General features: G+C 41.7%; 7 protein-coding genes and 1 pseudogene across 24 annotated transcripts in view; 5 read left to right on the top strand and 3 right to left on the bottom strand.

Moving 5' to 3' along the window:
* TMEM116 (transmembrane protein 116) overlaps positions 1 to 44,121 on the bottom strand; it is a 131,453-nt gene extending 87,332 nt beyond the window's left edge. For 3 of the 12 annotated variants that reach the window (XM_084868201.1, XM_084868194.1, XM_084868195.1), the window contains exons 1-10: positions 38,855 to 38,964; positions 38,232 to 38,278; positions 37,687 to 37,750; positions 30,940 to 31,071; positions 18,542 to 18,646; positions 17,493 to 17,542; positions 16,537 to 16,620; positions 16,066 to 16,204; positions 11,739 to 11,883; positions 11,089 to 11,162 (exon numbers count right to left, since the gene is read on the bottom strand). In XM_084868201.1, coding sequence (XP_084724327.1) covers positions 11,089 to 11,162; positions 11,739 to 11,883; positions 16,066 to 16,204; positions 16,537 to 16,620; positions 17,493 to 17,542; positions 18,542 to 18,646; positions 30,940 to 31,071; positions 37,687 to 37,750; positions 38,232 to 38,278; positions 38,855 to 38,902 — 888 coding nt within the window. In that variant the 5' untranslated portion in view covers positions 38,903 to 38,964. Of the gene's footprint in view, positions 1 to 3,583; positions 10,347 to 11,088; positions 11,163 to 11,738; positions 11,884 to 16,065; positions 16,205 to 16,536; positions 16,621 to 17,492; positions 17,543 to 18,541; positions 18,647 to 30,939; positions 31,072 to 37,686; positions 37,751 to 38,231; positions 38,279 to 38,854; positions 38,965 to 43,240; positions 43,533 to 43,980 lie in introns of those variants that run through there. The other 9 variants (XM_084868199.1, XM_084868196.1, XM_084868198.1 and 6 more) reach the window with 9 other exon arrangements.
* LOC311613954 (disintegrin and metalloproteinase domain-containing protein 1a-like) lies at positions 392 to 2,839 on the top strand (the record flags this gene model as incomplete). Its single annotated transcript, XM_084868447.1, has 1 exon — positions 392 to 2,839. The coding sequence occupies exon 1, from the start codon at positions 428 to 430 to the stop codon at positions 2,837 to 2,839; it is 2,412 nt and encodes an 803-aa protein (XP_084724573.1). The 5' UTR covers positions 392 to 427.
* Positions 43,616 to 51,152, top strand: ERP29 (endoplasmic reticulum protein 29). Its single transcript, XM_084868221.1, has 3 exons — positions 43,616 to 43,863; positions 49,196 to 49,334; positions 50,374 to 51,152. Exons 1-3 carry the CDS (start codon positions 43,720 to 43,722, stop codon positions 50,874 to 50,876), a joined length of 786 nt encoding a protein of 261 aa, XP_084724347.1. The 5' UTR covers positions 43,616 to 43,719; the 3' UTR covers positions 50,877 to 51,152.
* Positions 51,153 to 54,679: 3,527 nt separating this feature from the next.
* On the bottom strand, positions 54,680 to 108,256 carry NAA25 (N-alpha-acetyltransferase 25, NatB auxiliary subunit). Its single transcript, XM_084868147.1, has 24 exons — positions 108,172 to 108,256; positions 97,823 to 97,908; positions 96,762 to 96,900; positions 95,356 to 95,474; positions 94,881 to 94,955; positions 93,646 to 93,753; positions 93,038 to 93,116; positions 90,969 to 91,080; positions 90,082 to 90,171; positions 88,941 to 89,110; positions 86,857 to 86,969; positions 83,726 to 83,933; positions 82,845 to 82,934; positions 79,228 to 79,408; positions 78,191 to 78,290; positions 73,514 to 73,665; positions 72,181 to 72,306; positions 69,584 to 69,827; positions 67,132 to 67,255; positions 65,472 to 65,537; positions 64,017 to 64,114; positions 62,887 to 62,997; positions 60,163 to 60,309; positions 54,680 to 57,570 (listed from the first exon to the last, which is right to left on the bottom strand). Exons 1-24 carry the CDS (start codon positions 108,227 to 108,229, stop codon positions 57,448 to 57,450), a joined length of 2,919 nt encoding a protein of 972 aa, XP_084724273.1. The 5' UTR covers positions 108,230 to 108,256; the 3' UTR covers positions 54,680 to 57,447.
* An 11,440-nt stretch (positions 108,257 to 119,696) lies between these two features.
* TRAFD1 (TRAF-type zinc finger domain containing 1) lies at positions 119,697 to 137,896 on the top strand. 2 transcript variants are annotated; one of them, XM_084868170.1, is made up of 12 exons: positions 119,697 to 119,874; positions 122,659 to 122,724; positions 128,215 to 128,350; positions 128,461 to 128,514; positions 130,098 to 130,503; positions 130,905 to 131,102; positions 132,367 to 132,443; positions 133,829 to 134,062; positions 135,249 to 135,369; positions 136,200 to 136,530; positions 136,728 to 136,800; positions 137,034 to 137,896. In XM_084868170.1, the coding sequence occupies exons 2-12, from the start codon at positions 122,678 to 122,680 to the stop codon at positions 137,088 to 137,090; spliced, it is 1,734 nt and encodes a 577-aa protein (XP_084724296.1). In that variant the 5' UTR covers positions 119,697 to 119,874; positions 122,659 to 122,677; the 3' UTR covers positions 137,091 to 137,896. The 2 variants fall into 2 exon arrangements, with proteins under 2 accessions (XP_084724296.1, XP_084724297.1); XM_084868171.1 differs by lacking the exon at positions 119,697 to 119,874 and adding an exon at positions 120,912 to 121,246.
* A 728-nt stretch (positions 137,897 to 138,624) lies between these two features.
* On the bottom strand, positions 138,625 to 279,594 carry HECTD4 (HECT domain E3 ubiquitin protein ligase 4). Of its 5 annotated transcripts, none has more exons than XM_084868116.1 (76): positions 279,090 to 279,594; positions 245,402 to 245,919; positions 243,578 to 243,667; positions 240,466 to 240,596; positions 238,077 to 238,185; positions 237,349 to 237,487; positions 233,992 to 234,162; positions 229,070 to 229,262; positions 227,062 to 227,220; positions 225,109 to 225,222; positions 224,253 to 224,393; positions 222,022 to 222,254; positions 220,173 to 220,318; positions 218,744 to 218,814; positions 217,794 to 217,899; positions 217,157 to 217,277; positions 216,302 to 216,430; positions 214,224 to 214,348; positions 212,326 to 212,479; positions 211,727 to 211,827; positions 209,594 to 209,792; positions 207,395 to 207,541; positions 206,195 to 206,299; positions 204,922 to 205,085; positions 204,232 to 204,465; positions 203,078 to 203,270; positions 202,780 to 202,884; positions 201,562 to 201,650; positions 200,797 to 200,972; positions 198,823 to 198,958; positions 198,559 to 198,700; positions 198,291 to 198,457; positions 196,068 to 196,214; positions 194,995 to 195,179; positions 193,729 to 193,882; positions 192,149 to 192,429; positions 191,771 to 191,960; positions 190,527 to 190,608; positions 188,489 to 188,691; positions 187,553 to 187,688; positions 186,618 to 186,800; positions 185,961 to 186,125; positions 185,406 to 185,575; positions 184,466 to 184,581; positions 180,700 to 180,803; positions 178,187 to 178,348; positions 177,933 to 178,081; positions 177,587 to 177,666; positions 176,250 to 176,413; positions 175,184 to 175,421; positions 174,311 to 174,447; positions 173,781 to 173,907; positions 169,722 to 169,859; positions 167,807 to 167,943; positions 165,592 to 165,752; positions 163,746 to 163,927; positions 162,395 to 162,600; positions 161,966 to 162,096; positions 161,481 to 161,686; positions 159,574 to 159,753; positions 156,585 to 157,891; positions 155,583 to 155,790; positions 153,152 to 153,375; positions 152,911 to 153,062; positions 151,121 to 151,227; positions 150,143 to 150,266; positions 148,968 to 149,158; positions 148,201 to 148,347; positions 147,381 to 147,500; positions 146,681 to 146,836; positions 145,177 to 145,280; positions 144,827 to 145,048; positions 142,764 to 142,930; positions 142,282 to 142,477; positions 141,455 to 141,677; positions 138,625 to 140,714 (listed from the first exon to the last, which is right to left on the bottom strand). In XM_084868116.1, the coding sequence occupies exons 1-76, from the start codon at positions 279,264 to 279,266 to the stop codon at positions 140,578 to 140,580; spliced, it is 13,284 nt and encodes a 4,427-aa protein (XP_084724242.1). In that variant the 5' UTR covers positions 279,267 to 279,594; the 3' UTR covers positions 138,625 to 140,577. The 5 variants fall into 5 exon arrangements, with proteins under 5 accessions (XP_084724242.1, XP_084724244.1, XP_084724243.1 ...); XM_084868118.1 differs by having other exon boundaries at positions 216,308 to 216,430; XM_084868117.1 differs by having other exon boundaries at positions 151,121 to 151,224; positions 279,090 to 279,593.
* LOC311613953 (cytochrome c-like) lies at positions 242,107 to 242,417 on the top strand (annotated as a pseudogene). The gene has a single exon. The product of its transcript is annotated as a cytochrome c-like (transcript).
* Positions 257,262 to 257,539, top strand: LOC311613388 (small ribosomal subunit protein uS14-like; the record flags this gene model as incomplete). The annotated part of the gene is made up of 1 exon (XM_084867271.1): positions 257,262 to 257,539. The coding sequence occupies one exon, from the start codon at positions 257,262 to 257,264 to the stop codon at positions 257,427 to 257,429; it is 168 nt and encodes a 55-aa protein (XP_084723397.1). The 3' UTR covers positions 257,430 to 257,539.
* Positions 279,595 to 288,358: the final 8,764 nt, after the last annotated feature.

Genomic DNA, 288,358 nt, shown 5'->3' with positions numbered 1-288,358 from the left:
ACATTAGGAGTTGGCTGAGTAACGGACACAAGAGGGGAGGGGGAGGGTCTGTTCCGTGTGGCACAGTTGAGGAAGGCACAGAGATTTTATTTCCTTCTCAAGGTAAAAATCTTGTATTTTAGAGTTTGTAGTCCTACTTCGTGATTACATCACCAGAATATCAAAGGACTGTAGCCAAGGATCATTGCAGCTAATAATGTGGAAGGAAGCTGCAGAAGGGACACTATCTGAAGGATAACAGAGAAGTCAGAGAGATTAAAAAAGACACAGCCAGAGGTAGGCAGTTGCTCTCAGAAGGTGATAGTACCCACCCTTTATATAGCCAACATATACTTGGAATTAATCCCAGTGGCTAAGGATTTGCATGTCAAGGAGTGCTGCTGCTCATGGACACAGGCCTTGCATCAGCAACTGATTCACTGGGGCCATGTCAGTGCCCACTTTAGTGAGACACTCTGCCTCCTCCTTGCCTTCTCTACAGAACCAAGAGGTTATATATGAGGCTAAAAGAGTGCTTCATACTTGGGATGCCCAGACAAAGGGCCTGGCGCTGGTACTGGTGCCAGGATGTTCACGTTTCAGGTTAGGGATTGTGCTGGTGTTGGTACTGAATTTCCTGCCAAACTTGTGCTGTGACCTGAAATCAGTATATTCCTCATCCTATGAACTAGTCATCCCCAAGGCTCTGACAGTTGAGGGAAGGCAAGACCCAGAGGAAGAGGCATCTTATGTGATATCTATGCAGGGCGAGAAACAGCTGATTCACCTGAAAGTGAAGACAGACTATTTTATGAAGAACTTTCCAGTCTTCAGCTACCATAATGGCACCCGGGGACAAGAAATGCCTTTCATCTCACATGACTGTCACTATGAAGGCTACATAGAAGGAGTCCCGGGTTCTTTTGTTTCTGTCAACACCTGTTCAGGCCTCAGGGGCATCCTGATTAAGGAGGGAAAATCCTATGGCATTGAGCCCATGGACTCTTCAAAACAGTTTGAGCATGTGTTGTACACCATGGCCCATCAAGCTCCAGTCTCCTGCAGTGTCACTTCCCAAGACAGCCCAGTGGTGTCCGCCAGCCGACAACAGGGGAGCAGGAAGCCTGGCGGTCTGCAGGAGCTGTCTTTCTTGTGGTCACTCACCAAGTACGTGGAGATGTTTGTTGTGGTCAACAACCAGCGGTTCCAAATGTGGGGCAGTAATGTCAATGAGACGGTCCAGAGAGTGATGGACATCATTACCCTGGCCAACAGCTTCACTAGGGGGATAAACACACACGTGGTGCTGGCTGGGATGGAGATTTGGACCGAGGGGGACCTCATAGAGGTCCCAGTGGACCTGCAAGTTACACTGGGGAATTTCAACAGCTGGAGACAAGAGAAGCTCCTCCATCGTGTGAAGCATGATGTTGCCCACATGATTGTCGGACAGCATCCTGAGCACGGTATGGGACAGGCATTTCTCAGTGGTGCCTGTTCCCGTGGCTTTGCAGCAGCTGTTGAATCCTTCCCTCATGAAGATGCCCTCCTGTTTGCAGCGCTCATGGTCCATGAGCTTGGGCACAACTTGGGTATTGGGCACGACCACTCAGCCTGCATTTGTAAAGACAAACACCTCTGCCTCATGCGTGACAATATCACTAAAGAAAGTGGCTTCAGCAACTGTAGCTCTGACGACTTCTACCAGTTCCTCCAGGATCACAGAGGGGCCTGCCTATTTAACAACCCTCAGCGGCACAAAGGCCGCTTCCGTAGAGCCACGTGTGGAGATGGTATGTTGGATGACGGTGAGGAGTGTGACTGTGGTACTGAATGTGCCACAAACAATTGCTGTGATGATAAATGTTTGCTGAAGGCTGGTTCAAAGTGTAGTCTAGGACCTTGTTGTAATGATAAGTGTGAAGTTCAACCAAAGGGCTTCGTTTGTCGTGCTGCTCGTGGAGAGTGTGACCTCCCAGAGTATTGTGATGGTATCAATGCACAATGTCCCGAAGACTTCTATATGCAAGATGGTACACCATGTAAAGGATATTACTGTGTAAAAGGTGTGTGTAAGAACCCTAATACTCAATGCGAAGAATATTTTGGGACCTCTTCAAAATCTGCTATAGATGAGTGTTATGAAATAGTAAACACGGTTGGAGACCGGTTTGGAAACTGTGGCCTTCCTACTGCTACTAACCAAGACTATGTTAAGTGTACAAAAGACAATATGCGGTGTGGGAAAATTTTATGTACAGATATTAGAAGGATGCCACAAATCAAACCCTTTCATACAGTGATCCAGATTCCCATTACTGAAAACTACTGCTGGGCCATGAATTACTATGACACTGCTGATGAAGAAGAAAACGGAAATGTGAACTATGGCACGACTTGTTCCCAAGGCAAAGTCTGCGCAAATGCATCCTGCACTGATTATGCTGTGCTCAAGTATGACTGCGATGTAAAAGCAATGTGTAATGAGAACGGAGTTTGCAATAATATGAAGCACTGCCACTGTAGGACTGGCTATGCACCCCCTGACTGCAAAAACATAGGAGATGGGGGTAGTTTGAACAGTGGTCCCCCTAGTAAGCCACTTGATGAAACGCCAACAGAGGGTAAAGTTAATGTCACTACCCAAACTGAAAAACCTGAAAGTATCTTAGGCAGTATTATCTTATCATTCGCAGTACTTTTTCTCATAATATTAGCAGCTACCAGTATTGCCACGTGCGTCCTTTGTACAGTTTTCAAAGAAAAGCTCACAGAAAAGAAGCCTCCAGAAGAGAAACCTCCAGAAGATGCCCCAGAAGAAAAGAGAGAAGAGGAGGAGGAGGAAGAAGATGAGGAATAAAACAAGTAGTGGGAGGAAGAAACCAAATATATAAAACACTTCAAACAGTGACCAGGAACCAGAAGTTCAATGACACAAAGGTGAAGTGAGAATTGATATCTCCATGGCTCTCGCTAGGATTATATAAGAGTATAAACAAAATTTATACTCATTTTATAACAGTATAGAAGCTGAAACTAAAATTTTTTCTTTAGTTTGAAAATAAACTAATATGAGAAGAGAGATACTTTCATTTTCATTATTCATTTTAGTAATTAAGGTTCGATTTACTTAACATAGTACATATTTTACTACTTTTGCTTTTTAACATTTCATTTGAACTCTTCGCATGCATCTTCTGACATCAATGTCTTTGTCTTGGGCCATTTTCTAATTAAATTATTTGCTTTGATATTGGTGAGAGGTAGAGTTCTTTATATATTCTAAGTGTTTTTTTTAATTAGATAAGTTGTTTACAAATATTTTCTCCCCCTCCATGGCTTATCTTCTCATCCTTTTAACAAAGTCATTCACAAAGCAAGGATTTTTACTTTTGATGCAATCCAATTTATGGAGTTTTCTTTAATGAATCATGTTTTTGGTGTCATGTTTAAGAATTCTTTACCAAGCCTTAGCTCCTAAAAACATTGTTTTCTTCTTAAAAAGTTTCATAGTTTTATATTATATTTTACAATTAAATTTACGATCTATTTTGAAGTGATTTTTGTATAAAGTGTGGAGTTTAGGCTGAGGTTCTTCTTCTTTTTTTTTTTTTTTTTTTTACTATATATACCAAACTTTCTAGTACCATTGATTGAAGACTGTCCTTTCTTCACCCAAATTTTTGCCCTTTTGTAAAAAAGCCATTGGCCATACATGTATGCATTCTATTTCTGGGTTCTGTATTCTGTTTCATTGATCTATGTGTCTCATCATCAATACCACAGCCTTAAAATTGAGTAGAGTAGTTCCTCCGATGTTATTCTTCTCCAAAATTATTTTAACTATTGTATTTCCTTGCCTTCTGGAAAATTTATATTCACAATAAATATTTCACAATATACCCATATAACAAATATCAGGTTGTACACTTTAATACATATATTTTATTTGTGAATTATTCCCCAAAGAAGCTGAGGGAAGGGGAAGCTGAGGAAAGAAAATGCCAAAAGTTTGATAGAAAAAGAAGAAAAAACATGAACAATTATTTAAAAATATAGAAATGTTCATGTGGTAGAAGCTTACTGGTAGAAAAACCAAAAGGAAGAGCTCCATTCATAAACATTCTGTCCAATTCCAGGAGCCTTGTGTATCAATTTTTCCTCCCTGAAAACACTCTTTCCCCAGTCAATTGTTACAGGAAAACAAACTAAAATCACTACCATATATATTAAAAGGCTAATATGCAAATTGTCCCCTCAATGGGGAGTTGACCAGGAGTTTGACTAAGGGGTGGGGCCAGCCGGCCAACTACCCGTGGCCCCTCTGCCTGGCCGGCCCAGCCCAATCAGCCCAATTGGGGCAGGCCAGGCAGACTCCATCTATGTACAAATTCGTGCACAGGGCCTCTAGTCAGATAATAAATACTAAACTCCTATTTGACCAAAACTAAAAATATAAAAATGGTCCTTAAACATATTAAAACATGTTCAAAATCATTCAAACTAGAAAATACAAATTAACACTAAAATGCCATTTGTCACCTATCAGTTTGGTGAAAATTAAAATATTTTGTTTCTTAGACTGTAGGAGCAGACATTAATACATTGCTAGTGGGAATGCAAACTGGCAAAACCCTTCTGAAAGAGGATTGGCAATATCAAACAAAGTTACAAAAGCAGTTAGCACTGCCTTCCCCTTTCTAGGATTATTAATGCATGTGTGTAGTTTCAAAACAATGTAAACAACTAAAAGGATATACACAAGAGGATGATTGAAAAAATTAAGGAATATCTACAAAATGGAGTACTATGCAGCTGTAAAGAAGAATGAGAAAGATCTCTATAAACTTTTATGGAGTGATTTATAAGATTAATAATGTAAGTTTAAAAAGGAAAGTGTAAAATGTCACGCTACTTTTACATAAGAAGGGATAAAAGAAAGTATACATATATCTGCTAATTTGCAGAAAGAAATTAAAAAAACAACAACTAAATACTATTGAGATTGGTGAGTAGAATCTGGATGGAAAGAATGAGGACATGGGAACAGGTTAAAGACTAAAGGAGGTATACTTGGAGTACATTTTTTTCTATAGTGCTAACTTTTAGAATCATAGTAACATTTTATAAACCAAAAGGAAATATAAGCAGTAATATATGAGCCATACTATAATAAAAATGAATAATATAACCACACTGAATAGGTCTAGATGGAAAAGTATTAACCTAAATAATTTTGAAGAACATTATTTTGACCTCATACTGGAAGGCTAAATATAAAAATAACTCAACACAAACATGGTTCTCTAGTTCATATATTTGCTTTTTACAGAGGCAGGGTTAGTTATTCTAAAAATAATTTACATATATTCTAGGATTGAGCAAATAAGTATATATATATTGTGAAAAATAGAGGAAAAAGAGAAAAGGATCAGAGGTTTGAAATGGGCTATATGGTACAGAGTAGGAAATGGTGCAAAAGGCATGGGACAGCAGAGGTCTGTGACCTAACCAAAGATCCACAAACCCCTGCTCTGGAACCTTTAGCTTCAATGACTCAAAAAAGTAATAGATGACAGAAGGCTATTCCAGGAGAACAGGGACTGAGGGGAAAGTGGTTATGTAGTTTTTTCTTTTCTAGGAGCTAGATTCTGGGTCACAGTACTGGTTGGACTTCTGAAATTTTCTTCTCCTTGGTATACCCCCTTTATAAAAGATAGCAGGAGCACAGCTAAGGATCACTAAAACTTGTTCTTTGAGGAAGGTTGCAAAATAAGGACACTCCTAAAGAAAGAGCACAACAGGAACAGGAAGAGACACAGTCAAACAGCAGTTGTCATAATACTCAGGAATAAGAGCAACTGTCCTTTTAGTATGCACTGCCTTCCAATTTTGGGGGAGAAATATAACACTGTCCAAACTGGCATAGCTTTGAGGTCCAGCCAAATGACTGTCTCAGACAGATTTGGGTTCCAGGGAATGCAAATGAGAGACAGAAGTCTGGGATCACTAGCTATTTCAGTTGGGCCATGACAATGACAATCCCAATTATTTACTTTGCCTCCTTCCCTGCCCTTTCTTCTATGAAATCAACTGGTCAGGGATAAGATTTGAAGTGATTTTTTTTTTTTCAGAACTTCCCAGGTAGGATGCTTGAGAATGGGTTCTTCCCAAATTAAACTACATGTCATCTTATAGCTAGTAGTAACTATACTTCAATGGATGCATGTTTATTAGGAGATACTCATCCATAGGAATCTAACAATGTTCAGACAATTGGAAAAAAAAGCAGATGTGGCCTATGACCTATCTGCTGATACAAGGAAAATGGAGTCTTATTAATTTGAATCAAAAGAAAGTCTTATTTGTCAAGAACTTCCCTAGTTATACACTTCAAAACAGAAAACTGGGTTTGGGCATGCCTTTTATTCAGGATGGGTATTCAGAGGTGATCTGGATTCTCTTGCAACTCCTGGCAATTGCTCAGGGCTAAAGAGAATCTTGACTTTACATGGTATTCTTTCGCATCAAGACTATACTTCAAAAACTTTTGAGCTTATCATTTATAGCCTATCTTTAAAATCAGGTCTTGTGAAGATAAAAAGGATGAACTCTTAACCATTTCACAATTTCAGAGCAGAATAGGACCATCTTCAGATACTATGCCCAAATGTGGACATTTCCCAAGTATGTTAAAGTGTTATTGTTGTTGACAATAAGCAATTCCAAAGAATAGTGTTACCAAGACAATATGATATAATGGATGCCCATGCCCTGGTCAACAGGTACATGAAGGAGCTAAAAGTGAAAGCAATATTTACTAGACTAGACATATGGACAGAGAGAAACCTAATGAACACCGCCCTGTGTAGGGAGTACTTTAAATGTTTCACTTCTGGAGAGACTAGCATATTTTGAGAAGGGTGAAGCATAATGATGATTATTGGCCAAAGTCTTGGGAAGTACCAGGACCATTCATTTCTCAGTGATATCTGCACTATTTAGAATGCAATCCGTTTTTGAATCTTTCTCTAGAAGACATGCCACATTACGCAACTGTCATAGCTCATGAGTGTGGCCACAACTTGAGAATGAAGCATGACCATGTGTCCTGCAGATGTCATGGCCAGACCTCTGAATTATACATAAACTTACTACTGTAAATATGGGCCTCAGCAACTGCAGCTTCCACTATTTCCACAAGCTGTTACATAAGCACAGATGGAACTACCTATTTCTTAAAACTTAGTTCCAAAGGTCCTTTGGAAACTTATATAATGGGAATAAAAGAGTGGAGGGAGAAGAATGTGATTATGGTAGTGTCCTTGATTGTCCAAAAATCACTGTTGTTTGCTGGTTGAAGGGTTCAGTATGTACATTTGGATCCTGCTGCAAGAACTGCTGACTTCTAAGGGCAACTACACCTTGCCACTTCAGATCTCCAAGAATACTGTAATGGTGCCTCCATTACAGACAAATACCTACAAGCAAGGTACAGACATAGTGCAGATAAATACCTACAAGCAAAATGGTGCCCCTGGCAAATAACAAGGTTATTGTTATCAAGGCTGGTAGCAAAGCCTAGAGAATCAGTGTGTTAAAATCTTTGGAAAGGGCACAGAAGTTGCTCGGGAAAGTTGCTATCATCACATGAATATCAGGAGAGACAGGACAGGTCTAGAAACTGTGGTAGTGAATCTAAAGGGATTTTTAAGGTCTTCAGCAATTGTGACATAAAATGTGGTAGGGTGCTATGTGAAAACATCTAAAAGTTCCCACATATTGGAAAACATCAACACTTGGTTCCTCATACAGGTCACATGGTGTTGGGATGCAGAGATGTTTTTTTAAGCCACAGACAGGACTAATGAGAAGTTGCTGAAGGTGGTCCACAGAAGATCTGTATAAATCAAACTTGCTAAGATACCACTAGATTTCACTATGATTGCAACCTTACCTAGTGTCATGGGAGGGGTATTTGCGACAATTTTAAGAATTGACACTGTGTCTATGTCTATCTACCTCCTCCATGTGAATCCAAGGTTATGGGGCACAGTTTAAATAGTGGCCCAGTTTCATGTGTCCCCTCTGATTCTCAGTATAACAAAATCAACCTAACCTAGGTCTTTCTTAGCCTTTTATTATTTCTAATTTCCACTATTTTTTTTTGCCTATATCCATAGAAGATTTAAGACTAGTGTCAATGCAAAAGATTCATCTTGCAAAAACAAAATGAACAAATCTGACAAATATTTGGTAATTACCATCTTTCTGGTAATAAATCCAAATATGAAGTAATACTAAAAGGATATTTTAAAAAATTGACTCCTTAGTTCTGGTGTCCCTCAAGGTCTATGGAGATGGGAATACTTTCTTGCTTCCATTTGTCTTTCTATATGCCAAATGCTTGTTAGTTTTTAAATTTAAAAAAAAGGTAAAGTAGCTCCCTGGGTGAGGCAATCTTTCTTGTTCTGTGCTACCCAGAAATCAGCTCTCCAGAGCTTTGGGGCAATGAGAAGACTTAAGATATAATGTTAACAGAACAAGGCCATGTTAACCTCCATAGTAAGGCTGAAACTCATGGCCTAAAATCTAAAGAGCTATTATTGAGCTCCCTAAAATTTCTATGGAGAGCGCCTTTGGAAAACTCTCTGGAACTTCCTTTTCAGAGTATCCTATAAAATCACCCATTGTAACCTCCTGTGTCGATTTTCTTTAATTTTAAGTATTTTGCATTGGACAGACCAAGGAATTTATCAGGTGAGAATTATATGATTATGAGTTCCAGATATTTTATCATTCCAGTCAGTTTTGTCCACCTGACTGTCCCCTTTGTTTTGGCATCATAGAACAAGCCTCAGATTGGATTTGTTCATAACTAGAACAATCAAACATTACTTGTTATGTGATTCAAGAAGAAACAGATGAGACATTCCAACCCATAAATGCGGCTCTAGTGTAGTAATCTTCATCCCCCCCAAAAAAAATTCAAATTCTACTTACTAGTCATTCATTCATTTATTCTATAAACATATTTAGCTCTGTTAAGTTGAACCATATAAAATTGATATTAGACCTTTTCACCTACAAACATGGCACGTTCAAATGATTAAACCTAATTCAATTTTCAGCACTATTAAACCTTCTTTGGACTTCTGTTTGTAAAGGACAGTTTAGAGTTTTTGATTCCTAGAGTTTCCTCTACTCATGATTTCTCTTAAATCTTATTATCCCCTGTAACTTCAAAAGACTGGTTTTAATTTTCTAGAGTAGGATGGTCCCTATTGTCAAGACTTAGAATGGCACTGAACATATGAGATTAGACTATGGTGTATCTTAGGATCTCACTGCCACTTTTCTCATAGTTGTTGTCCTTGCTTATTCAAACCTCTTCAAAGAACAGAAACTTCCTTTGTCCAACCTCAGAGACAGAAATAGCAATGACATCTGAGAAAACTGTTGCATGCTGCCCTACTTCACTTGAAACCATGGAATAGAAAGCCTGGAAGTGGCATCTTACCTAATAATAGACAAACATGTAAATTGACTGTATCTCAGATACGCCACCAGCCAATCATGAGTGATATGCAAATTAACCCAACAAAGATGGCAGTTAATTTGCATACACAGGTACCTAGTGATGGGCATGAGATACTTGTGTCGTCGCCATAGCGACGATGCAGGCATTCTGTCCCACCTCCGGTCTCTCAGGGCCTCTGGGCAGTGTTGGAAAGTGGGGCTTGAGCAGAAAGGGGCTGGGCTGGAGTGGAAAAACGATGCTGGCAGCCAGGAAAAGGAAAGTCCATTCTAGCATGAATCTTCGTACATTTGGGCTTCTAGTGTATAAATAATAAACTATAATTGATTTTTTCCAAGAAAAGACTTAGACAAGTCTAATATTCACCAAGGTAATAAGTCCTTCTCTTAGATGAAAACTGGCTTCATCTCCTTGAACAAAGACTTCAAGAATCACTAGTAAGTCTGAAGTTAATGAAAAGATCCTGCCCAATTTACCTAGAATGGCTACTAAACCATGGCACTATATTCCCTTTCATTTCCATAGTATAAGGCATTGTTACAAAAGACTAAAGATGTTCCCCAACACTTTTCCCAATCCTTTTGTGTGGAATAACTGCAGTTCCTATATCCCAGTACTAGTTTCAAAAAGTAGTGGAGGTGCTGGTAGCAAAAGCAAGGGTAGAGTCCAATGGATCTAGGGCCCTGCTATAGAATCTCTTCTGTGAGCATAATAATGGTGTCTGGGTGTCTGCATCACGCCGAGATTCTTGCTTTAGTTGAAAGAACTTGTACTGTGTCCATCCATATACTGCACAGTTGAGCAGACCCTGGGATGATGCTGTTAGAGCCTGGAGAAGATGAAGGGGTGATGGAGCCCATCCTTCAGATTTTCAAAGATCCAGGAAATAGTTCCCATTCCCATTATTTATAAAGCATTGTTATATTTCTTCTAACCCATACCTCAAGATCTAGCATCAGTTTTTAATATTTTTCTAGCTCTCCTGAACTCGCTCTTTACACTGTACCTTGTCATGTATGATTGAGAGAGAGAGTTGGTCATATTTTTTAGTGTTTACATAAGGATAATAAAGTGGTTTCAATGCCCCTCCTTATTGCCCCATTTTCAGGTCAGGATTGAGAAAACTGCCCTATCAGCTTAGTCAACCCAAGAGCCTTCTTAAATTTGATAAAGGAAGAAGAAAGAGAATTGTCCCATTTCTTTACTACTTCTCCATTCACCTAAGAATAACTCATTTATCCTATTCAATTCACTCTGGATGGGAGAGAATCATGTCATTATTAGTGCTTCATAAGAACGTTTGTTTTTTTGTTACTTATCCCTTAAACACACATCAATAAAATGAAGTTGACCAGCCATAAATATGCTCTGAAATGCATGGGAGCATTTTCACAAAGTATCTACCATATCTGTGAGGAAAATTTCACATCCTTTATAACTAAATATATTTTCTCTTTTGCAATGTAGAAATACCCTGATGGGAAAAAATTTTTGCTTACAGAGTTACGGCAGTATAAAATAATAGGAAAGGAGGGCATGAGAACAGAAATGTTAGATGTTGAAGATGTTACCTGAAGTACATAGAGGGCCATGTGAAGCTTGGTGTCCTGTGGCTCAATCAGCTTTATGATCATCAAAATGATAGCTATGAAAACACAAAGTATAAATCTTGTCAGCCCTGGCTACCTGAGCATAAAATTCTTCAATAATACATGCCTAAGCATGGTTAGAATGGAAGCTATAGGCAGAATGAAGAGCAACAGTAAGATTAAGCAGTTATGTAAACCACTGGGGCTTTGGGTCTCCAATTTTTACTCCTCAGTGATTAAACTTTACAGATTATTAGTGTAGCAATGGTGGCAAGACATACTACAGGAAGATAGTCACACTTTTTAACATTTTATCAAGCTCTTTTATAAACATTATCCAATCTGACCCTTACTACAACTTTATGTAGCAGGAAGGACAGGTATTAGTATCTCTGAGTTCTGTCAGGACATTTCCTCTCACATTAAGTTGCATCAGATGTCTAATTATCTTAACTTGCAAAACATAAGAAGAATTCAAGAAGGTTGGGAAAAACTGGAAAATATGAGTGGGAACTTAAATGTTACAAGCTGGACAGGAATTTGAAGGAATTCTTCTTTGTGAGACCTCTTTGCTTGATCAAAACCCCATAATGCCCTCTTCATTGCCCAGCTCTTTCCAGTAAGATACCCACCTGGGCCCCAGCAGCACAAGAAGGCCACTGGGTAGAAGCGTACTCGCTGCTCTACAATGTGAATCACTGCCCACTGTTCACTTCCCAAAAAGCCAGTTGATTTCACAAACTTCTTATACAGAGTCTGGGCTTGGATGAGTAAGACCTAGACAGGGGTACAGCAGTGAATAGTTTGCCCAAGATTTAGTAACTTTCCAGGTCTATCCTCCTATAATTTTAGAAGGATCATTCTCTTAGGATCTGATAGAAGGAAAAGCCCATTCCTGTCTTTACTATCTGAGACCAGGCTTTTTATAAGAGAAAATTATCTTCAGAATGAACTTTTGCTTGGATAGGGAAATAGACAGATATTAGCTAAACTTGTGGTTACCGTGTTCAAAACATGAACCTTAACAATAACCCTCAAGATGTTTATTCACTGAGACTGATCACAATATGCATGAGAAATAAAATTACTACTAAGATCTATGCTCTAGCCAGTTTTGCTCAGTGAATAGAGCCTTAGCCTGAGGACCAAAGGTTCCTAGATTTGGTTTTGGTTAAGGCACATTCCTTGGTTGCAGGCCTGGTCAGGGTGTGTGCAGGAGGCAACCAATCAATTATCTCACATCTGATATTTCTCTCTGTCTTTTCCTTTCTCTTTTCACTTTCTCTAAAAATCAATGGAAAAATATCCTAGGGTGAGGATTTAAAAAAATAAAATAAAAATCTGCGCTAACTGGTTTGGCTCAGTGGATAGAGAATCGGCCTGCGGACTTAAGGGTCCCAGTTCCATTCAGGTCACGGGCATTACCTTGGTTGTGGGCATGTCCCAGTGGGGGGTGTGCAGGAGGCAGCTGATCAATGTTTCTCTCTCACTGATGTTTCTAACTCTCCCTCTCCCTTCCTCTCTATGAAAAAATCAATAAAAAAAAAATATATTTTTTTTTAAATCTAACCAGGCCCTCTTTTAAAACCCTTTATTAGAGGTTATGTTAGAAAGTATTCTATACTTAATATCCTTAAAATAAATGCTTTAGCAATGTGACTAAGCTTAAATTCTCAACTGTAAGAAAAAAGAAAAAAGTCTTTTCTTGCTCTTTAGCTAACTGAAAGAAATATAAATCAGTACAGAAGTCCAACATTATTTTAGTGGGGAGTGAATTATGTGATAATCTTGGTAACAACTTTGACCAAATTTAAAACTTTCCTCTAATAATTCAGATCCATACTCTAAATTAACAACCAATTAACTTAAAGTTTAGCCATTTAAGTTTCTTTTTTCCCACAGAAATAGGGTTCAAAAGGAGGTCTGAACTTATCTGAGAATATTCATGGCTAGTAGAATCAGTTCATCATCTGTTGTTTAAAAAAGAATCAGAATGTGCCCAGCTGGTTGAATGTTGACCTATGAACCAGCAGGTCACAGTTCGATTCCTAGTAAGGGCACATGCCTGGGTTGAGGGTTCGATCCCCAGTGTGGGGAATGCAGCCAGCCAATTAATGACTCTTTCGTGTTTCTCTCTTTCCCTCTCACCTTCCTCTTTGAAATCAATACAAATATGTTGTTGTTGTTTTTTTAAAAAAGGAATCAGAATGACAATTCTGAATGCCCATTGAAGCCTGGGTTATTCTGAAGCAAACAAGAATCCCCAGGGTGCCAGGCTACCTATCTCTCTTGTCAATAAGTTCTAAATATAAACCATTAAAGCCATTTTAATGTAAATTAGCATTATGCAATCTTTATAAACTTGCTGATTTGAGCTAAGTTATCTCCATAACTTATATTTGAATTATCAAAGGAAATATCCGACAATTATATTTGGTTCACTGCCTGTACTAGGAAACAAAACATATTTAGAAGATAAATTTGGTCAGCAGGTAGATAGTTTGTAATCCCTGAACTAACATATGAAGAGAACATTTACTGAAAAAATAGATATGGCAAATTAGAAGGCATATTGCTTGCTTACTGATTTTGTACTAGGCCAGTGGTCAGCAAACTCATTAGTCAACAAAGCCAAATATCAACAGTACATTGATTGAAATTTCTTTTGAGAGCCAAATTTTTTAAACTTAAACTTCTTCTAATGCCACTTCTTCAAAATACACTCACCCAGGCTGTGGTATTTTGTGGAAGAGCCATACTCAAGGGGCCAAAGAGCCGCATGTGGCTTGCGTGCTGTAGTTTGCCAACCACCGTACTAGGCAATTATATATAAACTAGAGGCCCGATGCACAAAATTCGTGCAAGAGTAGGCCTTCCTTCCTCCAGGTGCCGGCACTGGCTACCCTCTGGCACCCAGGACCTGGGCTTCCCTCGCAGCCTCGGCTTCATCCAAAAGGACATCTGGTCTAACTAGCATATTATATTATGCTAATTATGCTTTTATTATTATAGATATCATTATAAATTATTATATATAATATCTTGTCTCATAGCTGATTATTTTAATTGTACATCATTCTGATGATGTCAGGTGAATATTTAATAACTGTCTGAGTCACTTAGCACCTTAACCCAGTTAGACATATCATAATTACAAATTTATAGCCAATTAAGAATTGAGAAAAGAAAACTTTCATTATTTGGAAAATTAAACCAAAGTTCATCCCACACATTCCAAATTATCTATATTTACTAGTATAAAACACTAATATGCAAATAGATCGAATGGCAGAACAACCAACGAACCAGTCGCTATGACATGCACTGACCACCAGGGGGCATGAGCAGAACATAGCAGGCGTCGGCAGCGTGAGGAACATGGAGGGCAGCAGCCATGGCAGGATGGTGGAGCAGGTAAGCAGGGGTGCCAGACCAAGGTGGGACACCAGTTGCTATCATCGGGGCAAGCCTCTGGTGGTTACTGAAAATTCTTAGCTCTCATGCCCGGCACTAGCACCCGCTGCTGGCACTGGAGCTGCCACTTCCACCCAGTGCCAGTGCCCAGTGCTGGCCCCTAACACTTGGTGTCATTAGCGGTGTAAGCTGTGGCTGCTGACTCCAATTGCCACTCCGGGTTTCTCCACCTCCCCCTGCTCCTGAGGGGTGATCAGGGCTGGCAGCTGCCTCTTGCACCCGCTGCTCACATGGCCCCACTCACAATCATTGCCAGAGGCACAACTCACACCACTGTCAGCACTTGGCGCCAGTACCAATCACTCCTGAGGGCTTCTCCACCTCCTCCTGCTCCTGAGGGGTGATTGGGCAGCAGCCACTGCTCACACCTACTGATGGCACCAGCCCTGCTTGCACCTGCTGCTGGTGCCAGCCCCAGTTGCTCTGCACTGTAAGTGGGTGTGAGTGGGGCTGATGCCGTCAGCACATGGGAATGGTGGCAGTGGGAGCAGGGCTGCCGGCAGACAGGGGACTGGAGGCTACAGTGGGAGGGGCTTGGTGGGGCTTGGAGCAGAGGATGGGCTGAGACTTGCCCCTGTGCCCACAGCAGCCTCACAGCCCACAGTTCCTTTAAAGTTGCACAAATTCATGCACTGGGCCCCTAGCCCTATATAATAAAAGGCTAATATGCAAATAGACCAAATGGTGCAACGACCAGTCACTATGATGCACATTGACCATCAGAGGGCAGATGCTCAACATAGGACCTGCCACCTGTTGGTGAGTGAGCTCCCACAAAGGGAGCACTGCTCAGCTAGAAGTCAGGCTCACGGCAGCATTAACCCTACCAGATCTGAGGCCCTGGGGTCCTGAGCATTAAAGAGAAAAAAACCAACATGATATAGAAAAAGGTGAGTTACATGCAAACAAGTGGTTAGAATATGATGGAACTTGGAGACATTGTAGGAAATAGGTTTAGGCAAGGTACCAAAAATTAGGTACAGCAATATAGTGGCAGATTTGGAAATTACCAAAAATCGGTATGGTGGTCTGGTAAGGTTAAGGATGTCTGACTGATGGCTTAGGCAGGAGCGGGCCTAAACCTTCAGTCAGGCTCCAGATTACAAGAGGATGCAGGCTGGGCTGAGGGGAACCCCCCCCCCCCCCACTCGAGTGCATGAATTTCGTTCCCTGAGCTTCTAGACTTGACACATTGTAGTTTTCTGCTCTGATCCTCCCTGGGGATCCACAAGAACATATATTACTTCTAGAATGAGGATAATCCCTAGAGAATGAATACAGGCTCTTTTTCCCACTCATCATTTGATTTTGGGAAGTTCAAAAGACTAAGGTAATAATTAAGTTGTCAATATCTCCTAGCCACTTTGTTAAGCTGGGACTATCAAAAGTGATTCCTACCTCATCTCTTCCAGGCCTTGGGAATACTATCCAATCCCTCCCTATCCCCGCTTTCCCTCCATAAAGGCAGATAAGGTGGCACCATACCACAATGGTGAAGAGGCTGAGTAGAAAGCTGGTTAGGAAAACGATGAGCCCATAAAAGTAAAGTGCGCTACAGACTGATGTGTTGGCAGAAGGCAGGAGTTCAGCCATGGCTGATGGTGGTGAGTGCATCAGGATACACCTAGGAAGAGAATCAATGAACAAGAGTACTGCTACAGATATAAAACTAGAGAGATACCTATTAGTGCAACAAAAGTTCATGAGTATAAAATTTTACTCATCATTTTGCTAAGACTTTGTTCTTTCTCTTAGACACACCATTTTCTAGTCACCTTGTTATATTTCTAAGTATGTATTTTCATAATGACTACATATTATTCTCACTATTCACATAGCTCGTTTAGAATACAACACCTTAGCCAGAGTGTATGTAGAAAGTTCTCTTCTATCCCCATTTATAGAAAAGAATATGTGTTGACTACCGTGAAAATGATAGATTTGGTTCTTACTTACCCGTGGTTCTGGCTAAAGTTGTGGTAGCATTCACTGGCATTGCCCAGACAAAACACAGGTATCATCAATAGTAGAGGTATCAGACTGGGAGGAAAATAAACTTGTCATCCTCATATTCAGACTGTTTTATGCCCTCTTCCATTTGCAAAATATTATCCTGTTCTTCTCCCTCCTCTATCATCCCACCACTCTCCACTTATACATATACATTTAAATTCTCTAAGAAAAATCATTAAAAAACCTTAAGTATACTGTCTTTTTCAAAACCTGGGAAAGTGAAGTGAAGAATGCACTTTATACTTAGGGTAATGAACACTAACAGAGTCTCATAGAGAGTCTCTGAGAGTTGTGTGATCCTATAAAATTCAAGTGAGTCAAATGAAAGGAAAAATTTTACAAGGAGCTCTGTGCTTGCTCGGTCTGTTTCACTTTCCATGGTGACCAGAAATAACTTCATTCTCATAAGCCCTTTCCTGGGAGCTTTTCCAAAATCGACCTTTAAATAACCAATTATTTATCCAGAGGAAAAAATTCAGGAGTTGAAGTTACAAAATCTAAAACCAACTCTGTAATGACCACTTAAATGAGATCCAGATTCCTTCTGGGCTTAATAATTTTAAGAATCTCACCCAATGTTATAAAGGTAGATGAGATCTTGAAAGTCCCTATTACAACTCTTTAAGAGATGTAGAAAGGAATTAAAAGACCAAAGACTTAAAGGGAAATACCTGATGGTCAAATAGAAGTGATGGCAGAATTGAGGCTAAAACCCAAATCTGTAATTTCAAACTGTTTGCCTATCCTATTTGTTGCTTCCTATTCATTAAGATTTCAAGAGGACCTAGGCATGATAGACTCAATAGATATAAAGGACATTGTTCTCCTATTTGTTCCCACCTAGACTCCAGAATAATGAGAGTCCACACCTTGCTAGGAAAGAAAGCAAAATATCTTACCTTGATGAAATAATGGCTATCTGACCAACTTGACAAGTATTATTTATAACCTATGAAAAGAATAAATGTGAGCAATATCTTCGGATACTGCCAATCACGTTATAATAAATACCAGGTCATTAAGTGTCACTTGATGGAAAAATTCCCAAGAGTCAGGTTGCTTCCGTTAAGAAATATTTGTTATAAAATTCAGTAAAATATTTCCTTAGCATTGGAGATAAGAGAATTTTATCTGTTACTATATTCTAAACTAGAGGCCTGGTGCACAAAATTTGTGCAAGGGGGGAGGTCCCCTCAGACTAGCCAATCCTGGGGATCGGTCCTAAGCCAGCAGATAGACATCCCTCTCACAATCCTGGACCATGGGCTCCTAATTGCTCACCTGCCTGCCTCCCTGGTGACCCTTAACTGCCACCCCTCTCCCCTACTGGTCTGATCACCCCTCACTGCCTCTGCATGCCGGCCTGATTACCCCCAACAGTTTCTCCTGCTGGCCTGGTTACCCCCAACTACCCCTATGCCAGCCTGGTTGCCCCTCATTGCCCCCCCCAGCCTAACTGTACCAACTGCCCACCTGGTCACCCCTAATTGCCCCCCCCAATAGCCTAGTTGCCTCTAACTGCCCCCCCCCTTCCAGCCTGGTTTCCCCTAATGCCCCCTCCCCCCCGCCAGCCTGGCCGTCCCAGCAGGGAGTGGGCAGGAGGCAGCTGAATTGATGTTTCTCTCTCATCAATGTTTCTAACTATCTATCCTTCTCCCTTCCTCTCTGTAAAAAAATCAATAAAATATATTTTTTAAAAAGAAAAAGCCAGGCAGGAATGGCAGTACTATGCATAATGTTTCCCATAATCAAGTCTTTTTTTTTTTTTTTGGTGGCATGAGATATGAGAAAATCATGTTAACAGAATGGAAACTCAATGAGAATGTTTTCCTTTTATTAAACTCAATTAACTCACCTAGTCTGTGCTGAGTGTTTTTACTATTGATCAAGGATATATGGGTTCGTTTTAGCAAACTGTTCTTAACTATTAACTCTGAATAAAACTTACCAAGGAAAATGTGCTCTGTCCACTATGGGTGTGTTTCATCCTTAGTTCTTTGTACAGATACCAGATGTAATTGACGGTGTAAAGAAATGAAGAAATGTAGAATATCTAGGTAAAAAATCAAAGCAACCCATCATAACTGCCCCACTCTGATTTCCTTCGATTTATTCCATTATTTTCAATTATTTTTTAATTTCTTTATTGATTAATGTATTACATACGTGTCCTTATTCCCCCATTCCTCCCCCCACCCCTCCACTCAGGCCCTCACCACCCTGGTGTCTGTCCATTGGTTAGGCTTATATGCATGCATACAAGTCCCTTGGTTGATCTCTCCCCCTTACTCCCACCCTTCCCTATCCTCCCTCTGAGGTTTGACAGTCTGATGGATGCTTCTCTGTCTCTGGATCTGTTTTTTGTTCATCAGTATATGTTGCTCATTATATTCTACAAATGAGTGAAATCATGTGATATTTCTCTTTCTCTGACTGACTTATTTCACTTAGCATAATGCTCTCTAGTTCCATCCATACTGTTGTAAATGGTAAGAATTCCTTCTTTTTTACCTCAATGTAGTATTCCATTGTGTAGATGTACCACTGTTTTTAATCCATTCATCTGCTGATGGGGACTTAGGCTGTTTCCAAATCTTAGCTACGGTGAATTGTGCTGCTATGAACATAGAGGGTGCATGTATCCTTTCTGATTGGTGTTTCTAGTTTCTTGGGATATATTTCTAGAAGTAGGATTACTGGTCAAATAGTAGTTCCATTTTTAGTTTTCTGAGGGAACTCCATACTGTTCTCCACAGTGGCTGCACCAGTCTTCATTCCCACCAGCAGTGCACAAGGGTTCCTTTTTCTCCACATCATACCTACTATTCTATTAGAAACTTACTATCTACCCTGTTTCCCCGAAAATAAGACAGTGTCTTATATTAATTTTTGCTCCCGAAGATGCGCTAGGTCTTATTTTCAGGGGATGTCTTATTTTTCCATGAAGAAGAATACAGTACACATTTATTGTTAAATGAAAATAAAGGAAATTTATTACCTGTATACGGTGTGGTAATACGGTAGTTGTCAACACAAACCAGACAAACTATGAATCCTACAGCATCAAGAATTTACTCATTTATTCAATGACAATCGTGTCATCATCTTCTGGAACATCATCATAACAATCCAATTCCTGAATTTCCTGGTGAATTTCTTGTGACTCCATTTCTTTCAGAATCAGTGGACCAAATCTCTCATATTTAGCAATAGCACTGTCTTTAAATGAGTACTTCTTGTCAAGGTAGCCTGCTCGCAGTGCATTTGTAATGCAACTGTCAGTGATTTTCTCCCATGAATTCTTCACCCAAATCATAACTTCTTGCAGTTTAGGTTTCACAAAGTTTCCACGCTGATTTTTCTCCATTCTATTTTCAATGTAGTCATTAATTTCCATGAGCAAATTATCATTGAATGGCTTGTTTATTGCAATATCAAGAGTCTGGAGATAGGCCAATTCCTGCGGGAATTATTATCTGATCTTTTTTTCTTTCGTGAAGAAATGTCTTCATGTCTTTAGCACGGTGAGTGCTGGCTGCATCCCAGACTAGCAGACTTCTTTGGCTCCCTCGCATAACAAGCGGCAGCATTAAATCAACCCACTTCCTTATAACTGCTTGTGTGGCCCAGGCTTTTTCAGTTTCAAGAATAAAAACGCCCAAAACACGTTCAATCTTTTCCTTCTTGCCCTTAGAAATGATTAAAGGTGGGATTTTAGTGCCATCCAGACGAACTGCCAAAATACAGGAAACACGTGCACTTTCATAAGCAGTGGAGGGAATGGAGTTTAAGGGGAGCCTTATTTTCGGGGGGATGCCTTATATTTCACTCAGAAGGAAACCTGTAAGTAGGTCTTATTTTCAGAGGATATTTTATTTTTGGAGAAACATGGTAGTATTTATACCATGTAAAATATGTGAATTCTATACAAGCCTACCTAAAACAAACCTCAGATTTTATTTTATTTTATTTTTAATCCTCACCTAAGGATGTTTTTCCATTGATTTTAAAAAAGAGTGGAAGAGAGAGGGAAAGACAGAAATATTGATGTGAGAGAAACACATTGATTGGTTGCCTCCTGCATGCACCTTGACTAGGGCCCCAGCAACTGAGGTACGAGCCCCTGACCGAAATCTAACCTGGGACTCTTCAATCTGCAGGCCAATGCTCTATCCACTGAGCCAAACTGGCTAGGACTATATTTTTATTGATTCCTTTTTTTCTTCTTCCTCTTCTTAAAGAATATCCTTCAGCATTTCATGTAATCCTGGTTTTGGTGGTGATGAACTCCTTTAGTTTTTCCTTGTCTGTGAAGCTCTCTGTCTGACCTTCGATTCTAAATGAGAGCTTTGCTGGGTAGAGTAATCTTGGTTGTAGGTTCTTGCTGTTCATCACTTTGAATATTTCTTGCCACTCCCTTCTGGCCTGCATAGTTTCTGTTGAGAAATCAGCTGACAGTTGTATGGGTATGCCCTTGTAGGTAACTAACTGTTTTTCTCTTGCTGCTTTCAAGATTCTCTCTTTGTCTTTTGCTCTTGGCATTTTAATTATGATGTGTCTTGATGTGGTCCTCTTTAAATTCCTTTTGTTTGGGGTTCTGTGTGCTTCCTGAATTTGTAAGTCTATTTCTTTCACCAGGTGGGAAAAGTTTTCTGTCATTATTTCTCCTAATAGGTTTTCAATATTTTGCTCTCTTTCTTCTTGCACCCCAAAAATTCAGATGTTGGTATGCTAAAAGTTGTCTTCATATTTTTGGATTCTTCTTTCTTTTTGTTTCTCAGCAGCTTTTAGAAGATTCTTGAGTGACCTTATAAATGTGGTCCTGAACTCCATGTCATCCTGTAGTTTATTTCCTCCATTGCCCCCTTTCGCAACAAGCATTTTGGCTGCTTTCCTGTGTTGATGGAGCAGCTTTGTGTGGTAGGTGACCCACAGGGGCCAATAGCTCAGCCTTCCCAATCACCTGAGGTGGACAATCTTGGTACACTCCTTTGTGGGCTGAGTGCAAAGTCTTGGTGAAGTTAAGCCTTGATTGCTGTTGGTACACTGGGAGGAATTGACCTCCAGGCCAATTTGCCACGGGGATCCGCTATGTTTATAATGGAAGAATAAACATGCTGCGCTGGAGACATACTCATGGTGCAGGACTTGTTTCAGTGGAGCTTTGGTGCTGAGTCTGCCTCTTGAATGTGTCACCTATGGATGTGAGGTGTTGAAATCTGTGTCTCACACTGAGCACTAGGTACACTGGCTTCTGGATCTCCAATGGGGTGCAGGTTAGCTACTGTCTGATGTCACCCTGCAGGAGCTACAGCAAGAACTATACAGTTCTCTCCTCCCTGCTTAGGATTTGTAGATTATAGAGCTGTCTGAACCTGTTTGCAAGTTAGCATCAATAGTGAAGGCCATTCATATGCAAAAGCCACTGTTTGGAGCTTGGGTGTGTTTATAGGCGGAGTCTCAGCGTGGCACTAGGCTAGGGAGTGGCAAACAACAATGGCTGGCAGTGAGCTGTCTGCGCCTCCAACCGCTTCCCCAAGTCTCGCACCCCAGCGCAGCAAACAATTATTCCTCTTCGCAGCTCTGCAAGCCAGCCACCCTCACTTTCCAACCCAATAGCAGACAGTCCAGCTTCTCTCCTGGAGTTTGGGTCTCACGAGTCTCCCCTTTGGGTTGAAGAAAGCAACACCCGCTGCCAGCCAGGATCTGCAGCCAGCCCGTATTGCTTGCCTCATATCTCAGTTTTTCAGCATTTGTGCACTGAATGCTCCCCTCTCTTTCCGTCTGGTTGTAGAACTTCCACTCAGCCAGCCCTCCCATGGCTCTGGGTGATAGACATTTTGTCTTTTAGTTGTAGTTTTGAAATTGTTGTGCACGGCCATAGTTTAGGTGTGTTAACTTACGCCGCCATCTTGGGTTTTCCTATAAATTCTATTCATCCCCTCTGATCTTGAGACATGACTTACACTGCCTGACTTTAGACCATTTTACTGCTCAAGTTTATCAGGAAAAAATAAAAGAACAGAACCTCAGATCAATACATTTTGTTCCTAAAAGATATAATAAGGAGAGACTAAAATAAAACTCCTGAGGGTAAGAAATTTATCTATCTTATTCACCCATATGTACGCCAGAATGTAGTATAATGACTAGAACATTATAAACACTCAATAAACAGTTATCTAATAACTTTGATTTCCTTTATCTGAGGCCACAGACAGATGTAAATTTAGTTTCTTAAGAAAAATCCGTAGCAAAAGAATTTCCAAAATGTTTCCATCATTACAAAAGTGAACATTTAAAATAAGTGATGATTTATAATAGGAAGTAAATTGCATCTCTCTCCAATCATGACAGTAAAATTTGATATGTGATTCGATTTCCTCGTCTTTCTCTCTCCTCTTGAGATTTAAAGAGAATGCATTCTATAATGAGGAAATAGAAGTTTGAGAAAGCAATAGCTGGGTGGATGTGGTCAAAAGGGGAGAAAATGAGAGACATCTGTAATCATAATTTTTTAAAAGGCAATTTCATTTAAGCCCAGTAGAGGGAACCAGGATGTCATTATATCTGATAGATTATCTTCACCCTCATACCAGACACAGAAAATTCTAAACTTGGCCTTTCTTACAGATTAGAAAAAAATCTATTTAGAAAAAAAAATCTATTCAAGTCTGAGAGATATTGTTGTTAATAACCTTGACCATTGTGATGAATATTAACCTTCTTCAATTTATAGATGACTATAAATGTATCACCTTAACTACTTTGTATTCTTTTAAGAAACTCAACTCTATCATCTTTACTCTCTTAAAATACCAGTGAGGCAAATAGTTACCGTATTACTAACATGTGTAAAGAAGAATCTATAACAGGAAAGACAAGCAAGAACCAAGCTTATATTGGTATAAACTTTATAACTTAAAAGTATTTTTACTTATAGACTGACATTTCATCCTATTTTTGTCATAAGAAAACCATGCTGATAAGTGAATTTTTTTAAGTGACTTATTTAAGGTCTGTTAGATGGCAGAAACTATTTTGCTTTACTATTAATTAATGAAAAATGAATGTAAGAAGTTATTTGCCCCAAATCTCCCCTATACCAGCCTAAGGCAGATCCAACAAGGTTCTCCAGAGTCCTGATTTTCAATCAGGTCTTTTTTAAATAAAATGAATCCTGAGACTAAAGGAAACCTCAATGACTTTGTTTCAATCTTCTATAAGATGAAGATACTTAAAATTATATAAAACGTGATTTTTTTACTTCTTTGTAAAATTGTTTTCAAAGATGGCAGCTCAAGCATATCATAGAAAATAGAGACAGAGTACAATCAAGTATAAAAATATTCAAGAATGAAAATTTTTAAACAAATTCCTGATTCTATGCCAACAGAAGGGACAGAAAATGAGTTTCACTACTTTAAATGTCCCAAAACACTTAGAATGACAGATAAAGCTATTTCTATTATATGGGCTAGGGTACAGAGGATTTTTTTCTTATTGTTAAGAGTACTTTCTCCTGCCCAGCCAGAATTGCTCAGTGGTTAAGCACCCACTTATGAATCAGGAAGTCATGATTCAATTTCCGGCCAGAGCACATGCCTGTCTGGGTTGCCGGCTCAATCCAGTTGGGGACATGCAGGAGGCAGCCAATCAATGATTCTCTTTCATCACTGATGTTTCCAAAGCTCTCTCCCTCTCTCCTCTCTCTTCCTCTCTGAAATCAATAATATATATATATATATATATATATATATATATATATATTTAAAAAGAGTACTTATCCCTAACAAAGAGGATTGGTCATGATACAAATCTATTCTGTCACAGATCAGACACAGTGCCACTGCAATAATTAGACATTTGTTAGTTTATAGCGTTGTAAAAGCCTTGACTGGTTTGGCTCAGTGGACAGAGCGCTGACCTGCAGACTGAAAGGTCCCAGTTTCTATTCTGGTCAAGAGCATGTACATTGGTTGAGGGCACATCCCCTATAGGGGGTGTGCAGGAGGCACTGATTGATGTTCCTCTCTCATCAATGTTTCTAACTCTCTATCCCTTTCTCTTCCTCTCTCTGTAAAAAAATCAATAATACACACACACACACACACACACACACACACACACACACACACATATATATATATTTAAGAGTTGTAAAAGCTAGCCACAGGGGGCTAATATCAAAAATCTACTCAGACAGAAGGGCCTAGTGCCTCTAAATATGGGATTAAAACCAGGAAGTCAGCTATCAATTAGCAAAGTTTCTTTGAATTCTTATTATATTAAAACCATTAGAAGACTCTAAAAAATACAATGATAATTTTATATAGACCCACAGCCACTGTAAAATTTATGCCTTTGACTTAAGCTAAGTCTAAGAGGTCAGAGAGGCAATGAGAACACATTAACAAGTGAAGATAGTGAAATCCAATTCTAGGTGAGGGAATATTTTTAATAGGCCCGGCTTTCTATTGCCAGGCATTCAGAAAGTAATGGAATAGTAAGAATGTGGAGAAAATAAAAGGCCTGCAGGTGAATTCTGTTCTTAAGGAAACACACAGAGATACTATTTTACCTTCAAAAATAATGATGATAAAAATAACAATAATAGTTTACACTAAGGGCAAGCATTTTGCATTTGTTATCTAACTTAATCTTCACAACAACCCTAAAAACCCTATCATTGTCCCTATTTTATATAGGGAAACTAAGACAGAGAAGTTAACTTGTTAAAAAAAAAAAAATCACACAGCAAACAAGTGCTAGAGCTGGGATTTCAGCTCACGTATGTTTGACTCCAAACTCTATGCTTACACTTTAACTCCAAGCCATACACTTCTTTTCATTTGCAATCCAAATTGATATCTCTAAAGTACCTAACATATCTTCCATAAAATGAAGCTGGGCTCATTCACTAAGAAAAGATGATTGCTGGCATGTCAACCTGTTTCAAAATAAATACTAGAATACCCAAGAGTAAACAGAGAAGCTGACTAGGACAGTGTTTGGTACTGTCATGACCTTGTTTCTTCATAGCAATTATCTCTGATAAAAAGAAATATTAGTACAACGATACTCCTAGACACTTTTTGGAAAAAGCACTGAATTTGTTTTTTATCCCAAGATTGATATGGGGGGTAATTATATATAACCAAATCAATCTCTCAGTGAAAAACTTGCCAACTAATAAATTAAAAATCTCAGCATCTTTTTAAAAAAAATATATTTTATTGATTTTGTACAGAGAGGAAGGGAGAGAGATAGAGAGAAACATCAATGAGAGAGAGTCATCGATTCGCTGCCTCTTGCACACCCCCTACTGGGGATATGCCCACAACCAAGGCACATGCCCTTGACCAGAATTGAACCCGGTTCCCTTCAGTCCCCAAGCCGATGCTCTATCCATTGAGCCAAACCGGTTTCGGCAAATCTCAGCATCTTTGGTTTTGGATCAGATTCCATTTTTCAGAGCTAGTTGCTAGTCTAGATCAGGGTGGAGAACTTTTTTTCTGCCAATGGCCATTTGGATATTTATAACATCATTTGAAGGCCATACAAAATTATCAAGTTAAAAATTAGCCTGCTATATTTGGTCAAACATTTAATTAACTCACCTCTATTGCCTTGGCAGGGTCAGACCAAATGATTTATCAGGCCTTATAAGGTCCCAGGGCTGGACATTCCCTACCCCTAGACTAGACAAAGCCTTTTGAGCCAAATATTATGTCACTTTAACATCTGTTTTCTGATTGGCTAAGTTCACAAAAAAGTAGCACCTGAAAAACTTTACATCTCAACTTGTTAATCAAATACTGAAATTATTTCTGATAGCTTGGTTCTCAAACTCGCTTTGCTTCTCAGCTACATTCCAGAACAAAAGACTAGCTCTTGGTAAATGATTGATTTCTTCTGCTTCAGTTCAGTGAAGTGGCACAAGGGTATGAGCCAGTTCTTCCCCACCCCCAACCATCTCTGGGTTTCCTACAAAACTCTTTTCATGTAAATCAGACAGAGACTCAACAGGCACATAATGAAGTTATAATGTAATTAGAGGCCTGGTGTACGAAATTAGTGCACTTGGGGCGGGGGGGTGTTCTCAGCGCATCCTGCTTCCTATCGCAGTCCAGGAGCCCTTGAGGGATGTCTGACTGACAGCTCAGGCCTGCTTCGCCTAAGCCATCAGACATCCTTAGCACTGTTGTGGAGGCGAGAGAGGCTCCCGCCACCGCTGCTGTGCTTGCCAGCCATGAGCCCAGCTTCTGGATGAGTAGTGCTCCCCTGTGGGAGCACACTGATCACCAGGGGGCAGCTCCTGCATTGAGTGTCTGCTCTCTGGTGGTCAGTGCACATCATAGTAACCAGTCATTCCCCCATTCAGTCAATTTGCATATTAGCCTTTTATTATATAGGATAGGTGAAAAAGCTTGATTCTAATTCACCCCAATAGAGGAGGAAAAGCTCAAAAGGAAAAAAAAAATATTAACATATCCTGAAGCTTTAGCATCCTAAATCTGAAAAGAATTTTGAAAGGCCATTTAGTGGAATTATTTCCAAATGCTGGTTAAGAATTTAGTGCTAATCCCTGACATAATAGTCATTGGTCTAAGAAATATTGAGAAAAATATAGTCAATGTAATAAATTTTTCATAAAGCTATATTTATTTACTACTTTAAAGAAACCACCCTTTATTCTGAGATTATACTAGTATTTTCCTAGTTGTTTTTTTTTTTTTAATACCAATTGTTACTCCTTTTAGGAATTCATGGGTAGCTGATTTTAAGTGTTCTTAATTTAGCAGAATACAAAATTACCAACACTATGACAACTCCCACTTTCTTTTTAAGTTTTACTCATTTACTAAAGTCTAGGAAGCACTGAACAACTTAGCTAGTGATCACTTACTTCCTTAGCTTTCATGTAAAAATAGAAGATCCATTTCACACAGATAAAAATTATAGATATATTTGATAGGGAAATACCGAAGAGACCATGAGGATTTATTCCTAGCAATCCTCAAGGTTTTGCACCAAATTAAATTCTTTCCTACTACTACTCAAGCCCATTTTTGTTTCATTCTGCTTCAGTGGAAATGATTAATAACTACTAACTATTTTCTACCAATCTCAGACCAGTTTTCAAAAAGGTTTTTTTTCAAAAAGGGTCTTCCTGCTCAAAGAACGAAACCGAACATTTGGATTCAGAAACTTGGGTATCTTGTTTGTTTAGACCAGGCAACTGGTTCTCTTTCTTTACTATGAAGCTTGGAAAACCTAGGACCTCTTCATCTGCTTGTGCAAACAGGAATGCCCTGCTTTTCTCAAGAACCAGCTAGAGGAAAATTTTGAAAACTGGAAACATTTAATCTAAACTGATCAAACTATGAAAGTGAGAGGTAAAAGAAGGGAGGCGAACTTTTACTTTTCAATTGTATACCCCTCTTTACTTTTTACCTGTTTACTGAGAACATATATTAGTTTTATAATTTATACATATCAAATTTTAATACAATACAGACAGCAAATGAGCATATTTAAATGATGTTCAACATCGTAAGTTATTAGGGAACTGCAAATTAAAACGAGATACCACTATATCCTTATTAGAATGGCTAAAATCTAAAGCACGGACATCAATTGCTGATGAGGATACAAAGCAACAGGGACTGGCCGAAACCGGTTTGGCTCAGTGGATAGAGCATGGGTCTGCGGACTGAAAGGTCCCAGGTTTGATTCTGGGGAAGGGCATGCACCTTGGTTGTTGTGGGCACATCCCCAGTAGGGGGTGTGCAAGAGGCAGCTGATCGATGATTCTCTCTCATCGATGTTTCTAACTCTCTATCCCTCTCTCTTCCTCTCTGTAAAAAATCAATAAAATATTAAAAAAAAAAAAAAAAGCAACAGGGACTGTTATTTATTGCTGGTGAGACTGCAAACTGTATACAGTCAAGTGTCACTTAATGATGAGAATATGTTTTGAGAAATGTGTCATTAGGTAATCTCACCATTTTGCAAATATTGAGTGCACTTATACAAACTCAGATGATCTAGCCTCCTACATACCGAGACTATATGGTATAGCTATTGCCTTATGCTGCAAACTTATACAGCATGTGACTATTGAATCATGCAGGCAACTATAACACAATGATAAGTATTTGTGTATCTAAACATTAAGAAGGTAGAGTAAAAATATAGAAGATTTTTTAAATGGTGTTCCTGCATACGCCATTTATCATGAATGGAGCTTGCAGGACTGGAAGTTGCTCTGGATGAGTCAGTGAGTGAGTGGTGAGTGGTGAAAAATGTGGAGGACTATGACATTACTGTACACTACTTTATAAATACTTTACCACTTACATTACACAAAATTTATAAAAAAATATTTTCTTTCTTCAATAAACTAAACTTAGCTTACTGTACATTTTACTTCATAAACTTTAAAATTTTTCTTAACTTTTTGACTCTTTGTAATAGCACAGCTTAAAACACAAACACATTGTAAAGCTGTACAAACCCTTTTCTTTCTTTATAATCTCATTATATAAAGTGTTTTCTATTGATAATGGTTTTATTTTTTTTATATTTTAAATATTTAAGACACAAACACACACATTAGCCTAGGCCTACACAGGGTCAGGATTATCAATACCACTGTCCTCCACCTCCATATCTTGTCCCACTGAAGGTCTTCTGGGCATTCATGAAGCTGTCCTCTCCTAAGACAACAATGCCTTCTTCTGGAACACCTGACGGAGCTGCCTGAGGCTCTTCTTAAGGAGGTGTCTCTCTTTTCAAATATGCACCCATGGTGGTTTGCTAGGTTTGTTTCTTTTTTCATTATAGATTTGCTTATAAACGAATAACGTACCATTGAATATTCCTCTCTATTAATGAAAACCTTTCAGTGTTGAGGTCTATGTTTTTAAACTCTTTAAAGAGCTTGTTGAGGTCTGCAAAAGCTTCTGTTAACCCCTTCATGTGAATTTTCTTGGTAGGAGTCTTTTCTTTCTCTTAGTTTACTTTTTTCTTGACTCTCTTCAGCTATGTGTTCCTGTTCCAATTCCAGGTCCTGACTCAGTAGTCAATTCCTTAGGTGCCACATCCAGGAGCTCCTCAATGTCACCCTCATCCACATCGAGGCTAAAGTTGTTAGCCATCTCAGCTGTAGCCTTGCTATTTCTACAACCTACTATTGCTTGAAAAATCCTTTGAAATCATGGATTACGATGTCACTAAGCAATAGGAATATCTCAGCTCCATTATAATAGTAGGGAACAACATCATATATTTAGTCCTTTGTTGCCCAAAGCACCATTATAGGAAGCACGACTACAGACACTTGGGAAGATAGTTTGGCAGTTTTTTTTACAAACCTAAACAAAAGCTTACCATAGAATTCAGAAATCATGCTTTTCCCCACAAATGGCTTAAAAACATATATGCACACAAAACTTACACACAGATGTTTACAGCATGGAGCCCAAACCTGACTGGTATGGCTTAGTGGCTGAGCTTCCACCCATGAACCCATGAACCAGGAGGTCACAGTTCAATTCCTGATCAGGGCACATGCCTAGGTTGTGGGCCCCTTCCCCAGTTTAGGGCATGCAAGAGGCAGCCAAAAAATAATTCTCTCTCATGCCTTACCCATTCTGGCTCAGCAGATAGAGCACATCAGTCTACAATTCTGGTCAAGGGCACATGCCCGGGTTGCGGGCTCGATCCCCAGTAGGGGGCGTGCAGGAGACAGCCAATCAATGATTCTCTCTCATCATTGATGCTTCTATCTCTCTCTACCTTTCCCTTCCTCCTTGAAATCAAGAAAAATATATTTTTTAAATTGTGCAATTTCTTTTTAAAATATTTTTTAATCCTAACTAGAGGACATGCTTAGAGACAGGAAGAGGGGGAGGGAGGTGGGAGAAACAGGAGGAGGAAGAGAGAATAAGAGTGAGAGAAAGAGGGAGAGGGAGGGAGGGAAGGAAGAAGGGAGGGAAGGAGAGGGAGAGAGGAGGGAGGGAGGGAGGGAGGGAGGGAGGGAGGGAGGGAGGGAGGGAGGGAGGGAGGGAGGGAGAGGGAACATGGATCAGTTGTCTTTCATAGACTCCCCAACTGGGGATCAAAGCCGCAACCCAGGTATGTGTACCCTGAGTGGGAATGGAACAGGCAAACTCTCAGTGCACAGGATGACACTCAACCAACAGAGCCACTCCAGCCAGACTATCTGGATGATTTTAATGATCTTTTTACTTCTCTGGAATTTTCAAATTTTCTATAATAAATAAGTAATATTTTTACTATGGAAAAACAATAAAAGCTATTGTATCTAGCAGTACTCACCTGTCCAACTGCTTGCAAGTTATAGCAGACAATGTCCTTATTGGCTGTTGAAGTTCCATAGAGAAGTGCTTCAATGAGCCAGCATATCCCCAGGAGGAGGTCAGAGAAACTCAAATAAAAGAGTGGCCTCATCTGTCAAAGCAAAAAAGCCTCATTTTATAAATTATGTTAACAAAGAATTATTTTTATGTTTTACCTTTTTAGTAAAAACTGGGCATTGTTTTTCTGGAGCCTCTCCCACTGGTTGACTGTGAGGAATGTAAAGGAATACACCTGGTCGGAGGGAATCTGTTATCACAACTATCCTAACTGTCTGGGAATCAGAGTACTTACAGATTAGCACTGGGTCTTGTTCCTCATAGAGACACTCCTTCCTCAAACATAAAATCAAAGTAAAGGATGGGCCCTGGATGGTTTGGCTCAGTGGACAGAGCATCGACCTATGGACTAAACTTTAGTCACTAAAGTGTCCCAGGTTTGATTCAGGTCAAGAGCACATGGCCAGGTTACGGTCTCAATCCCCAGTACAGAGCACACAGGAAGCAGCTGATCAATGATTCTCTCACATCATTGATGGTTCTACTTCTCTCTCCCTCTCCCTTTCTTTCTGAAAAAAAATAAAAAAATAAAAAGGGCACCACCAATTAAAAATTCAAAGTAGTTGCACAGCCAGGATCTTCTAACAATAGGAAATCAGTTCAGTATTTAGGGATATGGTTGAAGACCCAAAGAAAATGAAAAGTTTTTTTTCAACCTTAATGTCATTAATGTGTATTTTTCTCTTTTTTTGTTATTGAAGTATAATTGACAAATAGAACTATAATTAAAGTGTACAACATGATGATTTGATATACATTGTGAAAGGATTTCCCGAGTTACTTAACATATGCATCATCTCACATATTTACCTTTATTGGGGGCTAAGGAGCATTTAAGTTCTGTTCTCTTAGCAAATTTCAACTATACAATACAGTGTTATCAACTATAGTCAGTCACCATGTTATACATTAGATGCTTAGACCTTATCTATATACTAGAGGCCCAATGCATGAAATTTGTGCAAGAGTAGGCCTCCCTTTCCCCAGCTGCTGGTACTGGCTTCCCTCTGACACCCAGGACCCGGGCTTGCTTCCCTCCAGCCGCTCGCAGGCATCCACAATCTGGGTTTCATTCCGACTGCCTGCAGGCACTAAGGACCCAGGCTACACTCCAGCCCCAGCTTAATCCAGAATGATGTCCGGAAGGATGTCCAATCTAATTAGCATATTACCCTTTTATTATTATAGATATAAAAGCCTAAGCGACTGAATGACTGGTCTCTATGATGTACACTGATCACAAGGGAGCAGACACTCAATGCAGGAGCTGCCCCCCGGTGGTCAGTGCACTCCCACAGTGGAGCGCTGCTCACCTTACGGGCACCAGATGCCAGCTCAGGGCTAGCAAGCGCAGCTGTGGTGGAGTGAGCCTCTCCTTCCTCCACGGCAGTGCTACCGGGCCCGTGGTGACAAATGCAGCAGGGCTGGGATAAGCAGGAGCAGTGTAGGGCCACTTTGTGCACTACTACATCCCTTGGGTGATGTTGGACTGCTAGATCAGGCTGAAACCAGCAGTCCGACATCCCCCAAGGGGTCCTGGTCTCTGAGAGGGCTCAGACTAAGCTGAGCGACCCCACCAGTGCACAAATCCATGCACTGGGCTTCTAGTTTATCTTATAAATTTCTGTATCAATGAAAATATCAGTATAAATTGTATATGTTGACTATGAATTTCTAACCACATTGGTGAAGCCTTTCTCACTTCCTAGTATTGTCTGCTTTTTCCCTGCTCATTTTCTTTTAATTTTATTGTTCAGATTACAGATGTCCCTCTTGTTTTCCCCCATAGCTCCCCTCCACCTGGTTCCCACCCTACCCCCCTGTCCCTGTTCATAGGTACTGCATACATGCATATAAGATCTTTGTTCAAATATTGTGAACTAGTCCTGGAACCTTCTGTTTTTTATATTAAGCAATTCACTTCTCTTTTCTGGTTCTGTTTACTCATAAGGAAAATAAATTTGTTGGGCTAGATGAAAAAAAAAAAATCTTTGTCCCATCTCTTCCCGCACCCCTCCCCCTCACATCCCATTCCCCTGAGAATTGTCAGCCCACTCCATTTCCATGCCTGATTCTATTACATGCACCAGTTTATTCTGTTCATCAGATTTTTTATCCATTTGAGTTTTAGATTTACTTGTTGACAGATATGTATTTGTTGTCACTTTATTGTTCATAATTTTTATCTTTTTCTTCTTCTTCCTATTCTTAAAGAATACCCTTCAGCATTTCAGATAATACTGGTTTGGTGGTGATGAACTCCTTGTTTTTTCTTATATGTGAAGCTCTTTATCTGACCTTGAGAGCTTTACTGGGTAGAGTGATCTTGGTTGTAGGTTCTTGCTATTCATCACTTTGAATATTTCTTGCCCTTCCCTTTTGGCCTGCATAGTTTCTGTTGAGAAATCAGCTGACAGTCGTATCGGTACTCCCTTGTAGGTAACTAACTTTTTCTCTTGCTGTTTTTAAGATTCTCTCTTTGTCTTTTGCTCTTGGCATTTTAATTATGATGTGTCTTGGAGTGATCCTCTTTGGATTCCTCTTGTTTGGGGTTCTCTGCGCTTCCTGGGCTGATAAGTCTATTTCTTTCACCAGATAGGGGAAGTTTTCTGCCATTATTTCTTCAAATAGGTTTTTAATATCTTGCTCTCTCTTCTTTTGGCACCCCCATAATTTGGATGTTGGTACACTTGAAGTTGTCCCAGAAGCTCCTTACACTATTTTCATATTTTTGGATTTTTTCTTTTTGCTCTTCCAGTTGGATGTTTTCTGCTTCCTTGTATTTCAAATCTTTGACTTGATTCTTGGGATCCTCTAGTCTACTGTTGAATCTGTGTATTATTCTTTATTTCAGTCAGTGTATGCTTAATACCTAACTGGTTCTTTTCCTTTTTTTTTTTTTTTTTTTTGCATTCTCACTAAGATCCTTGAAGGTCTCACTAAGTTCCTCAAAGGTCTCACTTAGTTTCTCGAAGCTTTCTAGAAGATTCTTGAGTAACCTTATAACTGTAATTTTGAACTCTATATCCAGTAGTTTGTTTTCTTCCATTTCTTTCATTTGTGACACGTTTCTTTGTTTCTGGATTTTGGCTGCTTCCCTATATTTGTTTACCTCCAGGCCAATTGGCTGTGAGGACCAGCTGTGTATACAGTGGAAGAGCTGCTGTGCAGGAGACACACTTATAGGGCAGGATTTGCTTCAGTGGGGCTTTGGTGCTCAGTGAGTCTGCAACTTGACCGTGTCTCATATGGATGTGAAGAGCTGTAATCTGGTATGGTCTCACACTGACCACTGGGTACATTGGCTCTTGGATTTCCAAGGAAATACAGTCAGCCACTGCCTGGGGCCACCCAGCAGGAGCTACAGAGGGATCTACAGATTCCTCCTCTTTGTATGGGATTTGGAAGTGCCCAGATGAGGCCCAGCTGTGAAGCAAGGCAGGCTGCTGCAGTGCTGGCCTTTGCCTTCTTTAGATAGCTTTGGGGCTCCCTGACCCAGTTGCAGTTTCACAGGTTTTAGGACGAGAAAGGATAGGTCATTCACATTTAAAAGCCACTGCACACAGCTTGGGTAGGGTTGTAAATTGGGTGGGGTGGAGTCTCAGGGAGTCTCCAAGACAGAGCAAACAGCAATGGCTGCCAAGCAGTCCTGTACCAGAGAGGTCCAACTGCTGCTGCACTCACCTCCATCTGGAAGAAAGCTGCCCCCATGTTCCTTCCCCGATCCCAGACAGTCCAGTTTCTCCCTGTATGTGTCTGGATCCCCCAAAGTATCACCCGGCACTGGAGCTCAGTACCTCCCTCCTGATTCAAAAGCAGCACCTCAGGTGCCAGCCCCTTCCACACCTCCTCTTCGCTATACCTCCTATTAATCTCAATGCTCTTTCTTCTTTATTTTTCTAGTTGTAGTTCTTCCACTCAGCCAGGTTTCCTGTGGTTCTGAATATTAGTTATGTATTTTAGTTATAATTTTGATATGGTTGTGGGAGGCAGCAAGTATAGGTGTTTACCTATGCTGCCATCTTTGTTCCCTCTCCTCTTTTTTTATCACCCACTCCCATTTTTCTAAAAATAGTTTTGGTCCTTCTACAGAGAAAGTTATAAAATATTTATTGAGAGATACCAAAGGAAGACACCAAAGTGAAGAAATATAACATGCTCATGGATTATAAGACCCAATGTTATAGAAATGTCAGTTCTCCCTACATTTATATATAGGTAAAATACAATCTCAATTATATCTCAACATATTTTCTTGTGAAATTTAACAAACTGGCTCTAAATCTAACTGACAGATACAAAATATCAAGGTAACCTCTTGAAGAAAAACAAGCAATACACTCAGAGAAATAGGAGAAAGACTTGTCCTACACATATCAAAACTTAAGCCGGAACCAGTTTGGTTCAGTGGATAGAGCGTCAGCCTGTGGACTGGAAGGTCCCAGGTTTGATTCCGTTCAAGGGCTTGTACATTGGTTGCGGGCACATCCCTGGTGGAGACTGTGCAGGAGGCAGCTGGTCGATGTTTCTCTTTCGATGTTTCTAGCTCTCTATCCCTCTCCCTTCCTCTCTGTAAAAAATCAATAAAATATATATATATTTTTTAAAAAAACTTAATATAACACTAGAGCACAGATACGGTGGTCTTAAACACAGGGATGAATAAACAGACCAATGAAACAGAACAGAGAGCCCCAAATAAACCCAAGCATATATACAGACTTTAGATATATGGTAGAGGTAGCTTTTAGATCAATGGGGGGAAAAATAGTTTTCTCAAAATATGATACTATAACAATATAGGATAATAATAGATATCTATTGGATAAAATTAGAACCTTACTTTTTATCTCACACTCAAAAATCAGTTCCAACTAATTTAAAAGACCGAATTGTCTTTGACTTCTGCTTATGGAAAGTTTTCCTAAACAAAACACAAAAAGCTCAAAACGTAGTAATTGGAAAATTTTACCACATTAAAATAAAATAAATGCATGTGTTAAAATACACCATGAAATGTAAAAATATGCCACAAAGTGGGAGAAGATATTTGCAACATGTATAACTGACAAAGGACCAATATCCAAATAATACTAAAAACAAACAAAGAATTTACAAAGCAATAAGAAAACCCAACAGAAAAAAATGGACAAAAGATATGAACAGGTACTTTAAGAAAAGAGGAAATCCAAATGGACATAAACACAAGAAAATATACCTGACCTCACCAATAATCAAGGAAATAAAAATTAAAAGCACAATGAGAAAAAAAATTATATACAACCATTTGAAAAAGTTTAGCATTATCTGGAAGATATACATATCCTATAACAATTCTGTTATTAGAAAAAGACATTAGGGCTGAAACCGGTTTGGCTCAGTGGATAGAGCATCGGCCTGCGGACTGAAAGGTCCCGGGTTCGATTCCGGTCGAGGGCATGTACCTTGGTTGAGAGCACATCCCCAGTAGGGGTTGCACAAGAGGCAGCTGATTGATGATTCTCTCTCATCGATGTTTCTAACTCTCTATCCCTCTCTCTTCCTCTCTGTAAAAAAAATCAATAAAATATATTTTTAAAAGAAAAAGACATTAGGGAAATTTTTGCATGTGTGCACTTGAAGACATGTACAAGATTGTTAATAGCAGCACAAATTAGTAAATTGTAGTATATTCATGGTATAGAATGCTAAACATTAATGAAAATGAAATAAACCAGAGATATATAAAACAGCATGGTTAACTGTTTCAAATAATATTAAGGAGAAAAAGCAAATCACAAAACAATACATACAAAAATACCTATGTCAAATGCAAAAACTATCAAAATTAAATTGTTTGGAAATGCATACATTACTGGTAAAATTGTACATAAAAATAAAGAAATAATTATCACAAAAATCTGGGTAGTGCCTAACCAGTTTGGCTCAGTAGATAGAGCAATCGGCCTTTGGAATGAAGGGTCCCAGGTTCGATTCTGGTCAAGGGCATATACCTTGGTTGCGGCACATCCCCAGTAGAGGGTGTACAGGAAGCAGCTGATTTATGTTTTTCTCTCATCGATGTTTCTAACTCTCTATCCCTCTCTCTTCCTCTCTGTAAAAAATAAATAAAATATTTTTTAAAATATGGGTAGTGGTTACCTCTAGAAGTGAGGGAGAGAGTTGTGATTGGGAAAAACACAAACAGGTATGCTTAGGGGTACAGGCAATTTCTATTTCTTGTCCCTAGTGTTTGTTTATAATCATTCTTTTAAGTAGTACATTTATGTTTTATGTGTTATAATCCATTGATATTTCGCTCTGTCTTTCCTTCTCTCTTCCATTTTCTCTAAAAGATCAATGGAAAAATATCCTCAGTTGAGGATTAAAAAGCAACAACAAACTAATCTCATCTGTACAAAAGAAAATTTTCTCATGCCTATATTCAAAATTAGAAGAAAGTTAAGATGCTAGTACTTGCTAACAGGGGTAAATGGTCAAGCTGCCTTAAACAAAAACTAGACACTGTCAAAAAATATCTCAATGAATCGTGACAAATTTATAAATGAGTCATAGAATTATTCCATCATTTATAGGTGGCACCTCTTTTAATTATATCAAAAGCTAAGTCACTAAAATTTCAAATCCAACACAAAAAGAGATTGCTCACCTCTGGAGATTTCTGTATATTCTGGAATACAGCATAAGCAATAAGTGAACTTGAACCTATAACACTAACATAGATAAAAGATCAATAAAACAGGACAATTGGGGTCCCATCATTTTTACTATTGATTTTTATAGCTTTATTGACATATAATTAATGTAAAATTACCTGCACATATTTAAAAATATAGACTACTTCATGAATTTGTGTGTCATCCTTGTGCAAGATCCACACTAATCTTCTCTACTTCATTCCAGTTTTTAGTATATGTACTACCAAAACTATTGATTTTTTTAAGTAAATCCTATTGACCAATTTGTTCTTTGATTTTCAGAAGTTAGCCCTCACTCTATTTTTTGGTCTTATTGTTGTTGATATTGGTACATTTGATTAATCAGAAAATATCAACATGGTAAAGAACAACATTTCTCTCTAACTACAGAATAAAAGCAAATCCCCACAGAGGGAAATGTAGAAACTTTCAGAATTCTCAAGTTTTTCTTATACTAGTTTAAACACTCATATCACATAAGATTAAGTAAACGTACCTCAGAGTAGCCATAACAAATTGTATCCACTGTATTGCAAAATAAACCTAAACAAAATGAGAAAATAAAAATAAAACCACGCCTTTTACATTTAATATTCAACCTTATTCCAGTTTCACTGTTTATTAAGTATTTGTGCAGAGCATAAACTCTTTTTCAATACCTGATCAAAACACACTATAAATCTGAGAATGAGTAGAAAGTCTGAATAGAACCATGGAAAAAGGCAGGGAGGCTTCTTTCTCCTCCCTTACTGCTACACCTCTGGGAAACAGTAAGATAAGTAATAGAGAGGTAGACAGAAAGTGACTGAGTGGAAACAAACAAACAGAGTTAAATGAGAAAATTAATAAAGGGAAGAATAAAATGGAGAAGGGGTAGGAAAAGTTAAATTGTGAGACAGGACATATATATGGGAAGAATGGGTAAAAAAAAAGACAGGCAAACAAATACTAAATAGAGTTGAATGACAGATAGACAGAGGAAAACAGAATACTAAGCAACAGAGAAATAGAAAAAAAGAAAACCATATGGAGAGAGATACTTGAGTGAAAAATACAGAACAGGGAGGAAGAAAGGGGGAGCACAAAAGGAGAGAGCTTCCCCACAGCTTCTAATCTCACCAAGTCCAGGTTGTCTGTCAGAATTCTAGCCTCCAGCAGGAAGGCCATAGGGACGTTAGCCCCAGCTATGCTTAAGCAGCCAGATCCTTCTCGTCGGTTCTGAATACACAAGTGGTGAACAGGTGACTCCACCCCTACCTCAGCTGGGCTCCTCCCTATCCAATCCTGCCCTGTACCTTGAGGGCAAGGAGAGGTGGCAACAAGTGGAGGAGAAAGCCAAGCAGAAAGAACAAAAATAGAAAAAGCAGGTGCCAAGGAAACAAAGTTCTAAAAAAGCGTTAAAATTGTAAGGGGTGAGGCAGGAGTAATAAAAGTAGAAAGAACGAGTCATAGTGAAAAGTTAAACAGAGATGCAAGAAATGGAACAGAAAAAAGGGAGAGAAAAATAGGGAAGGGAGGCTGCTTAAAACTTGCCCCTTTTTTATATACAGAAGCCTATAATGAGAAATATACACACTCAATCAATAAAGTTTTAGTATTACCAGGAAAAACTGTGGAGAGAAGGGGTTATTAATATCTCATATATTTATTTAATACTAACACCTTCAATATTCTATACCAAAAATCCCTACCAGAAATATATATCATTAAATTATATGATTCATTTAATATATTTATGTTTACATATCAACTTTGTATAAAGCATTGTGTTATGGAAGATACAAAGACAAAATACAGACCCATACTTATAAAAGTTTATAATATAGTAGGAAAAACAGCTTGAATACCAAAAACCTTAAATTATCTGCACACAAAATCATAAATCCTGATTGGCATTATTTATAAGAATTGGTAAAATTTGGACAAAAATTGGAGAAGGAAACAGAAGGAAGAACATTTATTTTATCTAATGATACTTTTATACATTCTATAAATATTTATTGATAACATAAATTAGATCATTTGCTTGGCTTGAGTAATTTCAACATATGACATTTATTCATATGAGGTTAAGATATAGTGTGGAGTAGATGGGCCATTGTTAAGTGGAGGTAGGCTGTAATCACTTTAAATTATTAGATAAACAAATAAATGAAAATACCAGTAAATTTCTGGGTCAGAAATCCCTACTATAGTTCTTAGGGAGTGTTTTGCGGCTTCTAATCATATATCCGTGTAATAAGAGTGAGGGGACTAATGACAGTCTCACCAAGTGATAAAGGAATGCTTTTGAACAAAGGACTCTTGTCTAAGTCGAGAACAAATCTCAAATTGTTCTGAGAACAGCCATGTGAAATTAGTCTGCTGTTCTTGATAGAACTTTTCACTTTTGGCATCTCTTCTAAAATGTCTATGTCATTAGCCAACATGTGGGAATTTACTTTTCCATTTTTCTCTCTAAATTAGTCCCCTGCCTTCTGTATATTCAGCACTGTCTTCCTTTGATATGTCTCTGGAAAAATAATCTTCCCATGTTCTTTTTCTACAAATGATTAACCAAGCACAAATGATAAAGTGGGTAATATTTATTTTCAGTTTTCTTTTCCTTTTTTTAAAAATTTACTTGAAAAGAGAGGAAGAAGGAAGGGAGAGAGGGAGGGAAAGAGGGTCAGCATGGACTTATAAATAATCATGCCTGCCAAAACCAGTTTGGCTCAGTGGGTAGATCCAGTAGGGATTGTGCAAGAGGCAGCTGACTGATGATTCTCTCATCGATGTTTCTACAATAGCTCTCTATCCCTCTCTCTTCCTCTCTGTAAAAAAATCAATAAAATATATATTTTTTAAAAAATAATCATGCTTCGTTCTCTTTTTGGATAGAATTACTACATATAGTATATATGGTATTTTGACAAAATATTTGATAAGAAATTTGGTGATGTAAAAATAAATATAGACCAAGTAGAAGCACAATTAAGGGCATTTCTTAAACCTAAGAGAATGCTAATTTATTGATGAGTATCAACTTAGGAATACCTTCTAGTGGAGTGAACCAGCATTCTGACTTGACCCTGCTCTGTAAAACACTCGCATCAATGACTTGAAAGAAAATATAATAGTAGGCATATTTATGAAGTTGTGTGTGTCACTTACCTACTGCTGCATAACAAATTTAGAGGCTTAAAACACAACCTCACATATACTATGGGTCAGGTGTCCCGGGTTAGCTTAATTGGGTCCTCTGCTTCAGTATCTTTCATATATATATATACACACACACACACACACACACACACACACACACACAGAAGGAGGCTGCATCATGACCACACAGGAGGAGCTCGGCATGCAAATGGGTGGGAGGGGACTGCGTGCCACCCCCAGCGGGGAGGCTGGGGCTCAGGCGGTGCAGAATGGAGACACAACACAGGGAGAAGCTGGGGCTGGAGGTGAGCCGAAGCGGAAACACAACACACAGGAGTGCCTGTCCCCCACCTCAGCGGACACAATGCAGCAGCCAGTGATAGTGGGTCAGATGCAAGTCCCGGCCCCCCTCGGGGTGCCTCCTCACATGGTAGGAGGTGGGTATAATATGCTAATTAGACCAGATGTCCTTCTGGACAAAGCCGGGGCTGCGAGGAAGGAAGCCAATGCTAGCAGCCGGGGGAAGGAAGGCCTACTCTTCACAGACTTCATGCATTGGGCCTCTAGTAAGGTAATAATCAAGATGTTGACTGATTCTCATCTGAATACTCAAATGGGGAAGGCTCTGCTTCCAAGTTCATGTAGTTGTTGGCCTAATTCAGTTCCTTGAGGGTTATTGGTCTGAGGGCCTCAGTTCCCAACCAACTGTTGGCCAAATGCTACACTCAATTCCTTGCTTGCCCTGTGGACTTGTGCAAGATGTCCTCCTAGGAAGATGGAAGTCACCATCTCATGGAACCAAATCAATGGTGTGACATTCCATCATCTTTTCTGTATTCTATTGATTGTAGATTTTTTTTAACACTCAAAAGGATTACAAGAGTGTGAATATCAAGAGGCAGGGGCCATCTTAATGTCTTCCCACCATGTGTACTCTAATATGTCAAGTACTTTTCCAAATCAGGTTATTTGCAATAGCTGTTCCCTCTCTGGAATGCTCTTCCTCTAGATAATCACATGACTGGCTCCTTATCCTTCAAGTATCAGCTCAAATATCATCACCTCACAGATGAACATTTATGAAATTCCAAAATATCTGGTTTATTTGTTTGTGTGGCTTATAAAAGTAAGACAAAATACATGAATTGAAAGTGGGACAAAAGGAGAAAAAAAATTTTCTGCTGAAATGACTTGATGCCTGGATGTTAAAATCTGAGTTTCAAAATATTACTCTATTGAATAAAACAATATTAAAAATAACAGAGCACTAGCTGGTTTGGCTCAGTGGATAGAGAGCATTGGCCTACAGACTGAAGGGTCCTGGGTTCAATTCTGACCAAAGGCACATGCCTGGGTTTCAGGCTCAATCCCCAGTGTAGGGTGTGCAGGAGGCAGCTGATCCATGATTCTCTCTCATCATTGATGTTTCCATCTCTCTCACGCACATGCTCTCCCTTCCTCTCTGACATCAATAAATAATAATAGAGGCCTGATGCATAAAATTTGTGCATGAGTAGGGTCCCTAGGCCTGGCCAGCAATCAGGGACAATCAGGTTCCCCACTGCCCCCCTCTTCCTTCCTTCTCTCCCAGTGCCCCACTGCTGCTGCTGCTGCTGCTGGTTGTCTACCATATTCCACACCGCCCCCTGGTGGTCAATACACATCATAGCAAGCAATTGAACTCCCAGTCTCCTGGTAGAACTCCCTAGGGGACAATTTGCATATTAGCCTTTTATTATATAGGATATACGTATTACACACACACACAACAAAAAAAACAAAAAAAGCTGACTCCAAATATTTTAACTTAATATGACCCTCTACAACATGCCCTTTAAACACTTATCTGGCTTTTCCCCTTTGCTGTTTGCCTTGTAAATGCCTTTTCTTTCAAGATCCATCTTAAAAGTCATCTCCTGTCTATAACTTTCCCTGACATCCCAGAACAGGACTGACTGAATCTGCACAAGTATTGCCACAAGACTGTATTACAGTCTTATTATCTACCAATGCCATCGTCCGTGTTTTATCACTATTCCGAGGCCTCCTCCCCGCACACTGACTTCCGTGGGCACAGAGCTCTGTCTCAGTCATCTCTGCATTCCCACAGGCAAACCCGGGATCCGGTGTAAACCAACCGTACCCGGAACAAACACCTGCTGTAGAATTTTTGGGGGCCTAGACGGGTGGGGTACTCAGCTTCCAATAAAATCTGGCGCCTCAGAGTAGGCTCGACTGTGAGACTGGGCAAAGGGCAGGTGACCAAGCCCAGCCTGGCCAAGGGAGGTGGCCGAGGATGCCTGGCTGAGGGGAATACAGAGCCGACCAGTAATTCAAGTCAGAGTGACTTGACAGACTAACCGAGGGTAAGGAGTCCATCCCAACCGCCTGCCTGACGGACCGGAGGGGAGGAAGAAATAAGGCTGTGGCGTCGTCATCTTCAGAGACAAGGAAAGACAGCGAACCAAGCGCTGCAAAGACGCCGAAGCGCGCACCTCGTGCCTCACCTCACGCGGAGAAGGACGGGAAAAGGCGTGGCCGGTTGTGCGCCTCCGCGCGTGCGCGCGCGTGCGCGTGCGCGGCAGTCTCTCCCTCCCTCTCTTCCTGGCCCCACCCCCACACGTCGCTCCTCCCTCTCATCCTGGGAAGGCGCGAGCCCCGCCGAGCGCGCGCATGCGCACACACAGCAGCCCAATCTATTTCCCCGCCCCTCACGTGGCCCCTCCCTCTCGTCCTAGGCGGGCGTGAGCCTCGGGGGCGGGGCCTCCTGGTCACGTGCTCCCGACCCTGCGCCTTCTCCGCTACAGCCTTACTAGCTCCCACTGCCAGTATCCGGCGCTATGGCTGCCGCTCTCTCCCGCTCCTTTTCCCTCTCCCCACTGCTTCCCTTTTTCTTGTTCCTCCAGCTTCTCTCCGCTCCGCAGGGCAGCAGCGGCCTGCACACCAAGGGCGCCCTTCCCCTGGATACAGTCACTTTCTACAAGGTAACGGGGGCGGGGGACATCGCGCCCAGGGGAGCGCGCACCGTGGGTGACGCCAGGGACAGAGGGCTGGCTCGAGGTGGTCTGTGACTACGTCCTCGGGGCTCCCCACCATCGTACCGGGCTGGTGGACTCTGGGCCGACGCCATAGCATGACCATGGGGGTGGGGGTCTACAAGCCCCAGGGCCCCTGCGCACCCTCGCCTTTGCAGAATGTTCATTTGCTTCTTCTTTTGTGAAAGATGCAGCTTCCCTTCGCCCATGGGGAGGGGGCGGTGTCAGGCGAGATCCAATCCTGGAGTCCCAAGTGGGAGACCCGGAGGGCGGTGCCAGGCGGGCGCCACCGCACCGGCTGTGGTTGGGCGGCGAGGTAGAAACCAGTCTTGTGAGCTTGCATTTCTGCGCCCCTCTCCCCTTGGCGTGGATTGCAGCCAGCTTTGCAGGATGCAAATAATGTCCAGATAGCCTGCGTCTCCTTGAAAAGTGCAAGCATTAAGAATGAGCTTCGGTTCTACTACCCTACAGGAAATATTGGGCCTGAGGACAAGGGTCAAGACATAGAAGGATTGCCACTATCCCACCCCCCCCTTGCCCCACCCCCCGCACCCAAGTTTACAGAATTTGGGGTCCTGGCCTGGATAAATGGCCGTTGGAAATATTGAAGGCAGAATGCAGTCTCAATCCCCTCTCCTCTTTCACCTGTCTTCACCCACTGGCAGCCTTCTAATTTGTTTACAAGATGGGCAAACTAAGGGTTTGAGAGAGAGTCCGTCATTTTATTTTCTTAATTTGTACCCATTGCTGGGGAAGTGAAACCTACAAGTGGAGTTCTAAATCCATCTCAAGTGCCTGAACCCTTCCTATTTTCAAAAGGGTTTCTTGCCGAAACCGGTGTGGCTCAGAGGATAGAGCGTCAGCCTGCGGACTGAAGGGTCCCAGGTTCGATTCTGGTCAAAGGCATGTGCCTTGATTGCGGGCACATCCCCAAGGGGTGGTGTGCAGAAGGCAGTTGATCGATGTTTCTCTCTCATCGATGTTTCTAACTATCTCTCTCCCTTCCTCTCTGTAAAAAGTAAATAAAATATATTTTTTTTTAAAAAAAGGGATGGGTTCTTGTGGGTTTGGCACGTGTGATCTATTCAAGGCAAAGTTTCAAGAATTTAAAAGTGTAGGTATGGCTAGCTGGTTGTCAGCCCACACACCCTATGCTTTTGGGACCTTTATTGGCAAAGTGACACCTCTACCGCCAAACATGGGACTGGGATAACATCACAGACCAAGTGTGACTTAGAGGGAGGCTTTGCGCTGTAAAGGAAACTATTTCCTAATCACTTTGCCTCACCATCTTTACTGCTACCACCCTGGTCAATGCAATCATTACAGGAGCCTCCTCTCAGTCCACGCTGCTTCTCTCGCCTTTAATCTCCTACCATTCTTTTTGTCCCCTCTGCTCCAGCCACACATTTTTTGCTGTTTCAACATTCCTAGCTCGTTACTGCATTAGGGCCTTTGCACTTGTGACTAGAACATTCTTTGAAGAGTGGTTTCTTCTATTCACACTTAAGTTAAATATTATCTTCTTTATTTTTTTGTTGATTTCAGAGAGGAAGGGAGGAGAAAGACAGAAACGTCAAAGATGTGCGAGAATCATTGATCAGTTGCCTCTTGCACACCCCCACCTGGGGATCGAGCCCCCAACCCAGGCCTGCGCCTTTGGCCGGAATTGAACCGGGGATCCTTCAGTCCTCAAGCCGACTCTATTTACTGAGCTAAACTGGCTAGGGCAAATATTAAGTTCTTAAAGTCCTTCCTTGATTTCCCCACCCCCTAGCCTAAAATGCCAGTCATATCACCCCGTTTGATTAATGTGTAGAGCTCACTCATTGCCGATTTTTTTTTTCTTGTCTATTTTATCATTTTCCACACTTAGAATATTGTATGCTTGGGAAGAACTACCTTGCCTATTGGTTCATTTATCATCTGCACAACCTAGCAGGTTACATGTCACATAGAAGATATTCAGTAATAATATGTTGAATGAATAAATGTTTTATCTGGTCCCTTTCTAAATCTCACTCTTCTCATTATTATTGAACAAAAGGGGGGCTTCCAGGGCCTTGGCCCATGCTCTGCCTTTAAGTGATTTCCAATGTCTTTGTTTCTTGCCCTTCTCCATCACTAGTGATGAGACCCTGTCCTTTTTCTTCTTTTTTTTTTAAATTCTTTGTTTTTAAATATATTTTTATTGATCTCAGAGAGGAAGAAATAGAAATATCAATGTTGTATATTGAAGAAGTTGCCTAAATATAGGTTGTGGTGGAGCCAATTCCTTAAGGATAAAGAAAAGAGAGAGAGCCCTGACTGGTTTGGCTCAGTGGATAGAGTGTAGGCCTGTAGACTGAATGTTCCCAAGTTCGATTCCAGTTAAGGGCATGTACCTTGGTTGCAGGCACATCCCCAGTAGGGGGTGTGCAGGAGGCAGGCAGCTGATCAATGTTTCTCTCATCAATGTTTCTCTCAATCCCTCTCTCTTCCTCTCTGTAAAAAATCAATAAAATATATTTAAAATTTTAAAAATATATTTAAAAAAAGAAAGAAAGAAAGAGCCAAGACCGGTTTGGCTCAATGGATAGAGCGTCGGATTGGGGACTGAAGGGTCCCGGGTTCGATTCCGGTCCAGGGCATGTACCTTGGTTGCGGGCATATCCCCAGTAGGGGGTGTGCAAGAGGCAGCTGATTGATGACTCTCTCTCATTATGTTTCTAACTATCTCTCTCCCTTCCTCTCTATACAAAATCAATAAAAATATAAAATAAAAAAAAGAAAGAAAAGAGATACCTAAAGCAATTAAGAGGTACAGACTGGGTCAAAAAAATAAGAAAAAAATGTATTGTACAAATGCTTGCCATTCAAAACCATTCTAACAGAAGGTGAAAGTAAAAGATGGAGGCCTCTTAATTCTCTTTAAACAGTAGAGCACTGTGTTAATTTATTCCATATTAATAATATTAATATTATTGTTATTCCATAATGCAAATGTAGGCCCCTTGCAGATAGAGATCATGTGTTGTGCTTTTAAAATCATTTTCCCTCTGAACATGTAGCGTCTGCTACCAAAGTCTGTCCTAGTTTTGTTCATTTAGCAAATATTTTCAGAGCATCTGCTATATACAGGTACTGTTGGGCAATAGGGATACAGCAGAAAACAGGTCAGACAAGATCCTTATTCTAGTGGAGAGGACAGACAGACAAGCAAATAAGGATTTCAGAGTGATTAAATACAGCAAAGAAAGTAGAGCAGGGTAAGAGAGAGAGTGTGGTATGAGTGGAGGGGGGGACCTCCATTAGGAGGGGATATATGAACGGAACTTTGAATGTTAGACAATCACAGAAAAAACTAGGGAAAGGGCAACCCAGCCAGAGACAGAAAATGAAAAGGCCCTAAGTGGGAATGAGTTCAGTGTATTGAATTGAAATAAGGCTAGCTGGGCCAGAGGGATATGATCTGATTTACATTTTAAGTCTTCCTTGCTTTTAGGCCCCCAGAGCTCAGAATTTTGGGGGTCAGTGGCCACTTAAAGATGACCTGTTCTGGTGGCTTCTCCCTCTCCCTTTGTCCCCCTAAGCAGTGTAAAATATTTTTTAAAACCTAAAACTAAACAAGACACCAACACACAATAAGGAACAAAGACTAACAAAAACTGGAATGATGTCAGCTTGACTTAATTAAGGACAGTGATTGCCTGCGATGAAACACTGAGGAAATGATCACTTTGATTAGAAAAAATTCTGTTGGAGAGAGAGAAGGCAGTGTTACTGATCAAAGACGGTTTGTTAGATCAAATATATGCATTGGAAGAAACCATCAAAAGAAGTCCTTGGTATCCCTCCATACGTCAAATGTAGAATTACCACATGACCCCTTAGATCCACTCCTAAGTATATACCCCAAAGAAATGAAGACAAGTATAAAAACAAAAATTTCTCCATGAATGTTCCTAACAGATATTCACAAATAGCCAAAAGGTTGAAATATCCCAAATGTCCACCAACTGATGAATGGCTAAGCAAATTGGTCTATTTATACAATGGAATATTTATTTGGCCACAGAAGTAAATGAAATATCAATGCATGCTGCAACATGGATTAACTTTGAAAACATGCTAAGTGAAAGAGGGAAGCCACATTGTATAATTCCATCAGAGTAAACAAATCCATAGAGACAAAGTAGATTAGTGGATAATAGGGATTGGGGGGAAGGAGGACTGGGGAATGGCTGCTTAATGGGTATGTGGTTCTGTTTCAGGTTGAAAATGTTCTGGAACTAGATATTAGTGATGATTGCACATTGTTGTGGAGAATTTTTTTTAATTTTTATTTTTGCATAGTCAGCAGGATTGCACAACAATGTTAATGTACTAAAAATCCCACTGAATTTTACAATATCCCAGTGAAGCGAATTTTACAATTAAAATAAAAATCTTGGCCCTAACAGTTTAGTACCTAGAGATCTAGTCATAGGGAACTGTGGTCTAGGGAAGGGATATTGTCCCGACCCTGGACTCTCAGCCATTCTCTTGAGCTCTGAAATAGCAGAGTTCTAACTGTGGGCTCCCTAGCCAAAGTGTCCGCCATGGTGCCAACTCCTTTATAGATGGTTAGTTGGGTTGTTTTTTTGTTTGTTTGTTTTATCAATTTTTTGGTTCAATGTTTCCTGAGAAAGTCCCTCTCTTCTCTCCCTCCTCCTCCTCCCCCACCGTGATGGGCATGACAGGGGCTAATGTACCGTGTGCTAAGGGTCTCCTTGGCCTTACCAAAGGGCCACTGGAGGAGAAGGCCCTAGTACCTCTATAGCTTTGCTTATTCTAGACAGGGTTGTATTTGTCTTTTTTTTTTTTTTTTTTAATATATTCTATTGATTTTTTACAGAGAGGAAGGGAAAGGGATAGAGAGAAACATCAATGAGAGAGAAACATTGATCTGCTGCCTCCTGCACACCCCCTACTGGGGATGTGCCTGCAACCAAGGTACATGCCCTTGACCAGAATCGAACCTGGGGCCTTTTAGTCCGCAGGCCGATGCTCTATCCACTGAGCCAAACCTGTTTCGGCTGTATTTGTCTTTGATTTGTGTGAATAAGCATCTAATGGAGTACCCAGCATATAAATTGTTAAATGAATCAATAGGTGAATGAAGGAATATTAGTAACTGAGATCTTGTCTCCTTTGTGGGCTTGGTTTCCACTCTGTTTCTTAACTAGGAGTTCATTGGGAAAGGCAGTTAGCCCCGACAATTCCTGGAACCCCCTGTCCACTCAATTCTGTACACCTTCAGGTCATTCCCAAAAGCAAGTTCGTCTTGGTGAAGTTCGACACCCAGTACCCCTACGGTGAGAAGCAGGATGAGTTCAAGCGTCTGGCGGAAAACTCAGCCTCCAGTGATGATCTCTTGGTGGCAGAGGTGGGAATTTCAGGTATGAACAAGTCCAGGTGACTGGGAAGGGCAGAGGGGGAGGAAGCTAAGAGTTATTTCCCTACTTTTAGAGGGAATGCCCAGCACCTTTCTGTCTGAGTCACACACTAAGTAAAAATGGGGTCATGACCTCTCAAGAAACCATGGCAAGCTTCTCTTGAGCAGATTCTGTGACCACAGAACCTGCGCTCAGCCTCATGGGTGCCTTAGGGAAGGGAATCCACCATTCCTCACCCTACAGCCTTCACGGACATTAAGTTTACTATGAGAACTTGGAGCTCTTTCAGGGACTGTGGTCAGAGGGGGTACCGTGCCTCCTACGGGACAGCACAGTCCATTCTTCTGTCCTTGCTGCAGCTCAAAACCAGGAGTTGCCACTAAACCAAGGACAGCTGTCAACCTCAGTGACAGCTTTAATAATAATAATAATAGTGGGCAACAATTAGCAGTTTGCAGTCTGTAAAGACATATAGACATTGCATTTTTAAACTTCTCTTGAATCCCACTTGAAAACCAAGACATATTATCTACCTGTTATAATGAAGCTCCAGGCTGTAGGGGAGGACATGGCTCATCCAGAACATTCCACCTAACTATTTATTCCCAAGTGCAGTGGGTTCTTCCCTCTCCGTTTCCTCCCCGCTGGAATGCCTCAGCCCCCGCTAAGCTCACACTCCGTTTTATTTTCATTGTGGCGCTAATCACTTATGTTCATTTGTTTATCATCTTTCTTTCTCTCTCTTAGAAGAAAAGTCAGAGAGCTTTATACTCTTAATCACAACTAGATCTCCAGCACTTAGAACAGTACCTGGCACCTAGAGGGCATCTCAGACACTCAGAAGTACCATTTTTCAGATGAGGAAAATGGAGTACAGAGAAGTTAAATGTGGCTTGACTAATGGCACATGGCTAGGAAGTAGCGAGGAGGAATTCAGGCACAACCAGCATGCCTCTTCCTCTCAGCTCAGATAGGCCTCATAACAGCCTTCTGCCCCACATTCCTCGTGGTCTTGCTCCTCACATCTGGTTTCTGTTCACAGATTATGGCGACAAGCTGAATATGGAGCTAAGTGAGAAATACAAGTTGGACAAAGAGAACTACCCAATCTTCTACCTCTTCCGAGATGGGGACTTTGAGAACCCAATCCAATACAGCGGGCCTGTTAAGGTTGGAGCCATCCAGCGCTGGCTAAAGGGGCAAGGGATCTACCTAGGTATGCCTGGTTGCCTGCCTACATACGATGCCCTTGCTGGGGAGTTCATCAGGGCCTCTGGCGCGGAGGCCCGCCGGGCCCTCTTGAAACGAGGGCAGGACAACCTGGCAAACGTGAAGGAGACGGAGAAGAAGTGGGCTGAGCAGTACCTGAAGATCATGGGGAAGGTCTTAGACCAAGGCGAGGACTTCCCAACATCAGAGATGACCCGGATCACCAAGCTGATTGAGAAGAACAAGATGAGCGACGGGAAGAAGGAAGAGCTCCAGAAGAGCCTAAACATCTTGACTGCCTTCCAGAAGAAGGGGGCCGAAAAGGAAGAGCTGTAAAAAGGGACCTTAGGGTTTTCCAGAGTTTGGTGTGGGTGGGGAGGGAAGAGTTTCCTGCTGGCTGAGACCTTTCTGGGATGCCCAGACATTGATGCTGATATGACCATGCTTGGAACATCTCTATAGCTAGTCCAGGTACAGCAAAACACTTACTCAAATGGCTTATGAATTTCCTCAGAAGGAATTGGTGCTATAAAGAATGTACTGCCCACATTCTTGAAAGGTGTAACTCTAATCCAATTAAAGTTTCCATGTTTTGGTTGAGTGGACCTTAAACTATTCAGTTTTCTTTCACAAATTATCCTTTGGACTATGACCTGCTTTCTCCTTTGACTTTATTTTTTTTAATATATTTTATTGTGTGTTTTTTTTAACAGAGAGGAAGGGCGAGGGATAGAGTTAGAAACATCGATTAGAGGGAAACATCAATCAGCTGCCTCCTGCAACACCCCCTACGGGGGATGTGCCCGCAACCAAGGTACATGCCCTTGACCGGAATCAAACATGGGACCCCATCAGTCTGCAGGCCGACACTCTATCCACTGAGCCAAACCAGTTAGGGCTACTTTATTTTCTAATCCTGGCTGGTATGGATTCTACTCTACCAGGGTAACAGACTATCCTGATAACAATGTAGAAGCTGTTTTGTCCCAGTTCAAAGCCTGCCTTGATTACTTTCCTCCAATTTTCAGACTCAAGGGGACTGGTTCTGGGTGGTAAGTTGCATTGTCCACATTTTCTTGTCTTTAAAACTGAATGGCAACATTAACAAACCTCAGTGTAATTGTTTTCCATACTTCATAAGATAAATGTAGGAAATTCTTAGTTTTGCTGATATAATCTGATAGAGGGTTTTTTTCTAGATCAATTTTAGATATAAGTAATACAATTCAGTCCAATGTGGGAATTTAAAAGGAAAAGGAGTTGTTTGCCATCTAAGTTACTTTCTCACTCTCACAAAGTACCAACTTTTTTTTTAAAGCAGAGGGAGCCCTGGCCAGATCACTCAGTTGGTTAGAGCCTCATCCCAATATGCCAAGGTTGTGGGTTTGATCCCTGGTCAGGGCACATACAAGAAACTACCAAAGAATGCATAAATAAGTGAAACAACAAATCTATGAGTCTTCCAAATAAAATAAAATAAAATTTTAACATAGGGAGGAGCATTATACTAACTTTGAAATTTGTTCTCTGGATGAGTAGTATATCCAATGGTAAAAGTCATTAATATCCCCATTTTTATGTTTACTGTTTGAAAATTATCAGACTACCGCTCCTCAAATTGCACCAAAAGATATTAAGTTGAACAAAGGCAGCAAATAAGATTGTTCCTTCATTTTAGCCACATTGGTATTTAAACTCACTGGAAACAAAAATGCAGGAAAACCTATGTGTTTAAGTTGATGGAACAAAAACAATTGTGGTAGCTTGGGCTAACAACTCCATTAAGTAAAAGATGCTCAACCTAAATGCCTGCCTATAACCAGTGCATATACTCTCAACATTGACAAAAGAATATAGCATATAGTTGGCCCAATAATTTCAGTATTTTCCTTACTTAAATTCTAAATGAAAACCTTGAGAGATTTTTTTTCTTTTTTTTGGATGCTTTTCACTGGCAAACTTACTTCAGTTTATTCTAATTTGTTTTTTTTAATCTACCTAAAACAGTCATTTCCAAAGAACAAAATATTCACTGTCTTAAGGAAGACAAATGACTGGGAAAGAACTAAATTTTTCAAACATCCCTGAATGTGGTTTCATCTCAATGTGAAAGGAATAAAGGTGGTAACACATCCAAGGGTACTTCATTAGATGGGTCTAATGGATAATATATACCATGAGTATATAATATACATGGATTGTTGGACAGGACTAGACTATCATACATCAGAGGCTCTTTGTATCAAATCTTTTTCACTAAAGATGGGTTTTATTTCTAGTTTAGAATTTGAACAATTTGCATATGCCACATAAAATCCAATCTTCCCTGGCACTTCCTTCCTATTCATTTAATTGAATAATAAGGATTCCTCCCTTTTACTTCTTTGCATCTCATTAAATAATATGTGGCCCAAATGCTGCTTATCTATAATGAAGGCTATGGACTGGTTTCCCAGAATAAAGCAAGTATATATAACTTTTAGGGAATTTCCAGATTACCTGAAGCAAATGAAACCTTGAACCCACTACAATCCCATCCTAGGGAACTTGCAAGTTATCTCAATTATTGCTAAGAATGTTTTTAATTTACAAATAGTCTTTGGCATTTGATGCCACAAATGTTGACATTAGAATCATATCAGGAAAGATTGGTTATTCAGTAGAGAACCAAGACAGAATGGGAATTTGAACATGGCCATCAAGACTAAGAATGTGAGATGATGTGTGTCTGGATTTTAGCTAATTTCATCCAAGCTTCAGATTTTTAATTTTATTCAACCCTTACCTCACTGGGTGGTCTTAAATAATAATCTCATATGCAGTAACTACTTTTCTCATTGTACCTTACCTGGGACCCACTCTAACTGGGATATGTGGAAGCTGGAAGTTACAAAGAAGTTCTGTGCTTCTGAAGCATAAACTCCTAAAGTACGTTAGGCATCCCACAAATAACTTTTATAAGCATTTGGCTCACAGTTGCTTACCTTCCACTTGTATGACATACTGGTACGTGTCTGCATTACACAGTAATAGCATCTAAAAAACCGGCAACATGAAAAAAAAAAACAACAAAAAAAAACCCTGAGCCCACCTTTTGGGAAAAGTTAAAAAATGGCATTAAAATATATCCAAGCACTCACTTAAAGGAAAATAGTGGGATGGAAGCAGGCAAAAACTGACTTCTCAGGGCTCAAATAGGAGCACTTAATGATCGCAGGACAGACAAAAGGGAGGCTTGAAGAAAAGCATCTCCTTTACACTGTGTTGTCAGTGCGGCTGAATAAACTAGGTCTTCACCTGTGGATTCAAGTCCTCTTGGATGTCATGTCAACTTCTCTACAGACATCGTTAACTTCCCACCGAATTTGGAATCGCATTCCTGCCCCCAGCCTCAGAGTCCTTATTGCTCTGATACCCTCTACTCAAACCCTACCTCTTTCCATTCAGTTCCCGCTACTTGAGCCCTTTATTTTTTCCAGTCACTGGAACATGCTTAGCTGTTTGCTGCCTTGGGATCTTTGCATTTGCATTCCTTTTCCCATGGCTGACTCTTCCTCATTCCAATCAGATGGCGGCACTCAAAGCATCCTCTCATGACCCAGTTTATCACGTACCCTGATTCATTTTATTAAATGACTTAATTATAAGCTAATGTTTCTTGTTACTTAACCCACCTCAGCCACTAACTAGGATATACGGTCCCACCATTACATCAGCAGAGCCTAAAATGCAATGTGGCATGTAGTAAAGTAAGTGCACAATATATACATATATTGAATTATTGAATGCTAGCATGCAAGGTACTACTTAAAAAAAAAAAAAAAAAGACTAGTGGCCTTGCAAAATAAATTTTAAATTCACAAATATTACAATTTTGCTGAGGAACGTAACACTGAGTACAAAATTGAAGTGAATTAATACCATTTAAAAGGTAGAAAAAATAAAATAAAAGGTAGCTTCTAGGAATCTGAACAAAAATGAACAAGGCAGAAATGCCAACTTAAAGTTGTTTATATAAATTAACCCATCCAGTTTAAAGTAGTTTTCCTATGCTTAATTCTGAAAAAGGAAGAATATACTTCCCATTTTAATAAATCACATCAAATAAGTAGGAAGAGTTTCAATAAGAAGGCCGTAGATACACTGAAACCCCTTTTTTATATTAAAAGTTAAAATGAAAGACAAATCCAGATTTAACATAGTGATTGCAAAATATAATGCAATTTGAACAATTAAAATTATGAAAATATACAAAATTGATGGGCAACACAGCTAGGCATTTGTACATTTTTCACTGTTTGGAGAACACTAAAAACTTATCTACCTTTAATCCACATCAGATAAATGATTTAAACCAAATGTTTGCTTTGAAGAGTTTTAACTTAAGATTCTCAGTAGTATAAAAAAGCAGTAATTTTTCAGTCTGTAAACAGTAGTCGTGTTTCTCTCCTCTCCTTTTTTTTTTAAATAGCAATTTACCACACAAAAACAAAACAAAAAATCCATACAAACCAAAAAACAGCAGCAGCAGCAGCAGCAGTGGGTTATTTAAGAATTCTCTTCAAATACCAATGACATACGATGGCTGGAGAGGTTGCTTTTTACTCATGTAAGAATATATATATATATATATATTTAACTGTACACAATTTATAGTGCATGACAGTTTCCAAAAAAACAGATTAATAAAAGATATTGGCCATTTCTGCATAATTTCATTCTTTTTACAATTTTCTCAAAACACAAGAGGTTGGCTCTAATTGAAATGCTATGTTTAGTAGGAAAATCAGCAAGTAACAAAGGAAACATAACCTCAACTTAACATTGCCTCTAAAAGCCACCGTTTGAGTTTCTAGTAGAGGTCCCAAGCAAGAGACTAGTTAGGTAGACACTGGAGTCACACTGTCCCTGAGGACCAAGGCCAGCCCACTGAACACACACATGCTAGATTGATCAAGGTCAGTTGAAGACGTTTCAAAGAGCATTTCCACTTTTATGTACAGTATTTTTGGATATTCAAGGAAACATCATTTTGAAAACACATGCCATACACACATACCCCCCACCCCTATACACACACAAAATTCCATCTAAACAAGGCCGTTGTTTTATGAAATTATGATATGTTGTCATTAAATTACATTTGGAATCAATATTTTCAATTCATCTTGATCAGTTCTACCTTTGAGGATGAGGTGTGACAGCTGTGGTTACCAACTGACATCAAAAACAGTATTTTGAAATTACTTGATGGATTAAGATTTCCAACAAGTCTTATTTTAAATGAGTAATGCAGTAATTTTCTTATAAATTTCCTTTGGGTTTAAACAGTTATTAATCACCCTATCAAATTGTAAGTCTAAGAAAGTCAAGATGAGGAGACAAAACACAATTGTGTAGCATACAGAGACTTCCCAAGCCCTCATTCAATTGCTTTTGGAAGAAAAAAGTATCACATTTCACGGAAGTGAGGATATTTAAGGTCTTCAAGACCAATCCTCCACCAGATGCTTGAATTTCCTCATCAAATTCATTTCTTTGCTCTTACAAAATTATTAACTTTAACAGTATTTAGGTAACAAAGACCAAAAACAGAAGCACAGGCTCAAATACAAAAAAGTTACCAAAGGAATTATATAAACTGTATAACATTTTCAAGAGCAATGTTTATCTTTTCTGTCAGATCTACTTCAGAAGCTGTCGTCTTTGGGAGCTCCAGGTGGACAACTCATACACCATCCTGGTGTAATTAATTCTCAAGTCTGTGGTAAACTGAACCTCCAAACCAATGAAGAACATTTCCTTTGCCAGCCTATAACTTAAAGCCTAGGTTAAGTCCTTCCTTCTCAAACCCCCCACTTAAAAAAAACACACTAAAGTATTATATCTTTATTTTCAAGCATATATATGTGTGTGTGTGTGTATATATATATATATTTGGTTTGTATACACACACACACACACACACACATATATGCTTAAAAATATACATATATATGTAAAAGCATATACATATACATATATATATATATATATATATCTCACAAAACCAATGACATTGGTATTACACTTGCCTGCATAAATTATGTACACTTCTCTTCTTTAAAAGTGATTCCCATCTTTCCCAAAGAGATAAAAGACAAGCTAGTCCTCAGCAGGCTTAGAAGTGGTCTGCACTGCTTTCCCCTCCAAACAGCTGCACAGTAACAGAAGCTGTAGAAGCCTGTCTGCGCTCTCTCACCTGAGCTAGGATGGGGACGCCTTGACTAGCAGGACTATTCAGCCAGAAAATGAGCACCTGTGGTTGTCTGAGTGGTGGCCTTCAGTGGCAGATGCTTATGCCAAATTTCATCTGAGGCCCTTTGGGTACCTGCCTTGGGTTCTGCAGAAGCCAAGCAGCTGAGGGAGCCTCAAAAACAAAATGCTAATGTGGAAAAAGGGCCTGCTCCTACTTATGGTCCCCCAATACTTCTCCTTTCTGCTTCCAAACAGGCTCAAAGACCCAACCAAAATGTCCACTGCTGTAATGGCAGTGCCATTCAGCTGCTCTGACGTTGACACTTCATGCTTAATTTCTATCACTGCTTTTATAGGACCCTCCTCCACCAGGTGTTTCTGGTGAGAGAAGGACAGAAGAAAAGTGGGGTTCTCTTGTGGCTGTCAAATGCATATGAACATGTATAAAAAGTGGTCAAACCCAGATGAGGGTCCTGCTTCCGGTATATGTACAATAATTTAATCAGTTGTATACATTTAATACCTAAAAAATTAATTCACAATCAAAGTCCTTCATGCATTTTATGAGGAAGTTCTGGATTCAAATGATGGTCAATCATATAGATTTTTGCCTGGGAAGATGATATCTTTTTCTGCCAGAGCATCAATAGTGCCTGTGGTTCATACTTCCTTAAATTTTTAGTTTCTTTGTGGTTTCAAGTCTTTTTTTCAGCAGCTCCCCAATTTCCAGAAGTGAGTGCAGATAACTGCTTTGCACCTTCCCTTGCACAGTCTTTGAAAACTTTCTTTCTTCCTGCAAAGGAGACAAGAATTAGTGGTCCTGCTCAGAAAGCATTCCCCCAGATTTACAGTTCCTCAGCTATAAATTAAAATTACCATTACCTTTGACCGCAAACTCCATCAGAATGGAGTGTCATTTTCAATTTCATAAAATGCAAAGGCAAAAGCTCATTATAGATGTATATTTTCCATGTGATTTTTCACTGAGGCATTCTTTATTTCAAGTAGCCTTTGTCATTATTATACAAAGTAAAAAAACCCTGACATTTCTAATGAGAATCTTCCATCAACAAAAGTAGAAAATTGTAACTAACTTGAACACAAAATCACTACTTTCTTATGAGCTATACAAGGTGGAAAAATTGAGATTTCTGATTAATTTCATCAGAAAAAAATGTAGAAATTTTATTTATTATTATTATTATTTTAATCGTAACCCGGGACATGGTTAGAGAGAGGAACAGATGGAGAGGAAGAGAGGCAGGGAAAAGGAGAGGGAGAGTTATGCTTATATATTATAATATAATATAAGCATCAAATTTAATAGTATCATAATTTTTAGTTATAACCAAATCTCTCTCCATATTGAAAAGTCTAGGGGCCAAATAATTAAAAAATGAGCAAAGCTTTCCTCAGCCTACTCAGTTGTGTGGGCTAAATATTTGCTGCTCATTTGATTTGTGGTAGAGAGTATAAAAAACAAAGGGGACGGGAGTATTCAAACACAGAAAGGAGATTGACTGAGAACTGGTTAGGTTTACATGAAGTTGGCAGTATTCCAAAGCCTGGAAGAAACCAGGGAAGCACATCTTATGACCCAATACTGCTCTTTGAGATCTAATATCAGAAACAGAAATGTGCATAAGAAAGCATGTACAAATACATTTCATTCAGTACTGTATGTAAAAGTAGTTATAGAATAACCTGAAAAAGCCAATGGCTGTGGTGCATACATATTTGAATACTAAACAGCTGTTTAGAAGAACAAGATTGGCCTATATGGATTAGCCTGAACAGATCTCATGAATATAAGATTGAATGAAAAAAAGCCCAGCTTCAGAGTAAAATAGAGTGAACCATTTATTTTGAAAACCTAACATAGTAGAGCACATTATAAGTTTATATTAAAACCAGTTGGTGTCGAAACCGGTTTGGCTCAGTGGTAGAGCGTCCGTCTGCAGACTGAAAGGTCCCAGGTTTGATTCCGGTCAGGGGCATATGTACATTGGTTGCGGGCACATCCCCAGTGGGGGGTGTGCAGGAGGCAGCTGGTCGATGTTTCTCTCTCATCGACGTTTCTAGCTCTCTCTATATCCCTCTCCCTTCCTCTCTGTAAAAAATCAATAAAATATATTTTAAAAAAAACAAACCAGTTGGTTTTTAAAATATACATATAATACTGTGTATTTTCTCTATGAATATAAATGAAAGAAGAAGGGGGGGGAAAAAACGATCTTGGCACATAACCAGTTTCAGCGGATACTCCTAGGAAAGGAGACCAGGACTGAGGCCTTCTAGAATGTTTCCAGTTTAGAAAAAAAGGGGGTGGGGGGAGAAGGGGGAGGGGAGAGTAACCTAATGGAAAATGAATTGAAAAAAAAATTTTTTTTTGATTCAAAAGACAAGTACTCAGCACTATATGGATCCTATATTTCGTGGCTGGTGCTACTCAGTAATGGAGAACAATTTTAACAAAAGTAAGTAATAAAAGGCCATTGTTGATTTATTTAATCCTCACTATAATCCTAAAAAATAGGTATTAATATGATTTCCATTTTATAAAGAAATTGAGCCCCAGCCAGTTTAGCTCAGTGGATAGAGCGTCGGCCTGCGGACTCAAAGGTCCTGGGTTCGATTTCGGTCAAGGGCACGTAACCATGGTTGTGGGCATATCCCCAGTGAGGGGTATGCAAGAGGCAGCTGATCAATGTATCTCTCTCATCGACATTTCTAACTCTCTATCCCTCTCAATTCCTCTCTGTAAAAATTAATAAAATATATTAAAAAAAAGAATAGGTGCTGTAATTTTGTGTTTTTGTTTTTCTATATTATTCGGAAAAGGGGATGTGAGTTTCAAATAGAGAGTTTGGATTTGGTCTATAAAGTAAAAAATTAAACAGTTCCAAATCTGTAACTAAAAGTTACCGTATTTCCTTATATGGAAAAGTATACCAAAAGGACAGCAAGTGTCTCTCTTCTCAAGTGGAAGGAAGGAGGCCAGAACCTATCTGGGAAGTACCTGCTTCTTTAGATTCAATTTCTAGGCCTTCACCGAGTTCCCAAGTGCCTGGAAGTCTTAGAGTCTAAAGGCAGATACAATTGTGTCATAGAAATACAGAAGAGAGAGATGGGAATGGTTCTGGATAGTGGGGCTGGGACTGACTGGAGGCTGGGGACTGGGGGACAAAGGGGTTGGAAATAAAGGAGGGGACATGCATCACCCACACTCCCACCCCCACCGATTCAACAAACTACTACTGCAGGCACCTTCTAATCAGAATTCCTGTAAGGGGAGAATGATGAATTGAAAACTAACATGTCCTTATGACAGAGAACATTTGAATATTTCTTTATAACTTATTGCTGATAGCCTACATTCTCTTACCAATGAGAGAGAAGTATCTTCTAAAATAAGTTCTTCAAGTTTAAGTGCAATTAGATGTGTTTCAAGCCCTTTAATATGATCCACAACATTGGAAATTAAAGTCTGAAGTCCAGAAACATAGTCTTGAAAACTGGTAAAGACAGGTGGCTGAAAAAAACATTTTTAAATAGTTGAAAGATTATCAAACTTATTTCCTATGCTTACATCATTTAAGCTATACTAATTTCATACTATAGAATTACTTAATGCTATTAACAGTAATAGGAATGGATAGTTTTGATATTAACACAGTCTTGAAAACCATAGTATATTTAATTGCCACCAAATAATACTAACTCGGCAATAATGACTTAAGCATTCTTTAAAAATAAGATTTTAATTCACCCTGGTGAACTAGAGATGAAATTCTAATAGAAAAGTATCTTGGCCATTACTCAATTTTGAATTGAGAATCTCCTGGAACATTAAATGAGATGAGAGGACCCTAAGACTTCATTTCTTCTCTTTATGTCTTTGAAATTTCCTCTAGTGTTAATAACAGAAACAGAATATTCTAAGTTCTAATAGAAAAATGATGGGAGGCCAAAACCGGTTTGGCTCAGTGGATAGAGCATCCGTCTGCGGACTGAAAGGTACCAGGTTCGATTCCGGTCAAGGGCATGTACATTGGTTGCAGGTCAAGGGCATGTACATTGATTGCGGGCACATCCCCGGTGGGGGGTGTGCAAGAGGCAGCTGGTCGATGTTTCTCTCTCATCGACATTTCTAGCTCTCTATCCCTCTCCCTTCCTCTCTGTGGAAAATCAATAAAATATATATTTTTTTTAAATGATGGGAGACTACAGTCAAGAAAATTTTGCCCTGCTTTGGCTCAGTTGATAGAGCATTGGCCTGAGGACTAAAGGGTTCCAGATTCAATTCCGGTCAAGGGCACATACCTGGCTGGGTTGTGCACTCAATCCCTAATAGGGTCATGCAGAAGGCAGCCGATCAATTATTCTCTCTCATCATTGATGTTTCTATCTCTCTCTCCCTCTCCCTTCCTCTCTGAAATGAATAAAAAAAATTTTTTTTTAAATAAAAAAAGAACAATGACAAACTGGAAGAAAAGAAATCATCTAAGATAAAGGATTAATAACACTATTATATTATTAAGAGTCCAACAGGTCAGACTATATCAAAAGGTAAAATATTACTATCACAATAGGAAACTTGGGCAATGATAGAACAAAAAATATAGCAAAGAAATCCTAGCAATGTATCATACAATTTAAAACACAGATAAATGCAAGAAAACTAGCCAATCAAGTAATAAATCAGCTTTTCACTCAAGAAATCTTCTTTAGCCGGGACCGGTTTAGCTCAATGGATAGAGCGTCGGCTTGGGGACTGAAGGGACCCGGGTTCGATTCCGGTCAAGGGCATGTACCTTGGTTGCAGGCATATCCCCAGTAGGGGGTGTGCAAGAGGCAACTGATCGATGACTCTCTCTCATCGATGTTTCTAACTCTCTATCTCTCTCCCTTCCTCTCTGTACAAAATCAATAAAATATATTTTAAAAAAATAGAAGAAAAAAAAAGAAATCTTCTTTGAAGGTTCAACATCAATAGAGATTTTTAAATACGAATCAGAAAGAAAAAAAAAAGTAACGTTTGCTGATCAGATGGGTAAGGACACAGACACACTCAGCACTATTGTGGAATGTAAAAATGTACATACATAGTGACTTAGACCTATAAGATGTTATAAGGAAATATGAATTCATCTTTGTGTATATGTCCATATTTTAATATCAGCATAATTCAGAATATTTGCAAATTAGAACCAACCAAATATTTATCAATAGGAATAAGTTATGATGGTATATTAATACTACAGGATAGTATATAACCATTAAAGGTAATGAAATACATATATATTAACTGAAATGAGATGTCAGTAAATGTCATTAAATAAAAAACAAGATCTGGGGGAGATAACAGATCAACAGAAGGTCTTTTATACATGCATATAAGTACAACCAATGGACACAAAACTCTGGGGAGGGAGGGGATGTGTGGGAGGGAGGGAGGGAGGGGGGCAAAAAAAAATCAATAAAATATATTTAAAAAAATAAATAAATAAATAATAATAATTAGAAATGCAAAAAAAAAATTAAAAAAACAAAACAAAAAAAAACAAATAGTCGCAAAACCTATAGAGCATGATTCTGGTTTGTTTGCAGTGGCTGTCATTGCTTGTTGGGAATATAGATGATCTTCAGTTTATTTACACCGTTAGGTTATTGAGATAATCATAAAAATAAGGAAAGTTATTTTTATTTTTGGAATTAGAAAAGCAAAAACTACAAAATCCAAATACCAAAAAGCATTTTACAAGTTCTAAGAGGGTAGCACTCCCTTAACACAGAGAGTAACAGAGCAACTCTGATCTATCCTTTCAGACTTTGTACTCATGACTGCTAATTACCTTAGACACAGTGAATGAAGGGACGGGGGAGATGAGAGAGGAAAACAAAACAAATGTGCAAACTATTAAAGTGGAAAGACTAGGTAAGGCTATTTGGGTGTCATTATACTAGTATTTCAACTTTCCTGTAGGTGTGTCATTTTTTAGTAATCGGGGCAAGAAAATAAGTGCATATAGGACCCTAAGGTCTCACAACATGCAGGAAACAAAAAGCAGCATGCAGCCAGATTATTACTTGTATTTTCTGTTATTACCATGATGATGCTGGTTTCTTTTTTCTTCTTTTTCTTTTTCTGTAAATTTAATTTGTATGGTCGCAGGACACTCTCACAGTAACTGGACACCCACAGAATAATAGAAATAGTCTGAAAGAGGAAAAATTACAAATTCATGAATAATGATTACACTCAAGATATCAATCAGGAACAGTTACATGTAATGGATTAAACAAATAAATTGACAGTTGTTCTATGTAAGTCCCTTCAATTTCTCCGCCAACTCTCCACTCTCTAAGTTTTATGGTAACCACATTAATCCAGGCCTTCATCATCTCCGGCTTAAATACTCTTAACACCTTAAATCTTTATCCTTTCTTCAGGCTCCACTTGATCCTATTTCCTTTCTCTTCCCTCTCAGAAGTGCGGATCTACCAGCATCCTTTTCACTCAAGTGAGAAGTCCAAATTCCTAAACATGGAATCCAAAAGTTCTTTACAATATATATCTCTTCCCACCCACCTCTTCAGCCAAGTAAGATACTACCTTACCTGCAAACCTTAACTTAAATATATATGGAGAATCTGCCTAGTTGGTCACATATATCCTCTATTTGTTAGATGTTTGTATGTCTTCTTCACTATAGTGAACATATGTTCATATACATGCAATTATTAATTCATTTAGTAAGTGTATTATAGGCACTTATAATGTGCCAATCACCAGAACAGAAAATACTACCCTCAGCAAGTTTACAAACTAGTAGGAGAAGAAAAATATATGCCACAGAAATTAAAGAAAAGTTAAGTTATCGGTGTTTGTGATACATCCTTCTCTCTGCTAAAAGAAGGAGAGTTTTGATATATCAGCTCCTGGGTCATCCTTCATAACGCAGAATCTCAGTAATTAAAGAATAGCAATAATAAAAGAAGCTGGAGGGATTAAACTACATAATATCTGAGTCAACAAGGAAAATGAACAGAAAACAGCTAGATTTGGAGTGGATCAGAAATCTTTAAAGATGAGTCCACTGTTTTCCAATTAACAAAAGGCAGGTGTGAGGGATTAAATTTCAGGTCCAGATTGCCTATTCAGTGTTCATTTTTGAAAAATTAATCCTTAAGACAATAGAAAACAATCTAGTTTTTCAGGAAAAAACCAAAACATACCTCAACAAAGAAGACTAGATTTTCTAAAAGAGTAGGGTGTGTTTTCAAGTTGCCATCTTTAACTTCTAACAGATCACCTTTACATTTGCTGAAGACATCTAAAAACAGAAAAATATTTCATGGTTTTATTCAGCCCTGTTTCAATGTTATTCTTAGAAACACAATGTACAACATACTAAAGAATAAACAAATAAATATTAAAGCTTAATCAAGAAAGCCTCTCATCCTCACACAATAAATCAAATACCAAAGAATATCTATGTTAAGCTCTCTTAAAAGCCACATGACTATTGCTCTATTATCTTCAAAATACAAAAGGTGGCTTTATAAACTATATATTCTAGTGTCTGAGCCTTTTCACAAATAGGCCATTAGCACAATAAAATTAAGATTCCCAGTGAATAATTTAGAAGAACCTAAACATGCCATTAAGAGCATGGTAGAGATGCACCTTCATAAACAAATACCACATTTGATTTACAATCTTGTTCATCTTTTAATCCTCATTCTTCATTTGGGCAATAAAATTAAAAATGGTTTAGAATCCTGAGGAGAAATCCCTTATAGATATAAAATGCTTATGTATATCCTTTTACCAAATAATTCGATTTCTAGGAATTTAATCAAAGAAAATACTCAAATAAGTACCCAAACACTTATGTCTCAAGATCTTCATTTCAGCATTGTTAATATATGCTGTTAAAAATACTGCTATAAGTAACTCAAGTGTATATTATTTTTTTTTTTTTTTTTTTTTTAAATATATTTTATTGATTTTGTACAGAGAGGAAGGGAGATAGAGAGCCAGAAACATCGATGAGAGAGAGTCATCGATCAGCTGCCTCTTGCACACCCCCTACTGGGGATATGCCCGCAACCAAGGTACATGCCCTTGACCGGAATCGAACCCGGGACCCTTCAGTCCCCAAGCCGACGCTCTATCCATTGAGCCAAACCGGTCCTGGCTCAAGTGTATATTATTATATATTGGATGGAGAAAAGCATAAACAAATTTGGTACAATGATTAAAAACCATGGAATATTATCCAGTCTTCAAAATGAATGAAGTATACATGTAACTGAAATGCTAAGATATTCAAGATAATAGCAAATTACAGTCAGAAAAGCATACATTATACCTTTTCATGTTAAAAACAATTACTACTATGTCTTTCCATATATACATGTATGGGCAGTTTGGACTCCAAAGCGTCAACATTTCTTACTCTGAGGGAATGGGGCTGGCAAAGGGAAAGACCATACATAGCTGTGTACTATTTATATAATAGGAATCTATGGCTTTTGCAATAAAACATTTTAAAGTTAAAAGCAAATCTTAAATATACCAAAAGTATGTATTATTTTCAAATCCTCTTGCAAGTTTTGACTTAAAAAATAATGAGCTATTATCAGACAATCAGATACAAAAGGGGACAAAACAATAAGAATGCTTACCTTTTAACTGTTCTAGTAAAGACTTAAGAGTATTCTCTACTCGCTCCTGGATCTCTATTGTATCCTCTAAAATTGAAAAACAATGAAAAACATTCATTTTTTTTTAAGCAAGCTCAATACCTGCAAGCCACACGTAGGCAAAGACATTTTCTTTTCTCTAAAGAGACAGACAGACAGAGAAAGATGAAAGGAAAAGAAAAAAAAATTGAGAAAAGATAAAGGAAAAGATTTCTAGTCTAGAAGAACTAGAAATCTATGTGTTTCAAATACTCTAAAAGTCTAAATGATAGGACGGGATGCACAAACCTTATGATTCAGAAGGGGGAAAAACCACCACAGCCTAGAGTAGGGGTGTCGAACTCAATCAGAGAAGGGGCCAAAATCTAAAATCCAGCCTAAATCGCGGGCCGAATGGTTTACTGAACAGTCATAAACTGACAATATCATAAACTGACAGCGGAGTGCAGTGATGACAGCGCGGTGTGGGCCACATTGCAAGGCCTGGCGGGCTGGATTTTGCCCGCGGGCCTTGTGTTTGACACATGTGGCCTAGAGAATATTTGTGATTCTCACTGGTTTTAGAGCTTAGAAAGAAACTCTTCTCCACAAAGTTAAAAACTTCATTTTTCCTTTTTAAAGAATAGTTTATTGCGAAGCCAGCCCATGGTTGAGCAGCAACCTATGTGCCTGGAGATCACAGTTCCATTCCCAGTCAAGAGCACATGCCCAGGTTGCAAGCTCGATCCCAGTGTAGGGTATGTGAGGAGACAATCTGATTGATGATTCTCTCTCCTTATTTATATATCTTTCTCTCTCTCCTTCCCTCCTTTCCTCTCTGAAATCATTTAAAAATAAATATATTTTGCCAAAACCGGTTTGGCTCAGTGGATAGAGCATCGGCCTGCGGACTGAAGGTCCCAGGTTCAATTCTGGTCAAGGGCATGTACCTTGGTTGTGGGTACATCCCCAGTGGGGGTGTGCAAGAGGCAGCTGATCGATGTTTCTCTCTCATCCATGTTTCTAACTCTCTATCCCTCTCTCTTCCTCTCTGTAAAAAAAAAAAAATCAATAAAATATATTAAAAAAATTAAAAATTAAAAAAAAATATATGTATATATGTGTTTTAAAAAATATATAATAGTTTATCGATTTTTAAAGAGAAAAGGAAGAGGGAGAAAAAGAGAGAAACACCAATGTCAGAATGCAACATCGATTGGCTGCCTCCTGCACACCCCTACCAGGGATTGAGCCCACACCCGGGATGAGCCCTTGACTGGGAATCGAATAGGCAACCTCCTAGTGCACAGGATGATGCCCAACCCACTGAACTACACCAGCCAGAGCTAAGGGCTTTGTTTTTAAATAAATTCAATCTGAAATCTAAAAATAGTGTAACAAATTAAGAATTTATTTTTATTTATTTATTTATTCTTTTGAACCTAATAAGATTTCAAATATGAAAGGACTTAAACTTCTAAAACATTACTTTGTAACCTTTTAATGTACTTCCCTGTAAGCCAGACATTTCCAGAACAGCTTCCAGCTTCCATCTCCTTTAAAGTTTTAAATAGTGAGTTATAGATATTATGTGTTGCATTTACTAAGTGCAATGTTGCAATGACAAAGACCCACTAAATAGACTCAAGCAAACATAACTTACCTAAACCATTGGTATCCAGCTCATAAATATCACAAACAAGATAAAAAGAACTGGTCTGGCACTGAGAACAGCCAGAATTAAGGAATCCACCCATTCTGGTAGGCACAGGACCAAGGAAAGGATACTGAAAAAGAAAGGAATAAAGTGATGTTCTTTAAGTTCATGTAATTTCATACAAAATAAGAAAACAAATGTCTGTAACTAATGGATAAATATCTTAGTGATTAATTTACATACCGTTGATCAGCAAACTAGAGTAGCCCCTCCACCCTCTTTATCCACAGGGGATACATTCCAAGACCCCAGTGGATGGCTGAAACTGTGGATACTCTCAAACCTTGTATATACTATTTCTTTCCTACACATACATATCTCTGATCAAGTTTAATTATAAATCAGACAGATTAATAACTAAAATAAAATAGAACAATTATAACAATCCTATATAATAAAGATGTAATATGCAAATTGACCATCACTCCAACGTACAAGATGGCCACCCCCATGCGATCAAAGATGGCCACCACAAAATGCCAGCAGGGGAGGGCAGTTAGGGGTGACCACGCTGGCAGGGAGAGCAGTTAGGGGCAATCGGGCTGTTAGGGGATAGTAGTTGGGGGTGACTAGGCCTGCAGGGGAGGACAGTAAGGCGCGACCAGGCTTGCAGGGGAAGGCAATTGGGGGCTACTAGGCTGGCAAGAGAGGACATTTAGGGGTGACCAGGCCAGCAGAGGACGGCAGTTGGGGGTGACCAAGCCTGCAGGAGAGGGCAGTTAGGGGAAATCGGGGCACAGTGATTGCAACAGATGGCATCAATCAGGCTGGCAGGGGAGTAGCTAGGGGGCTCTCAGGCTGGCGGCAGGCAGAAGCTGTTAGGGGCAATAAAGCAGGCGATTGGTTGGGAGCCAGCAGTCCTGGATTGTGAGAGGGATCCCAGATTGGAGAGGGTGCAGTCTGGGCTGAGGGACAACTAATTTCATACACCAGACCTCTAGTATAACATAGTGAAAGTTAAGTGAATGTAGTCACTTGTTTCAATGAACTCCTTGATGAAGTCTTAGTATTATATAAGCTCAGTGCTTTTGGGAGCAGCACATTGCCAGCAATCAAAACATGTAATTTGCTTATGTCTTCCACCTATAAATTTAAGCCTTTTCTACCTTAACAGCACTTATCACACACTGTGGTCATAACTTTTGCAATCTGATGTACAACAGAAAAATAGTACAAATTTCCTCCCCGCCCCACCCCCCACAATTTTATGAATAGACGATTGCTTCTTAGTGTAGATTTTAGCAACCTCAGCATAAGACTTTTTTTCTTAATTGTGAACTTTCATCTTTTCACTTAAAAGGAAGCACTTTATGGCTTCTCTTTGGCATATCCAAAGTGCCGGCATTACTACTGTGTGCTTTGGGACTATTAAGTAAAATAAGGGTGACTTAAAAACAAGCACTGCGATACCCTGATAACCAAAGCAGCTACTAAGTGACTAAAGGGCAGGTAGTGTTTAAGTGTGAAAATGCTGGACAAAGGGATAATTCATGTTCCAGGTAGGATGGAGTGGGATAGAGCAGTGTGAGTGTGCTACTCAGAACAGCAAGCAATTTAAAACTTATAAATTGTTTATTTCTAGAAATTTCAGTTTAATTTTTTCAGACTGTGTTTAACTGCACGTAACCAACCGTAACTGTGGAAAGCATAACCAGGAGTAAAAGGAGACTATGTTAACAACTAAATCATTATATAGAAAATAGATAATCTATTAAAAATTTACCATCACCTTGCCCAGCTGGCGTGGCTCAGTGGTTGAACGTCAACCTAAGAACCAGGAGATCAGGGTTCGATTCCTGGTCAGGGCACATGCTCAGATTGTGGGCTCGATCCCCAGTAGGGGACGTGCAGGAAGCAGCAGATCAATGATTCTCTCTCATCTTTGATGTTTCTATCTCTCTCTCCTCTCCCTTCCTCTCTAAAATCAAAAGAAAAAATTTACCATCACAGCGCTGGCCAGTGTGGCTCAGGTGGTTGGAGCATTGTCCCATACATCAAAACGGTTCGATTCCTGATCAGGACACATATCTACTAGATGGCAGGTTCTATCCCCAGTCAGGGCCCATGGGAAAGGCAACACATTGATATTTCTCTCTCACATTGATGTCTGTTTCTCTCTCTCTTGCCCTTCTTCCCTCTTCTCCCTAAATATAAATGAATATATCCTCGGGTAAGGATTAAAAAATAATTTACTATCACCAAAAAATGCTATTTTGCTTTTCCTCACTTTCCAGTTTGGATATCGAAACAGCCTCTACAATCTCCTAAGTTTGTAATATTTGCCTTTTTCCTACAAATTTCATAAACTGGGACAAAATTCTGTTTCTTACAATTCACCCACCCAAATTATATTATTAAAAAGATAGTCATAAATTACTGAAGCTTTGATAATATATACCTGAATTTCCTTTTCAATAAATCGCTTTCCTGTCTCCAGGGCAGACTCCAGCTGTTGAAGGAGCAAACGAAGAATATCAACCCTGGAGGCTACACCGTTCTCAGTGGTCTTCTCCGAGTTCTTGGGTTCCACAGGGTGGTTAAGACTTGGGAGTCCACTGATCAGCCTCAATGTTAAGGAACGGATTCTTAACCACATGGTCTCCTCCTCCAAGGAAAGTTTCTTATGCTCTTCAGAAACATCCCTTTAAAAAAATCCCCAAACCATCCCTTTTACTAAATATGTTGCCTTTAAATCTTTCAAAGTTAACTTTCATCAGACAAGATGCCTTTGAGTGGTCCAGCTTTCATTTACTAGCCCAATGATCTTAGACAAACCAAAATCATCCAAGTCCCCACTTAGGTATCCATCAACAGGAATGACAACCTACCTAACACGTTATTTTCTCCTTAACTGAGACTTTTCTAATAATACAATTCAAATGACAGAAAAGTAAAAAGCAGAAGGAAAATGCCCTGATAACCAAGCATCCACCATATTAACAAACTTACAGATTTCAGATTTTTTGCAATACAGAGGTACTAAAAGTATGCAACTAAAAGTATTTATACAATTTATTTTAAGCAAATAACACAGGTTCACTATATTCATACCTTTTTCCAAACTGAATCTTTTTGTGATAGAATGTGTAGAAAAGATTAACATAGTAAGCCTGAGGCTATTAATTTAGAAGAGCCTTCTTATAAGGGTAGCTCTTCGCTGACGTCTGGAAACTTGGCACTCCAACTATTCTCTAAATGACAAGAGCGGCTCACTGTGCCTGGACTGCACAAACCTATTGTTTATGGTGACACCTATTTTCCTTCTGAGTGTCTAGAATGTTGGTACATGCTACACAGAGCATACCTATGTAATCAGATGCTAGAAACCTTGGGCACCAACTCTCTAATGGGCTTCTCTGAGCAGAAACATTGCACACTTATTACTGTATTTTCCATGGCTAGAAAAAGGAGCGAGTGTGATAGAGCACCTCCTGGGTGGGAGAGGTACTGGAAGTCTGTGCATGGAATTCTCCAGACTCCAACTGTATGTTTTTTCCCTTGCCGATTCTGTCATGTATCTTTTTATTATAATAAACCTTAGTTGTAGGACAATTATGTGATACCATAATCAATAAAATTTAAAAATTAAATAAATAAAAATAAAATAAAATAAACCTTAGTTGGGAGAGCAAGGATATATTAAGCCCCATGAGTCCTTGCCAATCACTAAATGTGTTCTTGGCAATCCCCAAGTCACAGTATATTCAGAACTACACCTCATAGACATATCTCTGCATGACCTATTTCCTTAGGTTCCACTTTCCTAGAAGCAGATCTGCTGAACTAAATAGTATATGAACTTTCAATCTTGATACATATACATATCACTAAAACTCCTGGTTAGGGAAGGTAATATAGTTTCACCTCCATGTAAACATATAAAAACGATTTTCCCACCATCTTGCTGAGCATAGTATTAATCCTTTTTATCTTCACCTGACAGGTTAAAACACTTTTATTGCTATAAGAATCATTTCTTTGAATTTCCTATTAAGCCATTTACCCAATTAGTTTTTTAGTTATCTTCTTCTCAGTTCTCTCTATATATGAAGGCTATTAATATATATAAAGAGCCCTGATCTTCAGGGGTTAAAGCATCTGGCAACACACCAGAGGGTCATAGTTCAGTGGTTTTATCCCAGACTTCAGTCAGGGTGCATGCAGGAGGCAGCCAATCAATGTGTCTGTCTCACATACGTGTTTCATACTCTCTCCCTCCTCCTTCCCTGCCCTTTCCCCATCCCTTCCACTCTCTCTAAAAAAAACTCAATGAAAAAAATACCCTCAGGTGAGGATTAACAAAAATATATATTTTGTTAAATATTTTCTGGTAAGCTGATATTTACCAACTTACCACATATCCTTAGACCTTTACTTCTATATTTGATATAATGCTAAGAAAGGCTTTCCCCAATCATTTTTATTTTGTATTTTCTTCTAGAATTTCTAATGGATTTTAACATAATCTTTAATCTATCTGGAGTCTGTTTGCATGGATGCTATGAAGAATAGAACTTTTAATCCCAAAATAGGGGCGAGATTTATTTTCTTCCTTTGGTTTACTTATATTTTCTGATTCCTACAATAAACATCCTATATAATAAAAGGCTAATTTGCAAATCAACTGAATGATAGAATGACTGGTCGTTATGATGCACACTGTCCACCAGGAGGCAGACACTCAATGGAAGAGCTGACCCCTGGTGGTCAGTGTGCTCCCACAGGGGAGCACTGCTCAGCAAGAAGCGGGGCTCACAGCTGGCAGTTGGACAGTTGGTGGGAAGTGGGCCTAAGCCATCAGTCAGACATCCCCCAAGGGCTCCCAGACTATGAGAGGGTGCAGGCCAGGCTGAGGGGACACCCTGTCACAGCTCCCCAATGAATTTCGTGCATTGGGCCTCTACTGTTATACTTGTGTAAAAAGGTTTTAAAAAAACCCAATTCTTAGATTCATTCTATTTCTTTAAATCGCTTGGGGGGTATACTTCCAATTACCTATCTTTTGGATCCCAGCTGAAGAAAACATTTAAGTCTCTGTTGTCTCGCAAGGTTTCCCATGGAATGTCATCTTCTTCTGGCCGAAGATTCATTGACCTTATACTTTCTGCTAAGCTGATTGATCTGTGATACAGAAAATATATTTATGTATTATTTAAGTTATAAACCAGCCATAAAAACGTATTAGCTAGGACTCTTGTTTTATTAGAAAGGAATGGAGGAAGAGAGGATTTACTATTAAGAAGTAAAGGCTCACCCTACCTAATTTGGCTCAGAGGATATAGCATCAGCCTGCGGACTGAAGGGTCCTGGGTTCAATTCCGGTCAAGAGCATATGCCCGGGTTTTGGGCTCAATCCCCAGTAAGGGGCATGCAGGAGGCAGCCAATCAATTATTCTCTCTCACAGATGTTTCCATCTTTCACTCTACTTCTCTTTCTGAAGTCGATAAAAATACATTTAAAAAAATAATAGTAGTAGTAGTAAAAGCTCATAGAAGATGAAAGAGAACCAAAAACAGATCATGCCAGCTTGAGTCTGAAAGCCCAACCAAAACAAAGTGGATTCCTGAAATCCCATGTGTGCAGGGATCCTTATAAACACAATATTTCCCAGAGTCTAGCTGGCTTCTGTATGGAACCTAGCAGTACTCTCATTCCCATGACATATATCAAGTTCTCTATCCCTTTCTTTCCTGCATCCCCTCCTATTTACTCATTTCCCCCCCATTTTCCTTAGCTTAAACCTGTTAATGTCACCCATGAGCACATTAAAGGCTCTCAGCATTTGATCTTATCCCTTAGTTCCTTTTTAGCTCTTATGCAAGCCTATATAATAAAAGCCTAATATGCAAATTGTTTGAACAGTTCAACTGCTCTCTATGACATGCTCTGACCACCAGGGGGCAGTGTGGAACATGGTAGACGTCATGGCAGGCATCAGTGCTGGCAGTGGGCAGGAGTGGAGGTCCTGCCAGCCCCAACAGGCTCCAATAAGAGCAAGAGCACACAGGATGGTGGAGCAGGTGAGCGGGTGGTGCCAAGCCAAGGTAGGTGTGAACAGGGGCCCAATTGCCCCACCCATCACCCCGCAGACAGAAGCGGGGCCACCGCCCAGCTTCCAGGTGCTGAAGGAGTTGGGTGGGGTGCCTGGTCACGATCAATTGCCCCCCAGGCAGAATGGTGGAGCAGGTAAGGGGACAATGCCAGGCTATGGCTGGGTGTCAGGTGGGGCTGCGGTGGTTTGGGCGCTAGCTGGGGCCTGATCCCAACAGGCCACTCCAAGGGACCCCACTCATACACAAGTTCATGCACCAGGCCTCTAGTACTTACATATTTGCTTCAAGTAGAAGGTCTAACAACATCCGTTCAGTACGGACTTGTGCAAAATGAAGAGAATTATTCAGCCTGTTCCTAAAAGCGATAAACTCTGGAATCTTCTCAAATGCACCATATTTGTAAGCTTGAATAATATATTCTGAGGTCTGGGAAGGAAAGACATTACCTTGGTATAAATATTTCACAGGTCAGACAATGAAGTCAAACTAAAATTAAGTAAAATGTTTAATCTAATTTTTAAAGGCCTTGATCACCAAGTAGATCAGGGGTCTTCAAACTACGGCCCGCGGGCCACATGCGGCCCGCAGAGGAGTCTGATCCGGCCCGCCAGGTTTTTTGGGCAGTGAGCGCAGCCGAGGTGTTACAGTAGGAATTAGTAGTTCATATAGTCCGGCCCTCCAGCTCTCTGAGGGACCGTGATCTGGCCCCCACTTTAAAAAGTTTGAGGACCCCTGAGGGCTTTTAAAAGATCATTTTCCTTCTTTCCTATACCAGAGTCAAATGTCTTCTTTATTAATATTACCACTAGTAATACTTAGCTGCTGCTGCCACCACACAAACTTTTTCTTTGAGTTTTATCTTTCAATTCAACAGGACTGGAGGTTTGTTATACCACATCAGTCAAAAATTTTGTTTGTGCCATTATGGAAGGGATATTACTCCATGTTTTTCTGCATCTAAGACAAACTATTTTATACAAAGGTTCCAAAACACTAGAATAATATAACCACACTATCAACACCACCACCCCCTCTCCTCCAAAATCACTCTCCTTCAGAAAAAAAGGCTGCTGCTCGGTTTTGTTTATTTCTAAATACAGTATCACAAACGTAAGGCATGTATTATATCAGGATAGAAATAAGGCGCCAAACAAAAGACCTATAAAAACTCATGTCATAATCTGTTCTGAGAACAGAAAGACTTCAAGAACCAGGCTACTACTTGTCCATCCAAACTACCTAAGACCTCTGCTAGAAAATTCCATAAGCAAGTAAGTGAAGGCAACACTCACCACATCTTTAATTTAGATTAATACACATTTACAGATGAAATATTATAAACAGAGGCAAGATAAAGAATTCTCAACAGAAATTCTGGCACAACAGAACAAAATCTCAGGGAAGAACATTTCATAGGTGGACCTATGCCATCAGGATTAGAAGTCAGGAGGGCACCCCTCGGACCAAGAAAAGTGTGAAGTTCAAAGCTGATGTCTGCCCTAAAAAATCCTTTCTAGATCCTTTCCAGTCTTTTTGGCATAACCTCAATCAGTTTTGCCCCCATCTCCATAACGTTCCAATTATCTGCCCAGTATGAAAATAGGCCAATAGTTAACAACATACCCTCTGATACACAGCCTCGCAGGGTTCATTTCAGGCCGCGGGATTGCGCCACGGGCGCTAATTCAACTGCATTCGATGCGGCTTTTAAACCCCCATGGGACACCTCGGCGAGCTGTTTGCCTGCAGTATCTGGAGAAATTAAAGACGGACGGACACAAGAAAATTAAAAAGATTACTTGTGATCCTGCAGGTTTAAAGAAGGACTATCTGAAAAAGCTCAAGTGTACCTTCTTGCCTGATTAAAAGACAGTGATAGGCCCTATAAGAAGAGGCCAGGACACTCTAAACACATATGCCTATCCGATGGCCACTTGGCTTGGAAAACATAGCAAGGTTTGCCAGCAGCCCTTGCAATAGGAACTTAGAAGTTGAAGGAAAAAAAAAACAGCTGGTTAGGAACATATAATCCAGAAATTAATCAGGATAAAATATGACTTCGGTGATTCCAATCAAATTTATTAATTACAGATCCAAAATATTATGTTAAAAAGCAAGAACCCAGCCTTAACTGAGTGTAGAATCAGTTTTAATTTGAAGTGGTCCATGGACTACCACTTTAGAAAAAGGCACCAGCTTTAAAAAGAGAAAACGGAGGCAACAAAGAGGGAATGTAGTCCTTTAACAGACTGAGAAGGTAACTCTAGCTCTCTGGTTGTTCTTTTGACGATAGTCCTCCTTTAATGCCGTGGTAAACTGTCACTGCAGAACTAGGAAAGGGCTCGAGCAGCTACCAACAGGGCAAAAGCTGGGAAAGGACTACAATTTGAAGAAACACCCCCTATGAGAACTGCAGGCAAAACTGGAAGCCACTGGCACTTTAAAGCCTTCTAAATATCAGAAAATGTTGTCCGTACTTATGCCTATTCATGTATGAACCATTGAAGCTATTTAGATCCCATTTGGATTCCTGAAATGAACCCTGGTCACTAAAAATTTGCATAATACATGGACATCCAACCCCTGTAATAATATCTATGGATACCTAAAATAAAGACTTTTAAAGGGAAAATTTTTAAGTATAAATATATAAGTAACTTTTGAAGATATGAAAATCTAGCACTAATTCTCACATTGTAAAAATCTCCTCCCAAGTAATGACGACAGCAGACAATAACCTTCTCAGAGAGAACATTCCTGTGCAGACCTTCCAAATATAACTTTCAATCCCACAGCACAAAGCCTTAAAAAGCAGAAAACCAGACTTTCCATTTGGGAGTAAAAGGATTTTTTCAAAGAGCTAGTTAGGAATTGAAATACATCAGTCACTCAAGGAAACACCAAATGGAGACACTAAAAACTACCAAGAATGAAAGATATAGAGCGTAGAGTTTTTGTTTCCAGAGAGGTATTTCTAATACTACACCAGAAGATTTAACACATATAGTACCAACACTACAACCATGATCTTTCTCAGCCTCAAATTCCTACAAGAAACATCCACACCAGTCTCCATTTTCGTATTTTGGGACTGAGGCTAAGCACTAAGGCTTAAGGTGTGTTTTCCTTGCTATCTTGTGTTTGCTTTTGTCTCCAGAATCTCCAAAGATTATCTATGATTAAGTAAGTTCTGTCTTCCCAGTTAGTAGTAATAAAAACAAATGTGTCAAGTAGAACATCCTAGTTCCAGATCGATAAAACACTATAATTTTATCACAAGCATTGAGATGAATTGTCATTCCTGACATACACAGCCATCAGCAAAACACCAAAGATACAAAAAGCCACTGAGGTCATGTCCCCTCTAATCGCTCCTGGGGATCTCCTTTCTCTGTGTGTTCAAAACAACTCTTCAGACACAATTTTTGTGGGGGAATACTTAATGCTTAACTATAGTTTAAATAATGTACCTTTGTTGGCCAAGTCATGAACAACATGACTCTTTAAGAATGTTAAATGACTGGAAACAAGTAAAACCAGCCACCAGGCTTGAATTAACGCCTTATTTATCCCAACTCCCACTTCAAATCTATCTGAGAAACAAAACTTTGAAAAGAATTCTTCAGGAAATCAAATGTTTAACTAACCTCTTCCTTAAAATATGAAAATGAGAGCTAGAATGAGATTTAAGTAACAGTTTTTTCTTTAGTGATAGCAAAACTCCTTGAAAACAGAAGGCAAAGCATAGATAATTGAATGCACAGTGAAAACTCAAGAGATTTATAACTGCCTACTTGTGCTCAGGAATTTTAGAAATCCAAGGTCCAAGAGAGACTCCCTGACCTCTAAGCCAGGCCAGCACCTTCTGATCAATATGTTCAAATGCTGATGCCTACTTCCCTCTCTCCCTGGTAGGAGCTATGGCACAAAATGGAATCTGAACAGATACCAACCACTTTGGGGGGGAGAGGTCAAAGGGGAGGAAAATAGAGCTCAAAAGCTAATAAATGAAGAACACCAGTCCTCGAGGCCATGCCCTGAAACTTGTCCAGACATAATTATTACAAGCTCCATATTCTAGTGTTGAGAAATGCTTCTGCCCTGCCCTGGCTCTAGCAGATAGATTAGCCAAAGCTGTTATAGTTACAAAACTTTTTTTTTTTTAAATCCTCAGGAGTGTTTGTCATGAAGAACCCCAGAAACCAGCTTCCTGGCCCAGTTTCTTGATTGTTATTAGAGAAGAAATTGGACTGATATGGGCAGATATCTGGAATGGCCCAATTCCAGGCGATGAGTCTTGGAAGCACATGAGAACCAAGTTGGCAGTGACCATCCTAGAAGACATGCCTTATCTTCACACATGTTCCTGGGTAGTTCTGCATAGTTGGTCGACTGAGTAGAGACCATACACATGGCTTTTCCACAAAAACGACTGCTTAACTGACAAGTGGAGACCAAGTCTGCTTGCAATGAAAAATATGGTGCAAATCCCATCCTTTCATTATGGCACATAAAAGCTCTATCTTATTCATTGATGAAATGACCTACAATTGGTCAATTTTATCATTCTAAGAAAACGTAAGTGCATTTGCTGTTGACAAAGAGCACAGTGGTTATAGACTTCAGGAATAAATCAAGGTAATAGAGCACAGCTGCTATCGCAGAATCTTACACGGTATCTCATGCCCTTGGAAAAAATCTCTAAGAGATTAAAAGACCGACCTATGAGCATAAAACTTCCTATTCTTTTAATACCCAGTTTTAACACCTTTGTATGGATCCTATTAAACAAGCCTGTTCAGCCTTGGCCAGCAAGCTATGTCATACAGGCACTTGCAAATACAGCAAGGTACACCCTAACAAGTGTACCTATGACATGGCGAAGATGCTCTCATGTGCATTCAGCAGGCAAGACAATAAAATAAAATAAAAAACTTTTTTTTCCACTTACATCTTTCTGGTTGGAGTGGAAAAACCTGAGTGCGAAGTTACAGGATTGGGATGCAGCAGCATACAGTCCTAGGGATTCAGCGTATCGGGTCAAAAGATAACTAGATCGGAAGCAAAGAGAAAAAAAACATGTTATACTTACCCACCTATAATATCATATACTATACTTCAAATTATTTTGACAGAGAAATAGTAAGTATATGGAAAATTTAAAACATCTTGCTACAGAAATCTAATTTACCAAATCCAATTTTTAAAAAAGAATGAAGTTAATTCAGTTTTGGGGAAGCTCTAAGATCAATGCCATGCTTTCTTATACTCAGATAATCAATGGAGCACAGATTATGAAAGAACAGAATACTGTCTTCCTAAAACAGGTCTACAGGGAATAGAGAAAATATCCCAATTCATCATAAAGAATAGTTCCAACGCAAATTCAAAGAATCTCTGAGGACAACAAATGAAGTACAGGTGTCAACCTCAAGTCCAAGCCAAAAGTAAAGATTTCAAAACCATGTATGCTGCCAAAACCGGTTTGGCTCAGTGGATAGAGCGTCGGTCTGCGGACTGAAAGGTTCCAGGTTCGATTCCAGTCAAGGGCATGTACATTGGTTGCGGGCACATCCCCAGTAGGGGGTGTGCAGGAGGCAGCTGGTCGATGTTTCTCTCTCATTGATGTTTCTAGCTCTCTATCCCTCTCTCTGTAAAAAATAAATAAAATATATTTCTAAAACACACACACACACACACACACACACACACAACCACATATGCTAAGAAAAAGGGTTCGAAGTATATAGCCATTCGTTGTCTCTGAGGAAAACTTTCTTACCATTTCTAAACTGCAATTTTTAACATTATTACAAAATGCTGGCAAATATAAATTCTTTCAATGGGTCATAATACATGATTATTTCATCTAAAAAGCTTAATACCAGGAACAACTTTACTGCTAAAATCAAAATGTTCAATTTTCATGTATCAGAGCCCCACACTGTTGTAGCTGACTGCTCATTATTCAGAGTATATACTACCAACCCAATGGTATCATGCTGGATATGCTTAGCATCAAGGCTGGAGTACAGATCCAACACAGGTTCAAATGCTCCCAGCATACAGTAGATTCGAACAAGCAGCAATTTGAATTGAGCATTGGAAGGGCTATGGATTAATCCCTCTTCCAGCAAAGTCAGGGCCTGCCACACAGCAGTCTCGTCACCTAGAACCAAAATATAATAGCATTACCCACAGCTCCTGACAGCAAATATAGGGTTCTCAAAAACAAAAACTTACATCACCTCCCCTAATTATTCTAAGAATGAGTTTAGATGACAGAGAATACATTTTAGATACATACCTGTAAGCAAAACAGGTTATTACCTAAATAGTTACCTCAATTCTTAAATATGCATCTATAAAATTGACCCAAAACTTTAAGCTGCCAGGTCTTATAGAGGGAAGTTATGGAATCTCAGAGTCCTAGATTCCAAGAAGAGACGAACTTTGAAGGAGAACTGGTGTCACCAATCTTTTCCACTTCAGGATTTTCCTACAAGACCCAGATGCTTTCTCTAAACCTCATTTTTTTTTTCTTGTATATATAACTCTACCAATAGGGTATCAAATAGTATTTGAAAAAAATTGTTCATTCATAATCAAAATAAAGTGATACACATTTTGAGCCACCAAAACCCAATTCACATGTAACTATAGTATTAAAGATTAAGTAAATTCTCTTTTAAGAATTTAGCGCCAATTTGGCTCAATGGGTAAGAGTGTCAGCCTGCAGACTGAAGGGTCCTAGGTTCAGTTCCAGTCAAGGGTATATGCCCAGGTTGCTGGCTCAATCCCAAGTAGGGGCCATGCAGGAGACAGCTGTTCAATGATTCTCTCTTATCATTGATGTTTCTATCTCTCTTTCCCTCTCTCTTCCTCTCTGAAATCAATAAAAATATATTTTTTAAAAAGCAGAGGAATCCTTTTAAAAATAAATTTTAAAAAAAATCTACCTAGCCCAGCCTTCATGACTCAGCAGTTGAGCATCCAACTATGAACTAAAAGGTCACAGTTCGTTTCCCAGTCAGGGCACATGCCCAGGTTGCAGACTCCATCCCCAGTGTTGGGTGCATGAGGTAGCCAATCAATGATTCTCTCTCATCATTGATGTTTCTATTTTTCTCTCCCTCTCTTTTTCACTCTGAAATCAATAAAAATATATATTTTTTAAAAGAATCTAAAGAAATAACATGAAATGCAGATTAAGCTTTATTTACAAAAATATTCATTGTATCGTACTAATAAATGGGGGTGATTGAATAAATTATAGTAACACCCACCCATGGAAACATCATACAGCCATCTGATGTTAACAAAGAGTTTTTAATAACAAGGGTAAATATTTTTATAATAATTATCAGTAAAACACATACAGAAAATTCAAATTAGCATGAAGAGTTCATCTTCAGTCTAAAAAATATGCAGAGGAAGGAAAAGGAAATGTGCAAAATCTTAGACTGCCTGTGGGAGCAGGAAAAGTGAAATTAAAATAAATTGCTTTCCAAAATCTTTTTATGCTACTTTTATAATCAGGAAAAAAACAAACAAACAAACAAAAAAAAAAACAAAACAGCTAAAGTAAAACTATTAAGCTTTTAAAATTATACTGTATATGCTTTTTTAATCAAGGAAAAAGAAACAAGTTAATAAAAAATTGAAGTTCTAGATAAATATCTATAATCTTACCCAAACCATGTGAACTACACATAATCTAGTTAAACTACCATTAGGATTTTAATATAATGCTTCTGAACTATAATTACTTTACACAGTAGTAGTCATAGCATATATCCAATTTTGCATTCTGCTCTTTTATTTGTGTTTTCTCATGTTGCCTACATTTGAGCAACACTAGATATCCAACCTGAAGATAAAAGTCATGGGTGGCTCCTAGCCTCAAGAGGCTCAGAACTGAATAAAAAAGAGAGTTGAGCCCTAGCTGGTTTGGCTCAGTGGATAGAGTGTCGGTCTGTGGACTGAAGGATCCCAGATTTGATTCCAGTCAAGAGCACTTGTCTGGGTTTCGGTGATAGGAAAAAAAAAAAAAAGAATACATCCATAACTGTACATACATAGAAATCTGGGGATGCAGACAGAAGCTGGATTTTAAAAAGGCACTATAAATTACCCTGAAAAGGTTGGCCTTTATCCTCAGCAAAATAGGGCACCTCTGGAGAATTTCAAGCATGAGGATAATAATATCAAAACTGAGTACTTTGTGAAATGATCCATGAGGACAGGGGTTGTATCTATCTTGCACTCCCTCCCCAGTCCTTTGTTTCTTTTTGGTTTATTCTATGAATAACATCAATAAGTATCTAAAGTTATTTTTTCCTCTAAAAACTACTAGTAAGAGTCCTAGCCAGTTTGGCTTAGGGCAGTGGTCGGAAAACTCATTAGTCAACAGAGCCAAATATCAACAGTATGATTGAAATTTCTTTTGATACACATTTTTTAAAACTTAAAACTTCTAACGCCACTTCTTCAAAATAGACTTGCCCAGGCAGTGGTATTTTGTGCAAAAGCCACCCGCAAGGGGCCAATGAGCCACATGTGGCTCGAGAGCTGCAGTTTGCCGACCACAGGCTTCGGGGACAGAACATCAGCGTGCAGACTGAAGGGCCCCAGGTTCGGTTCTAGTCAAGGGCACATGCCCAGGTTGAGGACTTGATCCCCAGTAGGGGACATGCATGAGGCAGCCAATCAATGATTCTCTCATCTTTGATGTTTCTATCTCTCTCTCTTCCTTCTCCCTTCCTCTCGGAAATCAATAAAAGATATATATTTTTTAAAAATCCTGCTAATATGAGAAAATGTTAGGGGGATGCAATCTAAAGAAAAGGCAATCTCAGTCCTAGCTAGTTTGGCTCAGTGGATAGAGTGCTGGCTTGCGGATGGAAGGGTCCCTGGTTCCATTCTGGTCAAGGGCACATGCACAGGTTGCAAGCTCAATCACCAGTAGGGGTGCAGGAGGCAGCCAATCAATTATTTTCTCTCATCATTGATGTTTCTTTTTCTCTTTCCTTTCCTCTCTGAAATCAATGAAAATATCTATTTTTTAAAAAAGAAAAGACAATCTCAATGCCATTTGCAGAATCATACTTTACGATGTATTATATTTTTGTCTTAAATGGGCTAATCAGAACTGTATTCCAAAAGAGTGCATTTTCCTGTAATTTTTTAATAAGAAAAAAAGGTCATAATTTTTTATTAGAATTAGATAGAGTATAAAAACAAACACAGAAAGAAACTGATAATTTTGCTATATATAATTTTTTAAGTGAGTAAAGGGGCTATTCCATTCCATGGGCCTATACATCCATCTCTGAATCAGTTTCTCTATATTTTAATTGTTGTGGCATTGTAATAGGTTCTCTACAGTCATTACTATTCATAAATATTTTTAAAAAGAATAGATATCCACTAATTTAAGATTTTCCTGATTGCAGGGAGGGGGATACATGGAGACTTACCCTAGAGAAGGACAAGGAAGAAAAATCTAAAAGCATAAATCAAATTCTTAAATTATGTAATTAGTCCATGAAATTATAGTCAATTAAAAAAAAGAGTAATATCAAACTGAAACGATTGCTCCTTACCTGTTTCTCTCCATATATCAATAAGCACATGGACAGCAAGGAGACAGTAATAGTCTGAAAACTGCAATTCGGTTTTCAAACAGGATTTCCCTGCAGGGGGGGAAAATCATCTGTATTTAACATTTATTTAACTATTACTGCTCCAAAGAAGTTTTATAGATCAGGCACAGTGAGAAGAAGGAAAGAAGAGGGGGGAAAGAAAATAAGAAGAATGGTAAATATAAGCCATGAACTAAAGGATTCAAATGGTGAGACTAGACTCAGCTGGAACAGAAGGGCTCCAGAACAGAGGTGGAATCCAAAATGGTCCAACAGCGAAAGCAACAAGATTTGAAAGGCTTTAGGGGAAGCACAGAAGCCAAGGCCATGTATAACTAAAGTAATGTTCTGCTCATTACTTCACCTAAATTTCCAGAATGCTGTTAAAGAAATACTGGTATCATCTAATCAGATATTTTATCACACCTAGCAATCTGAAGATCTTCTACTTCTAAATACCTCACAATTTACAACATTCTTTTTGTTCACTTGCGTAGGAATATAAGCAGAAAATGTGACAATATCATAAACTATGCGATTCATATGAGCTCACCATATCGGGAAGAATATGGACAATATAATTAGTTAAAACTCCAAGCTTATTTAACACTGTGGGCCAACTATACTTAAATTTTTAAGAAATAAAATGTGGAAGAAAATAATAATAATAAAGTTCCAAGCTTTAGAAAGGCTTTGCATTTTGTTACTTGGGTAGTCTTGCCACTTGACAAAATATTCTCTTTACCAATCTCATTAAAACAGGATTGAATGATTCAAAACAAAACTAACTTCGAAGTCTTAGCTTATCAGAGAATAACTGCACATTTTGAAAGGTTGCTCACCAAATTCCAGTCCATGCTGGTATCTTAACATCAGTTCTCTGACCACACTTAATTTCTGACTTTTATCCATCGTGTGGTACAAGCCTAGTAATCGCGTCAGCTGCACCACACACAAATGCTGCTGTAGAGCTCGGATGTCAGCAGGCAGTGCCAGCTTATCCTCTGTTGGTGTTGACAAAGGAACAACTCCAAGTAACTGATTAATAAACTGCAGAGTGGGGAAAAAAGAGGACAGGTCTCAAAACAGATCTCGTTTTTTCTAGAAAAATAGAAACATCAATGATGAGAGAGAATCATTGATTGGCTACCTCATGCCATAATTAAAAAATACTGAAATGGTCTAGAAAAAGACATCAATCAAGAAAAAATAAAAATTAAAACCCCTTTACTATACCATTTTTATTCACCAAACCATCATATTTAAAGTAATGAAATAAAATATACATTGTTTTATTTGATATTTTGATAGTGTTAATTATATTTTAAAGTTAAAGTCGATGTTTAATTTTATCAGGTATCTAAATGATTATATATTTAAATATAAGGTGCACCCCACACCTATAAAGCTATATACAGATTAGAGGCCCGGTGCACGAATTCATGCATGGGTGGGGACCAGCCAGCTGCCATGATGGGGGTTCACTGAGCCGGGCAGCAGGAAGAAGGAGACATGGGAGATTGGCCAGCCCCACCTCCAATGGGGGCGGGGGGGGGGGGGGGGTTGATTGGGGAATGAGGCTGGCTGGGGAGAGGGGCCACGAGAGGTTGAGGGGAGGAGGGCCCCAATCAGGTGGTTGGCCACTGCAGTGCACATCATAGTAACTGGTCGTTCCAGTCATTCTGGTCATTCCAATGTTCGTCACTTGGTTTTTATCCTATATAATAAATGGCTAATATGCAAAACGACTGGTCACTATGACATGCACTGATCACCAGGGGAGAGATGCTCAATGCAGGAACTGCACCCTGGTGGTCAGTGCGCTCCCACAAGGGAGTACCACTCAGCCAGAAGCCAGGCTCACAGCTGGCGAGCACAGCGGCAGAGCCTCTCCCACCTCTATGGCAGAGCCAAGGATGGCTAACTGCCAGCTTAGGCCCACTCCCCACTGGCAGTTATCCCCCTAGGGATCCCAGACTGCAAGAGGGTGCAGGCCGGGCTAAAGGACCGCCCCCCTCCACCCAGTTTAAGAATTTTGTGCACCAGGCCTCTAGTATATATAGATTATGTATGTGACTATAATTATGAGCAATAAATAAAATAATGAAATATATTAGACATTCTAACCACTTTGACTCTATGCTATTTTATTTTCCTCAATTAGAGGTTAGTCCCATTTTAAAAGAATTTGTCTCCTAATTCACTGGGACAACAGTTCCCAGTTTGAACCTTATTGGGCAGTTTGCAATCCTCTTACAAACTGCTGAGCAGCAGAATCCCACATTTAAAAGGTTGTGGCAGCAAATTACCCTCTCAATGAAAAATTTACATAGAACTACACAACTCATTGCAGCAGCTTTAAATCCTTTGTGTCACAGAACAATGACTACCTTATCATTGCTAGTATTCCAGCATTCCTAGAGGGTTCCTCTCACTGCATCACTATGATGGGATCCTGTGAGATCACCTAAGGTTTTCAAACATACCAGCAAAGCAGAGGGGCTGGTACCAGATTCATACTGCCAAACCTTTATGAATCTCAGTTGATGACAATATAAGTGTTCCTCTAATGCATTCCCATCATTTGATGCTTCAACTTACAAGATGGCAAGCATTAGAAGACATGATCAGTTATTCCCTAGCTTAGCCCTCAGCACATAGTTAAGTGCTACAAACACTGAATGAATCTCTCCCACATGGTTCCATAGTCTGCTTAAATCCCTTCAGAACATGAAACTCAAACACTAATTTTAGAGAATTCTGGCCACTAACAAGATCTTTTTCTCACTAAATTCTCAATTCCCTGTAACAATTTGCTGGTTGAGTGGAAGAGAGAGGTTTGGTTCTGGTTCTCATCCCTTTCCTAGAAGAGAGCTTTCAAATATGAAAAAGTAAGTAACAATACTTTCAAATATGAGAAAGTAAGTAAGTAAGAATACTATTCTGCAATAAAAAGAAATGAATTACTGATACATTTAACAAATGCATGAATCTCCAGGGTATTATGCTGAATGAAAAAAGCCAATCTCAAAAGGTTATACATAATATGATTCCATTATATAAAATGGTTAAAATGATAAAATTGTAGAAATAGAAACATTAGTTGTTGCCAGAGGGTAGGGGTGAGGAAAAGGGGAGGTTCAGGGAGATGTCTGGGGGTAAAAAAGAGTAGCACATGGGATCCTAGTAGTGAACTGGTCTGTATCTTGGTGGTGGTGGTGATCACATTAATCCACATGTATTACATACTGCACTAAAAACACAAAACAGCCCCAGCCAGTTTGGCTCAATGGACAGAGCATCGGCCTGTGGGCTGAAGGGTCCCAGGTTCGATTCCAGTCAAGGACACATGTTGGGGCAATCATCAATCAATGATTCTCTTTCATTATTGATGTTTCTCTCTCTCTCTCTCTCTCTCTCTCTCTCTCTCTCTCTCTCTCTCTCTCTCTATATATATATATATATATATATATATATATACACACACACAATATATATATATATCCTTCCTCTCTGAAATCAATAAAAATAAACAAACAAAAAAACACCACACTCACAAATGAATGCATACAAAACTTGGGAAATTCGAATGTCAGTGGATTTTATCAATATCAATTTCCTAATTATGCTATAATTATGCACTATCTTAGCATTAGAGCAAAATGAGTGATGGGTATACAGTGTTTTCTGCATTATTTCTCTTTTAACTGCATATAAATTTACAATTATCTCAAAAACACATACATAAAAACAAAAAAGGAGAATCTACCGACAAAGGGCTTTTTCTCATTGTGGCTTAACTTAACAAGAAATCATGCCTTTAATCTGATAGCCCCTAGAGTACTTGGCTTGATAGGGCAGTTATCTTGATATCTCATGTTCACCACTCTCTCACATTTTAGAAAGGAAGCCCAAACACTTAACCTAGTTACAACAAATACAGGCACCCAACAGGATTCCAAATAGTACTTACTTTTGTACACTGTGCAGCAGGCAAGAGATCAACAAACACCTTGAGGTCTGTAAAACAGCAAGGTTTATCCCCAAACTTCTTAAAATACTGAAACATTAATTCTTCTGGGTCACCTAAGAGAGAAAAATAAAAACCATTAAATTATTCATGGACTGAAGCAATTCCTAATTTAAGCAAAGGTCTGATTTTGAAAAAATCTTTATTTCATTAGATTAAAATTTTGTTTGAATGCTTGAATAAGTGTGAATGAGATTAACAATGAGGGCTGGAAGGTAGCTTGAGTAGTTAAAAATAAAAATACTTTTAAACGGAGTAGAATACACTTAGGAAATGTGAAGCTTTTCATTCAATTAAAATTTAAACAGTTAAAAAGTTTTCATTAAAGTTTAAAGAGCTATGTTTACATGCAAACATTAAATAAACATGCTTCTCTCTACAACAGTTCCTGAACTACTGCAGAAGTATCACATAAATGTTAATTAAATGAAAGGTAATGTTGGTTAATAGCCACACCAACAGAAGAGAAAATAAGTGGGAAGAACCACAGGCCAATAACTCCAGCAAGATCACCCACTATTAAAATTTTAAACCTGGAAATGCAGAAAGCTACCAGTTCATTTTATTTTTTCCTCAAATTAAAAACAAAACAAAAAATAATAATAATAAACATAAAATGTTCTCTTATTGAGCTAGATTTAAGAAGCGGAGATTCTAACCACGGAGTTCTGCAAGATTTTAGGTCCCAGTTCCTATTCACATGTCTCTGGGAACAGAGCTCCCTCTAACCAGATTTTCACAGGACTCTGTGATCCCAAAGAGACTGAAAATCACTCACCGGTCTGGTTAAAAAAATAAAAAATAAAAAAGGTTTTTTTTAATTGTGGACACTAGACAAATTCACTAATTTATAAGATGCGGGCTGACAATAAGGAAGAGAAAGATAGAAGATAAATATATTAAGTGTCAAAGCAGAGCCAAAGACTATTATATCCAGCTTTGCAGAAAAAACAGTAATCTGGAATCTATTTTAATAATATTTTACTACAGGGTCATGCAAAAATTTTCATTTGCAATTCTGGAACTAATATACACAGATTATTGGGGCAGACCCAAGAAAGAGGTTAACATAGAATTCAAAATGGATTGTGAGTAATCTACATAGGGAATGACAGAGAGAAGTTCACAGTTCATTTTAGAAGGAGCTACAAAGAACATTAATTAGATGATTAAAATTAACAGATATTTTAGGACAAAGATATTAGAAATGCTCATCATCCCAAGACAACTGGTCCGTTAAAAAAATCCCTCTTAAACTTTATAAATTTCCACTGAGAACAAAATTTTCATAACAATAAATGGAGAAAAAAGATTTCTTTGGAGCTTTATCTTAAAAAATAAAATAGAAAAAATTTTAAAGTTTATTATTTTAAACATAACAAAACTTAGGGCATTATTATTATAAGTTAACCCTTAGTATTAACAAAGAATTACTGTTTAGGGGGAGAAGGAATGCCATTTTTTCAACAAAACTATAAACAAACACAATACGACACCTTTCACTTCTTGTGCAATAAGCTAAAACTTTCATTTTATAAAAACATCTAAATGCTTCATCAAAGTTCCTGAAGGCCTATCCTAATGCTTCACTATCCAAACAGTTATTTTCTCCCACATGTTATTATCCTTATAAACTTTATCTTCATTAATTGCCATAACTCTGCTAGACAGTCATTCATCAATGTAAGTGCTGGGAGACTTTCAATAAAGCTTTCAGATTCTTCAAGAAATTCTGAAACTTTTATGAAACTGGCTATTTTACTTTGAAATTGATTTTTATATTATTAATCAGCAAAAAAAAAAAAGAAAGAAAATGTCTGACAAAGACTCTGATGGGTAAGGGAGAGATTGAGAGCTAATTTTATAAATGATCCATTCATTAGTAAATATTTTCAGGTTATGGAGACATTTGCTTCCTACACATGACTCAGTTATTGTAGGCTTCAGATAAATGAATACTGCACTTAGGTATTAAGGGCTTCCCTGCACCTTCTCCAGGGTTCCCAAATATCACTACAGTTTCTTACCCAGTTTGTACTCATCATTAAAACCTTGACGTCGTAAACGTCTAATCAGCTCCAGTTTAGCTAGATGTGGTCCTCGAAGATGGCGAGAACTTTTAGATTCTTCTGTTATCCGATCTTCTATAAACTTCACAGCTTCTTCAGCAGAATAATGTACTTCTCCTTCTAAAGAGCTGGGTATAAACACACGAAAAAGGTATTTTTGTGCCTCTATTTGTCCATTCCAAAAGTTAAAACCACACTGATTTGAAGAAACATATAAAAAACATAATAAAGCATTTTGATAATTATAAAATTACTAGAGGCCCAGTGCATGAATTTGTGCATGGGTGGGGTCTGGCCACCCCGCCCCGGGCTTGGGGGAGAGGATATGGGAGATTGGCTGGCCGACCCACCCCCGAACAAGGGTTGGGGGGCTGACCAGAGGGCCAATCAGGGGCAGGGCCGACCAGGGGAAGGGGCCCCAGGTGGTTGGCAGGCTGGCCCCCACCCCCTGGTTAAACTTGGGTCAAATTCTGGGTTGAGGGGACAATATGCATATTATACTTTTATTAGATAGGCTACAAATAGAATAAAAGAGCTGTAAGGATATTCTAGCAGGTAACATGGCATATTATTACTCCCAATTGTGGCATTTGATTACTACTGAGTGACTAACCAAATGTACCTCTTTAAAAAAAAAAAAAAAGATAATTTTTGCAATAAGTTTTACTTTAGCTCTAGCTGCTTTGGCTCAGTGGATAGAGCCTATGCCTGTGGACTGAAGGGTCCCAGGTTCAATTCTGGAAAAGGGCATATGCCCAGGTTGTGAGCTCAATCCCCAGTAAGTATGTGCAGGAGGCAGCCGATCAATGATTCTCTCTCATCATTGATGTTTCTAGCTCTTTCTCCCTCTCCTGCCCTCTCTGAAATCAATACAAATATTTTTTTAAACATTTTTTTACTTTATAATTTTAAAAAATGGAGAAAAAAGTCCTACTTTGCAAGTGATAAAATTATTGACAGGAAAAGAGAATTCAATTAGGCTTACAATGAAATTTTTTTGCTACAATATACTTAAAAGTGCTATTGTAAAATAAAATAGTAAAACAAAGCAACAACAACAAAAACAGTGCCACTGTAATTCAGGAAGAAGACAACTTACTGTTCACCTTCAGCAGGAGGAGTCCAGGACTCTTCAATCAGTCGAAAGACAGAATCGAAATAAGTCAGATAGAACTGCCAGTCATCTGAGCTAAAAATCAGATTGAATGGTACACACAGGATTAAACACTAGTTGTAACAAATCTGCCTTAGGTAGGTATAATGATATTCAACTTATTTCTAAGTTATATTTTAGTCCTTACTAGAAGCCCACCCTTCCCTCTAGGTTTCCTCCTCAGCCCCAAAATCACAGCATTCCAGAGGCATTTTAAAAGTAAAACAACTTTCCCTAACCGGTTTGGTTCAGTGGATAGAGCATTGGCCTGTGGACTCAAGGGTCCCAGGTTTGATTTCAATCAAGGGCATGAACCTTGGTTGCGGGCACATCCCCAGTAGGGGGTGTGCAGGAGGCAGCGGATTGATGCTTCTCTCTCGTCAATGTTTTTAACTCTCTCTCCCTCTCTCTTTCCCTCTGTAAAAAAATCAATAAAATATATTTTTAAATAAATTAAATGGATGCATTAAAAAAAAAGTAAAACAACTTTTCAGATACTACTCTTTCCTTCAATAAAATGACCAGATCTAGAAAATTAATATTCTTAACAGAAAACTCCCCACATTAGCACTTCCTAAATGGGGGGAAAGGGAAGGTTAGATTAATACTGAATATTAAATTTGATAAATGATTTGCAGTGTTCATTTTAAAGACCTAATAAGTCTTTACTGAAAGATAATGGTTCATCAAAAACTTTTTTTTTTTAATTTTAAAGTTTTCATGACATACTTTATGCCCCAAAATTTCAAAAGACATATTAGACAAAGCACATCGATAATGCCACCTAAAAAGCCCATTCTAGTCATATAGTGCAAAAAGAAGCATCTACTCACTTTTTCAATAGGAGGCGCCGGGAAAGGGCATTGCACTCTGGCCACCTGCTCAGCTTCTTGTACATAGCCATGCATTTATTTTCGCGACTCTGAATCTCACTAGTCAACTTCTCTACAATTAAAAGTTATAATAGTTGATAAGCTAGTTTCATTTCTGTTCAGAAACCAAAATAAAGTCCAAACACAAAAAGGAAAATAACACATTTTCCTCTCTCAGAAAACAGAGGCACCATTAGATACAAACTATTATCTTATTAAAAAATATTTTACTGAAGAGGAAAGAAAGTACATTTCTGATAGTAAACTTTTACAATATTGTTTTCTGTAAAGACAAGGATCCAAAAAGATAAACAAATAAATCATAAAAGACAAGGATCCAGAATGTATTGGGTTGAGGCTCTAGCATGTGGGATTCACATAGATTCCCAATGGAATCTAGCGACCGGTATAGTTAGTCCACAGTCATCGATATCCCATCCATACAGTTCCAAAACAGTGAATAAGCTTAGACTGGAATGGGATGAGCAAGGTGACAGAGATGTAGGAGAAAGGTAAAAAATGAATAGAGATGAATCAAACTCCCAGTAGCTGAGAGGAGGAAAACTACAACTATATTTCTGACCAAATTAAACTTGCCCTGTCCTTTCTAACAGGAGAGCAGATTAAGGATACTGACAATTACTATGAATTTCCTAAAAATAGAGAATCTAAATTTAAACTACACGCAGAAATACAATCTAGATGAGTAGAAACAGAAAGGCTGGCTTGTACCCATCTGCAAGGAGGCTGAAGTTAAGAGTAAGTAATGTTACACACACACACACACACACACACACACACACACACACACACAAACTCCTGCTACATTTTATATAACTGAAGTAGTTAACTATCACTTAGTGTAACAGTTTTATGACTGCAGTCTAATAAAAGATATATATTACATATTTGTATGAAACAAAGTTTTTTTAAATGACTATCAAATGAGAGAACTGAAAATATTCATCTATAGTTTAGTTAATCCCAAAGACTCTAAAAACACTAATAAAAAACCAGGTATAGCCGAAACTGGTTTGGCTCAGTGGATAGAGAATCGGGCTGTGGGCTGAGGGGTCCCAGGTTTGATTCCGGTCAAGGGCATGTGCTTTGGTTGCGGGCACATCCCCAGTGGGACGTGTGCAGGAGGTGGCTGGTCGATGTTTCTAGCTCTCTTTCCCTCTCTCTTCCTCTCTGTAAAAAATCAATATTTTTTTTAAAAAAAACAAAAACAGGGTTAGCTTTGCCGGTGTGGCTCAGTGGTTGTATGTCAACCTATGAACTAGGTCAGGGTTCAATTCCCCATCAGGGCACATGCCCAGATTACAGGCTCGATCCCCAGTAGGGGGTGTTTCCTTCCCTCTCTGAAATCAATAAAAATATGTTTTAGAGCAAACAAACACCCCAGCCAGGTTTACTGAGACAATAACTGCATTTTCAATAATTTCTCCTAAGGAAATCATCACACATGTTTAAATAGGAGCCAAAAATCTTTGTCACTCCCTGACCAGGTGGCTCAGTAGGTTCGAGTATTGTCCTGTAAATGAAAAGATCCAACTTCTGGTCAGGACACATACCTGGGTTGCCGATTCATTCCCCAAAGTGTTTCTCACATAGCTTTTTTTAAAACAAATAAAAACACTCACAGACACAGACAACAGTATGGTGATTACCAGAGGAAAAGGGTTGTGGGAGAAGGTAGAAGAGGATAAAAGATGGATAGATGGAGATGAAAGGAGACTTGACTTGGGGTGGTGAACACACAGTCCAAAATAGATACGATGTATTATAAAACTATACGCCTGAAATCTAAATATTTTATTAACCAATGTCACCCCAATAAATTCAATTAAAAGTATTTTTAAAAAATAAATAAATGTACAACACAGAAAAGTCTGGAAGAACATAAAATGATCACAAGTGACTTTTTTGTGTCTTTATATCTTTCTGTTTCTGTATGAGAAGAAATTTTCCAAATAAACATTTTTTCATGTTTAAACAGGAAAAAAATACTTTAAAACTTTCAAAATTACCTCCTAATTTTCCTCTGATGACATCTAAGGCTTCCTGGTACTTCCCCAAACGCTCCAGGATCATATAATAAAGTTCAACCTTACAGAAAAAAAAACAAGGGCAACCACTGAAACTTTCCAATAAAAAAAAGACAGCCATGAGGATGTAAAGTATAGCACAGGGAATACAGTCACTAATACTGTAATAACTATGTACTGTGCCAGATGGATATTAGACTTATCGGGACATAAACGTCTAACCACTATGCAGTACACCTGCAACTAATATAAAATGTTGAATCTCAACTGTAATTAAAAATGAAAAAATAGTCATTTGTACATTTTTAAAAAGTTATCTAATAGAAAAGAACACTATTCTCAAATGAGATGAAATTAACAGTAAGAATCAGACAACAGAGTCTTCCCTAGCTATATACATCTCAGATTAGAGTACTTGCTGAAACAGCTCTATGTTAATTATGTCTAAGATAGAGTTTCCAAAGTTTCACAATTACACAAAGGGCAAGAGTGAAGACCCCGCTCTCTAAACAACAGTTCTTAATATTATAATATTTATTGAAGCAATATCAAAATCATACAAATACAAAAGTCGGGCTTAAATTACTCACTTCAGCCTCCGCTTCTATCTTGTCCTCTTTCACCATTTTTTCTACCATTCTCTCAGCAAGGGGCAGAAACATCGTTTTTGAGAGGTTTTCATCCTGTGCTGATATAGACTAGAAGAGAAAATAATGTTTCATTCTAATTTCTCCCTGCCTGCACTATATATATTACCATGCAGGCCATTACTATGACTCCAGCACATAATTATCATATACTATGTCAAATATCAGGCCTAATTTAAACCTGCCAAAAAGATACGCTAAAGTGGTTTGCTTTACAAGAGACATCTTTATTAAAAACTCATTACCCTATGCAATCTTGAAATGCTGAGTTTCCACAACATGACCTAACTTTTAAATAAATTATTCACACATTTTTCTAGAAATATGTTAAGAGGGAGTATGCCTATACTGTTTATTATATACAAAGAGTATCATCAAGTGTTTGAAAAGCCTTTCACATGTTTTTTTGAGATGTTCATACATTAAAAGAGAAATGCCAATTGTTTATATAGCTTGCTATTAGCCACAATTACCTTAGATTGGTCATTAAAATCAATGAATGATATTAATAATTTTAACACTGCCAGATTCTACTCAGCTCATTTATCCCCTGTAAACAACCTTTCCGGTAGCTATTATGCTTATTTTATAGATAAAATGATGTTGAGATACCCAATTGCACTCCAAGACATGAGGTGAAGCCAATATTTGAATGCAGACTTGTCTAAACCCAGAGACTCTCTGTTCTTAACCGCTACAATTTAACTCCTACCTCCCCATCCTCTCCTACAACATATCTCATTTCGGTCCTTACAGTAGCTCTGGGAGATAAGCATCTCCATTCTGTAAAAGAGCAAACTGAGACTCAGAAAGCAAAAGTGACAAAACAAGGTCACCCAGTTCAATAACCTATGCACTAACCAACAATATTGTCTTAAAGACAAACCTCAGGTCAAAATATCTAACATCTCAAGGTTCATACTTGATCAAATAACCCAGTAATGGATTTAAAATTCAGGGGAAATACAGTCTGTGCTACACACAAATAAACCAAAATACCAAATCATAAAGAATACCAAAACTCCCAACTCAAAAAGTCAACTGACAATATGGAAAGTCCCTGTTTGAGACATGCTGCAACACATGACTACCCAAGGCGTTCACAAGATACCTTAAGGACAATAACTATATACAAATATAAAAGCAAATCTCAATCCCATTGTGAATGCCATACTCACTTGCATAATTAAGCTCATCACAGACCAAAAGTAGTAAGGGTTTTTGGGGACAATCTTATATAGAGTCATGCCAGCCTGAAAGACAGAGAGCCATAAATACTTAATTTAGAAAAGATCATTCATTTTTTGCCCTGAGATTTCTGCCCATTTTCTGAAACTGTACAGCAATCTGTTACAAGGGAAGTTGAAGCCAACTTACCAGAACCAGACAAAACATACCATCAGGCCACAAAAGAGGAACCACCAAATTTTCCCCAAAGGAAACATTTTTAAAACTTAAGTAACAGCTTATCTTTAAAAAACACAAAGAAAATAATTGGCTGATCTCTACACAGAAATACATAATTCAGTTCTACAGATATATGTAAATGCGTACATGTGCATGTACACACATCACTGCAGTAAAATCACATTAAAGAGACTTTGACCCCTAACAGCAAATCCCGCAGCCCAGGAGGTTCGGAGATCAAGTTACCTGTTGCATTTTCTTGTATTCGCCCACTCTGGCATAGGCCATGAAGAGGTGAGAGTGATATTCCTCACTACTGGGAACTTTTTTCACAGCTGCCTCATAGAGTTTTGTAACTAACTCCGCTAAAATAAAGAGCAATAAGATTTTCTTTCATTACTGAAATATAACTTAAATCTTAACAGCATTTTATTTTTTATATTAAGAGCAAAACTAATTATTCATTACTCAGAAAAACAAATATGGTAAAGATGTAAAGAAAAGCAAAGAGAATAAAAAATATTCAGGACAGCAAGTATCTCTTGGAAAATAAACAGTAAGCATTCTTAGTACTGATAATACTCTATTTCTTATGTTGAGCAGTAAGTTCATGAATGTTCATTATTCCACATCAAACTGTCTAGTGTTACATCAAATATATGCTTCTATAATATATATTAAGAAAAACAACTATTATTGCACAAAAAAATATTCAAGATATTCTTACAGATGAAATGGCAGATCATGTAGAATATCAGAAATAATTATCAAGGGGAGGAGTATAGATAAAATTGATCATGTAAGTTCAGTAATGAATACAATGGGATTTATTATGCTACTCTCTGTTTTTTGTCTATATTTGAATTTTTCTCTATTAAAAAGAAAAGAAAGTGGCCCTAGGCAATGTGGATCAGTTGGTTGGGCTTCGTCCTGTGCGTGGGGGGTGGGGTTGCCAGTTAGATTCCTGGTCAGGGAGGATGCCCAGATTTCAGGCTCAATCCCCAGCAGGGGGAATGAAGGGGCAGCCAATGGGTGTTTCACTCTCAGATGGATGTTTCTCTCTCTCTCCCTTCCTTTCAAATAAAAGCACCAATCAATCAATTAAAAATATATATTAAAAAAAAAAGAGCCCAGCCAGTGTGGCTCAGTGGATGAGTGTCAACCTATGAACCAGAAGGTCATGGTTCAATTCCTGGTCAGGGTCAGGGCGCATGCCCAGGATGCAGACTCAATCCCCAGTGTGGGGTGGGCAGGAGGCAGCTCTCATCATTGATGTTTCTCATCATTGATGTTTCTATCTCTCTTTCCCTCTTCCTTCCTCTCTGAAATCAATAAAAATAAATATTTTTTTTAAATGTACTTTAATTAAAAAAAGGTGAAAAATGGGTAACTCTCCCACTTAGCAAATCATAATGCCACAAATGACACTAAAGTGCTCATTTCAATTCAAGGATCCTAATACACGGGGGGGGGGGAGGGGGGGGGGATCCTTTCTGTCCACAGTCTTCAGAAATCCTAATTAATGCATTATTTTACCTTTGCCATCCGCTCAAATCCTGAGTAATAGGCAAATCAGACAAATAGAGAACTCAACCAGAAATAACCAAAAACTTAAGCTCAGGTTTAAAACCAAGGAAAAGAAAGAAACATACGACGATGCATCTCCCGGTAAAGAATAGTCAGTGCCTGCAGCGAGTTATCATCTGTGGGCTCAAGGGCTGCCACCTCCTGTGCCAAGGTAAAGGCTTCCTCTTGCTTCCCAGTTCTCTGCAAGCCAATGGCCTTTAACACCTGCAGAAAGAGAAGACTAATCAGGCTGAAAAGGAACCATAGAAAGCCAATTTGAAAGCACACAATGAGTCGTAAGGTATACCTAGATTGCTAATCAATTAAACCATTTTACTGAAAATATGAACAGATCAGGAATCTTTCCTATTCCAGCCATATTAAGAATGCAAGCCCTGGCCAGGAGGCTCAGTTGGATAGACCGGCATTTCAATAGGCCAAGGTTTTGGGCTCAATCCCTGGTAGGGGAAAATACAAGAGGCAACTAATGAATGCATGAATAGGTGGAACAATGAATCAATGTTTCTCTTTCTTCCTCTCTCTCTAAAAAATCAATAAGCATGTCCTCGGAAGATTAAAAAAGAGAAAGGAGCCCTAGTAAGTTTGGCTCAGTGGATAGAGCGTCGGCCTGTGGACAGAAGGGTCCCTGATTCTGGTTAAGAGCACATACCCTGGTTGCAGGCTCCTCCTGAGCCCGGGCCTTCGTAGGGGTGGGCAACCAATCAATGTGTCTCTCTCCTATTGATATTTCTCTCTATTTTCCCTCTCTCTAAAAAACCAATGGGAAAATATCCTCAGGTGAGGATTAGAGAGAGACAGACAGAGAGGGAGAGAAAGAGAATGCAAAACATTGCTTAAAAGACTGTAAAAATAAAATAATTAAATTAGATAAGTTATGCTCAAAGAATTAAATAACTAGTTTCTAACTCAATGCTACTCATGGCATTTAAATGATCAAGAAAAGGGGGAGGCAATGGTAAGCTATGTACACAACACATATAATATCTTAATAAAAAATTTTAAAAAATAAATGATCAAGAAATACTCTGAAAATTACTAAAGAGATTAATTAAACATCTTTCTCCTTTAAAGTCAAAATTACAATATATAACCCAACAAATCTAAGTTCAAGGGTAAATGAACTTACCTTAGCACAATGAAGATCCTTATGTTTCTTCAATAATTTATCTGCTTGTTGAATTGCCATTTTATTATTACCATTATCAAGATAATCTATAAAAACAGAAATTATGATAGTTTATTCCTTCAACAACAAAGATGAAAAATGGACAGGCTGGTATCAAATGTTTCAAAAAGGATAATAATTCCGTATTAAAAGCATCGTGGAAAAACATACACATACATCCTGGAGCTCAGTTGGTTAGAGCTACATCCCCATATACCAACAAGGTTGTGGGATCGATCCTTAGTCAAGGCACATATAAGAATCAACCAATGGCCCTGGCAGATATGGTTCAGATGGCTGAGCATCATCCCCTGCACTGAGGTCACCATTCGATTCCCAGTCAGGACACATGCCAAGGTTTCGGGCATGATCCCCAGAGGGGAGGCATGCAGGAGGCAACCAACTGATATTTCTCTCTCTCCCTTTCCCTTCCTCTCTCTCTAAAGCCAATAAAAACAAACATCATAGAGCTCATTTTCACTCTAAATAACCAGGATGGTCCAAAATACCACTTTATATCCCTACAGCCATCTCTCATCCAAAAGCACTATAATCAGTTATAGTAGTCCTTAATGAAGATTCAAGATATATTTATATGATAGATGACATTAATTATATTTTTACCTATGATAAACAGGTTTAGTCACCCAAAAATTAAATTTTTTTAAAAAAGAATCCTTTCTAGTATCGAAGCTTTAAAATTATCAAATAGACAATGTTCCTTCAATAAAATGTTTAATTAAGTACCTACTTTACCACAAAGTATAATTCTCTGAGTTAGAAAATAAGAGAAAGTTATACCTATGGGAAGTGGGGAGAAATAGAAGAGATAAAGACTAAAATATCAGGAGTGGGCAAGGATGCAGAAAGAAAAGCACTTTCAAATAATGTCTGAAACTGAAACTAGCAATGAAGAACAACCGCCGCCTAGGTTCCATAAGCTATATATCCATTCCTAATCTTAAGGAATAAGGGGAGAGGGGGAAAAGGAATATGAGGACCTATTATAAAACTGTGCTAAGGGCAATCTGTTATCATTCAAAAGTCTAACAAAAGCTAAGATTTCTTTCCAGAAGAGAACTAGAAGAAAATGAGAGGTATTTTAAATGGGAAATGGTGGTAGCTGTCAATTCTAAGTATAGAATGACTAAACACAGGCCAACCACAACCTACTATACTAATTGCAGATCCCTCTTTGCATATCAAGGTCCCATAGTGAGGCAAAGATAACTCAAAATAATCTATTGTGCAACAATGAGAGAGCAACAGCAACTCTCATTCATTGCTGGTGGGAATGCAAACTGGTACAGCCACTTTGAAAGACAGTTTGGCGGTTTATTTAAAAACTAAACATATTCTTCCCATATGATCCAAAAATTGTGTTCCTTAGTATCTACCCAAATGAGCTGAAAACTTACTTCCACACAAAAACCTGAACACAAATGTTTATAACAGCTTTATTCATAATTGTTAAAACTTAGAAGCAACCAAGATGACCTTCAATAGGCTAATGGATAAACAAACAGAAGTATGATGGAATATTACTTGGCAATAAAAAATTTAAAAAAAGCTATTAAGTCACATAAAAAACATGAGGAAGCTTAAATACATATTGCTAAGTGAAAAAAGCCAATCTGGCCCTGGCCAGGTAGCTTCCCCTGGTGGTCAATGCTTGCTCAAGTCAGAAGCTTGCTCAAGGCTGGCGAGCTTAGCAGTCAGTGGTGGTCGCCCCTCCTGCCTCTGCTGCAGTAAGGAGCGAGGAGTCCAGGACTGCAAGAGCCCCAGATGTGAGAGGAATGTCTGACTGCAGGCTATCCCCTGAGGGGTCCCAGACTGCCAGAGGGCACAGGCCAGACTGAGGAACCACCCCACACACCCCTACATTCCCCCCACCCCGTGCAAGAATTTTGTGCACTGGGCCTCTAGAATATATATAAAAGAATGAACCATAATGTAAAATAGTAAACCATATATTTTAATTATTAATAAGCTATTACTCAGTTACTTTAACAAATACAACACACTAATACAAGGTGTTAATAATAGGAGAAAGGAATAGAGGGGAGGAGAGTGGGGATATATAGGAACTCTATTTTCTGCTCATTTTTCTGTAAATCTAAAACTACTCTAAAAAATAGTTTATTAATACAAAATAAATTTAATAATAATAAATTTAAAAATAATAAAAGCATGGATTCATTTCCAGAGAAGGAAAATGAGAAATAAGTGGGATATAGGGTGGTAGTTGCCAATTCTAAATATAGAAATATAACTGAAACAGACCAATTCTTAATTACCACTACTGGTTCCTCACTGCTCATCAAATCAGGTCCCAAATCAGCGTAGGGATAGAGAAGGCATAGACAACTCAAAATAATCTAAGGTCCTGGTGGCCTAGAGTGCTCCGAATAACAGAAATAGACTATCATTTTACCTAATGGTTTCAATTTTTCTCCAATAAATATATTACTAAAACTTGACAGACATATAAATACATGAGTTTCATCTATTTAGTCCTCAATGCACTTAATATTGATGAGCACCAATAATGCTAGGTAAGAAGATTAAAAAGAAGCCTTACTCTGGAGGAAATCACAATGTAGGGGGAAAAAGAGTCTTATTGTGAATGGAATCACAACCTATAAAGGAAAATCAAAGACTTAATAGTCAGGTAGAGAAACTGGAGAATCAAAGAACTCTAAAAGCATGCAATCTTGGCCTGAATACCCAGACATGTAATACCAGTTTTCTTAAATCCTTAGCTCAGCTAATAAGCCTTCATTTGTCCTTTGTAAAATATGACAGAGATACTTCAGCTCAATAAATGGCAGTTCTTCCTAAATACTTGATGCTGACCTCATGCTGAGTCAGTTCTAAGTTACTCCTGACTCAGTCCTGAAAGATTCCAGGTTTACAGAACATATCCTAAGCTTTCTCAAAGAGTAGACAACTTTGATGAGACGCCATATCTGAGATCTGCCCAGAAATGGATCAAGCCAGAGTCAGGACTACAAGGACACTGAACTTTTCCCTCTATTGTTGACAAGGCTCTGAAATTGCTGTCCCTACCTGCCCATGCCCTCTCCTCTGGAAATGGTTTCTACTGCCCTCTGCTGAAGCGGTATGGCTGGATGACCATGTCTAGACCATGTAATTGTAGCCCAATGGAGTGGACATTTGACCCAAGCTGGATAAATCAGGTTTCTTTCTGATAATCTGAAACTGTAGCACTGAAAGCTGGAGTCAGAAGGCTGGAGTCGGAAAGCTAAAGCTCATTTGGAAAGCAATAAATATGAGTCTGAGATTACCAGTAGCAGCTCAGGAATTTCTGGTTTTGTTGTGGGGTTGTTGTTTTTTTTCTGTTTTGGAAGGAGTCTTAGTTAGAGATGCAAGTTAGTTGATAGAGAGTGAAGAAAATGAGTTATTTTTTGATTCTTCATTCACATAACATTTATAAAAGAATAAAAAAAATTCACCCTAGCTGGTTTGGCTCAGTGCTGGAGTATTTTAGTTAAAACTTTCAGGTTCGCCGTAACCAGTTTGGCTCAGTGGATAGAGTGTCGGCCTGCGGACTGAAGGGTCCCAGGTTCGATTCCAGTCAAGGGCATGTACCTTGGTTGTGGGCACATCCCCAGTAGGGGGTGTGCAAGAGGCAGCTGATTGATGATTCTCTCACATCGATGTTTCTAACTCTCTATCCCTCTCTCTTCCTCTCTGTAAAAAAAAATCAATAAAATATATCTTTGGGGGGAAAAAAAACTTTCAGGTGCAAGGAACAGAAACCCACCTACCACTCCCCTCCCCCTAACCACGAAAGACATTTTTTTTAAAAGAATTAAAATTTTTCAATTATCTTTATCAAAAAATCTGGGGAGGGAAAAGGCAGCACTGATTAGCCATAGCTTGGTATGGCCATAAAGCCAACATGTTGGGCCCTGGGTAAATTAATAAGCAGTGAAAAAACAAAAACAAATTTAAAAAAAAAAAAAACAGCCTGAAGAACCAAGCAGAGAAAAGAATAGACACACATAGAATAGATATGAGCATCTGAAAAAGCAGCTTCAAATCCTAACAGCTTTCTAGTTTCCATGAGGCCCTGAATCACTGCATTCCTGCCCTGGGTTCCCACAAGGGTTTATGGCAACCCCTTTATCTGAGTTGGTATTAACTAAGACATTCCAGCACTTTCAGCCTGCCATCAGGCTCCCCTTTCCTGGATGCCTCTCTTAGGAACTACTGATTAATAGGTTGCTGAGTCTTTTGGGAAAAGTTTATTTTCATTTTACATTACTGACTCTAGAATATAAATTATGTATTCCTTGGAGAAAACAGGCCAATACATATAATATGTAAGTCTTTTCTTTTTTTTAGTAAATATTTTTAAAACTTAAGGATAATTGTGATTTGACCATAGAGATTGGTGTTGTTTCCTTAATGACAAGAGTAAACCAAAATCAGGCCTGGTTCAGTGGCTAGAGCATTGACCCGCGGACTGGAGGGTCCTGGGTTTGATTCCAGTCAGGGGCATGTGCCCGGGTTGCAGGTTCGATCCCCAGTAGGGGTCATGCAGGAGACAGTGAATCGGTGACTCTCATCATTGACGTTTCTCTCTCTCTCTCTCTCTCTCTCTCTCTCTCTCTCTCTCTCTCTCTCTCTCTCTCTCTCTCTCTCCCCCCTCTCCCTTCCTCTCTGAAATCAATAAAAATATATATATATATATATATTTTTTTAAAAAGATTAAACCAAAATCAGCTATACACAAATCATACAGAGGAAACAGTAAGATGATAGATCAGTTAAAGCAATGTTTTCCAAAGCATAGGTACCAACACAACCGAAATGCTTTTAGGTGGTCCTTGCAGACAGCACTAGATAATACAATGAGAAAGTTGATATCTTTTCTTATATTTCCTTTATATTAAGGAGGTAGTCTCAGTCTGGTGTCAGCTTGCTACTTCTTTAATACTTGCTAATGTCTTTTGTTCACAAGGAAGGAACAGGTCTTAGATTCAGTTTCACAAGTATCAGGCTCTAGGTAAGACTTTTAGTTCTGTTTTGTTTACATTGTACTTTTTTTGTTTTGTTTTGTTTTGGTTAATCCTCAGCTGAGGATACTTTTCCATTGATTTTTAGGAAGATTGGAAGAGAAAGGGAAAGGCAGAGAGGAATACTGATGTGAGAGAAACACATACATTGGTTGCTTCCTGCCTGAGCCCTGACCAGGGGAGGAGCCTGCAACCAAGGTACGTGCCCTTGATTGGAATCGAACCCAGGACCCTTTGGTCCACGCTCTATCCACTGAGCCAAACCAGCTACGGCTCGTGTACTTATTTTTATGGCTTTGTTGTCTCAGGACAAGTGATAGGTTTCCCATTAATGGCAATGGTTTAGATTTTTTTAAAAATAAATTTAAGTTAAAAAAATCTATTTAGTGAAAAATATTACATAAATAATAATATAGATAATACTATAATAAAGCTAAAATAATCAAATTAGGTAAATGATAGAAATTTGGGAAACATTATGTCAAGTCATTGGCAACAGACTCAAATTTGCTGAATGAGCGAGCAAGCCACTCTCCTCGGTAACACTTCCAACAGAAACTCCCCTCCCGTGCAGATAGCAGACAGACAGCTGCAGGCCTGCTGTCTGCTTGCCCTGAAGAGGCCCTAGGAATAATTTGTCCAGGCTTACCGAGGGATACTGTCAGTAGGAAAGGGATCAGTCTTGCAAATAAAAAAGAAAAGGCTTTAAGTTCTATGTTCTTGCAGCTGCCGGGAGTTTCCAGAGCAGCTGAAACGACAACCTGCAGAGTTCCCACTTCCTACAACAGCTTCAGAGACTAATAAAGACTCTGCTCCAATTTAGAAAAAGACTGAATAGAAAATAGCTCCATAGTTAATCACAATGCCCTTTACTTAAAAATCTTAAGTGTTTATGAATAGGATCCTAGCTTTTACCAAGAATACAAAGGATAGGTGAAACATGCTTCCAGTCAACAAGCCTTTAATTAAATGTGCAAGATGAGGAGAGGGATGTCGAATTTTAAAAATAAATAATGCCTTTTTTAAAAAAAATATTTTATTGATTTTTTCACAGAGAGGAAGAGAGAGGGATAGAGAGCTACCGTAGAAATATCGATAAGAGAGAATCACCGATCAGCTGCCTCTTGCACACCCCCACTGGTGATGTGCCCGCAACCAAGGTACATGCCCTTGACCGAAATCGAACCCGGGACCTTTCAGTCCGCAGGCCGACGCTCTATCCAGTGAGCCAAACCGGTTTCAACTAAATAATGCCTCTTAATTGATCATCTCACACCCTACATTTGCCCCCTCCCCCATTTAAGTTATTTCTCCACACAATATTCAGAACTACCTTTAAAATAAATTTCCAAATCTTTAGATGCTCACATGGTATAAGCTTCTTTTATACACTCACTCTCTCCATCCTTTTCTATCTGGAAAAATGTCCTAACTCACCAAAGGAGTGATTATCCATCAGGAAACACAACTGGTAAATATGTTACACCTGATCCAGACTAGAGGAAGACCGCAAACTAGTAAAAACAGTTTAGAACAAAGATCTTGTACCAGAAAAGTAAAAGAGAAAGAGAGAGAGAATCCTAAAAACTGGGAATATTTTCTCTTTCACATTTTTCTGTTTCTATTTTGTAATTGCTGACCCAGCAGTTCCTATGTTCAGACCATCACTCCTACTATTCCCTTAACCACTAAAGACATTTCAAAACTACTAATAATGGTAGAAGAAAGCCTGGTTCCCACCAAATCATACCAGAGTACAAGTCAGTTGAGAACCACATAGCACATGAGAATCATTTTAGCAAAAGGAAGAGTGAATAATAAAGCAGGTGTTCTAATAAAGCCATGGGTGATTTTCAAAAACCAAAAATGCAATGCCCAAACTTGCCAATTTATGAGTAATAAGATTCACCCTAAAGATGTTTCAACTAACCGCATTTATGCAAAGAAAAACTATTATAAACGTAGATACTGAAAATAGAATGTAAGCTCCCCACATCTCATCCCATCACAATTATCTCACAATTATTCACCCTTACAGCCCTGTCCACTTCCACCCCAAACAATATTCAGCAAAAGCTGAAGACAGTTCAACAGTTGTAAGATCCTAACACCTTGGCAATACAAATAATGCTATACAAAGATAGTGATGTTACTGAATCTGAAATCTATAAAGGGCTGGTCTCTCCTGTGAGAATGCCTGTGTTCAAACCCCAGCTCTGAGCAAAGCTAATCTCTGGTCTTCAGTTCATAACCACCTACTAGGATAGCACACAAATAAGCACTCAATGCTGACAGCCCTTGAACTTTTGGATGGTGGGCAAGCACCACCTTGAGTGAACTTGTTCATTTGAATGTCTGAATTCAAGGAATGATAGTAGTTTGGGGTACTAATGGATTTAAACACAAAAGCAGGGGCTATAGGTCAAAAGTCCACAAACAGTCCACACCCTTTCTTTTCCTATTCCTATCAGTTCATATTAATCACCTTGGAATTCCTAAAAAGCCTCTTCTAATCCTCTTCCCACGTAACTATAGCTAACGCTACTAATTCTGTCTTCACTTTTAAGAATATGACATGTCACTTCTGGTTAACACATCCTGATGTTTATCAATGTAAAATGGACAAGGTTTTTCTTCTTGGATTAGCTCAAAACACTATTAATTCTAAATGACTTATGGGGCACCATCTTTGGTCTTCAAGAACAATTGTGGAAATCCAATTATTCTTAAAAATACTGAATCTTGCTTTTGGGGGAAGACTCACTGTGTGTTCGCATCATTTGCCTTCACTCAACATTCCAAATAATTTGAGAGAGAAGAGGCTTTAGTTGGGCAGTTAACAATGCTTTTGGTTCCTTTAATTGGCAAGGAGTTGGTAAAGTGAGTGATAATACTATTTTTAGAAGATAAGTAACTGCCCTTTAGAGAACAGGGGGACAGGGAACAGGGGGAGAGAAATGCAAATTCTCAGGCATAGCCCCAGATCTGTCTTAAGAACCGGGAGAGTAATAGAAGGTTCCATTGGCAAGATGGCTCATTGAAATTTGTAAGGAATTGCAGAAGACTGAGATGGGCAGGTTTATTAGGACAGTATGGTTTTGAACATGAGACCAGAGACCCTTTCAGAAAGCCTATGAGGTGGAAACTGTCACAATGAAACGAAGATGTAACTTCGCCTTGTAACTTCGCCTTTTTCATCTTCTCCAGGTGTGTTTTCTAACTGCATAACTGAATGAACAGAAAATAGAAGCCCATGAAAACCTACATGTCTTTCATTAAAGACAGCCGTTCCTGCCGAAACCGGTTTGGCTCAGTGGATAGAGCGTCAGCCTGCGGACTGAAAGGTCCCAGGTTCGATTCCGGTCAAGGGCATATACCTTGGTTGCGGACACATCCCCAGTAAGGTGTGTGCAGAAGGCAGCTGATCCATGTTTCTCTCTCATGGATGTTTCTAACTATCCCTCTCTCTTTCTCTCTGTAAAAAATCAATAAAATATATTAAAAAAATAAATAAATAAAAAATAAAGACAGCCGTTCCTAATGTATTATAATTTATGAATTATAATAACTGACTATATACCAAAAAAAGTGTTGAATCTTTTTAGTTTAAAAATAAAAAGCAGCCACTGCACAGAACTGTAATGAGCCACTTACTGCAAACCCTGGATACAGTTCTCGCCCTCCATCACCCTTGTATGTTTCATCCTTCCTCTCTGAAAATTTTTACTGGAGGGCTTGAGAGGATGCAGCCCCGGAGAAGTGAAAAGCAAGAGTCCTGTCTTTGCCCCTCACCACCAGTGTGACCTGTGTGTGGCAAGTCACTATCTTCAGCTCAAAGTGAGGTGGTTTCTAGCACAATGGTTATCAGGGTGAGCCTGGGACCATCCTCAGGGTTCAGGGTTCAGGTCCTAGCTCAACCAAATGTTAGCTGTATGACTTCAGACATATTAGCACATCAATAAAGCCCAATATCCTCATTTATTTATTTAAAAAAAAAAAGGCGGGAGGAGCTGGGGGGAAAAGCTACCCATCTCATAAGAGTGCATGAAGATTAAATAAGATAACCCATATAAAAAGCCAAGGACAGTGGCTGACATAATTAGTAGTCTACACACATTAGCTATTATTACTTATCTCACAGGATTGTTTTTGGAATTAAATGAGACGTGAAGGTAAAGCTTCATACAAATAACAAAAATAAAAGCAAGACCAATTGTGCCAGAAACATTGTTACCCCACCCCCAGAAAAAGTTAACTGATCTCGGCCATTCGGAGAAGCTCCGTTTAGTAGCATCCACGCTAAAAAAAAAAATTTAAAAAAAAAAACACGCTCTAATTTTGCAAAAAAACCACTGACCTTGAAAAGCCTTCTTCAACATTAACTGAGATAGGCCAAACCCATACAACCATCTAAGGAAAGGAAATGCAAAGGGGACCACGGTCCAATTACAGAACATCTCCGTTCTTGAAAAGGTGTTTCTCCCTGACTCAAACCTGCTACTTCCCACATCTGGGGTGGCAGGATGGCACCGAGGTCTGAAAGCCTGGGGGCTGAGGGAGGCGGGAAGGATGGAGGGGATCCACCGAGCGCGCGAAGGCGGGCTGCAGAGAGGAAATGCCCTTGCAGCAGCCCTGCAAGACCCTCCATCGCCATCTACCAGTCTCTTCGCCGCTATTTTGGGCCCAAGACACCCCCCACCCCAAAGCCCCTCGCTGCCCACGTGTGCCCAGAGCAGCTGTGTCTCCACCAAAGACCTCGCAATGGGGAACCTCGAACCAGGCCTGTTCTCATTCGATCGGGGTGACCTTGTGTCAGACCCTTCCCCTCTTTGGATCTCTTTCTCCACGTACACCCAGCACGGCTAGGTGGGCAACCCCCTAGGGCTGGCTTCCCGCAATTAAAGGATCTTTAGTGAGGAATGTTCCCTCAGCTTCCACCCGCGGGGAGATGCCGGGGCTCCCTCGGTGTGGCTCTCACAGAGGCAGCCGACGGGCGGCGCAGGTCTCAGCGAGAGGAAGTGTCTCCGCTCTGCCGACCCGCCGCCCCCCCGACCGAGCCGCCGCCGCCTCAGGGCTCAGGAAGGCCCGCCGGCGCCTACGCGAGGCCCGTGGCTGCGGCCTAGAGGCCCGCGCGGCCCGCCCCCGGCGCCCGCGGCCCCCGCTCCCGGACTCTCGCGCCGCTTCTGGGCCTTGGCCCCGGTCTCGGTACCGCTCGGCAGCCCTGGGCGCTTCCAGGCGGCGACCAGGCTGGCCACAGGCACTCACCGTAAATGGGCCGGAGGCGCCTGTCGTTAGGGTCCTGCACATGGCCCCGTGTCGCCATGATGACAAGCGCAGAACCGCAGTGCGCACGCGCGGGGCAGGCCTCCAGGAAGGGGCTGTTAAAGGGCCAGCGCCGATCTCGCTCGTCTATCGCGATGGGTCGCGGCCGAACGCACCTGCGCGGAAAGCGCTGCTGCCTCGCCCCCCGTTGGAAGAACTGCCTGATCAATAGAAACTTTCTCTCCTTTTTTGACGGTGCAATCAACCGAGCTAGTCGAGGCGGCTGTTGCTGTTTGAAATCCCTTCCGAGTCACCACCTACTGGGGCGTGAGAACGGGAGGGGAGAGGCTCTTGGTCAAAGTTGGGGCTCAGCCGCTCCTGCCTATCCTATTTATTCTCTGTGCTTCATGAAGGACCAGTTAGACTTGTCTTTAATTGTTGAGGAACCAGGAAATCCTCTGGGAGGATGAGTTCCAGACCCCTTCACCCCTTTCTCGGGGTTCAGCCAACTGAGAAGCCTCTTAGGATGAATAGTAATCCAGTCAATTATACTTCAGTAAAGCTGGAGAGAAAAAGTAACTCAGCCAGTATGCATTGCAAGCACTTTATTTTTTTTATTATTAAATTATTATCTGTGTACATATTTTACCATTGCCCCCCCCCCTCCCATATATACCCACCCTCCTCAGGGTTTTGTGTCCATTGGTTGTATTTATATGCATTGCAAGCACTTTAAATATATTATCTCTTTAATACTCATAACAACCCTCGTATCTTCCTAGGAGGTAGATATTATTATCTTCCTTTTTTTAAGATATAGTTTATTGATTTTTTACAGAGAGGAAGGGAGAGGGGTAGAGTTAGAAACTGGGGATGTGCCTGCAACCAACGTACATGCCCTTGACAGGAATCGAACCCGGGACCTTTCAGTCCACAGGCCGACGGCTTTATCCACTGAGCCAAAACAGTTTTGGCTACCTTCTTTCTTTTATTTTGATCAGTGGGTTTATTCATACATATAGCTATTCATACATATACATGCCTATTACGTGGCATGCTCTGTTGTAGGCACGAAGGATACACCAATAAACAAATAGGCCGAAACCGGTTTGGCTCAGTGAATACAGCGTTGGTCTGCGGACTGAAGGGTCCTAGGTTCGATTCCGGTCAAGGGCATGTACCTTGGTTGCAGGCACATCCCTAGTAGGGGGTGTGCAGGAGGCAGCTGGTCGATGTCTCTCTCTCATCCATATTTCTAACTCTCTCTCTCCCTTCCTCTCTGTAAAAAAAAATCAATAAAATATATTTTTTAAAAAGATACTTCTATTAACAGTCTAAAAATAAATAAATAAACAAATAGACAATCTTTGGTGGGGTTTTAGTTATACTGGGGAAGACAGGCGATTAAATGAGTAAAATAGATGTACAGGTGGGCAAAAATAGGTTTACAATTGTGAGTAGATGAGTTAAGGCTACTGTAATAATCACAAACTGCATGCCTCCTCTCTCTACCTCTCCCTTTCTCTCTCAAATCAACTTTAAAAAACACTTTTTAAAAAGAAAGAAAGGAAGAAAGAAAGAAAGAAAGAAAGAAAGAAAGAAAGAAAGAAAGAATGAATAATGGTCAGGAGCCTCAGGTAAGCTGACTCCAGGATCACTCGGAGATGGATGTGGCCAGGTATGACCAGGCTCAGGTTGAGCTTGCCAAAGGGAGAGGAGGGAGGAGACCAGGCTCAGGTTGGGTTAAGAGGAACAGTACTTGTTCATCGTTGAGGCACATGAAAGAGCCAGTGAGTCACCTGAGTTTTAAACGTTTCCCAGAATGGAAAAATACAGCACCTACAAGGGGCCCAAGGGGGCTCCTGGCCAGGGCTGTGGTTACCCAGCTAGGTTCTCAGGTTACCTTTGTTGGTCTGGCCCCGTGAGGAATGCTGACAGGCTCAGCACCCGGTTCCCTAATTTGGCAGGGCCAGAGCATTATGGACCTACCTAACAGAGGCCCCTAGACATTTGAGTCACCTTTCTGGGTGGAATACATTTCTCTCCACCCTGAAAGCCTGTTTGGCATCCAACTAGGATGAATTGGCCTTTTTCTTTTCCCATTCCTACCCCTTGTCCTCAGAGCCTAAGGCTGAAGCAGTGACCTGGCTCTGGGCCTGTCCTTACCTGCTCCCTGAGAGACAGCGCCACACCCTTTGGCAGGTGTGAATCATTTCGGGTAACAAATGAGATGATCCCACCCCACCCCAGGAAGCCAAAAACACCATTTTTCTTGCTGTACAATTCAGAACGCAGAACAAAGAGAGCTGACATGGGAAAAGGCTTGGCATACAGTAGGTGCTCATTACATGATGCTTTCCATTTTCTTAACTTAGAACCGGGGTACGCCCTTCACTCTTGTCCTGTTTGGTGGCAGATTTGCTCTGGTGAGAAACCCTCTGGATCAAGGGCAGTGGCACCCATAGGTGCATTGTGCCTGAAGAACTGGGGACTCAGGGCGGGTACGGCATTACCTGGATATAGTGACTGTGGGTATCTCCACCCGCTGACTTTTATGGTTTTTGTTTTTCTTTCCCATCTTCTGCGTATGTTCCTATTTAATCTTAGTAATCCTCCTAAGAATAAACAGATCACTGCATATTTCATAGTTTTTATAACTGATTTCCTGCCCTGTTTCCTGAAATAGAAACAGCAACTCTGACGCTGAAATCAAACCAGACTTAGATCAAAATCTGGACACTGATACGTATCCACTGTGTGATCCTAAGCACTTGACTGAACATCTCTGAGCCTTAGTTTCTGCATTGGTAAACTTATGATACTAAAAGGACCTACCTCACAAGGTTGATATGAGGAATAAATTCTGTGGTTTATGAAAAGAAACAAGCAGCCGAAACCGGTTTGGCTCAGTGGATAGAGCGTCAGCCTGCAGACTGAAAGGTCCCAGGTTCGATTCCGGTCAAGGGCATGTACTTTGGTTGTGGGCACATCCCCAGTATGGGGTGTGCAGAAGGCACCTGATCAATGTTTCTCTCTCATCGGTATTTCTAACTCTATCTCTCTTCCTTCCTCTCTGTAAAAAATCAATAATATATATATATATATATATATATATATTTTTTTTTAAATATATATTTTATTGATTTTTTACAGGAAGGGAGAGAGATAGAAAGCCAGAAACGTCGATGAGAGAGAAACATCAACCAGCTGCCTCTTGCACACCCCCTACTGGGAATGTGCCCGCAACCAATGTACATGCCCCTGACCGGAATCAAACCTGGGACCTTTCAGTCCGCAGACTGATGCTCTACCACTGAGCCAAACCGGTTTCGGCTAAAATATATTTTTTAAAAGAAAAAATAAATAAATAAAAAGAAACAAGCAGAAAGAAAGCACTCAACAACAGTTTCATGCTATAACCATTTTTAATATTATTACTCCCTTCTCTTAAAACTGCAGAAATCACCTCCTGACAAATCAACAAACAACAAGTGCTGGCAAGGATGCGGAGAAAAAGGAACCCTATTGCATTGCTGGTGGGAATACAGACTGGTGCAGCCACTGTGGAGAACAGTATGGCAGTTTTAAAATTAAAACTGGAACTGCCATTTGATCCAGTAATCCCACTTCTAGGAATATATCTCAAGAAAACAGAAACACCAATCAGAAAGGATATATGTACCCCTATGTTCATAGCAGCACAATTTACCATAGCTAAGATTTGGAAACAGCCTAAGTGCCCATTAGCAGATGAGTGGATTAGAAAACTGTGATACATCTACATAATGGAATACTACACTGCTATAAAAAAGAAGGAATTCTTACTATTTGCAACAACATGGATGGAACTGGAGAGCATTATGCTAAGTGAAATAAGCCAGTCAGAGAAAGATAAATATCAGATGACCTCACTCATTTGTGGAATATAATGACCAACATAAACTGATGAACAAAAATAGGACTAGAGTCATAGAAACATCCAACAGACTGTCCAACCTATGAGAGAAGGCTGGTGGGGGGTGGGGGGTAGGGTGAAGGGGTAAGAGATCAACCAGAGGACTTGTATGCATGCATATAAGCATAACCAATGAACACAGATGGGGGTGGGTGATGAGGGCATTGCTGGGGAGGTGGGGGGGGGCGGGGAAAGGTCAATGGGTGGGGGGGAAGGAGACATATATAATATAATACTTTAAACAATAAAGAATTTAAGTTTAAAAAGTCACCTCCTGATACTTCAGGACACCAAAGGACTTTTCCCCATCTGATGTGTCTCCTTGTAGGAGTAATACCTTGGAAACTCCATAACATTTAGCATATATTAAGCCAAAAGAACCAAATGCAGAATTAAAGGAAGACAAGGCAGAAACATAGAACTGGGAGCTAAGAGTTCAGGATAGCCACGGTTATGATCTTAGTTTTCCCAACAACTGACATTGCGATCCTGGGTCTCATTTTCCGCATCAGAAAAAGAGAGGGTGGATTTTCAGTCCCCTTTATCTCTCAAGCTCAAATGCCCCTGTCATCCACCCTCGCACTTCCAATTATTTCCACTAGGTGGCATATGAATGCCAAATTGCCCAGACTACTTTCCAAATCAGAAATGATCTGAATTTAATTAATTTTTAAAAAATATATTTTATTGATTTTTTACAGAGAGAAAGGGAGAGAGATAGAGAGCTAGAAACGTCGACGAGAGAGTAACATCGACCAGCTGCCTCCTGCACACCCCCCACCGGGGATGTGCCTGCAACCAAGATACATGCCCTTGACCGGAATCGAACCCGTGACCCCTCAGTCCGCAGACTGACGCTCTACCACTGAGCCAAACCGGTTTTGGCAGAATTTAATTAATTTTTAAAAACATAGCAAATATGAAATATGTGCAAGCTCTCTATAATTTTTAACTTATCTTTATTCTTAAAAGTATTACAGATGTTCCCTTTTTCTTTATAATTTTTATACTCAAGTTTATTGAGTTTTTTTTTTATTATTATTATTGATTTCAGAGAGGAAGGAAGAGGGAGAGATAGAAACATCCATGAGGAGAGAGAATCATTGATCAGCTGCCTCCTGCACGCCCCTGACTGGAGATCAAGCCATCAACCTAGGCATGTGCCCTTGACCAAAATGGAACCTGGGACCCTTCAGTCTGCAGGCCAACGCTCTATCCACTGAGCCAAACTGGCTAGGGCTGTTGAGGTATTATTTACATATCATAAAATTCTTTCATTTTAAGTGCACAATTCAATGATTTTTAGTACATTTTACAGAGTTCGACAACTATTGAAATAATCCAATTTTAAAACATTTAATCATACAAATAATATTGCTTTTATAAGCTATAATTTAAAAAAATTTAAATATATTTTATTGATTTTTTACAGAGAGGAAGGGAGAGAGATAGAGAGCTAGAAACGTCGATGAGAGAGAAACATCGACCAGCTGCCTCTTGCACACCCCCTACCAGGGATGTACCCGCAATCAAGGTACATGCCCTTGACCAGAATCGAACCCGGGACCTTTCAGTCCGCAGACCAACGCTGTACCACTGAGCCAAACTGGTTTCGGCAGATATGTTTTTAAAATTGATTTTTAGACAGAGAGAAAATGAGAGAGAGCCATCTATTAGTTGTCTCTGGTAAATCCCCAATGGGGGATTGGACCCACAACCTTTTAGTGTATGGGAAGACATGCCAGCCACTCAGCCAGGGCCAAGGAAGTACCCTTTATTATTTTTTTCTTTTAAATCTTTGTTGAAAGTATTACATGTGTCCCCTTTTGCCCCATTGCCCCTCCAAAGAGTTACCTTTTAATGTTTATTATAAATCAGGACATAAAGAAAGTGTGATGTGATTCTGCAAGTAGGAATTGAGTGCCTTCTATGTGTCTGAGTCTGTGTTGGGAACAGGGCCAGGAACATGTGACTCCAGGCAGCTGCTGGTAAGTCAGTGTGGGAGGAAGGGCAGCGGCTGGCACTAGAGATTCAAGGAAAAGTTGCATTAAGTACATATTCTGTTAGAGATTTAAGGCTGAGGCTGGGGGAGATGGGAAGATGGTGTGTGGTGTGGTGTGTGTGTGTGTGTGGTGTGTGTGTGTGTGTGTGTGGTGTGTGTGGTGTGGGGTGTGTGTGTGTGTGTGTGTGGTGTGTGTGGTGTGGTGTGTGTGTGTGTGGTGTGTGTAGTGTGTGTGTGTGTATGGTGTGTGTGTTTGTGTGGTGTGTGTGTGGTGTGTGGGTATGGTGTGTGTGTGTGTTTGTGTGGTGTGTGTGTGTGGTGTGTGTGTGGTGTGTGTGTATGGTGTGTGTGGTGTGTGGTGTGGTGTGTGTGTGTGTATGGTGTGTGTGTGGGGGGTGTGTGTGTATGGTGTGTGTGGGGTGTGTGTGTGTGCATGGTGTGGTGTGTGTGTGTGTGTGTGTGTGGTGTGTGTGGTGTGGTGTGTGTAGTGTGTGTGTGGTATGTGTGTATGGTGTCTGTGTGTGTGTGGTGTGGTGTGTGTGTGTGGTGTGTGTGTATGGTGTGTGTGGTGTGTGGTGTGGTGTGTGTGTGTGTATGGTGTGTGTGTGTGGGGGTGTGTGTATGGTGTGTGTGGGGTGTGTGTGTGTGCATGGTGTGGTGTGTGTGTGTGTATGGTGTGTGTGTGGGGGTGTGTGTGTGTGTGGTGTGTGGTGTGGTGTGTGTGTGGTGTCTGTGTGTGTGTGGTGTGGTGTGTGTGTGTGGTGTGTGTGTATGGTGTGTGTGGTGTGTGGTGTGGTGTGTGTGTGTGGGGGGTGTGTGTGTATGGTGTGTGGTGTGGTGTGTGTGTGTGTATGGTGTGTGTGTGTGGGGGGGTGTGTGTGTGGTGTGTGGTGTGGTGTGTGTGTGTGTGTATGGTGTGTGTGTGTGGGGGGGTGTGTATGGTGTGTGTGGGGTGTGTGTGTGTGCATGGTGTGGTGTGTGTGTGAGAATTGGGGCTGTGAGGAAGTGTTGGGGAGGGGAGTTCATGGTGGCGTTTCAGGCGTGGTGATGACAGCTTTGGCTGAGGAGAATAATCCCCTCCCCCAGCCATCCTGCCCAGGACAGAATGTGACAACAGGGAAGGGCAAGGCAAACCTATCCCAGGGCCTTGAGCAACATTCCAAGGCAGTCGATGCGAATCTGCCTGAACCAGGAAGGGAAGTTCTGGCCATGCTCCCCCAAATTAGATTCAGCAAATTCAGGTTGTGTTTACAGGTATGATGAATGGAAGGTGTCCATGACCAGAAATTAATTTTTTCTTAGTTTTATTTTTTTATTGTGTTTAATTTTTCAATTATAGTTGACATTCAATATTATATCAATTTCAGCTGTATAGCACAGTGGTTAGACTTTATATTACTTACAAAGTGATTCCCCCAATATTTCCCATATACATATGGCACCATAGTTATTACAATATTAATTTTTAATATAATTTATTGAGTTTTTACAGAGAGGAAGGGAGCCAGAAACATCAATGAGAGAGAAACATTGACCAGCTGCCTCCTGCACACCCCTCACTGGGGATGTGCCCATGACCAATATACATGCCCTGACCAGAATCAAACCTGGGACCTTTCAGTCCGCAGACTGACGCTCTATCCACTGAGCCAAACCGGTAATAATTACAATATTATTGACTGTATTTCCTATGCTGTACTTTATTACACCCCTGCAGAAATTTACATGTTTGACAAGCTCTCAAATGATTCTGTGAGGGCAGGGTGTTTCTTAAATTCTAGTTGGAGGAGCAATGCCTAAGGGGAACTGCAGCTGATCTTTCACAAGTGGTTGCCTAGTAACCTTCTCAAGTCCAGCCTAAACCTTGTCTGCTGTTTGGTCAGAAATGATACGTTGGCAAACTTTTCACATGTCTGCTGCTGGAGACAGGCCAGGACAAACGAGGCACCCTAAGGAGTTAAGTGAAGTCTGAACTGGTCATCATTTCTCCTTCCTCCTTGCTCCCCTGGCCCATGCTGTCTCCCACTGTAAACTCTGCATTCGGAACTTGTGAGTCAGCCCTGCAAGGGAAGAAAGTGAGTGGATCCCGGGAGACAGGGTCACTGTTCTTCTATTTATTTATTCAAAATGTATTTATACCAAGTCGGCGAGTGAGTGGAACAACTGGAACTCACCCTGCCCTGCTGCTGGGAATGTTAAATGGTCCAATTTCTTTGGAAAAACAGTTTGGTAGCTTCTTGTAAAGTTAAAGCACAGACTTATCATGTGATTCAGCAGTTCCACTCCTCAGTGTTTATCCAAGAGAAATAAAAATATATTTCTTGTACAGAATGTTCATAGCAGCCGTATCCATATTAGCCAAAAACTGGAATCAACTCGCACATCTATCCATGCAAATTGTGGTACATCCAAAGAGTGGAAAGATACCATGCAGTAAAAGGGACTGAATTATTGATATGGTCATATGATCAATAAATAGCAGGGATGGACCCCAACGGCATGCCAAGTGGAAGAAAACTGACACAGAAGTGGACATACTGTGTGGCACTTACATGGAAACTCACTCTGCAGTAATAGCATATTAGGGGCTGCCAAAGGCTGGGTGAGGGGTGGGGATTGACAGATGAAAGATCAAAATAGTCTATATCTCAATTATAGTCATAGATTCATATGTCAAATACCTTGTACTGTGCATTTGAAATTGGGGCTTCATTGTTTGTAAATTATGCTTCAATAAAATTGAAAATATAGGGTAAAAAAGAAAAAATACATTATGCCATAGATTATTCAACCAACCATGCCAAGCAGTCAGAAAATCTAAAAATCTGGTTCATCATTTTCTCATCAATATATTGTGTGCAGTAAGGAGTTCATGGAGAAATATGAATTCTTTTTTGTTTTTTCTTGCTTACTTGCAAGATTATTGAATGTAGGAAGTGAATGTCCTTGTAAGCCCAACCTTTCAGAGGCCACTACTGGGAATGAATTCTTCCTCCAGCTTATTTCTAAGCTTATTCTAACAGATTAGGTAAATAGTTTACAATTATTAATACTACTTGTAATATTATTTACAAATAGAAAATCGAACATATTAATAAGATTTTATATTTGTCCTATTAAATACCAAAGTATACAAACATAAAATTCTATTAAATCCTATGAATGTTTGGTTTTTCAACGTTTTCATAAGACAATTTATTTTTCATCTCTTTCCATTCTTAATTCTTTTTTACCTTTTGATAAGTTTTATTGAAGTATAATTTATTTAACTGGTCTCCTTTTGAGGGACTATTTGTTGCTATTTTTCATCCCTAAAAACAGTAAGAGACATCTTTGTAATTACACAGCATCAGTATTTCAGATACAACTTGGCTTCCTAGGAGTTTTGTGGTCAAATTGCTTGGCCAAAAGGCATAAGATTTTTTTTTTTAAATATAATTTTTCTATTAATTGTAGAGAGAGAAGAAGGGAGAAGGAGAGAGAGAGAAACATTGACGAGCAAAATGTCAATCGGCTCTCTACTGGGGATCAAGCCCACAATCCAGGCATGTGTGACTGAGAATCTAACCAGCAACCTCTTGGTGCATGGGACTACGCTCAACCAACTGAGCCACACTGGCCAGCACAAAGGGCATAGGACTTTTAAGGGAGGAAAAATCATTCCCTTTCTGCTGCAGGATATATGGGTAGGGGAAGGAGATTTTTTTGAAGGATTCTATTTAGTTCACAAGATTGATCTAAGATTTTGTAACAAATTGAATAACACTTACGGATCAGCTTGAGATTGGAATCACCACTATAACACTTCTTCTAAGGGAAAATCTGTTTCAAAGTTCAGAAACCTGTTTACAAATAACCTAAATTCACTGCAGGTAGAAACTACACGTGAATATTGTGACCCAAAGACTCATACTGTTAAAAACCAAAACCCACCTGAATTAGTTTGGAGCTTTAATAGGCCCCAGCAAGCGATTCATGAGTCTGGCAGCATCCTATCTAGCAACTATTAGATAGAAGGGCGCTCCCAGGGATTGTACACAATGGAAGGCTCTGCAGCACATGGTTGTAGAGGCAGTGCACACCGGAGCCCCGAGGGGCATCACCAAGCTCCTTCCGCAGGAACCGCTCTCAGCATCAAGCTGCTCTAGCTTAGGACTGTGTCTATGAGCATCTGTGCTCTATCTCAGCTTACTTTGTGGACTTGTTAGCAAGACGTGTTCTAAGGGAATAGCTTCATTGATCTGCACCGTTTCACGGTATGGGAGGTTTCACAGGATTGCTCTACTTTCAAGCAATATTTTTTATTGCTGAAAACCTGTATATTACATCACAGCATGTATCACACTTGTTATCATTACCATTGTGCCGGTCTCCCTGGCAAACTATTGGGGAGGCAGGAGCTTGTCTGCCTGTTGTTTGCCACTGAAGCTCCAGTTTCTTATCTGGGGCCTGTTGCATAGGGAGCACTCTACATTTGCTAAGCGAATCAGTGAGGCTGGTGCTGAAGTTCTGGACTGCATGTGTTGGTTATATTTTATTAAAAATAGCAATTTGGGCCGGGACCAGTTTGGCTCAAGTGGATAGAGCATCGGCCTGGGGACTGAAAGGTCCCGGGTTCGATTCCGGTCAAGGGCATGTACCTTGGTTGCGGGCGCATCCCCAGTAGGGGGTGTGCAAGAGGCAGCTGATCGATGATTCTCTCTCATTGATGTTTCTAACTCTCTATCTCTCTCTCTTCCTCTCTGTGAAAAATCAATAAAATATTGATATATTTAAAAAAAATAGCAATTTGGGCCCTGACTGGTTTGGCTCAGTGGATAGAGCGTTGGGCCGTGGACTGAAGGGTCCCAGATTCTATTCCAGTCAAGGGCATGTACCTTAGTTGCAGACTCAATCCCCAGTGGGGGGCGTGCAGGAGGCAGATGATGGATGTTTCTGACTCTATCTCTCTCCTTTCCTCTCTGTAAAAAATCAATAAAATATATTTTAATAAAAAAATTAAATAATTTTTAACCTGCTTTTCCTTCTTAGCAATATCTCATAGTATTTGCAAGTACTTACAATAAAATCATGATTTGAAATTGCTGTATTTTATGTAGGATGTTCTTGGTTATATTTAAATGTTTTTTATTTATTTATTTTTTATTCATGAGGGAAGAGGAGCTCAGACATTCCATACAGTAGTAAGGAGTGAAACTGGGACTCAATCCTCTGCTTCAGCCGCTCATGCTTCCCCAGCAAAAAGCAGAGGGCTGAAATGTGGGCGGCACCTTGCAGATATTTTGCTTGCCAGAGGGCACTGTAATAGCAAAGAGAGTGACTAATAAGTATTAATGGCTCATGACAAGAGGACAAAAGACAATTACCTTAATATATTGGGCGCCTTAGTAATGTTTGTACAGTGTTATTCATGAAATATTATTAGCCTGTGCCACTGGCAGTTGATGGGCCCAGAACTGGTTAGGTCTCTGTTTCTCTTTCCAGATGTGCAGAGGCTGGGACTTCCACGGACCCGCCCCCGGAGAGCTCTGCGGAGCCAATCGGCACACAGAAGGCGGGGCCCTGGGAGCGACAGCGGTGCTACCCAATGGCTGTACAGGCGGGGCCGCCTCTAGCCAATGGACGCGCGCTCCTCCGCGACGGTCGGAAATGGTGAGGCGGCTGGGGGCCGTTGTTCAGTGCCGGGGTTTGACTGAAAGGGCTGCGGTGCCGGGGCTGCCGAGTCAGCCCGACGTCCTCCTGATCCCAGGTGGGTGCAGCGGCGGCCCGCTCCCGGGAGCTTCCCGCGGCCTGCGGTTGGGGAGGAGGCCGGTCCCCGCGGGCGGGGAGTGGGGGCGAGAGAGCTGTAGGCCCGGGGGTCGCGGCCGCTGAGGGCTGGATGCCGGCGCCGCAGCGTCCCCTCAGGCCGTTGGTGGAGGCGGCGCTTTCTCCTCAGGGAACCGGAGCCTCGGCCGACCCCGCCGCTGCCGCGCCTCCCCGGCCTTGGCCCCAGCGGCTGGGGAGCGGGCGTCGTCCCGAGCGCCGCCGGCCGCCGCGCCCCAGTCGGAGCTGGGCGTGGGCCTCGAGCTGCCGGGGGAGGGAGGGGTCGCGGCGGTCTCGGCGACGGACGCCGGTTCGAGTCCCCACCCAGACCACTGTGTGGCGGGTAACTGTCTCCCTGGACTGTCGCCTTCGCGCTCTCTGAAGCGGGGGTGACTCCCATCTGGCAGGGTCGTGGCGCGGGTGACAACGATTTCCCGCGGGAAACGGTTACAGTGAATGTTCACTGCTGCTGGGTGCGAGGCTAAGGCCATCTCCCCCCGGCCCCACCTCCCCCCGGGCCCCACCTCCCCCCGGGCCCCACCTCCCCCCGGGGTCCACCTCCCCCCGGGGTCCACCTCCCCCCGGCCCCACCTCCCCCCGGGCCCCACCTCCCCCCGGGCCCCACCTCCCCCCGGGCCCCACCTCCCCCCGGGCCCCACCTCCCCCCGGGGTCCACCTCCCCCCGGCCCCACCTCCCCCCGGGCCCCACCTCCCCCCGGGCCCCACCTCCCCCCGGGCCCCACCTCCCCCCGGGGTCCACCTCCCCCCGGGCCCCACCTCCCCCCGGGCCCCACCTCCCCCCGGGCCCCACCTCCCCCCGGGCCCCACCTCCCCCCGGGGCCCACCTCCCCCCGGGGCCCACCTCCCCCCGGGCCCCACCTCCCCCCGGGCCCCACCTCCCCCCGGGCCCACCTCCGCCGTCGCCGGGGGAGGGACCGTTGGGCCGCGCTTCCCCGGAAGCGGTAGCCCCGCCCCCCGGGGGCCCTCAGCCGGACTCCTGGCGTGGACGCCCGCGCCCGAACCTCGTGCCCGTGCCCATTGGCGCCTCACGGCGACCCTGCGAGACCCTGTCAGTTGTCTGCGTGAGGAATTGGAGGCCCAGGGAGGTGAAGTCCCCCAGCTGCCGAGGGGCAGGACCCGGGTGGACCCTCCGAGAGGAGCCCTGGGTCAAGCCCCTCGCAGTGAGAGAGCCGGGTACTTCGCTCACCCCAGACTCCGCCCCGGGTTCAGGGGACTAGACTAGGTCACACCTGGAATCGGCCCCGAGGAAAGCACCTAGGCTTCCCTCCCCCTGTTGGGAACGTGATTTATTTTCACAGGTAGGTGCTTCCCGTCCCTAGTTTACATCTCAGATCTGGGTGGCTATCTTGAATCTTGTCACTCCCTAAATACCATCTAGTCTGGAATACTAGTCAGTATCCTTTCTGTCCTTCATGAAAAGGTGGTTCCTTGAATCATTCTCCTTTTTTTATTTACGTTCTTCCAGATCTATGTTTACTTTTTCCTTCATTGTCTTTTAGCCCTCACTGCCTTCATGGGCTTTTCCGAATTCTCACCCGTTGTCTTTGTTTAAATGTCATCTCAAAAAGTTCTTCACCATCCTTATCCAACGTAGATTCTCTCCACTCCCATTGTCCGTGTACTTTTCCATCAAAATACTCATCGTAAGGTGTATCTATTTCTTTGGCTTATTTTTTTTTCTCTTTTCCTAAGTTGATTTGTTGGGCAAGACACTTATCTTTAATTTGTAAAGTATTCTTAATGCCAGGGCACAGGGTCTTAACGTGTTGAATGATATTTTTAGGGTCTTAATGTGTTTTGAAAAGTGAGTTCCTTTGGAAATGTCAAAACCATTAAGGAGCTGTTTTGGGAGGCAACATTTAAGACCATTTTTGTGTCATGGAAAGGCATAATCTAAAGTAAATATTGGTAATAAAATTGCCAGCTTTCTGCATTGATACCTTATTTAAAAAAAAGGAAAAACTGGGAGTAGGAGTGGTGAGGGTTCAAAGGGGGGTAAGGTGGGGAAGAAGTGAGACATGTAATACTTTAAAGGAAAAACTTTTCAGTGGAGAAACTTACACTCCCGAGTGATCAAAGTTAATATCACCTGTAATAATAAGCCCGTTGACATAATATGCTCTCTGATATAATGCACCAAGGTGAACACAGCATCACTTCCGTGGTATTCTTGCCAGATATGTATTAGTCATGAGAAAACATCAAACCCAAACTGAAGGACATGCTCAGAATAGCCAATACACTTAACAAGGTTATGGGAGGTGAAGAAACAAGAAATATGCCAGGTCAAAGAAGATTAAGGGGAAATAAAATGCAGTATGTGACACTGAACCAGAAAAAGGGTATTTGTGAAATTTGAAGATCTATTGATTAGTTGCTAGTATTAGTGTTAGTTTCCTACATTTGATAATTTTACTGTCGGTTATTTGGGTGAGAAATATATGGGAGTTATTTGTGCTTTTTTTTTTTTTGTAAGTCAAATTATTTTAAAGTGAAAGTTAAACAAAAATAAAAAGTTGAAACCCATGTTTTTGGTATTAAATAAAATGCTTTCAATGCACTAGTTTTTGTGATATATTCTGTGCACTGTTTTTTTGTTTGTTTGTTTGTTTGGTGTGTGTGTGTGTGTGTGTGTGTGTGTGTGTGTTTTGCTTGTCATCCTTAAAGCAGAAATGAAATTGAAAGTAAGTTCTTACTTCTACTTTTATAGTTTACCGGAAGAGCTAAAGATGGCTGAATTTCTAGATGACCAGGACACTCAACTGTGTGACAACTGGTAAGAAATTAATCTTAAGAAATGTTATTGGAATGAGGATAAACTAACTTCTGTAAAGGGTTGATCTATTTATTGGCTGGTTAGAATTAGAGTCATATAATTTGTCCCGGAAATATATAGGTCTGAAGCCTTTTTAACAATTTTGGATAAAATTGCCTATTTTAATAATTTGACAGGATAGTTGGTTTAGCTCTCATAGTGTGGTGTAGTGAGAGACTAGAGTGATAGGATGAAGCTGGGCTTCAGGGCTCTGGTTCCTGCTTTTAATTAGTTAATGGCTTTTGGCAAGTCACTGACTGCTTTGGGCCTCACTTTCCTGACCTATAAATAAGGGAATTTATTTTTTTGCCTTTCTGAAAAATAGCATCATATGTTTTTTAAAAAGATACTAAAAATATCATAAGCCCTACCTGGTTTTGCTCAGTGGTTAGAGCGTTGGCCTGCAGACTGAAGGGTCCTGGGTTCGATTCCGGTCAAGGGCACATACTCGGGTTGCAGGTTCGATCTCCCAGAAGGGGGTGTGCTGGAGGCAGCTTATCAATGATTCTCTCTTCATCATTGATGTTTCTATCTCTTTCCTTCTTTCCTGTCTGAAATCAATAAAATATATTACAAATATATACATAATAAAAATGTTGGACTAGTTTAATTAAAAAATATATATGTTTTTATTTATTTTAGTGAGGGAAGGAGAGGAAGAGAGAGAGAGAGAAACATCAGTGATGAGAATCATTGATCGGCTGCCTCCTGCACAGCCCCCTACTGGGGATCTAGCCTGCAACCTGGGCACGCGCCCCTGACAGAAATCAAACCTAGGACCCTTCAGTCCTCAGGCCGATTCTCTGTCCACTGAGCCCAACTGGCTAGAGTGGTTAATGTGGTTTTTTTGTTTGTTTTGTTTTTAAGTATGTTGCAAGGATTTCCCTGAGTGGCTGTAGTGGCTGGTTATCTTTGGGTTGATTGGGAGCAAGGGTTAATGATCTTGGCTCTATATATAGTAGTGAGAGAGCAGTTGAACCAGTGTAGCTGAACTGTTTTTATAAAGAATTTTGCTGGGAGAATTGCTTTAAAAAAAAAAAGAAAAAAAGAAAAAAGTAAAGTCTTCAGTTCAGATTATCATTTCATGATTCCAGAACTGTTAAGCGAAGACTGGGCGTAGTCTTGAAAGTTGAACTTCCTATTTTGGAGTTTTTTAACCCACGTGAGTGACAAGAAAGAGCAACTCTGCTAAAGTGAAACTTAGAGGAGTGCAGCTAATCTGATTCTTGATTGGGATTTCTCAAGAGCACTTGTATATTTTTATGATATACAAGTGCTCTTACTAAAAGCTAAAGACACCGAAGCCAGTCTCGCTCAGTGGGTAGAGCATTGGTCTGCGGACTGAAAGGTCACAGGCTCGATTCTGGTCAAGGGGGGTGTGCCAGGAGGGGGGTGTGCAGGAGGCAGCTGGTGGGTGTTTCTTTCTCATTGATGTTTCTGGCTCTCTGTCTCCCTTCCTCTCTGAAAAATCAATAAAATATATTTTAAAAAAAATAAAAAAGCTAAAGAAAGCAAAAGTGCCTGTGTTATGTTTAACTTAACCAAATTGTGGCTGGAGGAAAGATATATATATATATTTTTAAAAATATATATAACTGAGCTAAACCGGTTAGGGCAGGAAAGAGATATTTAGTTAGGGAAATAGTTTGATGTAGATTGATGAAAGATTAAAGTCAAATAACAATTTTTCTTTTTTAATCACCTTTTTCTTCTCAGTCTTTTGGCAGAATTAGGATATAATTAGAGCAACTGTTGTTCACAATATTCTTTACCTGAATGGAATTAAGATTTCATTTCTTAAAAATAAATTTGTATTTTAGCTTTGAGATTTATATGTACTGTTACTAATACACAGTAATCAAAAAGATATAAATAATTACAAGCAAACATCACTGTGGTTTTATAAGAAAACTGATACATGACTTTAGCATCAGTTAAGATACTCTTTTTAAAAATTATTTTAAAAATTGACTTATAGAGAGAGAGGAAAGAAGAGGAATATGAGAGTGAAACATCAATTGGCTGCCTCCTATATGCCCCCTATAGGGGATTGAGCATGAAACCCAGGCATGAGCCCTGACTGGGAATCCAACCAGCAGTCTTTGGAGTACAGGACACCCAATCAATTGAATCACACTGGCCTGGGTGAGATAATCTCATTTTATCAGTCCAAGGGATCTCAAACCTAGAACAATCTATAACTATGCCAAAGGAATTAAAAAAAAAAAGGGGGGTGGGGAGGTAGTAAGGTAGTTAATGGAAAGCTAATGAAAACAAGGTTATTCAAAGTGAAAGCAATTTATTTAAAGAAAAGAGCAGATTAGCATGGGAGGCTGACCAAGCCAGCACAGACCTCCCATCGAAGTAACCCTGTCTAAATTCCTGGTTTTAAAATTTTGTCTTTAGAGCCATATTCCTATTCTCTAAGAAAAATTAAGTTACTCTTCAAAATATGAGCTGTAATTAGACCAGTAAAAAGAGTATTTTAGCCCTACCCAGTTTGGCTCAGTGGATAGAGTGATGGCCTGTGAACTGAAAGGTCCCGGGTTCGATTCTGGTGAAGGGCAGGTGCCCGGGTTGCAGGCTCCATCCGCAGTGGGGACTTTCAGGAGGCAGCTGATTGATGATTCTCTCTCATCATGGATGTTTCTCTCCTTCCCCTTCCTCTCTGAAATTAATAAAAAAAAATCAAAAAAGAAGTAGTTTATTGTGATTAGAAAAGATGTTTTTGCATAGTAACTCTTAAGGTGTCTTCTGACTGGGAGGAGAGTGGTTCTAGAGAACAGAAGCTTCCTTCAGCTTTTTATTTTTGCATGTGTTAAAGGATTGGTTTCTGGCTTGTTATGTTTATTGTTTGGGAGGCTACTGGGAATTTTTCTTCTTTTTTAAATATACTTTTTTTTAAAATTTTTTATTTCAGAGAGGAAGGGAAAGGGAGAGGGAGAGATAGAAACATCAATAATGAGAATCCTCTATTGGCTGTCTCCTGCATTACCTACTGGGGATTGAGCCCGCAACCCAAGCATGTGCCTTTAACCCAGGAATGGAACCCAGGACTCTCAGTTCCCTAAGCCAAGGCTCTATCCACTGAGCAAAATGAGCTAGGGCTGGGAATTTTTCATGAAGTCTTGGCTCACCTTTCAATCATTTCTATCTAAAATGAAATTTTATCTTTTAACTTGCTAGATCTACCTTGGGGTTTTTAGCAGTTCTATCAATATATAGAATTGTGTTCTCATTTATCTCACTTTAAAACATCTTTATTTTATCTGTAGGTAGGAAGCAAGTATATTAGTATTTTGTCTGCGATTTTATTCTGGATGACACACTTATAGGCACATTCTTTTAATACATTCTTTAGCTAGCCTGTGAAATTGGAGTTTTCTAATTGTCACATCCAAATGAGTAAAAGGTTAGGACTTTGGATACTATGTGCCTCTTGTTTGAATGTATATATACTCTTGTTAAATTTGTTTTTTTATTTTTAAATTATAGTTAACAAGATGTATTAGTTTCAGGTATACTACACAGTGATTTAGCATTTATATACCTTACAAAGTGTTCATCACAATAAGTCTAATGCAGAAATAAAAATTTTGGAAGCAGAAAAACTATACCATCTAATAATTTGAGCAGTGAGATGATTCCTATACCATCCAGCTAAAAAAAAATCACTGCAAAGCTGGAAAGTAGGATTGTTGGAAGAAGATATTATCCAGAATACTTGCCACACAACCAAATGAAACACGTGTCATACTCATTAAGTTTAAAAAACAAAACATTTCACCCTAGCGGATTTGGCTCGGTGGATAAAGCATTGGCTTGTGGACTGAAGAGTCCTGGGCTCCATTCCAGTCAAGGGCACATGCCCAGTTGTGGGCTCGATCCCCAGTAGGGGGCATGCAAGAGGCAGCCAGTCAATGATTCTCATCCTTGATATTTTTCTCTCTACCTCTCCTTTCTCTGAAATCAATAAAAATACATTTTAAAAATCTACACAAAACATTTGTAGACATTCAGTTGCACTGGTCCTATCTGTAAGCATGGCTTACTGAATTTTGGCAGGCAATAACATGTGGCTCCAAAGACAGGGCCAAGAAAACATTGGTCCTGCCAGATCATTCTTATTCATGATGCTTCCAAGTGCTACTTTGTTTTTAATCCTCACCTGAAGATATTTTTTCCATTGATTTTTAGAGAGAATGGAAGAGAGAGGGAAAGACAGAAATATCAGTGTGAGAGAAACACATTGATTGGTTGCCTCCTGCATGTGCCCTGACCAGGGCCCTAGCTGAGGAGGAGCCTGCAACCAAGGTATGTGCCCTTGACCAGAATTGAACCCAGGACCCGTTGGTCCCCAGGCCAATGCTCTATCCACTGAGCCAAACTGGCTAGGGTCCATGTGCTACTTTGAGTGGATTTAACACTGTTAGTGTTTTTTGCCAAATGTAGTCAGAATTGATACCTCATTCTTGTACTAAAGGTGCCCATGCTCAGAGTTGTTTCCATAGAATGGCTGAGGTGCAATTGGACTATATGCCTAAGTTGGCTGGAAAATCTGCCCAGTGTATGGCTGTTGTGGCTGCATCATGTCTGGAGGGACAAATTGCCCTTGCTCTCAGTAGTCATAGCCAGCAGACTGTTGGGCCTTCCACAGTCATAGGACTGCTGCTATTGGTCATTGATGTTGTGACCTCTCTGATAGAAAACCCTGACATTGCAAATGATCAAACATAGAGGTTGATGCAGTAGCTCCAACAGCCTGGCTTGACCGTTAGTGGAATAAATCTAATCTCAGTCTGAGAGTGAAAATAAATGGTAGGCTTTTTTTTTTTTTTTTTTTAAACAATACTGAAGTGTACCATTGTGCTTTGGGGCATGGATGGTTTTGGAAAAGCCTAGCTAAGCTCTTTTTGGCATCTGTCTCACTTCATGTTGTTGGTTGTGATCAGTTCTGACATCTAGAAAGTGAGGTTGAGCTTCTATTATTTTTAAAAATATATATATTTTATTGATTCTTTACAGAGGAAGAGAGAGGGATAGAGAGTTAGAAACATCGATGAGAGAGAATCACCGATCAGCTACCTCTTGCACACCTTTTCCTGGGGATGTGCCTGCAACCAAGGTACATGCCCTTGACGGGAATTGAACCTGGGACCTTTCAATCCGCAGGCTGACGCTCTATCCACTGAGCCAAACCAGTTTCGGCGAGGTTGAGCTTTTAGAATTAGTGTATAGCAGTGATAATTCAGAGTGTTACACAGAAGGCTCAAACCTTCAGGAGTTGATTCTTGAAAGGCAGGGGTAGTAACAATAATAGCTAATAGATGAGATATTCGCTAAAGAGAAATAATGGAGAATAAAGATTGGACAAGACAGATTTTCACGTGATTACAACTGTGACTAGATCAGTCAGTAATGCTTGCCTTTTTCTTTGATCTAATTCTGTAGCAAAAGGGAAATTCCTTTGTGTAACTTTACCATCCATGAGATCCACTGTCAAAGGAACATTGGTGTGTGCCCTATCTGCAAGGAGCCATTTCCCAAATCTGGCATGGAGACTCACATGGCTACTGAACACTGTCAGGTAAACCAGTAAGGACTCAAATATATTAATGTATTTTATTTGCTATTGTGCAATAGCAAGTGAGCAAGTTATCACAAAGCCAATTTATTGATTTTTACTTTTTATCTTAGGTAACCTGCAAATGCAACAAGAAGTTGGAGAAGAGTCTGTTGCAGAATCATGAGGTTAGTTTTCCTGTACAATGAAGGGAGTGAGTTGCTATGGGACCAAGCGTGAGATTACAGAGCCACATGTGGAACAGAAAGCTAGTTTGGTTGTCTTTTCTCCACAAGATCCATGTACATCATGTACATTGCCTCTCAAAGCCTATTTGAGGTTCTCTTTGTTGCCAGATCCGCTGCTGGTGTTGTGTCCATGCTCAGGCCTCAGTCTGTCCCTTTGGAACTGAGTCTGTCATTCTCATTCCGGGATTTGGCTACTTGCAGCCTCACTGAGTGCTAATCCAAATTGGGGGTAGCCAATGTGGTATGACCTCGTTTAGTCCACAACCTGCCTTACATTTTATAATTTCATTTTGGCTGATCATCTGGATAGTGTGCTGTTGACACCAAAAGAAATTTCTCAGAGAGCACTTTGTGAGAGAGAACATAGTATCATTTAGTCCCTAGTTGAGATAAAACTGTCCATTGTTGGAAAATTTATCAAGGTATGCAGCTTAAGATTTGTGCATTTCATTCTGTCTCAAATAAATTAACACTTGTTAATTTATAATTTTAAAGGGTAATTTATATTCAAGGAAGAAAATTAGAAAAGATATATAAAAACAAGAATCACTTGTAACCCCACAGCTTAGAGATAGATGTCTCACAAATACTTTGGCACTCTTATTACCTTCAATATTTTTTCTAAGCATTTGACCTATGATTGAGGTCACATTAACAATAAGTATTTCTTTGGATCTAACAACTACCTGCTACATAAACAACCTTCAGTCAACTGCCCCCTCTTCTGGCTTCTTTCCCAGCTATTTCTGGGGTTCACATTGGTGATATAGCAGTCATTTTAAAGATTTGAGTACAGATTATTTCCTAACATTCCTGCAAGTAAAACTATGACAGTGTAGGCCAGAGATTAAAGAGTTTGAAATTTTTTCCTTTAGAAAAAGTTTTTACTTTCTGTGCTGTTCTGGTGAGTTACTAGCACTTTTTAGAGTTGTTAAAATATTTACTATATTATCTAGTAAGTGCCAGTGATGATTTGCTCTTTTGCTGTTGAGTAACTTAAATCCATGACATGTCTTTCATTTTCTGAGAACAGGATATTCACTGGTGATTCTTGGCCTATTTGGCCAATATAAAGTCAGTGCTATAATACAAATAAGCAGGTTAGACAAATCAGTGTCTTTCTAACAGGCAGTCTCTTTACCAGATCTTGAAACAAATTGGAATGGTAAGGGGAAATTGGGCTGGTGGAAATTGGACAAACCCGTGTGAATTGTTATGTTTTTACTCTTTGTTGCAGGGCTTACCTGGCTGATTTTGGATTACTTTGTAACGTGTACACAAAATAAGTCAGGGTGGTTGAATGAGTAGGTTCCTCCTAAAGCTTTCTTCCCTTTTTAGAACCTGGTGGCAGGGACAAAGCGAGAAGCCCTGACTCTTAAATTCATAGAAAAACATGGCAGGCAGGTGAAGCTAGGGTTGGAAGAGAATATTGAAGTAAATATTTCTTTGCTTTCCTTGTCCTGTACTGAAACGTGGCCTCTCTTAGATTTGCGTATTAACTGCTTCATCACTCTGTGTTGTAGGAGACCGAGTGTCCTTTGCGGCTTGCCCTTTGCCAACACTGCGATTTGGAACTTTCTGTTCTCAAACTGAAGGACCATGAAGATTACTGTGGTGCCCGGACAGAGTTATGTGGCAATTGTGGACGTAACATCCTGGTGAAAGACCTGAAGACTCACCCAGAAGTTTGTAGGAGAGATGGGGAGAAAAAGAGAGACGAGGTTGCCATGCCTCCTAACGCGTATGATGTGTCTTGGGGTCAAGATGGAATATGGATTGCATCCCAACTCCTCAGACAAATTGAGTCTCTGGATCCACCCATGAGGCTATCTCGAAGGCCCCTGAGAACCTCAGAATCGGAACTTTCCCAAAGTAGGACTACCAACCAGAGGAACATGACAGCCCAGTTTCCAATTCAGAATAATCTATGTGAGTTGTGTTTGGGATTAGAAGGTTATCAAAATCTGTTTAATTCTCACAGGAGTCTCATGAGGGTAGGTAAGAGGTAGAGTGGAGATTTGAATTCAGGCAATCTGACCCCATGCTGCAAACCATTCTACAATGCAGAAAACACACATAAAATGTTTATAGCACAGAGCCTGTCTCATAGCCAAAACTCAATATTGTTTATTAATAAAATAATTAAAATAGTATTGGAACCTTTTATCATGCATACTTAATATTTGGAGTCCTGTGAGAACTGGAGGGCTGGGCCTCTTTTATTCCTGCATAGATGCCTATAACCTGGAATATTTGTAGGCATGGACTTGAGCAAAAGCATGGCATTTCTAATGTATCTTGAGAACCAGTTTACCTTTTTTGCCCTCCAGTGGAAGAACAAGAAAGGAATAGAAGCCAACAGCCCCCCAGAGAGGGTGGTGAAGATGGTTCAAACTTGGACTTCATGTTGGCCCTAAGTCTGCAAAATGAAGGCCAGGCCCCCAAGTTGGCAGAGCAGGACTTCTGGAGGGCTGTGTGTGAGGCGGAGCAGTCCCTTGGAGGTTCCAATGCTCTGAATGACATAAAGGGTAGGTTTGTTTAATATTCACTAGCCTTTGTCTCCACAGTTGTGTATGTTTTCTTAATTATATAATTTATTTAAAAAATGAAAGTTTTTCATGAGATAAAATTTGCCTTTTTTGTTTGGTCATTGCTTTTCCAACTTTTTATTTTTAAAAATTGTCAGAAAATAGTATAGCAAATATCTTATATACCCCTCATTTTTATTCACCATTCTAGTATTTTTCTTTGATCTTTATAATTTTTCCCCTTGAGCTATTTAAGAATAAGCTGCTGATATAACATTTTACCTCTATATACTTCAGGATGTATATTTCAAGAATAGGACATTCTAAATAAATGCACATAACTAAATATGTTTTTCATTTTTCTTCAGTGTGTCTCATTTTCAAAATAACCTCTTATACCTTAGTCATATTACAATTCCCTTTTTAACATATCTTTAAATGTGTTATTTTTATATTGTGTCTGAAAATATATCAAACTCTTTTTGGTCTTTGTTTTTTCTATTGATTCACTCATAGTGGCTTGCTGCCTCCCTCTTTACATGCACTCACAGGAGTTAGCCGAGTTTTCTGATGTGTTCCTCAGAGTATAATGCTTCTAGCAGGCACCTGGGGATACTATTGACGGGCACAGTTTTAAATTGAATTTTTGGGTTGGGTTTTTAAAAATCATAAATGTAGATTTTGGACTCGGATCTATGTGAAGGCCAAACTCAATAATATTTGTAATTCCTAGTTACTTTTAAGAAAAAACAAGAACAAACTTTTAAGTCAGAGAGAGGAAGGGAGGAGAGAGATAGAAACATCAATGATGAGGGAGAATCATCAATCGGCTGCCTCTTGCAGGCCCCTATTAGGGATTGAGCCTGAAACCTGGGCATGTTCCCTGACCAGGAATTGAGCTCTACCACTGAGAAACACTGGCCAGGCTTCATAAGTCTTTCCTGAGAATTGAAATAATGCACAGAAGGCTGATTAGTACCTAGAGTTATTGCACAAACTTCTTTCTTAATGAAAGTAGTGGGTAAGTGACTGATATTAGCTAATCAGGGAATGGTGGCCAGTAAATCTTTTTCCATAGTGGCAGTTTTTGCTTGGGATTTGTCTCTTGGGCAGTTTTGTTGGGAGGATTTACAACCCCACAAATTGCTCTATCTCTGAAATGTCAAAGGGAGTCACACTTTTAATTAAATCCCCACCAGGGGAATAACAAGTTGAATCAAGTTTGCTTTTGTTCATTGGCATCTGTGTGGCCTCTGATACCCAGGTACAGCTGATGAGACCATGTTGCCCTGTGAATTTTGTGAGGAGCTCTACCCAGAGGAATTGCTGATCGACCATCAGGTGTGTTGTGAATTACTGGAGAGTTTTAAGGAGGAATGTATGTAGGCCATAGTTGGTGTTGCAGGCCACATGAGGCCTTGAGAAAAAAATTTTTTTTTTTTAAATATATTTTATTGATTTTTTTTTTACAGAGAGGAAGGGAAAGGGATAGTTAGAAACTTCGACGAGAGAGAAACATTGATCAGCTGCCTCCTGCACATCCCCTACTAACGATGTGCCCGCAACCAAGGTACATGCCCTTGACCGAAATCAAACCTGGGACCCTTGAGTCCGCAGGCTGACGCTCTATCCACTGCGCCAAACCAATGAGAGCGATCACATTATTTTAATAGGCCCATTCTAGGAGTAGCACCTGTGTTTTACCGTGATGTGAGAACTCAGTCTTGTTCACTCTTGGGAAAAGTATTGCTCATTCCAGCAGGCCAGTTTGCTCCCTCCATGTGGTGACTACTCTGTCTCTAATGACCATATGTAGTCTGGTCTCATCTCATGCCCCATTTTGTTTATTGGAGCTGTACTGAAGTCCTTGCAGTTCCTTGAAAGGGTCAGGGCTCCTTACACTTTGTCTGCCTGGAAGCCAGGTGGCCTTCCAGCCCTGCCTCCTCAACAGACCCCTTACCTGTAGACTTGTTTCAGACACAACCTGCAAGAAACTATCCTGAGTGACACTCAAGACTAGATCAGAGGTCCTACCTATGTGCACCCTAAAAGTTCTGTGCCCACTTCTCTTTTAGTCTGTTACCCTGTGATGTGGTCTCCTGATCCCTTGTCGTCTGCACCATTGGCTGAGTTCCTTGAGGACAGATTCTGGGTTTTCCTATAATAGTTTCTGAATCTTAATACCTGGTATATGAAAAGTGTCAGATATTTCTTAAATGAACGTTCTTGAGCCATTTAGGAATAATTAGAGAATAATAGACTTTGTCTTAGGATTGCTTAGTGGATGGAACTACTTTTCCCCTCGACACTCTTGCTCTGTCTGATTTGGATTGGCCTAGTCTAGCATTTCCGAAATTTAAGCACCCCATAAGTGGGATAATACATATTTGAATAAACCTAGTTTTTGGTTTGGGAGCAGCATAAGAAAATCCACTTAAATAAGAATATTTGGGTTCTCGCTTGCTATGTGATTGTGAGAAGAATCTTAAATATTTTCCAATTAGTTTAAAAAGAATAATCACATGAACACAGTAAAAAGAGCACAGTAATGTTTAAAATAAAAGTAAAGTGAGCATTCAGTCTGCATTTCGTGACCCTTTCTAGTTCCTCTCCTCAGTATTAAGCCTTATTAAAAATTTGTGACGCCTAGAAAATGTTTTAATATTTTCCCCTTAACCTTTTTAAATCCCTTCTCCCTCCTTCTCCCCCCCTTTTTTTTGAGACAGACAAGCTGTAACCCTTCGCGTGCCTTACCTTCATTTAACATGGGTGGCACTTCCCCCAAAGAGGTGGTGGAGGACCCTGATGTCATCTTCCAGAGGTTTCTGCAGCAGGCTGCAAGTAACCAGTTCAGCTCTTTGATGGGCCTGAGCAATGCACCCTCTGTGGAGAGCAGCATCATCATCCCATGTGAATTCTGTGGGGTCCAGCTGGAAGAGGAGGTGCTGTTCCATCACCAGGTACAAGTCACTGAAGAACCATCCCCTTCACTCCATGCTGATCCTGAGTGACCCTGGGGCTTTCAGAGCTGAGGACGCCCCTTTAGTGTTTAAGTTGCATGCGTGCCTGACTTGGCTACTGGACATGCCCTGTTTTGTGAGTTTTCTTTACCATCTGGCAACTGAAGCCATCATGTCACTATCTAAGGACCAGGGAGTCAGGACTCCTATGCAGGTGTGGAGCACTGTCAGCCTGGTTGAGACGAGAACTCTCCTGATGTCACTAACATATTCTACTTTTGGCCAGGCAGATTCTTCTTTGTGGTGGTATTTAAGGCTTGCATTTCGGGAGACCTGGGAGCTAGTTCTTCTATTGACCATGGGGTAGATCCCGTTTCCTCACTGGGGATATCTGTAAATGAAGGAGTTATACTAGACAAGTTGAAGTCCTTTCTCAGCTTTTGTAGGATTCACATCTGTTAATAGGGAATACAGTTTTCTGCCCAATCTTTGTTTTTTTAAAATATATTTTATTGATTTTTTACAGAGAGGAAGAGAGAGGGAGAGTTAGAAACATCGATGAGAATCATCGATTGGCTGCCTCTTGCACGCCCCCTACTGGGGATGTGCCCGCAACCAAGGTACATGCCCTTGACCGGAATCGAACCCGGGACCTTCAGTCCGCAGACCAACGCTCTACCGCTGAGCCAAACTGGTTTTGCCCAATCTCTTTGTTATAGGGAGCTAACACTCCAGGTGTGTTCAGGATTGTTTCTGTAGTTGAAGCCATATAGCTGTTGCTAGACCACCACACATTTCATTCATGTAAATAAAGACTTCTGCTTTTAGGTCAATCAGTAGATAATAGACTGCTGGTTGTCTCCTACATGAGACTCTGAAATAAGCAACTATGCACATACTCTGTGGTCAGAGTATAGGTAGTATACTTTTCAGTGCTCTTGACACCAGCCGTTCCTTCACCCCTGCACAAGTCAGGCAGGGCTTCTTCAGTACCTTGGGTGCTAATAGGAATGATTGCTCCTTTCTAGATGAGTTTCCTTAGTCTCAGGCCCTCCCTCTCAGTGGTTGTCAAAGACCCCGGATAAGGTGTGTTCCCCTAACCTGCTGCTCCTTCCTTTCTTCTTCTGCTCTTTCTCCAAGAAATGACTCAGCCCAGAGATACTAATTTTTTGTTTTGTTTTGTTAGGACCAGTGTGACCAACGCCCAGCCACAGCAAACAACCATGTGACGGAGGATATTCCTAGACAAGATTTCCAGTCTCCAGAGACCTCACCAGAGTTGCCCAAGAGGCGTGTCAGACACCAGGGTATTAGCCAGGGCTGAGCCAAAGCTGCAGGTCTGCTGCTGACTCGGGCCTATTTACCGTTTCTCATCTGCTACTCTAACACGGGGGTTCCCTGAATCCTGAACCAAGCACAGTAGGATCTCACTACTAGCAATTGTGGTCCCATGTTAGATGAGCGGTCTTGAGTGTAGGTTTATAGGGTACTGGTTTGGTAGTGATTACTCAGCTGTAGCTTTCTCAGGGGACTATTTGGAGATAATTTTTAGAACTTACTGTGGCTACCTTGGGCCCTTACCTCTAGTTGAAATTTGTTTAGAGTATTCAATCATTATCATTATTATTGTTATTATTATTTTAAAAACATATGTTTTATTGATTTTTCCAGAGAGGAAGAGAGAGGGATAGAGAGTTAGAAACATTGATCAGCTGCTTCCTGCACATCCCCCTCTGGGGATGTGCCCACTACCAAGGTACATGCCCTTGACCGGAATCGAACCTGGGACCTTTCAGTCTGCAGGCCGACGCTCTATCCACTGAGCCAAACCGGTTTTGGCATTATTATTAAAGTGAATCAGGGACTAGGCAAGTAAACTGTTTTGAAACTCACTACAAAGCCAGTTAGACATTATTTTTCAAGGTTTGCTTACACATGATTGTTGGTTAGTTACATGAGGACTCAATAAGTATATAGTGTGGACAAAGTTGTTCTCAACCGTCTGGAGACTTAGGTTTCAGCAGCCTTTAGAGGAGAGGCAGTTGTGTTCTACCCAGAATCTTCAAGTTCCTGCTCCAACTCTAGCACTAATAGCAAGAGCAGTCTTTTCCCTAAAACTGGTTCTCTCTTTTTGCAGGTGACCTGTCTTCTGGTTACATGGATGATATTAAGCAGGAAACCGCTAAAGTGCCCACCTACCCTCTTCCCCCTAGCAGGCCCATTAACAACACGATGGCTACCTATAACCGTGTGTCAACATCCACTTCAAGCCCGAAATCTGGTTCCCAGCCCAGCGTCATGAAGCTCAACAACTTAGACAGCCAGGACATTCGGGGGTGGAATCGAAACAGCCATAATGGGGCCATGGCAGCTGGGCAGGTTCCAGTGATTCGCTCTGTTCGAAGTCTCTACCCAGAAAACCTTGCGCCCTCTTTCCCCTGTGGGCCTTCAGGGAGACATGGGTCAAGGTAATAATCAATAGCTCAGGAGACTATGAGTGTGGACTTTGCTTGTGCTATGGCCTGATTCCAGAATGTCCTTTTGCTCTTTGTTGTTGGTTTGTCTGCTCACAAAGAGCTGCTGTGTCTGGCTCCAGTTGTTTGCTGAGTTTCTGACATTTGCTCAGGGGCATCTCAGAAAGTAGTTTCCAATCCTTCTCTTTCAGTGGAAGGAGCGATGGTGGCAGGAACTCAAGGGTCACCGCCACAACTGCCAGCTTTCGCAACAGGACTGCAAAGGTAACGGGAGATCCAGCCTCGAAATGCTGAGTGAGGGCTTGGGAGCGGTGGGTGTGGTAGGCATGGTTCTTGAAGTCAGAGGAGCTGGCCAATAGGCCACTCGTGGCTGAAGGGCGGTTCATTTGCCTTTTGATGAAGAGGTTTATGGAAGCTTGACATTTCCAGAGCTCTGAAGGTATACGGCCTGAATTTTCACTTTCTATGTGGGCTTTTGTTTGTGTTGTTTTCAATAGGCAAAACCCCCCAAGCAACAGGGAGCTGGTGATGCCGAGGAGGAAGAGGAGGAGTAATGGTGTTTGCAAGAACCTGCACAGGGTTCCATCTTCTCTGCACAGCTGCAGTGCAGGCTCTGCCTCTCGGGCTCTGTGGGCAGAGGAGATTTTAGATTTACCTTTTTTCTAAGATATGACCGTTTTGTGTCTTTTGAGATTGTGATGTGGGAGTTTGGGAGTTGGAGGGAGGGCTAGCAGGGAGGCTGTTCAGAAACATTTCAGCTTTAGCTGCTGCCTTTTGGCAGCACAAAAATACAACTTAGGCCTCTCAGCCCACCAGGGCTCCATCTTTTGACAAACTGTCACCGCTGTTTCCTGGTGCTGTGTGGTCCTGGTGGAGAGAGGAGAGGGTTGTGGAAACCTGATTCTTTCTCCTGCAGGGGCCTAAATTTAGGAACTTTTGGGTAACCTCCTGTGTGCTGCCCCTCCCCACTCTACAATTGGGACTCTGGTTTGTGTGTGGAACAGCCCTGGGAAAGTGTTCAGGTCAGTTGCAATATATATTAGGAACAGGCTTTTGGAGATGAGTTGAACTAGAATGGACTCCGGCTTTGTTTTAATCTGTTTCTTTGGCATTGGGCATCACTGCCTTCTGTTTTGGTGGGGAAATGGCTCCTTTTTCTTTACTGCCTTCTGATGGAGACAGTGAGGGGCTTTCTGTCCCTGCCAGGGCCTTGCTGGGCTCTCCGGACTGGGACTGAGCCCTAAGCTCTGTGACTTAACTCTAAACCAAGTATCAGAGCTCCCATCTCCCTCTTTTTATTTTATTATTATAATAATTATTAACATCTTGTACTAGAAATAAAGTTTGTACTTGAAGTTTACCTGAGTCTTGTGGCTCCTTCTCCTGTGCACTCGGGAGACTCAGGGAGTATGGGGAAGGTGAGCAGGACTAGGCTTTCTCTGCTTCCCGGAACCCTGGCAGGTCCAGGGTGAGCTCCTTCTCAGAGCCACCATGGAAAACATTAAGGAGGTTCTTCAAAAAATTAAATAGAACTACCATATGGTCCTGTTACCCCACTTTTGGGTATTGATCCGAAGAAATCTGAAACACTCATTTGAAAAGATAGGGGTGCCCTTATATTCATTGCAGCATTACTTACATTACCCAAGACATAGAAGCAACCTAAGTGTCTGTCAGTAGACATGGAAAAAGAAGATATGGTATAAATGTACAATAGAATATTACTCAGCCATAAAAAATGAAATGTTGCCATTTGCGACAACATGGATGGACCTAATGGAGAAACTCTTCAGAGAACAAATGCATGGTTAGATGGGAGGGGGTTTAGGAGGATGAGTGAAAAGGGTAAAGGGGTTAGGATGTACAAATAGCCACTTATAAAAACAAGCAAATGGGATGTAAAAAGTACTATAGGAAATATAGTCAATATAATTATGGTATCAGGTGGATACTAGATCTGTGTGATCATAAGATGTAAATGTCTGATCACTATGTTGTACACCTGAAACTAATACTGAATGTCAACTGTAACTGAAAATTAAACCTTTTTTGAAAAGATGATCACACAATTCTTAGAGAAAATCAAAATTAGATGAAGATTATTTATTGGTGAGACTTTGTTCCTGTAGTGAGCTTTCTTTACACAGCAATGGTGTAAATAGCATCAAATTGAATGAAAAGTTTGTTAAATGCAACCATAAATAATTATAATAAATACACATCAAGTAACTTTACAGCACATGTGTTTTAGGGCCAAGGTTTAGATCTGTCTGGACCTCACTGTGCTCTCTGGGAGAAGCAGTCCTGTTAGCAGCAGGTAACTCACAGCTATCATCTCATCAAGTGATTGGCCAACAGAAGCTTCCCAATCCCCGCATGGGGGAGGTAGCTGACAGAATTCTGAGTTCATTCAAGGGATGGGAAGGGTTAGAGGGAACTAAGAATTTAAAAATACAGGAGGAAAAAAACACTTCTAATAAATCCAAAGGCTCTTTCATTATGCAGGAATGAAACAGGATCCTTGTCAGGACTACATCCTGCTGTGACCTCCAGTCGAGGGGGCTGTGGCCACATGAGGCAGTGGCCAACCACATTCTCCAGACGGGGACACTGCAGGCACTCACCTCCAGACACTGATCCTACATCAAACATAAGTGATGCAACTGGACAGTTAACCCAAGTTTATCTTCCTTAGGGGAGGGGATCTTTTCTACAATGGTCCTTAATGCAGTTCCTAGGAATAATAGGGAGGAGAGGGATGCTAACGGCTCAAAAATCCACGTTTCCATCAGGCATCGGAAGGAGGAGCACATCCTCCTCTTACCAGCATTCACACTCCAAACCACCTCTCAGCACTCACTCAGAACTTCCAATATTCACAATATTATACAATAAATACAGTGATGAATTCTGTGAGAACTGGCAAGGCCCAAGTGACAGTCCAACAAGATGGCATATGCTGCTCTTCAACAAAGTACCACTGGACAAAGACCCAGGTGGGGCACAAATGCAGGGGCAGTGGGCGAGCTGGGGCAGCCAGCCCTGGCACACACGGGGCAGCGAGGAGGGTACTGGGTGGGCCCAGCCAGGGGGGCGGAAGGACCTCCCTTGCGTCTCCGTCTGGACTGGAAGGTCTTAGTCACGGAAGCAGACCCCGAATTGAGCAGAGCACCTCAGACAGCTCTTTAAAGTGGGGGTGGGACCCTTTCCTCAGCTCCTCACCTCCCTCCACAGCGAGGAAGGGCCGTTTGCGAGCACAGGAGTGAGGAAGGCTTGCATCACGTGTTTTCCTATTCAGTCCGTCTCCAGCACTGTCCCTCTCAACCCTGGAGCTGGGACGCAGCCGCCTGGCTCTGAACTGACGTCGGGAATGAACCCTTTGGTCGCCTGCTCCTGAGGAGCACTCGGGGAACGCAGACCAGGGTCCCGGAACTGACGGAGAGCAGAGAGTCCGGGAGGGACCGCTGTGGACTTTTCCTCAGAAAAACCCAGACCATTCACAAGGCTCTAAAGAGTAACAGAAACTTCCATGTTTGGGTAACTGGTCTAACCATGGAAGAAGGCCTGAGGAGCCGCGTCCAGGAGAAACTCTGGCTCCCGGTAGGTGGGGCAGGCCTGGCCACAGGCTTGTTTGTGGATGTGTTCTCGGAAGGAACAGGACTCCGAGAGGACGATGGCGTCTCATTGCCAGCTTCCTGCTGGGTGGTCCTGTGGTGTGGAACCATCTGGGGCCCTAGGGCCTCAGAATCTGGTGGCCACGAAGGACAGTGTCCAGGAAGATCAAATGCGACACAAACTGGGAACTAAACTACCCTACAAACACCGTGAACGGTAGCAAAAGAACCAACCCATCACAAAACGTACAAATACAAAAGGTTAAGTCTTCCAGGAGGCCCTGGAATGTGGACAAAAGTTCAGAAAAGCAAAACGTCGCCAACTCCTCACGCAGGGCCCTCCCTGGAGGGACATGCCTGCAGGGGCAGGCCTCCCTGCCGGCGGAGCAGTGCCTCGGTGACAGCCTCACCCTGGAGCTCCCTCCCTTCAGCCACTCAGGGGGTCTTCGCGGTAGTGAATGGCACAGCGCAGTTTCTCCAGCATGATTTCCAGAGAGGAATACTGGGGAAGCTTGATCATGAACATGCATGTCTCCACGCGGATGTAGCGAGAGTCTGGGGAACCTACGGGAAGAACGGGGTCGGTGTTAGAGGGCTGGGCTGGGATCCCAGGGAGACCTAGGCCTGGCTGGCCCTCACAGGGCACGGGAGGCGGTGCAGCAGATTCTGGAGGAGAAAAAGCAGACACACCACTGCTGACCTGAGAGGGAATCTTATTGCAGACAGCAAAGGGTTTGTTTCTAATTAAATTATTTTGCTGCATTTATTTTATTTTTTCCAAAAAAATTTTTTAATCCTCACCTGAGGGTATTTTTTCCATTGATTTTTGTTTGTTTTTATCTTTGTTCCCATTGATTTATAGAGAGAATGGGAAAGGGAGAAACAAAGAGAAACACTTATGTGAGAGAGACACGTCTTCCACATGCCCCAACCAGGGCCGGGAGCCTGCAATTGAGGTACATGCCCTTGACTGGAATCAGACCCAGCACTCTTCAGTCCCCAGGCTGATGCTCTATCCACTGAGCAAAACCAGCTAGGGCTATTTTGCTGCATTTAAAAGTTCAAAGATTAAAACATGTCTAGATTTTTAGCTTTTACAAATATTGGCAAACATATCAACACTGGACCTGTCTTGTTACTTGAAGGTCAGGTGTGGGAGGCATGCTACCCTTGGCCTTTCCCCCACTCACATCTGGGCTTTAGTGTTTGGGGACCCTGACCTGTTTTCTCCCGCCCATGCAGGGCCCCATTCCAATCAGAGAAGGGCCTTCTCCCCCTTGGCACATGACCAGGGAGGGCAGTACCTGCTGTGCCGTCTGGGGGGGCGATCTTCATGGGGTACGGGGGCACATGGGCTGTGTCGGGGCCCCCGTCCTTGCAGGGGCAGGTGAACGGGATGCGCTCCTGGTTGCAGGCAAACTTGATGAACTTGCACAGCTCCTCCTGGGCGAACATCTCCAGGGCCCCCCAGAAGAACTCGATGTGCTGGTCCGTCTCCATCAGCCCCACCTGGTACATGGTGTGGGCCTGGCAAGAAAGGCCCAGGTGTGAGCAGACCTGGCCTCTGCTGACCCAGGGCCTCCCAGGGCAGGCCAGTCCCAGGACAGCGCAGCGGGGAGACGATGGCGGACCCAGGGCGAGGACTGTGATGCCAGGGACCGCGAAGTCAGTTGTATCAGTGCTGGTTTGAGTGACTGTGGCCTGGGCACCAGACCTGGCAGCAGGGTTATCCATGTTACCACTCTGACCCCCTGGGCAGGTCCTGTCACCGTCCCACTAGAGGGGAAGTCACTTGGGCAAGGTCTCTCAAGTAGGAAGAAGCAATGCTGGGACACAAGCCCGGTTGAGGGAAGCTGGCATGGGCTGAAGCAGGGAGGGGTCTTGGCAAGGAAAGTCCATCAGCTCAGGATGGTGGCTTAAGGCCTGGGCTCTGGAGCAGGTGATCTGGGTACAGAGTTTGACTCTGCCACGTGCTGGCTGTGTGAACTTGGGCAAGTGACTTCTCTCTTGGCTTTCGGTTACTCAGCTGTGAGAGAGGGTTGAGCGTAGCTTCTCCCATGTGCGAGGAGGGTGCTGGGGCACAGGAAGTGCTGGGACAGGCCCTGCCCGCCCGCCCAGCCCCAGCTCTGACCTTCAGGAACTCGAGGTTGATGTATGGGAGGCCGCAAGTCCGCAGCTCCATCTCCAGAGGGCTGAGCGTGGTGAGCAGCTGCAGGGGCACGATGGAGCCCAGGCCCGCTCGCACGGCCGTGGTGCACTCCTCGTTCTGCAGCTCCCGCAGCCGCAGGCTCCGGATGGCGGCTGCGTAGATGTCCTTGTTCTCCCACCTGTGGGGTCAGGGGTCACGGTCGGGGAGGAGGCCGAGGCAGCTGATGGGGTTGCCCTAGGTGCCCAGTTACCCAGGTTTCCCACCTCTGGTGACACCCACCTCCGCTGGTATTTTCTAATGTAAACGGCCTTCTACTGAAGACAGTCCACCATCTTTCTTGAAGCCCAGCGTCCTGCCTCATTTCCCTCCCGCTGGTGAAAGCTGCCTGTCACCTAACCGGGACCCTGGTGCCGCTGTCAGACCCCAGCCGGCGGCGTGGCCAGGCCCCTCGTGCACACACTCACGCCACAGGGATGTGCCGGCCGCGGCTGCACAGCTCCACCTCCTCGCCCGTCATGGTCAGGTAGGTGAAGCGGCAGCAGGGCTTGTTGGGGCTGTCGGGGCTCTCGGTGGCCAGGTGCTGGGAGGCGATCTCGGCGCACAGGGCCTCCAGCTCGATCTCGTCGTTGATCTGGAGGCAGAGGCAGACCGAGGCTCACTGCCCGCCCGCCCCCAGGCCCCCGGGAAGACATCCTCGACCTCCAGATGGGCAAAGAGCAGGCACAGTTTGGGTGGAGGCTACCCTTGGCCATCATGAATGGCCCGTGGCATGGGCCTGGCCAATCAGAACCCGCCATCAGTTCGGGGTTGGGCCCGTGAGACCCCAACTGCAGGGCTTGTCCCATTTCTGTTTGGAAGCAGCAGCCTCATTCACGGACATGGACGTGATCGTGAGAGGGATCACCTGGTCTTGCTGGGGTCACAGACCAGGTTCTGATGCTGTCATTTGAGCACCTGGATTTGGTCTGAAGCCGCAGGCTGACGCTCTGTCCACTGACCCAAACCGGCGAGGGCTGTACATTTAGTTTTAATAGCAAGTCATTAAGACAATGTTTTTCCTAAGCTGGTTTGGGCTGGGTTTTCTGTCACTTGCCAGCAGAGAGCCTGACTCACTCCCATCTGTGGGTGACGCACGGTTCCTCCACTCTCTGGCACACTGACGTTATGTCATGTTTAAAAGATAGCGAGCGGTGTGCACACTGGGCTCCGGAGATGCCGGGGTCTGACCAGCGGAGAACAAACGCTCCCACGGGGGTGGAGGTGCAGGTAGGGGCTGCGCACGCAGTGTCCGTGCAGCAGCCCGCCCCGCGGTGAGGGCTGCAGGAGAGGCTGAGAGCGTTCCTTCCTGGGCCGTGGGCCGCCCCCCGGGCAGTTCTGGAGTTCCTGGGGGCCTTGCCCAGCCCTTCAGACAGAAGCCTTGCTGGACTATCTGCCTGGACACCTCTTACACGCCTGCCTTCCCCAGGCCCAGGCTGCCACCCAAAGCCCCAGGAGGACTTCTCAGAGCAGTGCCTGGTGGGCACGCACAAATGCCCAGACCGTGGGGAATCTTGCTTTGACCGTCTGGACAATCCATCCTCCCTATTTCTGCTGACATGCCGACTGCCATCCAGGATCTCGGTTTTGCTGCTCCCTGGAACAGTCTGCCCTCAAGTGGTGGCAAAGGGGACGACTACAGAGAGCCTGGCATAGAGGCCCTTAGAGGGTCCCTCAAGTTTTGTGCCAGAATCAGCTGACAACCTCCCTCAGCTGAGGTCCCATGGACAGGCACAAAGCCAGCCAGTCCCCTGCAGCACAGGCAGCTGGCCTCCAGGAGAGGGGTTAGGTGGAGGCTCGGCCACACCACCGGCCATCTCTAACCTGAGGAGAGGGGTGAGGAGAGAGGCCCCCTGTCAGTGGACAGACCGGACCCAACTGGTACCCTCGTTCCAGCCAGCTCCCCTCTCTGGGCCTTGTTTCTCCCTGGCCTGTGGGAGGAAGTGTGAGGACAGCCCTCCAGCAGCCCGGAGCCCAAGGCAGACCTGTCTCATGCCTGCTGAATGCATGGACGGCCCTGAGCAGCTCCCACAGGCTCAACCAGAGCCTGGGCACCGGGGCGCTGGTCTGTGCAGAGAGGGATGGTCAGACACGGCTGTGTCCCTGCTGCCTCTCGTCCCGCTGCACCAGGGGCGGGACTGAGAGCTCCATTCCCTCCACCTTCCCTCCAACCTCAGGAGGCCCCTGAGGTGTGCTCTCGGTGGGGTCCTGAAAGCTCTTTCAAGTGAGACTGGTCTGCTTGTAGCACTTCCCACCCAGCCCCTCTGTTCACTCAGGTGCGGGAACTCTTCACCCTGTGTCCCTGGGAGGCCTAGCGGGTCACCCGCTGCGGCTGCTGACGCCAGGGAGGAAGACTGGCAGCCGGAGATGGCAGGGTGCTCCCTGGGAGATCCCACCGTCTTTGGCTGGGGCCACAGAGGTGGCAATAAGGGAGGTCCAGGGCACTGCTCTGGGCCCTGCTGTCCCCAGAATAAACGTGCTTTTCACTTACGCTTTCGAATTTCTTGACGTAGTTGTACGTGAGTATGTCTGCTTCCTGCAGGTCTTGGTCAGGGTCCAGGGGCTCCCCTACCAGAGTCTTCCAGAAGGAGGGCAGGAGGTCCAGGGGCAGAGGGACATCTGCTCGAATTGCGATTCCCAGCAGCTGCCCCAGGAAGTGCAGCAGCTGCTCCTCCCCGTAGGTGATGGGGCTGGGGGTCAGGATGTACTTGCCCTGCACGTGGAGGCAGAGATGGGGTGGCTCAGTGGGCTGGGAAACGGGCCCCCGAGCTGGCCCAGCCAGGCGGGAAGGCCTGTGAAAGGGCAGAGCCGAGGAGGACACACCGAGCCTCGGGGCCTTACCTTGTTCTTGCTGACGGCCGAGCTGGGGCACAGCAGCAGGAGGGACAGCGAGGAGCTCTGCAGCTCCTTGCACACCTGCCACAGGAAGTGGCGGAAGGACCCGCCTGGGGAGGGGCAGACGGAGCCCATCAACATGGGGCTCGGCCGGCCTCCCTGCCCCGCACGCCCCGTCCACACTGGGAGCAGCACTCACTGGCCAGCCGGGCCGCAGCAGGTGGCGTGGGCGGGAGACCTGGGGTCAAATCCTGCCATGTCACCTACTAGCTAGGGGGCCTCAGACCCTCTATCCGAAGGGAACAGGATTTCTGCCAACCTCACAGGCCAGTGTCAAGGAATCAAGCACAGGCCCCGTGTAGGCAGCTCTCACAGCTGCGAGCCCACACTGACTTGCAGGCTTGTTGGCTCCACGCCCACCTTCTGTGCCAGGAGCAGGGCAGCTGTTCACTCAGCACGGCTCCCGCCCAGGCCCGGCGCTCAGTGTTGAACGGGTGACGCGTGACCCATGCAAAGAGCACTGGGCAGCGGGCAGCTTCCACGGCTGCCCCTCCATCGGTGCCTTTTGTTTTTTGCCAAGTCCTCTGGGGCTGGGCCTCCTCTCCCCAGTGTGCCCCTGGTCAGTGCCCCCTCAGGAAGCTCCGAGGACAACTGTGCGTGCTGTTGTCCATGCGGGAGGCCTGCTTGGGGACAGACGCCAGGGCTGGCCTCACTCAACTTCCAGAAGAGGCAGATTTGCCTGCTGAAGCCACCAAGTCCAAGGGCGGGCTTTGGAATGGGACAGACCTGGGCCGACCCCAGGTGGCTGCCTGACCGTGGGGAAGCTCCTTAACTTTGAGGTGGCCCAGGGCTGCCAAGGGGGCAATGCTGGCCTCTTGTGACATTTTTGTGCTCTGAGGGGTAGGGGTCGGGCAGAAGCACTGGGGGGTCGGGGAGGGGGCAGAGGACACCAGTGCTGCTGGGACGGTGTCTCAGGACCGTGGGGAGGGAGACGGAGCTGCCCCAGCAGCTTCCCCCCATCACCCAGGAGATGAGCTGGGCTTCTCCCATCGAGTGGAGACGGTTTCTCACTGTTTGGGGTAAAAGGACCCTGAGGGAACATTTTCTGAGCTGCTTTTCCTCGTCCTTACAGAGTGAAATGACAGAAAGTCCCATTTCTGACCGAGGCTCCAAACGACCTCTCTCTCACGGAGCACTTACCAGCTCTCAGCCCCCACCCCTCAGCCAGGGCGCCCCCGGGGCGGGGGCCAGTCCAAACGAGGACCTGCTGCCCCGCGCTGCCCCGCGCTGCCCCGCGCAGGAACAGCAAAGCAGAGGCGCGTCCCTGAGCCCCCCTGGCACAGCTCCCCCCGGGGCAGTCGGCTTCTGCAGAGCAGAGGATGAGGATGTGGCTTTGACTCTTGCAAATGGGGGAACCCTGGCAGTTTAGGCTAAAAATCAGCACAGGCAGTTTACTCTAACCGCGCCTCCACCCTCGACCGGGCGGAGGGTTCGATGGGCAGCCACTTACTGGTGCCGTGGACCTCCTCCCCAGTGAAGCGGATGTTGAAGGCATAGGTGGGGTCGCCGCCACTGGCCAGTTTGACACAAAGCTGAGAGGACGGCACGGAGGCCAGCTGCCTGGCAGCTTGGCAGAAGTAGGAGTTTTCAGAAGCTCTGATCTCCCCTGGAAAGAGAGAGAAAGTGAGAACACCCCCCACCCCGTGGCAGTGTTCGGCCCTCCCCCATCTCTGCCTGCTTCCCAGCCCTCCCCTGCCCCTCCACAGGCCCCTGCCCTCTCTGCTCTGGGACTTCTCCGCTTCTCTCCGTGCTGCCTGCGGGAGTCACTCCCGGCTCTCTGAGTCGGCCCCTCTCGTCCCTCCTTTTGTCTCCTGGGGAGGTCACCCCCACCCAGCCCCTCTCTGTGGTGCCAGAAACCGATGTTAGCAGGTCCCTGGCCAACCAGAATGAAGTCTACCTGCCCCGCCCTGCCCTGCCTCGGGGGGGAGGGGGGGGGGCAGGGCGAGAGGCGAGGAGAGGGTCCCCCTTCCTCCTGCTGCCTGGAGCGCAGGGCTCTGTGCGTGCGGGAGACCTGCAGGCGGGAGCCACGTGAAGGAGGACTGTCCCCACCCCGGACTCCCCTCCTCTGGAGGCTCCTCTGTACGTGTGGCCTCACTTGTCTGTGAATGCAGCGCTGCTGTTGCGCGCTCTGGTCTGTGTCGCTGTCTTACCTCCCACAATCTCCAGGGGGTCCAGAGTGATCTCAGGCGCCGCGTGGTCCGCCGTCCTCTGCACAGTGGCATTCAGCACCCGGTTCATGACCGTCACCTTCGTGTCGTAGAAGATCAGCCCTGATGGAGGGATTGGATGGCTGGGGAGGGCTGCCTCTCTCCTTCCCGGTTACCGAGGCCCGGGGGGGGGGGGGGGGCCCGCTGTGTCCTTCTGGATGCCCTTCCCTCAGGCCCTGGGTGGGGCCTCAATGGTCTTGATGCCAGACACTTGGTTAGGATCTGCCTGAACGTTACCTCACAAACCTGTGGGCTGTCACGCCGGGAGACACCCATTGGCGGAAAGACAAACCCACACACAGAGAAACAGAGAGGTTTGCTGTAGCATTTCCTGAAGCAGCAAGAATAAAACCACCCCTGTGTCTATCAACAGAGAAAGGCTGTGAGTAAGCTGTGAGCACCGACAGGAGGTCTGTAAGGTGAGGCGGCTCCGTGGATGCCCACAGAGGTCTCGGAGGCAGGTCACCAAACAGGAAATGGAGTTGCAGAATGGAACGCATAATACACATTCGGATTTAAAAAATAAGACAAAAATGGGTCTATTTGTATGTGAAAAATCTGGAAGCACACTGTTCCTGGCCATTTAACCTGTGTGTTTGCTGAGTATCTGCTCCTGGGTGGCCCAGCTGCTCCGGAGGAGAGCTGCATGTCAAGTGTACGGCTGGGTGGGGTGCCATCCTGGGCAGCGGCCTGGCTGTGGGCAATGGCCACGTGACATGACGTGACGCTGTCTGCCGCTGGCCCTGCAGGCCCAGGCACTGACCTTTGGCCTCCTGCAGCAGGGCGGCGATGCTGCGAGTGTACACGGGCGTCGGGCGCAGCTCCACCAGCGGCAGGAAGAAGGTCTCCAGCGTGGTGTTGAGCGACTGGAGCAGGGCGAAGCGCAGGCGCAGGCTCTCGATGGGCACGCCTGTGGGGAAGTGGGCAGTTAGAAGCCTCTTGGGGTCTCAGCAGAGCGGGGCTGAGACTCCCTTTGTGCACAAACTCAGGTGGTCCTCATCCACTGTGGATGTCACCCCCCACTGGGCCTGAGACAAAGGGCAAGGCCCGGCAGGCCAGCGGGAGGCCTGGGCTGTGTATTATATTAATATTTTTAAACTTTTAATTCTGAAATAAATACCAACTTACAGGGAGTTGCAGCCACAGTGAAGAGTCCTGTGTACCTTCCCCCAATGTGGGCTCTAACCCAGGAAGCAGGGCTCCGGCCCACCCTCCTCTGTCGTCCCCACACCTGTCTCCTCTCCCTCTGGAGAGGCAGAGGTTGGGACCATTCCTTGCCCAGACTTCCTTCTCAGTATCCAGGAGAGAGCAGAGTGGCTGGGGGGTGTGCAGGTGCAGCAGCAGCCTGGGGACAGGCACAGAAACAGCCCGGGCCACCTGCCAACACGTGACAGCGGCCATTTTCCGGGCTTACAGAGAACGTCCCTCCTGTGCGCGTTGTTTGTGTGTGTTCCTGTACCGTCCTGGGGGCTCCCCGCAGGGCAGGGCAGTGCACACGCGTGTCCAGAGGGCATTCCCAGGGCCACGTACTCAGGAGGCAGGCCACTCTGGGGTCGGTGGTGTCCGCAGGGTCCAGATACACCTCGTGGGGGTGGAGCCGCGCGGGCGTGATGGCCAGGTGGCGGCACAGCCGGTTGATGTACTGCACGAGTGCCACGTCCATCTCCAGGGTCCACTTCCGCGAGGCCTTGTGCGCGTGGCGGACGTCGATGCAGGCGCACCTGGGGGCAGAGGGCGCGTGGGGCGGGGGCTCCTGCCTCCAGAGCCCTTCTCGCTATTACAGACGCGTTGCTTAGAATTAGTTAGCTGTGCAATTTGTTCCCTCCCCCTCGTAAAATATAGTTTCTCATCCAACGTGGGTGATTCCCCTTTCAACAAAACCCCCAAACTCATCTGTTCACTGGCTTTGAAAACAAGTCAGAAAACGCGCTGCTGCACCAGGAAGCCCAGGCCCAACTGCGGTCTCCTCTGCGCCCCAGGGAAGGCCCAGAACAGCTTCTCCCCGAAAACAGACTCATAAAAGCATCTTCTCGCAGCGTCCCTCCTCCATGCCCAGCACTGCCTGCCGGGTGAGGGAGCTGGAGGGAGAGGGCAAGGAGACTGTTTGGTTTGCCAACACCTTGTCTGCTAGGGGCTCTCTTAGAACGAGAAAGGGAAAGCAGATGTGTCTGACCATGAAGACTCCAGAGCAGTGACCTTGCTGTGCCTGACAGGGATAGAGGGATGACAGATTCAGAGGGAAAAGGTTCTTTGGAATAAGAAACCGTCCCCATTAGGGACTAAAATGTGTTTCTTCCCTTCCCTCCCCACTCATATGCTGAAACCCACTATGACTGCATTTGGAGACAGGGCCTCTAGAGAGGTCGTTAAGTGAGGCCTTAGGATGACCCTAATCTAGTGGGACTGGGGCCCTTACAAGAGGACCACCGCAGGGATGCCCTCGCACCGAGGACCATTGCGAGCAAACAAGAGGCCACAGGAGAAGCCAACGCTGCTCCACCCTGATTTTGGACGTCCAGCCTCCAGAACTGGTATAAAATGAACTTCTGTTGTATAGAACAGGGTTTGTTTTCAAATGGGCATGGAGACCCACTTTACCACATGAAGAATTAGGAAGTAAGTCAATAGGCATTGAAAATGGCAGAGAATGGCTCCACAGGAAGTGTTTTCTTGGGGAGGTACCCAGGGGCTGAGGGACCTCTTACCTCTCAAAGTGGAGATCATAACCACAGGATAAAATCGCCCTCCAGACACTGCGGATGTCTTGCTTGGCTCGGTCAACAACAAACTTGTGAAATCCTTCCAAGGTCAGATACTTTTCCTCTGGGACTGATGGAAAGTGTCTGTGTTAGAACTTGGTGAGAACTGCGCACAGTGGGGCCACACAACATACTCTGGGTGCATCCTCTTTCAGGGCCAATCCATCTAGTCCCCTCTATCTCCTGTCACTCCAGCCAGCTCCACCCACTGCTCCCTGCATGCATCACCTGACCTTACGGGCCCCCAAGCCGCAGCCTCATGTCACCTGTTTGGTCACTAAGTAGTGCGGTGCTTTTCCGACAGTCCCTCCTGTCTCTAATCTCAAACACTCCTGACTAATTTTGTGACACTGAGAATAGATTTCTCCAATTCTGCCTGGGCCTTTAGGAGGCTAAAATTCTAATGTTCCAGGTAAGAACCGCCTGGAAGAGAATCCCCAAGCAGATGTCCAGATTTTACTTTCAGTTACAGTCATCTAGTTTTTGCCCTGGATAGATGATACTAGAAGCTTAGAGTGAAATCGTATGGCCCCGCCCACCTGCGCTCACTGCCCACCCACCTGCTGCTGCTGAGCTAAGCTCGCAGCCCCGCCCACCTGTTCCTGTGTCAAGTCCCCACAAGCCCTGGCGCACTCCGCCTCCTGGTGACCAGTCTTTTGTCATTAAGGCATGACCGGATTACGACCAAGGGGTTTTTATAATAGAGATTTCTGGAGCTGCTATTTTGACTTCTAAGTTCCTGGTCATCAAAGCAGCATTCTGGGCAGTTATGTTGCCACAGGGTCTTTGGAAATGCCGCTCCTGCCTAGACTAAAGCCAGGGGCACCCAGCTAGTCAGGCAAAAGCAGAGCTGGTTCCCGGTGGACCGCCCATCCCAGGAGGAAGCTGCCCCCACACCTGCCTGGGCCCCACGGCCTCACACACCTTCTTGCTTTTTGGTGGGTGACTTTTCTGGGTCCTTTTCATCCGGCTTGCTCTTTTCCGGGGACTTGGGCTTCACAGTTGGCTTCTTCTCGCTTAGAGCAGATCTGCTGTAGACCAGAGCATGGAGTCAGAGTGCCTGCGCCACCCCTCCTCCTGAGAGGACCTGGAGCCTCACTTATGCATTAGCTCACATCCTAGCTACGCCTTAGGCTTCAGACGGGGCTGGGTTTGAGATGAGCTTTGTTCTGACCCAGAATAGTTTACTGAGCAAATTATCAGGACAAATGATATGGTCAAATATGAAAAACGTTGAATAAACACTTTTCAGGTGTGGTTCCAGGAAGAAACCACGAGCCACATGGAGCTCCTTATGTTTAAATTAGTGAAATAAAATCACAAGTTCAGTTTCTTGGCTGCACCCACACATTCCGGGTGCTCGCATGTGACCACATCTGGAACGGCCCAGCCGGAAACAGCACAGCTCCAGCCCCACAAGCAGTTCTAGCGGACGGAACTGACTTATAATTAATAAAAAGTCCCCGTATTTTCTGGTGATTTAAACAATTCCTCTAGAGACTTCTGCTAGGTAACACTTTGCTATCAGAGTTTCAACTGTGAGTACTTGTGAGTCATAAGCCCATAGCTAAAGAAAATTCTATTAATATGTATGCATATCCACATGGAATAATATGTAACCATTTACAAAAAGGAATAAGGCCCGGCTGGTTTGGTTCAGTGATTGAGCCAAGAGTTCGCCAGTTCGATTCCCGATCAGGGCACGTGCCTGGGTTGCAGGCTCAATCTCCAGAAGGGGGCGTGAGGAGGCAGTCAGTCAATGTCTCTCTCTTATTGAAGTTTCTATTTCTCCATCTCTCCCCCTTCCTTTCTCTAAAATAAATAAAAACCATATTAAAAAGAAAAAAGGAATGAGGAATTTCTTTTTGTGAAAAATTAGTAAAGGGAAACGGCAAGGACTGGCAGTGAGCACAGCTCCCCGCTCTGGGCGTGTATGCATTTGCTTGTGTGTAGAGAGTTCTGGAAGGCTACAGAAGTAACACTGGCCGTCTCAAGGGCCGGGAGGCTTGAGGATGGATGGAGAGAAGGGTGGCTTTTCACTGCATATACTTGGAAATTTTGTACTATTTTAGCCGTTTAACATGTAAGAAGAGGATATGCATAGACACAAAGTTATGTACTTAAATATTAATTAAAAGCAGTCACTAAGCTTGGGTAGTTCAATTTTTTTCAATATGCACGTACTCAGCCCTAGCTAGTTTGGCTCAGTGGAGAGAGCATCAGCCTGCAGACTTAAGGGTCCTGGGTTCAATTCTGGGCAGGGGCATGTGCCTGGCTTGCAGGCTTGAACCTTGGTAAAGGGCTTCCAGGGGGCAGCTGATCAATGATTCTCTGTCATCATTGATGTTTCTATCTCTCCCTTTCCCTTCCTCTCTGAAAGCAATAAAAATATATTTTTTAAAAATGCACATATTCATTTTATAGCCCTTGCACAATAATTACACATTACTTGTAGAGTTAACAGGTTAGGAGTTTTGAACAAGTCTGTACATCTTAAATGTTTTATTGTTTGGTCTTGAGTGCTGTCCAGCCTGCATGGTCCAGATTTTACCATTCTTGTGAATAAAATGAAACGCTCTCTCAGCTGACAAGTCGAGGGCTAAAAGGGCCCCAGCAGCGGAGGAGGGCCAGGATGTCTGGCCTCCCAGGAACCTGTGGGAGGTGATCCCTGTGTCCCCCTGCGCGCCCACCTCCTGGGCAACGAGGGCGCCCACCTGACACTGTTGAGCACGGCCTTGTCCTTGGTGGGTGGCTTGGTGATGGGCCGCTTGGTGCTCACCACCTTCATGGGGTGCTGCTCCTTCCCCGCTTTGCTGTACTTGCTCTTGTCGAACTTGGGCTTGGGCACGCCGTACTTCCTCAGGATCTGGGGGGCACAAAGGGGACAGGGCTCAGGCTCCCCCCGAAGCACACCCTGGGCTCGGAGCAGGCACACGCACCGAGAGGGGCCGCTACCTGGGTGAGCTGGTCCTCCAGCACCTTCTTCGGAGGCCGGACGTTGGTGAAGAAGAGGTGGAGGAGGTTGCCTGGCGTCTGGGAGTTGATCTGCTCTTTGCTGAGATAGATGTCAGACACTTTGATGGGCTTGGCCGGGGTCAGGCTCAGCATCTGCTCTGAGTGGGCACAGCTCTTAAATATCTCCGTCAGCACCTCCCGGGCCCCGGGCACCAGCTTCTCGCCTGTCACAGATGGGGGAGGGCAAACAATGCTGCCGTGAGCGCACCAGGTCAGGGTGCGCCCCACAGCATTTTACCTGTTTTTCATAAACAATTTACTTTGAAGAGTGGGACCGAGACATTCAGGGGTGATGATGAGCACACCGAAGCCTCATGTCCCCTTTGTGGGAACGCACCTCAGCTCCACGCCCAGACCTCCCTGCTGTAACCTGGGACGGCAGCCACTCGTCCCCTGGCCAGCTGCAAATGACAAGCCTCCTGGGTGCAGACCTCAGCGGTCACTCTGGACTCTTACATGTGGAAGACGTAACTACCACTGGGTTTGAGCCATTTTAGTGCAAAGTACAAGCTGTTAAATACTTATTACTTGTTAGAGAACATGTTTTAAAACTGACACAGTGAGCAGGGTTTTCTGATATGAGCACAGAGAAAATACTTATTTTTTTGTCCCAAAAGGTGCTCTCCCCTTTCTTGCAGGGGCCTGTCTGCAGGTCTCCCGTGGCCCCGGCCCCCTGAAGAGCTGACTGGTTTCCTCCCCAGCCGTCCTCCTTACCCTTTCTCTCTGGGGGGGGTGACACAGCCACACCCAGGTTGGCCTCGCTAGGAGAACCAGGGCAAAGGCCTTGCAGGCATCTGGGCTGAGGGTGGAGGGACGGGTGTGAGGAAGAGGTAGTCGAGCTGAGTTAGCAGAACCACAACTTGGAAGAATATTGAGAAAGCGCATGTGGCAGGAACAAGGCAAATGCGTCACCAGAGACTGAGTATCGTATGTGGAAGGTTCGACTCTAACAGAATTGGGAACTAGAACTAAATTCAGATTCAAAATATGAGAAGACTGGGAAAGCACTAATTGTGGCAGAAAAAGACCTCAGGCTTCGCCCAGCTCTGACACTTCCCATGTGGGCAGCTGCAGGGGCGCGATATCCACCAACAAGGGGACAGGCCTGGGAGCGGGCGGGGAGAGCAGGACAGCACCCAGGCCGCTCAGGCACAGATTTCCCCCAGACTCCGCGATACACATTTTAATGCAGTATTATAAAAATTAAAATTAATGACGAGCAAATATTAACAGTACTGTACCGAGCAATATTAAAGCCTGATGCAAAAGGAAAAATCAGAACTATTTAAGTCTGCAAATCCTGTAAAATGTTAACATCTTGTTCATTATACATTAATTTGACTCTTATGAACATTTTATTAAAATGTTATTTATCTAGATTATTAACTTTTGGGGAGCCCCATTAAATTTTGTGCCCAAGGCCTCACAACTCTAGTCCCAATGCTGAGGGAACATTTCAAAATTTCATTTCCGGGGAATAAAATCTCAAACAGTAACAACAAAATCCATACTCAGGATTACATTTTTGTACACAAAAACCAAAACAAACTCAATAACCCTATTATGAAATTTCTAACAATATTAAAGATTTAGAAAAAAGACCACGGTTAGAAGCTGAGAGACTAGTAGAAATACAAACAAGAACACAAAGAACTGTGATGACAAAATGAAAGGACACAAATGGCTGCCGCTTCGGGAGTGCAGCTCGGCCGGTGGCTGGCCTGGCGGGCCTTCTGCTGACTCGGCTCTGGGCCCTGGCAGAGCCGGTCCTGGATGCACAAAGGAGTGGGCAGCCAGACAGCGTCCTCATGCCTCCGCTGCCAGAGCAACAAAGAGGACCTTGTGACAAGGAGCTGGGACTGTTTCTTCCCAATAATTAGTTTTACAGGGTGAGGCATTCACTGTCCTCAAGCCCACAACCAAGCGATCACCGGCAATGTGACTGGTATGTTCTAGCTCGAGGCCAGAACAAAACAAATACACATGAAGTTGAACAAGGGGCGCCTGGCTAGATAAAAAGAAGCAAGCCCACGTCCAGGTGTGGAGCCGGCTGTGGCGGTGCCATTCCTGGCCCTGCGGCTGCCCTCCAGCCTCCAGCCCTGACAGCACGGGGAGGGCGGGAGTGCTCTCTCTACCTAAGAGGATGCACGCAATGAATCCTCCATTAGTCAAGCGATGAACCTCTTGTCCGTCTCCCCAACACCCCGAATCATTTCTTAAGTCTGCAAATCCTAGGAGTGCCCCCAGAGTTCCTCTATGAGATGTTAAAAATAGGGGACATTGCGAATGGGGATAATTTTCATTCAATTTTTCCTATAAATTTGAAACTGCTAAAAAAGAAGAATATTCATTTAAAAAACGCGTAACCCACCTTTAACTGACTTGTCATTGAAATAATCTTCTAACCCCGGGCTTCCCTGAGTGTCAAACAAGCTCTGATTCACTACAGACACAGTGAGAATCTCTTCCGTTGACATTTCCATCAATTCGTCTTCACCGTCCAAACTTGACAAACCGATCAAATCATTATTGTTAAATAAACTTGCTCGGATCTTCTCGATTTTGGCTCGGGACCTTATCTGTGTGAACAAGGAAAAGGGTCGGGGCCGGAGCAGAGAGTGACCTCCTGCCTTCCCTTGGACTCGCCTCATCTTCCGTGTTGGGCAAGCGGCCCATCCTCCCCTCCCCGACAGCACTACCTTCATGGAAACACTTCAGCTCTGGCCAGGTCTGTGGCTTTACCCAAAGCCCAGGGCCTGGTGTCCGTGCCGGCCTCAGAGCAGGTCCTCAGGAAGAAGGCAGCGAGGTTAAAGAGGCGACTCTAGGGAGCAGGCCAACCAACCACTAGACCCGTGAGGCTCTTTCAGGAAGGTCTGAGAACGCTCTTCCCAGCACTCCCTCTCTAGCTAAGCCAGGGATACATGATGTCACAGGATGCAGGGTTTCTAAACAAGGAGGCCAGGACACAGGTGACATCCTGAAGTGGAAATGAGACCTGGCACCCTGTGAATCACCTGCAACTCAGCATCACCTCAGACAAGGCAGAGCGTGTGCTCACTGCTCACTGAGCTCCCTGTGCTGGAACACCGGGGGGGCTGAGCTGGGCTGCACTTGGTAGAGCCCCTCAGGCAAAGTCAGCCCCTTGGGCCCTCTACCTCCTCCCACTCGCACGAGCTGGTTACTTTTGATATCAGTCTGGACAGCACTCTCAGAGCTGTGACCTCAAACTCAGGCAGTCAGCCTAACAAATCTGTTTCCAAAGGCTGCCCCAGGGAGCCCCTAAGTCCCCAGGACTTAATTCTGGGCCTTAAAGAGGCTGAGGGATTACAAGTGCTCGTGATGTCAGTGGCTGCCTGGGCGTGAGAGCGGTTACCTCCACGACTGCGAAGCCTTTGATGGGGCGCGCCGCGAGCTGCTGGTTGTCCAGGGACGTGACTGTGTACATGGAGCCCATGTCTGACGCGGAGGCTGTCTCGGCGTTGTCCAGCTGCTCCCCCAGGCTGCCCAGGCTGCCCAGGCTGCCGGTGCTGCACAGGGAGATGTCCAGGCTCTCCTGGCTGGACACCACCTGCGGCTCCAGCAAGCCAGGAGGGATGGGCAGCTCCAGGCCTGCAGGCAGCAGATCCACAGACAGGTCGCTGACCGTCTGCGAGATGCCCTGGGAGCTGCAGATGGAGGCCTGGCTGGTGGAGGCAGACGCACTGATGCTCATGGCGGGGGTCAGGCTGCTGGACGTGCTGACTTCCAGGCTGTCCGTGCTGGGGAAGCCGAGGGTCTTCTCCGGCTCGGCTTTGCCATCACTGCCCTCGGCCTTGTCTTTCGGCTTCTTGGGGTCTTCGTCCTGCAGGGGAATGTAGATCTCGTCTTTAAAGACCCCGCCGTGGGCATTGCAGGCCTTGCGGATGGCGCCTCTGACGATGCCCTCGTCCAGGTGGGTGGGGATTCCGGAGATCACCAGTAAGCGGCTGTGGGCAGTAGGGCCTACCAGGGCCTGGCAGGCGTCGGCAATGGCGTCGCTCGTCACGCCCAGCCCCTGAGGGTCCTTCCTGGTGAGGTGCCGGAGAATGATGAGCAGGGTGAGGGCTCTGTGGAACCACAGCATGTCCTCGGGCTTGCTGCCCCCGATGCTGAGCAGGGCGGCGTCCGAGTCCACGGAGCGGGAGGCCGGGCGCTTCCCAGCGGAGGAGGCCTTTTCCCGCTTCATCTTGACTTTCTTCCTCTTGGACAGGAGGCTGGGGCTCTGAGGAGTCTGTCCTGGGGAGGACGAGGAGGAGGAGGACGAGTCACTGAGGTTCGGGGTGGTTGCTGAGGTGACTCCGCTGGCCGTGACACTCATGTTGGTAGGCAGGGTCACTTCGGCCACTGCCAGGCAGCCTTCCATGAGGGCATGGAAATACGTGGAGAACCTGCCCTGGTCGGAGGCCACCGTTGTGCCTGAGCCTCCGCAGGAGCTGCCCGAGACCCAGCTCTGGGTCTCCTCGTCGTACAGCTTGTGCAGCTCGGACTGCAGGGCCATCAGCATGGCCAGACAGGGGTTCAGCTGCAGGGCGATGGAGGAGGACAGGCCCGCCGGGTGCTTCCTCTGCTCCAGCGCGTGCACCGTACGCAGCAGCTCCGCCAGGAGATGGAAAACGAGTTCCTTCACGCAGGCCGCCATGTCCGTGGTCCACAGGAAGTTCCCTGGAGCAAACACAAGGCGATAACAGTTACTCAGAGCACTCACTATGTGCTAGGCTCTGTTCTAAGCACTTCAACGGGCACAACCCTCACAGCAACCCCGTGAGACAAGTACTTCTAGACCCACCCTTCGTCCCCATCTCACAGGTGAAGAAACAGGCTCAAGAGCTGAGGGACTTGCCCAAGGTCACAGCTACTAATGGGACAGCTGGGCAGGCTGGCCCCACAGGCTGTGGCCTTAACCCCCTATGGCACGTGATTGCACGAAGCTGGCTTCTGTGTGATCACATGCCATAAAAATCATTGTTTTCTTTCTCGTAAGGTTATCAGATTGGTGACAAGTCACTAGAATAATGTTTCCTGAACTGCGGGGTGCTTAGTTCTGGGGGCATCCAGTCCAATTTCACCACACGGCACAGGAACACACATGAAAAGTCTTCCCTTTTCCAGCTGCTTCCAGTCCTCGTTTTGTCAACAAGAAAGCCTTCTTGGAGTTGTGGGTTCTGGACAGAGAGTGGGCCACAGACCAAGGGCCTCCCACAGGGAATATTTAGACAGAATTTCATAACAGTAACCATCTTTTTTTTAAAAACTGATTTTAGAGAGAGAAAAACAACTCTGTAGTGTTGAGCTCCAGGGCCCAGGGCTGCCCCACAGGGCACATCCCTCAGTTCACTGAGCTCCTGAGGCCACTTTCCTCTTATTTCTCTGCTCTCATCATCTGCCTGACCTCGGAAGGCCTCTGAATCTGTAACTTTTTCTTTCCCTCCAACATATTATAAATAAATAAAAAAATAGAAAAACCAAGACTTATACAGGGAAAATGTGCATGCCCACCAGAACACTTTGCTGTACTTGCTTTATTACATATCTATCCATTTGTCCCTGTAGAGGTTCAACCATAAACTCATTAGTTCTTGATTATTTAAAAATAAGTTGCAGACATTATTTTTTATTCCTAAACACTTAAGCAGATGCGTTAATTAAAGTTGAATATTTATTCAGAAATTTTTTAGGTGAATTCACATAAGGTAAATGCACAACTCTAAAGTTTACCATTCCATTAGTTTCCCCAAAATGCAACCCCTTTTTAACCTTTTAGGAGTATGAAGTCATAATGTTTGATTTTGCAACATCACTCACTTCCATGCCATTAACTTTACAACAGCTTTCACCTCCAAAGTTATAATAATGGCATATACTTATTTTAAAAATGTTTTTTATTGATTTGAGAGAGAGAGGAAGGGAGAGGAATGCAGAGATTAGAAACATCGATGAGAGAGAATCATTAACTGGCTGCCTCTTGCACATCCCTCACTGGGGATCGGGCCCACAACCTGGGCATGTGCCCTGATCAGGAATTGAACCAGTGACCTCTTGGTTCATGGGCCGACACTCAACCATTGAGCCACACTGGCAGAGCTATATTTATGTTTTAAAGTAAAGATGATAAATTAATATTCCTTGCATGATTAGTTGCCATCCCTCAAACAATGGAAATCCCCTGCAGATCTCAGATTTGGAAGCCTAGGCTACCTCTTACACTCTGTTCACTGCAATGGCAGTAACCTGACAGGAGGCTGTCCCCACTCGGCTACCTATGGTCACTCCCCCACCCATCTTACAAGCTCCTTCCTCGGGCCAACAGAGGCCCCCTCCCAACCCCGAGGGAGAGGGAGCCTCACCCAGCAGCCCCACCACTTGCAGGAGGACGGATGTGGGCACCGTGTCAGGCTCATCTTCCGACTTCCCCTCGCCGTCCTCTGACTTCCAGGACAGCAGCTGCTCTGCGAAGGCCATGGCCAGTGGGAATTCCAGAGGCAGGGAATGCAATACCAGCACAGCTCCGGGAGGTGGAGACACTCCTAAAACAAGAGCCCAGAGGACAGCTTGTGATGGCAGGACCTGATCAAAACAAGCCTGAGAAAGAGGCCTCCCAGGCGTCTGGAGAAACAGGGCCAGGAGGCCCGGCCACTCATCTGCTGACGGCAGGAGGAGCCAGGGGACAGCCCTCCGAGGAGCCCACACATCTGTGTGACAAAGGACAGATGGCAGCAATGGGAAGAGGGAAGGATAACTCCCCCAGTCAGGAAGATGACCCAGCACGGAAACAGTAAGACAGATTTAAAAAGATGCTTCATTGGAACGGTCCCAGGTTGGTACAGAGAGAAAGCCCTTTGGTGTAGCTGTAATCCTGAAAGAGCATTAAGTTTATACTAGGTGCAGAGAGAGAGTTACCAGGACCATGGGCTTTGATTCTCTTTTATTAGCTCCTGTCATTGCCATGGCCTGGAGGGGACCAAAGCTGCCTACAGGGAGAGGAAAAGGCTGAGGCCTGATGTGCGAGGCACCACCCCCACGCCTGCTGTCAGACGGAAGCAGGGAATCGGGTCCTGGCCAAGCCAGGAGGACCCTGCTGACAGGCCTGCACTTTGGTGATGTTTACATGGGAAGGTTTACTTGGGCACAATAGGCAGGACAGAGAACTTCTGTGTTTAATTAAAAAGTTGTAACAACAGCCGAGACCGGTTTGGCTCAATGGATAGAGCATCGGCTTGGGGACTGAAGGGTCCCGGGTTCGATACCGGTCAAGGGCATGTACATTGGTTGTGGGCATATCCCCAGTAGGGGGTGTGCAAGAGGCAGCTGATCGATGACTCTCTCATCGATGTTTCTAGCTCTCTATCTCTCTCCCTTTCTCTCTGTACAAAATCAATAAAATATAAAAAAAAAAAAAAAAGTTGTAACAACAGCTAGTGTAGGCAAAATACTATGGAAAAACAGACTCTAATAAAGAGACTATGAAGTTACTTAGCAATGACCAAATCACTTGAGAAACATCCTTTCATTTCATTCCCTGCAGATGGAATAGCTCTAGGACTGGGGCTGCAGAGAAGCTAAGGTTCATTTTTTGGGACTGAAAGTTCAAAAATATCTTGTAACTGTGTCTAGCAAGCCAGACAGTGTCAGTCTTTTTCTGTCAAACACACCAAGGAGGTGCCATGGAACTCTAGGCCTTGGTTATCCTTGCCTGAGGCACGGTCAGCGGGCTGTGGTACGTAATGCACGTGTTCAGCAACAGCCTCACCATTCACAGAGAGGGAGGGCTCCCTGGAGGCGTAACAAAAGATGCCAGGGAGACAAGACGAGACCAACCAGGCCTTCCAGCCTGGTCACCGGCTGTTACTACTCAGAGGGGGAACCAGGCTCACGGAGGCCCATGCCCCAGGGAGCCACATTACACCCGAGAGATGCCGCTTTTAATGAGCACTCGCTGAAAGGCAGCTGGGATTATTGCGGGCCGACACCAGACTGCTCTGCTGGGACATTCTAAATCGCAGGCTTCGCAACACACGCTGAGAAAGCACATCTCCACTTAATCTGGGCAGCGCCTGCCAGGCCTTCCCCAGGCAGGAAAGGGAGCTTTTCATTTCCTGCCTCAACAGTGCAGTGCCCCAAGCAGCTGTGTTCTTTACCGAAAAGAAGCTGGGACAGAGCAAGGTACGAGTACGAACCCCTTTCCGTGGTCAGAGAGAAGGAAAGCAGAGGAAACTTCCGGCTGTCCTTAGCACCAGGAGCTGCCGGCACTTACCCAGCTTGATGTGGACCTTGTCCGTGGACAGGATCACGGAGGGGTACTGGTTGGTGGTGGGCGGAGGCGTGAGCCCGGTGTTGGCCGGAGAGGCATCCCGCGGGTAACACACGGCCTCGATGAGGTTGAGCTGCCCATTGCGCTTGACCTTGTGGCCGAGCCCGTACACCAGCACACGTGCCCACGGCGCCTTGTACAGAGAGGAGCTGGGGGGGAGGGGCGGAGTGAGGGGAGCCCCCGTGCACCAGGGAGTCAGCAGGTGCTTTGTCATGAAGGAGGGAAGTGAGAACTGGGCATTCCTAAGTCGTTCCTACCACATTTCAGAGGTCATTCTTTATTAAGACTAATTTCTAAAACATGCAGGAACTGTAAATGATTTCCAAATATAGTAAAGCAATAAAGAAAATGTTTGCGTTTTTCTTTTGTCAATTTCCCCCGAATCCATTTTACTTTTCTCTCCCCCTCACCGCCTGGAGAAAACTTACTCTTTGCGGAATCCAGACTGACTTTCTTTGCAAGATACCACGACAAACGCGGCTCCGGGGAAATTAACGTCCATGCTGACTTTGGACTCGGAGATGGGGAATTCTTCGGAGGGGAACTGCTCTGGTGCTGTCTGCAGAGGGACAGTTAACAAGGAGAGGCGCAGGCTCAGCAGGAGAGCTTTCATCTTCCTGCTCCCAGCCAGGGGCAGGGCCACCCGCTCGCTGTCTCAGGTTCAGGACAGGAAAGCCCTTCGGAGGAAGGACACTATGGACAGGACAAGGCGGCAGAGTGTGGCATGAGGAGATCAATGTGGGGGGTGGGCGATGGGTGGAGGTGGGTTTGAAGAAAGAGTGTCATTTCTAGGAAATCCACAGACATCCAATAAACACTGGGGCCCAGTTCTGGGATCATAGAGCTCTGACTTTTACCTGCAGGAAAGAGCAGATCTGTTTCGTCAGCTCCAAGAGGCTCTCCTCGCCCTGGTGCAGGGTCCGGGTGATGGCCACGTGGAGCCACTCTCGCACCGTCTGGGAGCTGCCCTGGTAGAAGAGGTCTGTGGCCGAGCAGTTCTGGGCCTGGACGCAGTGCTGCAGAGACTGGGCCAGGAGGATTGAGCTGGAGCTGATGGTGCCATCTGGGGACAGGAAGGAACCACAGTTTGCCAGAACCACAACAGCCAATGGTGGTGAGATTTTAAGTAACTGACCAGACTGTCCAGTACCGAGCTAAGTTAGCTTGGACAGGATGTCTGGGATAACAGACATAATGATGATCCCGGGCAGGGAAGTAGGGGGGCCAGGATCAGTGCTCTTTAAATTCTGTCTTCTTTTAAGCAGCAAAACTATTTCCTAAAATAAAATGTGAAATGGAGGCCCAAAGACAAGTTGAACAGCTTGGGTTCGGGGCTTCCCAGAGCCTGCCTGACCTGCTGGGCTGCCCTGGCCCTCCCCGAGCTATACTGAGGAACTGCTAGGGCGGCTCAGAATGGAGTCTGTAAAGCAAATGTGAGCTCATCGAGGAAAAAACACTTCCACAAGCACTCTGGAGCTTCCCAGGCATGTTTTGAAGCTCCAGGTTACCGGGGTGGGGCAGTGGGTCCCAGGCGCTAAAGGAGCTGAAGAGATCCAGTTCAGACTGGCTGGGGCACCATGACCGTGAGATGCCCTCTAGACTTAGAGTGCCACCTGTCCCCTCACCTTTTGCTCTCACACTCGTGGCTCAGAAGTCAAGGGCAGCATGCTGAAGGCCGAAGAACCCAAGGAAGACTGGACTAAGCAAATTCATCACTTAGCATGCACCAGAGCAGCCAACACACAGCATCAGCTCTCACCCCGAACGCCCAAGGTCAGCAGATACACACAAGCTGGCCCATGAAGACACAAGCTGCCTGAAGTCACACTGAATCAGTAGGTCTGCTTTGGAGGAGTTTGATCACAGGAACATGTTCCTTTCCTTACAAAGCCAGACAGAAAGTCTGTGGCAACAGTACAGTGACCAGACTTCATAAACATTATTTAATTGTCCTTAATCCACAATTAGTTTGGGAAGCTCTATGAATGCTTAACAGATCAATGACTGAAGTGAGTGATATACTTACTTCATATTTTTCAAAGAGTGAGAAAGAACTGCCACGACCGTTTTGGCTCAGTGCGGTTATCTCCACCAGCCTGAAGGCACTGTGCTCAAATCGCTCCCCCGCCACGGACAACGCGTACACACTCTCAGACTGTTCCTCCCCGTGCTGGCGGCAGCAGTGCCAGCAGCAAAGCCAAGCTTTACCTGGGAGTGGAGGAGCCAGGAGCTGACTGGACAGCAGCTGCAGGTGCTCCAGGGTAATGTCTCGGATGGCAGGGATGTGGAAGAGGCGGGTAAACAGGTGAGGCAGCTTGGGGGCGAAGATGTTGAGCAGGGCCATGCGGCAGTACAGCCTGGCCAGCGCAGCCTCACACCGCAGCAGCTCTCTGCAGGGCAAAAGGCAGGGAGGTCACTAGGCGCCTCCCTCCCGCCCGCGCCGGACTGAGCCACAGGCCTCCCAGGGAAAAGGCCACAACCCGGGTTTCTCTCTGGCCCACGGTCTGTCCTCCAAGTTAGTCACATGTGTTTAGGCAAAAAAGGTACATTTATTCAATAGTTATGTTTGCTTTTTCCAAACTAAAAATCACTGTGGAAAAAATAATGAAAACTTATGTCCACACAAAAACTTCTATGACGTTCACAGCAGTGTTTTTCACAGTAGACAAAAAGTGGATAAACCCAAATGTCCATCAGCCGAGTAACGGTAAATCTGCACAATGGAATACTATTCAGCCATAAAAAGGAATGAAGTACTGATGATACATGTTACAACATGGATAAACCCTGAAAACATAATGCTGAGTGATGAAGCAAGACACAAGGACTGCATATTATACGATATCATTTTTACAGACTGTGCAGAATTAAGCAAACCCATGGAAATAGATTGGTGGCTGAGCTAGGGGATGGGAGAGTGCAAACTGACTATAATGGATATAGGGTTTCTTCTTGGGGTGATACAAATGTTCTAGAATTGACTGGTAATGGCTGCAAAGTTTTGAAGATACTAAAAACCATTGACTTGTCTACTTTAATGAGTGAACTGTATAGTATGTAAATTATATCTCAATAAAGCTATTAAAAATTTCACTGTGGGAATGTTTAATGTGATGGATTTATAAATAGGCATGCACCTTAAATAATGGCTCATTAGTAATTAAGCAGGTCCCATCTCTTGGTAAAAAATCTAATCTAGCTAATACCAGCATAGGGAAGACTCACTACATTTTAGTAGCCAATCACATAATGAAACATTCTCCTGGTATTAAGCACTTTAAAAAGGAAAGTTAGAAGCAGCCCTGATGTTTCTATCAAGTTTAGGTTTGAGCCCTAGTTGGTTTGGTTCAATGGGAGAGCATTGGCCTGTGGACTGAAGGGTCCCAGGTTTGGTTTGTGGGCTTGATCTCCAGTAGGGGGTGTGCAGGAGGCATCCGATCAATAATTCTCTCTCATTATTGATGTTTCTGTCTCTCTCTCCCTCTCCTTTCCTCTGAAATCAATAAAAATAAAAATAATTTTTTTTTTAAGTTTAGGTTTAATATCCACTTGGAGCCACCAGGGGTCATTTGAAATTGTCTAGGACAGTAGTCGGCAAACAGTGGCAAGCGAGACACATGTGGCTCTTTGGCCCCTCAAGTGTTCTAACGCCACTTCTTAAGAATAGACTCGCCCAGGCCAAAACCCGACTTTTGCGCATAGGCCACAAAGTTTCAATCGCACTGTATGTGTGCACCCGCACGTGGTATTTTGTGGAAGAGCCACACTCAAGGGGCCAAAGAGCTGCATGTGGCTCGCGAGCCACAGTTTGCTGACCACAGGTGTAGGACCACCTCTCAACCCCTCCACCTCACAGCAAAGCACCTGTGGCACAGGCCAGGTGATTCTACATCCCCTTACCTCTTGCTCTCAACTTTTCTTCCCAACTCCTGCCACTGTGCTATTATCTTTACCGGTTGCCTTCTCCCTAACTCCTCGCTTTGAAGGAAAACCCTTGTTGTCAATAAAACGCAGGAAGTGGATTTCGGTGACTAGAAAAGAGGGCTCAATTTACCTATGAATTTGAAGGTTGGTGTTGTCCAGTGTGACCAGTCCATTGGTGGCAGTCCTTCGGTAGCCTGCTGGGGGTCTTTCCAGCATGTCAATAGGATACCAGTATCGAACCAGCACTCCTTCACTTCGCAGGTATGTTTCTACCTGCACCAATTCATTTACCTACAATAGTAAAAGGAAATGTCTATTTGTTTTTCTACACTAACTTTACCCCTTAGTTTTAAAATACATATAAAACCAAAGTCTTAAAGCAGTAAATGCTAGCTGCATGTCACTGAGTCTAAAAGTTCAAAGACATTTGGTTAGTATTGCATTAAAAGTGTGTTTTGTTTTTTTATACCAGTTAGCAAATTTTTATTAGTAAAATAAGAGTTTCAATGTAATTATGGGTTAGAAATTTAAAAAGAATAGTGATCTATTTCAGTAACAGTTCAATGCATATTGTTGCCAGGTAAATTTTCTGTTCATTGCTTTGATGTCTGATAGCTCTACTTCATTACTAGGAAAATCAAAAGTAAACTCATGTATATGCATTCTGGATACCTCAAATGCCAATTTTTTATTTTATTTTATTTTATTTTTTGCTTTGAGGTCATTATTAAAACAGGGAATAAACTGTTTGAGAAATACTAATTATTACTTTAACAAAAATTCTGATTTTTATTTTCATACATTTCCATTGCTGAAACTATTGTTAGTTATATGCTTTCTGATAACTGGAGTCAGAAGTTTGTACCCAAAAGCAGCAGGAGATTAGTAGTACTACTGCTAGAATTTCTACTTGAAAGTTCACTTTAGTGAACGACCAACCAGTAAAAAGGAGTCGGTTGAAGATGTGAAACTTTCCATTTCAAATCATTAATGGAACCTAACATTATCTCTCTCTACCTAGATAGATACTAGAGCTTACTTAAATGGTGACAGACACTTTCTCAGGACTCTTGGGTTTAAACTATACATTATTTCATCGGTTTTTCTTGCATGGGAAACATCTAAATGCAAGCATGTGCACGCCACCTCAGGATGGCGGAGTCATGGCTTTCAAATAGGACCTCATTTTCAAAAGAAAGCTTCAAGTTGTCTCCCTCACTCTCTTCTGTTCCTTCTCTCTACCCCAAATCCTTGCTAAGCCACAGGAAAGGGCCCATCAAAATGGACAAGAAAACGACAATCTAATTTAATACACTTATTTTATATGCGGGAAATTGAGGCTGAGACAACCAGTGAGATGAAGTGATCAAAATCACAAAACCGGTTGTTGTTTTCTCTAGCCCTGAAAGCTGGAGCCTCGCCTCGGAGAGCCCAGCCAAGAACTAAGAGCCCAGTCTAGTCCCATTGGGCTCACATACTTCCAAAGCGAAGACTAGTCCCTAAGACTCCAACCTGGACCCCAATAGCCAAGGCCAGTCTGGAAAGGTGGGGCCTAGCCCAGAAGAGTAAGTTTAGACCTCAACAGCCAAACTCAGTCCCAAAGGGCAGAACCTCACCCCTACGAGCCCAGCCAAGTCCTGAAGAGCCTCATCTAGTCCCTAATATCCCCTCCTCCAGCAGGTCCAAGGAAGCCAGCCTCAGTGTCCCAGTGACTTCCACAGAACCTCCCCCTGGAGAGTCAGCAGCCAAGTGTGCTCACTTAGGTTTTCAGCATCCCTCGGATGGCACTTACGGTCCTTTCCTCTAAGGCAGTCATGTGGGGACCAGGGCTTCCCTATGACCGGGTCCATTTGATTTTAATGGATTTAGCCCGGATTTAGCCAAGGCCTAGGAGCCCTATCTAGTTCCAAAGGGCTGACACTGGTTCCAAGGAGCGGACACTAGCCCCTAAAACCTCAACCTAAACCCCAGTAGCCCAAGCCAGTCCCGAAGGGCAGACATCAAACTATTTCTTTGTTCTGGGTCTATAACAATCACGACTATGACAGATCAGGTCAAGGACAATGGAGGAATTTTTCTTTAACTTGGGTAGACAGCATGTAGGGACAGTCTGAACATGGCTGACGGAAAATAATGGCAAAGGCAGGTCTGAAGGAGCAGACGTGCTGAGAGGAGAGTTTATAACCCTTCTTCCCTGATCCGTGCTCATCTCAGCAAGGTCATCTGACATGACAGCAGTTAGTTTGGTTTCTTCACTCCTAACTTGAAGAGGAATCCATCCCTTTTTAAGGTATATGGAGTCTGAGCATGTAAGCCTCAGTATCTAGAAAAAGCTGTGTACTCACCGAATCCACATCTAAGACTACTCCATGAAGCCCAAAGGTTTTCAGCATCCCTCGGATGGCAAACTTTGGCAGAGCAGTTCCAACAGCACTGCTGGCTACATTATTGCTGTCCGGAGAGCGGGTTACTACTGTGAGACCTGAAGAGGGTAGAGGGAGAAATTTTTTTCAGGAGCAAGTATCATCATCACCTTGGGAGCCTCTATGCTAGGGTCTAAAATATCTCTACAGCATTGAGCAGTACCCTTGGTTTAGTTGTAGCCAAAAAAAGGAACACAGCTTGATCTGGAATATAATACAACAAAGTGTAAGAATTCTCACAATTCAACAAGACAAAGAAGCCAATTAAAAATGGGCAAAGGTTTGAATAAAAATTTCTCCAAAGAGAAATGAAAAGGTATCCAACATCATTAGTCATTAGGGAAATGCAAGTCAAAGCCACTTCACACCCACTAGGGTGGCTATAATAAAAATCCAGACAATAGTAAGTGTTGACAAGGATGTGGAGAAATTAGAACCTTCATACATTGTTGGTGGAAATGTAAAATGGTGCAATCATTTTGGAAAATAATCTTGCATTTCCTCAAAAGTTAAACCTTGGCTGGTTTTGTTCAGTGGATAGAGCATCGACCTACAGACTGAGGGGTCCTGGGTTCGATTCCGGCCAAGGGCACATGCCTGGGTTGTGGGCTCGTCCCTAGTAGGGGGCATGCAGGAAGCAGCCAATCAGTGATTCTCTCTTATCATTCATGTTTCTATCTCTCTCTCTCTCTCTTTCCTTTCCTTTCCTTTCCTTTCTGAAATCAATAAAGAAATACATGTATATATATATATATATATATTTTAAGAGTTAAATGTAAAGCTACCATATGAAACAGCAATTCCACTCCTACATATACAATAGAAATAAAAATATGTATTCACATACAAATTTGTACACAAGTGTACATAGCCAAAAGGTAGAAACAACCCAAATGCCAATCATCTGATGAATAAACAAAATAAGGTAATATCCATACAATGAAATATTATTTTGTCATAAAAAGGAATGAAGTACCAACATGTGCTACAACATGGATGACACTTGAAACATTATGTTGTATGAGAGGCCAGACTCAAAAGATCACATGTTGTATGATTCCATTTACAGTATATGAACTTTCCAGAACAGGCAAATCTACAGAGACAGAAAGTAGATTAATAGTTGCCAGAGCTAAGGGAGAGAGGAATGGGGAGGAGTAAGGGTACAGAATCCCTTTTTGGGAAATGAAAATGTTCTTGAATTAGATGTAATGGTTTGATGATTGTTCAACTTTCTGAATAAACTAAGAACTGCTAGATTGTATGCTTTAAAAAGGTAAACTTTATGGTATATGAATTAGATTTCAAATCAGAAGACAAAGAAAGGTAAATATATATTCCTGCCCCTGCCCATGATGTTCAAATAGTTTTGTGAAGGTCTAATGAGTGATGTTAAATTCTCTTTTTTGTGCTTTTTCATATTTTCATTTCCTCAAAATGTGTCATAGATTTTTAATCAAAAGTTTATACTCATTCTATGAAAATTCTAAAAAACACAATACAACCACATATTCCTGGTTTATTAGCTCAGCTACCAGGACTACCGTAAGCCTGAGAACCCTCTACTTGCCACCCCCCACTCCTCTCTCTGTACCACTGCCTTGTCTCACCTTGCTCATGTTAGTGAGCCCTGGGCATGCCAGACAGGTGTCTACTTGTGCCCCACCAGGAACTTTAGAGTCTAACATGGGAGAGCCAGGAAGAGGTCATGTCACTCAGAGAGAGGAGAGTCACCCTAGGAGAGCCAGCAGCTGCTTGGCTCATGCTCATGCTTGGGAAAACTCAACTTCTCATTTCATAGGATGTTTCATAGGTGAAGTAAGGGAGAAAGCAAAACCTTTTCGAACTTTATCAATTGTGAATTTGTTCGCTTCATCTTTAATGTCTTCAATGGTAGGAAGGTAAAGGTCTCTTGGGATGCCACCATTCTCCTCGTAGAGGAATTCAACCGTCTGTCGGGCAATGTCCACCATGCCTAAAAAATAAAACAGCACTGATAACTCTCCAAAGAGCACATGATCTTCAGGCCAACCATGACACTGACTTTTTTCTAGAATGAAACAATAAGAGAATCTTTCAAACACTATTGGTGGTGCCCTAGCCAGTTTGGGTCAGTGGATAGAGAAAGGGCCTGCAGATTTGATTCTGGTCAAGGGCAAATGCCGGAGTTACAGCTTGATCCCCAGTGGGGGGCATGCAGGAGGCAGCTGATCAATGATTGTCTCGTCATTGATGTTTCTCTCTCTGTCTCCTTTCCTCTCTAAAATAAATAAAAATATATTAAAACAGTCCTAGGCAGTTTGGCTCAGTGAATAGAGTGTCAGTCTGCGGACTAAAGGGTCCCAGTTTTTTTTTTTTTTTTTTAAATTTTTAAATATATTTTATTGATTTTTCACAGAGAGGAAGAGAGAGGGATAGAGAGCCAGAAACATCGATGAGAGAGAATCATCTGCCAGTTGCCTCCTGCACACCTCCTACTGGGGATGTGCCCGCAATCAAGGTACATGCCCTTGATCGGAATCAAACCTGAGACCGTTCAGCTGATGCTGTATCCACTGAGCCAAACCTGTCCCAGCTAAAGGGTCCAAGTTTTGACTCTGGTCAAGGACACCTGTCTGGGTTGCAGACTCGATCCCAAATAAGGGGTGTGCAGAAGGTAGCCAATCAATGATTCTCTCTCATCATTGATGTTTCTATCTCTATCTCCTCTCCCTTCCTCTCTGAAATCAATAATAAATATATTTTATATTTTATATTTTATATTTTATATATATATATATATATATATATATATATATATACATACACACACACAATATATATATATATAAACACAAACAAAACCACTGTTGGTGGGAATTGGGAATATGGTGCCTTTTGGGGAAGGTAATTATAAAGAGTACCAAATTGAAAATACTTAATGCTGCCAAAACCGGTTTGGCTCAGTGGATAGAGCGTCGGCCTGCGGACTGAAAGGTCCCGGGTTCGGTTCCGGTCAAGGGCATGTACCTTGGTTGCGGGCACATCCCCAGTGGGGGTGTGCAAGAGGCAGCTGGTCGATGATTCTCTCTCGTCGATGTTTCTAACTCTCTGTCCCTCTCTCTTCCTCTCTGTAAGAAATCAATAAAATATATTAAAAAAAAAGAAAAAAAAGAAAAAAAAAAAGAAAATACTTAATGCGTTACTTCCAGGAATCTCTAATGACTCCCACAGAAACACACTAGTGTGCAAAGAACACTCTGTGCAGCATTGCTTATAAAGAAACAATGGAAATAACAAAAATATTCATGAACACAGCATGACTAAAAATGATAGGTCATTATGCAGTCATTTCACTTTAGTTAATGTCCTTTTGTTCACAAAAGAACAAACTAGGACAAATGGAGAAAGAAGAAAGTAAGGGTAATGTTTTCCCCCTCATTTTTGTATGAATATGATATTTAAAAAATACATTTTTATTGATTTAAGAGAGTAAGGGAAAGGGAGAGAGAGATACATCAATGATGAGATAGATTCACTGACTGGCTGCCTCCTGCACACCCCACACCGAGGATTGAACCTGCAACCCAGGTATGTGCCCTAACTGGGAATAAAACAATGACCTCCTGGTTCATAGGTCAATGCTCAATCACTGAGCCATGCCAGTTGGGCGTGAGTTTGATTTTTACTACAATAAACACATGTTGCTTAGCGAAGAGAGACAGAGAGCTATTGTACATAACTTCCATCCAGGACTGGAATCTGCTCTGTCTTCCTTCCCTGGGGAGAACATATCATTATGTTCAATAGCACAGCCACTTCCTATATAATAAAAGCCAAATATGCTATATGTCTGGTTGTTTGGTTGATTGTTCAAACAATCAAAGCATAATATGCTAATGATTTGCTAAGGCCACTCAACTGCTTGCTATAACGTGCACTGACCACCAGGAGGCAGACAGTTGACCGGCTGACCAGTAGCTATGATGTGCACTGACCACCCGGGGGCAGATGCTCCAATTGGTAGGTTAGCTTGCTGCTGGGGTCTGGCCAATTGGGACTGAATGACACAGACCAGACATGCCCTGGGGCCCTTCCATGGTCCCTCCCAGCTCCCAACCTCCCACATCCCTCTCCAGCTCTGATCATGCACCAATGGGATCCCTCAACCTGGTTTGCACCCTCTAGAATCCAGGACTCCTTAGGGGATGCTGGAGAGCCAGTTTCAGCTGATCCCACAGGCCAGGCGAAGGGACCCCATTGGTGCATGAATTGGTGCACTGGGCCTCTAGTTAATTAATAAACCAAGTAAATAAATGACCAGAGCCTTGAAGACAATTACACTGTAGGGAGGACAAGTGCGGGGACAAGGGTATCCCTTTGCTGTAGCCGCCTTAGCTCCCATACCGCTCAAGAGGCTGTGGGTGAAAGAGTGGGTGCTGACAGCATCTGCTTTTAAATGAGCCTACTGCCATTGCATGTATCTACCATTCTTTCACTTATTGGCCTTGCTGTGATGAAAAGGGGCAGCATTGTCTGAGCACACTTTAGAAGGGGGCTGAAATTAGAGGAGGCTTAGAGAAAGATGTATCAGACAGAATAAGAAATGGGCCTAATATTAGAAAATTACGGAAAAATGAATTTGTCACATTTCACAAAGGAATAGAAGGTAGGAGAAAAAAAGACTGCTGTCTACTAAACAGGAATCCAGGGACTGGGGAGAAGGCCAAATGAAACTAGGACAATAAAGAGATGACTTCATTAACCTCCCATGGGTTCACCCTCTCAGGGGTGGTCTTTGGGCACCATGAGCCATCTCCCTATCCTTCCCATCCTCCTTCGGCTTTCTGCCATGGCTATATTGAAGGCTGTTGTATTTGGCAGGTAAATGTTTCAAGTTTAAATTAATATAGTTCAGCTGGTTGGCCATGGTCATACAGATGAATCCCAAGAGAATGCTTGAGCAAGATGTATAAGGGCCCAGAGGCCCTCAAGGTGAGTCACTGGTCTGGCTCTGGTCCAGCAGCTGCCCTTGGATAATCACATTTTCTGTTGTGCTGTCTATACTTTCCCTCCTCTGAACTGGGAGCGGAGGAGAAGGCACACGTGGCTATAGACATTCAGGATGGTCCAGGTAAAAACAAATGGTAAAAATAAAACAAAAAAGATCCTGTACATTCTGTAAAGTCTCTCCCCCCCTATTTTCCTCTCTCCCCAAACATTAAGAGGTGCCAGGCTTCCTGAACAAATGGTGCTTCAGTTTTCTAAACTTAACCCTGCGGTTGCCAAATTAGCTCCAGGTCTCAGCTTAAATCCCGTGTTGGTGGAGGAGCCATGCTGGACTGGGCTGCCCGTGGCACCGGTGCTGTGGCTTCCTGGTCTGTCCTTATGACAATGCAGTTTGTTGTTTCATTACTTGTTTCTACAAGGATGTAAGCTCTGAGAGAAGGGACAATCTCCATCTTGCTCACGGAGGATTCTTTATTCCCTAGCACAGGGCCCAGCACTGGGAGCACATACATGCATGGACAGATATGTGAATGAATCAATTATAGTAAAAATGCAACCTAAACAAAGCCCTCCTGACTGGGAAGACCGATGACCGGCGCTGCTGCTTCAAGGCTGCCAGGTGGGAGTTTGGCATTCCCTTTATTAAGCGAAAGTCCTCTGAAAGCAAGGTAAGACCTGCTTTTTGGTTGATATAACACAGATATGGTGCTTCGTGAAACTGACAAGGAGAGAAAACCCTGGCAATGAACTCAGGGCCGCAGCGCTGAGTAAAGGTACAGCGAGAAGACACTGGGAGGGCCGGCCCACATTTAGATGAACCCTCTTTCCTGCTTTCCATTCTGAGTGTCACTAAGCACATCTCTTCTAACCAACAAGTGGCCTCCGTAGGAGAACGTGAAGCACTGACCTAGTTGCAGAGCACCCTTGATCTGGTCCAGGCCCGACTTCCGCTCTGCTTCGTTGCGGAAGCGTCTTCGGATGGTAGGGAACACCTTGGTCTCCCACGCTTTCACCAGCAGGGCGTAGTGGTCCTCCTGGAGGAAGGCAGACTCATGATCAGAGAGAATGCTTCATGCAGTCATCAGTCCTGCTCTCACTTACAACTCTCACCCCCTTACAGGCCAGTAAAGGAAACACAGTGTGTGGACCACAACTCACCATATCTCCGATGCCAGGGGAGGCAACAGCTAAAGCCAACTTTGTTGCTGGATTACTATCAAATACTGCATTTTCCTAACACCTCTAGATCAGTATTGAGCAAAAGAGCCCAACAGCTATTGCTATTGTGTAGTTTAGAAAAACACTGCAAAGGCACTGTTGAAACCCAATGACATCATTTGAAGTGTAACAACTCCAGTCTGGTGTGCTCGGATCAAAACCATTTCTCCTGGCCTGTCCTGGCCACCAGCAAGCCAAGTGGATGCTGCGGCCTCTTACCTGTGGGATGCCGTCATCGTCGTCGTCATCACTTTCATCATCTGCAGCGGGAGGGGGGTGGGGGTCTGGGCCAGAGGCGATGAAATTCTCATAGCTGAGCTCTACTTTGTAATGACAGGAGGTGTCGCTGTCATATTCTGTAACAAAGCACAATGGCAGTGAGTTCCAGGCAAGAGCAGGCTGGAAAAATCATGCACTTCTCACCATGGACAAATCGGATTCTCTTAATGTATGTGATAGAAAGACTCCGAGTATTTGTAGGGATTTTCAAGTGCAGAGCCAAGAAATAACTAATTATTTATAATTACCCTGAGTCCTGCGATAGGTCTAATGGGTATAATTCAACTCAGGGAAGAATCTAAAAATTTCTTCACCATAAAAATTAAAAAGATACTTAAGACAGTTTGCAAACCAGTATCCTAAGGGCCTAATATGACTCGCAGACATCTTTAGTTCAGAAAACTCAGTTTTATTCAGTTTGATTATGAAAAATTTCAAATAATAGAAAGCCTCCACAATCAGCTTTTTATTCTTTGATGACCTCAGTTTTAAAACAATTCAAAGAAATGATTAACATTTTTAAATGAGGTTTCATAAAAAATTCTGGGGTTTTTATTTCATAAAAAATGGACAACTTTGCAGGCTTGCACTTTCACGTGGCCACATTCCATGTAGCACTGAGTGGTGGCAAGTTTCCCCTATTGGGGGGGGGAGGGATCACTTTTAAGTCTGCCTTGCTTCCTCCTTATCCCCATTTCCTTTCATTGGGCCAGTTACCCCATTCCCAGGGGTACCAGAACGAGCCCAAGTTAAACTGACTAACAGCATCTGCATTCCCAGAATGCAGTGGGGCCCTGGGAGGAGGTGGCTTACGCTGCTGAGGGGTGGCCACAGCGGCAATCCTGCACGGTGGCCCATGAGTGCCCGGGTCTGATGCAACACTGGTGCCAGCATCGTTGTCACTGTCAGATGCCATGGCAAAGGGCAGGGCCTCAAAGTTAGCACTGATCTCCTCTGCCAGGTCAGTGCACAGGTCAGCAGCGTTGCGGTGCGCCTGCCCTTCGGCATAGGCGAATGGGCGGGAGCCAAAGTTAGCTCGAGTCTTGGTGTTCTGGAAAAGACAGCCAATAAAGGATGCATGCTTATTTATTTATTTTTAACTCCCTGAGGTGACCCTCACCAATGTCAAACCATAAGAATGGCCCAATGTTCACTATGGGACAGCAAGTGAAACTAGGCCAAGGGGCTGGTGAAACTGTGTACCTGGCACTAGAGCTTTGTAGAAGCCAGCTCTGCCTACCCTCACCTTGCACTCTCACACTCTTTGCTATACACAGTGACCTTTCTGTTTTATTGACTTTTTACAGAGAGGTAAGGAGAGGGATAGAGAGTTAGAAACATCCATGAGAGAGAAACATCCATCAGCTGCCTCTTGCACTCTCCCTACTGGGGATGTGCCTGCAACCAAGGTACATGTCCTTGATTGGAATTGAACCTGGCACCCTTGAGTCCGCAGGCTGACGCTCTATCCACTGAGCCAAACTGGTCAGGGCCACAGTGACCTTTCTTGCTTCTAATATGTCACTGCATATGCTGTTCCCTTCACCTGGAACATACTTTCTTCCAATTTTGCCCAGTAAAGCATTTGTGGAAAATATATACTTCCTCGGGGTAATGGAGACACGGTCAGGTTTGCCTGGCATTGCTTTCATCAAGTCTACAATGTGCAAGTGCACTGTGATGACCAGTCTGTGTGGCAGCTTGCCTGGTGGCCATGGGTGCCCAGATTAGACATTCTTGCTGGACGTGCCTGGGAGGGAGTTTCCAGGTGAGAAACCCATTTGAATCTGTGGACTTGGTAGAGTTCCCCCTCCAATGTGGTTGAGCATCATCAAAATTAAAAGCAGAATTCGTTTTCCATCCCAACAAGATAGCCTACCTTTTTCTGAATGTGAACCACGGGCCACATGCCGCCAGAGACGTCCTCGAGGTAAGGCAAGAGGCGCTGCCCACAGTAAGTGAAGTACACCCGGCCCTTGGCCGGCTGCCCCGGGGGAGGAGGAGTCCCCTCTGTCCTCTCCCAGCCGATTCCTGCCACATCGCCTGTGGAGAGAGCAGGAAACAAACAACATGTTCTCCCCTCTTACTACCAAATAAACTTCCGAACTGCAACCAGTGTGACAAGGCCACGCGTCACTGACTATCTTCGTTTTATTTACTTATGCATTGGTTACATGTGAAAAATACATGAAGTAAGCGATTGTATTTAAAGAAACAAAGTTACTGTAGAAATAAACAAATTTAAAAAGAAAATGTTTAGGAGAAGCAAAACGCCTAGTGTCTGAGTTAAGCTAGCTACCACTATTATACATTAAATTTAGCCTTTTCCTGGCAACCAAGACAAAAATGGAAAACAGTGGCTGTGATTTTTAAATGGAGGAATATACTTTTTTTCTTTTTATATGTGGAAGATTTTTTTATGGCATAAAGGTAAAAGGTAATTTCTTAATAAAGTTGTAGAAGACTTAAGTGATGATCTTAAAATAATTTAAAACTCAAGCAGGCCTGGCCTTGCCGTGTACCTGCCACCCCGGCGGGGCTGAGGGGACTTGGCACTGCCATCTTGTGTCTGTGGGCACCATCATCTTTGAAGGCAGGATAGTCAATTAGCATATTCCCTCCCTATTGACTGTGGGTGCCACCATATTTGAGATGGCGTGAGGGTCAATTAGCATATCCCCTCTTTATTAGATAGGATATATATGTGTATATATTGTTGATTTCAGAGAGGAAGGGAGAGGGAGAGACAGATAGAAATATCAATGATTACAGAGAATCACTGATTGGCTCCCTCCTGCGCACCCCACATTGGGGATTGAGCCTGCAACCCAGTCATGTGTCCTGACTAGGAATTGAACTGTGACCTCCTGATTCATAGGTTGATGCTCAACCACAAAGCCATGCTGACTGGGCAAGTTCTCTTTTTCTGAAGCTATTTATCTGCTCATCAATAACAAGCTGATGAAAGACCAAACTTCAGAGAGAAGCGAAATCTCAGAATTTTCTTATGATGGAGGAACAAAAGTAAATGTGACTCCTAAGTTACCCACAGGAGGCTCTAGACAATGTCCTTATGAAATGATAGGGCTGGTGTACACTAGCGAACAATGACAAGTATTTCCTTTTCACTACAAGACAAATTGACTGCTTCCAGCTGCTAAGTTTATTTAGTTTCAGCCCTACAGAGGGTGGGAAAGAAGCTCCTGCTGCACTCACCAGGAGAGAGAGTCACGTCCAAGCGAACGCTCTTCCACTGCAATAAACTGGAGCCATTGTAGTGCACAGCCCGGCCATTGCTGGAAAACAAGGGGAGTCAAAGACAACGCTAACCCGCCAATGTGGGGTGGGAAGTAGTGTGCAGGTGCAGGGGATTCGGTGGCATGAGAGTAATTAGAGAAATCCTAGGAGCCATTCTCATTCCCTAAACATGAACATATTTTCAAGCAGTATTTTACACATTTTGGGGGTTAGAGATTAAAATGATATTACTTTAGTATTAAAGCACCCATTCCACTACTTTTTTTTTTTTTTTTTTAAAGTAACAGCAATAGTAGCCACTTACTTGTGGAAAAGGCAAGTGCCCACTGGATTAGTCCAAGCCCCATCTCGTTTCTCTGCTTCTGTAGCAAAGCCAAAGGAAACTATTGGTCCAGTGTCGTCATCAGTATCTCCATAGGAAACAATTTCTATTTCCCAGTAAAAAGATGGGGCCTGAAGAAACACCAGAAGTGGGCAGACAATCAGAGAGCTGAACTTGCTTTTTCTCTCAAAGTTGAAAGAAAGAGGCCAAAGCCAGTATGTCATGTGATTTCTCACCTGCACTGGCAGTGGTGAGGTGGCATAGATAAAGGTGCCCCGGGGCAGACCGCCCCCGGCGCTGGGGTCGGCCAGGAAGGTGACGGATGTCAGGTGCGATGAGAACATGCAGGCTCGCACAGGTGGGAACACTCTCGAGGCGCTCCAGGTTATCTCTCTGGGCTGCATTGGAAAAAAACTCTCACTCAATAGAATTGCAAATACAAATCCTTTCACTCTCTCAAAGAAGAAAAATATTCATTAAATAACGATCTTTTTTTAACCAAAGGAAACTTTTCTTTATTTAAGAAAAGCAGTCTCTTTCCCTAAGCCCAGTCCTGCTCTCTCAAAATAATTACTTGTAACTCTTTCAACAGTTAATTCTGATCTTACCTCTATATTTCTCCTTCTATGCTTATGACACTATTTTTAATATCCCGTTAAGACATCATTTATCCTCTATTATGACAGAGAGGTTTCAATTCCCACTGACCTAGTTCTCCTGACACACATGTACATAACACAGGTCCTCACCCCTCATCCTCTGAGTGCAGTCATAGGACAAATTCTGGTTCAATCGGTAATCAGAATTTATATCAGCTCAAATTTAAAAAAGGAGTTTTATGGTGATACTCCCTTTCTTCTTGGTTAAATTAATTGCCTAATTTTTTCACTTTCATAGTTTTTAATAAATCTAATCATAGAATTCCAAGCTTTTCTATCAGATGAAAGCATATTTTTAAAAATCCCTCTGTTTCACTTTTATTCTAAAGAAAGAACTAAAAGATTCATGTGAAGATGACCTTGAAGGACATGCAGATCACTATCAGAGCAAAAACTGGAAACAATATGGATTTGCAACAAAAAGAGCTTGAGTGAGTAAACTGAGGCACAAGTATATGCTGGACTATTCAGTTTTTATTATTATAGTTGGTGTGGAAATATACTCATCTATGGAAAGGGAAAAGCTAGACACAAAACTGAATGGACTGCAGAAGCCCCTTTTTGTTAAATAGAAATTATAGGCAATTGGAGATGATGAGGTTTCATGTGACATTACTCTCTCTCTCTCTCTCTCTCTCTCTCTCTCTCTCTCTCTCTCTCTATATATATATATATATATATATATAATTTATTTATTTATTTTTACATATTTTATTGATTTTTTTTGCCACCCTCCCTCCCAACTTTTTATATATATTTTTAAGCTTTTGATTTTGAAATAATTTCACGCCCACAATACTACTATAATTTTTATATACTCTTACTAAGATGCATTTACTTTTTTGAAATATAATTCATATAACATATAATTTACCCTTTTAAAGTGTACAATTCAATGTTATTTTAGGATATTCACAGAGTTGTGCAACCATCGCTACGACTTAATTATAGAAAATTTTTGTCCCCCTTAAAAGAAACCTTTGCCCATTTGTAGTTACTCCCCATCTGACCCTCCCCCCAGCCTGTAACAACCATCAATCTGCTTTCTGTGTCTATGAATTTGCTTGTTCTGGGCATTTCATATGGAATCATACAACATGTGATCTTCTGTGACCAGCTACTTTTGCCTAGCATAATGTGAAGGTTTACCCATATTATAGCATGTATTACTGCAGCATTACTTTTTAAGGCTGCATAATATTCCACTATATGGATACATCACATTTTATGCATTCATTCATTAGTTGATGGACATTTAGGTTGTTTCCATCTTTTGGGCTATTATGAATGGTGCTGCTAAAAAGTCACAGATATAGCAATTGTTAGTATTTTGCAACTTCTGCTTTTTAATCTCGCTCTTATTCTCTCTCTACATAGTCTTATTTTTATGAGATCAGCTACAGATCTAACATTTTTGAAAAAGTGTTCTTTTTCTGTTGTTGATGACATTAAAATGTACAAGTTAAACTTTTGTGGGAACTTGAGGGTCTGCTGAATCAAGTGATGAAGGCTTAGATCTGGATGTGTTGAGTTAGTATAGGGCTGGGGTGTTGATCTGTGAGTGCCTTGGGTGGGGCCTGGATGAGGCTGGTTGACCTATTTGGAAATGTCTTTTGTGTGAAATGTATCATTGGGCATGTGGTGGTATTATTGATATGAGAAAATGCTAAGTAACTGATTTACTATCTGAAAAGGGATTTACTATCGGGGAAAGGGAGGGAGGAAGAGACTAAACATAAACTGCACCTATGGATGAGGACAATGGGGGATGGGGAGGGGGCAAAGGGTGGGGTGGGAACCTGGTGGAGGGCGGAAGAAATGAGGAACCTTTGTAACAGTATGAACAATAAAGATTGATTTAAAAAAAAGAATGTACAAGTTAATGAGCTCTGCTCCTCTACTGTAATTCCTCCATATTCAGAATGACAAAACAATATGCTTTGACATTCAAAGAGGATAGTAAGTCCCTGCAGAATATACACCTCCAAATGGCTTTCAAATGCTCAGTCTAAATTCTACTGAAGCGCTAGTTGGCATTTTCCCATGTCCAGCGCTGCAGTCAGGCAGGCGGTGTGGTCCTGAGGGCTCACCTGTCTCCGGTCGGCCTGCAGTGGTGGCGGCGGGGGCCTAGCACAGTCCCGGTAGAGCATCCTTAGCCGTTCACACTGCACCTCCACAACTGCCAGTCGCTCTCCTGGAGGGGATACATCGAATAAATGAAAACGAGTCTTACAACCCCCAAAAGCGCTCCACCTTTTTTGGAGAAGGGTCAAAGCAAAATAATGCTTGCAGAGATGATTCAAATCCTAACAAAAGAGCAAATGCCCTGAGACATCTTTGCCTAATACACATAGCTTAGCAGCAGAGCAATGTGGGCTAATGAGGAATGACTGTGTAATGGGTACAAGGTTTTTTTGGGGGGAGGGAGGATGGAAATGTTCTGGAATTAGACAGTGGTAATGGTGGCACACCTCTGTGAATATATTAAAACCCACTGACCTGTACACTTTTAACTGATAAAATGTATGGTAAATTAATTATAACTCAATTTTAAAAAAAGATGCCTTAGGAGGAATAAAATGTAGTCCAATAAAAGTAAAACAGAATTGTTTAGGATAATAGCAAGAAAACTTTATTGACTTGTACCATAGCTATAGACACCAACACAATGGAAAATGGAATTAGGTATGGATTAGAAAGTGGAAGGGAAGTTGAGGCCAAGCACAAGGGTCAAAGTGGAGGCAGGAGTGAGGCCAGGCCACGAGGTGTGCGCTCTCTGTCCTTTAACTACACCTGGAAGGCACAAGTCCAGATCTGTTTCCCACTGGACAAGTCAAAGAAGGAAACTATGTAGTTATAGGATTGGTGGAGTCCATTACATAAATGTAAACTTATTACTCATAAAGGGCCCAGCTACTTTTGATAAGCACTTTTTAATAAGCTGCCAGGCTGGGTCTCAGGGAAGGACTGCCCACGGGGAAGCCTGACAGCACAGGAGAGGCAGGCTGAGGAAGGGGGTCAGGGGAATTCAGAGCACTGTTCCTTCAAGTGAGGCATGAGATCCGCCCACAACCTACAATTGTGACTTTTGGTTAGAGCTTGGACAGCATTTTAACATGCTTCCCAGGGATCCTATGAACTTTCAAAGTTTGAGAAAAACTTTTGGCTCTGGGAATGTGTGTATTTAGGAAGAAGAGGAAGCAGCTGAACTGAGAGAGTCTGGCTTCTGTAAGAGTACAAATTAAACTTGAGGACTTTTTTTTCGTTTTTATAAGCTTTTTTTTTTTCTTTTCAGTTTTAAAATTTGTTCCCTATGCTATTTCATCCAAGGGATCAAGTTAACTTCTCAGGGATATTGCTTCATGGGAAAAAGTTCTGTTGTGCTCTTTTCCTAGATCAGATGAAATTAGATACTCTTTCCTTGGATCAAAGAAGCTATACAATTTTTATATGACTTAGTTAATATAATGGCAAATCTGCTGCTTAATACATCCCAGATAAAGTAAAATAATAGAAGGAACTCATTAAAATTTTTTTCCTTCACTTTAGAGACTCAATATATTATTGCCTATAAATGTTATAACATTTTCATATATGAAATAAAAAAATATCAACACATTTTAAATAATCCTATATAATAAAGAACAAATATGCTAATTAGGCTGGATAATGAATGACTTTCCAGAACAACCTTCCAGAACGACCAGTGGGCGGGGCTGTGAGGCTTCGAGGCAGCCGGGGCTGTAAGGGCTGAGCCCCTTGCACAAATTTTGTGCATCGGGCCTTTAGTTAAAAGTCAAAATCAAAGAATTTTCTCTTCTACCCATCACATTGAATCCTCTTTATTAAACATTATTTCTTTTAAGCACAGTTTATGACTCTTTGTAGGATGTGAGAATCCCCTGTTGTGTTGCAAAGTAACCCAGATGCTAGGGGTGGGAAGAGTTGTTTTTTACAGGTAAATGACTGAGAAGTCAACATCTTAATATTTTACAACATAAAGTGCTATTTTAGAATATAAATCGATAAGCTAATAGTCTTCTCTTTTGTAGTACTTCTCATATGTTTCTTTCCAACCTTCTGTTACCACAGTTATTTTCCACTAGGAAAAAAGGGTTAGGTGGTTATTAGTAAAACCATTTGAGATCACTGCTCTAAATTATTATACTTACTAGCCTGTGCATTAAGTACCAAAATTAATTTCACAAATGAGACCTCTTCATTTCATAAAATATATAAAAGAGGATACTCAAAGAGCCCTATAGAAAAGCAAGCAATTAATTCAGCAAGTTATATGCTTGCTAAAATCATTTTAAAATGTCCTATATGCAACCTAAACTGAGAACGTTAAAAGGGAGAGGCAGGGAACAAAGGACCTAAAATTTAGTAAAACACAAAATTATGGGCAAAAATTAGTCACAAGTAATTTCACCCAAGAAGTCTAGCAAACTCCTTTCTTCTGTTATATTTTTCTATTCTCAGGGTCTCTCTGAGTTTTAACAATAGTCCCTGCCTCCACAGCACTATGCTTATTAGAGAAAGGAGATTTGAGAAGTAAAACAGATATAGAATGAAGACTAATTAAAAAGCAGAAACAAACCAGTAAAAGTCAAATGTGAAAAAGGACAAAAATTCAAGGACAGAAACAAGATTAGTTACTGAAAAAGCAAATGAAAATGAGAAATAGTAACTGATATGAATAAAAATGGCTAAAAAAAAGCATAAACTTAAACTATAAAAAGAACTATTAAGGAAGTGAAAGATTAATTTCTTCCTTATAGTTCATGAGAATGCTAGCACTAGAACACTGAGGGATGAATGCCAACCTAATTGTGAACAATTTCATACAGGATCCAGTAATATCCTTGGGAACCAGCATAAACTTTCACTTAAAAACACCCAAACCAACAACCAATTTACAGGAAATTTGAGGACAAAGGGACATATTAAATGACACCACAAGGATACAATCGGCAAAATCCAGACTGTGGGAAACCTTTCAACAAATAAATTGCAAAGGGGAAAAAAGATACTAAGGGGAATCAATATTTTAACAGAAATTTAAAAGACATAGAAATAAATTATAGTATATGAACTTTGCTTGAATCCTGATTCAAATAAACATATGTAAAAACAAGTATGACTTTTTGAGAGAATTAAAAAGTTGAACAATGACTAGATATTTAATAATATTAAAAGAATTACTGTTAATTTTTTTAGATGTGATCATGGTATCGTGGTTATTTTTTTGAGAGTCCTTATTATTTTAGAGACACATACTAAAATATTTATGGAAAAAATAATACCTAAGAATTTGCTTTCAAACAATCAGGAGGGTACAGCATAGATGAAACAGGGTTGGCTACAGGTGATAACTATTGAAACGAGGTGATGAGAACATAAGGGTTCATTATATTAACCTTCCTATTTTTGTATCTATTTAAACTTTTTCATAAACACACACACACACACACACAGATGGATGTCAGTGCAAACTCCTGATTTTGAATTAAAATGTAGTGAATCACAATAGTCATAAAGTATGTGCAGCCCAAAGGACCATTCATAAATAGTTCTAATAGGGAAATAAAGGCAATGAATTTATACGAATGGAGAAAAAACCCACTTTGACATGGCCCTAAAGTTAAACTGAAAAATGCTGATTTCCTATTTGGTATACACTGAAAGCTTTTTATTTCCATTTCTAGATCTGGGATGAAAGTGAATTGTGATAAGTATTGTCTGTAGAATCCAGCTGTTTGGTGGCTGTGTGTATGAAAACTGTTTAATTTTCATTATCAAGTAATGTGCTGACAAGACTCAATAAGATAAATACTTTCCATAACAGGTACTCACCAGCACTGCATTCCTGGGCTACTAGGTTAAGAACTTCAACAGCTGCTGGGCACTGTTGTATGAATTCTTCACAAAATAAGCTGTCTTCTAAAAGCTGGGCCATGACCAGGCATGCTCTTAATGTTAAAAGATTTACAATATTTCAAAGTCATCAATGTTCATTCTCTAAAAAGTCAACTGTGAAAAACATTTCAATCAATTTTGTCCCCTAATTTACAAGGTTCAAACTCCCCCTTCCTCTTGCATTTTTTTCTGAGCTGGATTGGTTTGGAAATACTTAAGTAATTTATCTTTTCCCACATGGTAACTGCTGACACTGCACGGACAATCAGAAAAGGGAAAAATGGTTGTCACCTCCATTAAATGGAGACACAAAGTGCCAGGGGAGAAATTAGAGTTGTCTCCAAAAAGCATTTCCTAAACTGCGCTGCATGGGAACAAGCGGAATCCAAACGCTTGGAATATCTGTATTTTTCTGACTCTCACCTGAATCAAAGTACATATGAAAGCTTTCTGAGAGGTCTCATTATCAAAAGCAAAACTTGTTTCTCTTGCTTAATGGTAAGTTGATGTATTTGCAGGAAAAGACTGCTCTTCTATCCAACACCAACACTTGTGCGCATTCCCTAGCTTTCTCATTGTCAGTCTGGACAATGATGAACTAGATATGAACTAAGGTAGACTTGTACCATTTAAAAAAGGCAAAGTGACAGAGGAATTCCTGTGAGAGAACAAAGTTCCTTTACCAAAGCAAATCAGGGGAGCCTTCATTCTATATGTCACATTTTGATTATTTTTTATTTTTTCAAGGGGACAGCTAAACTTTATTTCAAAGTGCAGAAACGGGACCCGCCAAGCCGGAGTGCAGGCGCTCACCGAGGACCTGCCTCTGCGGCCTACACCACCTTGGCACGGGAGGGGATCTCTGGAAGGTGCTCACCTTGTTCTGATTTCAGCCAGGAGCCGAACAACTGCCATCACAGGAGCTGACCCATCTCCTGTTGCAGGAAGTGAGGTATGAATAGAGAGACTTCCCTCCTGAGGAAGCAACATGGACTGGACTGCCTGTACTACCTTCTCAGTAATGGACAGTTTATGAAGAGGCAATGCCTGATGGTGGTGGGGGAGGGGCATGGCAAAAAGTTAAATTCAAGTAGTTAGTTTATAAGAAATGAGGGTGTTATTATCTGGAGTTAATTCTCAAAATATCAGTTAAAAAAATAAAGTCACCATACAGAAAATTACAAACTAGACCAAAATAATAAAAAATATTATACAATGAAATATTTCTAATCAAAGAATTGCATTTTGGCATCAAGTTAACAAATTCCACACAAATGTGACTATTAAATAATTATTCCCAATATATAAATACATATCATGAGTAAAATTCAAGATAATCAAGTATTTGCACTTCTGTACTGTGCACATTATTCATTATAGTACTGTTACCATTTGCAGTGACATTTTATAATGCATTTAAAAATCACCTTACCTCTGATCTTGGAACACAAAGTCTAGACAATGGAATAGTCAGTGTGTCTGATGCTTGCGAAGTCTTTCTACATTCTATGGGTGGGAATCTGACTGTAGCTATACCTTCCTGTTCGTTGATAGAGGCCACTATTCCGATGCTTCCTGATATTCCTCTGCCTAGAACCTAGAGACACAGATGGATCAGCATCACCTACCAGCTCCGACAGTGGAAGTAGCTCTACATGTGACAAGTGGGAAGTGTAAATTCACAGCTGTCATTAGGGCATTACAGTAACAGTTGATTATAATGCTGATATCATATAATATCAGCAGTTATTATAATACAAAGTCCTGAACATGAGTTAAAATATCAGGCCCTAAAATCTTATGTCAAGGTGGTTACAGTATGATTTAATCTCAATTAAATCTCAACATTTCAATTGTAAAATACTGCCAATACTAAAGACACCACAGGACATAAGTATTACAGCATCACAGTTAACAACATATAATAATGTTCTAATATTCAGTCTGCAACACTGTGAATTAGAATGCATTTCTCAGATTCCTTATTTAGCTTTTAGGACCAAGGATTTTATCCAACAGGTGGTCAATTAATCAACGGATGCTTATAGGCAGAGCAAAACAACGATACGGGGAGATGGAGGCTGGTTACCTGAACCTCAGACCCTATCTTGATTGTCTCTTTGAAGCCTCCAAGTGCACACAGGGCGGCGACGGCCTGGCGGGCGATTCTCTGAAGTTTGGCGAGTTTTCTCCCACTACTGCTTCCGTTTTCCAGAATGCTTTCTGCATATTTCCCCAATTGTGGAATGTACATCAGTGCCCGAGACAAAACCTAAACATAAGAAGCGGTCCATGTAGGAGGAGCTGGAGTTTTGGTCGTTTTGATACTAAGAGTGATGAAGAGTCTACAACAGTGACTGGGTTTCACGTACTGAAGTAACTGTGGGTATGGGAGGCATGAAATAACTATTAGGGTAAGACCCCTGGCATTCCTGCCATGCTTGCCTAAGGTAGTTGGACAGAACTGGAAATACACAACCTCAAAATATTGGAGAAACAAGCATTGTATTAATAAAACCCCTAAAATAAAGCAAAAATTTATCTGAAGGAAAACCGTCAGAGCATACTGCCTTCATCTCACACCCAACTACCTTTAGGACATGGTACCCAGCGTCACTGAGGATGACCATGGGAAAGGGGAAGTGATCACAGAGCACCAGCTGCACTGGTAATGATGCGTTACTGACAGAGCGCTCAGAGGCCACCGAAAGACTTAGCCAGTACCTTCACAAATGCAATAAACAAGGCTGCACAATTTCCTAATGTTGGCACCACTCAAACACAAGCAAGAAAGAGAATCAAGGGGTGCCATTCTTTCTCTGAGAATTCTGTCCTGTCTTCTCCAAGATTAGAACTGGTGAACAAAGTTGAAACCACTAAATCAAAGCAAATTTGAGGGGAAACCGGAAACAAGTATAATTGGCCAATATGGGAAATCTTGCTTTTCTAAAATGTCCCTTGATAGGAATGAATCAAAAAGAATCCTCGTTTCCTTCCTCGGTTTAGCAGCAACACCGCACTGACCTTTTCTGCTGTTGTGGTCCATATCTGAGCGGCATTTGATTCAGGGGCCATTAGCAAGCTGTGCAGCAGGGCGATCACTTCTGCAGCCATGCTGTTTGCCACATGCCCACTGATGAAGGGTCGGACAGGGTCAGTCCTGCAAGTGCCAACAGGGGACATTGTCAGTGCCCAGTGCCATGGTTAAGAATGTCAAGAAGTGGCTTTTATAGTGTTGGCGTCAAAATTCACTGACTGATAAGAAGAAAGTTATCATTAGGAAGAAATCTTTTTGGTAACTAAGACTCCTCTGAAACAATGAACCTTCGATTTTGATTGTGCAAACCTAGGGATTGAGGAGACCACCTGTACCTGCACTGCTCCCAGGCATGGAACTCCTGGCAAATGCATTCACCCACTCCTCTCCCGGAAAGAAGCTATGTGTACAGCAGGGATGGTGGGAAGGATTGTTTGGAAGAAGTAAAGGCAGCAAGGCCAGAGTTCACTAACACTCCAAACTGTAGCTGGTGTTTGTGCTTGTGACCTTTCTCAGAATAACAAGCCTCTGAGAAAAAAAAATGGGCTCAGTTGTTTGAGCATCATCCTGTGCACCAAAAGGTCGCTGGTTCGATTCCTGGTTAGGGCACATACCCAGGTTTTGGGTTCAACTCCAGGTCAAGTTGAGTATGGGAGGCAGCCGATAGATGTTTCTCTCTCCCTTCCTTTCTCTAAAATAAGTAAAAACACATTAAAACAACAACAAGCCCCTGGTTATAGGTGTCGTCTCAGCCAGGAGTGCCTCCCCGTTTGCTCATCACAACCTCAGGTGGTATTTTAAGGCACCAGTCCCCATTTCCAGCAGGTCAATTGGTGATAAGAAATTAAAACTCTAAAAATAAACCCACCACAAAGTAAATGTGAAAAGCGAGTGGACAGGCTCAACCCTATAAAAGGACTTACCTCGCAAGCTCAGAGTTCCTCTCGCGGCAAACGGAGGTCTGGGCAGTTTTCTTCTTGTCGCCGGTGGACAGGCCACTCACAGTCTCTGGGCTGACCGACTCCACAGGGGGCCCCACGCTGACGATGAGGCCTGACTGGGCCCACTTGGTTGCTTTTCGGAGAGCAGCAGCGGCCTCTTCTGTGACCACCTCGCAGCAGCCACCCTGCAGGGCGTGGAAGACGCTCTCGAGATCCATGTCACTCCTCTCATTACTAAACTCTGTGACATCTGTGTGCCCAGCTACCAAACCAACCCATTCTCAAAATTTCACATATTAACATATTGTTTAGAGGAAGGGAAATTCCCCAAAACATCCTTTTTCCTCACCTAGAGGGAGAAAACTATTAGTGTTCTAGATGTTTTCCATGCACATTCTCACTTACATTATCATGGATCACTCTATACACAGTTTTTCCATTTATTTCTATCAGTTATCAAAATATCTGAATATATTCCTATATTGGTATAAAGAGTTATCTGACTCTTTTTGAGAGTTGAACAGTATTTTATCATATGAATACAACAATTTTTTAAATTTTTATAATTTAAAGCTGTGGTTGTCAACCAGTGGTCCATGAACCACTGATGGTCCATGAGGTCTGAAAGGTTGGCAATCCCCGATTTAAATAATTGAGGTACAGCCCTAATTGGTTTGGCTCAGTAGATAGAGCGTTAGCCTGCAGACTGAAGGGCCCCAGGTTCGATTCCGGTCAAGGGCGCCTTGGTTGCAGGCACATCCCTAGTAAGGGAGTGTGCAGGAGGCAACTGATCAATGTTTCTCTTTCATTGATGCTTCTAACTCTCTATCCCTATCCCTTCCTCTCTGTAAAAAAATCAATAAAATATACAATAAAAAAATAATTTAAAGAATTGAGGTATAATTGACACATAACAATTTTTTCAACTAATCCCGTATGTATGTGTACACAGATCATATTCGTTACTTACAAACAGAACTGTGAAGAGCATGGTTTTCTCTGGAAACTGGAGAATGCCTTTGTACCCTCACCTTGACAATAATGGGTATTATCCAACTTTCGCCCATCAGCCAGGCGAAAATGACACATTACTGTTTTTATTCCTTTCCTTTATTTATATATTACTAGAGGTCCAATGCACGAAATTCATGCACTGGGAGGGGGAGTGTGTATGCGCACACCGTAATCCAGCCTGTGCCCTCTTGCAGTCCAGGAGCCTTTGGGGCAGGGGTCTTCAAACTACGGCCCGCGGGCCACATGCGGCCCGCAGAGGAGTCTGATCCGGCCCGCCAGGTTTTTTGGGCAGTGAGCGCAGCCGAGGTGTTACAGTAGGAATTAGTAGTTCATATAGTCCGGCCCTCCAGCTCTCTGAGGGACCGTGATCTGGCCCCCACTTTAAAAAGTTTGATGACCCCTGCTTTGGGGGATGCCCGGCTGCTGCCAGTCAGACATCCTTAGCACTGCTGTGGAGGCAGGAGAGGCTCCGCCACCGCTGCTGCACTTGCCAGTTGTGAGCCCTGCTCAGGGCTTCTGGCTGAGCAGTGTTCCCCCTGCGGGATCGCACTGACTACCAAGGGGCAGCTCCTGCATTGAGCGTCTGCCCCCTGCAGTCAGTGTTTGTCATAGCAACTGGTCATTTAGCTGTTTGGTTGATTTGCACATTAACCTTTAAATATATAGAAGGATGTGATTTGTGAGCCAGGGCATATTTTTATATTTTGATGGGCTATTCATCTATTATCGCTTTTAAAGTATTTTTAAGCTGTAAAATTTTTTTTAACAGAGCTAAGAAAAAATTTGTACATCAAAACTAAGGGTTCTCTTTTACATTTCAACATTAATGACAAATTGGTTTTGACTACTTCTCTTGAAAATGGACTCAGTTAAGCTACTGACTTTAATTTCTCACCCTGCCTTGTGGGAACTTAAATTTAAAAAAAGTCTTGTGAAAACCTGAAGCACAGCAAATGTGCTTTAATTGTGGGCCTTGTCAGAGCAGGTGTCTGCATATTAGGGTTACCTTGGTCATGTCTCGATCCATTTTCACAACTTTCTCCATGTTGGCACCAGTACCAAGTCGGAAGGGCCGTCCTTCTGAGCTACTGAAAAGGGGAGGGGAGAGAGACACCAACATTACTGGCTCAGTTAAAGGTGGGGCTGCATACCGTGGGACCCTTCAGCAATGGTCAGGCCATCATTACAGGTTTTTAAAATGCACCGTTAAGACTCAATTTTTCCAAAAGGAAATGATCTTATGTTGCTTAATTATAGACTTGAAGGAATTAAAACAATAGTTGTTTTTAGAGTTTAAGGATAATTAAAAACCTATGTGAAAATGATGCACAGACTAAAGGGTTGAATGAAATTGATAATCTAAACCTGCAATAAAGAAGGCCGAGCACACAGGAGACACTCAGTAAGTGATCTGAATCCCCAAGTGAGGGGAATTTTAACAACAGCATGGATTCAATGCCTTGATGTGAATGTATGGATCTCCCTTTTTAATAATTCAGCTTCCTCTGCCACCAAACTTATACTATGACGTTTTGCAATGCTCAAGATGTTTGTTATAGAGATTTCTTCATAAGCACTGATCTGCCCTGGACCTGCTTAGTTTATGCCAGCAGCCTATTACTGTTTTCAGTTGCCACGATGGCAGACAAAGGACCCAATTATGAAGATGAAACCGTTACCAAATCATGTAGAGCAGGTGTTTATGACTCTTCCATCTGAGACATAAACACCTATTCTACAGGCCCTTGTGCTCTATGGCAGGCCTTCCCATGTCCTGGATCCCACTAACAGGGCCCCAAAGGCTTGAGGTCATTGGACAGTAATGACATATTTCTACTTCTTTGAGCAATCATACCATTCATACTTCAATGAATAAAACCTCAAAATAGTTTATCTTACTACATCTCCACCCACAGTCAATGGCATCTTCAAATTTACTGATGGCTGAAGGATGCCAGTAACATTGTTTGCATTATTCTTTCTCAAAGCCCAAGGCACACAGTAAATTCTCTATCAAACACAAACAGTACATTGTCAACAGGGCTTTCGCTCTGTTGCGTTTGGAGAGACAGAACTGAGCAGTTGTGAATGGAGACCCTGCGTCTGCCTTTCAGCTCAGCTTGTTTTTCCATGGGTAACGACAGGGATGACAGTAGCAGTGAATTGCTAAGAGGGCTGAGACAGTTAACATATGTAAGGGGCTTTTTCAGCACAGGGCCTGATGACATGTAGCTATTAAGTCCCTGTTACCTTAGTAACGGCTGGAGAACTTCATGGGATGACTGGTCCTCCCGCTTGTGGATGAAGATAGAGAGCTTGCCATCCACTGCTTCACTCTCTTCTCCAGGATCTTTATCTCCTTTTAAGGAATTTTTGGGACTGGTTTTTGTCAATGTGGTATCAGGTTCAGAAGCAGTTGGAGAAAGAACTGTCTGACATCCTTTAAGCAAACAGAAAAATTGCAAAGTTGTTTGTGCAGTGAGTACACTGGTTTTGGAATCTCTCTTCCTCCCTCTCTCCCTTCTTCATCTCTTTTATCACGAAGCACAGCTGCCACTGTGGACAGGGCAAAGCTCGTGTGAGTGCCCACAACGTCAGTGCCAATTCTCCCGTCCCAAAGTTGCTCACCTGGGACCACGTAATCTGCCAGCTTTGCTAAGAGCAACGAGGCGATCTTGGACGCGGGGTCGCTGGGATCCTCCTGCTCACTGTTGAGGGAGGGGACAGAGTAGCTCCAGGGTGGGAGCTCCACGTTCCCACAGTCTTCTACGCTCATTAGCGGGAGTGCCGCCCGGCACAGCTGAAGGATGATAAGGACCAGCTTCGGAGACGGGCGTTGGTCAAGCAGCAGGGAGAGGAGTTTGGACACACAAGCTGGCTGGCTTAGGATGGCTTTACCTATGTGACTCCTGAAAACGAAGGAAGAGAAGGTACAAGATGCTGGGAATGTTAATCTATAGAAATTCAGAAGCAAGAGGTCCCTACCTAAGATTAAACCAACGGATCACTTCAGAAGACCTGGATTTGGAACTGTGCTTTGATGGTGGAGGATTGAGGGTTGTTTTTTTTTTGTTAATTATCTGATGAAAGCTCAGAATTCACCAATAATACTTAAAAAGAAAGATTTTTAAATATTCCCTGATTCCTGATGCTCACTCACTTACATGAGATCCTGTAGTTCAGCATGACTCACAGAGCAGCCCACCTAGGAGCCTTATAGTCATCTTTCAGGCCTTTTTATTTTATTTTTTAAATATATTTTATTGATTTTTTTTACAGAGAGGAAGGGAGAGGGATAGAGAGTTAGAAACATCGATGAGAGAGAAACATCGATGAGCCGCCTCCTGCACACCCCCTACCGGGGATGTGCCCACAACCAAGGTACATGCCCCTGACCGGAATCAAACCTGGGACCCCTCAGTCCGCAGGCCGACACTCTATCCACTGAGCCAAACCGGTTTCGGCTTTTCAGGCCTTTTTAAAGAGTACCTCGAGACACTAGACATCATGCAGAGCTGGGCAGGCCTCACCAGTCTGCGATCAACCTCAGCTGTCACTAAGGAGAAAGCTTCGAGTCCATCAGGAGCCACACAACAAGCAGCCTGTGTAGACAAGCTCTCGTGTGCCTCATGGATCACCAGGATGGTCCTAAACTTCCACAGAAATCTTTTAAAGACACAGCACGAGGCTCTGGCTGGGTTGCTAAGTTTGCTAGAGCATTGTCGCAATATGCCAAGGTTCCAGGTTCAACTCCCAGTCAAGGCACATACAAGAACTAACCACTGAATGCATAAATAAGTGGAACAATAAATCAATGTTTCTCTCTCTCTCTCTCAAAGTCAATAAAAAAATTTAAAAAGACAGCATGAGAAAGTGAGTTAATGATAGGTCCTTAATTTTGTTATAAAGAGGGTAAGGATTTTTGGTTATTGAATGTAAATACATAGACTTAAAAGGCAAGCAGATGTTACCAACAAAGTAGTGAAACAAACTATACTATTTCATGATGTGGATATTCACCTGAATAATCCTCACATTTTGGAACAAAATACTGTTTTTCAATGACTTTATTCTCTACTATTTTTGAGGCAGGAGTATGTCAGAACAGCCTAGTAATTTACATGGTTCAAGAGATAAGGCCAACCAAAGGAACCCCAAGCATTCGAGAGGCCAGCGGCCTGCTCCCGGGCTCGGCGGGCCTGCCGTACCTCGAGAGATCGTTGAGGAGGCTGAGGACGTCCTGGAGAGCATCGTTCCCCGCAGCCTGGTTACCACAGCACTCGGTCGCTCGGGCAAGATGGTTGGTGAGAAGGCTGGACACCTGCCGGGCCAGCCCTGAGTGCACAGCCTCTGTGGAGCCGCCTTCAGAGTTAAAGAGAGAAAAGGCCTGGTGAAACCCCAAGGAGCCATGGCCAGCCTGCAGGTTCCCAAGCCCTCCCCCTTGGCCTCCTGTTAAAGCCCTCCCCTCTCGCCCATTTTTTCTTAACTTGCTCTGTATTTCATTAGCTATCCAATTAGCATCTCCTCATTTGATAACATCTGCATATAAAAAAGTAATAGCAACTTGAAAAATGATTCAATGTTGAGAAAAGAGACTATTCTTAATTAAAACTGAATATAATTAATCCATAAAAAAATCATAATAAAACAGGCTGTGATTGGCAGGGAAGAATCACCATTTTTACTGCAATGACAGCATTAATTTTAACCTACACCCTACCTCTTCTCAAAAATAAGAGCTTTTTGGAGCTCCATTTTCACTGTAGTTTCAGAGCCTCTCCCAACCCTGCTCCCAAGCATCCTATATAATAAAAGGCTAATATGCAAATTGACCAATCAATATGATGCGCACTGACTACCAGGTGCAGACGCTCAATGCAGGAGCTGCCCCCTGGTGGTCAGTGTGCTCCCACAGGAGGAGCTCCGCTCAGTCAGAAGCCAGGCTCATGGCTGGTGAGTGCAGGGGCAGTGGCAGGAGCCTCTCCCGCCTCCGCGGCAGCGCTAGTGATGTCTGACTGATGGCTTAGGCCCGTGGGGAGCCCCAAAGGACTCCAGACTGGGAGAGGGCACAGGCGAGGCTGAGGGAACCCCCTTCCCAAGTGTATGAATTTCGTGCACCAGGCCTCTAGTCTCTTATAGAAGCCACTACATTTTTTTGTCTTTTCCTGAACTTCCCCTGATTTCCTGGATCCCGATGCCTATGTGTACTGTTTATTTTGCTTGGAAGTCTTCATTATCCCTTCAAGAGTTACTGACATGTCACCTTCTTTGGTAAGCTTGCCTGATCCCTGGCACAGCTGGTCTATAGAAACCTCTAGGACTCCACATCACTTTGTATTCACCTTGATTATAGCATTGACCACCCTGTAATTATATGTTTCCTGGTCAACTTCCCCCACTAGACTGTATCTTTTTTTTTTTTAATTGGTTTTAGAGAGAGAGAGAAAGAGAGGGAGAGAAATCCTGCTTCTTACCTTCTTCTTTTTCCCATTCAACACAGCGGTTGGCAAGCACCTGGAAGGCTGCCCAGGCCATGGTGGCTACCTTCTGTTTCTTGGTTTGTTTCTCACTGGAGCTGGACTCGGTCTGGCTGCTCAGGCTACACAGCCGGTCCATGAGCTGAACGAGGCCACTGCGCACCAGGCACTTCTCTTCACTCCTGGGCCAGGGGGAAACGGTTACACAGAACAAACATAACCGATCAGCCCTCAAGAATCTCTCACTTAAGACTCAGGCTATCAAAGAGACAAAAAAACATGTTGATATAGGCCTTTGTTTACCACTTAGCATACTCTAATGTATAACTGACATGTTTTTATAGAATGAAGATTTCCTTCATTAATAAGAAACTTCAAGTTCTGGTTTGCTCATACAGACCAGCAAAGTTAAAAACTGATGACATCAACTCAAGGTTGTTATAACAGAAAAAAAATTTATGTTTTTATCAGAAGGGGATTCAAAGAATGACTTCATAAGTGCCTGGCATCTTCAAACTATTAACTGAGTGACTAAGAAAGGAAATAGATGGGCACATGCAAAATTTTTTTTGACAAAATTATAAGCAATTTCCTAAGGAGCTTTTTCTTTTCTTCAAACCTCTCCATTCTCCCAATGTAATATAATCTCTAATGGCCACATTTGATCATGTAGGAACTCACAATAAGGAATTTACATAGTAATGTCAGGTGTCAGGAGGCAAGCTCATTTAATCAGAATGATATCATTGGATAATAAAAGCAAAAAAAAAAATCCAATTTTTTATTTTAAATATATTTTAATGATTTTTTACAGAGAGAAAGGGAGAGGGATAGAGAGCTAGAAACATCAATCAGCTGCCTCCTGCACACCTGCTACTGAGGATGTGCCCTAAACCAAGGTACATGCTCTTGACCAGAATCAGGGGACTTTTCAGTCCGCATGTCAACGCTCTATCCACTGAGCCAAACTGGTCATGGCAAAATCCAATTTTTAAAATTAAAAATATTTTTATTTAATTAACTACAATGTGGTATAACTTTTACACAATAAAAAGCATTTCCTTGCTTACCTGGTGTAAGGTATGGTACACAAGAGTCCAATGCTATTTGCACATGCAATAGGGTAACGAGCACACAGAGACACGACAGAGGTCATGGTCTCGCCAAAAGCTTCCTGGACCTGCTCAACCATTCCACCACAGGTTAGTTCTTCAATTCTAGGAAACAAAACCAAAGCTTAGTCAAGAACAGTGATAGTGAGCATGAGGGCAATAGATTTCTTCTGAGAAACCTGAGTGCCTAATTAAGTTAGAACTGAAGGGATCTTGGAGATCACTGGTGTTTCTCTAACTGCAGGGCCAAGGAGACCGTTGGGCAGGATTTCTAAGTGTGCCTCCAAGACAATGCCATACACTCAAGAAAAGTACAAGGAATCCTAAGTTAGGTAAAGTTAAGCAGGCTCCCTTCTGCAGGGCTTCTCAGAGCCTTATAAAGTTAAAGCCCATAGTCTGTCTAAGAGCAAGAAATGGTACCCAAGATTTCCCAAATGTATGAAATAATGAAAATTACTTATTTGAGACACACTACAGTGTCCCATGAAGTAATGAATGCTGTAAATGTAATTGTACTAATGAGAAAGCCAAGGCCCAGATCAGCTAAGTATCCTTTTCAAGTTCACATTCTATTAGCAGAGGAGAATCTAATTAACTAAAGTAAGACTTTCCCAGTGTAAAAACTCAACTTGGGCTAGATTCTATAGCAATTGCTATTAGTTTAGAATTGGAACTATCTAGATTTACCGACAAAGATATGCAATGTAATATTGTTTATAATAGCAAAAATAAATCCTAAGGTTTAAAAATAGGAAGTTGGCTTAATAAAGGTTCGGCAACATGATACAATGCTATTCAACCACTAATAATATTATAGGAGATGAGATCTATGGTTAGAATAAAGACAGAATACACTAAAATGTTAAGTTTTATTTTAAGTTACTAGATTTACAGGTGATTTTACACTTCGGGATTGTTTGCAGTTTTTCAAATGTTTGACATGTGACATTAGTAATTGAGGGAACTATTATGAAGAAATTATTCTGGAAGTAAGTTGTGGTATTGTTAGTGTTACTCACTAAGCTTTCTGGGCACCCCTGTGGTTGTGTGGGCATGTGACTAGTCTGGCCAATGACCAGAGCTCTTGATAAGGGGACCGATGGCTTTTGAGATGGTGGTCTCCTCTGTCCTGGGCTCCTTGTGATTACCATAAGCCAAGATGGATCTGTGATGGGCATGAACAAGAACTAAAATTTTGCTTAAACCACCGAGATTTTGGAGTTGTTCGCTTCTGAAGAATAACAGCCTCCCCTGATTGACAGAAATTTCTTAAGATATCCACATGGTTAACGCATTTTCCTTTGGCCACTGCCCTCCCTCGTTGGCCAGAGTTCCCCAGAGAGTTGCCAGGAGGCACAGGAGCCTCCAGCAGTCCCAGCCCAGGATGGGAGAGAAAGGCCTTATCTATTTCTCTCTCAAGACCTCTGAAGCACAGTGGGAAACCAGTAATGCAAAATTCCTCAAACATCAGTTACAAAACCTTCTTCTAAGTTAGTATCTACAATTACATTTTTAGAAATTAATACAGTAAATAAGCATAAAAGTATACAAAAATACAACTATAAGGATGTTGATTAAAGCACTATTGTTAATGCAAAATCAAACAACACAGAAAATAAGGAAGAACGAACAGAAGGGAGGGAAGAAGAGGAAGAGAGAGAAGGAAGAATGAACCGATGTGTCCATCAGCAGGGGATGAGTTAAATAATATAAAATTCAGACATCCATACAATGGAGGTCCATGAAGTTCTTAGAAACTGTAAAGCAGATCCATATGTAGTGACATGAAAAGACAGATCCAAGATATACAAAGCAAAACAACTCAGATTACAATAAGGCATGTATTGTACAATAGAGATTAAGTTTTAAAAAATCACACACACATACACTTTTGTGTACAAAGAGAATTAAACAGCTATTTATTATGTATGTGTACTTACTTGATACAACAAGCTGTTAATGAATAGTGGAATTTAAGAGGAAAAAGTGAGTAAAGAGACTTATTTTCTGTATATGTTGAATGTTTACAAAATCATGAACTACTTTTATAAAAATAAAAATATAATATTTTAGGAGGAAACATAAGCAAAACCACAGACTATGATTTGGCCCCAGGAATAATCGTTGGAAGGGTTTTGTCCATTCCCCACAGGACAGTAAACACCAACAGAAACAACTGACCTGGGTCCTCCCTGAAGAACCATCGTCACCGGTCCCACAAGATGCGTCACTCCCCCAACTCGCACAGCTGCAGTCAACAGTTCGCGCATGTGTACCAGGGCCTGCTTGCGCGTGTTTCCCCGCCTCCACCGTGTCTGTGCAGCCAAGAGGAAGCTGCTGCTGGACACCTGAAATGCATGAGAAGGAAGTACACCTGATTCCGGCTAACTGTCACAGCCCTCTGTGCTTTTCAGTGTTGTTCATCTACGGTCAGCAACGGGTCACATACGGCCTGGTCAGGATTGGTGCCGATGAAAGCAAACAGCTGCCCCAGCAGGACGCTGTAGGTGGGCTTGTCCCTGCTGTCCTCGATGGCCAATGACTGCAGAAGCGTAAAGGAGCTGCTCCGGTGGCTGGTCACGTGGCGCCGCCTACGGAAAAGAAAACTGCTGGCTCAGAAAGACAAGAGACCCTCAGGGAGTGCGTTTTTTTAATTTTATTGAAAAGCATTCAACCGCGTGTGGGAATCCAACCTTGGCCTTTAGCCATTTACCTCTGATTTGCTCTAGTAAATTCCAAATCTTCATTACCGATCATTTCCAGGTCAGAAGGAGCCGACATGCTCCGAAGAAAAACAGGCTGCCGCACAGCGTGAGAGATCACCTTTGTTTCAGAAGCTGACTTACAAGCTGGAACAGAGAGGAATAAAAGCGTTCACACATCTGCCACCCCATTTGTAAGGATGGTGGTAACCTGAAACTACCAAATAGCTTCACTTTCTATGAGACTTAAACCACCAAACCAGCAAGCAAAGCACAACTAATATTTTTAGGCCAATTTTGAAAACCTAGATATTAGGTTAAAAATAATCTTAGCTTGGAAAACTAAAATCTTTTCACCAAAAGATTCACATCACCAAATTGGGTTTTCAAAGAAAGGCTCAAAAATTCATTTAATTTCATTGACTATCAATATCCACTTTAGTATAGCGTTTTACAAAGCAAGAGAGAAAAAGTGATTTCTGGGAACAAAAATTTATTTATTCAAGTAAATCCAGACCCTTTTTATCGCCCAGAGATTTTATTTCCCGCTTTTGTTCCCCTTTAATCTTGGATTTGTTTAACTAACTTACTACCATTTTGTGACACCTCTGGTTTGATCACGGTAAGAGTAAATGTCACCCTTGAGCTAGAATCTGAGCAGCCCCTTCCCATAAGATATACTCCTAAACACTATCCAGAAAAATAGTTGCTTTATAAAGGAACAGTTTAATGTAAGAGCCTCTTGGGAAGCATCCCCAGCCTTAGTGAGTCGTTGTCTTTCTATGGGAACTTTAAGTACCAGGTCTAACGGGGCCAGGGACGTTACGTAACGGACCACCCTGGCATGCGATCTCGCCGCACACTTGGCACATTTCCCCTGATGTTCTCAGGGAGCGGTAGCCTATGGGGAGTGTCAGAAACCTGGGAGTCAGCCTAGACTTCTCTCCCAAGTGAGAGGAACCCTAGGCAATCAGCTGGTTGAAAACTGCTGAATAGTGTCCATCAGGTAATGGGCTGGAATACATGGAGTCTTTCATTTAAGAATGTTTACTCAACTGGTGTTTTCAGAAGAATTAACATTTGTTACTTTGGACTATGCCCAAAGTTGTGATCTCACTTAAGTAAGAAGACTCATTAATGTCCCAGAGAAACACGTTTTTGGGCTAACAATTAGAATGGGATTAGGGGAGAAAATTTAATAGTGGAAATTCATGCTAGAAGGTTCCACCTATTAAAAGATGAAATGCAAACTCAGTTTCAAGAGAAAAATATGATGCATTAAAAGACTCACAATATTGCTGAGCTAGCATGGCTCAGTGGTTGAGCAACCATCTTGAGACTAGGAGGTCACAATTCAATTCCTGGTCAGAGCACATGCCTGGATGACTGGCTGGATCCCCAGTGTGGGGCATGCAGGAGGCAGCCTATCAACAATTCTATCTCATCATTGATGTTTCTCTCTTTCCCTCTCCCTTCCTCTCTGAAATAAATAGCATTTTTTTAAAAAAGATTCACAATATGACTATCTAATTATATATGTCACAATATGACTATCTAATTATATATGTTACTATCTAATTATATATGTTATATATATGTAATATAATATATATAACATATATAATTAGATAGTCATATTGTGAATCTTTTTTAAAAATGGCAAACCATCAACAAAAATTAGGGGCATGGAATTATAAAAATACATGCCACTGGGCTTCTTAGATGCTCGCAAGAAAAATGGAAGAGGCAGGCAAGGAAGCCTCCCTGGTGCTCAGCTGACTCACAAAACACCACATGAATTCAATGAGAAGCATTTTTTTTTTTTGGCTAGAAAAAGTAAAAGGCAAAATAAAAATGTTAAAAATTTCCTTTTTCTTTCTTTCTGAAAGTACACAAGAGTGGTTTGTTTTTTTTAAAGTAGCTGATGCACATTTTGTGAGCTGGCTAGTGCAAAGTGCCTGTGTAGGGCTGGCTTGGAGCAGTACCCGGTGTCTCTGCAGGGGTCCCCGAGATGCTTCTGGTGAGGCCAGAATGGGCCGCAATAGTGACATGCAGCAAGAGTTCGGCTCTGTTCATTAAGCTCTTCACTAACGTCTTCGTTTTAGCCAGTGGGTGTGAGGGTTTCTGAATAAGAGAATTCACTTCTTGTAGGAACTTCTCCCTATAAAGAAAGGCTCAGGTGCATTTAGTCGTTCTCTAGTTTACCAAATCCAAAGTTTTTTTATTACAAAAATATGAGTAGACGGGAAACTAAGAAAAAGTCAACTGATAAATATTGCTCATCTCCTCCTTTCCCCATCAGGGGGGAGCAGTGCTATAAAACTGTGGTCAGTTTTAGTTATTTTTACCCAGTTTCAAATGCCATGGTGCTAACTTTTGAAGGTTAAAATAAAAATTCACAAGTCTAGCTCTCGCCAGTTTGGCTCAGTGGATAGAACGTCAGCCTGAGAGCTGAAAGGTCCCAGGTTCAATTCCGGTTAAGGGCACATGCCTGGGTTGTGGGCTCGATCCCCAGTGGGGGACCTGCAGGAGGCAGCCGGTCAATGATTCTCATTATGGATGCTTCTATCTCTCTCTCCCTTCTTCCTTCCTCTCTGAAATCAATAAAAATATATTTTAAAAAAATTCACAAGTCTAAAGTATTTCATGAATGCACACTATTTTATAAAATATCTGTTGAGACTAGAGCTTCACATTTTTTAAGCACCAAGGGAATAAATTAGCTTTGCATAGTCATTAACATCACTAACCTCAGTGATAGGACCATGTTTTCAAGATCATTTCCATCAAAGGAGACTTCCTTCATTGAACACAAAAGTTCTAGTTCTTTCACTTTGTTCTAAAGAAGGAAAAATCAAGAAAAGATGGTATGCAGGATCTGCAAAGACTGAGTTTTTCTGCATGTGTTAAAAGGAATAGAAAATTTCAGGGGGAAAACACCCACTTTGGTCCATATTTCTATGCCAGAAGCACATTTGTATATCATCACTTGATACTTCAGTGATTAAAAATGGTATTGGCCACTTTCTAACTCTGCTATTGATTTTTTTAAGGATTGAAAGCAATGTTTGATAATGATGCTAGCTTCTTTATAACACTATTAATCAGTTAAAAAACAAAATCCTTAGCTGGTTTTGCTCAGTGGCTAGAGCATTAGCCTGTGGACTGAAGGGTCTCAGGTTTGATTCTGATCAAGGGCACATGCTCATTTTGCATGCTCGATCTCCAGTATGAGACCCCGTGCAGGATGCAGTCAATCAATGATTCTCTTTTATCACTGCTGTTTCTCTCTCTCTCTCTCTCTCTCTCTCTCTCTCTCTCTCTCCCCCTTCTGCTCTGAAATCAATGAATATATATATATATATATATATATATATATATATATAAATAAATTTTTTTTTTTAAAAAGTCAACATGTGCATGCCCATAAAAATAAAACTTAACAAGTAATTTATTATTTGTACTAGAGGCCCGGTGCATGAAAATTCACTGGAGAAGGGGTCCCTCAGCCTGGCCTGCCCCCTCTCACAGTCCAGGAGCCCTCAGGGCTGGGAGGTGACCTGGTGACCAGGGGAAGGCGATGTCCCCATACACCTCTGCTGCTGCCACTGCCGGCAGCACAAGCCTTGGATGGCTCTGGGCAGCTGGGCAGCTGCCATCCAAGGCTTGTCTGTGCCTCAGGCCGGCCCTGGGTGGCCAGGGGGTTGAGAGGACTGGATGCTGCCATCATGTGGCTGTGGGCACTGCCATCTTTGAGGACGGGGCAGGCAATTAGTGTATTTTCTCCTCATTGACTATGGGCGCTGCCACCTTTCGACAGTGTGAGAGACAATTAGCATATTCCCTCTTTATTAGATAGGATTACTGACATGCTGGTCTAATAAATTTTATTTAAACATTTTGGGGTGTGCAACATTTTAAGAAGTGACATTATTGTATCTCCATACACACGGCATAGACTCGCTCACCTCATTGAAATGATAGTCATAGAAGAAAGGCATGTTGTTCTCCAGCTTCCCCTGCATGGCATCGTCCACCTCACTCTGCCATTTCTGTTCCAATTCTGCCACACTCTGACACATTGAAATATAAAACAATGTGAAAATGAATGCAAAATAAAAACAAGGGCAATCTATAAATTCTGAAATTTTAGTCACAACAATTTTTAAAAATTCAGATCACACTTTGTAAACTTCATTACATTTCTAGGAATAAAATTATTTCCAGCAGTTATAAGAGAAATGTTGGTATTTTAGCTTTCCTTACCTGCAGCTGTCTCTCCATGGCATTGAGTTTCTTAAAGGTCTCTCCCATAATTTTACACAATAAGTCATATTCCTCAGCATGTTCTTCTTGATACTGGAAATTTATTAGAGACTGCAGGGCATCAACCAAGTTCAAGTGCTTAATAACACATGATACCACCATCTCCTCCATCACATCTGGCTGAATTACCTCTCTGTGATTACAATGGAAATATGGTCAAGGATATGCCATGTGCTCAACTTACCAATACGTTCTTATAGGTTAAAGAATATAGGCTTTGATTTAAGTATATTAAAATATTTACCACACCTTATTCCAATAAAGAGGCATGAACATTATTATATGATGGCTTTCCTATTAAGTTGGCAATAATTAAATATATTTAACTGATAAAACTAACATTGGCTGATAAAACTGAAAATCAAAATTAGTGATACTTCACTTTCTATGATTCATACATTTCAAGCTTTAGTCACATGAGAGCTGGAAGAGGTGTCAGGATCAAAGAAGACCTTTGGCATCATTTATCTGTCAATTAATTTTATGCAGTTTGTGACTTGTAGTATTTCGTGTGTATGGATGTTGGGCTGAAAGCAATGGTGCTTCTGTTTTTTGTTTTTCATTTTAAATGTCATCTATTCTTTATATTTTTCTCTGAAATAGGCAATCTTGCCTCATTAGGCAGAGCCGAGGCCTGCAAAATAGGGTTCACTTTAAACAAGATAAGTGAAGACTTCAAAATAAAGACCCCGCCCTCACCATCTCCCTAGGCATCAAAAACAATGATATACCTCTAGACTCTATGGAAATTAGAGCAAAGATAAAGCCACCCGAGGAAAACCTAGAACTTGTCAAACTGTAGAATGCAGCAGAATTATATGGCACATTTGTGAGAACAGATTATTGGGCCCCATCCTCCGAGGTCCTGATTCAGCAGGTGTGAGATGGGGCCCAAGAACTAACAAGTGCCTAGGTGATGCTAACTGCTGACTATAAGCCCACACCGGAATACCACCATGGATACCTGGTTAACAATCATTAAATAAACATTAAATTAAAGATTCACTTGCTAGGCTATAAGAAAGTTATCCCCCTTCAACTATGTAAACATGTTATTCCGTTGGGAAAAATGAAATGCTATATTAGAAACATACTTTATACTTGGTCTAAATTGAGGTCTAGCACGCCCAGAAATTTCCCTGAGCTTTATCATGATTCCTGGAGGCAGCCTGATCCGGGGCAGGTCAAAGTAGCTTCCAACTGGAGGCACGAGGACGTCAGAGGGGTAGGTGAACTCTCTGTCCTCCTCAATGGTCAGAGGCAATGGAGACGGGCTTGGAGTGAGGGCAGGGGAGATCACGCCATTGGCTTCCACCTGCCACTGGCACCTGAACAGACAGAAAAGAGGTTCTTCACTTCCTCTTCTATCTGGAAAGCTACTTAAAGTTTTCAGACAAATAAAGCATGAAAGATCACATTATGTATTGAGTGTTTGTTCACTACTTAAATATGCTCTAAAAAAATAAGCATATTATACAAAACCACATATTTGGAAATCTACCTCCTTCCCAACATTTTATTATGAAAACTTTAAAATATTTTAAAAGCTGAAAGAATGACATGGTTATCAGTCATATATACCCATCGATTCTCAAATAAGTATTTTCCATATTTGCTTTATCACCCATCTACCCATCCTTTTGGGGATACTTTAATTACACAATGACACCCACAGGACTGTCAGGCAGCAGGCACGATAAGCTGGGAAACACTAAAAGCAGTTTTCCACATCAAGTCATTTTTCCTTTGGGAGCAAAACCAGCCCAATTTGAGCCCTTTGTTACCTTTGTAAAAGTTTGGACCGCAATAGCTCCTGACAGGCCTCTTCTTCTCTGGTAATTTCTGGTCCATTGTACAGGATTCTTAACATGGAACAAGCTAACACAGACAGCCCTAACGCCAGGTCTACCAGAAAGGGCAAGCCTCCTGACACATCCTCCGAAGACTCCTACAACGCAGACAGGGGCAAACCACACTGGTCAGTGCACATGGCAGAGCCCTTCCACCTGCACTCACCACACTGCACTGTCCCCAACCACAGGGCTCACAGAGCAGCAGCAAGTACCATTGCTATGGGACACAGGGACAGCACCCAACACCATGAGCAGAGAGATGGTGGCACTGGAATGACCACAGAGTGAAGTCCCAACACAGTTCTGGAGAGAGAAGAGCCAATAAGACTCCGTATTAGAAACAGCACACATCCCATGCACGACTGTTTGGGTGACTCCTCTGCTGTGCCTACGTGGGTACGAGTCACTATTTCGTTTTGTCACCTCCATCCTGTGCTCAAACCAGTATGTTGTCAATGATGACAGAGAATATTTATTGAGTACCTCCTGTTACCAGCCATTGCTCTAGGAGCTTGAGATACAGCAGAGAACAAAACCAAGTGCCTGGTCTCTCGGCACTTACGTCCTAGCAGATAATTCCATTCTAGAGGGTCTTAGCTTGCTTAAACTTAAGTGATCCCCCAATCTAAAATACAGTGTTCAAATCAGGCACCTTGAGGGGCTAGTAAACTCCTATTCCTCCCTCTCCTTTTTTTTTTAAGGTGGGAAAATAATTTTTTTACATAGATTCTGGGGGCAGAGGGAGGTGGGAAATAACTATTATGCAGTGCTAAAAAGAGTAGATTAAACCTGTACACAGAGTATAACACAAATAATTAATCAGAGACAGACCTAGTCTAGCAAGAAGAGCCGTTGGGACTAGAATGAAAATAATCTGACCCTACTTCTCTTAAAACCCAGACTTCAGAATTTAGTGTCTAAGCTTTCTTCGTCCTATGCAAAGACTCTGGAGGTAGATCATCTCTTCCCGGCTTCGAAGACAGAGCCCTGCGCATGGTTGTCTGTGCCGCTACATGGATCTCAGGTCACAGCTAGTTTTATTCCATAAAACCCCTACTTACTATCAGCAGTCTACTCCTTTCAAATGGAAGAGATGGATGAAACAGTGGCTCATATTCTGCCTCGCTTCCAAGGCAAATATGATGTATGTAATCAAGGCACAAAGGAGAAAGTACTATGTCCACAGCAGAGGTTAGTCAAGTACCTGAGCTCGAACTGTGCAGGCAAAGCCCCACATGGCTTTGTCAGGAGTGTTGTGTTCACGGCCACTTCTCATTTCAAAGGAGAAGGTGACTGTATCTCCTTCCACCTTAAAATTTAAGGGGGGAGAAAGCACTTTAAAAACAAGACACACAGTTTTCAAGAGAGCAATGAATTTCAGAGATTTTCTTTCAAAAGGACCACAGCAATACTTCACTCCTTTCCTCACTTGCTTTTTAAATTCAAATTCCATCCCCTCTCATTGGGACATCAACCTTTCAGGTGTCTCTCCTATCCAGGTGGCTTTTGGGACGAGGCATCTGTGAAGTGGATCACAACTGCCCAATAGCAGGATCAGAGTAAAGATGAATCAAATCTTAAGCATAATTTTAATATATATCTCAAATTTCTATTCTTCCTGCCCTCCTCCCCCTCTTCACATCACCACTTCCTGCCAATAAAGCAAGCAATGGCCAGTGTCATGCAGAGCACAGAGGCAGTGCTGGAAAACCTGCTCTGGGTGATAGAACCAACACAGAGAATGAGAATCCAAAAGGAAAAGAGAAGAGTTAACAGTGCTGTGCTGATCTGGCGTCTGATGCTCAGACTAGCCCTCTGGGGAAACTCGTTGTCTGTGACTGAATTAGAGAGGGTGCATAATGTATAGAGATAAAGGCCCTGGGGACACATTTGGGAAAGGTTTTGGGGTCTTAATGGGTTTTTCAGTTCATATTCACGTTCTAGGTAGATCACAGAGCATGGCTCAAATCTTATCAGTCTGAGAAAGGATCATCATTTTTGCTCCTAAGGCCTAAATTCACCTGCAAACATTGATTTCATATTTTTAAACTTCAATGGGCTTATGGTTCCAGGACAGCCACTATAAGGGCCTCTGATCTCAGAGAAGAAGTGAGCTGGAAGAACTAGCAGTCCTGTTAGTGGACAGGGAAGGAAATGCTGTGACCACCTCAGTCCATGCAGTAACCTGTGGGACAGGCTCGGGAGTGGACAGGGGTCTGATGCCCCGCAAGGAAAAGGAGGGTCATTTTGAAAGAAGTAGTGACCTCACAGGCCTGGCAAGGTAGCTCCACCTTAAAAAGCCCCCTTGGCAATTTTTTTTGGATTCTAGTTAATATACTTGGGCCCATGAGGAATATAAGTTCATTTTTCTTTTCTATGAAGTGAATGGGACTGGATACCATACCTTCACCAAGTCTTTCGGCCAACCAGTTCCTAAGACACTACGGCTGCCATATCCCAGTGTATTGCCTCCATACTCAGCAACCTTCCTACTGTTTGTGTTAGGCCCCGCGTATATCACCAACTTCAAAACAGAAAATATACTGTTAGACTGTAAAAGAAAAACAAAAACAACATCTACAAATAAAAAGGCTGCAGAAAATGCGTGTTTAAAAATACATTTATAACCAGGCACTGGAGTTATAACTAATATTCCCTGATTTTTTTTAAAGGTACATCTGATATTAGTTTGAATGCAACTGGACATTGGTATTTACAGGGCAGCTACAGAATAACAAACATTACCACAATTTAACTGACTTAGGCACTTCACATTAAAATAGTTATACTCAGTTAACATATACATATATTTTTAAATAGCTATTTTAATTCTAAACAACTACATATAATTCATTAATAAAAGGTATAGTTTGCCCCCTTAAGTCCTCCCCCAAATTGATAAAGTGAGCAAATATAGATAAAAAGATGGTTCTATTTCATACAACAACAAAATAAAAGCAAAAAAGAAAACAAACCAAAAACCTCAATGAATGAGGATTTGAAAAAATGCAACAAATTGAAAACAAGCCATAAATTCTTAGAATGTTGCTTCACAGTGTAAAAAGAAAATGACACAGATTTGGGCAGAAAGGGGCTGCTTCTTGGGTCAGTTTTCATGTATCAACACTTTCTTCAATAAAGGCTCTTCGCTGATATCCAATTAACCACCTTTCTGATTTACAGGTCGAGTGGCATTCAAATACTCTCACGGGAACAAGGCACTGTCTTCCAACGTGTACCATGACAGCCTCTGACTGCCTCAGAGAGGTCAGTTTGGACCTAAAAGCTGTACTTTTAGTCCTGGACACTTATCGTTTTGTGACTTTGTACCCTCCTGACACCAGCGGGGCCAGTAGAAAAGTCTGTATTTCTTCTATCCCTGTGGTGAGCATCCCTGTACCTCCACATTTAAAACTAGTATCTAGTGCAGGTGCAGGTCAGCATCCATCAGAAGATGCAAATTACTGGCTTTTAACGGAGAAACATAATGATACCAACTAAAATGGCAACTCTTCCACTTCTGTTTTAAACAGTCATTATCGTTTGAATCTAAAACATCAGGGTAGCTGATGCCAGGGGCTATGAAATGGTGTAGACTGATGCCACTTTTTTTTTTTTAATCTAATTTTTGAATGGCCCACTGAAGACTATTTTCTAAATTCTCTTCCTTGCAGCTACGGTGAGTTTCGGGGCAAGTCTTAAGTAACCTCCTGACATCTGGGCATCTTCACGAGTCTGAAGATAACAGGAAAGAGGATTCTATAATTTGCCAGGAGTGTCTTTTACCATTTCGTTGTATATACAGTTAAGAAGTCTTTTATTCTTAACCTAAGTATCCCCCAGGATGTAAGACCAATTGCCCTTACATAGTCCAGGGAGGAGCTATAACAGACAGCTAACAATCTACATGTGTAAGTACAAAGCTATTAGATAATCCTTCAGTTGTTCTTTTATATGTTACATGTCATGATTTCATTAGCCTTTCCTCATAAATTCAGCATAATGATTTATAATGTAACAATTATAAACAGAAGAAACATTTCAAGCCCTAAACACTTCCTTTTACTTATAATTTGGTTTGGCCACCAGGTTGGAAACTATACCTCCTTGAAGTCTGTGTGGAGGTGTAGTCTCCTGAGACAATGGCAAAGAATAACCTAAACACAGACAAGACCTAACACACCTGAAGCCCTTCTAAAAGGACACCTTCTCCCCAAAAGATACATGAGAAGCTGCAAGAATTGGGCAGGAAGACCTTTCTGGATGAATGGACACATGTCTCTAGGAATTCCAAGCACAGAGGGAGGCAGGAAGTAAGCAGAAGAGAAAGAAAAGTTTCCTATGACTCGGATCTAAACTTTGAAAGCTTACAAAAGCCCGCTTTCAACATGTCATTAAAACACTGCTCTTAGAACGCAGAGGTGCTGGCTTTTTGACTCCCCAATCACTACCTTCAAGGCATTCTCTTAGGTAAGTTCTCCTAAGAGAGATCTGCAGACAGAAATAAGTCAAGAATGATGACAAGCAGCAAAGAAAAATAAGAAGCATATAAAGACAATCAGCTTATTAGCAGTGGAACCAATTCTAAAGCAGTCGTGCTTACTTTGTCATAGTCATATTGTGAAGAGCATCTGCTATCGAATCTAAGATACAGGCAGCGAGCTCCTGGGATGTGGACAGTCTCTTTAAATTTATAGTTGTCTCTGACAGGGTGGACTGTTTCCACAGTCTTGCCAGCAGCCCATGGAGCAGGAATCTTTAAACCAGTGAGAAAGCCTGGTTCTTCCTTCTCTTCCAGCATTCTAAAACCAGAGAGAACATGCCTGAGTTTAGCAGCAAGGACAGAAAGAAGAAAATTAACACAGTGAAATGTAAAAGTTTAAGAAACATCACTTCAATTTTCCACAGCATGCTGCATGACAACATTGTGGCTTTTGAATGCCTGATATCAGTGGCGATCAGAAACATTTTTAAAAATCCTACATATAAGGTTCTTGTCTTTTGTTGTTGTTATACAGTATATTTGCATTTCCCTCTCTTTTTTCAAGGCGGAAGTCCAAATCATACCCAAGAGGACATCTCACCAGCTCTCATTTAAAGTTACACAGGAAAAAAAAAAAAAAGAAGATACTGAAAGCATTTAAATTGGCCAGTTTCCAAATCCCACAGGACCAGCATCCTATAAAGGGTTCTTTTGTTGATATCTGAACATTAATTGCTGAAAACTCCATAAGTCTATGTAACTACTTTGTACTGAAATTTTTACTAAGAAAAGTACCTTCGAAGTTCCTCGTGTCTATTGTGATTGAACCCTCAAGGACATCACAGCCCCAGGTTGTGGGATACAAACTCCCAATCCTGCGCTTAGCTGCTGTGGAATTCTCTTCTTCTCTTTCAGCTCTGTGCTATCCAATATGGTGGTTACTTAGCCAAATATGGCTACTTAAATTGAATCTAAATTAAATATAATTTAAAATTCAATTTCTTGGTCACATTAGTTACATTGCAAATACTCAATACCAGCATGTGGCTGTCGTCAACAGTACTAGACAATAAAAAAACACATTTCATTACTGCACAAAACTCACTTGGATAGCATACAGCTCTAGAGAAACCCAGAGGTCCTTCCTTTCTGATCAATGCTTTTAAAGACAGCTTTAGTGAGCTGTAATTACATACAATAAATTGCACTAGTTTAAAGTATACAAGTTGGTAAGTTCGGACATATGGATACACCTGTAAAATTTCTTCCTTCTTAATAATCCAGGAGACCACTTCTTTGCTTTCTGTCACTGAAAATTAGCTTGCATTTTTCAGAGTTTTGTATAATTAGAATTATATAGTGTACTAGAGGCCTGGTGTATGAAATTTGTGCACTTGGGGAGGCGGCCCTCAACCCACTCTGCGCCCTCACAGTCTGGGAGCCCTCGGTGGATGTCCGATTGCTGTGGAGGCGGGAGAGGCTCCTCCCACCACCGCAGCATTCGCCAGCCATGAGCCCAGCTTCTGGCTGAGCAGCGAGCGCTCCCTGACCACTAGGGGCAGCTCCTGCATTGAGCATCTGCCCCCTGGTGGTCAGTTCGCATCATAGCGAATGGTCGTTCCACCATCTGGTTATTGCATATTGGCCTTTTATTTTCTAGGATACCTTTTGTGAGGGTCTGGCTTCTTTCACTCAGCATAAGTCGGCTAAGATTCATCCATGTTGTTGAATATATCTATAGTTCATTCCTTTTTATTGCTGAGTAGGATTTCATTGTATGCTTACACCACTGTGTGCATATATCCCCTCACTTGTTGATGGACATTAGGGGTGTTTCTTGTTTTGAGGCTATTCTAACTAAAGCTGTTATGACCTTCATATATAAGTCTTTGTCATGATCTATGCTTTCTTTTTTCTAGAAGTGAAATAGCTGGGTCATATGGTTGGTATAAGTTTAACTTTTTAAGAAACTATCAAACTGTTTGCCAAAGTCATGTTTTATATCCTCATCATTAATATTTGACAATTTTTCAGTTTTGAACTAATCTCTTGATCTGTGGGGAAATTTATTCTCACCTGCTCCTACAAGACTACACAGCAATTTTATAATTATCTGTAAAATTTTGTCCCTGAATTCTCTTTCTTTTTTCGGTGAGATGACCCTTGCTAAAAATCACTGTTGTGAAAGAAGCACTAGGCTTTCACCAGAAGAGAACAAGGCAGGGGTTCCTGCGAGGAAGCAGCATCGCTCACCTCTCCTCAGGGAACAGCCTGCCCTTCTGGTCTGAGGCACCACAGGGGGAACAGCCCACTTCGGCAAAAACTGGACACTGGGTTTTAAGCAGCAAAGCCGTCTGAAACACAAAACCATCATCACGTCTTAAAGTGCTTACGTCAGTTATCTGGATGGTACCAGAGCCAAACTTAGAATTATCACTTAAATCATCTGTTTTGCAATCCTAGTCTGCCCTCTTTCACTAAAAAATGCTTTGCTACTTAGACCACTTAACATCATTTTAATTAACGCTGGAATGGAACATATTTATATTGGTTACCGATAGCCACCAAGAACTCAGAAGACGAAATATCATGGCAGGATCTCAGTAGCATTGTAGACTAGCACTTTTACAGCTGACCAGCAATTAGTATTTGCTAAAAGACTGCAGTAAGCAATTTAGTCAAACAAATAAAATGTTTTCCCTTAATGTTTCAGTTTACTTTTAAGACATGATGTTTTTCTTCATTCCATCATTAGTTCCCTTGGCATCTGAGAGACATGGTTATATTTATTCTGCCTTCAGCGAATGCACATGGCCGCAGAGCAGTTCACACTGGCACACCAAGGATCGTACCTGGCTGGTATAGAGTACCAGCTGCACTAGCTGAGGCATCAGGGCGTCGGCCATGATCAGAGTCTGCAAATTGGGATGCATCAGGGAAGTCAGGAGCACTGGAAGAAGGTGACCAAGCATGGTAGCTTTAGTAACTTGTTCCAAGCCTTTTAACCTACAAAAAAATTCAAGAAAACACACGGCTTATGTAACCTCCCAGCATGTGAAAAGCAACTGACATCATCTTTATCTGACAAATTCTCTTAAATTAGTGAAGCATTTATAGTTGACAGCAATTAAATCCACAAATTTCCCACCTTCTACTACTGAGGGAGGAAACAGAAATCTCGTAATAGATTTCATCTTCAACCTATGATTTTGCACACACAAAAAATGTTTACATGGTGAATTTCATAGCACCTCTGATGCGCTTTATAAGTGGGTCCTCTAGGTAGGCAAATAGTTACTTTAGGTAGCTACCATCTGCAGAGCTCGCCTGGCTCGGGGGCTGCCCTGAGTCTCTGACAGCAAGAAAATGGGTGGCTACACCACCAGTTCACCTGCCCCGGAAGTAACGTCCACTTTTGCCTAGAGAAACTGGCTCATGTGCGGTGCAGAGGCAGGCAGATTTTTCATTTGACTTTAAAATCACTCCTTCCCCATTTTATTGAGATCCAATTGACATATAAAATTGTATAAACTTAAAGTGAAAAATGTAATGATTTGACATATCTGTATATTGTAAAATGATTACCTAGACACTTTTTTTTTTTTTGAAGAATTTGCAATGCTTCTTTTTAAAAAAAATATATTTTTATTGAGTTCAGAGAGGAAGGTAGAGGGAGAGGGTAATAGAAACATCAATGATGAGAGAGAATCATTGGTTAGCTGCCTCCTGTACACCCCAACTGTGGATCGAGCCTGCAATCTGGGCAATGTGCCCTTGACCGAAACTGAATCTGGGACCCTTCAGTCCGCAGGGCAACACTCTATCCATTGAGCCAAACCACCTAGGGAACCTAGTCATATTCTTAACATCCTGATCTTCTGCTAGAAGAATTAAGACATGTGACTTACCCAAAAAAAGATGTGGGTTAGGTAAGTTCTCTAAGACTACTTAGGATATTGGGATTGGAACGTGAAACAGAGCTCAGATCTTCCAGGCTCTCAGACTACCTCCTCCCAGGGCAGATCTGTACCACATGCCAGCAGTGGACACTATACCTTAACAAGCCCAGATGCAACACTGTGCTCAGTTCCAACCTGCCCACCTATTCTCTAGAAGAGGCACAGAATCAGGGATGTGGGAACAGATGGGTGCCTGGAGGAAAAGTTACACTGCAGGATTGATTGTTCTAGAGCAGCATCTCTAACATTAAAACCATCAACACTCATGGTATGTAAGTCAATTTTATCAGCAAACCATAGCAGAAATTTTAATGGGAAGGACTGGGAAAAAGCTTTATACCTGGGAATGAGATGTTTATCCTCTATAAAGGTCACTCCTGTGTCTGGAGCAGTAAATTACAGTAAAATCTGAGATATCATGTCAGTGTTATCCTTTGCATAGCAGTTAATTGTCTGCATCACTCTCACTGCTACCTCCCTAAGGTACTTATCATGAGAAACCAAGTGCACATGGTGCTGAGCTGGGGACTAATGAAGGTATAAGATCTGAAGGTCAGAGACAATGCTGCCCCCACTACCTTGCTACCCTTGTTCATGGCTGTTAGCCCAATCATACCTATAAGCACCATTAAAGAGTTCGATTGCACTTGGCTTTGAAATACCTGCCTTTTCAACTTATTCTCACAAAAACCCTGTATATTAACTGAATATCTGATAAAAGATTTCACTTTCATAACCACGTTCTTCTTCCTGAAGGGATCTAGGTCACAGTTCACAACCCATTTCCTCACCTCTGCTCACGGTCAGGAATGTCACTGTTTATGAGGGCGGTGGTGACCTGCTGTAGCATTTCCAACACTTCATCACATCCAGTCAGGATCTGGGTGGCAAGAGCCAGAATACTGACCTTGAGCTCCTAGGCAGAAAATACCATAGTGTTATTTTTAAGTTTTGTGATTGAACATGCACTCACAATGACGACATGAAATGACCTATTTTATGATGCATTTCCAAATTAAATGATGAGGTGGCCAAAATAAGCCCAAAGCAGTAAGTTACGTTAGGATGGCAAGTGGCAATTTGATTTGGGAGGCTAAGGTCGGGAGTGCTGACAGAAATAGGCAGTATTTCCCTATAGGGAGAGGAGAGGAATGGGGGGAGGGGGAAGAGAAGCACACGAGTCCCCAGGAGAAAGGCATTTCTCCCATCCCCTCCAGCACAAGGGAGCTCCCGGTGGCCAGCCCCGTGGAAACTGTCCCGTGGAAGAGTGCCGTGGGTAGTATGAGGATAGCTAAAGAGAAAAACAGAACAGTAAAAGGCGCATGTAGAGGCAGTGAGTAAAATGAGACAAAAACACAACATTCTGAAACAGTACAAGTGACCTTTTTCCTTAATGTTTTAAACCATTACACTTGAGCTAAAAATTCAATTAAAATATCAGGCTATTAAGCATTAAAAATAATTATTAGAGAGTTCATGGGAGTACAAATACTAAATAATGTAAGAAACACTAATTAAGATCATAGGAATGTTTAGTTTACAATTATTTTCTATTAAAAAAAAAATCAAACTAACCCATTAGATGGAATCTGTGTTTTTTATTTTTCCCAGAATACTAAACAATCCAGTCTATTCTCACTTTACCAAGATTATTTCTTTCCATGGGTTAAGAATTTACAAACTTTAGCCTTTCAAATAGAAAATACTGGTTTTCATTGTAGAATTTTGTGGGGTCCTTTTCTTTCTTTTTTTTTTTTTTTTTTGGTGTTATTAAGAGAAAGAGAATTCTGAACTGACCAGACGAGATAAAGCGTCATTTAAGTGGTACTGACCATCTGAGCCGTCATCTGCTGACTGCACACCTGGCGGTAGCACAGTGCCAGGTATTTTACATGTCTCGTCTCTAATGCTCACAGCAACCTTACAACAGAGATGTTATTGTCCTTTTTTACTGATTAGGAAACTAAGGCAAGAGAAGGTAATGAATAGTATCAGCAAGTTAAATGATTTATTCATGCATTTCTGCCTAGTTAAAAACTGATTATATAATGAGATAAACTCATAAATATGAATTAGCACGTGCATGATTTACATAGTACATATACATCAAAGAGTGAGAAAAGGGCAAAGTGTAATGAATTTTATCTTTAACTATGGCTTCCTTGGTTAATTTTTCAGTGTGTTTGGTCAACACTTTAGGGAAGAAGCAATTTTTACTGATTTCTCTAATTGTCCCACAAAGATGAAATTCTGAAGATCAATGGAAATACAGCCTTGAGCATCTGTTAAAATTATAACATTATTAAAAATTGTTGGACTGCTATAAAATGCCATGTGCAAACAAATTATTGAATTTACACAGAAGCTAACTTAAAAATAATTACTGAAAATGAAATGAACTACATAAGGTTCAAAATTATTCAATATGAAGATAGTGAGAAAATTATCATCTTTTTAAAGTTATTTGAATCAAGAGATTATAATAAACCAGCCAAAATGTCAAAGTTGTTTAAAGTGTTATGTCCCTGGATTTACTTATATCTCTCTATATATAAATAAAATTTTCAGGTGCATATGAGATCACTTGTAAGAGCCATATTTCATAGTTCTTTAAAAAAGATAAAAATGAACAAAGGCATGAAAAGACTGACAGGAGCACATGGAATGACACAGTATGAGAGTGTCACAAATATGGTAACCACTGTGAAATGACATAAAAATCTATGAAATGAGTGGCTCAATAAAACCTCTCACAAAAATATAAGCTACATGGTGAAATCCGACACCAAAATACACAGAGATTTAGCCAATTAAGCTGTGCTTTACACGCTGGGTAGAAAGCATCGTTAGAATAAAGCTTGGTGTTTACCTGTACCTTCAATGTCTCTCCCTGCAAGGAGTTGTCACTGTCATCATTCTCATCAGGTTTAATCAAAATAGTGTTACTGAGAAGGTGGTTCTGAACTGCCATCAGATAGCGCAGGCAGGAGGATGCAGCCTTCAATACAAACAAGGGCATTTAAATGATCTAGGTCCTACTGAAAGAAGGGATCATGTGATCCACATGTTTTTAAAACATTTCCACAAGGGAAGCAAAAGAGAGAGTACAGAAAACAGACTAAGTTAGTTTCTCAGGTGATTTTTTTTCCCACTTGGCTTTTGATACATAATTTAATACATTTACCATGACTTTCTGCCTTCTGCTACATAATTCTCACTAATCACTCACATACTTGAATTTTTGCCTCTTAATAATTTTCTTCCCCACCCTCGTTCCCCTCCATTCAAGAAGACTACCAAAATCCTTAAAAGAATTTTTGGTTCTTATCAGTCTCTGTAAAACACTGGCAGTTTAGAAAACAATGCTAAATTTCAAATTAACTGGAAGAAAAATCCTCACTATTTTAAACAGAACAAAAACAAGACACTTAAAGCAGGAGGCATCATCTTTACAAAAAGTATATCAAGAGCATTTGTCTAGTTCTACATTTCCAGGACAAGCACAGCCATCCATGGACCTTCATCAATTATGTCCACCCTGTATGCACACACCTCAACATAGGAAAATAAAAACAGAAACAGTGGGTTCAATTTTACTTTCATTAAAAACATTTTTGCTGAGATCTGGTCAAGATGGTGGACACTGCACTCACCTCCTCCCATGATATCAAAATTACAACTAAATTCTAGAACAATCAAACTGGATAAATACATTTTTACTTACAGGCACAGTTGAAAGGAGCTTTTGAAAATCATCTTTAGAAACAGTTTGGCACTTGGTGATTAAGATACAGGATTCGCGTACAACAATCTTCAGAATGTAATGTAAAAGTTCATCATTTAGTCTTGAAATGCAGGAAAAATGTAACAATAAGATACTGATGGTTTAGTAATAAAATAATACATTTTATACAACTGGCATAAAATGATAAATGGGAGATACAAAGCTAATTGGTTCTGAAAGCAAATCATCTTACTAATGATGCTAACAGCTGGGTATATTATTAAATCAAACTAATAGGAACAAAATGGTACCTAAGCACCTAATCCAAGTATCTTATAAACAGCAAAGAAAACCAACACCTTTCTCCCCTCACTAGTTCTAATCACACCCTCACCCTCTCACAAACCAGCAAATTGGGAAACAATGATAAATTTCCCTAGGCCCAAGTTACATTACTGATAAAACTGAAATGTGCTAAATGGCAACTGTTAGATTGTCTAATGAATGATCTATGGTTTAAACTTAACACGCTAGCTATACTAGATATTAAAGGAGACTAAAGTTGATCACATTTAATATACATTTATTCATGAGAAAAACACAAAGAGCTAGCACCGATTAAGATAACTGGTGTCACCTGTAATGATCATCGTCCTCGCTGCCAAATCGGTTGTTCTGAAGCTGCTCAGCTAAGTTGGTTAGGATCACATCCCGCAGCTGGGAGAGGCCACTGTTTCTCTCTCCTAACACAGAACAAAGCTCCATAAACAACCCTGGTACTGACAAGGATTTATTAAAAAACAAAACAAAACGTATTTTTAACAAGCAGACTGTCGATAACCTAGCACCCAACACTTGTACTTACCTTACATAAGCAAGGAGTAAGAACACATCACAGACAATGTGACTTATTTAATGGTGCATCCTGATTTAAGTGGAGTTACCCCATTGATATATCATAAAGTGTGACTTCTAACTCCTTAATTTTAATGTTGCTTATAAATACAGTGTCTTTGGCATGGTGAATTTTGTTGTTCAGTCTAACTTTGAAGTTGCATTTTTAAAAAGAATATTTTTATTGATTTCAGAGAGGAAGGGAGAGGGAGAAAGAGATAGAAACATCAATGATGAGAGAGAATCATTGATTGGCTGACTCCTGCACACCCTCTACTGGGGATTGAGCCTGCAACCCAGGCATGGGTCCAAATCGAACCTGGGACCCTTCAGTCCATAGGCCCACGCCCTATCCACTGAGCCAAACCAGCTAGGGCTGAAGTTGCATTTTAATATGTGGGAAAAAACTGGCTTGGAGATCCCCAAGAAGTCATTATCTTTGATGTTCATTAAAAACCTACAAGCAGGTACAGTTTCTAAGCAGAGGAGAAAGGTTTATAGAGCTTGAAGGTATATAAAACATGGTTTTTGTTTCCAATTCAGTTGAAGTGTTGGCATATGTGCAGATACATTTTAAAAATTAATGCTGACTAACAGATATGAAGGGGAAAAATCTATTATCTTACTATCCAGTTGTTTCCTTAGGGACAAAAAAGAATGATAGTTCAAGGATAATCAAAGAATAATTCTCACCTTCTGTTAAGACCAGCTTAAGTAAGTTATTGATTTCAGTTTCACCCGGGTACAAGATATTTAAACCAGAGCTGAAATGACAAAAAAAAAGTCAAATGCTTTTAGACAAATGTTCTAGAAAACCCAAACTCTAAAAATTTTTATTTTTATAAACATGCCAGTTTGGTTACATAGCACTCTGAGGGACAGTTCATCACTAACAAGCAGCTGAATCTAAATTCATGTTGTGGTATAGTCCACTGATGGTTTCCCTATCTTTCTCTTGTCTGTGAGTTACCAAAATAATAACTTCAATGAGGCCAGATGCAGAACTAGTTAAAGAGAATTTAGCTATAAAAAAAATCAATGGAGTCAAACCTGCTATATATGCAGACTGTGCCCTCCAAAATAGTATTTGAGAAGGGGACTTTCTAATTCTCAGCTTTTCCCAAAAATCATATTGCAAATAACACCAGAATTTTTATTTTTTTTTATTTTATGAGATTCAATATATAATAAATATACAATTGGTATGTTTTAACCTATATATACACACCCATGAAAATATCACCACTATCAAGATAGTGAAGGTAATAACCATCAGCCCCAGAAGCTGTCCTGTGGCACTAGATTTTAATTTTTGCCTTAATGCTCTCAACAAAAAGAGCCCCAAAGCATGATCTACTGTGGAAGGAAAAATTGCCCTCCCCTTTGCTCACCCCTGTCATATGGTACTTCCAAACCAAGCACTTAGTTCTCTCTTGGTCACTAAATTATATTTGATTATAATAAGGCCATATTCCTGGATAAAAGCTCGTTGTACTAATGTGTATATTAAATGACAATAGAAAATGGTCCAAAAACTCTGCCCTCTTGACTAACAAGGTTTTTAAGTAGATTTTTAAAAGGTAAACGTTGTTGAGCACTTACTTTGTGTTTAATAAGATAAGCCTTATCTTATTAAAATCTCACAAACCTATATTTTATACTTATTTTATAACTGAGGAAACAGAAGACTTAAGGTTATAGCCAGTAAATGGCAGAGCAAAGACTAGAACCCAGATCTGCCTGCTGCCAAAGTTGGATTCGTAACCAACCTGCCACACTTTCTCTCAAGGGAGATGAACATCCACTTATAAACCATCAAAACATCCACTTAAGGGTTCGTGTGTGTGTGTGTGTGTGTGTGTGTGTGTGTGTGTGTTTGTGTGTGTGTGTCTTTTTTTTTTTTTTTTTTTTTAAGATCCAATGATGATGTTAGGTACACAGATGGCATGGGTCCTCTGGGAGTGGGGCCATAGCCTCTGTCCAGTTGAATTATCCTCTGTTCACAAGGTCCTGATGGATGGGATGGGAGAAGAGATGTCTATGCTACCAGCTGGCTGAGAAAATCATGATGCAATGCAAGGGAAGCATTTTGAAGAGAGCACTATGAAAATTACTTGATTACCTGATGGCAAGGCAGACTTCCTTCTGAATTTCAGGGCAAATTTGATCTTTTGGTGCCATCAACAGCTGCCAAAGAAGCAATCCTGATCGTCGAATGATGTCTCGATTCCTTTCAGTTTGTGGGCTGAAGAAAAATTTAAATACCACCTACAGAAACATAAAGGGCATGTCTAAAAGTGCTCATTATACTGGGGATAAAATTATCCCTCTGGAGAAAGTACATGTAGATATTCTTATGAATAGATTTTTAACCACAATCTCTTCTATTGTGTAATGGTATAATTACAGTAAATATTGTACATAGATCAGTGACAATGAACTACATATAGCAATATTCCATTAACTGCTGTGCAATGAATATGATGATAATCCTACTTCTAGGATTAGCGTGTGGTAAGATGCAAAACAGTAATGTTGCTAAATTTTCTTCTGATAGAAATTAGCTTGCTGAAGCCAAGGTGTGTGTTTGTTTTTTCCTCTAATATCTTATTTATCTCAAAACAGTGCATTTGTCTTATACCCATAGTGTGGGGAAGTGGGTTTTTGATATCTAAATCCAGCCTAGTATCAGGACTGCTCAGGGCCTATTCAAGAAGATAAATAATCCTTTCCACTAATATCTACAGGGTAAAACAAGATCATTGTTAGAGTATTAAATTTGACAGTAAAATAGTAGTCAAGTTTTTGGCTAATTTAAATTGGCTAGTTAAAATAAGCAAATATTCTAGAAAAATTAATTGTTCTGGACAAAAAGCTGTTCCTAAAGTGTTAACTAAAAATTTTTATTGGTAGTTCATCTCATGGTAAAATTGCATAACATGTAATGAACCTAAAGCAGTCATATTTTAGTGCAAAAAATTAAAATTTAAAAGCTATTAAGACTACATTATAAAACTTTCAAAAGCCTCCTAATATTTAAATTAAAAAAGGGGGGATAGTAGAAGAATATCAAGTAAGGAAAAATATCCTGTAAGTAAATTACATCTAGACATTTTTTACTTAGAAAATTAACTTTCATTTATAATGCTAACAGCAAGACAACCATGTAAAACATACATGGTGTCAAAACAAGCCAAAGGAAAATAGTTTGGGCAAAAAATGAAAAAGGATCGCAAGTCAAATTTATAGAAAAGATTCCTTTATTAACTTTTGGTCGAGAATATGTTTGTATACTTTCAGAAAACAACTCCGAGATCATGTGGATTCCTGCAACAGAGAGGAATTGACAGGACTACTCCAGTGATGAAGACAGAAGAGAAACAGTGTAGAGATGGAAGATGCTGATGATACCTTGCCATACTAGCAGACAGCAGCTGTGTGTTGCTGCAGGTTGCCCAAGACCAAACCAGAGAGGGTTGGACCTGCATTACCACCATTTGTCCACCATCCAGAACTGAAATATCTTTGCTGACATGTACACATAAGGAACTGTTCGACATTGAAATTGGGATTCAAAAGAACTGTTGGCTCAGAAAGAAACTCACTACAGACTGATTCATTTGCCTCTCAGCATAACCATTGTGGCTTGTCTCATTTTTGGTTCTTATAAGTGAACTTCTACTAGCATATGATCTCACTCATCTAGGGGAAATGATGAACAACACAGACTGATGAGCAAGAATAACATCGATCAAACTGTCGGATCTCAGAGGGAAGGTAGGGGAGGGTGGGGATAAGGAGGAGAAATCAACCAAAGAACTTGTGTGCATGCATATGAGCCTAACCAGTGGTCATGGACAACAGGGGCGGGCATGCGTGGGGAGGGGTTTGGGATGGGAATGGGGGGATAAGGACAAATATGTGATACCTTAATCAATAAAGAAATTAAAAAAAAATAACAGTGCATTTACCTGAAAGACAACAAGAATGCAGCGTATGATACAGGTGTCTCCATTAACCATGGCCTTCTCCATAATGTCACAAATACTGCTGAGATGGTGAGCTTCGATCGGATGCTGTTTGCCCAGGACACTTGTGATTGGAAGATTTGGATTGGTAGCAAGAAGATTGAGTTGGTGTATGCACATCGCACCAACGTGGTGCAATAATTGGTTTATAACCTCATTTGTGGTTATAGCCTCTTCTAGAAAATGAAAAGGAAACTCAGTGAGAAAACTCCTCTGTGGGCAGTCCCCAAGGAGCAGTCTTTTGACCTACAAAAGGTGCACACTAGGAGACAGTATCTTGGTCCCAGTCTCTTCAGTTACTGCTAGAGAATCTTTCTCCCTGCCAACGTCCTGAAGTGAAAACACTTGGGAATTATCTTATTTTTTTAGAGCACAAGTAGCTACCACCCTTTCTATATCTTAACAATCAGCTAAATGCTTTGCAGGCAGTACCTTACAATATCATTATAAACTTTGACTATTTTAGCCCCGTTTTGTAAAGGAGTAAATCAAGAGCCAGGGGGTTTAAGCTATTGAGTGGTAAAGCTGGAACTTGAATTCAGGCCATTTCAGCTCAGAGCCCATGCTGGTAATCATCCTAATAAAATCTCTCCGTCTTCTATGGCTCCTCTATGGTAGAACTCACCATCTTTCCCTGATCCACAACACTGCAGCATTTTAACCTCATTTAGTCACCACAGCCTAAACAGCCTTTGATCCAACCTTGTGAGGGTTGACAAGCATCTTATATAATCACAAATTCACGAAATGGAGGTGAAAATTCAAATAGGCAAAGCACCAAAAAAAAAAAAAAAAAAAAAAAAAAAGATTGCTTTTTTCCTGCTAAAAGAGCTGAAATGAACTGCCTAAAAAGAATAGGAAAGGAGGTAATCTTGGAGAGGCAGGCCTGGAGGGGGGGGACCTTACAGCCGCAAAAGGGTTGTGGGCACTGAGAACTTTGAGAAAAGAACTCAAGGAAACTGAGAGAAAGTCAACTTTGCCAAAAGTAAACTTTTCGATTACTTTTTAATCCTAACATCAGACTGGGGCCCACTGATTCTGTGTCTTTTGAGTCCTGATCTTACAACAATAGAATTCAAGTTCATACTCTCAGTCTTTACTGAGAGTGCTGCGGGCATGTGTTTTCCCCATGCTCTGCTCCAAGTCAAGTCAGCCTCCGCTGGCCACAACCATGCTGGTTGTACAATCTGCCCCAACCTGGTGGAATTAGTGAGCTGATCAAGCTTGAGGTGGGAGATGGGAGCATCCTCAGCTAAGAACACTGCAGAGTTCAGGTTTTGTTTGTTTTTAAATGAATACCCACTTCTCAGTTTGGTGTATGCCTTTGTCAATTTCCAGAGCCTAGAAATAGTTGTTTCTGATACTTTGTTTTATCATTGCTTTATAGGGAGAGAATCTGCTGAGCTACTCACCCCTCCATACCACTAGCGCTGACTTCAATGCCAGGAGGTGTGAGTACTTATTAACTTAATGTTGCTTTCTGGCAGTGACACCTCCCCATGACAACCTGCCTCTCGCTAAGGGTCACCTCCATCCCTTTCCAGAAGAGAAGCAGAGGAAACACAGGGCCTGGTGCGGAGCCCAATTCCTACTTCATGGATGAGAAATGCCCATGAAATCACCACCCTCGTTAGCCGAGCACAAAAGGTGGTTTTGTGTGCTGGCTGCTCCACTGTCCTGTCAGCCAACAGGAGGAAAAGCAGCACTAAAAGCACCCCAAATCAAGATGAGTGGGAAACCACGCCAATAAACACATTTTGGGGGGAAAAATATATTAAGAGCCTTAATATTAAGAAATATAAAGATCCTTTATTGATAATTCTATCTAATTATAAGCTTATATATAAATAAGTTATCAAGATAAAACATTATAAGAGCATATAATCACATGCCAAGTACAAATAAATAAGTAATTTTTGTGCCAAAGTTCTGACAATTGCAGAAGAAACGTAATCTTTCTGTAAAAAAGTCTATGGACTACCTCAAAAGCTATTTATTTATACACTTATTTCCTTAACCATAAACCAATCAGATAGCAAGGATAGGTTTCTAAGTTCCAAGAGGGAAGGCTGTTGACCCATTTTGTTGCCTGGGCCATGTTCTCACTTCCTCTGCTGCTGTATTCTGCTATTTCACAGGGAAAAGCTCTTCCTATAAGACTGAGTGAGCCTCACCTCTGGGCTCAGTGATGATGTGGCTGACTCCGAGTCTCTGGCAGACGTAATGGAAGGCCTGATTCCCAGGATTACACCACTGATCGATATAGTCATTCGAGCAGGTCCACAGCATGTTGTTCACTGTATCATAACAGGCACCTGCAAAAACAGCATTCTCTATTCAACTGTCGCGTCAACCTCCGCTGTATACAAAGTTCTTCATGAGCACTGCCAAAGAATGCAAAGGCCAGGGTTCTCCCCGAGGCTGACAATCCACACCTACTCCCATATATTTACTTAGCAAAGCATTAGACTGGGGCTCAATACAAAGGCAGGATTCAATTTCTACTTTGCTTAACTCCTATGTGAAAAATGAAAGTGGAAGAGACAGTTCTCAGTAACTGACTTATGAGTGACCCTTTTCATTCCCAAAAAGTTCTAAATTGCTTACATTAAAATCTGGATATAATAGCACTAGTTAACGTAACACCCAATAAAAGCCTTAGTAACTAAGCCCAAAACTTAAGATATGAGCTTCCTAGGAGCCAAGGCAAAGAGAAAAATATTATATAATGCCCATTTTCAAACAATAAGAAGTATACCAATTCCTCACAGGAAATAAACCTTTTAATTGCATGAACTTTGAAGTTTTTTTATAGGCATCATTACACAACCTAATGAACAGTATCTTCAACAGCAACTTATGCAGAGGAATTTCACATGGCAATTTCTCATATCAACCCTCATTAAACAATAGTATAAAAAAATCTTTCCTTCCAGGAAACTGGAATACCACAGGAAATTGGCAAGATTTTTTGAGAGATACTGCTAAAACTCTGAATTTTCCAAGGAGATGTGGGCATTTAGTTCTTACCCAATCCAGGCACAAGAGCACCACGTCCCAGGGAGCTTCCAGCAGCATCTATGAGATCGGCCCGACTTGTGAACTGACCATCCGAAATATTATACACCAAGCTAGAGGCTAGGACTTCGGAAACAAAAATTAAGCTGTTTAATAAGCCTTAAAACGGTGCTCAGTATACTTTCAACGTTTAAACTTGAGATTCTCAACCAGACTATCATAAAAACCACCCCTTTTTGTTGTCTATTGATGGTAACAGGATATACATACACATTAAGACCACAAAAAGAACACTGTGACAAAATATCTTCCTAAACAGTGAACCATATTTTTGAAAGTGGTTTTTAAATGGCCACTTTTGCGTAAAGGCTTTTTAAAAAAAATATAGGTTAGCAAAAGGAGTTATGATCATTAACACCACAAGGTAACATTTACAAGAAATACTTTACATACAGTCGGTGCTCAATAAAGGTTAGTGGACACAAACAGCTCGATGGCTGTCCTCTCAGGCAGGGACTCCAAACCTTGGAGACACTTGGCCTTTCCCTTCACACTGGATAAGGTGAGTGACAAGTATGGCCCTAGGTGTCTGGGTTTGAATTACAGCTCTGCCACTTCTGTGTGATCCTGGGAAATTTATTAAACCTCTCAGTTTCCTCATGTGCAAAGTGGAGATAATTAAAGTGCCAATCTTATACAGTTCTTGTGAAGAACAAACAAGTTAAAAAATGTCCAGGATCTATACCAGCTCATATGCACTAGCTGCTATTGATATTATTTTCTCCCCCGCTTTCAAACATAAAATTCGAGCCCTGTGTCACTTGAGCTTGTTTTTCTTGTTCCCATCACCCTAGGAATCCAGATCCTCATCGTGCCTGACTGTGCCCTTTGTTTCTGTTCTATTTCCTACTGTTCTGTCCTGCACAGCTCAAAATGGTCTTCCCCAAATCTTTTTCATTATACCATGCATATGTTCACCATGCATATGCCTTTCCCCCCACTTGGCCAGGTTATGAATAATACAGTTTTTCATAACTTAAACTCAAGACCTCATTTAGTCACTCCCTTCCACACCACCCCCAATGGCCCTTTCTTTCTGATTCCACAGCACTTTTATCAGCTTCCCATAGTCCAGGCACTGATACACCATCGCATATCATTTTCCAATTGTTTCTCACAACCACATCATTTCTCCCAACCAGACTATGAGCTCCTCAAGGCTAGCACCACTTCTACTTGCTGAATAGAGTCCCCCACTCTCCCCACCCCCACCCCCAACCCCGCTCCCCGGCCAGTTACAAATGTGGAAGAGAACACAGAAAGAATTTCAATATTTATTGATTTGTTGGTCTAAAATAGACTCCCTGTGTAAGCTATATCCTAGTGAAAAAATAGCCCGGTGAAGATCTCCTTTAATCAAATGGGGCCAATTTCAACTGAGAGAAAAAGCCATGTCAAGAAGACTAAAAAGAGTTTCATAAGACTAAGAATAGTCAATAAAAAGACAACCCAATTTTAAAATGCCCGAAGGACATGAATAGGTATTTCTCCAAAGGAGATATACAAATGGCCAATAAGCACAAGAAAAGGTGTTTAACATCATTAGTCATTAGGGAAATACAAATCAAAACCACAATGAGTTACACTTCATACCCACTAGAATGGCTATAATAAAAATAAAAAGGGAGAATAACAGATGTTGGTAAGGATATGAGAAATTGGAGCCATTATACATTGCTGATGAAATGGAAAATATTGAGTCCCCTTGGGAAACAGTTTGGCAGTCCCTCCAAAGGGTAACCATACAGTTACCATTTAACCCAGAATTCAACTCTAAAGTATAAACTCAAGAGATATAAAAACAAAAACCTGTACATGAATTTTAGCATTGTTTAAAATAGCCAAAAAGTATAAACCCAAATGTCAAACAAAACAGAAGAAATGTCTAAAATAAAATTCACTTACTTTTTAAAGACGACAAACCACTCGTTCCACCAAAAAGAGACCGGGTGGCAGAGCTGCCTGATCCCCCGGGAGGCGGGACCAGCATCACCAAGTATGTGCCACAGGTGTATATGGGCGTCTTCCGAAGCATTTTTAGGGGCAGCCCACAGCTAGTATTCGCTGATGAAAAGAATGAAAGTGGTGAGTAGAAATATTTTACACACATTAATTTGGTTAGCAAAACAGATCAGAGGATAATAAGGGGTCCCCAAATTCATACAAGAAAATACCCAAATTCAGAAAATAGAACAGGAAGTAACAAGCTAAGGAAAAAATAATGATTTTCTGGCTCCCTAGTCTGGCTTCAAGCCTCCTGTGACTTGTGGAAATAAAATAGCATCCTTCTTAAATTCTAATATAAACTAGTAAGTATTTAATTTGATAGTCTCATAATGAATTAATAACAAATATTTTCCTAACATTTCAATATGTAAAAGAATTAAGGCATAAAATTGCATAAAATTCATTAAACACATTAATCCAGATCCATTTTTTCTACCTTTATTTCTTACTACAGTTGATGATCTGGTATAAATTCACATAGTTGGTATGTAATTTGTAAAATCTTCAAGAATAATAGTTTTTAATCTTTTCTGGGCTATAGATAACCTCAAAAATTGGATGAAAATTATGATGCATACATACGTTATTTAAAACCATGGGGGAGATTGTTTATCCCACCCAGATAAGAACGCCTGGTTTAAAAGTACAGAATAGTGTGTTTAGTAGGTGACCTTTTATTAAAAATAGGAGGGAAATAAGAACACAAATTTGTCTTTCATTTTATTTGCATAAAGAACTCTGTAAAGATTAAGATTAATACAGTTACTTATAGGGGCAGGTTGGGGGCAAAATATATAATAGAATACACCAAGATTTCTCTACATATAACTTTTAATGTTGTTTTTACTTTTCAAATTCTATAAATGTATCATCCATTCTAAAATATTAAAGTACAAACACTAAATGAAATTCTAGAAAAAGCAATCTCTGCTGTGGGAGGTTTGCCTCTTACTTGCTTGGTCAAGATCGTAATTGGTGGGAGACAATGTTAAATATGAGCTTTTTACATTTACGAAGTGTGTGCTAAACATAAAATCAATTAATGAGAAGGTGTTTATGGTTAAAGATAAAGCTGTTTTAAATTATTACAGATACATGCTAATTCATATCCATAGCCAACAACATGTATTAGTATGGAATTTTTTTTTAAATGGGCAATAATTGGAAAGAAACAAAAAGGTGAATTATGTAGAGCGAAGTGCTTTTGTATGGTGCACTGCAAGTGCTCAATAAAATGTACTGCCTGGGGAGCATTTGAGGTCTTGCTCCCTGGCATGAGTCGTCAGTCTGGCTCAAGCAGACTTACAAAATTAAAAAAATATATCTACTGCCTGAATCCACAGGCAGCTCTCACTAATTATTCATCAAGCCAAGAAAAGACATGGAGGAATTTTCATGCATATTACTAAGTGAAAGAAGCCAATCTGAAAAGTCTACATACTGTATGATTCCAACTATATGACATTCTGGAAAAGGAAAAACTATGAAGATAATTAAAGAAGTCAGGGAGGGCCAGCATTTGGGGGTGGGGAGGGACGAATAAATAGGCAGAGAACAAAGGACTTTTAGGGCAGTGAAACTACTCTCCATGACACCGTAATGATGGCTACCTATCCTTATGCGTTTGTCCAAACCCAAAGAATGTAACCTGAGGTAATGATGGACTTTGGGTGATGACGATTTGTCCACATAGGCTCATCAGTTGTAACAACTATACCATCTGCTGCAGGATGCTGATGAGGGAGACTACGCATGTGTCAGGGCAGGCAGTATATAGGAATTATTAGTCCCTTCCTCTTAAGCTTGCTGTGAACCTAAAACTGCTCTAAAAAATAATCTTAAATTATAGGTATCTAGCTGAGTGGAGCTATCCAAGCTGACAGGTGGTAAGTGAAGGGCAGCATACCTGCTTGGTCCTCTTTCAGTGTGTTGGAAATGGTGGAGCCAGTGAGGGCGGCCAGCGTAGCAGATGGGGAAGCTCTGTAGCGGGAAAGTCTGCTAAGAAGCATCTCGTTAATGCTTTTCGCAGACTCACCCTCTTTTCTCATTAGAATTGTGCGTTCCTGAAGTGGACTGGCAACATACACACCATTTTCAACCTAATATTTAGAGAAAAAGAGGTCCTTAAATGACATCTATTTGCATGTAGTTAGCAAGTTTCTATTTGAGAATTGCATTACCTAGTTGCGCAAAACCATTTCCAAAAATTGTACTTGAGTAGGGGTAAACCTCAAAACCTAAGTGCTCCACAGAAACTTCTGAGAACAAAGGAAAGGCCATGCAAAGTTTGAGAGCTTTCATTCTTCATAATAGCCCAGTTCCTAAAAGTAATGAGCCGAGTTTAATAAATTCTACAAAAGGTCGTTGATTAAAATTTCTTATATTGAATTCCTCAGGCAGCTCTTGCTAATTACAAGCATCTGACAGGTACAAGTACACTGAGAGGAAAACAAATCAGTTTTTTATTTACTATTAATATGAAGTACAACTAGGAGGGTAATGTCTTCTTGAAATCGAATTAGTGGCTAAAACCCAAACTCTGCATTAACAGCAGTTAACATTAGCCCCAGCTGCTCGGGCACTGGAAGCGCAGTTCTAGAGAAAGGCAGACTTTGTTTGCTAAAAATATATGCCAACATCAACTGGATCCTTGCTGGTGCTTGGCAGGTCCTCATTCATCACTTGATTGTTCCCCAGCAAAATCCCTGGAGTGGTGATTTCAAAATTCCTTTACCAATTTTGAGCTTGACTTTAAGCAGACCACTTGGCAATCTTTATTGCAATGCAGATCCAGACCACTTACTGTAAGCTGCTCACACTCATCTCTCTTCCAACTCAAGAACCTTTGTTTTCAGCCTTGTTATTGTTCCTTTCCTCTTTATTTAGAGGAAGAAGCACTTCACCTCATATTATTTAAGGTTAAGTCTTCCACCTCCGCCTCCTCTCTAACTGTTCTCTTAATTATGTCTGCTCCTTCATTGCCAGTGTCTTCCTCTCTATTAACTTACTGGTTTCAAATATTCACAGGTTTCTAGATCTTAAACACAAGCGTGGTGGCCCATGGAAATACCATCCCTTTTCTCCACTTCCACTTGCTGTCCAATTTCTCACATATATCTCATGCTGCTTCTGCATCCCACACCTCCTTCCAGACTAGGCTCCTGGATCTGGCTGAAGTCTCAGAAACTGGTGCCACCAATAGAGGTGGCCACGGCTGGCCTACAGCTGTAGGGCATAGAGATAAAAGGGAATAGGAGTACAAAGTGGAACGGCTTATAAGAAGCAAATAAAAAGCAAAGCAATCCAAAGTAAAAATTTGGTTACAGAAGAGGCAAGAGAAAGCAAGCAATCTCAGGAGCATAGCCAGGAAGGAGATGTGCAGAGTAGCACCTACTGTGTGCTGGGCAGTGTTCTAGGACCTAAGGACACAGCAGAACACAAAAGAGACCAAAATCCTGGAGCTGACATTCTAGGCAAGGGAGACAGTGAAGAAATAAGCAAATAACAGGTAAAATAAGAACCATGAAGAAAAATAAAACAGGGCAAAAGAGATTAAAAAAAAAGACATGATTTTATTTTACATGAAATATTTTATACAGATTGGTAAGAAAGGACTTTCTGATAAGGTGATATTTGAGCAGAGACCTAAAAAGTGAGAGACTATGTATGCCATGTGGTTATCTGTAGGATTCCAGCACAAAGGTCCCCAGATGGGAGCACACTGGGTATTTTGGCATGTCAGCAAGGAGGCCAGCTGTGGCTAGAGTGGCACGAGAGCAGCGAGTGTGGCTGGTGCAGAGAGTGACAGGTGAAGAGGGGGCCCGAATCATGCAGCACCTTTCCAGAGGCAGTAAGTTTGAGATACACTTTGAAGGTAGAGCAGGAGCATCTGCTGACTGGACATAGAATTTGGGAAGGAAAAAAGCAGAATCAAGAGTGACACCAAAGGTCTCTGGCCAGCACTGGCAGGTCACAGACACCATTAACTGAAACAGGAAAACCCATGGGAGGGGCAGGAAAAGTCTCATATTCTACGCATATACAAATAAACACCCACATCCATACCCATCTAGAGTTCTCGGGACAGGCTTTGGCTAAGAAGCAAATGTGAGCATCATCAGTTTATAGAGGTGTTTAAAATTTTAAGACAAGATGAGATCAATTGAGCAAGTTAGAGAGATAGCAGGGGCCCTGAAAATAGGTCCTGGCACATGTGATTGTTGAAAAGGTAGAAAGATGAGACTGAGTAGGAACAACCAGTGATAGAAGTTCTATGGAGTTTCCCACAAGGCTAATGAAAACAATTTCAAGAATGTGGGAGGTGCTGAAACCGGTTTGGCTCTGTGGATAGAGCGTCAGCCTGCAGACTGAAGGGTCCCGGGTTTGATTCGGGTCAAGGGCATGTACCTTGGTTGTGGGCACATCCCCAGCAGGGGGCGTGCAAGAAGGCAGCTGATCGATGACTCTCTCTCTCTCATCAATGTTTCTAACTCTCTCTCTCCCTTCCTCTCTGTAAAAAATCAATAAAATATATTTAAAAAAAAAGAATGTGGGAGTGGTAAAGCACATTAAAAACTCCTAAAAGGTCAAGTCAAATTAAGAGCTGACCTTGAATTTATTAATGAGGAAGTCCCTGGTGAATTTGAGAAGAGCTGTTTTGGTGGTGTGATAAGGATACAAGACTGAATAAAGTGGCTCAAGAGAGAATAGAGAGGAAAGAACGTAAAAACAGTAAGAATAGCTCTTTGAAGAGCATTGCTGTAAGGGGACACCAGAAATAGGGGAGTGGAGGCAGGTATGGGTCCTGGGAGTTGTTTTTTAAAGACAGGATATCCTCTAACACAGCAGTCGCCAAACTTCTGGACCTCTCGGACCAGACCACAGTTGGCGGCCTCTGCTCTAACGTATTTGTACGCTGTAGTAAATGGTCCATTGAGAGAGGAAAGCTGCTAATATAGGAGGACGATAGCAGAAAGAACCAGCCTCCCTACCCCAGCTTTCAATACGCAGCAGGCAGAAAACACAGCCTTTTTTTGTACTAAACACTGTAACTTGGAAATCAATCTACTTGAGTCTATGCAGATCTGCCTAATACTTTTTAATGGCTACACAGTGTTCCATGATGTGAAAGTATCATAGGCAGTAAGCCAGATAGCTATGTTTAGCTTCTCAAGTCAGCATTTTAGAAGCTTCTAAATGAGTGGTAGTTAAAATTTTTTATTTAATAAGAAAAAAATTCAAACATATGCAAAAATAGAGTGTAGTATAATGAACTTCCATATACCCATCATCCAGATTCAACTATAATCTAGATATGGCCACACCTGTTTAACTTATCAGCATCTTTTGTTGCTCATGCTCATAAATGTGTTTAAAAACAGCTCGTAAATGTGTTTAAAAACAAGCAAAACAAAACAAAACAGATTTTCTGACAATTTAATTCTGAACACAGGTTCAAGTAGTCCAATCTCTAGCAGATCAATGCAGACTTTCACTCTGGCAGAGACATTTGACAAGATAGTGATTAGAGAATACTGAGAAACTAGTTGGAAAAGAATGTCTGGTGAAAGGTTACTAGGTTCCTGCCTGACTGTTAGCTGGCAGGATGGATGAGTGGTTTCCCAGAAAAAATTTTAACCCAATTAAAATTCACTAGAAAAATGGCTTCAATGTTTGTTTTATTTTCAGGAATGCTAATTTCTTCCCAGAAGGAGGCTGTAAATCACATCATGAAAAAGGGTTTGGTCACAGACCTGGCTTGCGCAATTTTTCCTTTACAAGTCTTTGCAAATACATTCTAGATAAGTACTGTCCAATAGAACTGTCTTTGATGATGGAAATGTTCTATGTCTCTGCTGTTCGATATGGTGACCACTAGCCAGTCGCAATGGCTACTGAATACTAAAAAAGTGGTTAATGCAACTGAGCAACTAAAGTTTTAAATTTATTTAATTCTGATTATTACAAATTTAAACAGCCAGGTGTGGCTACAGGCTACCTCAGTGCAGATCTGCTATGGCCCTAGCCTCTTCTTTCCCCCCCCCCCCCCCCGAGCCTCTTCTTGCTCCAAGCTCTCCCCTCTGCATCCCAGCCACTCAAGCTCATTGTCATTTCCTGAAACATGCATGCTCACTCCTGCCACAGGGCCTTTGCACTTATGGTCTCCTCTTCCTTGAATGTTCCCTACCCTTCTACTGAACTTTTTCATCTGGTTAACTGCAACTTTTTCTTCACTACCTAAAATTATCTTATCTACTTATTTGCTCACTTGTTTATAGGGTTTTTTTTTGTCTTTCCATCATCACTATCCCAACCCACCCAACCAGCCAGAATACAAGCTCCATTTGAGCAAGGATCCTATCCACCTTGCCCATCACTGAATTCCCACCATCCAGATAAAATACGGCCTGGCTCTCAGGCAGCCTGCTAATATATAATGAATAAATAATTGTCTTCTCACAAATTTAATTGTCATCTTTTTCAGAGATTTCCAAAACCTATCAATAGACCCAATCTTATTATCGCAGTTTAGTTCCACATTTCCAACAAGCCCCCTGATCATTTCTACTTAAAAACTCCACTATCTACACTTTAACTACTGTTATCTCCATTCTCTTGCCAAATTGACGTTCAGAAAGCTAGACTTTATTTGGCCATATAGTTCCAAACAAAGAAACCTTCAAAGATATCGAAGAGAAAAATCAATTTTGAGATAAGAGTAAATGCATTGTACATATTCCAAGTTTTCTTAGGTCCTTTGTCAACCAATATAAAAAGAAAGCAAACAGAAATGTCTCTCAATACACAAAGTGAGATAGTAAAACTTACCACAAGTTCAAAAACGTCCATGAAAACAGAATGTCCCTTCGGTGTCTTCTCATTCAGACTGGCAGGAGACCAGATCCAATAGAAGTAAGTACCATCTGAAGAAAGGTGCACGGTGCTCATAGTGCTGCCAACAGGGAGATGGTTAGCTGGCATTGGGACCACCTGACATACCTGGACACACAAAGAAGGAAAACTTCATCAGTGTGACATAAATTCTGATGAATTCTGTCAGTTCATCATTAACATTATTAATTCCAAATGAGAATTCAATAGGCTTTCTGGGCAAAATAAACCTGACATTTATCTCTAAGAATAATATATGAAAATTACATGACAAAAACATAAAAGTTCATACAACTGGCCATGCAACAGATAAAAAGATGCTTGAGATTAATTCAAATTACATTTCTTTAAAATGTACTTACTAAACACTTTGACTTTGCTATGTATGTTTTATCAAGAATTTATTAAAAACAAAGTTTCAGCCCTAGCTGGTTTGGCTTAGTGCACATGTGTCAAACACAAGGCCCGCGGGCCAAATCCAGCCCGCCAGGCCTTGCAATGTGGCCCGCACCGCGCTGTCATCACTGCACTCTGCTGTCAGTTTATGACATTGTCAGTTTATGACTGTTCAGTAAACCATTTGGCCCGCGATTTAGGCTGGATTTTAGATTTTGGCCCCTTCTCTGATTGAGTTCGACACCCCTAGCTTAGTGGATAGAGCATCAACCTGCGGACTGAAGGGTCCCAGATTCGATTTTGGTCAAGGGCACATGTCTGAGTTGTGGGCTTAATCCCTAGTAGGGGACTTGCAAAAGGCAGCGAATCAATGATTCTCTCTCATCATTGATGTTTCTATCTCTTTCCCTCTGTCTTCATCTCTGAAATCAATAAAATATAATAAATAAATAAATAAATAAATAAATAAATAAAATAAAAAACACAAAATTTCAGAAAAATAGTACTTTCTGAAATGTTCTTAGTAAATGAATTTAATATTTTTAATTATATTTAAAGGACATGAACTATATCTTATTCATCTTTATATCATTAGCATGTAATTCAAAGTCTAGCTCAAAGTTATTTAATAAATATGGAGGGAAGAAAGGGCAAAAGGGAAAGCAGAGAATAGGGAGAAGGGGAAAGAGAAAAAAAGCTTTAAAAAAATGAAGGCAAAAAATAAAAAATTTAAAAAAAGAATTCCCAGCAGTGACAGCCAATATTCTACTCTTCTCTTGATTCTATTATTTGAATAATTAAAAATAATAATATCAACCAAATTATAAAATATTTAAAGTCTTTAACATATAATACCTTAAATAAATAAATAAACAAATAAATAAATAAATAAATATCAATGAGAGGACAGGAAAAAAATTAAAAGAATTTCCAAAAAAATGAAGGCACATGCAAGATCCTCACTTTGCACATGTGGGCTGCTGAAATTTACCTAGTCCATCAAGAGGAAACAGACAAACACCAATACTCTATATTAGACATGAAAGCACATGTTTCTAATACTACCCAGTAAACATCCTTTGGTTTCAGCTTAATGAATAGTTTTGCATTATTTCACATTAAATGTGAAGTTACATACTAATTTTTACTGCCAGAGAAAAGCATTCAATATGAGAGAAAATGAGAACTAAGAAAACTGCTGACTTAGCTTTTTAAAAATCCAAGAGTAGGAGCAGAACTTAAAATCCCAAAATAAACATAATTAGAGAAGGTCAGATGCCTTCAGGGTACAGTAAGAACAATTTCCAGTTGTTCCACCTCTGGGTGAGTCACTAGTTTGCCTAAGATTACTTTTGAACCCTGAACTAATTTCATATGAATTTTTTCCAGATCTGTTTTGTCTAACAAAAGTTAAAGTCATTTAATTGTTGTAACCACACTTTGAAACGTATTGTGCTAGGAAATTTAGAAAGCTGACAGCTACTGATTGGCCTAAGCTATCCCCAAATTGCTCTGAAGCACGTATCTAGTTGGTGACAACACTGCTTTCTTGGATAATATCAGAATTTTTGCAACAACACAGGGGAAACTGACATCACTTCAAATGTGAACCTTGTCCCAAGATTTAACATCTGTTTAATTCCCAGGCTTATAACTTTATTTCAAACAAATATAGGAGATATTCTCACCTGTCTGCACTAGTGATAAGAAACAAAGGCAATGGGGCATCTATTTGTTAATGTTTTCACTTTACTCATCTAACCATTATTGAGCACCTACTATGTGCTTTGGAGACACAATGGTGAACAAGATTCAGTCTCTGCTCTCCAGGAAAGACACAATTGAGTGGCAGAAAGAGAGATGCAACATCCCACTTAAATTCTGGATGTAACTACTGTCAGGGCAACCACTCCACAGATGAGAACTCTAACCATCCAGTTCAATTTTGGTTGAAAGTTACAGCATAAAGAACTCAGATTTTAGAGCTGAGAACCATGCATTCAAGTTCTTATGCTGCCATAATTGTATGGCCTTTGGCAAATTATTATACTTAACCTCTGTGAGCTACATTCCTCCATTCAACAATAAACACTTACTACTTGCAATGTGCTTAACATCATTTGCCTTATGTTTATGATGAAACTGCCATAATTACACCTCACAAGTGTATGTACGGTAAATTGCCTAGATCAGGGCCTGGTACACAGACATTGTACTTTATCATCATCAGTCACATGATAGGCACACATACTACATTCTAGGGACACAAAGATGAGTAAGACAGGCTCTCTCTGGACCTAAAGGTGGGCACAATCTTGGGGAGGATTACACACAAGAGCAGGTAATTTCGGTATGATGCAGCAAGTGCTTTGCTAGAGTGCTATTAGAGCAGTAAAGATGAGCTCTTAATCTATCTCACACAATGACTCTATCTAAACTCATTTTAAAGCTCCCATTCTCTCAGAAAGGTTGTTTAGAACTAATTGAGTAAGGAAATTATGTCTTCCCAGAACAAGTCTGGCAATAAAATAAGAAGGAAAAAAAAAAAAAAAGGGAGAAAAAGGAGAACAAGGAGGAAGAAAAGGAGGAGAAAGAGGAAGAGGAAAAGGAGGAGAATCAGTAGCTGGCATTTATACCATCTCTGATTCTCTAGAAATTTTTTTTTAATAATAAAGAAAATTTTGTTGCTAGTCTTATAAACGCTTAGGGAACACATTCACTCAAACCATGTGAGAAAGTCTAGACACCAGACAAAAACAAAACAAAACAGAATGCCCAGACAATGACCATTCAAAGGATGCACTCTGGCAGGAAACTACATCAATTGTGTTATTACTTCTGAAGAACTTCCCTTACTGCCTCCAAAACGTAAAGACAATGCCTTGGTTTTCTGTTTACCTGAAGGGTATTCTGGTCAATGACCTGGAAAAGGGAGTGAGGTTTATTATCAAAAGATACAGGCCGGTGGAGAAGACTGCCGCTGCCGAAAGCAACCCATCCCGGTTCCAGCTCCTCGTTGCGGCAGTACACAAAGCCTCTGCAGGAAAAGAAAGGTACTTAGGTACAGACAGAAACATTTTCCTGAATGTTTAATGTTTTAAAAGCCTAATGTTTTTAAATGCCTAAGTATGCAAACAATTTGAAGGTGAGTGAATATATTTCATTAGGTTCTGGACTAAAAAACTAGGGCAAATATTAACTTTTCACAACAAACTCGCGAAGAGAAAAAAAAAGTTGGGGGAAAGGTCTAATCTGTATATATAAAACCCTAATATGCAAGTAGACTGAACAGCGGACCTAGACTCTCGATTCCAATAATTACAGGCTGTTGTTTCTTGTGATGAAGCCCCTATCCCAGTGATTGGCAAACTCATTAGTCAACAGAGTGGCAAATCATGGCTTTCAAGCCGCATGTGGCTCTCTAGCCGCAGTTTGCTGACCACTGCACTAGCAGAATGAGAGGAGTGGGTGACAATAATGGAAAACCAGAATCACATGAATGTGTTTAGACTTATTATTAGTCAGTCTATGGAGAGTCAGCATGTACCCCCATGTTTTCTTCACAGAGGATTACATAAGGAGGAAATGTTCCAGCCAAATAATTCAGCAAATTTCATGTAACTCACCTGAGAGTACCATGTAATCCAGAGCCCAGTTTGCTCACTCCTCTTCCAACTGAGTTAGTAGTATACAGGTAAAGACCGTCTGCAGTGAGGCAGCGTCCCAAGTCAGCATCTGAAACATTTTTTATAAGTAAGTTATATAAATGCTTTTCTTTTCTTTCTTTCTTTCTTTTTTTTTTTCTTTTAGTTAATCCTCACCCAAGGATATTTTTCCATTGATCTTTTATAGAGGGTGGAAAAGAGAGGGAAAGACAGAGAGAAACATTGATGTGAGAGAAACACATTGACTGGTTGCCTCCAGCACACATCCTGACCAGGGCTCAGGCCAGGAGGAGTCTAAAACCAAGGTATGTGCCCTTGACCGAAATTGAACCTGGGATCCTTTGGTCCACAGGCCAATGCTCTATCCACTGAGCCCAACCAGCTAGGGCTAAATGCTTTTCTAATAAGATTATAAATGTGCTTTTTCTTTAGAGGAGATTGAGTGAGAGATAATCTCCCACTTCTAAAATATGTGCTTCGATGTGACTCCCAGGGAAGATGGCTAGAACCCCACAGCAAACATCCAAAATGCATGTAGGATCAGGGACCAAGATCAGGGAAGGAGGTCAGATAGTTACTAGCAGAACCACCTGATTTTGCCTGCCAAATGTTTTTTCTTTTTTGGAACAGCAAAAATACTTAGTCCAATTTACACATTCCTAATTCTAATCTGAAATGACTAAGAATACAATATGAGCCCTAGCCAGTTTGGCTCGGTGGATAGAGCATCAGTCTGCAGACTGAAGGGTCCCAGGTTGGATTGGGCCAAGGGCACATGCCCGGGTGGTGGGCTTGATCCCCAGTGGAGGCTGTGCAGGAGGCAGCCGACTGATGGCTCTCTTTCATCACTGATGTTTCTATCTCACTCCCTCCCTCCTTCCTCTCTTAAAAATCAATAAGTAAATATTTTTTAAAATACGATATAATTTTATAGTAAAAAAGGCATGAGCTTTTAAGAGTTCTGGGCACTTAGTAGTTGACCTTGGGCCTCTTGGAACTTCAGTTTCTTCATCCATAAAATGAGGATAATGTGTACCTCAAGAATTACTATGAAGGTTAAATGAGATAACACAGGTTAATACCCATATTGCACTCAGGTTTAAAGCCAGTGTTCCATAATGGTAAATGATATTATTCTCACATACTAATAATACACATTCAACTAAAATCTGTTTCTTTGAATATTCCATCCAGAGATCCTAATTTTAATTTCTGGAGCAACACAGCACAAAAGTGTTCTTCTATTTAAAAACAGCAACTATGTTTCCCCTTAGCTATATCTTCCCATAAGAATAACATTGTATCTATGATAGTAAATGGTTTACTAACTTATAAAGAGAATCTTTTAAAAAGCAAATAAATAAGCCCTTCAGTGTTTATTTTCATAATCACTCCACTCACTATGTATAAGTGGAGTTTGTCTACTACTTGTCATTTTAGGGGAATCCAATGTCACCGCACTCAAAGTAGTACTGAGTACGCTGTTATCTTTAAAAATCAGTATACTAAACCTGAGACAAGTGTAATTTGTACCTAGTGGTTCCTCAAAAAACAAAGAGTTAAAGTGGGTAATCATTTTTAAAACTCCTATTTCATCGGTAAGGTAACAATTAACAATACAATCATAATAACAAGTACCTATTACAATAACAAACAGGTCTGGGAGTCAGGTGGACTCCTGGCAGGCTTCAAACACTACTGGAGAGCAGCGTGGGTGTGCCAGGGTACTGGACAGCATGTCTACCCAGATAACAGAGGCTGAATTCTACGGCAAGTCAGTTAGGTGCAGTCAATTAAGAGAGCTTCTGCCATTTTCACTGAGGTCACAGAATAAACTGATATGTAATACTTGCGAAATTGTAAAAACATTTTAATCCAGCCTACTTTGTTTAAAAAAGATATTTAACAATTCATGCTCCCTTGAACAATCTCATCGTTTTGCTTTTAGGATGAGAGGGTTCATCAACACACACACAATAAATTACTAAAAGAAACAGTATCAGGCAGAAAGACCTGATACTCTATTCATGGACATAAAATTCAATTTAAGGCTCCATGCCCAAACTCAAATACCCAGGAACCAATTTAAGTAATTCATGGCTCTTTGCAGAAGTGTATGGATGATACCTTTTCCTGGCGCTAGTAAAACCTATCCATTTTCTTACCTCACTGAATATCAGCTTGTATTATACTGTGACTGATAAAGCAGACAATGAACACATTGTATAGAAATCCTGAGCTCTTTAATTAAAAGGAACACAGAGTTATATCTAAACTGTTTGCCACAATTATCTTAAGCCATTCTTTTCACATATTAATTTCAATCAGAGGATCAAGGCCCTTACATTACCTTTATTTTCAGAACTGGAGCCAGTGTTACTATCTGGTGCAGGCAACATGTCTTCATATCCCCATGACACTATGTGTTTGCCACCAAGCAAACAGGAGGGGGATCCAGGCCCCCCTTCCAAAAGCAACAGCCTAAAAAAGGGAAATGGAGAATCACAAACACACCAAAACTATCCATTTTGGCAAGAAAATAAAAGTCCACCTTCCATCTCAAAAAGCAGAAAACTATAACAGGTTTACAAAGACATTATATATCTGAAATGAAATTCACAATATATTTTATATACGAAAAATGTACAAAGCAGTGCTTTTATAAATGTTATGATAAAATTACAGCTGTGTGTAAAATGTATATATTTTATACACACACACACGAAAGATATATATATATATGTGTGTATATATATATGTGTGTGTGTGTGTGTATGTGTGTGTGTATATATATATATATATATATATATATATATATATATATATGAATGAATTGGGAAACATGTATACCAAAGCATTAGGAGTGGTTATATTTGGGTAATAAGATTATGAATGAGCCCTAGCTGCCTTGGCTTAGTGGATAGAGTGTCAGCCTGTGGACTGAAGAGTCCTGGGTTCGATTCCGTTCAAGGGCACATGTCTAGGTTGCAGACTTGATCCCCAGTAGGGGGCATGCAGGAGGCAGCTGATCAGTGATTCTCTCTCACCAATGATGTTTCTGTCTCTCTCCCCCTCTCCCTTCATCTCTGAAATCAATAATATATATATATATATATATATATATATATATATATATATATTATTTTTAAAAATATTATGATTTTATCTTTCTCTACACCTTAACATATCACCCCAAAATCTACAATAAGAATTAATTACAAGCTATTGCAATTTTTTTAAGCCCACAAAAATGAAAAATAACATGCCCTAGATGGTTTGGCTCAGTGGATAGAATGTTGGCCTGAGAACTGAAGGGTCCCAGGTTCGATTCCAGTAGGGGGCATGCAGGAGGCACCCGATCAATGATTCTCTCTCATCATTAATGTTTCTATCTCTGTCTCCCTCTTTCTTCCTCTCTGAAATCAATAAAAATATATATATTTTTTAAATTAAATAAATAACATGCTCTAGAAACACTTTCAAAGAAGACAACAAAATTCTCAAAGAGATATGATAATATACTTACTTAAAAATATGAACCATTTCATTTATATGTGGAAGCTTAAAGAACAATATATATGAACAAACAAAATAGAAATAAACTCACAGACAGAGAACAGACTGATGCCTGCCAGAGGTAAGGTTGGGGGACTGGGTGAAAAAAGGGAAGGAATTAAGAAGTACACATTGGCGGTTATGAAATAGTCATAGGGATGTAAGGTATAGCATAAAGAATATAGTCAATAATATTGTAATAACTAAGTATTGTGCCAGTCTACTTGGGAGGATCGCTTTGTAAAGTATATGATTGTGTAATCACTATGCTATTCACCTAAAACTAATACAAACAAGGACTGAATGTAAACTGTAAGATAAAAATATATGAATTGGACTTGGGTGTGGTGGGATGTGTCCTTGGACTTAGAGAGCAGGATGTCCGGCTTGCGAGTGGGAACCTCCATGTCCGGTGAGAATAACAAGCGATTTAAAAATGGGTGACGTTGAGAAAGGCAAGAAGAGTTTTGTTCAGAAGTGTGCCCAGTGCCATACTACAGAAATGGGAGGCAAGCACAAGACAGGGCCAAATCTCACAGTCTATTTGGGTGAAAGATAGGCCAGGCACTTGGATTTTCTTACATGGATGCCAGCAGAACAAAGGTATCACCTGGGGAGAGGCTAACCTGATGCAATAGTTGGAGACTCCCAAGAAGTACATGCCTGGACAAAAGTGATCTTCACTGGCATAAGAGTGCAGAAAGGCCAAACTTGGTAGCTTATCTCAAAAAAGCTACTAAGGACTAATAGTTGGCCACTGCCTTATTTATTAAAAATCTCTCATGACATTTTTATGTGTATCATATCTCAATTGATTTCATACACCAGAATTCAGATCGTGAATGGCCGATAGAACATTTCTTTTGTGTAGTCCTGATTTAAGTAAGATTGGCTTGTGGTTAAATGCTATGGCAGCTTTTTGAGCTGTAACGGTAATTTTGGTTCAGCAAGCGTTATCACTGTCCTCTCTTCTAAAAATATGATTGGACTTGATTCGTAGTATCCAACTTTTCACAGAGGTGCTGAGTACCATCTCAAAACCTGTAGGAGACTGGTTTATATTTAGATTTATATGGCTGGTTGTATTAATATGTTTAAATTCTAAGGAAATCCCTTCACTATCTCTTAGACCTGTAAGACTTGCTTGTGTTTCAAGTTGTGTTCATCAGACTGTTAAAAGGCAGGGGCAGCAGATAAGCTGGCAGTGACCATTGTGTCTTTTTGGTTCCAACTATGCCAATTTAATAAAATTCCCTGTATCGCCGAAGCCGGTTTGGCTCAGTGGAAGAGCGTCGGCCTGGGGACTGAGGGGACCCGGGTTCGATTCCGGTCAGGGGCATGTACATTGGTTGCGGGCACATCCCCAGTGGGGGTTGTGCAGGAGGCAGCTGGTCGATGTTTCTCTCTCATCGATGTTTCTAACTCTCTATCCCTCTCAATTCCTCTCTGTGTAAAATCAATAAAATATATTTAAAAAAAAAATAAAATAAAAAAATAAAATTCCCTGTATCTAAATGATTGCCTTTTACTGAATGAAAGGCATTTTAGTGTGGTTTATGTATAATATCAAATAAAAAGTACTTAACATGTCTACATATTATAGATGATATTTAAGGTCAGGTGCTTGACAAGATATAGCAGCAAACTTTGTGAATCCTTTAAGTCAGACTAAGTTATAATTAAGGATTGTGTGTGTGATTTTGCCAGCTCATTAGGATTAATGAGAACAGATCATCAACACAAAATTATAAATTATGTCATTATAAGGCTTAAGATAATTAAAAACAAAGCCACAAAAATATATGAATCATTAATTGATAAGAGTCTAGCAATCTACTTATTAAAAGAGACCTTATAAACAATCTCCCTTGTGTAGAAGGAGGGAAGGATCCAAATTAACAACTTACCTATACAGCACATCGGCTACAGGAAGGTACCCTAGATCAGTCTGTTTCTGTAATAGATGAACTGTATGGACAAAAGTTTTCAATGATCCCCTAAAAATAAAAGGAGGGAACAGAAAATCATCAAAATTGAAAAGTCAAATAAGAAGGCTGTTAATGTTAAGTTTATTAACCAAATGGGAAAAGTTCCAAATGTGTCTATTTGCTTATGCCAATCATATGTGTTGTACAAAGTATACTTGCTTAGTATGTGAGTGGCACCACCTGAACAGTCAATTATAATGTTCTTGCATTTGTAAAGGAAGATAATTTCCCCTAACACAAAAGTTCAAAACATAAGGCTCAGTACAAAGGCCATGTGACTATTATTCTTGGATACTATTTTCATCAAGTCATTCTCTAGTCTAGAGGAGAGTTTTCATAGGAGCAGGTTATATTTAAAGTCTAACTGTACTTCCAGGAGTAACTTTTTAATGTTAGGTTCATCCATTTTATATACATCTCACTGAAGCCCATCATATCAAAAAGGAATATATTCAAATAACTACTATAATACTTTATACCGAGAGCTTCCCTTGCAGGGACTATAATACTTCAGAGGTCACCACTACCTGATTTCCTTTTGATTTCCAAGGCTGGAGGCTCTTGGAAGTCCATAATATGATCAGCAGGATCTAAAAGAAGGTGCTATTAAGATGCACAAGACTTACTTGGCTAAACCCCAAGCATAGATCACCACAAGAACATTTCCTGATCTAAATGATCGCCTGTATCAGATGGGTGACTTCGGACTGCTGCCTTATTCTCTGAAGCCAAGGCTTTAATTGCTAGGTATCACATGCCTAAACCCAAAGAAATGAAATACCTAATGGACTGAGTAGGCCTAGAGTCCTCCTCTTAATTGCCCCTTTCACTATCAAAAGAATCAAAACCAAAGACCAATATAAGAAGGGAGGCAGCAGATAGAGTATAAAACCAAAGAATCAAAACCAAAGACCAGCCGAAACCAGTTTGGCTCAGTGGTAGAGCGTCGGTCTGCGGACTGAAGGGGCCCAGGTTCGATTCCGGTCAAGGGCATGTGCATTGGTTGTGGGCACATCCCCGGTGGGGGTGTGTGCAAGAGGCAGCTGGTCGATGTTTCTCTCTCATAGACGTTTCTAGCTCTCTATCTCTCTCCCTTCCTCTCTGTAAAAAATCAATAAAATATATATTTAAAAAAATAAAAATAAAAAATAAAAGGGCAAAAGCACTCTGGAACATTTAAACCAGCTATAAGGTATTATTTATTTGCTGGACTCAATCAGATTTTAAGAAAAAATTCCTCCCATGGCTCCTAAGAGGAAAGCAAGGGTAGTGAATCTTTTTGTGTGAGTGAGTCCAGGTAAGTAAAAACCCACTCACCTACGAATGCACTCCTTATAGATATATATTAAAAAATTTTTAAAGCTCTATAAACTTTTAACTGTCCTTCCAGAAGAAACACATATAGAACATCTTCCACGAACTACCTGATGGAAAATACTAATCATCTCAGGGGTGAGTAGATAATGGCAAAGGTTGATTCTCCATTTCAAGATGTTAAAGCTGTTATCATGGTATAGCAGAAAGCAAAAACTTGAACTTAGTTTCCAGCTCAGGCTGCTGGTGCCAAGTTTTGGTGAGAAAGCATCTTATGTACTGTCAAGGCCATGAGATTCAATACTGAAAACAGAGGACTTCTGAATGCTAAGACTCGCATCAAATATGCTTGCTCTCTGATTCACTCACCCAACCCAGGCAGCAGCAGCAGTCAAAAGGTCACCAAGTGGCACCTTTGATTTTCCTTACCTGGCACACGCCAGAGCCACCAGGGCGGCAGCAGCATTTTCCTTTTGCTTATGAGGGATGTGTCGGCCTGTGTCAGAAGTTTCCTCTAGCCAAGAGCACAGCAGAGTTTCAATTCCATTGAGACAGTCAGCAGGCTCCTTGGTCAAGCTCAGAGGCTGGCAGTCACGAAGGCAGTTCAATAGCACCTCAGCAGTAATGTTACAGAGAGAGGGGTCTGTTCTACTCTGGGACTGAATGAGGGGGAAGACCAGCAGGAGCCCCATCCTGGACGTGAAGGGAGCTTGCTCGGGTTGCTGCAACAAGCCCTGGCGTTTGAGCAGGGCCAACGTTTCTTCATCACCGGAGCTTTCCCTTTCATGCTGTTCTTCCAAGGCCAGCTGGCGCTGGGCATTCCACAGTCCCCGCAAGGCATTCAGGCGGTATTCCAGCAGGCGGGCATAGGCATTGCTCTGGTTCCCACAGACAGAGCGCAAACGTTCTGCTAATTCCATTGGGTTCTTGGTCTCAAATGTTAAAATCTAAAAAGGAAACAACAGAGGAAAAGTCACGTACTGCTTTCACTGTTGCTTTCATCGATGAATTGGTTGTCTCCCGTATGTGCCCTGACCAGGAATGGAACCTGTAACCTTACTGTACGGATGACACCCAACCACCCAGCTAGAGCCATGCAAATAATGATTAAATGCTCTTCATCATCCAGTCATACAAAACTATTTCCCTACTTTGTATCGAGATTCATCAAATACAAATCACCCTTTTGGTTATTTTTCACCTGGCAATTGATAAAATAACACAAATTTCTTAAAAAATTATCACTTTTCAAGGGCAATCATATAACTTAAAGCTGTAATCATATCCAAGGAAATTAGACTGCCCTTATTTCCTTTTTTGTTTTTAATATATTTTATTGATTTTTTCATTGAGGGAGAGAGAGAGAGAGTTAGAAACATCCATGAGAGAGAAACATCAATCTGCTGCCTCCTGCACACCCCTTGCTGGGGATGTGCCTGCAACCAAGGTACATTCCCTTGACAGGAATTGAACCCCGGGACCTTTCAGTCCACAGGCCGACGCTCTATCCACTGAGCCAAACCAATTTCGGCCCTTTTTTCCTTTTTTTAAAAAAATATTTTTTTATTGATTTCAGGGAGGAAGTGAGAGACAGATAGAAACATCAATGATGAGAGAGAACCACTGATCAGATTCTTCCTACACGCCCCACACTGGGATCAAGCCCACAACCCAGGCATGTGCCCTGTCCTAGAATCGATCCAAGGTTACCACTCAACCCACTGAAATACACTGGCTGGGCCCTTTTTTTCTTTTTTTCAAAAAATCAGCAATCAGCTTCCACCATGGTGATCAACAACCAAAGATTGGGATATATTTGAATGATGTAAAAAAAAACAACAACCCACAGTTTTAAATTGTATTACCTTCCCAGTTATGAACATCTAAGCAAATAAAAAATATTGTTGCATCTTTTAAAAAGCTTTCCAAAATTGGTTATGTGATTTTCTGTATATCCAATACAACTCTTTGATATAAAATTCATGTGCTCCATATATATTTTTACTTAAGGTACACTGACATTCTACTTATGTTATATGAAACAACTGCTAATGAATGCAATTCAGGTTTTTATTAGACACAAGAATTGAAGTACATTTAAAAATACACAGTAACTAAATAAAATAATAATCTTGGCAAATTTCTTAAATCTGAGAGAATATTCTTGTATTTTAGTAAGTAACATTACTCCTAGGAATATCTGACAAAGATACACTTAAAGAAAAATATAAAATGCAAGAATGTTCACTGTAGCATTACTTTTTTTTATTGTTTTGTATGGTATTTATTGATTCAGGAAACAAACAAAATTCTGAATAAAATTACTTGGAAATAAACAAATTAAAAAAAAGGTTCCAAAGGACAAAACCAATGACATAATATACACTTGTTTAAAAAGTAACTTCTATAGTAATATACCTTTGCTTCAGAACTACATGATGCATATTCTTCAAGTCTCAAACACTTACTGAACACATGTAGCATTACTTTTAACAAATTATAATAGGAGAACATTTAAAATATAACATGGGTGGAATAATAGCCACATGCAACATTACAAAGGATAATTAACTCTATGATATTATATGACAACAGATAAAACATGATCCAAATTTCGTAAGAAAAAAGATTGAAAGGAGACACATGAAAACATTTTTAAAAATTAAAAATAAATAACAAATAAAAAGAATTTAAGAACAACTTGGTAACATTAAACCAGGCTATTCTATTTTTTTTAATCAATCTCAAACATAAGTGCTTCTGAAATGTGGTATTTTCTTTTTCATAAAATAATGTGTATGACAGAGTCCATAGCTAACTTCAAATATTAAGAATAGCTGAAGAAAACTATATACTTCTGTGTTTTTCCGATGGTTCTATTTTTGTAAGCTTATTTTTAGCATTCCACTTGAAAGACATTCTGAAACAATATGAGTTATAATATAATTAACCAAATATTATATAATATATACACTTAAGTGACTGTTATGTGTATTGATTTAGCAGTACCTAACACACACACAATGCTTTCAGAAATCCATTAGACTTCTCAGCATTTCAATGGCCCTTTTAGAACACTAAGAACTGTCCGCTATGCTGCCATTTTTTAAGAATTTCTAAAGTTTGAAGGTCATGGCCTAAAATTATTTTATAAAGATATCAGTAAGTCAGTCTGGAGGATCTATTCTGGTCCTTATGAATATTAAATGATTTGTTCTCATATAAAACCACTGCCCTCAGTAACTGCTCTTGACCAAGAAGATAAAATACCAAAATGTCATTAGAAAATTAATATTCTTTTCTTTAAAAGGGAGAAGAGTTTTTTAAGAAAAAGGGAAGATCCCTGTCACCCTTAATCAGAAGGAAGGGTCACTAACTGTACTTTGGAGATAATGCTCAAGTCACCTCAATTAAGGGAATAACTTTCAAAGTAACTCATGCCCTCACTGCAATTTTATCATACATGACATGTGGGGGTTTTTTGTTTTGTTTGTTTTTGTTTTTGTTTTTTTAAAATATATTTTATTGATTTTTTAACAGAGAGGAAGGGAGAGAGATAGAGAGCTAGAAACATTGATGAGAGAGAAACATCGACCAGCTGCTTCTTGCACACACCCCACCGGGGATGTGCCGCAACCAAGGTACATGTGACCGGAATCAACCCGGGACCTTTCTGTCCGCAGACCGACGGTCTACCATTGAGCCAAACCGGTTTCAGCACATGACATGTGTTTTTAAGCTAAAACAATAACAATCACCTGGAGAGCTAATAAAAGGTAGGCAAAATATTCTTTGCCAGCCAAATCTGAGATATAAGAAGAGCAGAGATAAAATTCCCCAAAATGGGTAAGTAAAAAGCTAAAAGTTGTATTAAACCTATTTCTGAGAGAAATAGAAAGTAATCCAATTTCTAAAAATTTACCCTGAAGAAATGTTACAGAAATAAAAAAAATGTACAAAGATGTTCACTGCAGTCTTATTATAGTGGAAAAGTAGAAGCCATCTCAATGTCCAAAAGAGAAGAATTTGATTAAATTATAATGATTCACAATGGAATATTATGCAACAATGAAAAAAAATTTAGCCATACAGCAACAAAGAGCAGTATAAAACTGTATATGCACTATAATAGGACTATGTAAAACATGCTTGTTCAAGTTTGAAATGTCACTGGTAATTATGGTAATAGAATCATTGGAGTGGGGGTCCCTATTTAAAAAAAAAAAAAGAAAAAAACAATGATACATTGAATCAGGGGTCCTCAAACTTTTTAAAGTGGGGGCCAGATCACGGTCCCTCAGAGAGCTGGAGGGCCGGACTATATGAACTACTAATTCCTACTGTAACACCTTGGCTGCGCTCACTGCCCAAAAAACCTGGCGGGCTGGATCAGACTCCTCTGCGGGCCGCATGTGGCCCGCGGGCCGTAGTTTGAAGACCCCTGCAATAGTTTATATATATATATATTTTTTTTTAAATATGTTTTTATTGATTTTTTGCAGAGAGGAAAGGAGAGGGATAGAAAGTTAGAAACATCGATGAGAGAGAAACATCGACCAGCCGCCTCCTGCACACACCCCACCGGGGATGTGCCCGCAACCAAGGTACATGCCCTTGACCGGAATCGAACCTGGGACCCGCCCTGTCCGCAGACTGACGCTCTATACATTGAGCCAAACTGGTTTCGGCTGAATAGTTTATATTTTTATAAAGCAGTCATGGCCCAGGCCTGGCTGGGTAGCTCTGCAGTGTTTCCCAAACTTTTGACATATGTGTACCCCTTCCATAATTTTCCTAACGCTGAGTTCCCCTCGTACTCATGAGAACGTAGAATTAGGTGCAGCTAAGCACGGTGCAGCATATCCCCACCAAACTCCGGTGCAACGTATACCCCCACCAAACACTTCCCATGCCCCTGGGGGTACGCGTACCACACTTTGGGAAACACTGGTTTAGAGCATCTTCCCATAATACCCAGTTTGCAGGTTTAATTCAGCCAATAAATGCATAAATAAGTGAATGACAAGTAGATATTTCTCTTTCTCAATCATTTTTTTTTAAAGGCAGTCATAGCTAAAACCAGTATGCTCAGTGGATAGATCGTTGGCCTGCGGACTGAAGGGTCCCAAGTTTGATTCCAGCCAAGGGCACATGCCCGGTTGCAGGCTCGATTCCCAGTAGGGGGCATGTAGGAGGCAGCCAATAAATGATTCTCTCTCATCATCTCTCTCATGATTCTTTCTCTTCCTCTCCCTTCCTCTCTAAAATCAATAAAAATATATTTAAATAAATAAATCTCAGGATCACTCACAGGCTCCAAATAGATGAATTATATTACTATACTACCTAGTATGGTACATTAACCCATTCAATTCATTATATGAACCTGTCAGCATAAAAAGGCATTTATACCTGGATTATTTCAAAGCAGACCAACTGGCCAGACTTGCAACTTCAACACAAAACTTTTAAATAAAGCGTATAGAATAATGAAACACTCTAGAGTGAATTTTAAACCCTTTTACAGATTTTCCTACCATTTTCTACATTATGTAGATGGCAATCATGACCAAACTGAATTGCATATAGTAATTCAAAGAAAATCAGAAAGTTCTCATGTGAACCAAGTAAAGTGAATTGTGAATGGAAGGATGAAATTCCATCTCTGATATGAAAGCCTGTATCAAGAGTGGATCGCTTATCCATTAAATTAGACCCTGAAGTTACATTACTTTATCCAAGCTTGGAAATATATGTTCATTCACATTCTCTTTCAACAACTTTTTAAAAAGGGTCTTTAACTTAACTGATAACCAGGATTAAGTTTCACACTTTAATTCATAAATTTAAGCCCATAGCTTGGTGCCAAAACTAGAAATAGACCCTGGTTTGTTACAGATTATTTGGCTCAGCTCTGTCAAACTTTCTCCAAGAAATGGTGATTTTTCCCCCAGACCTTCCTATAACTGCTATTGATAGGATTGTTAGAACTGTAAGGATTCAACATATAAGAAATCACCATTCAAACTTTTACATGAAAGTTCCATCTTGTCCTGGCCTTTTCCTAATTTTCATCTTTTGTCAGTCTAAATCCTGTCTTTCAAAACGCAGTTCTGCCACCTACTCTGAGAAACTGATTTCTTCTTTCTCCCTCTTTCCCTTTCCAGAATTAGCTTCTTCATGTTTCCATAGTATCTAGCACATACTTCTATCAGCAGATCAGCCACAAACTTTGTGAAAAAAATGTCTGCTGTTTTTCAATAAAGGATATACATTAAGGAAATGTAGGGAGTGATGTTCAAAATTGAAAGTTGATCCAATCCTTTTTTAAAAAAATGTTTTTATTGATTTTTTACAAAGAGGAGGGAGAGGGATAGAGAGTCAGAAACATCGATAGGAGAGAAACTTCGATAAACTGCCTCCTGAACACCTCCTACTGGGAATGTGCCCTCAACCAAGGTACATGCCCTTGACCGGAATCGAACCTGGGACCCTTCAGTCCACAGACCAACACTCTATCCACTGAGCCAAACTAGTTAGGGCGAAATCTTTTCACGTTATCAAGTCATTTTTTTAAAAATATATTTTATTGATTTTGTACAGAGAGGAAGGGAGAGAAATAGAGAGTTAGAAACATCGATGAGAGAGAGTCATCGATCAGCTGCCTCTTGCACACCCCCTACTGGGCATATACCCACAACCAAGGTACATGCCCTTGACCGGAATCGAACCCGGGACCCTTTGGTCCCCAAGCCGACGCTCTATCCATTGAGCCAAACCGGTCTCGGCTATCAAGTCATTTTTTTCATCAACATAATTCATGGCAGAACCGATACAGATCATCTTCCTATGTTTATAATCAACAGAATAAAATTTGGAGAAAGATGAAGAATAAACTCCTCAAAATGGTTTTAATATTATTATAAATGCCACTAGGAGTAAAGAAAAAAGATATTTCCAAAAACCAACTTTATCTGTTAATTACTTGAATTACATAACAACATAAAGACTACCATGGTGTGATATATTCAAATACTTAGCATAAACATGTTTTAGTAAGAAAAATCACTGTTGACAGTTTTTAAATAAAAATTAAAGAAATTATACAAGTCCAATATGTGTAACACCACACTCTACTATAATCGTGTTTATCTACAGTGTGCCCCCACCTTTTCACTGTGAGTCCTGAAAGGGGAAAACCATGTCTTATTCATATTTGTATCAGCAGAGCTTAGCACTGTGTCTGGCCATATAAACATTTGATAAATTAATGAGAAGATACATAAATTCCAAGAACAATTATCTTAGGACATACAGCTGGTTCCCACTGTATATCTGAATAACACTCTCTCACTTGGATTGATTATACTTCTGCCTCCTGGAGCAATGGAAAAATACTATCCTCTTCCACATAAGAGCCTTTTAATTCGATGAAGAAAACACATTCGATAGAAGAAGGGGATACCAGGATATGACTTAGGGCAGTTATTACAGCCTGGCTGAATATTAAAATTGCTTTGAGAGTTTTTTCATAATACTAATGGGGGCTGGGTGGATGAGTGAAAAGGAGGAAGGGTTTATGAAGTACAAATCGCCTGTTATAAAAAGTCATGGGGATGTAACATACAGCACAGGGAATATATTCAATGATATAGTAATAACTATGTACGCTGTCAAATGGGTACTGGGCTTCTCAGGGTGAGCCTTCATAAGGTCTATAAATGTTTAATCACTATATTGTATACTTGAAACTAATGTAATACTGTATGTCAATTGTAATAAAAAACAACAAACAGTACTAATGAGTGGGCCCCATCCTGGTCTGATTATCTGGAGAGGGGACCTAGGCTTTTCCTCCCTCCTTCCCTCCCTCACTCCTTTCTTTTTTTTTTAACTCCAGAGGTGAAAGCAGAGTGCAGCCAAGACTGCAAACCGCTGCGTTAGGGGGACTCGGTGAAGCCTAGCCTCTGCAAATAACTGTTTCCCGTAGTCATTTTACTTAAATCTTCTCAGTCTGTATTTCCACATCTGTAAAACAGGTAACACCTGTTTCTATTTTACGTCATTGTTCAGATCAAAGGAAACATGTACAAGGAGTGCTCTGAAAAAGTGGAAACCGCTAAGCGATTGTTAGAACATTAAAGATACTTCCTTATTTTAGAGCGATTACCACCAAGAAAGGAATTTTTCTGGATAACCCTACAAGAAGGAAGACTTGACTAGATAAAAGCTGAAGGGTTGGGGGTGCAGTAAAGGAGATTTGAATTTAACACATGCTTCTTTTGAGCCAAAACTGTTTTTAAAAATGCTAATGCAATCTTAAAATGCATTAGTAGAATTCCAGTGTCTGTAGCAAGGGAGGTAATAATCCCATTTATATTCTGCAATGGTCAAACTATAACTGGAATATCCTGTTCAGTCCAGAGCACCTCATTTTAAGATGTCATTAAGACTGGAGTGTGTCCAGGAGAGGATGATTTGATTAACCTGGTAATCGTGTCACATTAAAAATGGTTAAGAAATTGAGGCTGTGTGGCCTACAAAAGAGATGAGTGGGAAGAGGGACTGCCTCTGGAAGGAGCTGCTGATTGTGAGACTAATGTCTAGGTAGAGACTCTTTTTTTAAAAAATTAAATTATTATCTGTGTACATATCTTACCATTCCCCCCCCCCCCATACATACCCTCCCTCCCCAGAGTTTTGCGTCCATTGGTTGTACTTATATGCATGTATACAAGTCCTTCGGTTGATCTATTATCTCCCCCAGATCTCCCTACCCTCCCCACTGTAATTTGACAGTCTGCTTGTTGCTTTACTGTCTCTATATCTATCTTTTGGTTCATCAGTTTATAATGTTCTTTATTATCCATAAATGAGTGAGGTCATGTGATGTTTTCTTTCATTGACTGGCTTATTTTACTCAGCATGATGTTCTCCAATTCCATCCAGGTTGCTGCAAATGATGAGAATTCCTTCTTTTTTATGGCAGCATAGCATTCCATTGTGTAGATGTACCATAGTTTTTTGATCCAATCATCTGCTGTAGAAACTCTTAACAGTGGCAGGGGTAGGAAGGTGGACAGAGATTGTCTCCCAGAGGATATAACTTCAGTTAATATTACTTGAAAAAAAATCTTTTTCAAATTCAAATTTATTTCAAATTCAAATTTATTTCAATGTAGCAATATAGCTTACAACTTTGTCTAGTTTCCCCTAAGGTATCCCAAGCATCAGAAAACCTGGCACAAAATAGATGCTCAATAAATATTTATTGAATGAGTGAATGACTAAAAATGCTACTCAGTAGTGCACTTGCATGCCCCCCAAAGAAAACAGAACAATAGAATGCCATAGGCACAATGAGGCACCACATCCAAACACACCCCCAGATCAGCACAACTGCTGCCTGAGGCTCCCAACCTCACCTTCTATTATAGACAACATGAACAAGAAAGCTAAAGGCAGTATCATTCATTCATTGATGATATCGGGGCATGAGTTGTAAACCCACGGCTGGTAACTGGCTGGACATGAATATGCACTCAGTGACTATTCAATAAAAATTACCGATCACCATGGCTGACCCCTGACCACATCTAAGAAACATGAGAAATGCTCCATCTTTCATGCACTGAATCTTGCCTTTCTCATCAATTCCACTCACAGATGTGCCTGACTAATTAAAACTGCCTGGAAACCTCGTCTATCACTTTACTGGTTATTTCTTCTACTTAATCAAGATTCCACTTTAGAATTCAAATCCATCTGTCTCCCTCAGTCTGCAAAGAACGAATGCTCAGAAAAACAAACCAACTAGCTAAAATAAAATGTACCTTTTCTGGCTTCTGGGGAGCTGCTACAGTGTTTGGATAGGCTCAAGCCTCAGACTAATGAGAGGGCACAGTTCTCTCACTGCCACGTGCAAGTCCCAGCTTGGAGGGCAGAACCCTCCCAGCACAATTATAGCCAACAGCTGTAGTTATAAGCTTGAACCTATGGTCCGAACACGTGGCCCCACGTGCCTGAGTGATGTGGGCTTGACAGAATTCAGGTGCACGTAATTGAGTAGATTCGAAACCCACGAGAAAATTGTAACCACGCCCTTCCTTTGCCTCGTGGAATCTGGAAATAAGAGACGACTTACAGGCAGTGGTGCTGTCGCTAGCTCTCCATCAGAGAGGACAGTGTCCCACCCGGACCCAGCTTTCATTCTCTTGTCTGTCTTTTCTCAATCCTTCTCTGCCCCCACTCAGGCTCACCGAACCTGGCTGGGCTGGTGTGGCACATCAGGCGCCCCACGTGGGGCTGACTATGCAATGGCCGTGCCGGCTTGCCACACTAGCTAAGATTTAATATGTCGTTGGAGACTGGGAACAAGGAGTGCAACAATAAATCACTAAAAAGAAGGTAACATAAAGCTTAACCATGTTAAATATTTAGATATTCCACTCACACCTTAGAAATCAGGGACAAATCCAGAAATTATTGGCTAAAATGGGTTTATATCAAAAGGCAAAACTCTCTCTCCCTCTCCCTTCCTCTCTGAAATCAATAAAAACAAATACCAAAAACAAAAACAAAAACCATGAGGTCCACAGTAAACTGGAAAATGCATGTACCTTCTAGACTCATGTACCTCTAGAATCTAGAGGCACTCAAATTCAAGTACTTTTGAAATTCTACATGCCAAACAAAACCCCTCTGTGGGTTGAATTTGACCTCTGTCAATAGTTTGCAATCCTGTGGGTCTAAATTTTTTACATCTTATTTTTTCATAAACCTATGTATTTATTATATAAAAAATTATTTATATATTTAATTGAGTGACAAATGTTGAATTTCAAAATCTCTTGCTAGTTATCCTATATAATAAAAGCCAAACATGCTAAGTGTCCAGTTGGTCCAGCTATATGCTAAGGCCGCTCAACCACTCGCTATGACATGCACTGACCACCAGGGGCAGACAGTCAACCCGTAGGTTAGCTTGCTGCTGGAGTCCAGATGATCTGAACTGAGTGAGACAGGCTGGACACGCTCTGGAGCCCTCCCGCAGTTCCTCCCTGGCTGGCTAACCTCCTGTGTCCCTCCCCACCCAGGTAGTGCACCAGTGGGGTCCCTCGGCCTGGCCTGTGCCCTCTCGAAATCCAGGATCTCTCGGGGGATGTTGGAGAGCTAGTTTCCACACGATCCCACAGGCCAGGCCAAGGGACCCCACCGGTGCCTCTAGTACTTCAAATAAAGCTTAAAAAAAATCTCTGATGAAAAATTAGTGTTGAAAGTAGTTCCTTTTGAAAAATAAACTCCAGTATTGGGAATAACATAGTGACTTAAATATAAATCATGTAAAATGAATTTACCTGCATGTCAGTTACCTACCACTAACCATCGGCTATTAGGAATAATATGGGCCCCCTCATGGACAGAACTTGGAGCTATGATTCACAAACAACATTCTGTTCCACCATAGCTGAGAGATAGCACCTCTCCCCACTCACTGTGCTCTCCCAATGCAGTAAAGCGCAGGGCAGAAGGAGAAGGGGCCCCGAGGCAGGTGTTAGGAACTGCTGATTTAGAGCATAAGGACAGTAAGCTGTGTTGGCTCTCACGCCAATTGTTTGCCATATGAACTATAAACACATTCCATTTAAATGGATGACGTGTAACAGGACAATACACAGAACTCCCTGCTTGAGCTTTTTCAGGCCGTCGACCTCATTGGTTCTGCCAAGTCCCTATCCCAGTTGATTATAATCCTCTGGCAGAAATAGTTCACTTCTTTTTTTTTTTATTTTAAAGAGGAAGGGAGAGGAAGAGAGAGAGAAACATCAATGACGAGAGCGAATCATTGATTGTCTGCCTCCTGCACACCCCCTACTAGGGATTGAGCCTGCAACCTTAGCATGTGCCCTTGGCCAGAATCCTTCAATCCATAGGCTGACACTCTATCCATTGAACCAAACCGGCTAGGGCAAAATAGTTCACTTCTCAGCTTGGACAGATCATGAAGATTAAAAAAGTAACGCCCAGCCCTAACCGGTTTGGCTCAGTGGATAGAGAGTCAGCCTGCAAACTCAAGGGTCCCAGGTTCGATTCCGGTCAAGGACATGTACCTTGGTTGAGGGCACATCCCCAGTGAGGGGTGTGCAGTAGGCAGTTGATCGATGTTTCTCTCTCATTGATGTTTCTAACTCTCTATCCCTTTCCTTTTCCCTTCCCCTCTGTAAAAAAAATCAATAAAATATATATTTTAAAAGGTAAAGCACATTCCCTTTTGCCTCGTTGCTACCGAATGGGTCACCAGCAACTCTACTGGAGCCATCCAAGGAAATTCCAGGGCTCTCGCTCTTGCCGCGTCTGCTCCAACCGCCACGGCCTGATCCGGAAGTACGACCTCAACATGTGCCGCCAGTGTTTCCGCCAGTACACCAAGGACATCGGCTTCATTAAGTTGGACTAAGGGAACTTCTGTGAATGGGTCATTGAAGACATCTATCTACCTTACGACAATGCTATCTCTTTGTACATAAAATAAAAAAAACAACACTTCAAAAAAAAAAATAAATAAAAGGTAAAGCACAGAGAACATAAAGGTTGAATGATTTTAAAGGCCAAGCATTCAAATTGCAGGTGGAAAAACTTTATTTATTCAAGTCGCTGCAGCACAGAGAAAAGTTCTGATTGTTTTGGTATTAAGAAATAAACTAGATTAACACAAGAAATGTTCTACCAAGGGATGCATTAAGAGGACTATATATTTTATCTGGGTGAGCATAATTAAACTTTCTATTTTTCAGAGTAACCTCTAAAGCAAGAGTTAGAGAACGAATCAATTTTATGGTTCAGAAAAATAAGCTTCATTATGTACACTCTAGGATGTCCTGGAAATAGGCTTTATGATTATTCTGAAAGTTGTATCACACAAAACTGTGGACCAAAAATTTATAGTCACTAAAGTATTAGGTATAGCATAATCCTATCTTTGAAATTGTGCATATGTGTTGGCTTATACATAATGCAGGTGTGTGTATATACTGTGCATTTATAGAAAGAGGGGTTTGGAAAGAAGAGAAACAGGTTCAAAATCTTAAATGTAAAGAAATTACAGTTGATTATAATCCTCTTGTTTTTTATCTTTATTTTCTAAGTTGTGTACAATAAGCACAAATTGTCTTTGAACTGGAAGTGGGGTGTGAGTGGGAGAACAGATATAACATTGTGGGGAAAACGCTTAAACTATTTTTAGTACTTAAAAATTATATAGAAAGAAACCTAGAAAAAAATACCCCCAAATCACCATTTAAAAAATCTATTGAAGTGGTATATAGACAAATAGAATAGAACAGAGACCCCAGAAATCTACCAAAGCATTAAGCTCAATTAATATTTTACAAAGAAGGCAAGCTTAACATAACTTAATGGAGTCAAAACAGCCTCTTTAATAAATGGTGCTGGGTAAACTGGACAGATACATGCAAAAAAAAAAAAAAAAAAAAAAAGAAAGAAAGAAAGAAAGAAAAGAAAAGAAACTAGATCACCAACTTACACCATACACAAAAACAAACTCAAAATGGCTAAAGGACTTGAATGTAAGACGGGAAATCATAAAAACCTAGAAGAAACCATAGGGAGTAAAATCTCAGACATCTCCTATAGGAGTATGTTTACGGATATATTGTATCTCCTAGGGCAAAGAAAACTAAGAAGAAAATAAACACATGGGACTACATCAAAATAAAAAGCTTCTGCACAGGCCGAAACCGGTTTGGCTCAGTGGATAGAGCGTCGGCCTGTGGACTGAGAGGTCGCGGGTTTGATTCTGGTCAAGGGCATGTACCTTGGTTGCGGGCACATCCCCAGTGGGGGGTGTGCAAGAGGCAGCTGATTGATGATTCTCTCTCATCTATGTTTCTAACTCTCTATCCCTCTCTCTTCCTCTCTGTAAAAAATCAATAAAATATATTTTTTTAAAAAAAGCTTCTGCACAGCAAAAGAAATCTTCAACAAAACAAGAAAGCCCATTGTATTGGAGAACATATTTGACAATGACACAAAAAACATAAGGAACTCACATAACTTAACAAAAGGAAGACAAACAATCCAATTAAAAAATAGGCAAAGGACCTAAATAGTCACTTCTCCAAAATGGACATACAGATCGCAAAGAGATTAAAAAAAAAAAATGCTTAAAGTCACTGATCATTAGAAAGATGCAAATAAAAAATGACCATGAGGTATCACCTCACACCTGTCAGAATGGCTACCATCAACAGATCAACAAATGACAAGTGCTGGCGAGGATGTGGAGAAAGTGGAACCCTCATGCACTGCTGGCGGGAATGCAGACTGGTGCAGCCATTATGGAAAACAGTATATTGTTTCCTTAAAAAATTAAATACAGAACTTCCATTTGACCCAGTGATCCCACTTCTAGAAATATATTCTAAGAAACCCAAAAACACCAATCAGAAAGAATGTATGCACCCCTATGTTCATAGCAGCATAATTTACCATAGCTAAGATCTAGAAACAGCCCAAGGGCCCATCGTAAATGAGAGGATAAAAAAAAGCTGTGGAACATTTACACCATGAAATACTATGCAGCAGTAAAAAAGAACTCTTACCCTTTAAGGGACCTAGAGAGGATCATGCTAAGTGAAATAAGTCAGTCAGAGAAAGACAAGTATCACTTGAGCTCACTTTTATGTGGAATCTAAGTAACAAAATAAACTGATGAACGGAGTGGATCCAGGACATGGAAGTATGGAAAAGAGTGAGGAATCTTTTTTTTTATATATTTTATTGATTTTTTTACAGAGAGGAAGGGAGAGAGACAGAGAGCTAGAAACATCGATGAGAGAGAAACATCGACCAGTTGCCTCTTGCACACCCCTTACCGGGAATGTGCCCGCAACCAAGGTACATGCCCTTGACCGGAATCGAATCCGGGACCTTTCAGTCCGCAGACTGACGCTCTACCACTGAGCCAAACCGGTTTCGGCAAGAGTGAGGAATCTTGGAGGAAAGGTAGGGGAGAGTGGGGTGGGTGAGAAAATCAACCAAAGACCTTATATGCATATAACCCAGAAAAATAGGGTGGTGAAGGCCTGCGGGGAGGGAAGAAGAGGGAGGGAAGGACGCTGGAAGGGGTCAATGGGAGAAAAAGGAGGACATGTGTAATATTTTCAACAATAATTATCTTTTTAAATAGATCCCCAAATAAATATTGAATAAATCTGTTGGAGTGGTATTTCCATGTTAAGTTATTCTCCAATGAAGAGCCAATTTGGCAAAGATAAGCCATGCTTCTTGGGAAAGATGAAATCAAAGGAAACATCTAATTTCACTTCTCTCTGGTTATACGAATCTCAACTCATCCATGCTGAGAACAGATGGCAAAAAAAACTGTTCCAGAATTCAGCTGTGGTAGTATAAACATGATGGTCAACGGGAAATAAGTATTCATCCTAATCTCTTCCTAGAAACAGTACCTGGAGTGTTATGGAGCAAAAAGCAGGGAGCAAGTATAGGACTTTTCTTTGGCAAGGGCTGAGGGCCAAGGAGAAAAATGAATTTGATGGAAAAAGTCTATTTATCCTAGAAAACCAATAGAGTATGTTGGGAACACCTCGAATAATTTTAATATTATATTGATTTCAGAGAGGAAGGGAGAGGGAGAGAGATAGAAACACCAATGCTGAGAGAGAATCATCAACCGGTGCCTCATGCACTCCCCGCACTGGGGATCGAGCCCACAACCCAGGCAGTCAAATCTGGGACCTTTCAGTCTGCAGGCCAATGCTGTATCCACTGAGCCAAATCAGCCAGGGCAATTTTAATATTTCTGAAAAAAAATTTTTTTTGGAAAGGTTAATGGTAATAAAAATACAACACTTTTTATTTGGGTGTCAAATTTTTTTTAGACTCAAACCCCAAAATAAACATGCCATTCTCACAACAAGCTAACAGGAAGAAAGTAATAATCATTTTGGAAGAAATAGTGTATGCTATTAGGGGAAAATATTATTTTGTATAACTTTTCATGCTTTGATTTCACCGATTTTGAGAGCAGTACTTCTCCTTCTTAGAGGTTTAAAGTGCCTATATGGTTTTTCTTTATTAAGGATATAAAGTAAATGAAAAGAGGACCTTCCTAATCAGTATATATATATTTTAATATATTTTTATTGATTTCAGAGAGGAAGGGAGCGTGAGAGAGAGAGAGAATCTTCAGTGATCAGCTGCCTCCTGCATGCCCACACCCGGGATGGAGCTGTACCCTGGCCTGTGCCCTTGACCAGAATGGAACCCAGACCCTTCACTCCGCAGGTGGACACTCTATTCAGTGAGCAAAACTAGTTAGGGCTCTCAGTGCATTTTTACCTAATGAACTTTATGCTTTAGTGCTCTTGGAAGAATTCATTTTTCTAGGCTTCAAAAGAAGCAAACATCTTTAGTGTAGCCTCAAGTGCTTTATTTCATTAGAAAAAAAAAATCCAATATAAAAAGCTAAGGCTGTCAGCTAGACACACCCTCAATTTTATTCTCTACATACTGTCCTGTCTGCTCTGATTTATGATGCCAATGCTTTTGGCCACACGTCACACCACCCTTTATCCTCCCAGGTATTAGATTTTTCTGTTTGAGCGCTGGATCAACCCCTGGCTAACATGGCAGCAGAATCAAACTAGAACCAAGTACCAAGTTGTGAATCAGTCTACATTAAGGGCTTTTTAGTTTCCCTAAGAAAGAACTTAATTTTGTGATAGAAATCCAACTGGGTATGAATGGCAGATAAGTCATCACCTTCACTGATCAACCACTTCATTTCCTAGTCTAGCCATCAGTTCAGTTCGGGTAAGGGCTTATTTTCTCTATCTTGCAAATCTAAAAGATCTTGAACCCAACTTTCTATATAGATGCATCAAGTAGGCGGCCCTTGCTCACCTCCTTCCCCTCCCCACCCCCATTTGCTTTATTTGTGTTTACAAAGAATTCCAATCTCTTGCTTCTAAAGTAATATAAGCTTACTGTAAGAGCAGAAGTTGAAGGGGCAGGGCTCAACTTCAGCTCCGAACACTATCACCTCTCGCCAAATATGCCAGGTGGGTGTGTTCAGAGTCTGCCAGGACGCAGATAAGGGGGCACAGCAGCCCTCAGAATTCAGCTCAACATCACCAAGGTCTTCTCTAGGTAACCAATTTGATCATCTTTTAATGGTAAAAACCTAGGTGAGTGTTTTAGGAAAGAGGACTACAGAGACAACTCAAGATTTCTAGATCTGTCTATAAACCATTCATAGTGGCTGGACAGATTAAAATGAATCTCCTCCTTTAATAAACAGAAATTTCATTTCCAGGCAAGAGGGTAAAAGTGAAAGGTTCTAATTTAATGTATTTAGTTGTTTCAAACACCCCCCCCCACCCCCGTTAATACGTCACATAAAATCATCAAAGTATTTTACATATTTTTACTTTATGTTGCCTGACATAAATTGTGCCAATGCAGAAATGTTTCATTACCAAGGACATCATAGGTACTTACTTAGTAACATAGCTTAACAAATGAACTACTGCTCAGTGTGTTTAAGAGACAAAAATTCTAAGCCATGCTATGTCAGTCACTAATCTTTTTGTTCCTCTGATTTCCTAGTCTTTAAAACAAAAACAGAATGACCTAGATACCTCACAGAAATGTGAATAAAGAAGGTACATGCCTAGCATGCCCATTCTCTCTCATATGCTGGTTTTCATTCAGTTTACAAATATGAAGTAAACAGCCCTAGCTGGTTTGGTTCAGTGCATAGCGTTGGCTGCAGACTGCAGGGTCCCGGTTCAATTCCAGTCAAGGGCACATGCCCGGGTTGCAGGCTTGGTCCCCAGTAGGGGTGGCATGAAGGAGGCAGCCAATCCATGATTCTCTCTCATCATTGATGTTTCTGTCTCTCTCTCCCTCTCCCTTCCTCTCTGAAATCAATAAACATATTTAAAACACACACAAATATTCAGTAAACATACCTTACTGTGGGTAGTAAGAAGGTGGAGGAGCTCTCATCCTCAAATGCACATGCAATTATGGGAAAATTGAGAATTTTTCCCATTGAGAAGTTTTTTGTTTTGTTTTGTTTTAATTTACAGAATGCCTCAGTTTTAAAATATTTCGGAGTAAATGCCATAGTTTAAATATGACTTGGAAACAAGAAAATCATTAATAAACATTAGACATCTATTTATTTTGAGTCACATTAAGTCCCTTAAAAGGAAAAACAAAAAATAACCCAAAACAAGATCACTAAGTACAATCCTTGCTAGCCTGGGAGTTTAAATTAACTATTTAAACATATTATTCACTATCATCTTCCTAAGTAATGAAAAAGCCTAAGACTAGCAAGGCTGGAACAGAAGCATTCTAAGGAGAAAACTTACTATGTTATATGAGTGAATTACTGTCACTGAATATTACATTACATAGAAAAGTAAAAGCTTGTAATTATGCTTTTTGGGGGGATAGATTTTACTTCATGAAGTTGCTAAGGATTTACTTCATTTTTTAAGATAATATAGCACTATACAATTTCTATACAAACAGAAGCTACACTTAATGGTAAAGCTATTTTTGGGCTGGACTTTACTTCTTTTCTTTTTAATATATTTTTATTGATTTTTTTACAGAGAGGAAGGGAGAGGGATAGAGAATTAGAAAGATCGATGAGAAAGAAACATCGATCATCTGCCTCCTGAACACTACTGGGGATGTGCCCGCAACCAAGGTACATGCCCTTGACCAGAAGCAAACCTGGGACCCTTGAGTCCACAGGCCGATGCTCTATCCACTGAGCCAAAAACGGTTAGGACTGGATTTTACTTCTTGATTTATTTCTATTTACTTGCATTCATTCAAATGTTAGAGAGAATAATAATGAGAAGCTGATGAAAGGATGAGAGGAAATGGTAAGGACCATCATAAATCTCTGTGCTGCCAAATTATGACTTAGAACAAGAACACCATCTTTCCTCCATTACCTGGAAGCAGGTTTATAAAATTCTCAAAACAAGCCTGGCCAGTGTGGCCCAATGGTTGAGCATCAACCTATGAACCAGGAGGCCATGACTGTATTTTTCCTTCTTAGGGACTGAAACTCCGTTTGTCTTTTGGAGAACAAGAAATTGGGCTATAATATGAAAAAGCACATGAAGCACCTTCTGACTAAAACCACATCAGTATGCTATTATAAAGAAGAGAAATAGAGCTTTTTTTTTTCATTAAAAAAAACAAAAACACAAAATACCCAACTCTGCTTTTGAAGGATTCTCTAAAACATTGAAAAAAGCTTTTAGACCATAATAAGGAAAAGCAAAGCTCTTATATAAAGAAAACTCATTTCATGAAGAAACAAAAACCTAGAAAAAGATTGTCTGAAGCAAATGGAAGACCAGAGGCCTAAGAGCTGGGCAGGAATGGCATAGCCATGTAACAGAAAAATTTATCGATTCTATTTTGAAATATAGGAAGCAAAGGGGGGGAAATTTCAACTATCAACCCGTTTTAAACACACAGAGCATAACTTTAATTGATCCTCAAAACCCCAACAGCAGAAACTGGTGTGATGTTCAATGAGTGAGACCTTGTCTGCAATGAAGGAAACCTCCGGATTTCTCTAAGACAGGCAGTTGTTAAAAGGCTGGAAGCATCATGGTTTTCATTTAGCAAACATCCGTGACAAGGATGAAGTCCTTGCTTAGCCCAGACCAAACCAGAATGACAACTCCATGGGAACTAACAGGAGTATTTCCTAAGAGCTGATTAGATAGCCCCTGACCAGTAGCACCAATCCCAGGTTAAAACTATGCTGATCTCTCCAGCAAAGTTATTTCCACAACTCTAAAGTTCCAAGAACAAACACATGGCTTTGTGACAGTCAAGGGGCAATTTAAGAACAAGTGAGGAATTCTTACCTGGTACCTTTCTAGGCAAATGGATAGTTTGTCAAACTTGTACTATTTCCCTAAACTCTAAGAAAAAAGGCTCTGATATTAACCCACCTACAGACTGTTTTTTATCATCTCTCTCATAAAACAACAACAACAACGACATTATTATACCATTAAAAAAGTGCCAGTTTCTTGTCCTTCATATTTCCCCAAAAGTGTCTTTTCCTTGGGGTTCAACAATGACTGCTGAACAGAGGTAAATTGCGTTATTTTAAGAAACTACAACCAGATCCTCTCATGTGTCAAAGCAAAAATCCCAATATAAATTCTAAACCTTAGACTACATCTCCATGTCCTGCCCCCGCTAGGATCCACCTGCTTGCTAATAATATTACAGAAATATAACTTTTTAAATGTGAAGGGTAATTTTAATCCCATCGGCCAACATTTGCCAAAATGTAATATGTGCAAGAGAGGATTAATAATGGTTGTTCTTTTTTCTGTTCTTTAGTCTGGCTCTAAAAGAGACAGAAAGGGGAGGAAACCAGAAATTTACTCAAATACTCCTATTAAAACCAGGAAACAACACATAAATCTCAAATTATTTTGAGTCATCACTACAAAACTACTCTCCACCATGATATTTGCTGGTTATTTCAAGTCCTACTTCAGTTTCAAACACTGCAAATATTAAGAATTTGAGCCTATACAAATAAAAAATGAGGTCCAAAACAAAGAGATACACTGCCCTACAGAACAAATATTTATTCTATATTTAACTAAGCATAAGATTAAGGATGTTCCAAATGGAATTTTAAAAAATATGTAATGTGTCACTCCATTTCATCACATGGGTAAAGATTTCTCCTCTTATAATATGTGTATGGTTATGACAGAGATGAATGGTATCGCCAACAAAAAGTTATGTAGTCAGATTTCTCAACATTCAGATAATTTTTTAAATGTGCCAACATGAGACCTAAGAAGTCCAAGAGATCTCATTTCTAAAGATTCTTGGATTATAAACAGAATATTGAAAGGTGTGACATTTGTGTCACTTGGCTCAGTTCCTGACATTTTTTTATCTTTGAATAGGGAGTGGACATTTCATGATCCTGACTACTATGCAAAATATGTCCCTCAAACCTGTAAACACCATGGTAAACTAACAGCTTTTGGTTGTCTATATGTATTGTATCATACATAAACTCAACTACATTTTGATTCAATTTAAAAAATCAGGACAAGATGACTCTAATTCCAAAGAATAGCCAAAGATCACTAAAATAATAAGGGTCACTGCATGTGCACTAAATTGCATCAAAATGGGAAGGCTAAATAATATCATTCCTATACTTTTCAAAAGCTGAATGGCATGATAAAACTGACAGAAGTCCCATTGCTTCTCACTAGATCTTTTCTTTCTCTTAGTCAATAAAATAATATATAAATCCTGCTATGATATATTCAAATATTTATGGATATGGCTAACTACCAAGAAGTTTCAAGTTCCTTCAGCCTTGCTGAGCTGAGGGTCTAGCAATATGTTAAATGGTATAAAGTATCTACAATATATAAATCAGTACAAACGTGTCTTCCATGTCTACTACATATGAATCTCTCTTTAAATCATAGGCTAGGAAAAAAACTGAGCTACTTGTGTTTAAAAACCAGCATGCCAATTTTAATTATCTTATTTCTAGAAAAGAATGTCTCATTCATCTACTACTCCACCCCAAATAAATGTAGACTTTTAAAACACAAGGAAGCTATTGGTTTTTGAGAACCTACTATGTGGCAAACACTGTATTAGATATTTTGCATCCATGTTTCTCAAACTATTTATGGTGAAGAACCAGTTGAGTTTCTTTTTGATCCACTGGAGAACAAAACTTTTGTAAAATAGAATGAAAATAAATTGTTACAAATATAAAGTGAAGCCCTAGTTGGTTTGACTAAGTGGAAAGAGCACTGGCCTGTGGACTCAAGGGTCCTGGTTTGACTCCGGTCAAGGGCACATGCCCAGGTTGTGGGCTCAATCTCCAGTAGGGTGTGTGCAGGAGGCAGCCAATCAATGATTTGCTCTCATCATCGATGTTTCTATCTCTCTCTCCCTCTCTCTTCCTCTCTGATATCAATAAGAATATTTTTTTAAAAAAAATGAAGTGAAAAAAGGACACAAGCTATAAATCCAAAATTCTATAATTAAGCTCAGCAGGTATAAAATTAGTCTAACAACTGTGATGAAATTTCTAAATACTTACTACTCTCCATTTCTGTGCTTATCTTTGTCATTACAAGCAACAGACAGTTCATGGTACATGGAGCACACTTTGAGTAACCTGCTCTATTTAGTTTACCAAAGTAATTTTAAAATTACTCCAAATTCTTAGTAATGACAACAGGCTAAAGGAACTCAATGTCTTTTTTTAAAAATATTTTTATTGATTTCAGAGACAATGATGAGAGAGAATCACTGATGGGCTGCCTCCTGCTCACTCCCTACTGGGGACCAAGCCCACAATCTGGGCAAGTGCCTTGACCAGGAATCGAACTGTGACCTCCTGATTCACAGGTCAAAGCTCAACCACTAGCCACACAAGTCGGGTGGAACTCGGTGCTTTTTGAATAAAAAAAGCTGGATTAATTAAAGATTTAACTTTTCTCATCCAAGTACACACACCCTCTGAATTCTATCCAGGGAGCCTATGGATCCTTAGTCAGATTCAGAACCTCTGAGGGAAAGGAAATGCTGCTTTATTATAAGCTCATCCAAAAAGTGCTTTCTTTTTAGCCCTACCCGGGGCTCAATGGATAGAACATCGGCCTGCGGACTGAAAGGTCCCAGGTTCAATTCCAGTCAAGGGCACATGCCCAGGTTGTGGGCTTGATCCCCAGGGGATCATGAAGGAAGCAGCCAATCAATGACTCTTTCTCATCATTGATATTTCTATCTCTCTCTCCCTCTTTCTTCCTCTCTGAAATCAATAAAAAAATATATATTTTTTTAAAGTGCTTTCTTCAAAGTTCCCCAAATGTATTTTTACCTCTCTACCCAATTTCTTTAATGTTTTTACCATGGACATGGGCAAGAGGACAGTGAAGACCTGAGTGGATGGGTAGGGGATAAGAGGAGAGAGGTAAAGGAGGAAAATAGGAGATATTTGTAATACTATCAACAATAAAAAATGTATTTTAAAACTGTTTTTATTTATTTTAGAGGCAGGAAAACAGCAATGTGAGAGAAACATCAATGAGTTGCCTCCTGACCCAGGGATTGAACCTATAACCTAGGCATGTGCTATCGGTGCATGGGATGATGCTCGATCAACCGAGCTACAATAGGCAGGGCCATTTTGCTCTTTTCTAAATTAAATAAACCAGTTGATGTCTTTCAGCTACACCACATCTAAATGATCAGGAAGGAATCAGTATCATGAAATAAATAAGTTAATTCTACTATGTACCACTGTTTTGATGAAAATGCATTGACACATAGAGTATCCTTTAACATTTTTAATTATTTTATTTCAACAGTAAGGAAAAGTGAACATATCAATAGAGATAGGAGATCCAGGTTTTCCAGTCAGTCTGTTCTGTGAATAGCTATATCTATTATATTAGACTTTGTTGTTCTGAAATCAGTAATACAAACTACAGAGCACAAAGCAAACAGGATCAGATTCGTTACAAATACTAGTACAAGCTAAACGTTAATATTTTGTTGGTGAAAAACCACTATTTGAATGCTACATCTGTAGTTATTAGCAATTCTAAACCTATAATTTGCACAAAACAATTTGCAAATGACGAATCTCCTTACTGTTAATCTAACGTTGCTATACACTGTGCTATGACCTAGTAATTCAGTCACCTTTGGTTTCAGCAAAAACACTAGGGATTCAAGTGTGTACTCCAAGTATCCCATTGTGGAACATTAATTATTCCACAACTGTGTTTAATAGCACTTCAGAAACTCAAAGCTCCACACAAATATTCTACATCATCTGGAGAGAAATCATTTAGCACTATAAACAAACCTTTAAATTATAAACTGTCAATAGTACTGGGTTGCAGAAACTCACTTTAATAATTACTACAAATTTATAATTTATCAAACAAATAACACTCTAAATGCTAAAAATCTTTAGTCTCCTATAAGCTTAAATTATCTTTAAAACAGATGTTTAAAAAAGCAGTAATGTGCAGCAAAACAATTATAGTATATCCATAAATGACTGTACTACCATAAAAATTATGTTTTTAAGTTATTTGCCAAAATGGTTCCAATAAGTGATGAAAGAATACAAAACTGCATAGAGCATATAATCCCAATTATATATGAAGAAAATAGAACCTGAAACTAATATAAAATAACTAGAGGCCCAGTGCATGAATTCATGCATGGGTGGGGTCCGCCTGCCCAGATGGGGTCAGATCGGGCCAGGACAGAGGAGGAGGGGCCGCAGGTGGTTGGAGGGCGGGCCCCACCCCCTAGTCAAACGCCCAGTTGAACTCCTGGTTGAGGGGACTATTTGCATATTAGCCTTTTATTATATAGGATACTGAATGTCCACTGTCACAATAAAAACACTTTTTAATTTAAAGGGGAAAAAATAGTAAAAACTAATTAATATAGTAAAAAATTAAATTTTGGCCCTGGTCAATTTGGCTTAGTGGATAGAGTGTAGGCCTACAGACTGAAGGGTCCCGGGTTTGATTCCAGTCATGGGCATGTACCTTGGTTGGGGGAAAACATCCCCAGTAGGAAGCATTCAGGAGGCAGCTGATCAATTTCTAACTCTCTATCCCTCGCCCTTCCTCTGTAAAAAGGCAATAAAAATATATTAAATAAAATTAAGTTTTGTATAGTAAAAATTTTAAATGGTCATCCATGACCCAACAATTCTCCTTCTCAGGAACTACTTTAAAGCAGTGGTTGCCAACCTTTCAGACCTCATGGACCACCAGTAGTCAGCAAACCACCAGTTGGTGACCACTGCTCTAGAGAACCACTCTCATGTATGCACAAATAGGCATGCAAGGATATGCACTAAAGAGTCATTTCTAACAGTGAAAAACTGAAACCAACCAAGATGTCCTAATCCCTGGAACCTATGGATGTGACTGGAGTACAACCAAAGAATATTTCTTTTCTCTCTTACACTTTTATTTTTTTAAATGTATTTTATTGATTTTTTATATAGAGGAAGGGATGGATAGAGAGTTAGAAACATTGATGAGAAACATGGTTCAGCTGCCTCCTGCACACCCCCTACTAGGGATGTGCCCGAAACCAAGGTACATGCCCTTGACCAGAACTGAACCTGAGACACTTGAGTCCACAGGCCAACGCTCCATCCACTGAGCCAAACCGATTAGGACCCCTCTTACACTTTTAAGTATTTTCTCTATTTTCTGCAACATTCATGCATTACTTATTTAAAATAAAAAAAAGTTTTGCATAGCCCTGGCCAGAGTGGTTCAGTTGATTGGACATCATCCTATGTACTGAGGGTTGCTGGTTCGATTCCCAGTGGGGCACATGCCCAGAATCCAGGGCCAATGCCTGGGTTCCAGGCTCGATCCCAAGTTGGGGGTGTGCAAGAGGCACCTGAATGAATCGATGTTGTGCTTACACATGGATATTTTTTGCTCTCTCTCCCTCTCCCTTCCTCTCTCACTAAAAATCAATAAAAATATTTTATTTTTAGCCCTAACTGGTTTGGCTCAGTGGATAGAACGTTGGCTGCAGACTGAAAGGTCCCAGGTTTGATTCCGGTCAAGGGTATGTACCTTAGTTGCAGGCACATCCCCAGTAGGGGGTGTGCAGGAGGCAGCTGATCCATGTTTCTCTCTCGTTGTTTCTAACTCTCTATCTCTCTTCCCTTCCTCTTTGTAAAAAATCAATAAAACATAACATATATATTTTTTTATTGTCCTTTTTTTCTAAATATATTTTTATTGATTTCAGAGAGAAAGACAGAAACATCAATAATGAGAAAGAACCAAAACCGGTTTGGCTCAATGGATAGAGAGTTGATCTGCGGACTTAAAGGTCCCAGGTTCCATTCCGGTCAAGGGCATGTACATTGGTTGCTGGCACATCCCCAGTGGGGACTGTGCAGGAGGCAGCTGGTCGATGTTTCTCTCTTCCTCTCCCTTCCTCTCTATAAAAAAATCAATAAAATATGAATCATTGATTGGCTGCCTCCTACATGCTCATACTAGAGATTGAGCCCACAACCTGGTCATGTACCCAACCAGGAATCAACTGTGACCTCCTCCTAATTCACAGGCTGATGTTCAACCACTGAGCCACACCAGCTGGGCTAAATTATTTTTTTTTTGAAGTTTTGCATAACATTAAAATACAATCAATTTAATATAGATTATTTTTCATATAGGTCAAAAACAAAAAATTACTCCTTATATTGGCACGTAAAAGAGAAGATTTAAGAGGTTCTGAGTTGAAATAGTCTGTGTAACAACTCTGTATACTCTGAACACACTCTAGGGGCCAATGCATCTCTTCCCAGAGTGGGCAGCTCCCTCGTTCTGTAGGCCTCTGGCAGCAAACCCAGACTATCAGGATAAGAAGCTGTTGCTCTCTTCTGTCTATATATGGACATGGTCTGTATTAACTGGATTACTGACCAAAATGAGTATATGCCAGGAGTCCAAGGAGATCACACCACAAGAGAAGTGCTCTGCAGGGGTGTGATAAGAGCTAGGCAGCAGGAACAGAAAACTCTGGCTCCTTTCAGCTGACCATGGTTCAGCCTGCATTTCCAGGTGCCCAATTACACCTATTGGACTCATTTTTGGAGTGCTAGCTATCATCTTAAACAAATGAGAAATTTAAGCAAATCCATGAATTCTAAAGTTATCTCTATCGGGATTTAAGGAAAAGAAGTCCTATCAAGCAATGTTACTTGGGAGTATGAACTGGTATGGTCATTTGGAGAGCAATTGGGCAATACCTATTAAAACTTAAAATTGTCTCCCATGACCCAATAATTCTACTTCTCAGGGACTACTCTAGAGAAATACTCCCATGTGTGCACAACAAGCATTCAAGAATATCCACTAAAGGACCATTTTTAATAGTGAAAAACTGAAACCAGCCAAAATACTTGCTATGGCAGTCTGAAGAATCCCTGAAAGGTGTCCTAATCCCTGGAGCTCTTGAATGTGATTGTAGATGGCAAAGGAGACTTTGCAGATGTGATTAAATTAAAGATCTCAAGATGGAGAAAGCCTAGATTATCGGGCTCTAAATGTAATCACAAGGGTCCTTGGGAAAAGGATGTAAGAGGAGTCAGAGAAAAAAGAATGATGACAGATCATAAAACAAGGTGATGGATTTTTAAGATGGAGGAAAAAGACACAAGCCAAGGAATCAGGAGAGCGCTAGAGCTGTGAAAAGACAGGGAATCAGATTCCCCCTCAGTATCTTCAGGAGGAACCAGATCTGCCAACACTCACATGAACATAATGTGAAACATTTCTGACTTCTGATCTCCAAAAGTGTAAAAGAATAAGCTTGTGTTGTTTTAAGTCATTAAGTTGTTGATAATTTGTTATCACAGCAACAGGAAACCAAGACACCCATCAACAGGACAATGGCTAAATAAACTATGGTATATCTGGAGTCTTGTGCAACACTTTAAAAATGTGGTAGATCTATATATAAAGACATAGAAAAAACAAAACAGAGCACTGAGTTTTTTAAAGAAGCAAGTTACAGAAAGACAGGTCTAGCATCACAAAGTGTTGCAAATTCACACACATAAACATAAACATACATATTCAAAAATAGTCTTGAAGAATATACAAAGAATTTTCTTCCTAATTTAACTTGGGTGGGGAGTAGATGGAGACAAGGAGTAGGGATGGTAGTCAAAAAGGAACTTCAGTTTCATCTGTTACTTCCATTTTTTAAGAATGTATTCATGTATTAGTTTCTAAAAATGCAATAGATGCATAAGGTATGTTAAAAATGTATGATCAAAGCAAAAGTTTTACTATTTCTGCTGTCTTTTCTCCTTCTGAAATAACTATCCATTTGTCCCATAGTAGATCACCTGCTGTTATTTACATGTCTACAAGTATTAACTAAACATCTTGCAAAGCAGATCACACTCCTTGTGTTCACCCAACAACCACCATTGTAAAACAAGATGGAAAGAGGGAGGAGCGGGGAGGAGAAAGCATAGGGCATTTTCAAGAATTGACAGTTCTTCCATAATTATCACCACAAACTCCTTATGACGTGGGAAAGAGCAGGTGGATGACAATCTATCCAGTAGTCCTGGCCAACAGGTAGTATTTTGTGATCAATATGGAAGCCAAGAAGACAGATAATAATCAAAACTGATTTATTTAGCAAGACCTTAGACATACAATTGAAGGACAAGTGAAGTGAAGACTATTATCTACTTAGCCATATTGCAAATAAATTGAGAAGCAAATTCCTAAAGGATCTCTCTCTCTCTCTTTCTCTCTCTCACACACACACACCACTCCCTCCACTACCCACTACTAGAGAGAAAAAAATGCTGTTGATGGGATTGTTTGCTTTTATATACAATAAGCACATGACTGAAAAAGTATAAACTAACCTTTCAGTAACAGAGCACCATATAGAGAACCCATACACTGAGCATACATAATCATATTCCCCCACAGCTAATCCTTACATTAACCTTATTACTATCCACCTCTTAGAGATGATGAGGCAGCTAGCACAATGGTTTTAGAGTCTGCACCCTGGACCGGACTCAGATCTCTTTCAGTCTCAGTTTTGCTATTAAATAGTATGACCTTTGTCAAATTACTCCACTTCTGTGCCACAGTTTCCTCACTTGTAAAATAAGGATAACAACAGTACCAATCTCATACTCATAAAGTTTTTGTGAGGACCGAATGAGTTAATGCTGGGAAGTGCTTAGCACTGAGTCTGGGACACAATATGCTGACACTGTTGTCATGGCCATGGTAGAGATGGTGACAATAATGACAAAGAAGCTGCAGTCATTACTAAAGGTATGGAATTTGCCCAAAGTCACATGGCTAGTGAGGGGCAGAGCTTGAATTTCAACCCCAATCTGGCTCTTTAAACCTGACTTTGACAATACTGCCTCCAACAGTCCTCAGATACTTCATTCTAACTTGACAGCTAGCCAGCCAACCCTCAGAGCTTTCAAACCATTTGCCCAAGCTCACAGAACACTGCACTAAGATTCAGTAACTCTTATTCCAGTGCTCATTAATTACATGGTAGTCAATATATTGGTGAACAAAGGTAGTTTATTCATTTATTCACTAACATTTCTAAATCTAGAATTTAGAATTCAATAAAAGTACATAAATATCAATACTTTCCAAAGAATTTTTTAAAAATATATTCCTTCCTGCCTGCCTCCATCTCTAGTCAACACTAATCGGCTTTCTGTCACTATCAATTAGTTTGCATTTCCTATTATTTCCATATACATGAAATCTTAGTGTTTGGGTACTTGCACTCAGCATAAATCTATGTTGTGACTATCAACAGTTCATTTCTTTTTATTGCTGAGTGGTACCATACGGATATACCACACTTGTTTACCCACTTACCTTTTGGTGAACAGTTTGGGGCAAACAGAAATAAAGCTGCCATGAACATCCATGTTCAAGTCCTTTAATGGTATGTGTGGTGGAGGCAGGGGAAGGTGTACTTATAAACACACACAATGAAAAATGAGAAACACTAACCAAAATGCCTGGGTTCAAAATTAATCTAATTTTTACTATGTTGGCCACATTGAGCAAGTCAATTAGTAAATCTGCCAACATCCATATGTATGATGCCTGTCCCCACCTGGAATTGGTAAAGAAAAATGCACTAGAAAGCAGAAACTTTTACAAATGAGCTACTGTATTGCTTTTCCCTTGTAAATTCTTCATTTAAAAAAAAAGACTAATGGTCTATAAAATATAATGCAAAATTCAATATTTGAGTGGGCATTTTTGAGTGTTTGTTATTTTTTAAAATATATATTTTATTGATTTTTTTTATAGAGAGGGAGAATTAGAAACATCGATGAGAGAGAAACATCAATCAGCTGCCTCCTGCACACCCCCTACCGGGAATGTGCCCGAAACCAAAGTACATGCCCCTGACCAGAATTGAACCTGGGACCCTTGAGTCTGCAGGCCGACGCTCTATCCATTGAGCCAAACCGGTTAGGGCTACTATTGTCTTTTTATTTCTCTTAAATGTATATTTATTTCAACACTTAAAAATAATTTCCTACATGCTTTTTGCTTTTGCCAGCAATGTAAAGTTAAATACAGATAACTATTTTTAAGGCCAAGAAAAAACCTCACTCTTAATTCATACAAAGTAAGCCAAGTCCTTATCTACAAGGCCCTACCTGATCTGCATCACCCATCCCCCCATCTCCTATCACTATCCTCTTCCTTCTGCTGACTGGGCTCAGAGCTCCAAGCTAAGGATGCGAAGGATGCTTCCCTCTCAGGGACTTGGCTTGCTGTCCTGTCTGGAAGGAGATTTCCCCAGTAGCCATATGGCATGCTCTCACTTCCTTCAGGTCTCTGCTCAAATGCCATCCTGAGCTTTCCTTTCCTACCCACACTCACTGTAAAACAGCTAAACTTTTCTCCACCGCACTTATCATTTGACATTTATGTAGAGTATATTATATTGTATATTTGATTATTTGTTATTGTGTATGTCCTCCCACTAAAATAAAAGTGTGTGTGTATTTGTGTGTTTGTGTGTGTGTGTGTGTGTGTGTGTGTGTGTGTGTGTGTTAATCCTCACCTGAGGATATTTTTCCATTGATTTTTAGGGAGAGTGGACAAGAGAGGGAAAGACAATGTCAGAGAAACACATTGATTAGTTGCCTCCTGCACACCCCAACCAGGGCCAGGGAAAAGCCTGCAACCTAGATACGTACCCTTGACTGGAATTGAACTCAGGACTCTTTGGTCCACAGGCCAATGCTACATCTACTGAGCTAGGACTAAGAATTTTTTTACCCCTTGCTATACCCCTAACACTCCGGAGAGAAGGGCCTATCTCACTCCTAAATTCCACAAATACTCATTGAATAAATTTGTTGATTAAACACTATTTGATTTAAAAAACAAAAACAAAATACCTTCCTTTAGCTCTGGCCAGTTTGGTTCAGTGGATAGAGAGTTGGCCTGTGGTTTGATTCTGGTCAGGAGCACATGCTTGGGTTGTAGTTTTGAGCCCCACAGCTGATCAGTGATTCTCTCTCATCACTGATGCTTCTGTCTCTCTCTCCCTTTCCCTTTCTCTCTGAAATCAATATATATGTACATATGAATATATATATATTCATTCACATACATATATGTGTGTGAAATCAATATATATGTATATATGAATATATATTCATTCACATACATATGTGAATGGAAGAAGAGGAAGAGGAGAAGGAAGAGGAGGAGGGGGAGAGGAAGAAGAGGGGGAGGAAGAAGAGGAGGAAGAAGAAAAAGCAAGATCACAAATGTTTGCTAGGGCAGTCTTATACATTAAGGTTGACAACCATATATTAGTTGGCTTAGTTTGAGTCTCACCTTCCAAAATGCAAAATTGTTAACTGAAGGGTTCTATAGAATTCTAAAACCCCAGTGGAAATTTGGCCATTGCCCCTGGCTGAGTAGCTCAGTTAGTTAGAGCATTGGTTGTGAGTCCATTCCCAGGTCAAGGTACATACAAGAATCAACCAATGGCCCTAGGTGGTTAGGCTCAGTGGATAGAGCATTGGACTGCAAACTGGAGGGTCCTGAGTTCACTTCCAGTCAAGGGCACATGCTCGGGTTGCAGGCTCAATCCCCAGTAGGGGGTGTGCAGGAGGCAGCCAATCGATATTCTCTCATCATTGATGTTTCTATCTCTCTCCCTCTTCCTTCCTCTCTGAAATCAATAAAAAATAATAAATAAAAAAGAATCAATCAATGAATGCATCATTAAGTGGAAAAACAAGTCTTTCTCTCTCCCACTTTCTCTCTCTACTCTTCACTTTTCTTGCCTTTTCTGTACAATGGGTGCAATATTTACAATTGTTATAATGAGTAACAACATGTAGCTACTAGGATCCTTTTGAGAATTTAGTAAGATGAGGCCAGACACAAAGGATATACTTAATCCATACTATCATAATTAAATAATTAAATATGAACACACCCACACAAATACAAATCTAATAGCCACCAAAACATTCTTAGCTACCCACTTCTACTGATACTATGTAACCTATATAAGTGTAAAGAAAGGAAGAAAAGTTTTTTACAACTGCCAGTCATAAATGTTTATCACCCTTACACATATTGGTTTCTGAGAGATCAAACCATAAAATTTTTAAGGTTTTTTCTTTTTTTATCTATCAGGCCACAGACGTTCTTTCTTTTTAAAATCATTCTTCTGTAGAAACGGCTGACCAATTCATTCAACACATTTATACAGTAAGCATCTTAGGAAAACCAACTTAGCAAATGAAGTATTTTTAACTACTACTCTTTTTAATCCTAAAAAAATAAATAAATTGTATCTATACCTTTTTTGGACCTGTGAAGTTAGATTAGTCTCTAAGGAACAAAGAGCATCCACTTCCCATATCTCAAACAATAGAACCAATTAAATTAAAAGATTCCACCATCACAGCATATTACCTCTGAGTTTTCAAACAGATAAGACACTCAGACACACCTTGCTTTTTACAGAGCAAGCCCAAATGAGACACAAATAAAACTACGATTCAATGTTAGGAATTCCCTAGCAACTCGTATCTTCCTCCGTTTTGGTGGCCAGACTGTAAAATAAGTCAATTAAGAGTTCACAATGAGAATGCTGCAACCTCAACCTCAAGTCCAGACAGAAAAACACAGCGGACCGTTTTCGCATCTCAGGCACGTCCAAAGAAAGGTCTCAGGCAACGAGATCGTTGCCCATCGCTGCCGTTTCCAGAAAGAGACGGTGACGGGTTTTAATCCATTTCCATAAAGGTTCCTCGTGCTCAAAGCCAAAGTGCATGCATTCCCGAAAAACACAAAAGATTCCTCGCATTCCGTGTACAGCCTGAAGGCAGGCCATCCTCTCCCTCTCTCTCTCTCACTCTCTCTCTCTCTCTCTCTCTCTCTCTCTCTCTCTCTCTCTCTTTCTCTCTCTCTCTCCCCGCCCTACCCCAGAGAGCCTTCTTTGCTGTCAGTAAGAAATTTCATGACACCCCGTGCTCCCTACACGTCAGTATGTTACCCCCCAAAGTGAAGGGGGAGCAGGGTCAGCATCGGTGGCCTCGAAGAGGGGATTCGGCCCGCATCCCCACCTCTGGGGTGAGGCGAAGCTAAGGGAAGTCGACGGAAAGTTCCCATCACCCAAGCCCATCTGGTTTCCTCCTGCCCCCAAAGCAGGAGCACAATTGCTGAGATTTGCTGATGCACCTGCCGCGGCTGCTACGCCCGGGGCTTCGCGGCGACCCCCGCGCTCACAAAAAATAAGGCCCCGCGGCCTAGAGCGCCCGTGACCCTGGGCGGAGAGGAAGAGGGCCGCGGCAGCATCCCCGCGCGGTCCACACCGCCCGCCTCCCTGACAAAGGCCCCGTGTCTACCCGAGGCATGACACACAGCTGCTGGACTGCCCATCGCGCACCGGCGGAGCGGCTAACCTCCACCGTGGTAAAAAAATAATAATGATGATAATAATAATAATTAATAATAATAATAATCAACCCAGAACTGGATATAAGAAAGAGGGGTGATGCATAGCGTTAAAAATGGAAATGTCCCCAAAGCCAAGCAGCCTGGGTGTTGCCCGCGAAGTGGGTCCTGGGGTCTGTGGGGGAGGGGAGAGGAGGCTGGGGAGGGAGGCGGCGGCGGCTCCTCCCGGGCGAGAAGGCCGTGCGGGGTGACAGCCTGATAAAACGCCGGTGTCAGAATAAATAAATTCCCCGATGCAATCCCCGGCGGGCCCGGGGCCGGAGGAGCGATGGGGGCAGGCGGCCGGTACGCAGCCCTGCGGCCGCGCTCTCGCACCTGCCCCGCCGCGCGCCCCCGCAGCCCTGCCCGGGCAGCCCCCGGAGGCCCGGGGCTGAGGGGAGAGCCGGCCCCGGGGGTGCGGGCGGAGGGGAGGGAGGGGGCAGCCGCGCGCTCACCTCCAAGTCGGTGTCGGCGGCCTCCGGGGCCCCGAGGATCTCGCTGGGCAGCTCGGCCAGGTCGGTGACGCGGATGAGCCCGTCGTGCAGAAAGATGGTCTCTTCCTTCACCGAGAGCCACTGCGCCGAGTCCGCGGCCGCCGCCGCAGCAGCTGCCGCGGCCGCCGACGAGCCCATGGCCCCGGCGACTGAGGTGCTGACGGAGACGAGCAGCCGCCCGCCCGGCCCGGGGAGACGCGAGCGAGCAGGAGCCGCCGCGCTCACCAGTCCATGGCAGCAGCAGGCGCGCCCGCCTGCAACGCCCCGCTCGCCGCCTCTCGCCCGTGCAGCTCCGCCCTAGGCGGTCCGAGCCGCCATCCTCCCAGCCCCCGGCTCCGGAGACCCCGGCCCCACCGCCGCCGCCACCGCCGCGGCCGCAGCCGCCGCCCTGAGAAGCAGGATCCGCCTCAGGCGCTCGGCAGCCAACTGTCAGTGAGACGCCATGTTGGGGGCGGGGCTCCCGGCATGCCCCGCGGGGCGGACAATACGGCCCGGCCCACCGCTGGCCCCGCCCACCGCCCGCAGCCCGGGGGCCGGGGCCCGGGCCCTTCAAGTCGCCTGTCAATCATCCATCCGTCTTGCTCTCAGACTGCCCTCCCCTCCCCTTCTTGCCCTAGCCATGTGGGGGCGCCCTGGGTCTGCAGTCCGCCTGGGGAAGAGGCTTCCGCCTTCTCTCCCAACACCTCTCAGACTAGAGCCCCCACAGAACATGTAGGTTCACTCCCTGCTTTCACGTTTTTAAAGGTGATATATGCAAAAAACATGGCGCTGCAAACTTGTTCAGAAGGCGTTGGTAGAACCGCACAGTAGGCGCTTCCTATCTCCTAAAAAGTCTAGCACTCAAAACTCAATGAAAGCCGAAACCGGTTTGGCTCAGTGGATAGAGCCTCGGCCTGCAGCTGAAGGGTCCCAGGTTCCATTCCGGTCAAGGGCATGTACATTGGTTGCGAGCACATCCCCGGTAGGGGGTGTGCAGGAGTCAGCTGATCAATGATTCTCTCTCATCAATGTTTCTAACTCTATCCCTCTGTCTTCCTCTCTGTAAAAAATCAATAAAATATATTTTTTTTAAAAAAGAAAAAAAGAAAAAACTCAGCAAAAGCCCTCATGGTTTGGTTCAGTGGGTACAGCGTTGGCCTGTGGACTGAGGGTCCTAGGTTTGATTCCAGTCAGGGGCAAGTGCCCAGGTTGCCAACTCATCCCTAGTGGGGGTCTTGCAGGAGGCAGCTGATTGGTGATTCTCTTTCACCATCTACGTTTCTAATTCTCTCTGAAATCAATAAACCTATATTTAAAAAAAAAAAAAAAAACCTCAATGAAAATAAAACACCAGTCACAATGCTTGGTGCCCACTCTCTGGCAATAATAAATCCTCCCTGAACGAAAGTTGAAACTATTTGTTATATTTCATCAACATTCAACACTGATTGACATAAACCTTAAAAAGACGCACACCAGCCGGGACCGGTTTGGCTCAATGGATAGAGCGTTGGCTTGGGGACTGAAGGGTCCCGGGTTCGATTCCGGTCAAGGGCATGTACCTTGGTTGCGGGCGCATCCCTGGTAGGGGGTGTGCAAGAGGCAGCTGATCGATGACTCTCTCTCATCGTTGTTTCTAACTCTCTCTCTCCCTTCCTCTCTGTACAAAATCAATAAAATATATTTAAAAAAAAAAAAAAGACGCACACCATCCAATCTTTATACAAACATGAAAAAAACACTATATGTGTCGAGAAAAATGAATGGGAGAATACATACCAAATTGTTAATGTGAGTTGCCAAGCAGAGTAGGAATGGTCTAGAATGTTGAGATGAGAATGTTATCTTTGTATTGTTTTGATGCTTACAAAAACTAAAGTGCTCCTTTGTATCAAAGGACTTGAAAATGTGTGTCCACAAAAAGTCTGCATATGGATTTCCATAGCAGTTATATGCATAATTGCCAAAACTTGGAAGTAACTAAGATGTCCTTCAATAGGTGAATGGATAGATAAACTCTAGTGCATCCAGACAATGGAATATTACTTGGTGCAAAAACGAAATGGCTATCCAGCCCTGAGAGACGCTGAAATCCATATTACTACGTGAAAGAAGCCCATCTGAAAAGGCTACATATCACATGATTCCAACTACACAACATGCTGGAAAAGGCAAAAACAATGGAGACAATAAAAGGATCTCTGGTTGCCAGAGGTTAGGGGGAAGGAGTCATGAATAAATAGAAAACGGGATTTTTAGGGCAGTGAAAATGTACTGTAGATATCATGATGACATGTCATTTTACAGTTGTCCAAACCCAGAGAATATACAACAGCAAGAGTGAAACCTAATGGAAACAATGGACTTTGGGTGATGATGTGTCAATGTAGGTTTGTTGATTGTAACAAATGTACCATCTGGTGCCATATGTTAATAATAAGGAAAACTATGCATATGTGGGGGCAGCAGGTACACAAGAAATATCAGTACCTTCCTCTCAATGTGAACCTAAAACAGCTCTAAAAAAATACTTTTAATAAAGAATCTATATATATATATTGTAGAAGGCCAAAATGATGTGTCCCTCTGACTGCTCCCTGCGTACTGACCACCAGGGGGCAGACACTCAACACAGGAGCCACTATGATGCACACTGACTGGCACCACTGATCTGGTCCCAACAAACCAACACTCGGCTTCCCCCAAGTGATACAGGCCCCACCACCACCCAGGAGCAACACCCCACCAAATTGCAGCCAACGCTGCAGTGGCGCAAAATGCGGCCCACAGCCCAGTCCAGACCAGAAATGGTGGCTGTGGGCAGCAGGTGATGATGTCACATAGCAACGCCCAGCTTCCTTTCCAGGTCAGGGCACATGCCCGGGTTGCAGGCTCCATCCCTACCGGGTTTCCCCGAAAATAAGACATCCTCCGAAAATAAGACCTAGCACATGTAAAGATAAGACATCCCCTGAAAATAAGACCTTGCGCAACTTTGGGAGAAAAAATTAATATAAGACACTGTCTTATTTTCGGGGAAACAGGGTAGTAGGGGGTGTGCAGGAAGCAGCTGATCGATGTTTCTCTCTCATTGATGTTTCTAACTCTCTATCCCTCTCCCTTTCTCTATGTAAAAAAAAAAATCAATAAAAATATTTTTTTAAAAATAAAAATAAAACAGCCAAGTTCACTCAGGAGTAGAAATAAGCAGTAGAAAGAGCAGCGAGCCTAGAGAACACCAAGTACATTCAAAGCGCCATCATACACCCATGCTCTCTGCTCTGTGGGTCCTGGCGGGTGCGATGCGTGTGCTCTGGGAAGCCCTGGGGCGAAGGTGGACTTAGATGAGGGTCTAGAGTGCAAGGGTGTCAGCTTCGGCTCCCAGAGCCTGGGTCCGGCCTGCTCTGTGGCTACGAAGAACCAGCTGTCTCTATGCCTCTCACTTCAGGAAGGACTTGTCAGAAGGCTGTTTTACTTGGAGAGGAAGCACTCTGGCAATCAGATGATCAAAGTATCGATCAACCGCTTGGACAAAGCCCTGGTCGGCTGTCCTCAGCCTCAGCTCCGGGTCCTGCAGCAACCAGCTGGGGGCGAGAGGAGACAAGCTCAGCGCTTGAGTTGGGAAGGCAGGAGGCGGGAGGTCAGCCAGCTCTCCTTGCAGAGCTCCCGCCAGCCCAGCTTTGTCTTCTGATCTCCTGCAGCCCTCACGGGACCTGGAAGATGCTCTCTGGACCACCCTACCGGGCTGTCAGACTGACAAGTGTCCGATGACAGCTCCCAGCTTAGGAGGTGCGGCAGCTCCATCAAGGCCCTCGGCGGGGAGGGGGGGGCGGGGCCTCCAGCTGAGCAGAGCAGGGCATTGCTCCTTTGCTAAAACATCCCTTCCTTCACGGTCAGGCCTCTGCGGCTCCTGAGCTGGATGGGAGAACACGCTCATCGCTGAGGAAACAGAGCCTTGGCTGAGCCACGGGAGGAGTGCGCCCCCTGGAGCTGAGCTGGGGACTGCACACACCTGGCAGCTGTGGTGTGAAGGGGAGCGTGCGCATGGATGCTCACCCTGCACCCAGCTGTCTGCACCAATGGCACAGAGGAGAGAAGGCAAAGGGAAGGGAGGGGGAACGGAGGAGGGCTGAGGTCCCTCGGCTCATTAGAGAGCATGGTCTTCCACTAACAAAATAAGAGAAAAGCCAGGGGAAGAGGAGACCCACAGAGCAAGTCCAGAGGTTGTCAGAACCGCTTCCACCGCAGGACAGAGACCAGAGACGGGACAGGAAGGAAGAGCTGCGACCACCTCAAGGCTGCCTCTCCCCGCCCAGGCGCCCACGGCACCAGGACCCGCATCTGTGACTGGGACAAGGGTGACAGTGGCGCCCGTAACTCACTGGGCCACCGCAGGCCTTCCCTGAGAACATGGTCTCCGAGCTGTCAGATTCCAGCTCTGCTTTTATTTATTTTTTATTTTAAAAAAATATATATTTTATTGATTTTTCACAGAATGGAAGAGAGAGAGATAGAGAGTTAGAAACATCGATGAAAGAGAATCATCGATCAGCTGCCTCTTGCACACCCCCTACTGGGGATGTGCCCGCAACCCAGGTACATGCCCTTGACCGGAGTCGAACCCGGGACCTTTCAGTCCACAGGCCGATGCTCTATTCACTGAGCCAAACCGGTCCCGGCCCAGCTCTGCTTTTAGTGAAACAAACCGTCACAGCCCTCCCCTCAAAGCACGCTCACCTGGGCAGGCCGCCGAGGTCGATCTCGCTGCAGATGTAGGGGCCTGGACACAGGATCACCCACAGCCCCACCTCCGCAGCCAGCCGGACAAAGGCCCTGGCAAGGTCAATGGCGGCCACTCTGAGGACGTCCGAGCGGGGGGTGGGGACGAGCCAGCACACACTGCAGGCGGCAGAGCTGCCCGGAGCCTCTGCTGGCCTGCCCTCCTCCCAACCAGAGACAGGGAGAATGAGGGAAGGCCGAGCCCCCACCCTGCAGAGCAGGTCACCCTGCACCTGGGGTCACAGGCCTGAGGCCTGCAGCTAGGTTCTCACCAGCTCCCAGCCCAGGACCCTCTGCACAGCCCACCGGGTCATGGGGAGGGGGCTCTCAGACAGGAGGCGGGGTCCTCGCCCTGAACCTGGCCTGACCACCTTGCTGCTTCCAAGGACAGCCCGCTCCCAGCACAGGTGGTGGGACCCCGCTGCAGAGCAGGAAGGGCTGACAGGGGAGCAGGCTCCTCTGGGCTGCAGTGAGGAGGGCTGGGCCCAGGGGAGGCCTGGGCACTGGGAGTCGCAGGCTCCAGCTGGAGAGCACCTGGTCCCGGTGCAGAGCTGGCACCGGGGCCTGAGAACAGGCTCTCCAAGCAGAGCTGAGATGCCACCATGGTCCCTAATCAACCCGCCAGCCCCTTCCTGCCCCAGGCCCCGGCCCCGGCCCAGGCCCAGGCCTGGCCACAGGAGCAGCAGCAGCACGTACTCCAGATCCAGGTTCCCGGAGAAGTCAAATGTGCCTCTCTGGGGCTTGTGGAGGTTCCAGGGGACGTAGCTGTGGCAGGAGAGAGGGAAGCACAATAAGCATCTTCTTATTTCTTTCCTAACCAGGCCTAGGTCAGTCCCAAACCTATTTGAAAACCTAGGGTACCATGTTGGAGCAAGCTGAAGTGTCCCATGGCAGTTACACCCGTATTGCATGAACACTGACTGCTTTCAACGGTTCCTTTCTCTGCCACCCGGTTGTGATCTAAGCTGTCAATGATCCTGACTCTAGATTCCTCGGATGGATGCACTAATTATCCCACTTGCCACCCATTCTTGGTAATGCCCATTAAAAATGTAAAGAGAGCCAGGACCGGTTTGGCTCAATGGATAGAACGTCGGCTTGGGGACTGAAAGGTCCCGGGTTCGATTCTGGTCAAGGGCATGTACCTTGGTTGCGGGCATATCCCCAGTAGGGAGTGTGCAAGAGGCAGCTGACCGAAGACTCTCTCATCGATGTTTCTAACTCTCTATCTCTCTCCCTTCCTCTCTGTACAAAATCAATAAAATATATTTTTTAAAATTTTTTTTAAAAAATGTAAAGAGAAGGGGAAAACACCAGTGTCTAGATATGCCCAATAAGTTATTGCTAGGAATTAATCGAAACAAGAATAGAGGAGGAGTTTCAAAACAATGATGGACATGGACTAAGGAAAGTGACATCATCCATGTGCGCACACGAGAGTTGTGAGTCTGAGAGGCAGGTGGCCCGTTGTCATAAACGGCTCACGCTGGACAGGGCTCATCAGCCAGTTTGGCTCAGCGGTAGAGCGTCGGTCTGCGGACTAAAAGGTCCCAGGTTCGATTCCAGTCAAGGGCATGTACGTTGGTTGCGGGCACATCCCCTGTAGGGGGTGTGCAAGAGGCAGCTGGTCGATGTTTCTCTCTCATTGATGTTTCTAGCTCTCTATCTCTCTCCCTTCCTCTCTGTAAAAAAATCAATAAAATATATTTAAAAAAAGAAAAAAAAAAAGGTGTAGCGAGGACCCGGAGGGCGGGCGGCACTCACGTGGTGACAGTGTTGAAGCCGCAGGCCTGCAGCTTCAGGAGGCGGTCCCGCCAGTACCCCCGGGGCACCCCCGGGAAGTAGTGGATGGAGCCCCTGAAGATCAGGAACTTGTGTCCCTCCAGAGTGAAGTGCAGGAGGCTCTCAGGGGTGCTTTGCGTGTGAAGTCCCACAGCGCGGTCTTTCAGATGTGACCAGTGAAACCTGCTGAGAGGAAGAGAGAGACACAGAGAGAGGAAGAGAGAGACAGAGAGAGAGAGAGATGAAGAGAGAGACACAGAGAGAGAGAGATGAAGAGAGAGAGGAGATGGAGAGAGGAGAGACAGCCAAAGCCCAGCGGGAGACGTTCTGGCTAGCAGGACACACCAGCTCTGTCCAGGCTTCTGATACTCTTCTCCAGAAAAGGAGATCCCTGACCCCCCTCCATCCTATTCCCCTCCCCCCAGGCAGACCTGCTCTCCTGCGGCTGCGGCCCAGCTTCCTGGACAGGAAGGTTCTTTTTCTCTTTATATGTTGCCCGAGGAGCAAAGCCTGCTGAGATCAATGGCAGGAAAAAGACGCTCAGGATTCTTTTCCATGAGAGACGCGGGCTGGAAAGAGGAGAAACAGCTCTGAGGGGACAGCACTGGCCTCATCCGAATCTACGGCCCGGAACCCATCCCTCCAGGCAGGCGAGGGGCCCTCAGTCAGGCGAGGGGCCCGGGCACCAGGAGGCTGGGCACACGCAGGGCTCCCAGCTAGCCCAGCCCCCTCCCCTCGTCCCCTCCTCCCTCTGCAGCCCCTTCCAGTTGGGGAGAAACCTGCAGTCCTAGGAGCCTCTCAGGAGCCAGATGGGCAGGGCCCTGGGGAGGCGGGGAGGTGGGGTGGGCTCAGGCTTAGTGACCAGTGGAGACCCCTGGGGTACCAGGCTCAGGAAGGACAGGGTGTCCTGCCCTGGGGCAGGGGACAGACGCTCTGAGGCGTGGGCATCACTAAGGTGCTGGAGGGGAAGAGCTCGTAAGCGGGGCTGATGCATCTCAGGCAGATCTGAGGGCCCAGGAGGGCGGTGGACCAAAGGGGCCCTGACCCCCAGGCAGGGGCGATGAGTCACCTGAAGTGCCGCGGGGAACTCGTAGCTGGAGGCCAGGGCACCGAGGTCCCACGCCGCTCCCGCCAATTCCCTGCAGGGGGACCGGGTTCAGGTGCCCTGGGAGCTGCGAGCCACCACAGCCTGACAAGGAGTTCGGGGGCGGGGAGGACCAAGCAACAGGTCTGGGCTCTGTGCCCACGGGGCGTGGGACTGCCTACTCAAGGGAAGCGGGGCGGGAGGGTCCCTCCTTAAACTGGGTGTCACCACCAGCCGACCGAGACAGAAAGGCAGACCTGAGTGGGAGGGAAGGAGGACAGCTTGGGCCACTCTGTGTTCCAGAGAGAGGGGGGTTGTGATCCGCCCTCTCAGCAACTTGATAGCAAAGGGCCTGATTTTGCCTTGGCATCAATAAAAAGGTGATCCCCGACCGGTGTGGCTCAGTGGATAGAGCGTCGGCCTTCGGCCTGAAGGGTCCCAGGTTCAATTCCGGTCAAGGGCATGTACCTGGGTTGCGGGCACATCCCCAGTAGGGAGTGTGCAGGAGGCAGCTGATCGATGATTCTCTTTCATCGATGTTTCTAACTCTCTATCCCTCTCCCTTCCTCTCTGTAAAAAAATCAATAAAATATATTTTAAAAAAATAAATAAAATAAAATAAAATGGTGAAACGGTATGCGTGCCACCAAGTGCATAGGTCAGCATCATTTTCTTCATTTGGATGAAATGTCCTTTTGCCTTTTGTCATTGGAAGGAGCAAGCCTCAAGGCAAATGATGATTTGAACTAAAGCCGTTACACGAAAAATGTGGGTAGGAGGTGCTCATGAAAACAAAGAAAAAGTACAGATAAGCAAATATCAGTTGCTCTGTTAGGATAATGTTAAAAAAAAAAAAAAAAAAAAAAGTAGCCTCAAAGTGAGGATGGAGGGGGAATTCATCGAATGCCAGGGGGGCCCTTTACTTACAACATCCTCTCAGGAGCGGGGCTGTGGCCTCGGGGGCAGAAGTCTGGCTCTGACTCCGGGAATTGTGTCACTTGCACTTGATGCGCAGGGAACTCCATTCTTCAGCCCCAAAGAGAAAGATCTGCCTGCCTAGACAGAGCCTGGGAACGGTCAAGGCCAGTCCGTCCCTCCTGCTGAATCCTGGACAGAACAAACTCTTTGACCTCAGTTCTGTGGGTGGAAAATAAAGTCACTCGCAAACTGGAACAGCAACCTTCCAGGTGAAAAACGTCCTACAGCAGAGGGGGCGCTGAAGTCAGAAAGGATCGTTTCTGCTGGTCCAGAAACTAGCGTTTTGCCGAGTCTTAAAATGGCTTTGGAGAGAGAGTGTGATCATGTAATCGGATCAAGTCAGTTGTTCAAAAACAGGAGGACTCTGTCTGCGTCCCAGCACGCCCCATTCCTTGAGACCCATGGTGTGGAAATATTAAATGAAGCCACCAAAGGTGTCAGTCCTGCGCGACTCTGCTGAGTGGAGGAGGCTCGCAGTATGTCTAGCCATAAGGGGGGTGGTAGGGCCGAGAAAGATAGATGCACCAACATTCTTCAGTCTCCACGTTAAATTCTGTTCAGTTAAATTAGCTTTCCTTGGCCGGGTATGTCAGTTCAGGAGCAAGTTCAACTACAGTGCTTGCATTGG

The sequence above is a fragment of the Pipistrellus hanaki genome, assembly GCF_964339955.1.
Source record: "Pipistrellus hanaki genome assembly, chromosome: 19".
NCBI classification, from domain to species: Eukaryota; Metazoa; Chordata; class Mammalia; order Chiroptera; family Vespertilionidae; genus Pipistrellus; species Pipistrellus hanaki.
This window is presented reverse-complemented; position numbering and strand designations above follow the sequence as displayed.

Coding starts and splice junctions, on each gene's coding strand:
- ERP29 (XM_084868221.1), top strand. CDS start 43,720: ATGGCTGCCGCTCTCTCCCGCTCCTTTTCCCTCTCCCCACTGCTTCCC. Junction 43,864..49,195: donor ATACAGTCACTTTCTACAAG/GTAACGGGGGCG, acceptor GTACACCTTCAG/GTCATTCCCAAAAGCAAGTT. Junction 49,335..50,373: donor GGCAGAGGTGGGAATTTCAG/GTATGAACAAGT, acceptor TTCTGTTCACAG/ATTATGGCGACAAGCTGAAT.
- NAA25 (XM_084868147.1), bottom strand. CDS start 108,229: ATGGCGACACGGGGCCATGTGCAGGACCCTAACGACAGGCGCCTCCGG. Junction 69,828..72,180: donor AGCTGGGATCCAAAAGATAG/GTAATTGGAAGT, acceptor ATTTTTTTAAAG/GGATGTTTCTGAAGAGCATA. Junction 57,571..60,162: donor AAGATACTTCTCTCTCATTG/GTAAGAGAATGT, acceptor TCTCCTTTGCAG/GAAGAAAGAAAGTTTTCAAA.
- TRAFD1 (XM_084868170.1), top strand. CDS start 122,678: ATGGCTGAATTTCTAGATGACCAGGACACTCAACTGTGTGACAACTG. Junction 128,351..128,460: donor TGGCTACTGAACACTGTCAG/GTAAACCAGTAA, acceptor TTTTTATCTTAG/GTAACCTGCAAATGCAACAA. Junction 131,103..132,366: donor TGCTCTGAATGACATAAAGG/GTAGGTTTGTTT, acceptor TCTGATACCCAG/GTACAGCTGATGAGACCATG.
- HECTD4 (XM_084868116.1), bottom strand. CDS start 279,266: ATGGGCTCGTCGGCGGCCGCGGCAGCTGCTGCGGCGGCGGCCGCGGAC. Junction 206,300..207,394: donor GGCCGAAAGACTTGGTGAAG/GTATGGTATCCA, acceptor TTAAATTTTAAG/GTGGAAGGAGATACAGTCAC. Junction 184,582..185,405: donor CTGGCTGAAATCAGAACAAG/GTGAGCACCTTC, acceptor TTTAACATTAAG/AGCATGCCTGGTCATGGCCC.